The sequence below is a fragment of the Lonchura striata genome, chromosome 2 (genome assembly GCF_050655825.1).
Source record: "Lonchura striata isolate lonStrDom1 chromosome 2, ASM5065582v1, whole genome shotgun sequence".
Taxonomy (NCBI): Eukaryota; Metazoa; Chordata; class Aves; order Passeriformes; family Estrildidae; genus Lonchura; species Lonchura striata.
This window is the reverse complement of record NC_140704.1, coordinates 109,703,288-109,991,645: the sequence shown is the minus strand read 5'-3', so window position 1 is coordinate 109,991,645 and position 288,358 is coordinate 109,703,288. Positions and strand designations below refer to the sequence as shown.

Genomic DNA, 288,358 nt, shown 5'->3' with positions numbered 1-288,358 from the left:
TTTCTCACTTCATAAACGCCAGAAGAACTCTATCTATAACTGTATTTTAGCTTTAAGTTTCCCCATACCCTTACTCTAGCACACTTTTTATCTCAACAAAAAAGCATGGTGCTTCCAGACACTATGTCCTCTACATGAAATGGCGGGAGAATGCAGTTTCAGAGGACAACAATATGAAGACCTCGTCAGCCTTACACAGAATCATAATCACCTGACCAAAACCCAGTATCAATCTAAATTAGGTGCTTTTTGTGCCATGTGCTATAAAACAGAAAAATAGACAAAAAAACTTGAGCATGATTCTTTAAATTGTATGACTGTACCACAAACAGCTTCAGTAGGATTCTGTGTTAGGAAAAGCTACCTTGTCTGGATAGATCTGAAGTAATCTTTATTTTACAGGTCTCATCACAGAAGAAGAAAAGAGGAAGAATAATAATATTGTATTTCGAAGGCAAGAATCTATGGCCATTGGGAAAAAAATGCCATATAATTGCTATTTAGTTTCTATAGCTTACATACAGAACCTCATGCTACCTTACAACATTAGAGGTAAGGGTCATGAAATCTTAGCAATATTTACTTGGAACATGGTTTCAGATTTATTTCATTCAAAGAGATGGAACTCTTTCCCCAATTCTTTATGGAGGCAGCAAGAACTCCAAAACCAGATCCTTCTCTTTGAAAGCAAACTTACTGAACTTCCTCCAGGCAACACAAGCGCACAAGATCCTCCAGAATAGTTTCTCTCTTCTAGTTGCTTTTAAGTTTCTTTGAAAAGAAACCCTTAGGCTGCCACCAAAAACCAAATCCAGGATACAGTAAGAATGAAAATGACAAGCGGCCTATAGGACAAAAAGATGTCACCAAAGCCAATCTTGAAACATTTACTTGCTTCTGAATTTCCTCATACGGTTGAGATCAGAAGTGCCCCTATCCTTTCCTCAGGTGGTAGACAAAATCTTTATCTTATGTCACCAATAGAGAGAAACAAGGGATGTCAATAAACTAATGCGAAATTATGCCCAGACCAAATTCAGGAATTCCTCCTGGCACAGGAAATTCACAGTGGCATTAGGGACACAAGAAGAGGGCTTCACTATGCCTATGCCAACCTTAAGCATAAAAGAAAACAGGAGGACATTCAGAAGGGACATACCAAGAAGAAAGGGACACAGTTCTGCTTTCAAAAACAAAAGACAAATAAAGAATTGAAATGGAGGATTTCAGTAGTGGTGACAGAAGCACTGAGGACATGAAATGCAAACCCTGCAATAGATGTGACTGAGAGGATAACCAGAGTTGCAAACACAAAGGTAAGGAAGGCCGCTTGTTAAATTCAACACACGTAAAACCTTGTGCCTGAATGACACTGACCATCTCAAGGTTCATATTTGTGAAACATGACTTTGCTAAGGGATGGAAATTTTTGTTGGAAGGAATAGCTCTCTAGTCTGTTCAGCCTCCTGGGAGAAGATTATGAGTTACTTCAAACTTCTGGTCTTCAAGTAACTTGCATACTCAGGGAAGCCTTGAGAAGCTGGAAATTCCTTCCACAGAGCAGCCTGATAGGCTTCAAAGCATGCTTAACTACAAGCTGTGTTACTATAGAGTGGAAAATATTAATCAGCTCTAGCCATCTAGGGAGACTGTGGTTATCATTAAGACTATGTGGGACACTCATACAAGAATTTTTTTCCCGTCTGCTGGACAAGCTCTTTCTTACAGTTTATCTGCTCCAACTGCATGCTTTTGAAAAAAAGCTTGACTAAATGAATACTTTCAACTAGAGCTAAAGGCAAACACTCCACTGGAACTTTGCCCTAATCAATAGTAGCAATGTTCATGTCACATGAGAGTCAGAGGACAGAATATGGTCCTTACTGAAGTCAGCAAATAACCTAATTATACTTAGTCTGCTTGAAGAAGGAGACAAGTTGGGTCTGGTCCACCCACATGTTAATGTAATCATCCTTATCCCTTGTTTGCTTTCTGCTTATATTGTAATAAAAAGTGGTGCCAAATGGAGGGTGCTACTGACCCCTTGTGGGAGAAATACACATTTGAGGTTGCAGACACATCAATGGGGAAACTGGTTCAGAATTGTTTTATCATCTCCCATAGATTTTTAAGGAAAATTCAGTGAAATAGTGTTGATGTTGCAAGAGGTCACTATAGTCTCACAAGTGTATTTTCACAATTTCAGGCAATTTTAGAAATTAGGTTTATTAGCTTCTCTAGGGCAGTCACATGTCATTAAGTCCCAATTGTACTAGATACTGCAATGACTTTCCCTTAAAGCCTTGCATTGTTGAAGACTAAAATTTATATATTGCCAGTTGGCACAGTTCTCAGTTTTTAATATAACTATTGTAATCCATCATAACATCACTTCTAAAGACTGCAAAGACTACCTTACTATCTCCTGGAAAGCTAGGACATACTACTCTGTTGAAAAGGGAAGAAACCATTTAGAACCCTGAAGTTTTTTTCAGCCAAAACCTTCTTTTAAGTATCAAGAAATGTTGGTATGATTCATCCTTGAAAGCAATAGTTTTCCAATGTATATAATCATCATGAGCAGAGCTGCACAAACCACAAGAACTTCAACAATTTTATTTCTGACTACATGTATTTCCTTTCCTTATGGTGGAAAACCAAGTCTGAAAAGAATGGCTAATGCTTTTTTATTCCAATACTACCCTAAATGAAACAGAGTAAACCCATGAAGAACTCTGCACTTGATTAATGTCAAATACAAAAGAGATCTCCATGCACTTTCGCTACTCCCATCAAAAAGAGAAGACTGTACATGGGATATAGCTGGAATGACTTAGAAGAGCAAAGTGCACTGTACAGAAATTAATTGCATTACACAGTAGTTATAAAATTACTAAAATTATTTCTATTGTACAGTATGAAACAGCCTTTTCAAAATCTAAACCCATCAACACCAAATACTAGCAAAACCTCCAGGTTCCACTACAATCAACAGCAGTGGCTGAAACCCTTGAGACCACAGAGATGAAGTCTTCAACCAATGCCAGCACTGCTCTCATCATATTCAATGAACATGTAAGGAGACATATGTGAAGAGTTCATAAATCCCAAAGCAAAGAACAAAAGGCTACTTCAACTATATTTCAACAATTTGCATAAATTATTAAATTCTTTTTTTCAGAAGTATTTGAAAACAGTCTTTTCATACAGACCTGTCACATAAACCAAGGCTGAAGAAACTTGAAAAATGAAAAGAAACTGAGAAAGAGAGCAACAAACTTTTTATTCTGTCAGTTCCTTTTTTCACCTGTATACTAGGACAAATAAAAACACTAAGCCATATAAGTGTGGTTGGTTTTGTTGCCTTTGATTACATAGATTTTTGCTTTTTTTACAAATGCATCCATTAAATTGAATCCTAAAAGTACAAACCATGATGCAGCATCTGTTGTCTCAGAATATGGAAGTTACTGTATCTGGCAGGAGATGTTTGAATGATCACATTCACATAGCCAGATCTGTAAAGGCCATTCATTTACAAGTAAACACAGAGTCTAACATACACTTAACAGCAACTCAGGTCAGTAGAACAGTACTACATATTTACAGAAAAATTTGCACATAATCCAGAGATAATTTTAAATCAACCTTTCTGTTGTTACAAAATAATCCACCCTTTGAATTTCTACTGTGCTGCTTTAACAATGTTTGAGTACCTTGGAGATTCAAAGGCACATAGCATTTCTGATGCTTTCACAAATTCATTCTTCAGGAACATATTATAAAAGAAACAGGTTTTTTAAGAACTTTGGACTGCAAAATTTCTCAATCATGTCTGGTGCTCTTTTAAACATTGTATGCCAACAAGTAACCAAGTTTGCAAATACTTTTTCAGGTATCCAATTTTCAAATTCCATGGTGACATCTAACATTATTACAACTAAGAAGGAGGAAGACAAATGAGTCACCACCCCTTTTCCAATGTTGTGTGCAAAAAATCAGTATTAATTCAGTCCAACTATTCTTTTAAATCAAAGCTCTTGAAAAAAAATCAGTATACATCTTATATGACAAGTTTTACTAACCATACAGTACATCAGCATTTCCTTTGAAAAGCTTAGACATTTCTAAGCAGTTTTAAAACAAGCAAGTATATAATGCTATCTGCATACAGAAATACAGTACACTCACACAGGCTATCTTAAACTTCTCCAATAAACAGTCATGTCAAAATCTACAGTTTACAGAAAATACAAAGTTTTAACAAAAGCAAAAATGTTTGTTGTAATTAATTAAAACCTGTTTTCTACCATTAATAGCTTGTATTCATAAAGACACTAAGGCTGGACAAATTAAGTATTTCCTAGAAGCTCAAAATGACACGAAGTTTTCTAACTATGAAATGGCATGCAAACATACTGATTTGTTGATGGTTATTTCTCTCTCACTTATGGAAGATTTACTAGATCAAAATAAAGCAGGTACTTTTACATGTTATACAATGACCTCTCCCTCACACTAAAAATGTCACATACAGAAAATTTTCTCAGCTGTCTTTGACACAAAAGCTGCTCCAGTAAATTTGAATATTATGCCCTTCAGATCCTCATGACCAGTGCAACAATTAATCAGCTTTCAGAAAGCTTAGCAATATCTAAATTTCCCAAATTTCCTTTACAGAAAATATATACAAGTTTATAAATCCATGGCAAGGGCATTACAACTATATTAACATAAACTCATTAACTGGATTGAGAAGATACTTGTATTCTTGTGAAGACCCTATGGCTGCTGCCCATTCAATAGTTCTATCAAGGCACTGTAGAGTCATTAAATCTCTAGTATTCTCCAAGATGTGCTGAAGAATACTGTAAATGTGTTTGAAGTTGTTAAAAAGCCCTGAGTCAGAACTTGTGTATTTACCACAGGCTTAGCTATAAAAATGGCACACCCTAAAGCTTCTGCAAACAGTTTAGATTTGTCAACACAAATAAAGTATGAAATGCACACAAAGACAACACTTTGAATTCCAGCAACTTATGCACAGGAATACAATGTACTTTGTGGCAAATCACACATGGCTATTGTATGCAATTTACACAATAATTTTATAAAGTAAAAAAAACTCTGCAATGTATTCAGACATCAAAACTGATGAAGCAAAAGAAAACTGATGCGTTTCCCACCCCTTCGCAAAGACAACAAACTGCTAGAGAAGAATTCAGCACTTTGACAGAAAGGAGGTAGCACTGCTAGTTAGACTGTAGTGTTGTTGGGGTTTGGTTTTTTTAAGTGAAAACTTGACCCATGCAGCACAAAGAACAGGATAGGCTCTTCGGTTCACCAGCTGCTACTGGAAGAGTAAAATTAAATTTCTGACAATTAGTTTTGTAGAGGAAGCTCAGATCACTAGCTGAAAGCAGCTTCTTCAAACAATTTAGTATTTACACTAACTGCAATTAATACTGCTAAAGATAATTACATGTACATAAACCTTCATGTCTAGAAAATATCTACACATTAAGTACTTAATTATTTTTAAAAGACCATTTCAGGTCTTTAAAAGAAGCTAAAATACCAATTGTAAGACTATGCTAACAAGGCACAAGTACTTGTGCAAATCTGCTATATTCTCAGCCAGTCCAAGTTAAGAACACCACCTTCTAATTAAACTTTCACATTTACAAAGTAACTTGTTTGCTATCTCACCAGTGTAGTTTTTATTATCCACTTCAGGAAAAAGGGATTTCTCCAAACCCCAACATACAAATACACAGTAATCCAACAAATGCAAAGTAGGTAATAGCAGCCCAGATTTTGGGAAGTGCATATAAGCTTGGGCCACAATAAGTGATGATACAAGTTTTGAAGGGAAAAAAAAGTCAAAGGTAGTTATACAAAAGTTAACAATCTACAACTGTGGTACTACATATACTACCACATACAACTACTAAATTTATTCTGTTAACCTCTTAGGTTGTCTTTACACTTTAAATACCTGCATAGTGATATAATGTCTCTTAACAAATGGGAAAGAAAACATCTTACTTAAACATCTGAGCATACCTCACACTGAACAATACATATTTTTAGGTATCTTGTTTCAAGAAACAAATGGAGGGATTTCATTCCATTTAATTTCAAAATTATTATTAAATGCTGGGCACTAGACATAACAAATCTTACAACCCTTACATGCTACAATTTTACAATAAATTAAATGCCCAACTGATTTTTCTAACTTTTACTTTGCTCAGGCGAAATTTAGACTTTAATCTTTTGCTGAAGACAGATGCACAGTGATATTTCCTTAGCTCTCCTACTTGTTATGATCCCCTTTGGCTTTCATGTGAATTTCTCATCCTTCAAATATGTGCTATCCAATTAAACATTCGTTCCCTGTGCACATTGTACACATAACCACAAAATAAAGTGAATGAGCTTTTTTGGGCTCCTTAACAATACTAGCTCACCTTCTACATCTGACTGAAAAGAGAGGGTCTGAATATAAATATTTATTTTCATAAATGATACCAGATTTGCAAGCGTTTTTCCTCATTTAAGTTTTTTGAAAGGAGGTATCGTCATCTACATACAAGATACAATACTCCTGTAAATAACAGACCTGTATAAATAAATTAAGCATCCTGGTTAGCTCTCCTAGTTTTTCTAATTCAGTTGTTTTTCTTGGCACCAAAATAGCACCAAGTGGACACAGTTCAGTTTCAACTGGCACACAACATTGCTGAATGAATCCAATCACAAACTCCTATGCAGTCACATACATCTGCTGTGAGAGCAGTATGGGACACAAAACTGCTCCTACAGCAATACCTTCAGTTGTTGTCTCCATTTCCATAGGACTGTGGAGAGTATTCAAGTACTGAGGGTGTTAAACAGTAACTTGCATCTTATATCCAGTTTCCTAACCAGGATGCTTCAGATCTGTTCTAACTCAGCTGAATTATTCAACTGATGCTAAGCTGGAATACTTCCAAGTAATTCTGGCTTGTTCTAGCAAAAAAGATTCAGGAAAATGGATACTGCTCTACTGAGGTTTCAGTTTTGAGTTGTGTTATCAAGAAGAGATCCACCCTGCATCTGTGCAGCCAAGTTTGCAGAGGTTCCCTTAAAGAATTATGAGAACAAAATATGTCTGCCAGAGATAGAGGAAATCAAGGTACAAATCTGATGCATGACAGGCTAAAACTCAGAATGGATCATTAAATGGCATATCCTATTACAGAAGTATTTCCAGGGGAAGCCTGACAAGAAACTGAAGCCTACTATAAAAGGTTCAGCTGTAAAACATGCTACCAAAAAAAAAAAAAAAAGAAAAAACCAACAACAACAGCAAAAAATTACCCCAAAAAAACACCACAAAAAAAAAACCCAAAAAAACCCCAAAAAAACAAACAAACAAAAAAAAAAACAAAAACAAAAAAAAAAAAACCAACAAAAAACCTTCGTATGCATTGGCCAAATGAAAATTGCAATGAACACTCAGATGCACAAAGAGTTCAAGTGGAGATACCAAAATGCTGAACTGAAACAAGGCCTTACATCAAAAACTTTCCAAAACTCCTTGAAATTTTGGTATTTTAGAGTAGGAATCAAGAAGCAACAAAGGGGAAGGCTGCTTCATTTGGTCAAGAATACAGATGCACATTATCTCAGAACAAATGACCACTAGTATACAAAATAAACCAGACTACTACAGTGACTCCAGATTGTGATTGTGTCCAATGAAAGAACACTGAAAATAATGAGGAACATTTGGAATGCTGGATGAGGATTAAAGATGACTATTGTAATGCTGTGTATTACACCACTTCATGATGTTAAAAGTCCCTCTATACAGACTTTTCCAATATATCACTGTACTTGTTTCCTGGAAAACTTTTTTCAGTGTTTAAATCTTATTGCTTAAAGGCTTGTCTATCTTTACAGTTTATTAGTAACAGTCTTCTGAGACATTTGCCAACATTTGCACAGTTCAGGCATATCAACATAAGTTTCAGAAGACAGATTGATTTATCTGAAAATACCACAATTAAAACATTATCCTTTCTTGGATCTTTCCCTGAACTATCCTTTTATCCACATTTTTAGACATAAGCAATGAGAAATCAATGAAAAATTAGTCTTAGCTGCAAGTAAGGCACCTAAGTAACTCCAGCATGGATTTCTTTACTGTTCTGCAAGAGCACGTCCAAATGAAGTCTGCACAATGGCAATGGGCTACATAACTATGCACTCAGAAAATTGTTGAATCACTTAGGAGTAAGCAGAGATTCCTTTTAGCTACAAGAAATCCTTAAATCAACATATTTTCTACTACCAAGAAGGATGAAAAGATCCATTTGTTTTCAAAATGTGAATAGTTTGCAGTCTGTAACAGTAGCATTTTGGGGGTCAGGAGGAATAGCTCTTGATCATATCAGGGAAAACAAACTCCTTCAGCAAAATTCAGTGCAGCTAGGCACAGCTCACAGATTCACTGTTCTGTCAGCAATATCTTCATTTGCAGTATTATTCAGTAATGCTCACAGGTAAGTTCTGGTGTTAATACCCCACTTAGATGAATAATCAATACTGAATATTCTCTTTTGCTGTTGACACTGCTTGCCTGGAGACAATAAAATTCACTTATAAACAAAGGAAATTTTACAAAATCTGTTTTTTCTGAATTCACAGATCCACAATTTTTAAACGGCTCCGCATGTGTGTGTTTCTACACAATGGACCAAATTCAATAATCTAAAAGGGATAACTGACACACTGCTCAAATATTCTCCTTTCCACTCAAGTTAAAAGCAATTCCATACAAAGTCAAGTAATCAGCACAATTATGAAGCTCGCTATTTACGTTACTTAGTTTGAACCTGTTAGCTCAAAGTGCCGTTTTGGAAACATAATGCTTCTAAAACAGATTTTTTTTTTTTTTAGTTTTTGCTACACAACCCATCCTCAGGAACAAAGGGCATGAAATCAGAATTACCCTAACATCGCATTCTGAGGCATGATCTTATGGGAATAGCCTATCTATTATTACTGTGTATATATTTTGTATTGATTTTTCATGGCTGTGTATTTCAAGACAAATTAATTGTGAATCAGAACTGGCACAGGAAATGCTGACACAAAAAAAGCAAAAAACAAATCCTAAATATTTATGTTTGGTAGTAATTGACAATATAAAAAAAAAATTCCCTTACATCACTTGACATCTGACACATACAGGATACACATGAACAAAACCAAAATAAGATTGTCCGTTTAAACTTTAAGGAGAAGAAGACAGAAACAAAATGAAAAAAAGACTGCTTTACATTAGCATTAGGCTTACACGTTTTTTAAGAGTAAAGCTACAAGCTGACTATTCAAATACTGTTTGTTTCTTTTATTTGGTGCGTTCACAGTCTTTAAACAATTACTATGTAACAAATCTGTGCTACAGTATTAGAAATGTTTTCATTAGAACCCTCTACTACCATTCAAATGAATAGAGGGTTAAAAGCATCAACATGACCTTACTCTTTCACAACACAGTAAAAGACCCTGGCCCCTGTTTAGTACAAAAGGATCCTCCGTTCAATTGCCTTGCGGCATATGGGGCACTCGCTCATTCGGTCTCCACAAAGCTGACACGTTCCATGGCCACACAGGAAGATCATGTTCTTCAGGCGGTCCAAACAGACAGGACACATCGTCTGCAAAAGATTTTGACAGGTTACTAGCCAGTGACAGTAGTTATATGGTACTGAATATGCAACATATAAATTGCTGAAATTCAACAACAAATATGTCCTAAGCATAGCAGATAACTGCCATGGCCACTAAACTATATTTTTTTTAATCCCATTTTTGTTCCACGTGGACTTAAAATATATAGGCTGTTCCTACCCCTTCATGACACAAACAACTATGTAGATTTTTTCTAAATATGATTTCTTTAATTAAGGCAATCCAGTAATAGGCTGACATCATATTTTCAATATAATTATGCAAACGTGCAACATTGAAACACTCTTTGGAAATATTCTCATTTACATAATGTAATCTTCCAGGGAACAAAACATAACCAGCTTGATGTATGCAATGTTTGGGTAATGATTTACAAACTTCTCAGGCTAGCTAGCCATTCATATACTTACCTGTAAACACCAAACACTCAACACCCGCAGAAGGAATAAAATTGTTGTATAATCAATATGATACGCAAAAGTTAGTACTTTGTGGAAGTTATCTAGACTTTTAACCAAAAGAACACCTCAGGTTTCAAATGAAGAACAGTTTAGTAAATCTGTAACCTTCACTCATAACAGCAGCACAGCAAACTTTTAAAATCAGTTTTAATTGCTGAACGTGAAGTGATGGTCAATGCCCAAAGTTCTTCAACAGCAAAATTCATTTTGCACCAAGCCACTAAGGAACAATGTCCTTCAACTTTTGTGCAGAAATTGAAGCTTGCATATGGCATGTTCCTTCACCATAAACATATTGCAGCCATACTAGGATTTCATTTATAACAGTTTATCAAATGTTAGTAAATGAATAGATGTTACAGCAGATGAAAATTAACACCATACTGTAGAAAAAAAATCAAATCTAACATGTCCTCTTATCTGAGACATACTACATATATCTAACAATTACAAACATTGATTTCGTACATAACATGAAATACTGACAAAGCTCGTATTTCAAATACAAATTCATTTTATCACCATCTTGCACCTGTGACTTGCTTCTGTACTCATCACTGGGGCTTCATTTCAATTTGTTCATTGCATGAGAGAATCCATACCAAGGTACCCTATTCAGAAAAACCCTAGAGCACATTTTCTATGAAATCAACAGGTATTACTTCCTAGAGTAAACAGCTTAACTGAAGACCAAAAGAATTCATCATAATTCTCTGCTTAAGAGTTTAAATTGGCATGGAATCTGGCCAAATCATTATTTTAATCTCCAGGATACTAGTATAATGGGCTAGCAAGAAAGTAAAACTTCCAGGTAAAACCTTAAGTAATTTTATGCTTAAAAAAAGCCCTGAAGGGTGGTGTGCTCCAGCTTTGCCAGAATTTCCACAGTACTGTAACAAAACATTTTCAAATTAAAAATTTACATAAACCTTTCCTGTCCGTCAGTCCTGCTCATTTTTCTTCTCTCACAAAATCATCACCTTCATATCCTGCACATCAATAGGACCTTTAGAATATTCCTCCTTCAGTAACTCTCAGACTTAAGGTATCAGTGAAACAGCTATTTCCAAAGCAGTGAATACATAGCTGTGTGACATGTGTCTATAACTTGGCAGCACTGGCATGATGACATTTCACAAAGGACTGACAAAGCAAACACTCATCTTATCTTTGGGAAAATTCCTTATGTGTAGCCTTTATTCTGTGTTTTGGCTTATTTGCTTTTGTGTCTAAATATAGGATCAGAATTACATAAGTTACAAGGGTCTGTGTATCTCCAAATGCTACACCATCATTTAAAAATGTAAACATCCATTAAGGGGACAGAAATAATAATAATAAAAAAAAATAATCTGTTGAAACACCCTTACTTTGAACTGTTTTATTCAGTAAAGGACAGAAATCCCAACATTTTCATTTTATAGTCATGCAGTATTAGAAAACTACCCTATTTTTCCTGCTTAGTACAGAAGCACAGTGAAATAGGTTAGCTGTTTAATTTCTTAACATGATATTATACTAACACTTGAATTACTTCACACAGTAGGATGACTCAGCTGGCAGAACAACAAACTTCCTGTTTGCTATACAATTCTCTTGTGACAGGCTTTTCTCAATTAGTTCAGCAGTCTCCCAGTGGGATACAAGCCCAGATAACTGAGTTTTATCCAACTCTGAAGGGCAATTCCTTATTTAACCACCACCTTACATATACTTTTACAGTGCAAGAAAATTCACTGCAAGCCTTATGCGCCTTTTGAGAAGCAGAAAATAAGAAATGAGAAATAAGTACCTGTAAGGATTGTACTATTTGTTAGAATGTCTTCTGCATGAAACCCCATTTTTTATCTGCCTGCAAAATTTGATTCCCATCATTCAAAGGAAAACAAATAGTATAAAAAGGCACTACGCCTGTTCTAGATGACAATTCTTCAGGTAAGTACTCTGCCAAAGTGCCCACTGCACCTTAAGTATAACTGAGTTTGCAACTTAGATAATATTTTTATCACTAACAAGGTGTTTTAAACTGCTTGAAGTATCAGTTCCTCACTATGAAAAACAGTTTTTACAACAATATACAGGTGCACAGTGACAAAATAAATTTATTTTTTAAGGAAGAAGAAAGTGATGCAAGTATGGTGAAGGAACATACGTAAGATATTAGATGGATTATGATGATGATTATGTATGAAATGGAGTGAAGGTATTGCAATTACAGTCAAAAGGGTTCACATTCAGGGAATCCCTGAAGAATGGTGTGGTCATCAGATGTGGGAGATTCTGTTGACATCAGCATCACTTCTGCTTGGCACCAGAAATAGTTTTAAAAGCTTGCTGCACTAACATATTAGATTATCATTGAAGGTATGAGTTGAAACAAAGGCTTATACCTGCTGAGAGAGAACAAATTAATTTTAAGTAGAAAAATATAAATTGAACACGAAGACTGAACTGTTACAGCACAAATCAAAAGAATACACAATTCTAATGGAATGCTATGCCTAATTTCAAGCACAAATTTAAAAGATGAGATGATAAATTTTAATCAAACCCGACTGGCTACTCACAAGTGTGATACAACTTGCCCTGTTACAAGGCTAAGCACAAAAGACACTGAAAAAACCACAAGAGTCTCAAGCCAAGAGGCACACAAGGAATGACCAGAACCATCTCCTTCTAGTCAGAGGCACTGAACAATTTTGGCTGCTGGCTAGCAAAATGCCACAGGATAGATAAAATCAGAGAGAATAAAACAGCACCTAAGGAAAACTAACAAAAAAAAAAAAACTGAGATCACATCTAATCAAGAAGAAAAACTGTAACATAGTTTTCTTTTCATGTGCCTATACATAAGAATAGCAGCATACCCAAACAGAACTCTAATCTTCTATAACTCCTGAAGTACCCTGAAAAAATGTATCTGAAGAAAACAGATTACTTGCATTTAAGCATGCATCTGGCATCTTTTGCATGTATTATTTGAAATGCCAAAAGAATAAGCTTATGCTTTCCATTCAATGCTAAAAAGTAAAGCAGAAACTATACAGTGGATGCAAACCATCAGAGATGACAGTAACATTTGAAGTTGCCCAGTAAGACACACATGCATTTTCAAATTACATTTTTCAATCTTCCACGTTCTTTACAGATAAAAACTACACAGGAAACTTTTGAATTTCTATTACTGGGGTGCTGGCCCAGTCACCACATGACAGGAAAAGCCCTTCACAGACATTCAGTTAAGCATATCAGCTCTCAAATTTAAGAAACACTTAGAAACACAGGCCCTAAAACTAGCAACTACATGTTCTATTCCTGGCTTTCATGCACATAAACAGCTGAATTCAACAACTACCAGGAGCAGATGTTGTGCTGCCACCACTGAAGTATTATGGACTGATGTAAGCCTACTAGAGGAAAATGCAAGCTAGAACAACTCAGTCTCTTGTATCCATGAAAAGTTGCTTCCAATTGTGTTAGACACATGGAAGAAAAAAGTCACATTATCAGGGCATGAAGAGAGTAAGCTCATTCTAGCAGTCAGATGCTCCAGATTCCTTATTGCTGAAAGAGCTGCTAACAGTATACCTAATTATGAAGATAAACATTAACATTTAAATTTCAAATATTTGAATTACATGTATAATATTTTCAAAGTTTTAACCTTGCAGCTACACAGCTTTTTGAAGAGTGTGTTCACTATACCCTTCATAAGACAGATAACTATAACTGTCAGCTATTGTTCCAAAGCAGTTAATGAACAAACAAGTCAAGATTAAGGTAGACACAGAATGGTGAAGATTATCTACTTTTATACTGTTCTGTGAAAACAGCTTCTGCTGTACCAACACATTCAGGTCAGCTAAATAGTCAGGGAATGTACTGACTGGGAAGCGCATCATTTTTCACTCACATCAACACAACATGCCCTAATAGATGGATTATCAAACATGGCCACTCAATTTTTTCTTTTAACCCTGTACACAGAGGACATAGAAGTCACATCCCACAAAAAATATTGGTCTTCTAACTACAGTTTAACCCTGATGCACTTCAACATTTCATTTTGCTTTAAATAATAGAGGATGCATTGGCTTTTTCAATCAAGTGGTTCTTGCACTTAATGATTCTTACAACTTTTATCCAGCACTTTTACCTGTTCCTTGATGTCTTGCAACTGTTGCTGCAGCTTCTGTACATCTGCATTGACATTAGTGTTGTCTTTGTCCTTCTGCAAAACTGGAATGTTTCCACTTGCTGTAAGATTAAAAGAATATAAAGATACGTGACTACGCAGCAATGTAATGAACCACGAATAATTATTTCCAGGGTCACAGCTAAAATTTTTCAATTATCTGAAAAAAATGTTAGTCAACCATCTTTGATAATCTAATTAAATTAACTAACCATCACTGCAGCTCAACAAAAAATTTCTTTGAGTTTAGTGGTAACACTTCTTTGGCAAGTATTTCCATAATAATGATGGTTGTAGTCCCTTAATGTTCTGAGAATTCTTATTTGTCAGTGAAGTTCCTGACATAAATATTTTTTGCATTGGTTTAAAGAAAAAAAAAGCCAAATTCCTTTACACTGAAATGACTTTTTTATCTTGACTTAGATGATTCTATTTGGTGTTCACATCTGCCCAAGTGTCTTGGAAGCAGTTTGTTCAAAATTTCAACAAGCTCAGATTAATACTCCCATATTCGACTGATCTGGGGAGCAGTATGACTATATGAAAGAAAAATTGTCAAGTCTTGGATTCCCAGTGTGAGTACTGAAAACCTGATTTTAATGACTATTCTTGTATTTATCTATTTCAGAACACTATGACAAGAACGAACTAATATTCCAATTCTCATAAACTCAATTGAAATACTGTGTACCACGATACACATACAGAGCAAAAGAAATTACTCAAATAAGTCCCAAGGAATTTAAAAACTAGTCGAAGGACAAGATGTAAGACTGGACATTTCCTCAGGAAAGTTGCTTGTACCTAGATGCAAAATACTTACCATTACTTCAGAGTACCAGAGGTAAAAAAATTATTTACTCATTTGCACAATCACAGACAATCTTCAGCTTTTATTTCTTAGGGCATTAGTAAGTGGCCAAGTCATCACACAGGTTTTGGATTCTACTCCGAATGCTGGAAGCAACTCTTCACTGTAATGACTGGTGGTGCTACTACATTTGCTGCTAGCGATGCAGAAAGTAGTGCAAACAGCAAAGGATACCTGTTTTCATTAAACAGCACTGTTAGCACTGATAGCACTGTTGTCATTAAGCTTTTCTTCAGAAAGGAGAGAAATACTTAGATCATTTAAGAGAATAAGTTGGTGGAGGAACATGAAAGAGTATGGGCTCTGGAGTCACTCACAAATATCATCACTGGTATCTTCTGTACCTTTCCCTCCGCAGCACATTATGAAAGGCACTCTTCGCTCAACAACTGCCCGACACTGTACACATTTCTTCATCAAGCTTGCACAATCTGAGAGAAGAGAGAAATAAATTAATTCTGAATCTTCCCACTTAGTTTTTCTTTTTTTCTATCCATGGGTTTGTTTATTCAGAGTAACTATACAGCAATGATTTAACAGATGCTTATAATACAAAGAACTACTTGAGTTTATCTTCACATTATTTTCTGCAAATCACACCTAAACAATATCCTGTTTGGCGTTCAAAGTAAATCTAATCCCTATCTCCTTTTAAGACATTTCAAGGGAAGAGGTTCCTCTTTCTCCAGATGGATGTCTAGTCCACAAGAATTACAGAAGTTAAAAGGTAATCACACGTTTGAGACCAGAACTTCCAAGAATGTTTGGCCTATCTGCTTTTTTCTTTAGAACAAAAGATGTCACTAACTGTCCTAATGCTCCAGGGCAAAGAGATGCAGCTCTTCACCCTTAAGAGTAAACCTACATCTTTTGATATAATCCTAGAAAGTGGGCTGTAATTTTTCTACTAAAGACAAGTTATTGTCTCACAAATGTTGAAAGGGTACTGTGACTCAAGAGAGTGGGTCCTACAAAATACACAAACTTGAAGACTCTTCCATCCTGCTTGAACAAGATGTCCAGAAAAAAATCTGGAAAGAAATAATCTACAACTGTTAAACCTTCTGCTGTCCTTGTTACAGCTTAGACTTGGTAACGTGTACTGTGCTGCTAAAATCCTTCACCACAGTAATCAATCTTTTTGTTGTCATCTTTCCTGGGAAATGATTCAAAAAAACTTCTCTCATCATCTTTCAACTGCAGACAGTGAAAGAGACCAGATCAGGCTAACTATAGTCAGTGATTCGATGTCAGCTGCCTCAGCCAGAACAGAGGAAGAAACCAGATTTCCTTAGCAAGTCCAAGTAAGCAGTAACTTATGGGAACAATTACCCTCCCTCTTGTGTAGATCCTCATCAATAAGGACTGCTCTTCTCTAGGGAAATGACCCTTCAACAAAACCCTGAAATGTCTGGAGACAAGGTGATAGCTGAATTTTATCCTCATATACTCAAAACCAAAGAATTTCTAGAGATCTCCTACCTATTTTACCATTACACAGGATAAATCACTGTAACTGGTGCTCTTTGCAAAGATACATGATGTGACTTTTGGGGCAAAATACAGCCCTTGTTCAAATTTGTAGATTAGTAGTGAAGCATACTAAGTATTTATTGACAATAGTTTTTTGAAACACCATTTGCTTATCTGAATGCCTTCAAAAAGCTGCAACAAAACAATAAAATTTCTTCTAATTACTACCAAAGTGTTACTGATATTCAGTAGGCTTCTATAAGGTGAGAAAGCCTACTCACAGTTAAATAATATAGATGAAAGAGGACACGCTTTCTAAAGACTTGAAAACCTCCACCCTGTCCTCCAATTATTACCAGCATGACAAATAATGCCAAAATTCTGATGATCACACCAGACTACCAAGTAAATTGAACCTGAAATCAGATTACTAATTGTCGCTGTTAACCCAGACACAAGACATACACAAACATACAGGCTAATGTTTTTAGCAATCTGATTAAAAATGTTCTGTTTCACAATTACTCCAAAAAGAGGTTTTGTAAAGTTACTTACTCTCACAGGCACACATATGACCACAAGGCTGGAAGAGCACTGCTGCCTTTTTGTCTGAACATACTACACATTCTTCAATCTGTAAAGAACACACCCATGTGAGCAAAGTGCATCTCCTGCTCTCTACATTAATTTGCAAGGCACATGGGCTTCACGAAGCTCCATTTAGTGGGGTTTTTAACTCATTCAGCATCACAAAATGCAATTTAAATGAGTTCTCATGCTAACTTCTAAGAACAGGTTTTTGCTGGCAATTTTTGCACATTCAGTACAATGACAGGCACAGAGAAGCATTTAGGACACCATGTATTTCTTCTTTTCTCCTTCTTTATTCCATCATGGATACTTAAATTGGGGTTGATCAAGCTAGAGAAGGGAGTCTTCAGGAATAAGTTAATACAGCCTTTCTGTACTCAAAGTGGGCTTATAAGAAAGATGGGAACAAACTTTTCTGCTGGGCCTGTTGCAGTAGTACAGGGGGTAATAGTTTTAGATTAAAAGCAAGCTGATTTGGACTAGGTATAAGAAAGAAATTTTTTATGATGAGGGTCATGAAATACTGGAACAGGTTACCCGGAGTGGTGGTAGATGATCCACCCCTGCAAACATTCAAGGTCAGGCTGGACAGGGCTCTGAGCAACCTGATCTTGTTGAAGTTGTCCCTGCTCATTACATGCTACTAGATGTCAGTCAACATTACTGATTTTAAAGGCCCCTTCCAACATTCTATGATCCTATGAAATTCACTTAAAAGGTACTTATACAGAAATGTTTTAACATTCTGGGTTAGGGTTTCTTAACCCTAACTCAGAACTTCTAAGTTCTTAGTCCTTTTGTGTGAGAGCTGTATATATCATGGAATCATCAAATGGTTCAGGTTGGAAAAAACCTTAGAGATCCTCCAGTTCCAACCCATGGCAAACAGAAAAGAGCAAAATTAATTCCATCCAGTGAGACATGTGTAAGGCACAATACCACATAAAAGATGATGTACATTTCTTTGACCTCTTTTTCCCTGGTTTTTCCTACTTTTCCATTATAAAAGAAAAAGAACCAATAAATTTCAGAGGTTTTTACCTTTGTCCTAGACTGAACTTGTTCTTTACAGATGAGGCATTTTTTCACCCGTGGTGAGCACAAAGAACATGTGGCAATGTGGCCACATGGGCCAAACAGAGTATCTCTCTTCATGTCTGAACACACCATACATTCTTCTAAGGTTTCAGAATCATTGTTGATCATAGATGGACTTCGGGAACCAACCTGGCCACTACAAAGAAACCTTGCGTTAAACTTTTAATAATTAAAAAAACATTTAAAATGCACATCAACTGGCTGCTTATGTATCCTATGCACTTGGGCATCAATATGTGATCATAAAGCGATCTGAACTGCCTTTTCCAAGAAGTACAGTTGATACTGCAGTGCAAGGTCACACACTCGGATAAAGCAGTTCAGAAACAGGACACACAAGTCAGGATATCGTGTTGTGAACGTAAGAAGCGCCTCCCTCTCGGCCTAAGAGCTTGCTTTACGGACAGAGACGTGCCTGGTGCCGGGCAGAGGCAGCCCGCGGGCCCCGCCCATGGCCGCGCCCCGGCCGCAGCGCCGCGCCGCGCCGGCCCGCAGAGGGCGCGCGTGCCCAACCTCCGCCGCGGACGGGGCCGGCGAGCACGGACACACACCGGCTCCGGAAGGAAATAAGCACCTTACTCCTTACCAGGGCAACGCCAATAACCACAGCCTCTCTTTGCCACGTTTTAAGAGTGCAGTTTTGATTTCCATAGAGGAATTAAAGGTGAGACTCATTTGCGGCAACGGGTGGAGTGTAACTAGGACAAGATGAATCCTCTGATACTGCATGGACCTGGTAACACGGTAATTCCTGAAGACATCAGACCTACCCCCTCGTTCTCTTTTCACAGAATCATACAGTTGTCCAGATGAACAGGGACTCAGTACATGACCTTCTCAAAGCAGTAACAACACAGAATTCACATGTTCATACTGGGCTTTGGTCATTTCAGTCATTAGAAGTTGTATGGACAGATATTTCACAACTTTCCAGGCCAACCTGTTTGCAATGCTTAGTTATTCTTCCAGGGATTTTCCCCCGACTGCCTTGTGAAATTCTACCAATCCCCGCTGAAGACTGTCACCCCTTCCCATTCTCCCCTCTCCCATACTAATATGCATGAAAGTCCTCTAAGACCTCGGTAAGTTTCAATTAATGTATTTGTGTATAGCATTCAGTGTACTATGAAATCCTAAAGAATTAAAAGTTAAAATATTAACCATACACAAAAAATCCTAAAAAACCTCAGTTAATCTGTGGAAAGCAGACATTTGGAAACTGTGTATTTTATGAATATACAAACCTGACTTTCTCTTTGTGACATTTAGCCAATGCTTTGCAGAGACTCGGGTCAGGGCAGAGATCAAGAGGGGACTGACCCTTCTTGTTACGAATGCCGAGGTCAGCCCCGTTGGCTGCCAGGAAGCAGGCAATCGATGCAGCACTCTTCTTCTCTGCTCCTTGAGTGCCAAGTCCCATAATTAACTGAAAGAAAACAAATACGTAAGCAAGAAAGACTCTCTAAACAGTTAAGGATTGTCTGGCTAAAAGAAAGCTACTTGACATGCACACATGCACATATATGTGTAAATGTGTAAGCCAAAAGAAGCATCTCTAGAACTAAAATCAAAACAATTGCTTCATTTTCAGTCAGCTATATACAGCTTTCCTTTAAGGAACTAAAATTCAGCAAGGAATAGTTCTACTGAAGCACTTAATCTCCTGTACACCTATACTCACATGTGAAGTGGCTGTCCTTCTACGGAAGCACTGTAAAGGGCAAAGTTCCAGTGGGTATATTCAGAACACACTTCCGTATATACTCAAATTGCTCAATTCAGACAAAATGCTATCACTCCATTTGGACAGAAATCATAGTTGAGCACATAAATGAATGCACATCTACTTTTTAGTCCAGCAAGTAAAGTACCTGCCCAAGAAAGTAACTGAATTTCAGTCTTTCTCAGCCTAGATGAGTTAAAACTCACACACTGTCCCAGTCTAATCACATAATGCTACTTTGACCTTTTACAGCTGTTATTATATCCTTGTGTTACTGCTTCATGGGGCTCAGCTAGTAAGACTAAGAAGGCTCACTACCACAGCCCAGCAAGGAGTGGATTCCCCAGAGCATTGTGGGCTCCCAACATCTTTTTGCTCGATCAGATGAAATGCATTAACTATATCAGACTACAGAACTGCTAGCATCACTAAGAATCCCTCAGCAAACTACACTACATTGCATTCAAAAGGAAGAGCTTTGGTAAAGCTAGGGCAGCTCCAACTCAAGGAAATCCAGTTGCTTAGGGAAGCATTTTTTTAAACCTCAGTCTGTTTTTTTTTTAATTAGAAGTTCTTATATCAATATGTATCACTGAGGCTACAAGACTCTTGAAGGTCACTTGATGAATTCAGATACTCCTCCTACATTCTTCCTCATGATTAGGTAAGAACAGTACAGCTCTGAAGGAAGCTCCACGAAAATCAGTAAGTTATGGATACGAATTGTTTTATGGTGTTCAAATAACAGAAAATTGTCATTTATCAATTGAGACCATTTATCTGCACTTCAATTACAGCACTGTCTGAAGCAAAGCAGAAATTTTGATCCAGCTTCAGTCCTGGTACTTTGGACTGTATTATTAATCAGGCCAAGTCAGCCCAGTACAGCTGCAGTGTACCTGTGGAGGGGGCTAGCCCTGAAATGCATCAACACAGGCCAGTCCCAGCCAATTCACCAGTGAGGGAGAAGTCTCTGTGCAATCCACAAAAACCATACAAATATCACCTAAGTAATTGTAACTTTGAAGCAGTAAACACTTTCCATTTGTTTCTTTCTTTTAAGTTAGGATTTAGGCAGTGGCATCACTTAAAAACATTTTAAGGGTCAGAAAGACACCTTAAAGACACTTGTATATTAAAAAAATTTATACTAAATGACCTTGGGAATAATAATTATTTAGGATAAAAAGTAATCTAAGCCAGAACAGCACATCTGCGATAAAGCAATTCAAATTACATTCTTGTGTTGCTGGAGACTATACTTCAGAAAATTTCTTCTCCTCCCAGCTGCGCCATCACCACAAGATGCTGGATAGAAAACTTAAAAATTATTTAAATAAATTAGGTTCAGTGCTCATAGTACTTGAGCACAGAAATGTTTTTCAGAATGGTACCTAAAATGAGCAGGGCTTTGTGTACTATCAAGATTGCTCACTACATGCATTTTAAAGAGTCTTTCAAAAAAATCAACTGAATAAACCTGACAAAAATTGTTTTATGCGTAACATAAAATATCCTGAGTTGGAAGGAATTCACAAGGACCATCAAGTTCAGCTCCTGCCCCTGCACAGGACAGCCCCAAGATTTGCACCAGGCACCCAAGATCATTGTCCAAAAGCTTCTTGAACTCTGGCAGGCTTGGTGCTGTGACCGCTTCCCTGGGGAGCCTGTTCCAACAGGCATAATGTCGGCATTCAGAAGGAACTACTAAAAAAACCAATTAATGTTAAGTAATTAATTCAATTTAGTTCCATGTAGGAATAAAGTTAATGATAGTCAGTAAAAAGTATTGTTTCATATTTTAAACAGTGGTCACATAAAAAAGTAACAAATCATACAATTTTAATGAGTTGCTGTCCAATCAACTTCATCAAGTATGAAAAAATGCTAAAATGCTGCGAGATTTTTCTTTTCAGTTTATTCAACTAAAACAAAAATATAAATAATTATTTCTATTATATATGTATGTAATACAAAGAGGCACCCTACAGGTTTCAGTAGGTTGGAATCTCCAAGACAGCAGTCCAAAATTAATTAAAACTTAGTCAAGCAAAAATGAGCTCTAGAAACCAAATATTTACAGAGATGTGTTGCTATCACATAGCCTAATGAAATTGCATTTTGCAACCTTCAAAGGAATTAATGAAGAATAATAAAATCTCTCAAAACAAGCCCTCAATATAAGTCATCACATTTACAAGAAGAAAGCCTTACTGATTCCAGGTGAAATTATTAATCCTATTTATGGTCCATAAAAAGATCCATCACCTGTATTTGCAATTCCACCCAAGACAAATTACCAATGTGTCCTTGGATAGCTTTATAGGTCCAGATGCCTGCACATATTTTCACAGCGTCGATTCTATCTCTTTATTGATACTCCACTTTGGGCCAAAGGCCACTTAATATTTAAAACTGTTTAATGGCAAAATCAAGTTTATAGAATTTTTAACTTACTGTCATTTAAATAAAGGTAGATAGGTGCAGGTATTATATTCACATTTTCTATTTTTCACAAAAAGTTTTCAAGATAATTTGATTTGCTGATCATCTTAAAAGTGTTTTCAGGTATATTTACTCCACCTTTTACATTTCACATGAAATAAAAACAGGCAAGTTTTCATCTCTTCTCTGCCAGAACTTATTCTTCTCCACAGCACTTAAAGCATACAAATAGGATAGTTTTGCAAAAATTTTCTCTGCAGCCAAATAAAGTGCAAAGAAGTGACCAGTAGTTTGGTCATGCTACTAAAGGATAGGAGGTATTGGCTGATCATGATTTTTTAAAACTTTAAATATTTTTAGGTGATGAGAGACACGATGAAGGAATTTTTTTCTTTGTTTTTCGTATCTTTTGCCTGCTCTTTGTCTTATTACTTCAATAGAAATTAAAAAAAAGTACTATTTTGTTTTAAACCAAGGATACTTGTCAAATGCAACTAGAGATAAAACTTTATTCTCCAAAATATAAAATCTCCCCCAAAAGAAATGTAAAAGGCGATGGAAAAAAACCCACTTCTTCTGTTAAAACCATCAAAACTAAATACAGAATTCTAGTTTCATTGTGGAGTCTATTAATAAGACTGGGCTGAGAAAACAATTTATGAAATCCCAAATCTGAGGAAAAAAATTTCCCTTTTATTCATTTCGCAGTTAAACACATGAACATGAAGCATTCTAGACAGCTCTCACAGAGTCCATTTCAGATCACAGAAACAACTGAGCTGTAACCTCTCTTCTCGTCTCATTAAAAAGGACACATGCATTTTCTTACACATGCTAGTCATATTTCAAATGCTTTTCAAAGCTTATTCTGGTATATTTCAATGAGAGTCAGTAATCAATTTGGAAAAAAACTTTTGTACAGTGGAATTATTGTTTTGAACAAAGATTTTTTATAAAGTTGGTATATTTGTTTTTTCTTAATGAAATGCAAAAGCAACAACAACAAAAAATTTCCTAATTTTAACCCTCAGTTAAAATTAGAAAAAACATTATACTGGTAACTAATGGCTCAGCAGCTCTGATCCAACTGTTTCCTTTTCTCAATCTGAATGGCTCCATAATTTTATTTCTTCTTTGTCCCTCAGGTAAACTGTAAATGTCACCTCTATATATGGGGTTCATGGAGCTTTTCGGGTGTAAGAGATTCTTTTTTTCAGTAAAATTATTCCCTGGAGGCTTTTTTACTATTTCCTTACTACAGCACGATTTCTGAAATGAACTCTGTCAAAAATATAAATAAATACACAAAAATAAACATACAAAATTAAGAATGCCTTGTTCTAACAGAACATACTTTCAGAAAGTCATAGAAGCAACTAAAGTTATAAAGACATGCAAGATGCTGAATTACAGAAAACTACTTCAGTCTTATTCTGTACTGTAAAACTGTTTAATTCTCTTTCCAAAACAGCTACTTTGATTTGTTGGCAGTCATACATGTTCACTACAGAAGATTAATTTGTAGAAATATTTTTGAGCTACACAACCATCTTTTTCTTCAAAAAAGGTAATGTGAAAAGCCACATAGAACATGATTTCTGCCTACACTGCAGTTTAATGCAGAATGTCTACATAAACTTATGCTGCCAAAAACCAGTCTGACAGTACAGAACTAGACAGAGAGACAAATATACAAGCAGAAAAAAAGAATAAATAAATGTGTTTTATTTACTGTGTTCTTTGATGGCTCCCAAGCAGTATCTACCTTGCCCACATCTTGCATGTCTTGGAGTTGGCGGAGCTGTGACAGGGTGTGGTGTCTCAGGGCTTCATGCAGGGGAGTATCCCCATCTTTATCCTGAATATCCAATTTAGCACCTGCACGGACCAAGAGCTGAAAAGAGAGAGAACCCAAATTAAAAAAATAAAAAAAACTCCCTATTTTTCCTTTTAGAACTAATTTCAGAAAATTATGGTTTAGCATTCTCTAGGAGTTCAAAAGGGCTACTCCTACCTTTCTACAATTCACAGTTGAATTAATTTAAATCTATTTTCCATACCTGGAGCTAAGCCCTCAACCAAAGCATTTATCTGTCTCAAATACCAAGCTTATTTCAGCAGAAGACTAATGCTTGCCTGTGCTCTGAGTGCTACAAAAGACACAATTTTAGAGGATTCTTTCTACTTCCTTAGACTTTAATTTTTATAAGACAGCCTACAAACAATGTAATTTATTACAGCAATATGTACAATACTTGAGATAGGTATATACTCTTTACTATTAGGTTTCACTGACCTCAAAAATCACGACTTTCACACCATGCTAAACTTTACAACTTAATTTACAGTGTCTTTGTACTAGCAAAGTAGTTAAGCATGTACTTCCGTTTACCCTAATTCAGGAGAAGACATAAAAACCAATGACACTATTAAAAACCCTCTCAGAACACTTTGGAAAGTAATGAACTGTAAGACTTGTCTCTAAAGCTAATTTTAGACACCCGTTCTTGTTCACAGGACACAGAACAAGCAGAAGGCTACACAGGCTCTCCTATTCCTATGGCCTTTGCATACAGCCCTTCCATAATTCAACCCACCAGAACGTTCTTAAATACAGTGTTGAACTAAACAAAGCAATACATACTGACAAAAAAAATACCAACTGCCCCTAAAAATTAAACCCCATCACTGTCACCATTCAGAAACTTGTAGGCAGCAGCTGAAGTTTAACTTCAATTTTTGAACTTCTGCTACTCTGCACAATTGGGATTAGCAGTAGAGGCAAAAGGCATCTAAAACCAGGAATATACAAAGAGGGATCTCCCACTTTGGAACCCAGATACTTGCAAGGAGCTCAGTTTCTCAGAACCAAAGAACCTCAGAATTCAGAACAGCCTAAAAGGAATTCAAAGCCTAGTTTTCAAGGAAGTATCTGCCTGCAATTATTTGCAGCTTATCATTTTCCCCAACCTTCTCTTCCACAAGTGAAAACAAGAAAACCAGCTAATAGTTGACACAGTCTAGTCTCAACTTCTTACACTCTCTAAATGGATTTACTCTGGCCCAATTTCTTTTCTCATATTCATATCTTGTGTCTGCCACTAGCTCTTTACTGCTTTGAGTTTCTCCTGGAATCCTTGACTACCACAAAACTTCAGAGATTTTGCAGAAGTTTTAAAAAGCTAATTAAAAAAAAAAAAAAAAAAAAAAGGCAAACCACTGCCCTTTGTCATGACAGGAGGACTCTTAAAAGAACCATGCTACCTTTGACCACTATTCCACAAATGCCTGAGGATACAAACCCAGTCCTGGAAGGTATCCAATAGGAATTAGTTTTGAAATAAGGAGCCAACATGTTCTTTGCATGGCTGCATGAGCTATTTTAGGACTTCTTAAAGCTAATCCAGTTCTGAAAAACGGATACTCTACGGGGTCATTCACTTAAACATTCTCCGATATAAGCACATCAGTCAAACACACATGCTAGTTATTCTACATGCCTTCCTACTCATCTGCTACATTAATATTGTATTCCCAGGTACTGTGTAAATTCTAGAAGGGCACAAGAGTTCACCAAACACAGCTGCCAAATAGCTTGCAGGATGCAAGTGGCACTGACTCTAGGAAACCATTCTTCTGGTAGCAAGCAGTTCCAGATATAGGGCCATATCACATGTTTCACTGTAACGGGATCACACCCATCAGCCCTCAGAGAGGGAGAAACCTTAAGGTAAAATAACACTTTCACAGAATGCAGGTCTGCATAGGGGGGACAATTCTGTGTAGGCCTGAATAAGAGACAGCTTTTCATACAAGATCACTCTATAAAGACAAAAAATTATGTCAAAAGCCAAGGGCAGGTTGATGTATCCACTCTGAAAGCAGCAAGTGCCCTCTCTGAGCCTCAAAAGCCCACAGTAGCAAGGCAAACAGTCATACAGGTCCTGTATGACAGTGCACACAGGCCAGAAACAGCAAGCTGTGCCAGTCACACTTCCTGTGCTAGTAACAAAGCTTTGTTAAGTTGAAGCATTTACTTTTGCACCCATGCAAACAAAAAACCAGGATAGCATTCCTTTCACCAGTAAGGTACTACTGTTCACTGCTTATAGGTCTCCCAAGTTAAGAGCAGGAAATGTCAAACACTCACAGACTGAAAAGTAGTTAAGGTAAATAAAAAGATGTTCCATGTTACAATTTGCGAAAGCTATGGGCAAGAACAATTACTCATACAGCAAGACACATCAGAAATACTATTTGAAGATCCCCTTACAGCACCACAAGATTCAGACAAGTAACAGCCAAACACATTTTTCCTTACTAAAAAAGAATGGAATTGGCAACCACACAGAGGAAACCATAATGTACATGTACAAAAATTTAGCCTGCCTCAAGTGGCGTTCATATTGCTGACTGACCTTCTGTGCAAGTTGGCAGACTTCTGAATTAAACAAAATCCATCAAACAAACATGCAGTGACTGTATGTTGTCAAATAATTTTTTGAATGTTCATGAAGTATTCATATTTTAACAGCCACCATCAGCTTTAGTCAAATGCCATTAACCATATGGCTTACTGAAATAAGATACTTACCCTAACAATTTGTGTATGCTGTCGTTCAACAGCGAGATGAAGAGCAGTTTGCTGGTTAACATTCTGGATATCCAGGTTAGCATTGCCCTGCAAGATATTCAAAACATTAGAGCATTATCACCCCAGCAATGTATCTACAGGCAAGACAGTCCATTAGGACACTGACTATGACCCTGAATACAATTCCTAGTTAGAGGATTTGAGAACAGAAGTGACTAGATGCTTCAATTATTCTCTGTACAGATGTTGATCTGTTGAATGAAACTAAGCATCCAATTTTTCAGTCCCTCTGCACCATTAGGCCATTTTAACAATCTCAAAGAAAAATCTGACCTTTAGAGCTCAACACATCCTTCCCTCCTCCACTGCTTCTGCATTGCAACTGCAGGTGCAAAGCAGCCAACTATTTTCACATCAGATGGTCAACCAAAGCATGACATTTAAATCCTCCTGAGAAGAGTCCTACCTGATGCACCAAAAGTTCAGCCACTTCCACATGATTATTAAGAGCTGCCAGATGTAAGGCAGTGTAACCATCATCTTTTTTCTCATCAACAATCCATGGTCGTGGTAACTTGGACAACAACACGCGCATTGCGCTGAAAAAAATAAGCAGAGATGGCACAAACACCCCTACAACATATGCTGAATGACAACAGTAGAACAACATTAGTTCTCAGAACTATGCAGTAGTGACTAAAATAATTTTAATCCTTTGTCAGACAGAGGGAGTGGGTGAAAAGCTATACCAACAGTTCCAAAGCAGAGTAATTTAATGTCCACTTCCTTCTCATTAAAGCACACAAACAAACCATACATGCCTGGATCAGTGTGAGGATCAGGTTTGTTTTTAAGACGAATCCTATCTAGCAGGAAAAATTACATTAAAAAAGCATTCAAACAAATTCTGAAATGTAGACAAAAGAATTTTCTCCCTCAAAATCTTTACAGAGTCTTTAAGTATTTAATGACCAAGTTCTACTACATTAGATTTCTTTAAAATCATCACTTTGTAAACTGATGCTGTGGGCTGTAACAGTTAAAACTCAGTTTCTGAGAAAGAAAATGGAGGAAGATCTCTTAAGCACAGAGAAAATAAATGATGAAACTGTGAATTGAGTAATAGTGGGATATTTTCTTAACATATAATGGTTGAGTATAACATACCATGGCAGTGTCAGGTAGTCAGGGGGTAGGGTGGGGAAAAGCAAGCTGATTACTACAAGTATTACAGCAGACTAAAATCCACGAAGTCCAAAGTTAACCTTCAGTTAAGGGTATTAACAACACAACGCTAGATAAACAAACTGCTCAATCTTATATTCTCTGAGAAATACAGTTTTCTTAAGTTCACATGTCTTCACTTAGCTTTTGGAATACATAAGTTACCAAACTTAAACCCCTTATTGTCTTATCTTTATGAACAGCATATGCAGCTCCCTTATGACAGTTCCTTAAAGACAAACACAAAACCAGAAACTGCTACAATCCTGTGCCAAGAAACCTCTTCTGTCATCTGATGTTTCTCTACTGTTGAAGGAACAAGATATATACAGGAGAAACAGGGCTTCCACACAAAATTCAAACTTAAAATCCAAGTAATCCTTGATAATGCAAGTGGAACCACTAAGTCACACAGTGCCTTTGCAAGGCACATGATGTATGTGAATTGAAGAGTTCTTCATTAGAGTTCTGGTATCAAAAATGTGGGATCTCAATAATCCTCAGAAATAGCCTCATAAATTGAACGTCTCAGCTTTTACTTAAAAATACCCTCAATAAGGTATGAATGACTGCCCTGTCAAGTAACAACTGAACTTCCAGTTCATTCCAATCATCTGTCGCCTTGAACATCCACAGTGAGGTGAAGTGCTATTCACTCCTAAGCTCTCTTTTAGAACAAGCCAATGAGTTTCCTATTAAAAAACCTAAAAGCTGTGTCTGGGCACAGCTCACCCTAATAAGTCCTCTTTGAAAGCAGAGAAGTCTGTGAGGTAACTACTGTACCAGTAAGGAAGTGCACTCCTTCCTACACTCTGCTCAGATGCTCCCATAAAAGACTGCTTAATAAGCATCTCCATGTTCTCCTGCTACTGAGTGCACAACATAAACCTCTGGTTTCACACTTACGCTGCAGCTGCCAGAATGGTGTATTAAGTGACATTTTTTTGCCCCCAGAATCAGTGTCTAAAAGAATTGCAACTAATTAACTGCATTTTCAGGCCACAGGATTATACAAACCCACAGGAAACCAACTGCTACGTGGAGCATCCATAGCCAGAATGTTCTGGATGTTTGTCCTCCTCAGAGTGGACAGAAGCCATTTTCAGCCTCATAGGATTTTTTGTTTTCCTGTCAGAAAGCTTCTCACTTCCTCACAGTCCAAATCACTTATAACACAGAAACACAGGACAACAACACTCAACAGATTGTTACATTGCTCATTGTGTGCCATTGCTCAGCTTCTATTCATAACACCTTCTACAGCCCTCTCACGTGCTAGGGAGAAAAGACTAGAATACATCAGAAAAAAAAAAAAAAAAAAACGAACAATGGCAACATTAATTCTTTGAGAGAATCACTTACACAGGATTTTTCAAAATTAACAACATAATTTAGTAAAATTCAAGTTGCCAAAGCTTAATGAAAGGTGGCAAAATTAACCAGTACCAGCTGCACTAATAAACATAGTGTATTTTGTAATGCAATGAAGCCATATTTTCAAATCTTGGCACCATCAGAACTGTGTTTAGCTGCTTTAGGGAGGGAGCATGTCTGGTGTACTGTGGTTTGCTTGGTATCTGGGCACATCACCACACAGCTCTTCAGAATGCTGGACTGATACAAAACACACAGTACCAACAGCACAACAAGCCTTCTATAGTGGCTTCCCACAGTGCATCATGACATGTAAGCTCTTTATCTTCACCTGCCAGCCTCAGTGCTTCTGAAGACCCCATAAAGCTCTAGGGTATCTACTGTGGATACTATGAAAAGCACCACAAAAAATTCCTGAAAATTCCCTATGACTGACAGAAGCAATATGGCTGTGAGCAACCAGGATAAGGTGGGGCAACAATAATCTAACAAACAAACAAATAAAAAAAACCAACAACAAATTTTTCTTAAAACTGCAACTACAACTAAGGAACAATGTGGAAGGGCATCAACACTAATTACAGCCAGCTTGTCTCCAAAGTAGCTGTAGTCACTAAACAAGAAGCTGTCCTAACCAACTCAATGGTATTTTACATCCTTTTCTTCAATAAGGAGGTAAGAAAATTGCCAACTCCACCAATAAATAAAATTAAAAATACATTGACACACATAATCAGATTCCTCAATACGCAAATTTACTTCAGAAATACTACTGACATTTCTTTAATACACCTAATTTTTGAAACAAAAATAAGAAACCAACTGACTCAGCATTTTGTTTGCTGTCAAGAAAAATAAAATCACTCATCTTAATACTTGTGTGAGTGTTACCCTCACCAGATCACCTTACCAGATCATCTTTCAAATCTTTAGTTTGCTGTCTTACACCAGAAAAATGTTTATCTGAAGTTTGACTGAAAAATATTTGGAGGTATCTTGCTTTCAGAGAAATGAGATGCCTGCTACATTTCTGAATGCATTTAAGATGCATTGGTCTTACTGGAAAAACAGAAGGATCACCAAAACAAACAAATGGCTTCTGTGTGGAATAGATTTTTATCTTACTGTTCACAGTAAATAATCAAAGAGCCAGGAACCACTACTCATTTGTTTCTTTTTATTCAGAAAAACACTGTATCTCTTCCAGACCATTACAGGACAGCAGGCTAGAAGGACTGTTTCATGGAATGACACCTTAAATTCTGCAAGATATTAATATGCTACAATGGTAAATTCAGCTCAGTGGCTGCATCCTCCTCCTCATTAGATGAGAGGTAGTTTTTTTCAATTTTTACAGGATTTTCTAGAGCTACTGCCAAAATTTTGACAGCTAAGAGGCTACCATTCAGAGCAGCACTCAGTGGAACAGGCATATATCATAAAGTCACATTAAAGAATTCATGTTGCCAATTACACAGTCATTCACAATTCCTCTTCCCCATGAAGTATTACAGAAGAAGCTGGATTGTATTGTTCTGTTTTTAAGACCACAACATAGATGTGGAATCTTGCTCTTATCTTGTGCACATTAAACAAACCACAGACTGCTTTCACTGTAGTTGTATTGCAAAGATCAAGAAATGAGCAAATCTATTAGTAACCTGATCATGAAAACAGCTAAAGAAAACTTTTCAAACTATTATCTTCAGTGTACTCAACTGTAACAGATTACATGCCTGAGGAGCTGCAAGATTACTGATCAAATGCTTAAAACTCTTAATTGAAACACAGAATTTCATTATGCTATTTGTACATTATTACTAAAGCATCACCCATAAAAATTTTTTTTAATAGGCAAGCTCTGGAATTTGTTGGTCTGCAGGATTTTCAGCTTAGCAGGAAGCTCATAAAAAGATTTTGGGCATTTTTAACCTGGATGCCCATTTGCAACTTCTGAAAGTTTCTAATGGAACAACAAGATAAAAACTTCAGTGAGAGTTTTTGTGAGAGTTATCTGTAAAGCTTTAATAGGGATAAGTAAACTATTGCTTCTTTTTTAGGAGCTAAACATGTGCTCAATCAAAAAGGACTGAGAAAGCTTATGGGTGCATAGGGGGCTGATATGGAGGTATCTGCTGCTTTCCCAAAAAAGATGTTGGGGGTACACTGACTTATACTGCCCAATGTAATTTATTTCCCATAAAATAACAGGCTATACTCTAATAGTTACAAGTGATTTGGCCAAAGGAACATCCACTAATATGATGCTACATTTAATTTGAGATGTAGAACAGTAACAGCAAATGTTGCTGTTGCATGTATCTTTATTTGATCGAGCCACATGAGTAATACTTTTTTTTTCTTTTTAAATTCAGGTTTTTATGGAGCCTGGACCACAACTTAACATATCCAGGACCGTGGAATCACTTGGGTTGGAATAGATCTTACAAATCATCTCATTCCAGACCTTGCCATGGAAATTCAGCAGTATGAACTGTGCATTTGCAACATAAGATATGTCACAGATCTGAACAATAAACTAATTTTCTTTTAGCCACATGAAGGCACTTGTTTCAACACCGGTTAGCAACATTAGATATACAAAAGAAATTATTCTTATTATGTAAAGTTAGCATATGGTGTATTATTAATTACTAACCTACATATAAAATGTTGGGTTTTATGCAGCACTTTGCTCACATAATTTTTACAGATACTCATTAGTACTGAGAATGCAACATACAATAACAGATTTGAAAATCTACAAGACTATAAGATTAAAGAAAAACAATTCCAGATTCCGCAGTCTTAACTGCAAAAGTATCCTTGCACCCTGTTTTAAAAAAGACTAGAAAAGAAAAAAAAAAATAGAGAAGATTATCTGCCACCAACTGCAATTTGACTGCAGAATGAGGTGAATTAAGATGGTTGAGGGTTTGTAGGATAGTGGTGGAGTGGGTTTGTTTGGCCTTTCACGGTTTGTTTGTTAAGGTTTTACAGAAACAAATACTTAGGCACAACAAATCAGAAAGGCTACTTCACAATCTGCATAAACACATTTAAATTGCTACTGAAAGACACAATCCCACTTTTTTTTCCTGCACTTCAGTTCCTGCATTATGTTGGTTCTACAGACACATCATTTTCTAGCAAGTGAAACAACCTGCCAGACTCCTGATTTGGCAAGTTTGCTTTTCAGACAGATCAATGAGATAATCCAACCCACCCCACAACTTCATGATCACTAGAAGCAATAGGAGTAAGGGAATGACAAAGCCAGAGCTGCAGGGAGAGCAGACCGCCCTTTCCAGAAGCAAAGTTTTAGATCAGCATAAACTTATCAGCAATCCTATCACCAGAGGATTCATTGTAATGATTCATTGTACTTTCTATTACAGGTTTTTCTACTTTCATGCCATTCTCCTCCCTCAACTCAGGCTTCCACTGTCTCAGTGTGACATGGTTTCATAACATATTTTACTGTAATCCTGGCTTGAAGTATTCTCCACATACACATACCCCACTACATACTCCTCCACCTCCACATATTCCTCTCCAGACTCTCAACCCTGGCTCAGTTACACTCATTCACCTGCCTCCTGTTAGAGCCAAATAGTTGAAGGAACAGCTCAGATTTAAAGACAGCTGCCATGGCAAAGTTTTCTTTCAAGACACATGGTCCGACGTGCATTTTACAACACAACCAAAGAAAAACCACATTTGACTACCTGTTGACTACCACTTCTGCTCAAAAAAAGTTCCCACAAAAAGTGGTCCCAACACAGCACATGAAAGGTCATCCCCTTCTGCTGGATTATTTCTCATATGGAATAGTACTCCAAGCCTGCTCACTGTGAAGCCAAAGAAACATTTGTACCAACATAGTGCAAGAAGTAACACAGGAGCAGGACAGTGCTATTTTTGGCAAGCATAAGATGGTAAGTGCACGTCAGCACACAACTTCAAGCCAAATCAGCTCCCTGATCTGATTCACAGCATACTCGCTGTGCAGTACAGGGAGAACCACTGGAAGAATGAAGAAGGAAGTATCTATCCCTCAGGAACAAGCAACAGGAAGAGATTAATACCTTAGATTAGTACTACCAAGCACACTGTTCCTTGAAATTAGAGTTTAATATTTTGTATCTGAACAATGGTCTAGTTAGTAGATGTTTAAGTAGGCAGGCTGTTTCCTTCTTTTTGCATCTCAGATTTTCAAGCATCATTCGCTTTTGAAAAATCAATTTCAATATACATGTAACCAAAGAAACAATGAGGTATATACATTTCTATGGATTTCACAAGAATGTATCGCACAACAGCTTTGTCTTCAGTGAATAATTATGAAAACAAAGAGAAAAGAAAAAATGTGACTTCAACCAGAAAGCAACAGAAGTTACAGGGTAAACAGTTACCAAGCACAGGATAAAATCAACACAAACGAAGCAGCAAGGGAAGTATAAATCCAAGATACTGGTCTGCTCAGGACTCTGAAATTCACTCTCTACCCTAACCATACTGAACTTTGTAACTACTAATTGCATCAAGATTAATTGAATGGTATTTTGATTTAATAAATTTGTTTAATTTTATATTGAGGTATTTTCACCTTTTTCATCCTTCTTGCTCCCAAGTAAAGATTTTGTCTGCAAAATACATAGAAAGTCTTGAAGTATTTGGGTTCCTGACTGTTGTATTTAAATGTCTAAATTTCAATTATTTTTTAAAGAAAACATTACATATACTTTCCATTAATATGAAAATCCCTCTTCCTATTTTGAATATGCAGTTATTAGGCTTGCCATGAGCCAATTTTGTAAACATGAAAGATTAATGCAATGAGCTGTTACCTTGATTTCTTCTTTTATTCTTTTCTTCTAAAACAATTCAGTTTTTTTTAAAGAACAGTAGCACCTAATTTACACATGCATTTATTTTCTTTAGATGCAATTCTATGGATAAGCATTAGAAACAAAACACAATGGCATTCTTAAACATAATGGTATGCAATTACACAAATTTACTAATTAAAGTTTTTCAAATAATTTCTAACTTGATTTGAATATGGAAATGCAGGGCTACAAATGGGCACTGACTTATTCTTTATAAAACAACTGTATGATTTGCAATTGAAAACTCAGACTGAGGCTGCTCAGACCTCAGGTTAATCGGCATGTTAGTCACCGCATTTTTCAGTGATCAAGAAACCAGGTTACACAACCTGCCATGGCAGCGCAGGATATTTATTGTTCTATATCTGCGTGAAGTCCTTGCCTTGTTACTAGCAGGGCTGCCTTTTTTTTTCCCCTCTCCCACTCCTCCCCCCCCCCGCCCCAAATGTTTCTAAGTATAGTGACAACCTCATCAGGGTTTACTAGTAGCAGCGCAAGCTCAGTGAAAACCTGGGAAATCTAACTGGAAACATGAGAGAGAGCTTTATTTGGCAGTGCTAAAAAAACCTGGGGACAAATGGCTAAGCGGCGGTGGAAGTGCAGGCTGCACAATCAATAGGCAGAGAGCTGGATAGAGGCTCCCTTCGCTGCCGGATCGACAATCGACAGCTGAGAGACTATTTTTTGCAATGGTTGACTAAATATGGTCAGGGAAGAGAGAGGCACAAGAGAGCCTGTTTGCCTGGGAGTGCATGTTTCAAATGCTTAGCTGCCTATAAAGCCGTAACAGTTTTGCTCGTGCCCTCTAAGTGGGAAATACGGTTGGTGACTTCTGTAGTGTGTGTGCGGGAGCCCTGACCTCGCGAGCAGACTTGACCTCTGAAGATGGGAAGTAGCTTCAACACAGACCTGCCTACAGTTAAGCCTGGAAACATAACCTCAAGCAAGAAAAGATGCAGTGCAATATCTAAGGAACTAGAAGAAACCAATATTTGCCGGGGGAGGGGGGAGACAATCGCTATTTTTTTGGTGCCTTTTTCTAATCTTTTTTTTGGAAGCAACTCCAACTTTTGGGGGCTTGGTTTTGGTCTTTTGTTGGGTTTTTATTTTTCTTTTTGCCTGTGATTATCTTCATCTGACAGTGGGCTAAGTTCACCTTCCCTTGGCTTCCTAGCATCTATCCTTGGAGTCTTAACTCTCAGTCCAGCAGACATAAGGTATAATTTCTATACAACATCATCCATATTTTAGCATTCAAAAGAAAGGAATGAGGTGCCAATTAGGCACCCATCTTCATGCCTTTTTTTTTTTAAGTTTTATCTATTTAAGGTGGTGAGGTACTGTATGCACCGACATTCGCCCCCCCTTGCCTCCCCCTCCCATGTAACGAAGAGCTGATTCAGCGAATAGAGTGAGAGCACTCAGGATGAGATGGCTGCTGCTGATGTGTCTCTAGGTCATTACCTCTCTTCCAACTGCAAATGCTGCACGATACTAAGCTTACAGGTAACACAACATCAGGAGACCTGCATTATTCTGCACGTTTAAAGGATGCCTATGACTTTCTGCATGTATATCTTATTTACTAGACTGTTTTTAAATTGTTGTATTAATCCCTCTACTCTGGGAACAGCTTATTTTTGAGTGCGCTAAAGTATCAAGCATTTGTAGTGTAAAGAGCAGGTTGAAATAAATCAACTGTTAGTCCAAATTTCATAGCAAAAAAAAAGAAAAAAAGGGAAGAAACAAACAAACAAAAAAAACCCCCAAAAAAACCAAATCCCAACTTGCTTAGTAGGCAGAATTCTTTTTAAAGAAGATAAACTAGTAAATTGCAATGCCATTAACTGGTTGTTCATTTCAGTGAAATATATTTTCCTATGCACAACTAAAAATGTACCAACTTGAAAAAGAAAACCTAATAAACAGTGTGGTAGTGCAATGCTGAGTTCTCAAATAGGTCTCGGCAAAATTTTCAAGGTGCTTTATATCAGACATACATGAAAACAGCCTACTTAAAAACTAGAATGTGACTGCTGTGATTCTAATGCTGCATTGCTGATTCTCCTTGTACTACTGTGCTAGCTACTGCTACACTCTGATTTGCTCTCTATCAGCTGCACTAGGTTTTTGTCACGAGCTGCAGAAATTCTTACTTCCTCTGCTCTCAGCTTTCCTTACAACTATTACAGTTACTAATTGTTAAGCTTATTTCAAATTTACCTTCCAATGCTATAGAGACAAAGCTTACTCTTTACTGAAACCCAAATCAACTCCTGAAATACCTATTAAGCAACCGTAAGCTATATCTGACAGTCCCTCAGAAGTCAAAGCTGTACTGCACATCAAATATTTAACTACCGTTCCAAATCAAGTCGCACAAAATCTTATGAAACAAGGTTAAACTTGGGCTTTTTTTCTGTGAGGTTTTTTGTTTGGTTTGGGTTAATTTTTTTTAGTTAACTATTTTAGCTGTCATAAATATTTCAAGGGTGGACAAGACTTTGAAGCAGGTGAGTGCCAGTTTTAAAGAACAAGAAAAGCTGCTTGCAGAAGTGTTGAATAGGTATTAGCTTTCACATGTGACCTTTGGCCTAACAATCCAACTCCTGTCACTGCAGTTAGAGGTTGTTTTCTTAATTCAATGTCATCATCTTTAGGATAAGGAAGATCTCTGGTGACATGTGTTTTTGTGTTTGGGTTGGGATTTTACTGAGGTTTTTTTGTTTTGCTTTATTTTTTGTTTTGTTTTTTTAATCACTCCGAAATACAGTGTAAAAAAGTATAAACCTGCAAAGAGTTTGCAGAATAATGGATGGGATACAAAAAGCATAGAAGTGGGATTTGGAGCAAGGAAATAAATTTATAACAGCTATTTTATCTCAGTCTATTCCTCCCTTCAGGACACTAGATGCAAACTGTGCCCCAGCATGAAAATCTGCTAGAAGACCTGAGAGGAAGCTGAAGTTTTTACAGTGGACTACAACTACGAATGCCAAGAAAAGACACTGCAAGCCTACGAGCGATTCAATTCTCTACTTAAACATGGTCACTTAGAAGAGCAAGAGGCTGCAAAAATATGGAAAACTACTTCTAACATCAGTGCCATCCCAAAAGAATTACCCATGCCCAGATTTAAGACACTGTGAAGGTAAATTGTAAATTGCATTGCAAAGTTCAGTTAGCATAGTAAGTTTATTTTCTACCATCAGTTTATCAGAACTGTTGTCCTTCCAGAGAACTGTCAGCCAGTTTCACCTAATAACAGCAAGAAAAAGCAGCAAAATACTTCTTAGGTTCATCTGACAGGCAGTCAAGCAACTCTGTGTGTACCTGCTCAGAGCACATACTTCTTTATGTACCCATATGAACATACAATGCTATGGAATGTAAAGAAGTATGTATTTTTGGCAGGCCAGGAACGACCAGTAAGAGGAAACTAAACAGCTGCTGGAAGAAACAGGTTTCCCTCTTGTTTGAATGACATTCATGTGACAAATTGGCTTGCTCAGGGTCAGCTGGTGTTGCCAAAATAACTCATACTTGTTAGTAACAAATCACAAAACATTAAATTAAGTGACTATAAAAGTGGGTATGAAGAATTGTTAACAGCTGATAAGCAGAATATTAGTTGCAAGCATAATTCAAAGCAAGGCTGGAAGTGAAACCTTGAAATGCACCGATTAAGACTGCAGCATAGTTGCAAAATTCATCATTACCAGTACTCCTCACTTCATAGATCTTAAACTAAACGTAAAAGCCTAGTTAGCAAAATGCATCTCATAAAATCAAGACACTGTTCTAGTAATCACAGCCTGTTCTGTGTACTTCAGATGGTAGTACTTAAATTTGCATCTACCACAGAACATTTAATCCACAGGCTGCAACTAACACAAATATTAACAGCTAAGGAATTACAGGTCTGATTTACAAAAATTGACAGCCAAAATAATTGAGTATAACTTCTGCAATTTACTAAGACTTAAGTTAGAATTTTCTCCAAATCAGCACTTATTATGCTCACTGAGCATAGTACAAAGTGCAGTGTCGATACAAAGTGCAGTGTCAGGTTTATGCACAGAAAGTGACAATACAGAAATTTCTAGGCCAGAGCTGCTAGTCAGCGGATTAAAGCTATTGACAGATTCCTAAATGAAAACACAAATGACAACTACAGCCTAAAAGGTAAGTTATCTTAAATACTATTTTGAAATTAGCTGAATTTACTTTAAGTCCAAATTTAAGAAAATTTGCCACAAAAAAAACATTGTAGCATTCAAAAAATTTAAAGAACGAAATGAGAAATAGTTCTGCAATAGTTTCAAGTTCTAAAAGTGATATTAATTAAAATACTGATGCATACCATCCTTAAGTAAAGATACTCAACATCAAATCCAGGAACAAGGGAAAAATGTGAGGAAAGAACTCCTCACTCATCAATCCAGCCAATTCTATTCATGACAGCAGTTATTAAATAGGATACATCCATGATAAGTAGGCACATTTGGCCCAGATTAAAGATTCTAACTGTAGCCTTTTGCTTACTAAAATGTCTGTGAGGAAAAAAAACTCCAACCAAAACAAACAAAAATATAAACAAAGGCAACACATGATTTTTAGATGGAGAACTTATTTTTAAATACTCACATAATTCTGAAACAGCTCATAATATACACAGCCTGATATTTTTAGCACGTGAGACTTCATATTAATATTTATATATATATATATAAGCAGAAGTATTATCTTACCTGCTTAAGAAAGCAAAGTTTCAGTATTTTTTTAAAGCTTTCTCTAACGAGCAGGTATTTTGACACGAAGGCTACAGTATCTTAACATCTAAATCAAAACCTGGTTTATAGTGGGAAACAAATTAAATTGCAGTAACTTTTCTGAATAACGCAAGGCTACTAAACTCAATCATGCTTATAGAAGCAATTTGGTATAACTAGCAGTTTCATTGAGGGGTTAATTGCTAAGCATTTTCTTCTTTTCCTGATGAGCTCCTGTGCTCAGCACCAATTGATCTAGCTTCTACTATAAAATGGGACTGATTTTTTAACAGCTTTAATTTATCAGAAAGGTTTTTGATAACAATTTATCATACTGTGTTCTCCCTTGTATAACATTGCAATGTTATTCTGACACAAAATGACAGTTCAGAGTGATACAAAAGTTAAAATTATATGTTGACATTGCTTCCTGCTAGTTCATGTTAGCATATCTCTAAGAATACATACCCAGTCACTCTAAAATGTCACATCCATCACTTAGATCAGCTGTTCAATTTTAACCGAGCACACGTTGAACTTCGGGCATCTGCTGACACAGTTGTAACTCAAACATTTCAACTGTGTGACTGACAGGGATAACAGATGCTGACATTATCAAATGCTACACGGCTTTTTTCCACAGCAGTTTTTTGTCCCGATATGGCCAGTACATGAAACTGTATTGCCATCCAAAAGCGCACTTGAGCAGCTGTATCTGTAAAACAGTTCCTCTATAACTAGTAAAAATAGAAACTCATTTTACAGCCGTCTTGATGCTTAAGTCCAAGTGACACACCTGCTACATTTCTTTTAAGATACATAGTGTTGGGGAATATATTTACATAAATCTTCTCACCATCATCAGACTATGCAACAAACACATGTGAACTATCCTTGACACACTCATTACTAGAGAATGGTTTGAACCAAGGTTGTTCCCTAATTTCCACTGCAGTCAAAGCTCAGATAGAATTCAGTGTGACATAAAAAAAGCTATGTGAGCTCGCACAGTTGTATTAAGGACCTTAGTTTAGAAGAAATCAGATGCAACCCCAGAAAAATCTTTAAAAGCTGTGTTTTTCTGGCATTAAATGTTTTTACATATCCTATCAAAGTAAAGAAAAAAAGAATTTATCCTGCTATATTATATAATCATTCCTAAAAAATTAATACTAACTAGAGATATAGCAATGGAACTGAAAGCACTTGGCATTTATATTTGTGCTAACTACAGCATAAAAGCAGTTGCAAAAAGGAAACCTGCCAGAAAATGAATGAAGGGAAGGGAGGGAGGAAGGTGACAAAGAAACTGAAACATGAAACATTCTTCCCCAGTAAAGCTTAACATAAAGAAGTAAGGGAGTTCTATTTCTGATAGAAACTTTAAGACTACAGTTTCTAACCTAGTCTAAAATTTGATTACACTATACAGGAAAAAGTTTAAACTGTAACTTTGATTTGATTTGAGTCTCATCTCACGATCCTCAAGGAAATACTCAAGGACAGAACAAACCTGTACAGGCCTTTCTGGTATACAGCTTTTAACTGTGCCATCTCCAAATTAGGAAAGAGTTAAAAATTTGCATTGACAAGAAACAAATTGCGTAACATAGAAGAAAAGCCTCGTGTTCTTTGTGCACTGCTCATGTGCTTTAAAATGTGTTACTGAATTATAAGCTTCCTGCACTCCAATGCTTTGCTAAAGCTGGTAAAATGGAACCAAATCACCTCTTCAATGGATTTGGTCCCCTTCAACCAGCTGTAGCTATGCATTGATCACTACAGGATTTCTCATGTTGTTAAAACTGGACACAAAACCTGCTCAGAGCAATTAAGTAGTCTTCTCTTCAGTCCAGCTCAACTTTTTAGGCAGCCTGAAGATGGAAGGTAACTAGGACTGTGGGAAATTCTCAAGTTTGTATTTGTAAATAAATAGCTACTGGTGTTAACATTTTGTCCATACGCAGTAAAAATCATCTCTTACAACATTTATAAAGATAGGTAAGCAGTGAAATAAACATTTTCCAATGATTTATTGTCTCCTGTATTCTTCCTCAAGTCTGGTGCCCTTTCTAGCAATACTGACCAAAAAAACTCAAAACCGAGCAATCATGGACAGTACTGGCAGGGTAGATTTACTTTCTGGGCACCCCTCTCCCCTTTTTTATGTTGTACAAAGGAAGAAACTCCATAGGGCAGGAACTGTATTTGCCATTTTGTATCTGTTGGTCACATTACTTACTATTTAATGATAATAAATTTGTTTCTGACCTCAACAGCTACAGGCTAACCTGCCACCTAATAACAGGTCTGCTCATGGAGATGATATTCTTCCTGCAAACCAACTTGAACAGAATTATTCTTCCAAAGCATTTTCTGACATAATACTTTAATAAGAGGTTTTAAAAACAGACTCTGCACTCAGCTTCAACTAAGTTTAACCTACATTTACTGTCAGAACTGCAAATACAAAGGCAAAAAACACTTTGACTGATTTAGAAAATAATTGTACCACTCTCATTTCCTCAGAACTTGTCTCTCTGAGGACCTCCATGACAACTCATCCCGTGAGTCCTGGAGACACTTCCTGAAGACACTCATTAACAGTACGTGGAAGTGAGAAACCCCACCTCTCAATTAAATTGCTACAGTTAGAAATTTCACTGCCAACCCATTCAAACCATCTGCAAATCTAGAAACAGAGATCTCCTAAATAATGATAAAACCATGGGGAAAAATTACAATTTATTTTAAACCACAGTCTCCTACTTGCCAGTTTATGAACATAAAGATGACATACTTCTTGCTATACCTGAAATCTGTATCTTACTCCAGGACTTTGATTTTTTGATTTAAAGTCCAGCAGAATTTACTGCTCTGAAGAACTAATCATACAAGTGTGTGAAGTCAGGTCAGCTCCAAGAGCAGCCTCTATTTAAGATGCTAGCTGCAGAGTGAATAAAGCTCTCTTCACAAGACACAATGCAAATCTAAACCTAACTGGGGCAACGGATATAAAATACGCCTACACTTCACAGTCATGTCTTCAGCTCAAAAATCTGAAGTCACAGGTATGCGAATAGATCAAACATAAGCAAGAGATGGTAACATGGCAAAAATAACCAATCTGTACAGTATTTTCAATTTTTACTTTCCTTTTTTCTCTCTGAAAAAAATCTCATTAACACTGAAGAGGCAAAGTCTGCCAAACTTTAAGGCTCACAGTACTTTGAAAAAAGTCCATAATAAATGCACTTTTAATATGACTGACTCCATTAAAAATCACAAACAAGAAACTATGTATTAAAGTTTAACTTCCCCATACTTAATTTAAAGTTTCTTTTTAGCTCTATCTCCCATGCACACGTTTAATGCTACCTACAGCATAAACCAACACTCATTCTATATTTCAACATTATACATCAGCACAAAAACCAGAAGTTCTTTCTGTACCAATTCACAAGGTACAAAGAGAAGCAAAACATGAAAAGGAGACATTCTACTAAGAATAGGATGCTCTCTGAAACACACTGTACCTTGACTTATGGAAAACACAGCCAAACTGCCATGGAAGATAAAGTGCTGAGAAAATCTAAGCTATTTGACATATATCGCTATCTTTCTTATAATCTTTATCCAATATTCCAACATTTAAAATCGAATGTATTTGTTTTCAAATGAAAAATTAAAAACTTTGGAATGTTCTTCTCAGCATAATTTGTAGGTTTTATCTTCCTATTATTTATAAAGGTCAGAATTCAAGAAACAAGAGGTTTTGCTCTGAAAAAGAATTTGGTTCCAAACACCTATTTGACATCTAGAAAAAACACTACAGAAATCGACATCCTTTTATTGTGGTACTCATGCACTTATAACACGCATTTATTTTATTATCCTCAACAAGGAAGATGTATGCAAACTTCATTAATTCTTGCATACAAAGCATGTTTTTAATTTTTAGAATTATAGCTATGCACACAAATGCATACACATCTATATACACACATGAATATGTGTTTAAGTGTTATAAAATAAGATAGAAATTACATAATATATCTATATATTTGAATATAAGGAGAATTTAATGCATTGTATTAATAAAAGGCACCACAACCCAAAGCCGCAAAAACTCCAGTTGAGGTGGAGCAGAGAAGCTTAGATGAGGAAAAGAAAGGTTTCAAGCAGAACCTATTACATACTGTCTGTGACCCACAGCAGTAACAAGCTAAAGATGAGGGGGTTATTTTTAACAGTGCTTTAAATAGCTTGTACTTAGTGTATATAACAGATCGGTAATAGCCGTTGTTCTATATCAAATTAGAAAAACAAAGTGGCAAATACAAAAACCTTGGTTTCATTCAGAAACAGGCAAGTGGCAGAACTACAAAATCAGCAATGAAACAAAAGAGTATCACTGAAGTCTTGAGGGATAGAAAACTAAACTCCTAGATGAATGAAACTGCCATGACAATTTTTGGCCAGGGGGAGAAATAAAAATAGATTTATTTTGGTTTCATTTTCAATTATTTCTTCCCAGGCTGATGGGTAAAAAATCTAATGCTGTGAGCATTAGATATTTTAGATGAAACTACTCTTTCTGTGATGGGAGACAAAATTCCTTTTCTACATGCTTGAGCAGTGCTCACATGGAACTGCAACCAAAGAATAATATTAAGTATCTGTTTTAGAAACAAGTGAAACCACATGTGTGGAGGGAACCCACACAGCATTCAAATCACTAATACTGGAAACATTTTCCAATACTTCCAATGAAAACTTTCATAAACGAGGAAGGATTCTGGTTAAAACTTCACTAAACTCCACATTCTACCAACCATCAAACTGACCCAGTCTGAACTACAACTTGGATCCCTCCATCAAATGAATAGTCTGCCACTTCTAAAATATTCACCCATGGAAAAATCTCCAGCACATGCCTATGAAAAGCATTTTTCCCCCATAAAATTTCCCTGCATCTCGAGATTATGGTCACACAAAGCAACTATCACAAGAGCTGAGGAAAAGCACTGCAGAAAAAATACCAACCAAACAAAAAATACCCCACCAAGGTAACTGAGACAAGAAACAGTACTCCTGGCTAATGCTGTTATGTAACAAGGAGGAATTCACTTTAGAGGAAGAAGTTACCAAATGAGACTTGGAAGAACTGTGTTCTGAATGCCGAAAGTAAGCTCCCTTCATTTGGTCCTTGACATGTTCTCTTAAAGACCATTTATGAGTAATGTAGAAAACGGTAAACATTTATTCATCCTATCAACACTTCCAACCACTACTTTTACTCATTAAATTATTCCATTCCATATACACAGATAATTAATTATGTTTACTTTTTAACCAGTCTTCATAGTTTTGAGACTAATCTAGATTTTAATCCCATATATTAATAATGGATGAAATTTATACAAATTTACAGACATTATTTCTCCAACTTGTCTCAACTTAAAAGCTGAATTTAGTAGTAAACAGGGAAACAGACACGTTTCTTCTTTTGTGAAGAATACTATACTAAATCCTCCAGCCGAGGATAAAGTATTATTCAAGTCTCGTTAGCATGACAGCTTTGACAAATACCATTTATCCACAATGTAATAAGGAATCAGCAACACAACTTCTCTTTGAAGTTCTATCTATGCAGTTGTTTCCAAAAGCTATCTTAACTGAAATTTAAATGTAGACATATAGAATGCAGCTAGTATAAAACCATTTGTGCCTTAAAATGAATTTTTTTAGTTGAGCTGCTATATAAAACCTGAAATACAAAATTCCTTCTAGATATATGCCTGTGAAAATGTGATTAACTGTTTCAAATACTAACAAATATAATCTAATGCAACAATCCTGAGAGTGCTTTAGAACTGTATGGTTTACTTAAAACTTATCCACAAATAAGTATTTGTAAAAAGCTCAAATACCTTTATCAACTCAAATACTCAAGAAGGGAAACATAGCAGTATTTACTACTTTCATCCTATGTCAAAATTCAATCTTCAAGATCTTACTAACTTAGTCATCAAAACTTTTATTGGCAAAATTTTATAGCCATGACAGAAAATTTATCAGGAATTTGGAGTTATCTGGATACAGCATTAAACTGAGCAGACTTTTAGCTTCATTCTAGTAAGGGCTTCCAAGAATTAGAAAGAGGCATAGCTAAGCAACATCAACATTTAAGCAATACAACTACATGCAGATTTAAGGATTCTCTGAAAGAATACCTTAGCTCTACCTTTACGTGTACTTGTTTTCCTTTTACATACAATAAAAAACAATCTTTAAAAAGAAATCTGTACCTAGGGTTTCCTCTTAGTGCAGCATGGTGAAGAGCATTAAACCCATTGTTGTTGGTGATAGTAACATCTGCTCCAGCTTCTAAGAGTACAGCAAGGATATCATCACGCTTTTTACTTATTGCATCATGAAGTGGAGTGTCTCCTTCAGAATCCTAAAACCAGAAACAGTTTGCATCAGTTTTTGCATGCATCCACATTAAAAAGATGCTACAATATCTCTAGGAAAATGACTTACAATTTATGAATAACAGGACAACAAAAACTAATGCAACAGAGGGAAGACTAGTCAGGTGGAATGAGGCATGGAATTTTGAGTAATAAATGCTAAGTTTAGCCAGCAATTAACTATGTAGAATATAATACTGAAATAGCAGTGTGACATCAAAGCATAGGCAAATAAAAATAAAATGCAGTCCAGGTACTAAAAGCAGGCATATCTGTTGTTTTAACTGAAGCATATAATTTTCCATGAAACAAAAGCCAATGTCATAGAAGCAGTATTAAGCTTTTAACTTGTTATAGCTAATACAAGATTATATTACACAATGTACATGATAATTCTTGACAGCACAATTGATCAGGCAAAGAATTTATACTTCTAGCTTGATGCTTTATTTTTCAAATATAGCAAATAAGGAAAAAAACTTCTTATTCCTAGAAGCATTTTGTACATTACTTATTCAAGGACTCAAAAGCCTGGTCTGAAGAGAAATGCTCTAGACTAACAGTGAGAAAACCACATCCATTTAAGCTTATTTGCAGCTACATAGGCAAAATATCCATATTTATGCTTCCAGTAGAATTCTTGCACCACATAAGTCAGGAAGTCTTTTGTCACCAACATTGACTCAACTGCAAGCTAACACAGAAACCAATCATTTTAGCAATACACTAGTATGAAAACAGATCTCTACAGTGAGAATCAAAACTTGCTGAACAAAAAGTGCCAAAATATGGAAACACTTGAACCACTGTGAACCAATTTGCCAGAACTAAATCATGTAGCTTGGACTTGGTTTAAATTATCATATTTCCTGAATTTCCTATTTACAGACTAACATATGTTACTGTTTACACAGTGAAGTGGCCACAGCAGTAGAGCGCTGGCCAATTAAATTCCAGTCATGCTTCAGTCTTACTCCCCTGTGCTGTCATTGACAAAATCAATCACCTACTCACATCTGCACATCGCAGTACCTCAGCAAATATGCTGAATCTGGAAGATCATTTCTTTTCAATAGCTAATTGTATTTTCCAGATGGAGCATCCTTACACCATTTTATTGACCTTTTCAACTGAAACAAAATTCTGTAATTTGAACTCAGGCAAATCCACTTTGGCTACCCATAGTTCCTATGTGACTTACAGTCACCCTTTATTGGTCTCAATACATCAGACTCCTTATTATACCTACTGTTCAACAAACACTAAACAGGATCTGGATGGATATAACAGCTCAACCTCAGCAAGATCAAGACAATACCTTAAGAGTCAGGTAGAAGGAGATAAATAAACAATCGCTATGCTCATTAATTTCAAAAAAGCTTTTGCTCATCTTCTTTTATGAGGATACAGTTAAAAAAAATCTGATTATTGACATGGCAAAGTAAAAAGGCAATGTCTCGTTACTGCATATCTTGATTTGCCCAGGCCACTACAGCTCTTTCTGATGCAAATCTCTTCAAACTTACCCATTCTCATTGGTTTTACTAATGCAGTTCATGCAGCTGCATCCAGCAGTGTGGATACCTGCTTATCTGATAGCACATTTTCCCTCTACCTTCTAAAAAGGACATTGCACTTATGCTACTGCATCCATCACCTTCATTACAGATGAAATTCTCTGTGAAATTATGGATCCTGCACATGAGGGCTCTCTACATAAAAAGCTGAATATTTGAAAGTGAATCTGACTAAGTAGTTCTATCAATGATAGATCTATTTTAGGAAAAAAATAAAAGGTTTCTTTTAACAAAACATTCCACAGTATCATCACCCTCTTAACTGTAGGTTGCAGAAGTAGTACAGTGTTGTGGTTTCAATATAAGAGTAATTAATCAGGAAGGAAAGTTAACAATTAGAAATAACTACAGACTGTAAAAATACCAATTAGTCTCAACTACAGAATAAACTAGGTGTCAATCTAGCTGTCAAGAAAACAGACTTAACAGCATTTCTGTTACAGTTGATCACACGGTGGGGGTAAAAGTTGAGACAGACAACTTTATAATATCTGTTCCTTTCAATCCCATTTACCGTAATTTTTCTATCATCCACATGCAGCAAATCATACAATTCAGTAGCTCAGAAGTGACCCTACATTAAAATGTCTCCCTACCTGGAGACTGGGGTGGCAGCCGAAGTCCAGTAAAGTCTTGACAACTTGCAGATGACCTTTGTTGACAGCAATATGGAGTGGAGTCTGCCTGCGCTTGTTGCGAGCATTCAAATCTGCGCTGCCTCGGTGCAAAACCTCAATCACAGCACCCTCATCACCAAAGGCTGCATGATGGACAGCCCTGTCTCCATCCTTGTCCTGAAGTAGAAACATTCATTTAACCCGGTATATTTCACATTTCCTTTGCATTTAAACAAGATTATTTCAACTAACAACTGTCCATATATAATGTAGCAAGAAAAATGAGACTACCATTAAAATACCTAATTAAATAATTTGTCAAAGTACAGCAACAGAGGATGAAGAATCACTTCATATATAAATGTGTATATGTGTATATATATATACACATATATATACACATGTTCTACAACATATGATATTGTACAGCATATACAACTATTGCCCTGAATCTTTGTGTGGTTTGGTCACCAAACTCAAATGGCTTCATTTGGGTTTTTACTACAAAACAACCACTGTCAAGAAAAAATGCAAAACAAAAGCACCAAAAAAACCCACAAAAGAATCCAGTGCCCAAACAGTATTACATTTAATATCCCAGGGTAGTTAATATCCATTTAATATCCAGGGTAACCTGGGAAGTGTTACAGATTCCAAATCATAGTGCAAGACATGAGCATTTCCTTGTTCATACAACTAAGTTAGTATTTATTAGGATTTATTATATGTCTGGGTTTTCACTTAATAAACCTTTTATGAAGGACATTTGTGACTGATGCTGACATTAACTAGAAGTTCTGATTCTGTGTTGATGATTCACAGCGTTAAAACTCTGATTCAGTTTGTTTCAGTTTCACACAAATTGAGAATTAAAATGTGAAAGTTAAATTTGTCAGTTTAGGCTATTTTAACATTAATAGAAGTTTACTGTACAACATGAAACATTTAAAAATATCAATCAAGTGATTTCAACATTAATGACAGCATACAAAAGATAGAAGTAAAAAGGAAGTTATACATTATGAAATAACTTCCATATGCTAGTTTCCGAGTATTTCTGCACAGTTTAACATAAATATGCATTTTTAGGATTCAATTTTGAAAACAGAAACACTGAAAATTGTAAAATAAAATCATGACTGATCAAGGGCTCACTGTCTATCCTGAGTTAACTTGGGTTTCTCATCAATTTGCTTCTTCAGCAACAACTTTCAAAAATATTTTTTATTATATATGGCACATTTCTAATACATTTTAGACTAACGCAAAAATTAATAGCTCTTAACCTAAACTGTATTTGCACAATGAGACTAGTTGCAGCATTTAAAAGGGTGGGAGAAGATTTATCCCCTAATTATCAAATGTATCTTTTTGAAAATATGGATATAGTTTTCAAGATAAAAGTCAAGGCACTACATAGCAGCTTCAACAGCCTTTAGAAAAGATACTTTTATTCCTTCCAAATCAACTCACGCTACCAAGTTGCCTTCTCAGATTGCAGGATTCTTACTCACATTCATCTAACACAAAGCAACCATCAAAAGAAGCCAAAGCTTGTCCATTTGGAAGGGGAAAGGATCAGAAAGGGGACCTTCTGTATATTTTTCATCTGGTTATAAGGATCATTATGAGGCAAACCTTATCAAGAGTGTGCCAGTAAGTCCTAAACTGTTACAAGACTTGTATTTACAGAGCACTTGGTTTCACAGAGGCATGGTAATTTGTCTTTTCATATTTGCAGTCTGAAGAGTACACCAAGATATTTATGGATGAAACTCCATAATTACTGAATGTTTTAGTTTTACCATATTTCAATTTTATACACAACCACCTGATTTTATCAAGTCTTAATGTATAGAATTCCTATTTTAATGAGCAGAGGTCCAAATCATGTAGGCCCTTTTTTTAGCTCAGCATCAAAACAAATAATCTCAGGAACTAAATATAGCAATAATTCATCTAAAAAAAGCTAGCAGCTAGTAAATAATCTGTCCTTAAGACTCAGTTACACTTAGATAAAAATCTAAATATTAAAAGTACTACATTTCTATACATGCCAACAGTAAACTACTGTTATAATACTGTTAATAACTGACAACCATTAATGTCTTCAGCCTAGAAGGTTACATATTCTTACCATGCAATAGCTACATCAGGTTTTTTGAGCTATGCCTATAGCCAACTGTTCTCTGACTAAACAGAGGCCACTTGCAGACTGCATTAAGATATCAGAGAAAAACACAGGAGACAACAATAAGGATATTCCCATAAAATGTCATAATTAACTTATAAACTCTGAAGAAATGACTGTAAGTGTAAAAACATCCAACTTAGCTATAAAGTAACAGGCCACAACAGTGAAGTAAATGGACTACATTTTTGCTATGTGCTTAATGGGATGGCTCTGCTGAACCTTTGCATTTTATAAACAATTATGTTTATAAATATTATATATATATATATATATATATATAAATAAGTATTGATAGCTTACATTTTTATAGTCTGAAAGATATAACTACAAATCTAATAATATTATTAAAATTATTAATATTATAACCAAGGCAATTATATAATCAAATGGAAATACCATCTTCACTTCAGCAACAGAGTTATGTGAAGATGGCTTTAAAAGTCAAGTAAAATCCCTGACAATTTTTTTTTATGCTAGTGTAATGGTGCTTCTGAAGCCTGAGCAGACATGAACTCTTCACAATTCTAGTGCTAGCACATTACCAGGTGTATTGCCTTCAAACTGTTTAAGTAGTGCTTCTACCTATCTCTTTAATGCTTCTAACCCTCCCTTCAGTCCACCACTTAATTAACATGGCAGCTCTGAACACCAGTTTAGACAAAAAGCAGGTTTAGGCTAATTTTAACAGTATTTAACTTTGTAGTGCAGTGAAAGCACTACTTCTAACATGAAGTTATTTCACAGAAATCAGAAAGTATGTATTGTATCAATCTAAGCTAGCATGAAAGTTTTCTAAATTAATAGTGTATCTGTAAATATAAAATAATTTTAATTCCAAGAATTACATTGCCTCATTAATGTTTTAACATTCTGTAACTTCTGTATATCAAATACAATATAATGCTAGACACCCCAGCATGTGAAGCTATTCTTCTGCTATGCAACCAACAACCGGGTGCACAGTTAATTTCTCAGCATCCCCCTAGTCTTCAGTTTTTATTCTTAATACATCAAATTTGACAGATCCTTCTTGTGTCTCTTGCCTTGTGCAAAATGAGAAATGGTTGCAGTATCAGTGCGTTCTGTGTAAGTAATTGAGTAAAAATCAATTCAAAATGCAAATATCACAGCATGCTGATAGATAATTGTCATGAACATTATTCTAAAAAATCCTAAACAAGAGACACCCTTCTGTTTTTAGTGACATTTAAATAAAAGACACTGAAAAAACTGGACACAGAGCTGGCAGTTTCTACCCAAAGATACTGCTACTACTGTCCGCTTAGATTTGTTTTAGTTAAGAACTGAAAGATTTCTCCTAACTGATCTTTGTTTATTTAAGAAGCATGGCAAGCCTCTGAACTTAGAGATGCAGCATCTGACAACATCTTTTTCCCCTCAATGCCACAGGCAGAGTTCCCATTGCATTCTACTGTTGAAATGAAACCAAAGGAAAGAAAGAAGGGGCTTCATTGCATACGGGCTTACATAGCTCTATCCTGTTAGTAGCTATATTTCATTTAATAAGAAGTGTTAAAGTATTAGATATTAACTCTTTATAATACTGTTAGCAGGAGTCTAATTTGGGTACACAATCACACACTCCGACATTTAAAAAAGAAGGCAAGTTGAGTAGAATTGTTATGCATGTAAAAAAGTTTAAGGACACGCAAAGCATATTTTGAAATTTTTAGGTTACCTCTGCTTCTACATCCACATTCTGTTTCAGAAGCAACTTCAAAATGTCAACATGGCCATTCTGGCTTGCAGCTTGCATAGCTGTGTGTCCAGCACATTGCCCATTCACCTGGAATGCCAACACTTGAAGGTGAGTTTCAAGACACAGACACATGCACCTGTGAGGCTGTTTACTAGTAGAAAACTTAAAGCAACAGCAAACACAATACAGAATCAAATGAACAATTTTAATATGTCTTCTTAGCATATATAGATCACCTGAGGCTTCTCTATTTCATTTCTGTATTAGCTAGACTGAAGGAAAAATGAAGAAATGGATTTTCATCAAACATAAGACATTAATGATACATGAATTAAAAACATTCATATTTGGGTAATTCCCGGAAAGATTTTTGAGAACAAGTCTCAGATTTATATGTAACTTCCTTGCCAAATTTATGGCAACAGGAGAGTCTGAACAAAACCCCATGTTTTTTAAAATCTTAAGCTAAAAATCGGTGCTCAGAACCAAAGAAGTTCAGACTCCTATCTGCAAGCATTACTACTGATACATTAAAATACATTCCCTAAACAAACTCCTATAATTACAAAGCATTTTCCTTTAGACTTCTCAGTATCAGACAAGTTGGTAAAAGAAATGTGACAGAGAACAGATTAGATTATTTACTCTGTGAGTTAATAAAACAAAACAAACTCACAACAACAGTAAAAACATCCAGAAAAAACTACCCTCCTTTCTCTATCCCCCCTGAAAAAAGAAGAATTTGAAGACCCTTCAGTAATTGTGAACATTTGGTACTCTGCAGCAACTCTGGCAGCCAGCGGTTCAAAAGTTTCTTAATTGATGGCAGACAAAAGATCTATCCAGCAAGAAAGTATGTACAGCTCTGTGTTCGCACAGCCCACACATATTTCACAGGACAACAAATGGGAGAAGAGACAGTGGAATTAGCTGTATTACTTCTAAGAAGACACTACCAACTGGCAAGGAGTACTCAGAACAGCTGCACTTCTTTTAGTACTAGAGGCCCCCCAAAAGAGATACCCCCAAAACATAACACTCACATCTACATCTGGCCTCTTTAGCAAGTCTTCCACTTTAGCAACGTCTCCATTGGCAGCAGCTTTAACTAATTCTTCATTGAGATCTCCAGATTCTTGGGTTTCAAATAATTTTTTCAATAGCTGGGACAATCTCTCTGTAATTGTTAACCAAAGGACAACTAAGATTACAATTCTAATTACACAAGAACAGAAAAAAAACCCAGTTACATTTGTTTTGTTTCTAAGGCCATGTACATAGTAATACACAAACTACCATAAAATAGCAGCTGTAAAATGACCAAGTTTGAAATAAGAGCTGCGCCCTCGTACCCTTTAGACGATGGAGATTGCCACATTAGACACGTCAGAACAAAGCTGGTTGCACCACAAATAGCTCAAATAGCTTTTCTTTTACAAAATACAAAAGGGCAGGACAAGGTAAAAACATGAACTTATGTATTGCTATTACAGACTTTCTAACATTAGGTATAGCCTGTCTTCTGTGATTTGAAACACTTAAGTTGTATTACTCTTCTAGATAGTTTTATGGCCACTGTACTTGGTTCTTTATTGAGAAAACTCACTGCATCTATGCCTCCTTAGGGAAAAATCTAGAAAACTATTTAGAAAGTTTTCTTGGCATTAAAGCAAGTATGTGAAGAGGAAAGAGTAACTAGCTATGACTAAAAAAAGGAAAAATTCTAGTTTCAATTGAAAAGTGCCAACAGAACACCAAAACAAACTGGACAGTCTTTCTGCCTTGTTATTGTATGAATGACAGCATGTTCAACAAAACTGAAGTCTGATTACATAGACAGCAAAAAATCCCACTGTAATTAGTCACAGGATGTCTGACTAAATTTTAAGACAGAAACTTAAAAAAAAAAATATCCTGAGTTATAATAACCACCTGCAACAGATCCTTTGCCTGTGCATGCTATCTTAAACCACGTATTAAACAAGGAGGCTGCTCGTTACTGCATGCCTCAGTCCCTATTTCAATCTGATGTCCATTCCAACCATTTTGAAGTCCTTAGAGGAGACCTCCGAAGACACACCTGCACTGTGACCAAACAGAAGCACCTGATCAATATAACATCTCCATATTGACTGCAAGCTTTTCTTCCAATCTTTCTCACATAAAACTTCAATTACCCAAACTCCAAAGCTATTATTAACCTTGCACACACACAATGTATTAATACCCAATAACAGTTTTTAAATTAACACAATTACTTGCCATACACATGGCAATATTACTAGTTTTCTTCAAACTTACCACCAGATGCATTACTTATAGCGGATCCTGCAGATGCCACCTTTGAGACAGCTGCTGGATTATAGGTCCAAGACGTCCCACAAACCTCTACCTTTAAGTCACTGTCTGAATAGATCTGCTGAACCCGACCAACTTTACCTAAAGTCTGAATTAAAGAAAACATCAAATGCAAATAAAACATTCCAATTTCCAAGTATTTTGTTTTTAATATTATATAAATTTTATTAAGTCCATTATTTAACAACATAATCACTACTATCTTTACATAGGTTTCATTTGATAAGCAGATTGCTGCAGCTGAGGAAGTATTACACTGTGTCTGATGAAAGCTTAAAAAGAAAATCCCTTTTAGACTGCTGCAGCCTCCAGGTACATTACCAGTAATAACTAGAAATACTGTACAAGCTTGAACATTCTATGAATGCAATACACAGCTACTCACTGGAAGCATTGCCTCAGCCCACTCTCCATGACCTCTCTGGAGAAGCTTGATTCGCTCCAGGTCATAACATACTTGAACGAGGTCGCCCACTTGAAATTGAGAGGTACCTCCTTCTGCACCTTGAGCAGCATCTCCACTTCGGACAACGTTGGCCTTGGTGAGAACAGCTGGATTAAATGTCCACCTAAACAATGAATCATTTAAAGTAGGTATTAAACACACAAAGCAAAATGTATGTTTAAAAATTACCTGTTGGCTAAGTTTCTGCTTGTATGCCAACAAATTTTCTGCAACTGGATACTATGGATACTATATTTGCTGTTATCCATTTTTTGTACATAAATTTGCCTCATTAATTGTGGTTCATTAATTAATTCCAAGGAAAATCTTCAGAGATATACATTTGTAAAGGCAATTAAGAAATGTCCTGCCTAAGGAAAAGCAAGCTGACAGCAATGTAAAAGTCCTGAAAGTAGCTATATAGTTGCATTATTTTTCCAGGGATAGGAAATAACCGGCTGAAAAGCAGCAGATCCAAGTTGCCTCTATGACTGAACGGTCAGGAAACAACACAGGAAGAAGACAGAATTTTGGCCCTTTCCCCCAAGTCAAAAGATGCAACATTAAGTTATAACAGTATTTTTCAATTAAATAGATGTCCCAGATATACCTCAATTTTCAATCAAAGTATCCCATTGGTAGTTTGAATTTTACTGATTTAAAGGCATTTAGCTGTTTAGTCAGGGAGGAGACCAAAAGACAGAGCAGCTCCTGTCACTGACTCTGCTGACATGACTGCCAGAAGAAAAGCCACTTGCATCCATTTAACTGGGAAAACAGCTTTGTTCTGATTGCTTTGTAGTATTAGCAGAAGTATCTTGAGGGATATCCTGAATGAACAGTACACTGTTAATTCTTTCTGGATGAACTGAAAAGGTCAAACTCCATATACAACTGAAATGATATTCCATTCAGCTGCTACTTTTTAAAGATAAGCCAAATACTTGAGAGCAAGAAAACAAAAAACCATGTGGCCATGCTGTACTGCTGGGTTTGAGTCTTATTAACATGGATGCAGCTAAGCAAAATTCAAACCTGAACTGCTTGCAGGGAGTGGTTTTGGCTTCCCCAATACCTCCTGTTCTTGGTCTGTATTTTACATAAACGAACATTCATTTGAATAATAAATAATTCCTTTGAATAAAAGTAACTGTAGTTTAAAAAAGACCCCCCTCCCCGAAGTTTGTCACCTGTCTTCTTAAACTATTTTTCTGAAAACCCACAATGAACTGCTATTACCTTGCCCCTTGAAACCATGGGATAGATAGTTTTAATTAAAAAGGAAGTTATTGCTTAAAACACTGCATTTTGCAAATAAGATAGTCTAGAACATAATTTCTTCATTTGGACTCAAATTTTCACAAATGAGAGGCAGCAGAATTCCTTTTCCTGCTAAAGCATCCTAGAAGTTAAGTCCTCATTACACATCTAGAAGGAAATCTTAACAGACACAAAAGGAGAAGAGAAAGCTTCTGGCACCAAGTAATCACAAGCACTGAAGGCAAGGGAAGTTTGTGAGAAGCAATGATAAAGGATATAGAACAAACCTGTTGCCACTTGGATATTGTACTACAATGTCATGGTCCTCATCGATGCCACAAACTGTTCCAGTTGTTGTTAAAGTTTCAAACATGCCATCAGTCCATCCTCCATGACCATGCTGCAAAGATTGCACAATTTCCAAGTCGAGGTCAATGTTTACAAGGTCACCTATTTGTAGCCCACCAGGGTTTCTGTTACCATTTTGCTCACCTGAAAGGGAGTAAGGGAAAAAAAAAGTTTACATCACCATACTAATTTTCCAAGAAATTTAAAGAATTGAAGTTAAGAATCATAGAATTGTTAAGGTTGGAAAAGACCTTTGAGATTTTCAAATCCAATAACCAACTAAGCACCACCACCATGTTCACATTGAACTCTGTTCCAAGTACGCTATCATCGTGTTTTCAACACTTCCAGGGATGGTGACACCACACCAATGCCTCTGCAACCACAGGGGCTAACAGGTAAAGAAACTTTGGAACTTCTGGCAACAGAACTGTGTGCTTCTTGTTGAGTTTTCAAGGGAAATAGCAGTGACACTGGCATATGCTAAATAATTGTGACAAGTTCCACTATGGGCTCTAATTGGGATCTTAAAAGCTATCATATGGTGTTAGATATCTGGCACATAAAAGCTGTGGTGTCAATCAAACTACAGTGCTTTTGTGCAAGGAGTTAGATTTATTATATCTCTTAATATTTAAGCCAATTCTCTAAGAATGAACAGCTATGTTTGGCTTTTTAGAAATACACTGCACAGGACACACAACACAATTTATAACTTAATGAACACTTAAAAGCTCCCTTGCCATCCCCTTGGCACACTGATAACCAAATGCAAATCAACACGAATTTACTTCAGCTTACCTAACACAGGACAATGGTCTCTGTAGAATGAGCCTCCTTTTGCATCTTGAACACATTTCAGGTCAGACTACAGAAAGAGATTTGAGAAAACTTTAGTGCTCAGTGACTGAGTCTCCAGGTCAGTGAAACCAGAACTGAAATATTTAATTAAGAAAGGCTAAAAATTATGCATACAAAAAACATGTCACATGATGCACATAATCTCAAATACTTTCCAATCATTCAGCCTTGACATTCTCAATAACGTTTATAAATCTAAGAGGCTATAAAGGATGAGAATTTTTTATTTTAAAGACAGGAACTAACACAAAGCACCTTTGCCTTGTTCTATTAAGTTATTTTTCCTTTTAAAAAAGAATTCTGTGAACACAAGTAAGGAAACATCTCTTAGTGCCTGCCACTGCTGTCTACTCTTCCTAACATTTTTGGACAGATCCATGTTTATCTTGGAATAAAACATGTCACTCAGATTCTATGCAATGAAAACTTTTCAATTAAGAATATGCAGAAGAGTATTACTTTAAAAAACCCTACAAAATATGACACTGAGCTAAACATGTTCTTTTTAAAGAGAAAAGCTTAAAAGCTCATCCTTCATAAAAGTGTTTCATATTATGAGAAACTAAGTGTGGTAACCAACTCCTATTCATAAAGCCAGAGGATTTTCTATAATTCTTCTTTCCTTTATGTGTAATGCTTAATTCCAAAATAGCTATCATCTGCCACTGTTCCTTATGAAACAATTCTCACTGAACAAAGGACATTTTTGTGTGCAAAATAAGTTGGGAAGGAAATCAGAAACTGCAAAATGTGTCAGAATATTCTATGGCATGGGGGAGGAAGTAGGGGACAGGTGGTGGTAATGATATCATTAACCACAACTAAGTAAGTACTTGAACAATTCTTTTACCCTGCGCGAGATTTACTGACAAACTGTCCTCCTGCAGAAGGATTAAAATGAAAACTCTGCACTCTTCCGAATCATCAAGGCTTGAATGAGCACAATACCAACCTTGACAACTGGCAACCAGAAAAAACACAAAATTCAGTGTATGTCCTGATCTATGAAGAATGTACTGTCACTTTGGAAAAATGATGAAGACAGCCAGAGGAAAACAATGAGATTTTAGCCTCTCTTCAAATGCCCTGAGAAAGTAGAGAAAGAGCGTGTTCAGCACAGCAGTGTCAGGCCTGCGACAGGATGCTGCCACCCGGTGGGCAGGTGCCGGGTTTAGCCGCAGACAAAGGGGCTGCGCCGACCGTCCCAGATGGCAAACTCATTCATTCCCCGGAACGAGGGAGAGGGAATGTGCCCGGGAGCACTGCGTCTCACCCACTGAATACAAGCCCTCGTGTCAGGCAACAACCAGCTGTCTGTGAAGGGGACAAGGAGGGATGCACATGCAAGAGCTGCTGTCACATTCTTCAGAACACTAAGAATAAAGCCTAGGAGAGTCCAAAGGCTCTCCTCCCTGCAAGGCAAAATCAGGGTGAAAGATTGATTGTGTTACAAGAAGTGTCAATGCACTGAGCAGACTGATGGCTAAAACCTAACAGAAGAAACAAAATGCTAATTAAAAGGCTAATTACCATTTTGCAGCTGACATTACTAAAAAGCCTGTTACAGTAGCCTACATTTTATAGAAAAAACCCCAAAACTCAGAAACCTGCACTTGTATTTTACCCTGCCTGCACTGTGACCTTCACACAGTTTATTTCTGGAGTATAATGATATACTTGGTTGAAAGACTAAGTGGTAGATTGTTGTCCAACCTCAGCTTCACAACTGTCTTCTTTCCTCTTACATGATGTAGTCAATGTTGTATTGTTAAAGAATAAAACGAGAGTCTGATCTAACTAAATCTTGTAGAATTTATGTACCACTAGAGATAGAAAGCCCAGGTAAGCAGGCAATCAATGAGAACTCAAGGAAAAGCATGCAAATCAGACATTGCACAGCACAACTTGCTGGTCAGTAGTAACAGCTGATGCACATGAGCAATGGGTAATAATGGTTGTTGTATAGGCTTTACATAATGGCAAATGGTCTTTGCCTACTATGGAGAACTTTGAACTTCTAACACCCATACCTTTAACTTCCTCAAAATCTGCATTCCAGCAATATGTGATTGTATTACATAGAGATCATGACTTGCCGAGTCAAATAGGAAATATAGTATATGTACTTTGACATACTATCCAACAGCATCATTTTCATCTTCATAAAACTTCAGGGAATGAGAGAAAATGTAGAGCAAAGTCAGCAGTGCTGCCAGATGGTGTAAAAGTACCATTATCCCTGACCTTGAGGAGGAAAACAAAGCTGAACGAGCAGCTGACTACAGAAATAACTATTAAGTTATTACACTCAATATGAAATGCCATCCATCAATACCAGGGAGGGAAGCTCTACAGATTTGGTAAGAAAACTAGCTCTGCTGCTGAGAAAAAGAGGCATGTTTGATCCAGATGCACTGATGCAGCATCTAACATCCGCAGCAAATATCAGGGGAGAAATTAGTACTGATCTTACAGAAACACCAGTAGAAATAGTGCCATAGCTGCAGTTGCTCAAGGTAGCACTGAATACACAATAGTAAAGGTCACTTTAAGTCTTTAAACTCACAACAGCTTTTGGGAGGAAACCAGCCCTTTGGAGGCAAATGGAAAAAGTTCAGCGCATGCTGCTTCGTCACCAGATTAAGGCAACAAGAGACTGGATAAATCCGTACATTTTAACTAAAGGTTTGTAAGAAATGCCGTGTTTCAAATTTCATGAAATCAAATCCTTCTCAGTTTCAAGAAGCTGGGAAAAGTGAAGCAATAGAGAAGGTAGATGATGGTTGAGAAAGTGACTGAAATGACAAAGAGGTGTGAGGCACAGAAACAATAACAACAGTTTCTTACAGAGGAAACCAGACCTCAGGCAAATCCTGAGTAAATGGTTTGCAACCATACTATTTATTATAGGCACTTATCAAAGCTTTGCATTTGTAACTTTTTTTTTAAAGGAAGATAGTTTTCCTTGTCAGTTAATAGTATAAATAAAATTGGAAAATGATCAGGAAATACATTTCTGCTTAATGGAAATATTTTTCTTCGCAACACAAAGATTAAAAACTTGACTTGGTTGAGACTACAGGAGAAACGTGGCTACATGAAAAAGAAGCAAAATGAAGTCTGCTGACAAATGCATATAAATGCACAAGATAAATTACCAGAGAACTGAAGATTTGACTGACATTACAGAGCTGCCAGTTTTAACTACAGTGTAAGGTGAATATTTTTTAACACTCACAATGCCTAGTATACAAAAATATTTACCTTGCTTTTATTAAAAAAAAAAGTGGTAACAAGAAATTCTTAAAATTTTCTAGAACAATTTCAAATAACAACTTCATGGGTAATCCAAATAAAAGTTGATGAATAGACATTAATTATCAATCACCTAGAGGCAAGCAATCTCAACTTCCCTTATGCACTCACTATTTGGAATTTGTGGAAAAAAGTATACCAACACAGACAGCTTACATATCACTGTGACAATGATAACTACAGATACTTCTTTCAGAGGCTACACAGATGAAAGTACAATCATCCAAAACAGGAAACTAGGAGAGGCTAATTGCAGCAAAAAAGGCAAGTGGTACAGAGAAATGGAATTCTGAAAGAAACAGATTCCTAAATGATGAAATTGATTTAGGACACTCCTGTAGATGGAAATACTTTCCACTGAAAACCAAGGCAAGTCACCAGCTTTACATCCTCAGCTCACGTGGTATGAAGAAATAAAATCCAGACACAAGTCCCAAAAGCAAAATCACAATCTTCCCATTAACTTTTTAATTCCATATGACCTCTCTTTGTTACAAAAGGATATGTTCACACATTTTGAGAAATTAAAAAATGCCCTAAGGGGTTTATTTGGTTAACAGCTCAGGACTCTGAATACATATAAGTAAGAAATGTGAGTAGCATAATGAACCATATAAGCCAACAGTAGGTCATTCTTACTAAGAATGTAGCAAACATTTTATCTGACCTAACAACATTACAAACACGTATTTCAATTCAGGAATTTGTGGCCTGTGGCAACAGAAACTCCCAGACTTCATAAAAAAAAAAAAAAACAAAAACAAAAACAAAACAAAAAAAAAACAACAAAAACACCACAAGAGGAGAGATGCACTTCTCAGCCACTTCATATGTAAACACAGCAAACACAAATAAAACTTCCAAGTATCTGGCCAGAAATAAATGCATGTTTTCAGTCAGCACCTGCTGCCCCACCAGCCAAACCTCATCTCTCCAAAGCTGGCAGGCCAGATAGATTAATTTTGAGGACCAGATGCAGTCTATCAGCTATCAAACACGAACACTGACTTACAATAATGAGCTTTAATCAGCTCCATTAGCATGAGTCAAGTGTTACCCATTTGCAAGTCAGGGTCTCTTCCCAGCTGTATTTACATGGCTACACACTCTTGAGTATTGTTGATTCCACATTCTCTAGACCTTTCAAACCAATTCCCAAGTACTAAAACAAGTTTACCCCAAATTTACGTGATCTTTCTGACAGTCTCAGCTTTACATAACACATAAATAGTAGTAAACAATAATAATGAATTGTTCACTTAAATTACTAATCAGTTATAAAATTAAGTATTACATTCAAATGACTCATAGATATCCAATAATCCATTCTGTCTGAAGTGAAAATTGCATTTTTTGAAAACACTGAAGATAAAATTCATGTAGGAATGGATTACAATCAGGTAAGCACTACTTACACAACCTCCAATTATCCTTTCTGAACATCCACATGTACATATTTTTTCTCTATTATCCTAAAAACATCTATATACGTAGTCTCACACACAGTTAAACAGGCTTTTTTTAATTGACCAAATATTTTTATTTCTACAGAACTTATGAGAAGGGTCACCATCACCCCTTCAATTTTACAGTTGAAGTACTTAATGGAGTTTACTAGAAATATTTAACACTTTGAAAGGTGACTTAACTTTGGAAACACAATGTAGTTGATTTAAAAATAATAATTTTTATTAAGGGAATAACTATTTCAAAGCATAATATAACTTATCCCAAATGTACTTTTTTCATGAGACCAGAAGGAATCTTCAATGATTCCACAGCACTTTTACTATGCAGTTAAAAAATTTTAACATAGCAACTGAAATCAAAACAACCAGAAAAACAAAAAAATAAGTTGATCTGTATCTCATTCTATCTAGATTTTGTGACCATTACTTTTCCATGTATCACAAGAGAGAAGACTCCAAACATTAAATCAATGTTATACTACAAAATACCATATACATTCATTTTTGCCAGCATATAAAGGTTTTTCTTTAGAACTGGGGGACACCATGAAGCACATAATTTAATACTGACTCATGTTTTACCTCTAGGATCTTAATGCATCAGAAAAGCTGACCTGAACTAAATTATTTTACTCTTTTTAAATGTAACACTAAAATATGTATTTCCCACAAAAGTGATATTTACTTTCATTTTAAGTATGAAAATAAACTGTAAGTAAGCAAGGCTGTAAGGTCAAATAGTTTACATTCAAGAAAGTAACTGGTCATTGTTTAACATTTTATTACTGTTACACATCTGACAAGATGACACTTCAATGTTAAATTAACATGGTTTTCCCCTGCAGAATCAAACAAAAATCATGCAGAGAAAATGCTAATTAAGATGTTTTAAGCAGCTGATAATCAAAGTAACCTTTCCTTGACCCACATTAGGATAAGAAAACCCAGCAACAGAAGGCACTTAGGCTAGAGTCTGACCCATTTTCTCTCTAAAGCTGAAGTAAAGTTGCTGGAGAAACTTCAAAAGGAAACAGAAAAATTTAGCACTAAAGCAAATTAAGGTCGTAGTTTAATTCAACACCTTTCCATTTGCAAAAATAAAATTGCTCTCAATAGCATTCCAAGCACTGACAGTAATTTAAAAACTGCAGATCTTGCAGTAAAATCACACCAAAATTTGAAGTCAACTGAAGAATTCAGGAGTTGAAGAACAGAGTTTTTTTAAAAAAGTTTATAACTACACTTGCTGTTCTTTTCTGAATTTTAGTCTAAACACCAAAGTAGCACAGAAACATAAATGTGTGTGATGCAAATATTTACTGTGGCAGAAAGCAGCTCTTAACTTGTAGTTATCCACATTTAATAAATTCCCAGATCAGACTTTCTTACTAATACATATGCATGACCCTTACAGCTGGATTCACAATGACCTGGCTACCAGCATGCTAACTGACAAAGCATATCACAAAAGCAGGACCATAAAGCACAAGTTATTCTTACTGCCCTTCCCCCATCATGCATTTTACCCTTTGTATTCTTTTATACTTACCATGCCCTCAAATCCAACTCTGTAAAGATTTTTAGCACCATTGTCCCAAAGAACATATGCTGCGCTATGTGGACTCGACGCACTCCAATCTTGGATTTCAGTTACCTATTCAGTTGTGAGAATAAGAAAATGGTTTCTCGAGCAAAGATTCAGAAGCACAAATTGAACTAAAAAATTTACTCGTCTCTTCAAAATAATTAATGATATTGTAGTTTTACTAAACTTGATAAAATTTCATCTGAAGCTGTTTTCTGCTTGAGGCAAGTGTTCCCTGGGTGTGTTAAGACAGCAGTCTGAATATATACTTTGTAGGCCTATTTTTCTTTTATCTATTTGGAGGTTATCTAACTACAGATGCAGAGAACAAAATCTGAACTATATTCTTACCAGAAATAGCATTTAACTAAGAGAAACAGGATGAAGACTATTCTAATAGCTTCAATATGTCTGGTTTAACTTGCATTAGCCTGGTGGCTGTGCACTATGTTAAGAGACAGTTTTATTTCCAGAGCAAATATGTTTAACAATAGTACAAAAGTAGAGTGAAAATGTCTTTCCCTGACATTTCTGAAATGAGGAGGCCATGCACCGAATTCTGAAAACACTTTCATTATTTAAAAAAAAAAAAAAAGAAAAAAAAAGTTTTCAGAATTTGCTTTCATTCTTATTTATATTTATTTAAATAATGTTTCTGCTATCTGGGACCTACCTTTCCACATTTAAAAACATTTATATGCATTTATATGTATTTTCAGATGTACAGGTAAAAATCTCTCTAATACAAATTTAGTACACAAAGCAGACTGTGCAGGACAGGACTCTTACTTTGCAAAGTTTCAGAGATTTCAGTATATCTTGACATGGGAAGCGGTAAATAATCAAGATGAGAAAAGCTGTATTTAAATATCCCTTGCTTTAAGAGATTTAAACTTACTATTTCCTTTCAGTAAAATTCAACATGAAATCCCCAGAAGTCCTAAGGCTTCCATAAATGGCTAGGATATAAAAGAAGCTAAACAAAAATATAAAATAGGCTAAATATCATGGTCAGGAATTTTTCACTCTCCTTTAAATGCTGTTTAAGTGTATTAAAAATAAATTCAACAAAAAACACCAGGTCACCAAGATATAAGGGCAAGTCATAGTGTATTTTACACTGCCTGTTGTATATTCATACTTAGAACATATCTTCATTAGTTCGCAAGGTAAATGGAAGTTGCAAAAGTAAAATAAACAGATGTTACAATTACTAACTTATCATGCCATACAAGTATTTTTACCATAGCACTGCATCACAAGCACTCCTAGACTGTCCTAAGCCAGTAACATAATAGCCACACCCAAAACTTGCACAGCTTTTTAATTTTTAACTGGAAACTCCCTGTAATCATTATGTGAGAAACAAAACCCTAGGGTGCCAGCACTGAAAACCAAGAGCAAGAGATACACAAATGTACTGGCCAACAAGCAGCAAGATTACAGAATACAGTGATGACTAGAAAGGGGTACTCTTGACAGCTCTGATTTTATACCAGCTCTCTAGTAACACTGAAATATGCTCGAGATCTTGATGTTGCTACACAGCAATCTTAGACAGCCATGACAAAAAATTAATAATTAAAAAAATTCTGTGCTGATATTGTAAAAAAGGCCAATTAAAATGTAAAAGAATTGGCTATAGTGTACACCCCCCTCCTCTTTCTAAATGCTTAAGTATTACAAAATAAGATTTAAAAGTGCCCAGACAATTAAAACGGGAGCTTTCATGATTGTACTCTTGCTCTAAAATTAAAAAGGCCACTGAAGCCATTACATGAGCAAAAAGAGCTTCTTATTTAAACCAGTTTTATTTTTACCTTTCCTCTACGCCCATTGCCACCATCTTGATCTTCCCATTGCCAGTCAACTCCTCGCACCACCCTGGCACCTGCAAAGATTCCTCTTGCTGTAATTTTCTTTGATTTACGTCGAGACTCCAACAATACCCTGAAGTTATTAAAAGAAGAACCCACAAATGTCAACATAATAAAGGAAGTCCAAAACAACTATTTGGGGATGGGAAGGAGAGCATCTTAAAACAAAAATAACAGACAACTGCAGATTTCAATGCATGAATCACACAAGCAGTACAGAAGAGCGCACAAGCTTCCAAAATCTGATTTAATGAATGTTGGTAATTAGTTTTTTAAATTCTAACAATTTTTCTCAAGACTTCCTACTACCAGCATTCATCTTATAAACACCTGCATATGGATCTGTACTTATATTATTAAAATCATTAAAGGACAAGCAGAGCTATACAAACACATTTCTGCTTCTCTTTGATGCACTCTAAGGCAATACTTCTGTCCCACAACTGCCTTGTCACTTTTATTCAGAATTACAATATTAAGAGCAACTCTTTTCCCTCCTCCCTCAGTTTTTCTACACATTTTTATCGCATGCCTTAGCAAATTTAAGTCAATATAGTAGCATCCATTTTTCAGTCATATTATATGCTTTTTTTTAAAGCAAACCTTTTCCTTCTGACTTCAATGGGAGACTGAAGTAGATAAGCCTAAACAGAACAGTACATGATTATTTAACTAGAAATAGAAATAATCATCTCAAAAGCCACCAATTTTCACACAACAAGGCTTTTTACTTCATACCAGGAACATGTTGCCATACAAAAGAATTTTTCAGCTGACATTTGGAATGTTTCCTGACCACTTCAGGAAATTTCTCAGCATCCTGCTAACTTTTAACATCCAGCAGATGGCACACAAGGAAAAAGTTCAACTGTTACAATCAATGCAAAGAGCACATGGAAACACTGGCATTTTTTTTTTCCCCTAAGAAAAATAAAAGTTATCAAAAACACATAGTAATCTTGTTTAGAGAAGCTTCTTAAGAAGTACTCAATACCTAAAAAACTGAGACAAAAACCTATGTACATTACTTCATTATGCCACCCATACAATATCCCAGACCCAAAAATAAAATATATGAGCTTATGCTTCCCTTCACCAAAACATTCTTACATGTCTCTTGCTATTTTTCCTGTGAGACATTCTTCACATTCAACAGCGCTGTTTTGCCCTTTTCTCCTCCCTAAAACAGTTAACTTCCATAATTTTTTCTCAGCTAAGCTTGATCCAATAGAAACAGCTCCTTGGCAGAAGAAGCTGCCTTCTAGATAAGAGCTCAGTGAGAGTAAACAAAGAAAGGAAGAAAGTGAAAAGATGCAAAAAAATTCCAGCAATATTTTACACGGTGTACAATCTATCTTCAAAACTAAAACTTCTGCTGTATTTACCATAACCAACCTCTTAAAACTGCAAAGGAAATGTCAGCCTAAGAAAGAAAAAAAATTCTGGCAAGCATTCTCAAAAGCAACACGACTTCAAAAAACAAATAAATAGAAAGCATTCTTTAACTAAACCTAACTTCTCCAAGAAGATATAAATGTTGTCTTATGCATTACATTCAAATGAGCACCATATGAAGAAAAAAAATACTTTGATGATTTAATGAAAGATCATTCAGGAAACATCACAGAGGTGACACCACAGTGTATAGCCTTTACACAGTGTTTTTCCATAGCTTTCCAAGTATTTAGCAGCAGGCAAGTATCACTGTTCTCACTTAACTGGTAGATAAATCATGACACAGAGGGGCTTTGGACTGAGACAAGTTATTTAAAGTCAAGAACACCTATAAAAGAACACACTAAATGCAATTTTGTTCAGAGTTCTCCACTGAGAGAAAAAAATAGATGCTTAAGAATATGAAAACTAAGGCAAGAGTAGAACAACTCTTCATAGCATTTTTTCTCTGTTTCCTGTAGTAAGCAGTTTAAGCAGTCCAAGTCCAAGGTTTTATTCCCCGATCATTCTGTTTTCCATAACCTTCAAGGAGGGTAGGTATATTTCCTCAGTCTGTCCACACCATTACTGAACCTAATTCAACCTTCAAATTCAGAATTCATCGATAAATCTTTCTGTGATTACACATAGTATAAAGGTAATTGCCTATGTTTTAAATATGAGAACACAAAACCTAGGAAAGCCTCAAGGAGATTAAGCAAAACTGAATAATCATATCCTAACCTTTTTCTGTACTCTGTTCGTTCTTCCTAAAACTTCCATGTTTTCCAAGACTTCTCCTAGCTAGCCGTCTCCCAGAAACACAATCTAACCTCAAGGCACTTCTCTTACATAATCCAAATTTCAGTAACTAAATGTCCAGTTTCAAAGTTAACTACAAATACCTGTTTCTACTTGATATCACAAGGAAAAAGTTAGGTTTTACCTTTCACTTCCCGGTGTGGTAATTCTGTAAAAACGATGCCTTAAGTGATGCTTGTCCCCATGATAGCAAACTGTGCACAAGTCATAATTGGTGCATTCAGCACATTTCCATCGGATGCCAATGATAGGCTGCTGTCGACAAGTATCACACATAGTCCCATCATGTTTGATACCTGTGGAAGGAAAAAAAACCCAAAAAACCGTAAAATCTTTGCTGCATCACTACACAGACTTCTGTTGCACACCATTATAATTTGAAACCATATACTAGAAAGGTAACAATAAAGAAAGGCTGCTGCTTATACCCTATCAGCCTGTATCACTGAGGGGAAAAGATAGGGGACTTTGCCCCATATCCTGGTTGGCAGTCTGTTCCTGAATTATTCTATTTTCTCTCAGCTTAAAAAGCTCAGAAGTCTATGTCTGCTTCCTTCCATCTATACAAAGAAGAGAAAGAAAATGAAATATCTTTTAACTACAAGATAAAGGATCAGAAGTGAGTTTATCAAAATACAAAGGGCAATCTAGAATTTTATCTCTGGTGTACAGATATTAACACACATTGTATCACAAAGGCTACTGTGCTCAACTGTATGTGGCAGCCTAAAAATTACTGGTTTGACTTGCACATTTTGCACACTGGAAAGTTTAAGTGCTTGTCTGTATTCTTTTTTATATAGGAAAATAATTAAGCTCTCTTGGATAGATGCCATTTGCTTCATGAAAATCTGTTAACGTTTTTGAAGCATTTTACTGTTATTTTGGTTTTGCTTCTAAAAAGACTGTGCCAGAGACAGACCAGATGTAACCCACCAGCATGAGCTCTGCCAAGCCTTCCACAAAAACTGATCCCAAGGCTTTAGGCTTACAACTCTGCCAAGCTACAGCAGAGTGAAAATGATCAGTCACAGAGTTTCCATCCACCCATTCTAAATACAGTGAACAGCCACAAGTTTATTAAAAAAAAAAATCAATTCTGCTCTTTGGAAAAAAATGAGCAATAGAAGAGAGAAGCACTAGCATTCAGTCTGTAGCACTAGACAGAAATAAGCACTAAGAAGCTAGAGTAACACAGAATTTTCCCAGTCACTTCCCCTTAAAAAAATCACAGATCAATTTGAACTTGAGGAAAAAGAATGGATTTTGCCCCTTCCAGCAGGGATGCTTTCAGAGATGACTGCCAAATTCACTATGAAACTATTAGTCACTTACATCCAACAGCTGAACCATCTGTAGCAAAGAAAAATCAACAGTTGGAAAGGCAAAACTGAAGGAAATGCCTTCTTTTTTGATCATTTCACAGAAATACGTAACAGCTGATGTTGGAAGTAATGTCTGAAAATTGTCTTTTCCAACAACCACTGCTCAAAGCAAAGTAAACTAGAGCTGGCTGCCCAGGACCATTTCCAATCAAGGTTTTGATTACCAATAAGAACAGACTCCACAACACAGCATATACAACCATCCCTAGAAAAAAAATGTTTCTCTAGTTTCAGTGGAAATTCCTGTATTTCAATTTATGCCCATTCTCTCTTGCCCTGTCACCTGACACCACTGAAAAGAGCCTGGCTCCATCCTCTTTACAGCATTCATCAGGTATTTATATACACTCCTAAGATCTCCCCAAGCCTTCTCTTCTCCAGAATAAGCACCACCAGATCCCTCATCCTCTTCCTGTACCAGATGCCCTCAAGAGTCTTTGCAACAACACATTTGCAGCCCTTCACTTGAATCTCAGTATGACCAATCCCTCTTGCTCTAGGGACGGTATTGAGGCATTTTACTATCCTTAGGTTTTCAAAGCCATTCTTCAGGAGTGGATGCATTGAAAGCACAGAGATACCTTGTTAGTGCTTTTGTCACCTTGTTTAAAAAGTCTAACTAGTTATGGTGCTTAGGGTTGAGAAGTACTATTTGTTTTGGTTTTATTTGATTGCTAAATCAGTATTTCACATAGAAACAGAAGTTACACATAATTTGATTTTATTTTTTAATGCCTGCCGAACTTTTGGGATGGCATTTAACCAAGAAATACATTTATTCTGGATGTGAAGGGACAAAGGAATTGGGTGCTGTAGGATTTTTCCACTTGACCAAACAGCAGAAAAAACGGCAAAAGAGAGGTATAATCAGGAATCATGTGATACAGAATAGGTCATCTCATTGTAAACTTAAAAACTAAACACTTCTTGACAACGAGGCAAAAGCAGCTATGCAAAACTCAGCAAAATTTCTTTAGGAAAGATCAAGAAAAAAATTGTACAAAGATATTTGACTCAAGTCATTTTACTGACCACAGTGTCTGGGACTTAAAAAGAGAACAGTGCACGTCTGTACTTGAAGTGTCTGATCTAAAGTGACGTTTTCTGTATCTCACAGTTCCCTAAACACCATCCTGATAGATATGGCCTTTCTTCATCCATTCCCCAACACAACATTCCAGCAGCAACACCCACTTCAGTGCATGCCTCACCTGACCATGCTGCTCCATTCTTTTCATTAGGCAAGCAAAAGATTTTTGCAGAGCTGGGATGCAAACTGCATCAAGAAACATACCAGGCTGGAAAACAGCCAGGAGGAAAAATATTCAGCTGAAGTGGTTTCCCAATCCCATTCTTTGAGGTGCTGCACAACACTACTGCCATGAGAAACAAAGAACTGCAGGGCAGGAGCAGGCAAGTAATCCTGTTACAGAATGTCTAACCACTGCACCAGAGATGTGAAGGAAGAAGCATTTTGTATGCTTCTGGTGACAGTGGATAAAGAGACCTTGAATTTCATCTGCCAAAAAAAAAAAAAAAAAGGCTAAAACAAGGTGCTACTACTGATCACATAATGGGACACTAAACTCTTATTCATGGTCATAACACAAGCAAAATTATTTAGATCAATAATATATGTTAGAGAAGATTGAAAGAATTTAAGTTCAACTAGATATTATAGGTACAGAAGGGTAGTAGGTTGACCTTGCCTGGATGTTAGGTGTCCACCCAACCAGTTTCTCATTCTTCCCTCCTTAACAGGACAAAGAGTGAAAACAAAATGAAACATCTTAGGTCATGCTAAAAGTGAAATTATTTACCAATCACCATCACAGGCAAAAGAGATTTGACTTGGGGAAAACTTATAGCTAATTAAAAAAACAAAGAGGATGGTAAGGAAAACAGAAACTAAAACATCTTCTCCCTACACTTCACCGTCTTCACAGAGACAACTGCATTCCTTCATTCCAAACACCTCTATCTCCTTGCTTCTTCCCAGGGTAGATTAAAATTACATAATCTTTTGGTTGGAAAAGGCCCTGAGGACCATCAAGTCCAGCCATTAACTTAATATCACCAAGATCACCACTAAAACATGTCCCTAAGCACCATGCCTACACAACTTCTAAATACTTTCAGGGACGATTATTCAACCACTCCTATGGGCAGCCTGTTCCAGTGCTTGACAACCCTTTTGGTGCAGATGGGGAACACAGGATCAAATCCGTAACAGCTCCTCACACTTTTCCCCTGCCCATCATGAGTCCTCTCCACAAGCTTTATTCCTTGAAGAAAACACTCTTTGAGCATGGGCTCCCCTATGTGCTGCAGTGAGGATCCCTGCTCCACTGTGGCACTCCATGGGTGGCACAAAGACAACCTGCAACACTGAGGTATCCATCCTCTGGTAAACCATCCACACACCAAAACTCAGCACCAAGGACCTGACAGTGGCACTAAAGATACTCAGAGGGAAGGAAGGAGACATTATGTCCAGAGCTTCAGACTAGCTTGGTTCTACCCCAATGGACTGAAGGCTCATCAGCATTGAGATCATGTATTTCAATTTACTTTTACCAAAAAGCAAAGCATTTATGCACTCCCAAACCAGTCATGACGTAAATCAAAGCACAGTATGTAGGAACAACCAGGAGACTGCATCAAGTGTAGGTTCTGGAGCCAAACTAAAATCCTGACCCAGAAGCAAAATCTGTCACATAAACTCTTCCCCTCTTCAAAAGAAGGCTGTTTAAGAAAGTTTGAGAAACACAAACATTACAAAGTTTATATTAGGAAAGAAAGCATTCATTAAACTACTGGAATAAATTAAAGTGCCATAAAAACTTTAAAATTCAGACAACAGCCTATAGCTGACCAGCTATGCACCGGAAGAGCACTTTTAGCTCTCTAAACAGAGATAATGAAAAAAATTAAACTTCTAAATATTCTTCAACATTTCCTAGAACCAGACTATTTCAAAATGAAACCAGTTTTGTATCATATACACTTTAAAAACCAAAACAAACCAGGTAATGAGAAGCATACTTTCATCATGCCTAGTTACTTTTAAGTAGCTGCTATTTCTTTGTCTCTTCACCTTTAGTACACTATAAAATCCAATACTCCTGATGTCCACTTGCCATTAATGCTTTTATTATTTTATTATAATTTCTATCTGAATTTCATATTCACTTTCTACCTTAATGCCATGGTTATCTTCACTTTTCTCATCTCTTCCCAAATCCTCCCTGGATCACCTACCTTGCTATTCCTCTGTCACCGCTCATTTATACATCAATTTTACAGCCCTTCACAAGTTTTTGAAACACATGTCACTCTTACAGCTGTGAACAGAAATAAAAGTGATGCTGCTCAAATTGTTATTTGAATTTGTTACAAATAGGCTTTTTGTACTACAGATTGATTAGACGCCAATATACAACTGTCCAATAAAAGGATTTTAACAGTAAAATCAGATGTACAAGGGGTACCCACATTCAATCACTGTTAAGCACAGAAGATACCAGTAATGATTTCACTTCTCAGAACAATCAAAATCTGGTTTCTAATGGAGACATTCCTCTCTACAAACCTATAATGAACCAAAATCCCTTCATGCCATGACAATACTACCATCAGGTAAGGGAAACCATAAACAACTTTAAAAACTGATTTATATACACCCCAATTTAAAAAGCAGTAATAATGTTTTGTTCTTCCTATTCTTCCCCCCAAGACCATTTTTACATTAGGGCCAGACTTCACGTAAATTGAAAACAAAAACTTCTTAGAGATAATCAGATTCTGAAAAACTGCATGAAAACTCTAATGAGTGTTGCCACAAAAATAACTAATCTACTAAATACATCATCTGCAAGTAGCCAGCTGACCAATTACTATTAGATACAAAATGCCAGACTTGCTAAAGCATGTGTCCTATCTGGTAAGGGAATCACAAGATATACAGGAAGGGAGAGGATTATCGTGTAGGAGTCATGGGGGAAGGGCAGGGAGAACAAAGAACACGTTTATTTTAAAAAACAGGCCTCCCGAGTACCACTACTCAGGAAGCTATTCATTTTTTTAATTTGTGAGGACTCCTGTAAGTATTTACACGTAGCCACTAAAAAAATCTTGTCTAACATAACTTGCTGTAAATTACACTTGATGTTCTAAAAGCAAGAACAAATAAACAAATACACAGGATAAATCATAGGTGTTCTGTCTTTTAGAATGCTTTTAACATGTTTGACTTCATTATCAATTATGCCCATTTTTAGGTATAAAAACCTATTAAGACAATACAGAAAGCCACTCATCTACCACAGGTAACGCCCAGATTTTCAGTATTACCAGAATACAGCACATTATGTTTTCCACACTACACTGATACACACTCCAGCTGGGGGACAATTCTGTATCAAGATTTCCATTTCCTGACTCCAGCCCCTCCGCCACCTCCCCTTATTCAAACACAATTGGTAAATTCTTTCAGCAAGGAAATAATATTGTTACTTTGAACCCACTGTATAAAAAATGGAATTAATGACAAATGAATTCTGCTCTATAGAAAGAGAATAAACAGAAAACGTTTCCATATTGCTTATGGCTATTATGTGAATACAGCCAGACAGCCAGATGTGCTCTCTACAAACATGCTACTTGTCTGGCCTTTAGCACAGGTAAAAGGCTGCCTTCCTTTCTAAATAAAAAGCTTGGATTTATAACTTTCATGCTTCTCTTCAGCAACTCGGAAAACTTCTCTTCTTCCTTTTTCAGAACATTACCAAAAAAAGGTGACACTCAAGACTCATAGATCCTGGCAAAAGTCTACTTCACAGAAAAAACAGGATTTAACTGCAAGTAATTGAACAACCACACTGCACTACTGATGTATCACATCTGACCACTTTCTCCATTGAGGAGCCAGATACATAGGACCTACCTGAAATTTTACTTCCATGTGAAATTTTGGTTCTTTTCAAATCCTTGGTTTACCGATCGCTCTCAAGTGCTCTGTGTCACTTAAAGCAATATGGGGCAATGTAAATATGACCACAACAAAGGGCAGCCAATACACAAACCTGGTAGACATAACCAAAACAACACCGAACTTTGTATCTCAAGTCCCTCATGACCCAGATGACTGCATCCAGAGCAAAGAGTTTACAATACATATTCTTCATGTAAATGAGTTTTTATTTTAAGAAGACCAACCTAGTATCTTAGCACTAAGGCTATTAAAGTTTTCTAAGATGCTAACATAGTGTCACAATGCTGGTAATAGCCTACAACCCCTGAAAGATAAGAACAGTTTAAGTATATGAAGCATAGTTCTGGCATATACATATATATGCACATACATTAATCAAACTCAATTTGCCTTTTTATTTTTTTTAATAGAATGACCTTCAATAATTACTTTTGTAACACTCTAAGTTCCTGATGCACCACTACTGTTCCTGGCTACACAGGCTTCAAACTTAAAGCAGCAACTCTGGCTGCAAGCACCACTTCTAAGAACTTACAATCAAGACTAGTTATGAATACATAATAGAAAGAACTCACAGCAAGAACTAATTATTATTTTTATTATTTGACTTTTATATTTATTTTCCCTATAAACTCACATTGTGACTGTAAATTCATGAACCAGAGAATTTTTTTTCATTTTAAATTCTAAGAGCCATGATACACACTCCACTAAGTATCATCAAACAAAAAGCCACCCCATGCTTTGTAACATTTCCTTGTTCAACATCATCATTAATACTACCACAAGAAATTTCTGTCACCTAATCCCGCTCATATTAATGTCCCTAGAGAAGTATCAAAGCATTATCCAAAGTCAGAGCCACTTACTCTAAACAACAGACAGTCACCACCATGGAGAAAAACCAAATCATTACCAAAAGGCAAAGAAGGGAAGTGATTTAGACAAGACTACAAAGTGAATCAGCAATAAACCGAGGACTTCAGTCCAAACTGACAGCACCTTAACTCAGTTAATTTTGCCTTTTTGTTAAAACTACTTTGTGGACTTCTACCCTTCCTATCTCCAGGGAATAAAGACCCCAAAAGTAACTCTCTCTAGCAAAAGCAACCCTGGGTACTTCCACACAACAGTTCCATGAGGATGAGGATGATGTTCGCCAGAAACCACAGGAGATCAAATACCGTTTTGCTAAGCCTGGCAACAGCAATGCATGTGACACAATATACAGAGTTTTATCTGAAACAGAAGTTAAAATTGTAATACAGAAGTATAAAGAAAAATGAAAATCAGGAGGAATAAAGCAAGAAACAGAAATAAAAACATGATAGTTTTAAGACTGAATATTAAGTCTAGGCTTCCAGATACAGTTAAGAGGACACCTCTGCTTGCAAATATGTCAGGCAGGGCTAGAACAATGAGCATTCGAGGCTCATATGCAACATTTATGCATGTACTTCTAAGCAGAAGCAGTCCCACTGGTTTCTTCAGGACATCAAACACAGTTAAGTTTCTAAGCATAAACACCTGCAAGACAAGGACTGACAACCTGAAAGACTCCTCTTTCTTGTTTTAAAGTCCATTGCAAAAGGTTTTTCAAAAAAACAATCACCATGCCAGCAGAGAAGAAGGTACCCAGTCACTGAAAAATTAAATCCATCTCAAATGGTAACCATGCAATATTTGGGGCTCTTTCCTTATCAAAGTTTTTTGTAATTTGTTCGGATCAATTCCATGATTCTGTCTCCTCAAGTATTTTAGCTTCAACTGCTGCTATAATTTTCCTTGCTGTAACACTACACGTAGCTGGCACAAAGATGGTCTCTCCATCACGTTCTAAATGAAAGACACATTACAAAAGAATACAGCTCTAGTGCCTCAAACAAATCAGTGCAAACACCTCATTACTGAGGCAATCCTGACCGGCCCAAAAGCCACCTCACGATGTTTCTGATGAAACTTAACAATATCTATATTTTTCTGTGTGACTTTTCACTGTAAAAACAGGTGCTAAAATGAACAATTTCCCTGCAGTGTTTGCAACACTAACACTGCCGCATAATGTCAGTGCAGATCAAATTCCATTGTCTAAAATGATAGGATTTAAAGCATAAATATCAAGCAGCTAACTAATTAAAATAATGAACTCATGCACTTCTTTTCCTCCCAGTAGCTTCACCATTTCACAGCAGCTCTGACAATACAGATAAAAGGCAACGTGCAGATTACAGGCACAAAACCACGGTATTTCAACCACTTAGTGTAACCTTTAGAAAAAAACACAGTACACATTTCTTCTGTAATTATCCCTGCACTTGATTCAAGGATGATTGCCAGAATTTTACAAACCTGCTCTGAAACATAAACTCAAGAAGTGGGGATCAGGGCGTGAAAGCAAACCCAAACCTTGATGTATCTCCCTCTCGCTGCCTCCCTCCACCTCCTCCCCGGCACAACAGGAGCCTGCTGTCTGTAGCAGATCACTTTTGCTTTGTCTACCCCAATTCAGCAGTCCCGGGACAACTTCTGTCCCCGCGGCCCCGCGCTGTAGATTCGTCCCAAGTTTGCGTGTCCACACGCACAGACACACGGACGTGCACAGACAGACACCCACGCGCAGGGAGGCGGCGGGTGCCTGACTCCCCCCCCCAAAATCCAAGGAAAAGGCGCACCTCCAAAGGGGAAGGAAGGGCGCAATCCGCTCCCCAGGACGGGACCCCCAGCACCACGCGATGCTGCCGCCCAGACCCAGCGCCGTGTTGGTGCCTCCGTTCCCTCCCCGCTCACCGGTGGGCGCGCTGTCGAGGATGCGGAGGTCGTAGGCCCCGGAGCAGCGGTAGTTGGCGGCGGTGCCGTTGTCCCACACCACGACCACCTCCTCCGGGCTCTCGAAGCTGCGCACGGTGCCCACATGGCCCTCGCCGCCATCCTGCTTCCCCCACTTCCAGTCCGGGCCGCGGACCACCCGGGCCCCGACTCCTTCCACCATCACCCGGTTGTTCCGCGAGCTGCTCATCCCGGCGGTGGAGCCCCGGGGCGGATGGAGGGGGCGCGCAGCCCGCAGCCGGCGGAGGGGGACCCCGATGGGGGCGGCTACCTCGGGCGCCGGGCGGGAATCTCCGTCCGGCTCTTCTCCTTGCTCGCTCGCTCGTTCCCTTCTTTCGTTCTTCGCTCCCTACGCGCCCATTCCCCGGCCCCAGCGGCGCCCCCCACCCGCTCCCACCGCCGGCCCCGCTCCCGCCGCTACATCCGGGACCTGCGGCCGCGACGGCGCCGGCTCCAGGGAGACCGGCGGGGCCGCCCCCGCCCCGCCGCGCCTGCGCAGCCGCCGCGGCGGGCGCGTCACTCGAGCGCCCCCTGCGGAGCCGCGGCGGGCACTGCCCCGCGCCCTGCCCGGCTCGGGGCCGCGCCCGAGGGAAGGGCCGGGAGCGGGGCAGCGAGCCGGGGCCGCGCCCGAGGGAAGGGCCGGGAGCGGGGCAGCGAGCCGGGGCCGCGCCCGAGGGAAGGGCCGGGAGCGGGGCAGCGAGCCGGGGCCGCGCCCGAGGGAAGGGCCGGGAGCGGGGCAGCGAGCCGGGGCCGCGCGTCCCTGCCGCAGCGCTGGCGGAGGCTCCAGCAGGTCCCCAGCCCGGCCATTCCTTCGGGAATCGCGGCGTCCTGCCGCCGAGGGCTGTCGCACCGCCCCGCCCGGCCCTGAGGTGATGAGGTGTGGCCGAACCGCCCACCTCCTTCTCCATCCACAAGGTGCTCCTATTGCCTATGCTTCAGTGGCAGAGGGATTATCAATTGAATTTTATCAACTAAGTCATGAGTGATCTACCTTAGGTAAACCATCAAATGCTTTGGGCTGGAAGGGTCCTTGATGATCATCTGGTTACAACCCACCTGCCATGGGCAGGAACAACTTCCAATAGACCAGGTTGCTCAAATCCCCATCCAAAGCAACCTTGAACACTTCCATGGATGGGACATTTAATGAATCTACAATTCTATGATTTCAAAGCAGTGTTTTCTCATTTTCGATTTATTATTGTGTCCTCACATCCCACTTTCTTTTCAGACTGTAGATGTGAGGCTTGCGTACTACCGAGATGAAGTTGGTGGGGCCACACTTTTGTACCCAGGAACATTTTAAGCTGTGTTCAGGTGCTCCAGTCTGCCGAAGGGAGTAATCAGTACCTCCACCTGCCCTTCCCACCTCAGAGGATCCTTCACAGAGGATGTACTTGCTCAAACTTTGAGCAAATAGCTGCAATGTAATTCTTCATAAACTACCCTCTTCGTTAGCACTCTCGTGACACTCAAGTATTTCCTTTAACTCCACACAACCTTGCCAATCTTTTATAGAATGATTCTTCGTTTTAAAAATGGTCCTCCATTGCTTTTATGTCTCCTTCTTTTGTGTGTCACCTTTTTAAAAGGCATCTATCCTGAAGGACAGGAAAGTCTGAACCAGACAAAAGAAAACCATTTCTTAGTCAACAGGGTTATGGCTAAAAAAATGCATACCTTATGTTCTGGGTATTTTTACTGGTTTTGTGCTTTCTTACGCCTTTGTGGTTATCAATACAGCTAGAAGAGTCTACAAAGTCATCTCCTGACTTCTTTTGTGCAGATTTTTACAAAAGGTAAAACACAGCAGAATAATATGGACATGTAACCACCAGGCCACCACATTCCTCATATAATTTATTCCTTCTAAAACCCTGCTCAGGCTGAAGAATGTTACCTCTAACATGATGTTGTGTCCTGACAATGGACAATCCCAAGCAGTGTCCAATTTCTGCTCCTGCAGTGGAAACCTCAAAGCCCAACAGATACCACACAGCTGTCAGGCAGTGTGGGTTTTATGGCACATGTTCCTCCTTATACAAAAGCTACCCACAGCTTGTACTAGCTTATTGCATTGGTACATGGCAGAATTTCCCAGAAATTCTGGAGGTTTCTTAATGTATCAAAGATCTAGCTGGAGTCTTGTAGGAATAATGTGCCTATCTGCCTCATTCTACTTTTTCGTGCTTTGATAGTTATGGACAAGTATAAATTTCACACATGCCTAAGGATAACCCAGAGTATGTTTTTCTATTACTCTGGTACAGATAGATAAAGAAGGCTTTTTGTAATCAGGAAAGGTATTTCTTTTCAGGAAAAGAAATAACTAATGAAGTCTGAGATCAGAATTAGTTCTCCTGGAGAGAATCTGAGAAGTTCATCCCTTACATTAATTATTCCATAAAGACTATATTCTAAATTACAGACCTTAAGAGAATCTGCTGCTGCTGCAGCTCAGCAGCAATGTATGTGGGTAGGTATTATCCTGGAGCTTCTTATCTCCCAATAATCCTTCTGACGACTCATGCTCTATCACAATAACCCGTGCTCTCCTCCTACTCTCCTGCTTTTTCTATCAGATGATTTACTTGCAAAAACCAGACTCTCTAAAGATGGTGGATCATTTCAGAGGTGTCTTAGATACACAAGAGCGTAAGTAATAACTGGAACCCAGTATCTATTGCGCTGAATGAGACTACTCCCTCAATAGCTGACAGGGAGTTCTTTACCAGATCAAAATACTTGTACTACTTTATTTGAGTGGAAGAAAATGAAGGATGGATAGACTGGGCTGATGTATTTATGTGCCAGTGAGTTCATGACTAATTTTTGCACTCTAATCTCCCATTAGCATTTTCTACTCTATATGGCCACAAAGTTGTGGAAGGTGCAAAATTGTCATTGGCTACGTGATTCAATTTTCCAGAATCCCAAATATGTTATTATATTGTCTCTTTGAATCATACTTTATAGTCCATATTCTTTGCTCCTGTTTAACCAACTAGTAAAGAAAAAAGGATATTTAGCTCTTGAATATTTTATTTGAATTAGCCTTCAAAATAAGCACTAAATGCCATTTTCAGATGGAGATTTAAAAAGTGACATCAGGGCACAGAAAAATAATATAGCTTTGGAGAAAGATTTTCAAGTTTTGTTGGACAGTTAAGTGGTCCTATCTTGATATTTTTCTGGTATCAGCCACAGCATTAGTGTTAGAATAATAAGCGAGAAAACCTAATTCTGAATAAGGACCAGAAGACTACTGGAGACTCACAGGAGTGTCGATAGAAGAATCAGAATGTAATAGCAAGAAGAAGAAGAGAACTTTAAATTTTGAAAAAAATATAAATAAAACAAGCAGAAGTATAAACAAGATAAAGATTCCATAGAAAGTTGGATCCAATTGACATATTGTGACAAGAAAAGTGACAGACACCACATTTTCAGATATGTGTCAGCATTTTCTTTAGAAGCTGGGAAACTAGCCACAGTAACACCTTAAGGGAAGAATTCATATTCATTTTTCAGCTGAGAAAAACCCTTGTTGGCTTAAGGCCTTTTGTGAGGCAGAAGGTGTTAGCTCCTTGGCTGGCTGGTTGTACACAAAACAAATTGATGTGGATTTGCAGTTGTCTCTAACAATTCTCTGGTCCTTCAATAGGACTGTTTTCTTCTCCTGATGTATGCCAAGAGTGTCTCTGAATTTGAATTTGCCTCCAATTGCAGCCATTTTACAGAAAAGAAGAGAAGGGAGAAGGGATGAGAAAGAGAAAGGAGAAGGCAAGAGAAGAGAGAAGAAGAGAGAGAAGAGATGCAAGTTTCTTACCTTCCATTTTCAAATTACTCTGCGTATTTGAGGAGAGGAGAACTGTTGGTGACCAGTAACCAGCCAGATGTGACCCCATTCGCCACAACCATGTAAGCCCTTTCCTTCAGCCAGTTCTTCACCTAGTGCATTGTGAACTGGCTCATCCCATGTTTGGGTAACTTGTCCAAAAGGATGATGTGAGGGACAGTATCAAAAGCCTTACTAAAATCCAGAAAAACTGTGTTCACTGTCTTCCCTTCAACCACTAGATGTGTGACTGTATCATACCAAACTGGTTAAACAGGACTGTCCCTTGTGAATCCATGTGCTCACACTACAGGTAATTTATCAGTCCTCAGATTGTGGAGGAAAATGCCATCTAAGCCCTCAATACTATAATTGGCAGACAATTTATTTCTTTGCTTTTCAGGTCTAGAATGTAAAAATTGCACTTATAACCCCCCCTCAAACCTAGAACCAGTAGAAGAATGGCACTATGGGGTTTTTTTCCCACTATTCTGACTGGCAGAGCAGCAATGCCTAAAACTGCTGCATCAGGAGCAACGTTCATCTGTGAAAGGCTTATTTACAATGTTGCTGGCCCTGTGAGACAGCACTTGCTTTGAACACCTCAGGTAGTTGTGGCAGAGCAGTTGAATCACAGGCTGGAGGAAGGGAATCCACAGTGCTTTAGGCAAACTCTCTCTAATTGCAAAGACTCATTCATATTCATGCAGTGCAGGAGTTCAGATGCTCAAAATGATCTAGTGAACAAGTTCTCTTCTGGCTACCCAAAATTATGTGTATTTGCTGAGTCTATCCCCCAGCTGGTGATTATGGTCTTCCTCACCACTTTCTGCCATACTGGAGCAATCCAGTAAGGAGCCAAGACAGAAGACCTCTGGCTTGTGCAGAATCCAGTGCTGTGCATACCCTGTAGCCTCCTTGGTTTTGTTAGAAAGCAAACACTTTATTAAGAGTGACTTTCTATAAGAGCAGCTGCCACCCTTCTGAAGGGTAGGGCAACTCTCAAGACAACTCTTGTAGAGTCACAGGAAATAGGACTTCGGAGAACATCCAGCCCATGCTCCTGCCCATCAAAGCCGTCAAGAAAGCTGCTTGTCTAAACTCTGCCTGGCTGTCTTTCAGATCTGCAAAATGTCATGCTCCAGGAGGAAATTCCAATGTAAGTACTTGCCTGGATTGAAGAGAGGCTTTGATGGAAGTTTTTCTGGACTGTCTTGTTTGATTAAAGATGAACTTGCTGTGTAGTATCAGGAACACAAAATGGAAACAGACCACAGAAAGGGAACTGTGCTATCTGGAATACAGAAAGGGAACTGTGCCTTTTGCAGGAAAGAATTCTATATGAAAGACTTGCTTTTACACATGTCAGAAGAAAAAAAAAATCTCAACTTTTTGGAAAGACAGTTTTTAACTTGTAGAGTTGCAAGGTTTCATTTACTATCTTGCACAAATCCTGAGTTCTTAGAACTTGTCATATGAAGGAAATATATATAAATAGCTGCCCGTAAGTTGAGAAAGAACATCTAATTTGGATACAATGAGCAGACTGCAGTTTTCTTTTTAAATTACAGAGATAGAGCTTATAAATTTATACTGATCTGAGTCGAAAAATTCAGCTTCCTTAGTTCAAGACATTTTGGAACAAGCACATTTTTCACATTTTTTTAAATCTTCCTCCTGGAAACTGACAGCATTCTAGATTTTAATTTTCTGGTTTTCCTCAAAATGGATTTTATACCACAGTTCTTTCCTGTGGACAAAAGTACTAGGAAAAAAAATGAGGAAAAAGGAAGCTACTGGCCTATTCTTCTCTGTGTAACTACCTTAAGTAACTGAGGAAGACAGAAATATTGGCAAATTAGATAAACAATACTGTCTTACTGGAAAAAAAAAAAATGCTCTGAACTTTTTTTTTAATGAAATTATGTAACCCCACTCCACAGAAACTTCTGGTCTGATAAACATGCCACTTCTTTAAGTGAAAATGTACATAATGTACATTTTCTGGAACCCGAAGTACCAGTTAGGAACTGCAGGGCATATCCTGTTTATTATCCGTGGTTTAGTTGTCAAAAACAACCCTGATTCCGCAGCCTCTGCTGCCATCGCGAGGCCGTGAACCATCGCTCACGAATGATAAAACACACCCGTCGTCTTAACTTGTCGCACTCTATTTCCTCTGCTTTATTTACCAGATTAATTACCCCGGCACAATCCAATTTTCTTCCTCAATTTTCAGAAATGTCACGAATAATTGGCATTGCTTTTTTTCCTAGTTTCTGCAGATTAAAATATTTTTTATGCCAGATAGTGAGCAAGTTGTCATGCACCAGAGCAAATTGCCTTGGTGAGTTTGTTTTCCACTATGCTAATGACATCCCATATGAAACTGTTAATTAGAACAGATGTATTAACCCACAATGTCTATGAAACTGGATTTTCTTTTCTAAGGAGCTTTATCTCCTTTTCTAAAAAAGAAAAACAGCTTAGCAGAGAACAGAATAAAGAGACATAATTTCATTTTCCTGCTGGGAAAAAGAAGCACACCTATGGAGATCTGCAAAAAAATAATGGTTTTTGGGGTTGGGGGTTTTCTGGGGGGTTTTTGTATATAGCTAAAATCCTCAACATGTTGAAAAAAGTTTTAAGGTGTTAAGTTTTAGTGTGCTGAACTCTTTTGAGTGGAGAAGAAGTAAGAAACCTGTGAAGATAATCCAGAAGTTTTAAATATTCAAAGATAAAATAGAATAATTAAAAATTATGTAGCAGTCTAGGGCATACACACTACAATACCAGGTACTGATGTTAGCACATCTATACAAATTCTTCTACTTTAGCACACCTCACAGGATTCAAAAACATATACTTACCTGATATTTCCAAGGGTTTAGCCATATTTGTTTAATTTATAGATTATTTTTAAATTAGGTGATGCATTGCAAGGAGGAATTAATTTCTTCCTAGTATTAAATTTCCTGATTGCAAAGATTGTAAAGAAAGTACTTACTTGAAATTCTAAGATGTAATCAGAACCAGCTAGCTCATGTTTTTAGACTGGTAGGAAAATAAACTGTCTCCACGAGTCATCAAGATATTTTAAGAATGTTTTTACTTTATGTGCACAATAATCTTTGTTGCAATCAATGGGGCCAATCATGTGCATACAGTGTCCTGTGTCAAGTACAGGTTTGTCTTGTACTACAAAGGCATTCAGTATGCACTAAGTAATGCCTGAAAGATGAATACCAAAAAATACCTCTGTTTAATTTTAACAATCCTCCAAAATAGTAACAAACATTGAGCAACTCAAGTAGAATCTAAATTTTCTGTTTTGTCACAAGAAAATTGTTCCAGTCACAACATTATGTAATCGTAAATTCTAAGAAGCAATATTTGCAGTACACTGTGACAGACTTGTTGAAATATGTATTTATCTAAAACATGGCTAGGATTTTTTTTAAATTTAAAAAATCCATTGCTAAACAAGGCAAAATGCTTTGCATAAACATTTAAATGATACCTTTCACTTAAATTTGTATACAATTCATAGAAATAATTTTCCCTCTTAACATGCTAAATAAAATCTAAGAAATTACCTAAAGGAAGAAAATTAATTGAGCTTATTTCTGACTCCACTGAATTCAGTTAGGACCATACTGCTGATGTACATAGACTTTACCAAAATATATGAAGTTAGTTCACTGGGGAGGGAGGTGTTAAATGATTATAAATAATTCTAAGATATTTTGGTCTTTTGTGTGAAACACAACTATTTATCCTTTTATCTTCTTTGAAGTTATTATGAAGGAATGAAAACAGATAAATAAAACTGAGAATGCTTTACTGCAATATATCTTCCTTGAAGACAGGAAGAAACTTAACATGGGTTCAACATCCAGTTCTAGTGTGCTCTTTCAAAAATTCTTTAAGTTCTTTAGCAGCTTCTGTTAATATTTTTAATGAAAAAAATTGGTAAGACAGACGTTCTCAATTTGGTGGCTCACTTTCAACAGTCCTCTATTAGCCATTGTTTTGTATTTAGCAGTTTGCCAGCTGTAGTCAAAGGCAGGGAGCTGCTTTCATGCAAATCAAATCCTGCAAGAGTCATCCCGAGGGAGACAAATATTGAGCAGTCTTCCTGTTGCAGCAGCTATTGAAGTTATCTTCAGTCACCCTAACAGAGAGTAAAACAATACCACACCTGATGAATTGAAATGCATTTAATTGAAGGAAACATAGTTAACAGAAGAAGCAAAATTATCATAGAGCCACAGAATGGTCTGGGTTGGAAGGGACCATAAATAAAATCTAGTTACAACCCTCTGCCATAGGCTGGGATACCTTCCACTAGATTAGGTTGCTGAAAGCCTCACCCACTTTGGCCCTGAACACCTCCAGAGGTGGCACATCCACAGCTTCTCTGAAATCTTCAAATCTACCCTCATCCAATTTAAAGCCATTCCTGTGGATGTGACAGCCTGGTCAGAGAGTGAGAAAATTAGCTAAATTTTCCCAGAATCAGCTTGTGAGACTTTAGGGAGTTGAAGATAAACAACAGTAGCTTATTATCATGAACAACCTGCAGGTGTTGTTTTCCTACTCTGTTTTCCTGTTTTTCACAAGGATTGTTTATAAGAAAGGCACGTTGTTAATTATCCAATCAGGTGGAATGTATTGATTAATTGACCAATCTGGTCCATCTGTATTGGAACAATGTACAAAAAGAGTGAATTCAAAGTTAAGTGCAAATCAGCCTTTTGGTGAGTCTGTGTCTTTTCTTACCCAACAGTGACACATTCTCCCTTGTCCTACCACTACAAGCCCTCATAAAAAGTCCCTCTCCAGGTCTCCTGTAGCCCTCCATTGCATCCAAATGCAGCTTTAAGTGTCCCCAGGGCCTTCTCTTCTGCAGGATGAACAACTCCTGTTCTCTCAGTCTGTCTTCAAAGGTCCTCCAAGCCTCTGATAATTTTTGTGGCCCTCTACCAGGTCCACATCTTTCCTGTGCTGAGGACTCCACAGCTGGATGCAACACTCCAGGTGGGTTCTCACAAGAAAAAAATTAGAGGGGAAGAATCATCTCCCTTCCCTGCTGGCTACACTCCTTTTGACACTGCCCAGGATCCTATTGGCCTTCTGGGCTGTAAGCAATTGCCAGGTCATGTTGAATTTCTCATCCACCAAATAAGTTCTTACTGAATCCTTTGTTCTTTCCAATTTTACAGCCATAAAGAACTGAGAAATACTGCCCGATGGAGTAAAGAGAAGAAGCATGGAAGAAAAATACACAGATGCATGGGAATATGAAGATAATAGTAAGAGTAGCAAATCTTAAGAAAAGGACCAAAGAAGCAGTCCTTCCTAATGCCACAATTATTGATTTTTTCATGAACACCAAGAGTACACAGCCTGGGTTTTTCCATCTGAAATTTGAAGAGCCTCCAACACAGAGCATTTTCACTGACTTCATTCATATTTTAAAGAAAGACAAATAAATAATATCCATAAGGAAGACTTGAGAAATGCTGAATTGAATTTTTCAAATGCACTTTTTTTCTCCCATTCTCTTGCTGATAATAAACATCACCAACACTAGATGTATTTTCCTTAATGGAAATCTTTTCAGATGTTTTATGCATGGACTTCACACTTTTTAAGTATCCCAAGATAGTTTATGCTGACAAAAATGTGGTTTTCCTATTTTGTTAGATGAACTACAATGTTAAACAAACATTAAAATAATATAATCAAATGGAACCTTGAATTTTGAGCTCTGAGGTTAAAAGTCCCTTAGCCTCTCCTCAGAGGTACTGCACTGAAATCCATTCCAAGAGTGGGCTCCCAGAGAACTGCAGTGGGGCCAACTTGCAACTGTCCATTGGAATGTCAGTAAGGACATAATGATTCTGTCCCAAACCCCAGATGATCATAGAACCGCTGGCCTAAACAAAAGATAACATAAACATAGTGCAGACTTCTAGTGATAAAAGCAAATCAAACTGTGACTCTCCAATTGCTTCTGTCAATTATTATCTATTGCTTAAGCAAGATAAATTGGGAAATGTTGTATTGTGTTATTTGGTTTGTCCATGTTTTTCCCTTTTAGAAAACTGATTTCCCCCACACAGGAGGGGCAAATAAACACCCTTTTGTGACGCAGACAGCCTTGCACCCATTGTGGTTGAGCTATTAAATTCTGAGTCGAAATTAAATCACCCACCCAGGAGAAACAGAAAAACAAAAAACACCACCCACAACTGGCACCCTTCCGAGAATCTGGCACCTTCCCAGAGATCTGGAGCATGCAGCCAACCAAGGAAAGGGCCCACTGTGCCTCTGCCGCCCCGCTCCAAGGCAAGAGCACTACCCACCAAAAAGGGGTCGCTCCCACTTGGGGTAGCTTGCCAGCCAGGAGACTGAAAACGGTAACTCCAGCTGGAATACCGACAGTCTCTTCCGTGGAGGTTTTTGGGGCCCCGCAGCTGGCGCCAAGCTGCTGCGGTGTCCACTGAGAGTCTTCCTGGTGCCTCCCTGCTAGCTCCAACACAGTGGCTACAGGGGATGGACACCCTTCCGTGCTCAGGAGCGCGGGAGAGCGGATAAGGGTTATGAGCCCTTTCCTTGGAAGGCACTGTCAGCGGTGGTGAGGGAACCAGGAGGAGACAAATCCATATTGTACAAATCCGAGGTGTTTTGGTAGCTCCGAGGAAGCATCTGGAATGAGGAGCACAATGCTAGAAAGCCCCCAAGGGCACTGGAGCAGCCCCTTTCCTTATGGGGTGGAAACAAGGAAAGGGTTTGGCTATCCACCAAGGGGATAGAGGGGAGTGGGACACAAAGTAATTGTCAAGTAGGAGAACATATTGGGGAGCTGAGGAGGGGGGACCCCTGGCCCTTGGCCAATCACTTGACGCCCTTTGTGGAAGCTTCTAGAGAGTCTAGTGACAGACAAGGTGCCAGGAAAGGGCTATGGGGATTGTCAAGGAAATTTCTAGGAATTGGGAGGAGTGGGGATGGGATTGACATTTAGGGAAGGGGAGACAACTTGGGATGAAACCATAAATGAGGGGAAAACAGGGACAAACCAAATAACACAATACAGCAGGGAGACAATATGAAAGAACAGTCCTGTGCACTTTCGTTTCTGCTTAATCTATAATCCATTAGTAGTGGGTTGAGGCAATAGTTTTATAAAGCACTTGGAGAGAAGAGAGCATATTGCAAACAGAAACTCTCTCTGGGAATGTGGACTTTGCTTCTCTGAAAAAAAAATGCAGTAAATTTTCAAAACACCATAATGATAACCTTGTTTTTTCACACATGCATAATTTGCAATGACTCCATCACTTGGAAGTGGTTGTAGTATGAGCACAATACAGCCTTTTCTTTATCAGCTCTGCAAAATAAGTTGTAGGCCAAAGGACAACATTTTAAAGACTTTAAAAAACCCAACACCAGAACCGGAGGATCTGATGGGGATTGCTTGAAGCAGAAGGAAGTTATTAACATTACCGCTGTTGTCAATGTAGCAACATGTTTACACAGTAGAAAACCCAAACCCCACAGCCCTTCTCAGCGCATCATTTTTTTCAGTTTGCCAGCAACATGTCAAATGTGCCTGACCTTGTTGATATTCCCATGCGTAACCAACACAGGGTAGGTGGAAGTCCAAGATCAGATAAATCTCATCAACCTTTGTGCCTGAACGGTTTTTCAGGATTCAGTCTCTCTTGATTGTTGATCAAGTCATTAAACTGCTGGATTTGTATGACTCAAAGGTCTTCTCTAACCATCAACAGCCACACCTTCCACTTTTCAGTCAAATTGATGGATATGCATTTAGAAGCCTTCTAGACCCAAGGACACAGGCTGTGTCCTCTTCTTTCTCAGACATTTGGGATTTTTCTTTTCTCTAGATTTTGGGTGACTCAAGGATTCTTCAGCTTAATGAGGACAGGACTCAGATACAGAACAGTCTGCTGCAAGCAAAACCAGTTCCCCATTCAGATGTAGCAGGTCCCTCTGCATCTTAAAATCTAGTTGTCAGTTCAGCTTGTCTCTGAAGATTTCAAAGTTCACATTGCAGATGAAGCCTACATGTTCTCAAACTGAGCTATGTACTCCAGCTCTCCTACTAGAGTGTCCCTTCACGATAAATCCTGTTATCTGGGATGTACTGCACACACTCCCAGCAAGTCAGGGCCAAAACCTGGGTATGGTTATTCTCCATCAGCAGAGGAAGTGCAGCATTGATGACAGTAGGTTTCCACCCATTCGATTTCCTGTTTCTGTAACAGCTCTGGGGAAAAAAAAACAAACCCCAGACCATCCCTGCCTCTGCTTACCAACTCCCATACGCTTTTCAACTTTGGACAGCTGACTGTATAGGAAGAATAGGTATTTAAAAATTCTTCAGATCTCTGCAATACACTGTCATTAATCTTACCATGGTGAACAAAAACATTTTGGACCAAGATGTTTTATGTCAAAGCAGAATCTCTCTGGTAAGCTGTGTCTTAGTTAGGAGGAGCAGCAAATGAAAAAGGCCACATCTCCTTTTCTGTTGTTACTTTTTTTTTTTTTTGTAAATTTTGAAATTTGGATATAGCAAGAAAACACAGATAAGGTAAGAAGTGAAGTCTCACTGAGCAACGTCTGTCTTCTCTCAGCAGTTCATGGAGCTGGGCCATAAAATAAGGAGAGGAAAAGTACTTCTGTGTACTGTGGTGTGTGGATGCATCTCAAATAGCAGATGCTCAGCTCCAGGATCTTCGTGTTATCAGCTGTGCTCCTAGGATTTTGCCAAGGAAAAGACGCAGATACTGTGTATTTTTTTATAAAGCTGAGTTAGCAAACACAAGGGCCTTCAAGCAACAATCCATACAGCTGAAAAGGGAGCTGGCCAAAATTCTCTTGGGAATTGGAGATACCTCTACTCCTCTCTGGTCTTTACTAATGCCTTGTAACAGCAGTCTAAGTGGAAGAGCAGTAGCACACTTCTGTCTCACGTAAAATATTTAGAGAGAGATTGCTGATTAGCCACTGCTGCATTTGGAAGCCCATGTTCCCTCTTCCCTGCCGGGCAGTGACTGAGTTTCCACACACCTGCATCGGCTGCTCCTTACGGTTTTGGACGGGTCCCTTTCCCATCTCACCCGCACACGCCCTCCCGGCAAAGCGACGGGGCAAGGTGACACTGAAGGAGCACCGAGATGTCACCTGCCGTGGGGCGGCCGATGCCGGCAGCACTGCCGCGGAGGAGCGGGGCTCAGGGCCGCGTCCCCGGCGAGGCAAGCTGCCACCGAGCCCGGCCCCGGCCCCGCGGCGGCAGCGGAGGGGCGGTCCCGGGGCGGCGCCGCAGCGCCCAGCGCGCCGCGGGCAGCAGCCGCGGGAGACGGGCGCCGGCTCCTCCTTCTCCCTTTCCTCCTCCTCCTCCCTCGGCGCCGGGGTGGGCTCGCCCGCGGCAGTCGGGCGGTGGGGTCCTGCCGTGCCGTGCCCCGTGTGCCATGGACTGGCAGGTGCTGACCAGGGAGCTTTCCCTCTACCTGGAGAGCCAGGTCCGCGTGGGGTTCTTCGGCTCCGGCGTGGGCTTGTCCCTGGTACTGGGTTTCGGTGTCGCCTACGCCTGCTACTACCTCAACAGCATCGCCAAGGTGAGCGGGAGGGCGGCGGGGCGGGCGGGCTCCGCAGGTGTCCCGCCGATGGGGACAGTCCCGAAGGTCACCGCGACCCACCGCCCGTCGGCGATGGGGTCGCGCCTGGAATGGCTGGGGGGGGCAGGGCTCTGCGGCCGCCTTGTCCTCAGACCCCTCGTCCGTGCCCTGGAGGTGCCGCCCCGGGGTCCCGGCCGGCCGAAACCCCGTTCGAGCCCCGCCCGGGCCCGGCAGCGCAGCCTCCCCGCCCGCCGCGGCCGCATCTTCCGCAGGGGCCGCCGGGGACCCCTGTCGGTCCTGCTCGGTCCGGGAGGGGATGGAGCTCCGGTCTCGGCAGTCCCCAAAATGCAATTGTACCAGTTAGAGAGCTTGGCCGGGTGCCATGCTTTGGGAAGGGAGGTTAGGACGCTGCCCTCCACAACACAAACCCGACCTACTTGGTTCAGTAGCTTGGCAAGTGATAAAGTAGTTTTGCTGCCCTTGTGTACCCGTCGGTACTATCCTAAGTACCTCTGGGGGCACCATGGCAGCATTTTGGGGGCTGGAGCACTCTTGGGCATCTCCTCATCAGCCGTAGTTTTACAGATAAATTAGGCAATCGCAAATTACTTGGATACAGTGCGCCTGACGCGATCTGAAGTGGCCCTCCCCTGAAGCGCCTCGTTGAATGCGTAATCAATTGAAAATAAGCATATCAAAAGGTTTTTGACCGAGGACCTGAGTGTTGCCACAGTCCTTCAGAGAACCACTGGGAACATAGCCTTCCTCTTCATAGTGAGGAGAGTACTTGATTTTAGAAAGAGGAAAAAAATTGAGGATGTGCCCTTACAGCTGTTTATGTGGAATGGTTTTCCTCAAAGCATGTGTTATTGTCCTATTGATGCTTGACGCTGGGGAGTCATTGTGACAGAGAGATATAAGAAATATGGTTGTTAAAATCTGAGATGTTTGGTATACAGGGACTTCTCCATGTTGATTGGTAAACAAATGGAAACTGTAAGCAATGCATGCAGAGCATTATTAGAAAGGAGGAACTGATGCACTTGTGTACTGTAGAATGAGATGGGAGAAGTGTCCTACCAGATAAAAAAAGGTACTGTAGTCAAAGTGCATACATGAATTAATGTCATTTTTGTGTGGTTCAAGAAAACAGACTTGGTAAAATCTTTCTTGTTTACTAAGAAATAGTGTGATTTTAATTTGTCAGTAAAGATAAAATACTGGTAAAAGTAGAGCTAGATCAGTGTGTTATTAGAAATAGGTAAGGAATCCATTATGTTTAATGGGTTTCACTTTTTGCATTGGGCATTTTGGCATTTTGTTTGGTTTTCATTTATTTCTCTCTGTACCATTAAAGGTAAGAGCATTGCAAATGATTATATGAATAAATTAATTCACTGAGAGAGGATTTAAATAAGCTTTATTTATTTATTTATTTGTTTTTAAGTTTGTTTTATAAGAAAGCCTATGTCTGACTGTATTCTCTTTTCCTAGAAACCCCAGCTGGTGGCAAGCAATGACCGTTTCTGCCGCTTTCTTGAGGAATATTGCCCTGTTGTGACAGAAACTTACTATCCCACGATTTGGTGCTGGGAAGGTCGGGTACAGACACTCCTGCGCCCCTTTATCACATCTAGACCCCAAGTGCAGTACAGGAAGTAAGTGCCTTTATTCTTGTAAGTGATTGATTTGATATCCAGCTGTTCTCTTATTCTGTGTCACCCCCATTGTCATTGTTCAATTTTGTGCCTGTTTTTTTTTTTTTGCTTTATGCCCACCTTTATAATTTTGTCATAGACTTGGAACTACCTTTATAATGGATTCAATATGAAGTAGGTTTGAAAGGTCAATGTTCCCAAATGACCCTATTTTAGCTCAGAGTTTTGTAGCAATGAAATATGAGTGATGATATAGGAGCTGATGTGGTTATATGTTCACATGATTACACAGTGGATGAGATCTTAATAGACCTCTGAAGGTCACCTAGTTCAACTGCCTTGCTGAAGCAAGGTCACATAGAGCCAGTTGCCCCAGGTCATGTCAGAATAGCTTTTGGATTTCCATAAGGATGGAATACCCTGGGCAATATCCTGGGCAAATGGTGCCAGTGCTCAGTTGCACACTGTCACATTGAAAATTTGTTTCCTGATACTCAGAAGGAGTATCCATACTTCAGGTTGAGCCCATTGCCTCTTGTTTTGTCAATGGGCACCACTGAAAGGAGCCTGGCTCCATCCTCTTTGCACCCTCCCTTCAGGTATGTAAACACATTGCTAAGTTTCCTCTGAGCCTTTTCTTCAGGCTGAACAGTCCCAGCTGTCCCAGCCTTTCCTCATAGGCGATAGGTTCCAGTTTGTTCGTCATTGTGGCTCTTTGCTGGGCCTTTGCTTATCTCCAGTATGTTCAAGTCTGCCTTGGACTGGGGAGCCCAGAGCTGGACTCAATACTCCAGGTATGGCCTCACCAGTGCTCCATATAGTGGGGCAGGATCGTTTCCCTCAATCTGCTTGCTATACTCCTCCTAAGCCTCCACAACCTCCAGACTTTTGGCCATCTTTTCTGCAAGGGCGCATTACTGACTTGTGTTCAACATGGTGTCCACCAGAAGGACTCCTGGGTCCTTTTCTAGCAAGCTGTTTTCCACATGGGCAGCCTCTCCTAGTACATGGGATTGTTCCTTCCCAGGCCCAGGACTTTTCACTTCCCCTCATTGAAGTTCATGAAGTTCCTGTCAACCCATTTCTGCAGCCTGTAGAGGCCCCTCTGAATGGTAGCACAGTTACTTGGTGTATCAAATATTCTGGTGTTTGAATGCCATCATTTTTCAAAGGTCATGCAGTCACTGTATGACTAAAACAAAAATAATTAAAACATTAAAACAACATGTTGTACCTTAACCGTAGAACAGCCACATTCAGCCTTGTTCTGAATATACAGAACTTCTGGGATTTTCAGAGTAACTTTTACCTGTGGAGTATTTGTTGTGTTCTTTCAAGCCTAAGAGATATGAAAGAGGCAACATTTCCTTCATTCTAAGAGGGGAAAAAATGCCTTATATTTATTTTCTGTCCTCAGCTAATCTCTTTCACACAGAAATGAGACTTAGTCTGGCAAATGAAGCATTTGGCACAAGACCTAAGGAGAAGGACTTTTATGCGCCGGAACCTGGATGCAACACAAGTTGTTTCAGCTCTGCTTGCACTGTAGAATAGATTTAGCATTTAGCAGCTTCCCTTAGCTTTAGTAACTAGGAAACATTTCAGTGGTATGACCATGTCCACTTCTTCTAGTCCTTCTTGTACACTTTTATTTCAAGGGTTTTGAGAAAAGAAACATAGTTCCATGGAGCAGTGCTTATTTTGCACCATTTTGGATTGTGTTGGCAGTACTCACTAGCAGTGCATCTACTTCCCATTACTGAAAAAGGGCAAAGCTGAGCAAATGAGTCCGACAAGGCTGGTCACCTTTAAAATCTGCAGTAGTAACTACCAAGAATTTCAAAAGAAAAATAAAATGCAAGGTAGGCTTACACTTCAGCAGTTTCCACACCAACTCCCTCAAACCATTCAAATATGTATATATTAGCTTTTACCTGCATGCTTGGCTATCTCTTTTCCATTTGGATAACTACTTTTCTAAATTACAAAAATAAAGTAGCATTTTCAAATTTCCAGGAAGTGGGAAGATTTGTATGTTTCTATAAAAAACAATGAAACTTTTTTGTCATTGTTTAATGTATGCATATCTTCCTGAGATATTACAATATTTGTTGCATTATTAAGATATATGGTGTAAGAGTACATTCTAGCACAATCTGTAGTGATACGGGGTGAAAGATACAGTCTTGTGTGTCTGTGTTCTGCATGCTTAAAACATAACAATCCATTATACATTCTACTTCTTTGGATGAAGAGGGGGGGAAAAAAAAGTGATAGATGTTTATCACATTACCCAGTGTGCTATCAAAAGATTCTCAGATGATTCAAAGGAACTCTGTAGTACACAAAAATGCCTTTATAAAACACAAGGCAGTGCCAAAAATCACATTAGTTACAAGCTTCCAGTACATCAGCAGCAATTTATGAAAGGCCATGTCTTCATTTACTGTCTTCATTTACTGGACGGGAATTACTCTGCAAATTGACTGTTCTAACTCTTGTCAGCTGTACATGTAACTCTTTCTGAATGCAGACATTTCTAGTCAGGGGGCACTTTGAGTATTAAAACATAATGAAAAATGCAGAATTCAAACCTCTTAATTTGTAAACTGCAAGCACTCTTAATAGCATATATGTATTTTTCAATCTAATCAGTGTTGTCTTAAAATGTACCTTTCAGTGAGCTCATTAAAACAGCAGATGGAGGACAGATTTCGTTGGATTGGTTTGATAATAATGACAGCTCATATTATCCAGATGCCCACACAAGACCCACTGTCCTGTTATTGCCTGGCCTGACAGGAACAAGCAAGGAATCCTACATTCTTCATATGATCCATCAAAGCGAAACACTGGGATATAGGTACTGTTGTTTTTCATTGCTATTTATTTTGCTGCTTCTGGTAGGATCCAATATCAGCATGTGTATGTATCGGATGCTTTCCTAAGGCAAATGAGATCTGAATACAGTAGTTTATGTAAGAAATTGTTATAAGTAATAATAATCAAGTGGAATTATATAACGGGCAGTACATTTTGAAGGGCTGTTTTAATATCTACAGGTGTGCCCCAGAGATTGCAGTGAATGCCAGCTAAATCTGCATAGGGCTTTGCTGCTGGTTCTTAAGTTGTTATGTGAGGTGTTAACCTTTACACTTTCTAGAGGAAGAGTTTGTATTCAGCTCCAAGAAAACTTGTGTGGATGGTTGCTGGCAGTAGGCCTTGGAGGAGGTCAGCTTCTGAATGCCAAGATTGCTTGATTCAGCAGCTTCAAATTCCTGGGTGCAGAAAGGAGAGCTAGCCTACACTTATTGATGGCGTTTGAGGGGGTCTGTCACCTCTTCATTGTCACTGTGTAATTCAGTTTCTTTCTTAAGGCTCCTGGTCAGATTTGGGTAACGTAAGTGGATTAGTCGATGAGTAGACTCCTTTATGTAACCATATTGCTGCTGCTGAACATTAAAATAAGTTGTCATTGTTCCAGGATCTGTTTTTAGAATATTAGATTTTGTCTTTGCAGATTGGCTTCTGGTGCTGACTCCAGTAAGTTCTTTGAATATGTATATATTAGCTTTTATCTACTTGTTTAGCTATCTCTTCTCTATTTGGAGAACTACTTTACTAAATTATGAAAGCAAAGCAACACTTTAACTGTTCAAAGTACTTTCTAAATCACCTTAAAACTTAGCAGTAAAAAATATCAGAGGAAAGCCTTGAAATCAACAACTTGTTACTATTAATTTTTAAACTGGAAGTTATATCTGCATTTCATCTCCTAAGGGAAGAAGGTAGAACATTAAAAAGTGGAGCTCTAGGTCAGATTTAAAGAGAATGCTATAATTTTGTTTTTAAATAGCAACATTTGATAAAACCGTCAAAATAAATATTATTTAACCCATCTAACTATTTATATTATTTAATAAAATTATTTCAGTGAGATGGTAGAAGAGCAATAGAAAAGTAATATTTTTTGAGAAAGTATGGATTCTTAAATCATGGTAATACTGCTAGAAGATGCAGATACTCCCACCAACAGAAACAGACCAGAAACTTCTGCTGTACCAGAGGGAAAAAAAACCCCCGCATTCCCAAGAACCTGCAACTTAGATCCAGCTGTCATTATCATTTTGACTTGGATCATTTCTTCCAATTTAATAGAATTATGTAGCTTTGGGGGATGTCTACACACAGATCTCTGATGTTCCTTTTTCAGAGCACAGCTTTAGGCTGGGCCCTGCACTGTCAGAGCTCATTGCAGAGGGCAGGCAGGACATGGCTGTACCACCTTCAGCTAATCCTTGGGGTTTTCACCCTGCAATCTGACCTCGACAAATCGCAGAGCTCTGATAGTCCCACTGACCTCAGCGAACTCCATTTTGGTGCAAAGCTTGTTCCACACAGGTCAGCCTCTAGGATCTGTAGGTCTGTAAATATTTATGTGCTGAACTTATTCATAGAAGTGGCTTATTTTTCTTTATGCATTTTCATTTTTTTGTGTGCTTAAAGTTGTCTCTTTTGGTGAAATTAACAATGTGCACAATTGAATTTACTGTCTCAATTTTTAGATGCGTGGTTTTTAACAATCGGGGAATTGCTGGCGAGGAGCTTTTGGTAAGGATGACTTCTAAGATAAGCATCTCTCACTTATAAGTGGTAATTATGAAACCATTTGTGCCTATTTGTACAGTTGGATTTAAATGAGAGAAACTCAGAGCATAGGCTGAAAATGCAGAGAAGAGAATTCAGCCGTCTGGTAGATCAATCATGTGCCAATATTAATTTTTTATTTTGAAACCCTAGAGAGTCAGCTGACCAACACAATTTTTTCTGAACATTCATTTTAAGCAATTATTCAATTAATAATATCTGTAACACTAAAATGAGCAATCCTTTCATTTTCTTTCCAAAAATGGAGTAGTATCTGAAATGTGTACATCTCTGCTCAATCGTTGCAATTTTCTCCGATTGATTTAACATATATATCCAAATATAATCCACTGTAATTTCTTTCCCAGTTTAAACTATATTTTTGATATGGTTAAAGAGGTGTACCATTAAAATTGATCCATATTACATGTTAGTAAATTAATGAGCCAGCTTTACATGGATATCTGCATCCTGAAAGCTAATGCGTTCTCACATTTTTCTCAGCAATCATGACAAAAACTCAGCTACAGAGGACAATTTTTTTGGGACAGACGTATCATGTTTGCTTAGAAATAACTGGCCATTCCTCAGATGAGAAAAATCTTGAAGCTAAATGTTTTCTGAAGCTAGGGACAAGTCATGTTGAAATATTGCTGAATAAGCTTTGTTTTTTCATATGCATTCTGTTGACAATTCTGCAGCTGGAATGAATGTGCATAATACTCGGTATTGTTTAGCATTTATTTAATCCCCTGGTTTCAAACTTTAAAAAGCTCAGAATGTTTTTCCATAATCAGATAAACCATTTCAATGCAAATATTGCCATGTTAATAGTAGTTTTCTGCATACTTTTGGAGATGGATCTACAAAGAAGTTTTATTACACACAAAGTCCTTATTGATGAATTTCTGAATCATTTAGAGAAAAGATCCCTTGTTTGGATACATTGTGTGTATTTTACTGTAATCGGATTTACATCTTTAAGCTGTATAAGTTCTTGTGGTGCAGGAAACCAGCTGAAATTATCACATTTTCTGTAAAAAAGTTTTAACATTTGAGTATAAAATCCCTACTTAATGAGTCTGAAGCATAGTTAAGCACCACAGTAGAAATTAGTTATGTAAGCAGCTGTTTTTCTAGTCACTTTAAAGATAGATTCAAATTTGCAACAAATAATAATTACTTTAAAAATACTATACTCATTGATTATTGAAAGGTACTGTAAATTACTGCTCTGGAATAATCAAATATTATTTTGATCATAGCCACTGGGAGTTAAGATGGTATTTTAAAATATCTTCGTACAAATTGTAGATAGCTAAACATTAAACTGTCTGGAATTAACTGAATTTAAAATGGGTGATATATCTTCAGTTTTATTAACTTTAATCAAATACACTTTCATTTAGAATGCATTAGATCCTAGTTATCAAAAATAATTTATTTTTCCTTGTAAGGTTGACTTTAATTAAAATAAAACACATTCACACTGTTTATAATTAATAGGATGTAAAACAGTGAAGAATGATTAATGTGGATGAGAAATGGAAATGCAACATAAATGGAAATTAAAAATGTCTTCAGTTTTAATTATCTAGATTTAGCTTTTCTTTCCATTTCCTCATCTTTGACGTCAGCATTTCAATATTCTTGTTAAATGTGTTCAAAGTAATTAGTTTAATGTTGTTAAAATCACCCACAAATAGCCAGGTAGTTTAACTGAAAGCAATTTAAAAAAACACCCTTGAAATCCATTGTTGCTTCAGGCAGCATAAAATTTCCATTAACTCATAGTTATGTATTTTTATATTTAGTTTTAATGTATCACTGAATTTTGGCAGTTTCAGTCAGTACCTATAATTAAGTCCAGGTCACTAACATGTTCGTAGCAGCTCTATAGTTAAAAACTTTATTTCTCTGTAGATGAGATCTGGATAACACCATTAGAAAGAAACTCATGTTGCTGTGATTCTAACAGTGCCTAAATAGACTTGTCTCCCTCATACTGCTCCAGGTAGTCCCTCAGGTTGGACTGCTCCGGGTGTCTGTGCAGGGGAGGCTCAAAAGTTGTGCTTATCCTTCAGTAGCAGGGAAGTGGTTAACCAAATCTTACCCAAGGGGTTACCCGACCTGATGCCAGCAGAAGTTATTCCAAGTCTCGATTCAGGATTTAAAGAGACACTAATGATGGATAAAGAACTGATAATATCTGTATCATTGCTTAAGTTAATAGAATAATGTACTAAATTAGGTAAACTACACTGGGGAATTTATCTGTTTATTTGGTTGTATTGTATGTAGAATCTAAATGTGGGTTAGTTTTCAAATGCTGGCTGACAGAACTTGAAATCTAATGCTCTCTTTTGCATTTGAATGTGGGTGAATATAATAAAATTGTTGTTACGACTTTCTTTTCTGTAAACCACAGCATTTATAATGTTTCCATTTCCTTGGGGTATTTTAAAAATATCAGTGTCTATGTAGTTCTGATCTAGTTCTGTCTAGTTTAGCACATTGTTCTCTGTTCAGATTTTGTCTAATGACCTCGAGGTTGCAGATACTGAAGATACCTGTCACCGCTTTTATTTTGTAATGATAACAAGCATAACTCCTTCCTTCACCTTCTTGTGAAACGTTCTGGATTTCTATTTGCCATTTAGTGAAGCTTCACAATAAATGCTAAATTTATCTTCTTATATAATGATTCGCTGTTCAGTTTGCTTTGTCCTTAAAGGATAATACAAAAGCTTATGATGGCATTTTTTTCCTTCTTGACTCCTTACAGACACCAAGGACTTACTGTGCAGCTAACACAGAGGATTTAGAGACTGTTATTCATCATGTGCACAGCTTGCACCCTTCAGCTCCATTTATGGCAGCAGGTGTTTCTATGGGAGGGTAAGGTGGTGTAACACAAGTTTCAGCTAACTGTCATCGTAAGACTGGTGTAGCCAGATTGTAAATTATTACTCTGGAATACTTGAATTGCTTACTGACCTGCAAGCAAGTTGGGTTTCTCTCCAACAGTTAATATGCAGAAGACTTTTAGAAACTTTGTATTTTTGAGGCTTTTACATCTGTATCAGGGAAGGTTTTGGCTAACTTTTTTGGCTAACTTTTAAAAATTGGGGGGAGTGGGATAGAGAAAGACAGGAAACAGTGACAGGCAGCTTGACAGCCATACAGGTAGCAATGCAGTCTTCAGAAACTATTGAGGCTGTCTTCAGAATAGGCGGATATAAAATTGGATCTTGAGCTAATACACCATGTTTCATAGCAGCCTCTGGTAATAAGCTTTGTCTTCACTCTGTGTTCTGCAGTGTATGGGTAGGTTAGGCTGGAAGAGGTGTGGATATCTGTTTTGTTTGGCTCAGAAGCAAGAAGTAGTATTGTTGTTCAAACCGATATGGATTGGTAGAGCATGTGGTATTAAGACTTGCTGTGTCCTGGCTCCTCTCCAGAAAGCACAGTGAGAGCAGACAATGATAGCACAGTTCCTTAGAAAAAAAATAAAAAATCACTGCTAGAAGCTAGCAGAAATATTCCAGCAGCTTCTTTAACAAAAACTGTAGCAGAGGAGAATTTTCCTTAGGAATCCTGCAGACACAGTAGTAACTTCCTGTTACTTCCCTTTTCTCTGATAAATTTTGTGGGAGATAGGCAGATACAACCCATATATACTGATATTATATATATTACTATATGTTGCCATTAATCTATCAATGACTTGTAGGAGCTTTGAGATAAATACATATTTGCTCAAGACTGGTATTTTCACTTTTTTGCAAATCTTTAGTCACTAGGTTCCCTGTTCTGAATAGTGGTCCCAGGAGGTAAAAGTCTAGTCAGCCTAACTTCCATTCTTTGAGAATATCCTCTGGGAGCCATATCCAGGCATATGGGGAATAATGGTGACTGTTTTCATCAAGGAAAAAACATGCCCAGGTGATCTGATTGCATTCCATGAAGAGATGATTGGCTTCACTAATGAGGAGAAAGAAGAGAATGTTGTTTGTTCTGAGTTGTCTTTTGTACCAAAAGACTTAGAGAAGCTGTTCTTGCTGCAGAAACCTTTCCCTTGTTGTCTTCCACATCCCTTGCTTGTTCCAGCTCCAGCTGAACTTCAGTTTTCCTGACTGCATCCCTGCATGCTTGGGCAATGACTGTTTTCCCAGGTAGATCACCTGTCTTCCACCTTAAGGATACTTACTCCTTGAAATTGGTCAGAAGGCTTTTTTTTCCCTCCATGTGGTTTTCTGCTTCTCTTGCTCAACTTCCTGCATATCAGAATGTATCAACTTCTGCTTTATGTTTGGTTATCCTTAAAGTCCTCTTTGCTCATCACAGCCATCTAATGTAAGATCTTGCCAACCAGATACCTGGGTAAATGAAAGCCAACTCTCTTCCAGTATTGTAATTCTGCTGCTTACCTTACCCACTGACTTCTCATCTTAAAAATCCACTATCATCTCAGTGGCCAAGACTGTTCTACATCTTCTCTACCTGACTAGTTCTTCCTTACATATGAATAGCAGATCCAAATAATATTTTTCCTATCTAGATCTGGTATATCAAAATTTTGTCCTCTACACTCTCCAGAAATCTGGTCTGCTTGTGCCTTGCTGTGGCAGCTGATACTGGGATGGCTACAATTCCCTGTGCCTGGCAGTTATGAAGGGTTGAAGGTGTGGTAGAAGCTGGCAGTTCTGAGACTGGTACAAAAGGCACATTAGCCCTTGGTGTAATTTCTGTCCTTGGCTTATCCAAAGTACTGACAAAGTCTTGTTACAATGGGAATCTATGTTGTATACTTGGCTTATATGTAACCAGCACCACTGGGCAATTTTAGGCAAGGTGTTCCACCTTCCCCCTCCAATATGTTTTTAAAATCCTGAACCACAACCAGAAAGCATATGCTTAATTGTACAGAACACTAGAACAGTCTATAATTGTCTGCATTAAAATGGTTTCCTTGCTTCAAAATTAATTGGAGCATTGAATGTTTAAAATTAAGCAGGAGCAAAGATCTCATCAGGGACATACTGCAAAAATCATCTACTTGTCTTAAGCTTACAGGAATTTTTATCATCTACTGCTTTTCAGAATTTTCTGAATAGTCAGATCATCTATATAAGACAGATCTGCCCCAGTTTAGAATTAAAATAACACTTCACAGACATATATAAATGTAAATGAAAGATGACCTGTTCTACTATCTTCTCTAGGTATTATAGTGAAAAGGGACTTCATTTTGTAGCATAAAGATTCCTAGACCTTCTCTCTACTACATATTCTCTGTGAATTCTGTTAGAGAAGTGCTTCTTCTGCTACTGCAACTTTTTTTTTGTTGGTTTATTGGACTGCTGTCCTATGATGTGGAAGGTAGTGTAGAGGGATAAAGTCTCTGTGATGGAAGGCTGGTTCATAATGTCTTTGCTAAAGGTTTCTGTCTCCTGAAGTACAGCAGATGAGACAAGGTACCGAGTGTGGCAATTCAGGGAGCTATCTTAATGTTACTAATAACTGTAGTGGTTTGTGTTGAAGATTTTGTATGAAAATGCTTGTTGTAAACTTTATGGTCTCAGGCAGTAAAGTAAGACTTAGAGCTTTTCCACTAGTATTTTTGTTTTTCTCTTTTCCTGCTGTTTTATTTTTTCTACATTTGAAGAGTAGATACTTGTGAACTCCCCCCATTTCCAGCTCAAGTGTACATTAGCAGTAGAGACTGTAAGTTGCAACTGGTCAGAAAGACAAAACCTGAGCCATTTATTTCGGTCATAATTTTGTTTCTCTAGTTTTTTTCATTATCCAAGATTTCACATACTTTGTGTTAAAGAGGAGCTATGTTCTTTCATATGTATGAGGTGAGGTAATGGCACTACCTTAATCTCAAAAAATTCTTCTTGGTGAGGCAGGTGTGTCAGGGGCAGCTTGTGTTTGTCAGGCACACTGATCAGAGTTGTCACATCAGGAAGACCAGGAACTTGTAAGATGGTAAAAGTTACTAATGCATGGGAATACTTGTTCCATGAGTAAGAATCATTTGACTTTTCCCTCCCTTTGGTGATTTAAGTAAGACTAATTAATGCACTCCTACTCACATCCTACACACCCTGTTCCTCTCTGATAGTAGAGAAAAACTCCATGAGTCATATGTTGATTAGGTGACTACCTGCTAGGTGTACTAGGCACAACTGTAGGACTCATACAAGAAACTATTGAAAACCAGACAAAAACATGGCTGTTGCATTTACTCTTAATTGAAGCAAACAATTTGATAGTATGTATGTTTCTGTTTTTCATTTGTAGCATGCTTCTTTTAAATTATCTGGGAAAAACTGGCAGAGACACTCCTTTAATGGCAGCTGCAATTTTCTCTGCGGGTTGGAATGTTTTTGAATCTATAGAATCTCTGGAGAAGCCACTAAACTGGCTCCTTTTCAACTATTACTTGACCACTTGTCTACAATCCTCTATCAGCAGGTGAGTTGCCTTCTGAACTATTTAGCAAGGTGGAAAGATTTTAACATGAGATCGACAGCAGGTATAAAAATATTGGCAAAATTAATGCTGTAACAACTCTTGTTGTTCTTTGTGCATTATTTGGTAAGCTTTGAAATCAAAAAGATCTTTTCACGAAAGTTTGTCATCAATGTGACTAAATTTATATGCTGCTCAAGGGACTTGCAACAAGCCCAATTTACTTCTGTATCTATAGATGAGGTAAATGGATTTTTAAAATTTTTAGACTTGCACATATTGACTTTGAGTAGATTTGCAAATATAATAATTTTTTAAGTTTGTGTTGGCTGCAAAAGCACAGAGAGGCCTAGTTCATCATGGGCTTTATAAAAGCAGAGTGTATTTTGTATTCTCAAATATTAAGTTCTCTTTGGCATCTTTCTCATGGCTTATGGAGATGTTTACTATGTTGCTGGATGTGCTTACATATGTATGAACAATCATTCTGCTCTGGGATTCCAGACAGGTTTTTGATATGACAGAAAATTAAAAACAAGCATGTTAGACAGTTACTTCTAGAAATTATTCTGTAAAGCAGAGAAATTCTGTGTTTGTTTATACAACAAATATACAAGCCCTCCGATTTTTGTATTCTTCTTTTTAGGCATCGACAAATATTGGAGAAATTATTTGATATGGATCTTGTGATGAAGGTATGTGAAAATGTTACTTCTGCTTGAGCTGGATGCTGTTTTCCAAATGCTGACATAGTTCCCTATTTGAATTCTGTACTTCAGGCTAGAACTATTAGAGAATTTGATAAGCAGTTCACTTCAGTCATGTTTGGCTACCGTTCAATTGATGATTACTATGAAGATGCTAGCCCATGTCGCAAGCTGAAGTCAGTAGGAATTCCAGTGTTATGTCTAAACTCTGTGGATGATGTTTTCTCACCAGGTCATGGTAAGTTTAGGCTTTTTAAAATATATTTATCTGTATATGCAATCATTAAGAAAAGCTAGGTTTGAGAATAAACTCAGACCTATGTGTAGAAGTGTATTTAAATGTTACTTGCTTGTAGGATCAAAACTTCCATGGTTTTCCATAGGGGCGCAGTGACAGCACACACGAGATAAGGATGGCAGTGCCTTGCTGCCTCGCCTCTTTGCTGACTCTGGTCCCTCCAGGCCGAAGCCCTGGGGGCTGTCCAGGCTGCTTAAAGGAGCAGATGGGAGGCCTGACCTCTCCTACTCTCTTCCACCTACTGCAAGACTAGTCTAGCAACTGAGCTCATGTGAGTACAAGGAGAAGAGCAACCACCTTGGCAACTGAGCCCCAACAAGATTTAACTCAGTCTTGCAGTTAAGACACACGTGAAACAGATGATGATGGAGAGACTTGATTAGTACAGAATGCACAAGTATATGGCCTCATTAGGCATTAGTGGAGTTTTTACAGTCAAAAGAAAGAAATAGGCACATTTAGGGTATGAGTTATCTCACTGTAAGGAAGATACCATATGTAGTGCCCTCTCAGAAGCATCTGCTTCTGTTCACCAAGTATGAAGAGAACCCATAAAAAAAGGAACTTGTATTCTGATGTCATTCTGTCTGGATGCAGACATTCGGAATTCAAACTGCAAACAAGTGGGTTATTTTATTGCGATTCTTTGAGTTCCTAGAATGTGTGGGAGTTGCTTATGTCTGAGATGACATGAAATCCTCATCTGTTGATCTCAGTGTCACCTCCCATACCTGTAAATTAAAAGTTAAAAAACCCAACTAAGTTATATTAGTTGCATCTAATCATATAGGCCAAAATCTAGGGTAAGGGAAAAGATACACACAATGTACAAGGTGAGCTCCTAGAAGGAGGCACGTTGAAATTAATAAGAACCATCAGTATCAGCTAAGTAACAGGCTGAAAACTCCATTTTCCATTTTCTTTCTGTTTCATGCCAAACATGTGATCATAATGAACATTTTTCTTTTCCTCTGAAGATCAAAACCCTGTTGCTAACTACTCTGAAAACATATGCTTGTTCCTGTGGTCTGTGTATTGGTTATGGCTTCTGAGAAGAGAAGGAGAACAAAAGCTAATGTAGAAGCAAGCCACTAAAATGAACAGCTGTTTGAGGCAACAGACTTCAGCAATGAGCACCTGACACCTTTAAAAATGTAGTTTATATAGCTGATTTATTTCAGGGAAGTTTTCTTCTGCCACCACAAGTGAAGTGAGATTGTTGCAGAATGAGTCATGAAACCAAAGTGAGCAGGCAAATAGATCAGAACAACAAGCAGAAATGAAAGAATTGGAAGAGTCTCTTTGTGTGTAGTGTTTATCTGTATGCAGAAACATGCACACATGTTACTATTTATAGTTTGAAGACATGTTAGAGACATGAAAAGGGCCACTCCAGTAGATTGCACTAGAAAATGTCAGATTTATTCTTCTCTAGAACAAAAAGCATCTGTGCTTTGCATGAACAATGTAAAGAGGTGACAGACACCTAATATGAGGGGGAAAAATGGTGACTCTAGATTAGCCAAACTACCTATCCCTTATATTGGCTAAAACAGAGGCATAAAAAAAAGTAAGATCTCGGTAAATATAGCAATATTATAGTAGAATACTGTAAGCACTTTTAAAATTTTGCAGTTCAAAGGCTTTCTGAAACAGTTAGTCCCTTTGTATTTATTTACTCTATGGGATTTTTTTTTCCTTGAAATCAGATAGCTGCTTGTTCTCTTGTAAGCTTATAATGGCCTGAAAATGAGAATGGATGGGCTGTGACCCTAAAATCTATGTCCAAATATAAAATCTGGCTAGTGATTCTGAAGATAATTTTTATAGGTCTTAGGACCCTGGAGATGACTTTCCCCATAGTACTGCAGGGACTTCATCTGCTGTGCCTTCTTCATTTCACAGAGTAGCTGAGAGAAGGAACAATGACTTCACCTCTGTATTTAGCACTAGCTTAGTTTGTGGTTTCTGTCTAAAGTTAAGTGGACACAACTGTGGCAGAGTCTACCTAGTTAGCCTAGTGACAACAGCAGTAAACCAGCTGTGTGCCTCAGTCCCTGAAAGATTTCTTCACCTTTCCCAGCCCATTTTGACTGGGACCGGGACATTTGTCACCTAAATGAAAATTAGTGTAGATACTCCATCCCCTTTTTATCTCCAGCTCTCAAAAGCCAGCTATTGATCTGACCCTATGACATTCAATCTGAACACTAGAAAACACTTTTTTTTTTTGACTGTGAGAGTGGTCAAATGCTGGCATAGTTTGTGTGGTCTCTATCTATTGAGATACTCACAACCTTACTGGACACAGTTATGGAAGACCTGTTGTTGGTAACCCTGCTTGAGCAGGGGTTTGGACTAGATGATCTCAAGAGGTCTCTTACATCCTCAGCAGTTCTGTGATATGTAGTTTGAGTACTCAAAGATTGAGTCCCCTTAGAGTACAGCTGTAGTAGATCTCTCAATCCTTGAAGTTCTTTTGTAAAAGTAACACAATTCTTGGTGAACAGTGGAATGGTTGTTTTTGTAAAATGAGATATCTAAACTATTGTGAGGATGCCTTAGAAGTCTTGAAGTGTGGAGGGGGGCAAGGTAGAACACCAGTAGTTATGCAACAAGAAGTGATAAGAGTCTATTGTAATGCCTGTCCATCTTCTCTTAAAACTCTGATGGCAACCAACCTTTCTCCATGAAATATTTGGGTTGTTAGGCATTTGTTTATTCCTTGTTCACAGAGTTAATGCTGTTAGCTGTAAACCCTTGTACTTGTGGAGACAGGTTTACCTCAGAAAGGGCCGCCAGGACAATGCTGATTTCCTACTAATAGCATGACTCTGTTATATCTGTCTATCCTTAGCTCCTTTTTTGTTTGTGCTGTGTACCCTCAGTGAGAATCATTGTGCTGGCAGGTGACAGAACACCCCAACTGGGATTTATGGTATTTATGTCTTCTGCCATTAGTTACTGGAGTTCGTTCATCTTGACATCTTCTCTGAGCTGTTTTATGTTAGCAGACATGAAGGGCTGGTGTTACTCTTGGAGGGGACTTTATTCTGGCAACTGGCTTTTTTTTTCTAACTTAGAAACTTCTATGTGTGGACAGACAGAAGCCTGTAGCAGCCAAAGGCAGTTTCCACTCACAACTGTTTCATGGATTCAAGGCCACAAAATTCATACTCATCCAAACCCTAGTTTTTTGTTGACTTTGGAGACTGGTTATTTCATGCCTCATTTCTCCCAGTAATACCTACCAGCTTTTAAGCTACCTTCCAGTTCTGTTGTAGATCTCTGTAGTTTCCAAGAGCTGGGAAACCAGCCTAGAAAACTCATCAGGGAGAACACTGTGCCAGAATTCCTTTGTATTTAAATAGTTTCCATGAAACCAGGCACATCTATCTTCCAGTAACAGAGCTTGAGGGATACAAACCCAAGTCTGCTTTGTCACTACATAACGTGTACCTAAATAGACAGTTCCCTTAAAAAGTACAGATGCTGCCTCAGTTGCCTGTTACTACCTGATGATTTCTTCTGATGTGCTTTTTGGTAAACTTTGTACTTCCCAGCAGTTAATTTTTAAATATATTGTGAAAATGTGCCATTTGATCTCAATCCAGTATTAGGAAGAAGCAATCAATTTGCAGTCCTTCCTTAATGTTGCTGTTTAAAGTTCACAGAGCTTGGCAGCTGATATATCTGTAATTTAATTCTGGAATGCAATTCTCTTATTGCATAATACTGACTAATGAAAACAAATGCTTTCTTCATTGCATGACACTTCTCTCACCATAACTAATTTACACAAACCATCCTTCAGGAAATATGTAATAAAGCCAAGTCAAGCCCTTGTATTTTGTAAATGTGAAAAATAAATCAGGAAGATGGTGTGATAGCATTCATTAACACTGTCACATTTACCTTTTCATCTGAAGTGGCATTTTTCTCTGAAGAGACTTTAAGCAGTGTATTAGGCATCTGACTTGAATTTCACTATACTAATGCTTAGCTAATTGCTGCTGATGAGCATTGTGCCCAAGCTGGAAGCCTGCCCTTGGAGCTAGGTACCATGCCAGCTCCCTCCTGATCCACTGTGACAAATAAGTGCATGTCTGAAGCTCAGTTATATATATTTTATTGAATCCTCTGAAGCTTTTGTTCCCCCTGAATTCCAACTTGAATTGTTTTAGGTGTTAGTGTATATCCTGTTACGTAAAAGAGCAATGTGGTAAGCACATTTCTCTCTCTCTCAGCATTTTTCATAGAGGTACACAGAGAGAAGAAAGAGAAAACAATTTCTCTTTCTGCTCCTTGTTTTTCTCATGTGGAATGTGTTTAGAGAATTGTTTAGAGAATTGATTGGATTCTGGTGAAGATTGTTTGAGCCTGATGACCAATCAGATTCACCTGTGTCTGGACTGTTGCAAACAGGGTCACAAGTTGGTAGTGAGTATATAGTATATTAATGTATTATAGCATAGTTATAATAAAGAAATCATTCAGCCTTCTGAATTAGATCAGACATCATCATTTCTTCCCACTGGGTTCGCCTGCATTTTACAATAGAGCACAGTTGAATGAACTTGTCAGAAGAGACCAAATGGCCAAGAAATGGCCAGACAGATAATAATTAGGTTGAAAGTTTAAGGAGCAGAGTGAAGTCAAGCAAAAAATTGAATATCTGACAGCAGGGACTTATATGTTGTTTCTTTTGTTCTTTAAGAAAATAATAACTTCTTTTTTGGCAAAGAATGTATAACAAATTGGTTTTGAATGAAGTAATTCTGCATATAAGTATTCACATTGTGGTTCTGTGATTACAAATCAGGTGCTTGATGGATCAAACAGTAGGACAGATTTTTGGCCAAAAGAAACTTAAGTACAAGGTTACGTGTGGACAAAAATGAACAGTGGTATCTTTTGGCATGCAGTCCTATCTCCTAGAATGTATACATCCAGTGCTCCATTCATCTGCCTTTTACATTGCAAAATTTACTCTGTTTTGTTGTGGTTGTATTTATTGGATGGCTCACAGTCCCTAGGAACAGCCTTCAGAAAAGTACACCACTGCCAAGCATCATTTGCATTTTGGCACTGAGGAGCAACACAATATACTCAATTCTCTTCTGAGAGCCTCCAGAGCAAGAAACTCTGCTGGGGAGGAGTTACATGGACAAATAGAGGGAATTTCAGGATGGGGAAGATGACATTTGTAAAGACCTGTATGTGGCTTGCATCTTATCAGGCATGGAAAATAATCAGCATCCTAATGCAGGACTGGTAGGTTTCCAGGAAAGAGCCACTGTAGCTGTGTGGAAGCAGGCAGCATGTGGTACCCACTACAGTGTTGACAACCAGTTTGGGAACGAATGACCACCAGCAAACTGATTTGGGAGCTGTGATTACACTGGCAACCTCTGAATGACAGGCATGCAGAGGTCATGGTGAGATTGGTGGCCTGTAAGGACTTCCCCAGCTGGGTTGGCACAGTAGAGGAGACATTTATTATGATCTCCCTTTTAATCCCTCCGCAAAGCAGTTTCTTATCAGGAAGGGACATTCTCCCTTCACATTGACACTAGTCTGCTAAATTGAATGACTGTCATGTTTGTGCCCGTTTTAGTGAGTGAAGAGGTATGTTCAGGCCAGTTAGCAGCTGATCCTGAATCCTTTAGGACTGATGGGGTTCTCATGCCTGTCTCTGATACTTGGAGGTCAAATCTGTCTCTCCTCACATATTCCTTCTCATACCCTTGCACAGAAGCCCTATGCAATTTATTAGTCCCCTCAGTGACCAGGCAGACAACTGCAGAATGGATGTGGAAAGTGTGATTCATTGCCTGAAGCAGGCATTGGGTTTGTCTGATCCCCAGTTCTCTCTTGGGATTCTGTTTAACATGGACCACAGACTATTGGAGTGAAGAAGAGCAGATGACTTGGTACAGATAAGTGGGCAAATTCCTATGCAGTCAGCAGAAGGTGACCTGAATTGCAGCCACTCTCTTTGTACGTGGCAGTGTGTTCCTCCACAGAATCCAAGAGAGGCAGATCAGAGATTGCTGAGCAGATTAACTCAGGCAAAACTCCAGACAAGTGCGTGCTGAGTCTAAAAATGATGCATGTGTTGGATTGCAAGAAATAACACATTGTTTTCTGCATCTCATGTTCTCAGCATGTGCTATTCCCCAGTCTAGGATTTTTTACATTATTGACTTTTTAGTCTAGCCTCAGTACTTCTTTAAAAGGGCCAGATCCTGCATACAGTATTTTCAGTTTTCCAACTGAACAAAGGAAAATAACTTCTTGTAGAAACAGTAAGAAGCACAGTTTCTTCCTCCTAGTAAAGAATCAAAATCACTTGGTAAATGCTGGACTCTACAAACTACTTAGATGCCCGCAGTTTTGAAAGGAGGGAAAGAGTGGAAAAAATGGATAGCACTGAGTAGCAAAGAACCTCGCATATTTGGCAAGAGAGCCCCCATTGCTCTCTGGAGCTCAGTCCATGCTCCCCCAGGGTATGGTCAGGTACTTTGTTACATGCAGGGAGCTTGTAACACACCTTCACAACAGACACTAACCCAGCTCTGCAGGCAGGTGGTTTTGCATCCGTGCTGAGGCCCTGGAGTGGAACAGAGCGTGTCGTTCCAGGCACTGCTGGTAGGGACCTCTGAGGCACAGACTGCTCCCCTGGCTCCACGGGTCCAGTGCTTCTGCCCTGATCTATTTTAAGTTGCACAGCTGTTCACCACAGTCATTGCACTCAAGTTCTCCTGTGACTTACTTTGGCTGAGGGTCCTTTTTTGGCTAAGCAAAAGGTTACTCTGCTCTTACTCCAGTTGCTGAAAATGAAGGCAAACTGGCATTTCAAGCACACAGCTATGAGTTTGCCAGCATCCCAATGAAAGTAAGGAGCACATCTATGAAGAAGGCAGTAATATGCAGAGATAGGGACTATTCATGGATAATCACCTTTGAGATAGCAAATGTATGAAGGGGTAAAGGAATGAACTCCTAGAAACAGGAATGAGTGGAAAGTGTCTCTGAAGGAAGTGCAGTCAGAAAGGGATATGAATAACTGAATACGCCCAAAATGGAATCTGATTCAAAAATACTTTAAAATAAATGAACAAGTAATATAAATCTTGTGAACAACTTGCTGCTTAGTGTTAGTGACAAGGCATTTTTAGTTGAGTAATATATGACTTAAAATCAGCATTATTTTCTTGTCATAACCTTTTTTAGACAACACAGTGAAACTGCTGCTACTCCCTTCTTTGGACAAAGCATTTTTGTTTTGCTGTTGCTTTTTATGTCAATCCTAAATAATCAAAAATCTCTGTGATTTTTTCTGCTTCATGAAGTTTCTTACTTGAAAACTGGAAATTTGAAATGCATTCTTTACTGAAGTGTGCTGAGATTTCTGTTAATTCAGATGGAATTTGCTTAAATAACTTATTTTTTATAGATCTGTGGTGTTTGCAGTCTTGACAGTCTCCACTGCTGTGTCAACCAGTTCACATGATACCCCATTGCACCAAGTACTCTTTGTAAAGTGCTGCTTCCTCTGGTGTCAGTCTGTGCTAAGTGACCTCTATTTTCCTTCAGAAAGGGAACTGCCCAGGTGGTGAAATTGATTAAGCCACACATCTATGCAGAGTCAAAATAGGAGGCACTGAAGCCTCCCTCCTACACATTTCTAGATCACTGCCTATCTCAGGTGGCATTCACTGATGACTTTAGGCTAATTGTAGACCATTGCTGAAATGGCCACCTCACTGAAGTCTCCATCTGACTGTGGCTGCCACTTTCAGATGTTGTCATTAATATGAGGAACTGGATTAGGGTGCTAATCAGATCAGGGAACTTAATCCAGCAAAATAAAAATCCTTGTATTATCCAGTCTAATAATCTACATTTTAAAATAATTTCTAGCAGTCACTATTCAGTAGAGAGCCACTAATCTCCTGGGTGGCACGGATCAGCTTCCTGTGTCCTTGTACAGTTGTTTGCCCCTTTCTCTTTCTCTGCTTACCTTGTGTCTTAGATTATGGGCTCCTCAAGGCAAGAACCATCCCCCAGTGTATTTGCATGGTGTGCTTTAAACATACAGGTGTAAACATATGGTAGATCAGATATAATGGTAATCTTTTATATTAGCTGATGGGATATCTTACAGACTAAATCTTAACCTGACATTAAAGGTTCTGTGCTTGGCGTCTCATACAATTGCAATTGAGATCCCAGTTCCTCAGCTTTTCTAAAGTTGAACGTTGCAATAACAGTTAAAAATTAGAGGGCTGATTGTCCTTTTACTTAAACTATTTATAGCTAATCCTAAGCATGCATTAATATGGGTGCTGTTCCATCAGTGTGAGTGAAAGATAGATGAAGCTGGAATTCTTACAGCAGCCAGGGGAAAAAAAAAATCACACAGGTAAGGTGAGTTAATGATGAAGAGAAAAATGGCTTTTGATACAGCTGTGGTTCTAAACCCTGTAAGACATTTAAGTGTATATTAATGTTGTGACTATTTATTTGTACATAATATGGGAAATGTTTAAGAGAAATTTTTCAATGGCTGGCATTTCATAGAAGGTTAAAGACTTAAAATGTTTTTCTCCCTCTTTTAGCTATACCAGTAGAAACTGCCAAACAAAATGCAAATGTTGCTTTGGTTCTGACTTCGTGTGGAGGCCATATCGGTTTTCTGGAAGGAATATGGCCGAGGAAGTGCACTTACATGGACAGAGTCTTCAAGCAGTTTGTGCAAGCTGTGTTTGAGCATGGAAATAAGATCTTTAGCATATAGCTTTGGACCACTGTTATAATACAGTGGCACATTCTGACAAGGGCAGTTAAGCTTAGTGCACAAATTTTAACTCCTGTAAGCCAGCAAATGGATAAAGTCTATTACTACATGCAAAAATATTTTTGCCTAAGATTTTGTAGCAAGAAACTAAATATTATGTTGTCACTTTTATATTTATTTTTAATATGCCTTACTAAGAATGACCTTAAATGAAACAGTGTTCTGCATACATCAAATTGCACTTAACCAAAACTATCAAATAGAGAGATTATAATTCCTCAGGATTTTAATTTAAACCAGTGTGTATTTAGGAAACTTTATTTAGATGGCTTTTACTATTGGAATGGCAACACTCAAAATAGCTTATATTATCCTGTCACATATAGTACCAGTTGGCCCATTCCTTAGAGCACTGATGGTGAAAATCTTAAAAATGAAAACAAAAGGAGGGATCAAATAAAAGTACTGAGTCTTCAAATAAGTTGAAATTTCAGCATGTTATTCCACAGCATTAGATTGATACCTGCTTTTGCTGTTCTGCCCTGAGAGTATTCAGATTTAGGGCCGTTTATTGGTTTTTAAACTATGTCAATGCCATATTTGTCTTACATGGTTATTTTTTAAAGAGCTAATTTATAGTATTTACATATAGCCAAAAGATTCCTTTAAAACAGTACTGTAATAACTTATGTAATTAAAAGATATTTTGCATTTCAGAGTTTATGTAAAGCTGGGTGTTATCACATAAGTAAGTAACACATATTTCATATAACTAGTAAACTCGGTGATTGAACCTGCTATTTATATTACCTTGCAAGAACATTTCAGTTTCAAAGAATAAATATTAGAGAATCAAGAAATTATTATATGCTCTAGATTAAAAAAGAAAAATTCAAAGCTTTTGTCTCCAATCATTTCTGAAAAGAATGAAACAAATTGTTTAAAGAAAGTTGGGATAGAGGTCAGAGTCATGCCTCTGGTTTATTTGATCATTTGTCACCATTTTGGCAGTAGGCTGTCAAATCACTGAAGCCACTGGCCAGCATGGAGAAAGGACAGTTGGACAGAATGTATTTTGAAACTGTTGGGAAGCCCTCATTTAGGGCATACTGAAATTTAGAACAGGCCCTTAAGCAGCATCTGTGGAGCTCCCATCTTTTGCTGATCACTGATTTGGGTCTAGCCACATACAAGAAGTCAGGAAAGATGCCTCTGCATTTTTATTTTTGTCTTTTGAGAGGGGTCAGTACAAGAAGAAAATGCAGCTAAAAAAAGCAACTCAGGTTTTTTGTCTCAAGCAGTACGTGAACACTCCTCTTGCAAGGCATGTTTCCTAGTAACAGCAAAAGAAGAACAAAAATACTTTTTGTCTTTAGGAAAAGAAATTAGGACATGCTATAAGAGAGCTGTTTTGTAAGGTGGATGGTTGAATTAAGAAAATTTAAAAATGCTTTAAAGTCTTGAGTTTTCAAACAGGCACTTCCCCAAAACTCTTATTTTTTCTCTAATAAGAAAAATTAGGAAAGTTTGCAAGACCAAAATTAATTTTTTTGCATGCTACAATACAGAAAAATAGCATATTAGTAGGGTGCCTTATTTATTCTTGTATTCATTTCCAGGTTTTATGTTCATGCAAAAAAGAGCAATAAACAATGTATTTAGTGTTATATTTGTAAAATTGTTTAGGTACAGTACTGTTCAAAATTCAGCATAAAGTATTAATAAAAATAGAACCACTTACATTAAATAACACTTTACTGTTTAAATAAAAGTATTGTGATTACTGCTAGAATTTCTGTCTCTCTGCACTGTCTTAATTTATGTCTGATCCCATACAGATCTCCATGAGACATTTATCTTTAAAGCTACATCAAGCAAAAATCTATAAAGCTGGTGTTCCCTTCCCCTGCTGCAATGTACAGTGTCCTTATTACCCCATCAGGGAAAAAGCATGGTGTGCAAGATAGTAACAATCAAATTTTAATATAGGTATCTTCAAGCTTACCCAGTCAGATTTTCTGAAACAAAAAATGCAGACACCTCAAATCTTACAGGGTACACACAAGCTAGAAGCAAGTGCCATAAACATTTTTGCTGTGTAGTAACTTTGTACCTAACACACAGTTTTTATAAAGTGAGCTGAACTCCACAATGTGCCCTCTGTTCAAAACAGTGTGAATTAACGGGGTCTTTATTGGCTTTTCATGTGATCTGAGTATCCAGGCATCAACCGGGGTAGGTAATGCTGAATGCTGGAGAAAGTTGTTAGTTCTCAATGTACTCATTACTGAAAAGATGGAGTAGGACAAAAATGAAATTCCAAGCCACAAAGGCTGCAGACACCTACCTCTTAAAAAAACTTTTTCCTAGTTCAGAATTCATTCCAAAGTAGCTGAAGTTGAAGCTGGTGGGGTCCTCTAGAGATTATCTAGTTCCACCCTTCCGACTAAGACAGAATATATCACATACATGCTCCAGAACATCAGAACATCCACATCTTCTCATTTTTCCCTTGGAGTCAATGCATAATACAGTTCTTTTTCTCTGTGAGGCCTTCAGTGACCCAAGAGCCATTCATGGCCTCAGCTGTCTTAGCACCAGATCATAAAGACCAAGACTTTAAGGTGTAATTTATTGTGTCCACTCCTGAAAAAAAAAAAAAATAAAAAAAAAAAAAAAAGAAGAAGAAAATACTTTAAAAACCTGAAAATTTCCAATAGGCAAATATAGTTCTTTAAATACAAAGAAACTAATCTATTGTATACATTTCACACTAAACAGAAGAATTAATGTTTTTTTCAGAAACCAAGACACTTAATAGCACCATTTAAAATAATTAGCAGAAAGGGCTGTGGGAGTCTACAACTCCACAGGAGCTAGTGTCAAGAAAATGCCAATAAAGCAGCAGTGACTCCAGGCAGGTCAATGTGTCACACTTCAGGTACCAACATGCTGACTATTGCAGAGTGCAGTCACTCTAGATCTAAGACTCATCATTACAGAGACTGGAAAAGAGCTCCACAATCAGGAATTACTCCCCAGAAGTGGTTCAGGAAGCTTCTCCTTACTTTCTTCATGCTGCAATTTCCAGCTGAGATCTCAACTGTTTGAGCCCTTCAAATCAACAGAATGGAACAACTTACTTTATCTCAGCAGTTCCCAAATGTTTCAGGTAACAGCCTCCTTTTTCTGGAATGGTCTGGATCCCTGTGTACCACTCATACATATATTGATTTTCTGTCCTGGACCCAAATCTCTGTAAGCCTATACCAGCTTTCCCTCCAGATGTAGCTATCTGCAGTTCTTTTTATTCCTGTTCTTCTCTTCCCCTGGGAAAAATAAAACCAACAAAACAAACAAATGACCCCAAAAACCAAATCCAAAACAACAACATCAACAAAAACAAACAAACAAACACAAAAAACCCCCAAGTCACATTCCAGGCGCAAGCAAAGTGGACAAGTCCCAGCCCAGTTTTTTTTTCCCCCTGCTTCCCTGCAAAAAGAAAAACACCAAAAGAAAACCAACTATTCAAATTCTAACTCCTCCCATTTTGAACACAGCCCCCTACTTTTTCCATTAACTGCCCTGTAAAGCTCTTTAACTCCAGGCAGCCAGGACATATTTTCCAATCCTTGCTGTCCCACGTGCCCTCTGCACGGGAATTCCAGAGGGGAACTGCCTCTTTCACCTACAACTCCTGTAGCTACCTGACTCCTGCCAGGAAAAAGACTTTCAGCCCTGTACTCCCTTCTCCTCGGGTCTCTTCAACTCAGTACATCATTACCCCGAGGGAAAAAAAAGTTGTTCCCTGAGTCATCGAGCTGCTGTAAACGCGGGCACACTTCAACCTGTGCCACTTATTGGGGTTCTCATCCCAGCATTCCAGCTTCTAATAAAGAGCCCTGGAATGCTCAAGGCAATGACTAAGAAAGAGGAAGGCATAAAGAAGCCCAAGAGACTCAGCCTGGGAACTTGCTACTGACCTCCAGCATACATGCTGGGTCTCCCCAGGTAACTCTGTTGTAGCCAATCTGCTGTGGAATATCTCGGCCACTTTTTGGGTTGTTGTTGTTGTTTAATTTTCATTCCATCAGAAGGAAAGGAAAAATCTACTAAGCATATAGTGGTTCTTCATCGGCAAGCACCTCTTCCTCTTAAGGATCCAATTTTCCTGTCTCATTCCTTCTACTGGAGATGCAAAAATAAACTTATCCCCTCTTCCTAGGACAGAGAGACTTTTTGAATCAGCTGAAAGGAGAAAAATCGTAGCCCTGTGCTGTCTCAGCTGATCTTCCAGTTCCTTAAATGTTCTGTATATGTAGTGATTAGAAAGCCAGTCATTTGGTTTAAATGATCTTCCCGTGTGGCCTTACCTCATCTGTCTGAGGCATTCTGAGTCTCTAGAGGTGCTTGCAAGGTTAATTACCGGTGAAAGGTTAAGCAGCTCCTGCCTTTTGGTTGTCTTGTCACCACTTCCTTGCTCAGATGAGATGTCTGATAAAAAGGAGGGCAGGGTGGGAAGCGCGTTTGCATGTCAAAGGGGGCTGTAAAACCTGCGTGCCGGTAGGACCGCTGGGATTGAGTTTGGGATCAAGAGCTCAATCCTGTAACTATGCAGCCCGCCCTAAGGCTGCGGTTTCACAAGCAGCTGTCAATGTTAACAGCTCCCTCATGCCAAAAGGGGAAGGCTTGCTGCTTCCTCCTCCCCTGTCTTCTCTTATCCTGATTCCAGTCATACGGCCTTTCTTACTCTGGTAGAATATGACTCAGTTTTTCCACTGGTTCTGTTTGTTTTTTTGCTAGCTCAGGAAGTTACATTTGCATGTCTATGGGGGTCGCTCAGGTGTTTAGATTGGAGGCTGGCTTGGTTAAGGAACTGGAGAACACTGCTGAGAGTGGGCAAAGAAGTGGAGAAAATAACAGAAGCTTCCACTCTCTGGTGACAGTCATCTCCCAGAGCTGTAGCCCAACAGGACATTCTCTGCATTTAGTGGAGTGATCCATTATCAGCTGATTTATTCCATGAAAACAGGCATAACCTAGAAGCAAGTAATTTTTCACGTTGCTTCAGACAAGAGGCACTCCGGCAGTATGACTGCAGTGGTAAATAAACATGGCTAAATTAACCAAGGGGTTAAATCTTTTGGGGTTAAATCTATCTTACTTATATACTCCACCTATGTGAATGTAGTTTCTCCTCCCTCCCCAGGTTCCCCAGTTCAACAATTCATGCCCAAGCATTCCTGTTTATATACAACACAACCTCCAAGGATAGGAAATTTCTGTAAAGTTTGTGTTTTTTCAACAACGGCAATTTGCTAGCAAGTTCACACTGACATCAGTGCTTCAGAATGCTGCCACCTTCTGTGGAAAACAGGAAAATTACTGATATTCTTCTATCCCGTGAAATAATTTTTTCCAAATTTTAAAATTTAATGCTTCATAAGAATGCCTGCTACTTTACTATTTCCCTACTGTACAGTAAACTCCTATCTCATGGAAGGATGGAAGAAAATCTAGGCTTACTTGCTTCATGTTCCTAAGAAAGAGATATGGGAAAATATAATTTTAAATTTATAAAGATAATGGTAACATAAAGAAATGCTTTTATCACCCTTCAGGAAATTTACATGCAGCCTAGTGATTAAAATATCCTTCATCTGGAAAATATTCAGTTACTGAAGGAGAGCAAGAGACCACATGTGGCTGCATTCATTGTAAAGTCACAGCAGATTATCATGCATTAAAGAGGAGCTGCTACAGGGAGTTATAAATAACATCTTCTATCAGCTTTCAAAAAAATCTACAGCTGCTGAAAATTCCCATTTATCCAGTACAAACGGTGCTTCAATGAGGTGTGTCCAGAAAGAGGATTTATCAAGGAATGTAGTTCCTTGTTCCAGTTCCAGACAGAAAACTTTACAGGTAAAACAGAGTATCTCCAGGTAAATTTGATATTTATATGAAGAAATTTATGCTAGTCAGAAATTTGACAGCAATTTCCAACTATTCCACTATAAATGTGATAACAATAGAAATCACTAAAATGTTTTGAAGATTATAAAACAGACCTAGAAAGTTTATTATAAAACAAAAATAACCCTTTTAAAAATACTTCAAGCATTAACAAATAAGTATTTGATCCTTTAGATCAATGAGCTGTAACCAGAAATTGTAAAGGAAATCAGAAATCTCTGGGAGAAACCCATCACATAGTATCTTTTCTTCTAGAACTTTTCATGGCTATTGGCTGAGATTCATCACACTGTTCTCCAGTGGTGTATACACATCACTAGGTGAATTCACAGTCAAATAAATGGAGGCTGTCACTATACTGGCAAGTATAGACTGATAGGAATGGGTATGTGTCGGAATCTGTGGAGCAAAGATACTGAATGTTGAGATCTTGATACACTTATGTGCATTTCAGGTAGAACCTAATCCAGGTTACCCCTAGGAATATAATAGGGATGAAGCACACTAGGTATGCATGAGGTACCTCTGCATTAGTATTCTAGTTAGGATCAGCAACTCACTTTTGAAGGGAATCCTCTGATGGCTCCCACTAACCATCCAGGGTCTCAGAGTGTGCATAATTGATTCCTTTTGAAGGAAGCCAAACCCATAGTTACATCCCCAGAATATACTCAGTATATTCAAACTCTAGTTGTCACTGCATCCATAGTGACAAAAGCTGGTCTGGACTGCCACATCAGTGGCGTGGATGTCAAATCTTCAGCTTTTTCTTCAGAACTTCTCATACTTGCCAATGCAGACAACAAGCTCAGACACATAAATATCCTGAGGCAAAGAAGCCATGACATAAGATTTGGTGAGGTATAAACACTTTACAAGTGTAGTAAGGACTGAAATATCCTAGACTGTGGCAAAAACCACAAATAGGTGGTTATGCTATAGAGTGAGTTGTGAAATACTGTGCAGAATGCACAGAACAGTAGAGCTACTGGCATCTTCAGAGTTACTGCTGGACTTAGGAAAGCAAAACAAGTTGGACAAATAGACTCAAAAAGGCAGCTCACTGAGTGAACTCAGTGCTCTGGAGAGAGGAGCGCACCCATATTGGTTCAGGACCAAGACACATCCAAGAACACTCTTTAATCTCCAGACACAGACAAGCATCCATCCTGCTTTACAGCTAAGTGACATTCCCAGACACCTGTACCAAGGGGGCTGGCAGCTGTCTGCACAACTGCACAGCTGAGTAAGGTTTTCAAAGGTGTGTGCAAACACAATTGTGAGAAGGGGCCCACAAACACAAAGGAAACGCTGCTACTGTTAATCTGTTGTTAATACCACCAAGAACTTGGTGGGACTCAGAATCACCAAAACATGGAATTGGTCAGGTTGGAAAAGAGCACAGAGGGTTATCTGGTCCAACCTTCCTGCCCAAGCAGAATTATCCTAGAGCATATGGCACAGAATTGTGCCCAGATGGTTCTTGAGTGTCTCCAGTGAGGGGGACTCCACAACCTCTCTGGGCAATCTGTTCCAGTTCACAGTCACCTGCACAGTGAAGTTCTTCCTCATGTTTGCATGGAGCTTCCTGTGCATCAGTTTCTGCCCACTGCCTTTTGTCCTACTGCTTAGAACTGTTGGAGTCCAGGACATCCTTCTGGCTCCCTTGGCTGTCTCAAGACCCTGGCAGGGGTCTTGGAGATCCTGGCATGAAGTCAAAAACATCTTGTGGCTTTGATTTTAGCCTGTGGAAAAAACTGTCAATTTTGTATGAGGAATTACAAGTCACAAGGGTTTTAGTAGTGTGATATTTGAACTAACACAGGGTGGAAAAGTAGAATTTTGGGATTTTAGAATGGGGTTCAAGGGGGTACAAGATGGAGGAATTTGGGTGTGTCCTAGCCTTTTTCTCCTTCTTCTTGTCCTCCGCGTCTTGGTGTGGTGGTGACACTTTTCTATTGATTTAGGATGGGGGACACACTGTCCAACATAGATGTTAGATACTGGTGCATTGTTATAAACAGACTTTTGTAACTTTTGATATAAAAGGTAAACAGAGCTCGAGAGGGCACAGCAGATGGCCATGGTGGACTTGCTAGCATGGTCAGAGAAATAATATTTAGATAAGAAATAAACAACCTTGAAAATGCAATCGGAAGCATTTCTGGCTCCTTCATTGGCTGTTATCGGGCTAGGGAAGCAAAAACTCTTTTCGACCTCTTGGGGTCACCCTGACCTAGGAACCCCAAGAGAAATGAACATAGAACCACCAAGGAGAGCCTGACTCCATCCTATTGGCACCCTCCCTTTGGATATTTATACACATTGATGAGGCCCCTTCCCAGCTGACTCTTCATTTCACTACAGCTGCCAGCTGTGATGCTGACACAGTGCAGGCCACCACGGCAGTCACTTCGGCCCCACTGGCTCCCCTTGTTCTCGGCCAAGGACGAAGCTCGGACAGCCCACCCGGGCACGCGGCAGTGCGCCGGGCTGAGCCACTGGGACATCCCCGCCAGAAGGGCAGCTTAAACATCCTCTGGTTCCAACCCCCTTGCTGTGGCAGGGACACCTCCTACTAGACCAGGCTGCTCAGAGCTCCATCCAGCCTGGCCTTGAACACTTCCAGGGATGGGGTATCCACAACTTCTCTGGGCAGCCTGTTCCAGTGCTTCATCCCCTTGCAGAGAAGAATTTCTCCCTAGTACCTTAAACCCACTCTCTCTCGGTTTGAAGCCATTCTCCCCTGTCCTGTCAATACGTGCTCTTGCAAACACCCTCCAGTGCTCAGATGGGTGTTTTAATTAGTACCGTCTCTGCATTCCTTACTTGGCGTCCCCCCTCAGAGGCGGCTGCGCATGCGCCGCGCACGCCGCTTCCCGCCCTCCCGTTCTGCCTCCCGCCGGAAGATGCCGCGGCCCCGCCGGGGAGGCCGGGCCGGCGGCGGGCGGGCGGGACGGGGCGGTGCCGCGGCGGTGCCCGGCTGTGGGCGGGCTCCAGGCTCGGGCTCGCCGCCTCCGCCAGCGCCGGCACGTCGCTGACACCCCTGCGAGGTAAGCGGCCGTCGGCAGACCGGAGGGGCGGGAGAAGGGGCGCCGAGGAAGTTGCTGACCCCCACACTCCCCATCCCACCCGTCCCCCGCCGGGTCCCCTCACCCCCGGCTGCCCCGTGCCCGCTGCCCCCCGAGCCCCCGCCCGCGGCGGCTCCTCATCGGGCCTGCCCGCCGCTGTGGCGGGGGAGGCGGGCCGGCCGTGCCCAGTCGCGGGCGGGAGCCGCGGCGAGGGCCCGGCCCGGTCCCGGCATCGCCGCCTGCCCCGGCGGCCCTGGCCGCGGGAGCTGCGGCCGGCGGCGGGTCCCGCCGCCAGGGCCTGCCCCGCCAGCGCTGTCACCGCGGGGCGCTGGGGCCGCTGACACCGGGCCATTGGAGCCCTGCCCTGCCCTGCCCTTCCCTCCGTCCGGAGCTGTGCCGGAGGGACTGCCGGGCGCTGCCGTGGCCCTCAGCCGGGACGGCTCCGGTTCGAGACACCCGCGCCCTGTCCAGCTGGTGGGCAGCCTGCCTCAGCCTCTGCTCTAAGCACTGGAAGCTGTGGGGCTTGCGTTTCTCTGTTTTGTTCGTTTGTTGGTTTGGATTTTTTTGGGTTTGAGGTTTTTGTTTGCTCTGTTTTGTTTTCGGGGTCCTCCCCCCCCCCCCCCGTACTTCTTGCACCAAGCCTTTCTTTGCTCGTGTTCTAGTTTGTTCCTGCACTTCTATGTCTTCCCTGCTTTTCATAATCCGGCTTTTACTAGAGGGTGACTTCTCCAGGGCAGAGACTGCCAGTTCTGGAATATCTGGAAAAGACTTTGCTCTGTTGTACAAGGTATTAGGAGGAAAGAAATTACTGTTCAAGAGCTCCGTGGGAGGAGAGTGTATTTTTTAGTTGCCTTCTCTGAGAAGGAGTGCCAGTGAGGGAAGTTTTGTACTTTCTGTTTTGTACTTTTAATCTTCCCCGAGTGTGCCATGTCATGTCTGGAAAAAACCAAAGAAGGTCCAGGTGTATACAGTGTCATGATATTCTCAAATTCTGAGGGTAGGTGTTGTGCTCTAAGAGACCAAAGACTATTCAGCAATTAGGGCTGCTATTTTCAGCATGAGTGACCATACTGCATCTCTGATGGGTTTCCTTTGGCTGGGGGAAACCCATAGGCTTGTGAGGTGTCGTGGAGCTCATGAGCCATTAGAATGTAGGCACGCAAATTCTACGACGTGCTCCTTAGGGAGAGACATGAAAATAGCACAAAAAGTGCTATTAGAGATTTCTTCTCTGGGTAGAATTAAAAAAATATACCTTAAATATGGGTTGTTTATAATGTATCTTCTTTAAAGGAGAAGGTCAGAAGACGGCACTGGTGTCTGGAATCTGAGTTTTTATCAACTTTTTAACAAAATTACCAGTTTTGCATGGTTAGAAATGCTTTCATAAGTGGATAAATGAAAATGAAGTTAAGGACAATATAAAGTCTAAAGAGAAGAAAAAGTACAGTTGTTTACTTTTTCCTTTTGGATAATGATCAGTTATTAAAAGGAGCTTAACATAAATATATTTCAAGTTGTTGGGGAAAGACATTCATTTGTCAGTACTGGAAGTCATACTTTAGTTGTAATGAACTGATAGTGTCTGGTCTGTGTTACAAAACCAGTGGATTGTTCCTATTTGAACTTAAAAATGTGTCAGATATAACATCAGATCAGTTAAGGTTTGAAAAGCAATGTAGTTTTGTAGAAACCTGTATATAATCTGTAAGTCTGACAGTGACAAAAATTAATAGGTAATTCTTGATTGAAAAAGATGATATGAAAGTTCTGACCACTGTGTCTTCCAGTAAACTTTATTTTATAAAGTTATTAGTGAAACTTTATGAACAATTATTACCTATACCATAATACAATAATGGTGTCTTTGAATAAGACAACTGAAAAGTTTCACGAGACAGAAATGTATATGAAAGGGATAATCAGCCAGATCTGTGAAGATATTTTTATCAAGAATCTCTGTTAGCTTTCAGACTCTTGTGCAGAGTAACTTCTGCATCATTAACATCACTTCAATTCTCATGAAAACATTGTCTTTATTTGCCCAAGGCAAATGCCTCTAACAATGCTACGTTCTAGGCTTTCCATCTCTGATTTGTAGCTTAAGTCATATTAGAAGTTGTAGGTGGTTGCTGATGTCTGTGAAGTTCTATTGTAGCATCTACTAAACTTGGTAACTGAGTCTAATGAATTTATTCCCTGTTGCTGTGAAGCACAGGATTGACAGAAATCATGTGTTTTTTGATAGCTCTGAAAGAGAGCAGCACACTATTTTCTGAAAAAAGGTGTAAGGCTGAGCAACTTCCTTTTCAATTGTACTGTTACTTCCCACATTTTGAAAGGTAAAAGGGTAGTGCTTAAGACAGCAAGGTGCCAAAAATGGTTGGATATGGAAATAAAAAATAAAATCTGATTGTTGTTTTTTGGTTAGTTGTTTTTTTTTTTTAGTCTCCTTATCAATGAAACTCTAAAGCTAAGTATTATTTGAGGATATGAAAGAGGATGGGAATTGAGAGTCTTGAGTAGGAAGTTATGAAGTGTCTACTGCATGAACATTTTCTGTTCTTCATAGGTGGCATGAAACATCCTGTTCGTAAACATATGCATAAGGAATGCTCTTGTCACACCTTGATAAGTTACTTTGGCCTAAACATCGATTGCCTCTTGTAAAAACCTGTAAGTAAAATGAGTGTCATTTGATTTGAGATTGCTTTAATGATTTGCTTTCTGATCACAGCATGATCTGGCTGTAAAAGGAAAGCAAATATATAAAAATGAAAAGTTACAGTACTTGACAAAGGGTCTAAAAGCTGAGTCGCTTGTTTTTTTTTACAGAAATGGCAGCTCAGAAAAGGAAGTCTGCATTAGTGGAACCTTCTGCTAAACGTCCAAAGCTGGACAAGAACAGCAAGCCATCTTTGTCAAAGAAGGAAAAAGAAGTGTCAGATACAAAACATGGCTCAAATAAATCAAAGCCCAGTCAGTGTGCAGTGCAGGAGAAAGCTGTGCTCAAAACCTCTGTCAAACCAAACAGGTCAGTGATAAAAAAATTACATAATTCTGCATTATCTTGATAGACTACATTGGTGCAGGAACAATCTAAGTAGAGTTAATCTGAGTTAAAGATACAGTAAATAGTTAAATAGTGCTAGAAGGGATATCACATTTAAATTGTTATGTATGCTGTTTGCTACATGATTTTTCTCTGGAACCTTCTAAGTGCCTTGAAATCCAGAAAGACCTCCTTCAAAAAGATTTCTGAGGCAAAACTAAATCTAATATTATCTATCTATGTATATGTAACTCATATGTCATTTGAAAGTCACAAGTGTCAGTGGTTAAAAACTGCTAGAAATGTTAAAAAGTATTCATCCAGGGTTCATAGTTCAGTTTTGCCATGCATAAAAAGCATTAAATACAACACTTAAGAGTAACTAGGTGGAACCTAAATTATCCCAAATCATTTTTTTGATAATTCTTGAACAAATTCTTCCAAAAATACTGAGAGTATAAGATCTAATGTTTTTTAAAAAGGAAAGAAATAGGCAGAGGAGGAATGAAAATAATCTTACAACAGATTCTACTTTCTGGATGCTGAAAAAAATATTATTTTACTCTTTCAGTGATAACACCAATGAACCTGAAGTAGGAATGCGCATGACTACAAGATCATCAGCACTCAACTCAAATAATAAAACAATATCTGGCAAAACAGTTCAACAGCAGCATCCTAAATCTGCAAAATATAAGGAGGTATGCCAGAAAAAATCCGTGCAAGAAATTCCTAAGTCAAAATGCTTAATTGCACCAAATGAGCCAGTAACAAGGAGATCACAGAGACTGCAGCAGTTAACACATGTGCATGTTCCAGCAAGATCCCTGCGCAGCAGAGAAGTTAAAGAAGAAAAAGTTTCTGAAGTTAAGCACAGTAGCCAGGCAAAAAAACACACTCGGAGCGTGGCAGCAAAACCACTGAAATCTGCTGGAGCAAAAACGGAACAGAAAAACACAAAGATAAAGCCAAACAATACAAAAGAGGATAAAGAAATAGGTGTAGAAGTGACCAGCTCTCTGAAAAAGTGTAAAGCAGACAATAAAAAGGATAATTCCAGTAGCTTTCAACAAAATCTTCAAGGCTCCTCATCTTCATGTCCTGCTGAGAGTCTTGACAAAGTCAAGAAAGACCAAACAGGCCCTGTAGCTTTGAATCCTAATAACACAAAGAAAGCAGAAACTGATTCTCTTAAGCCAAATTCTGCAGCATCTAAGGAAAAACAACAAACACATCAGAACATAAAGCCCAGTACAAAACCAAAAAACACTTCACAGCCATCTGTAGGTGAGACAAATGTGGCTGATCAACCAGAGAATGATGCAAAATCCAAAAGGGTGAGCATCCTTGAACTTTGTGAAGAAATTGCAGGTGAGATTGAGTCAGATACAGTAGAAGTGAGAAAAGATTTCCCTACTGCAGAGGATAGCAAAGCAGAAGAAAAGCATGATGAGACACAGTTACAGCAAAGTGAAATGCTTACTCAAAAAGAACCCAATCAAAGTACTCAGTGCAAACGGTTTTTCCCTAGCAAAAAAGCAATGCCTGTCAAATGCACTCTGAATGGTAGAAATAACTCCTCAAACAAAAGCTCTAAATGGACCAAAATTAAATTGCTGAAAGCTAGTAATGTGAAGCAAAGTAACTCAAATTTTCCAAATGTCCCAAAGCTTCCTTTTTTAAAAGATTTCCCTGAAGTTTCAGAGGCAAGTCAAATGGCTGCAGAAGCAGAGCTTTCAAAGGCACAAGGCAAGCTGTCAACAAGACTCTTTGAGAATGAAAGTACAACTTGTGCACAGGAGAAATCACATCCTTCATCTGAAAGAGCTGAAGCTAAAGAAGTGACATTAGAAACAAAACAGCCCACAAGGAAAGGTGCAGAAAATGGTCTGTTGCCTAACTTGACAAAACATTTATGTGAGCCAAGACCAGATGAGGTAAGCTATTTTAATTATGGTGTATAGTGGGAGGGTGTTCTAAATCTATTCTGTTTTCTGAGAATCCCATGCTCAGAATTGTTTTAACAATGACTTTTATTTTACAGTAACTTCAAATTTTCAAATGTATTAGAGATTTACTGCTGTGCTGTTATAGATGGGTGATAGTAAGCCAAAAAATTAATTGATTCCACCCTTCTAGATTCTGTTGTTAACTAAATGTTGATCAGTAAAATTTTGTGCTGGAGCCAAAGGTTGTATGGATTCATATGGACTCTTCAGCTTCTGTAGCTATTTTATTTTGCAAAGGTGTGTTACACTTTTGGAGTAAATGAACCTGTTTTCCTCTCATTTCCTTATCTGAATGATTAAAATTTGAGATTTTAAGGACAGCTGTGTTCTGTAGGAAATATTTTACAAGTTTATATATAAAATGAAAAAGATTTTTTTCAAACTTAATACCACAAACTTCAATATGAACTAGCTAATAAGTGACCTTTTGTCTGCTTAAATTAACGTAAAACTGACGCTGTACTCAAAACATTAATACTTATTTCAGTTGCTAGTTTTATTAAGAGGTTAAAGGCATAGTTTGATGTTTTCTCTTTTGCTTAGAACTTTCGATTACATTTGGAATCAAGTCCAGAAAGCTCTCCTGTAAAGTGTGTTACAGCTCCTAGACCACCAAAACAAGTTAAAAAAGAACCCAGAGAAAGTGAAGCTCAAGGTAACTGTCTACTACAGATTTCTCCACTTGGTTTAGTCAGTTCTGTGGGAAGGGTAGGTCTCCCTTTAAGAGGAATGGTTCACAGAGTAAGGCATAGCTGTCGCAGAGCTAAACTTCAGGAGTTGGGACTTTTAACCAGGAGGTTTTGTATTGCTTTGTGTCACACTCAGGGGCACTTGAGTAGCACTGAAATGTGCTTTCTTCTCTGGGCTGTGGAGTAGGAAAGAGGAGAAACCAAACCAAATTCTTTCCTTTTCCATGTAATAAAGCAGTAAAAGTTGCATATTTCAGTTGGCTTCTTCTCTTGGCTTGGTTTTTGTTAATTCTCTGTTTCCTTTGAATAAGTATCTGCATTTGTTTCTTCTAAATTTTTCTGTTTGATCTTAACCAAATTATTGAGTAATCACTCTCCAGTTTTTATTACTTAGTCTTCATTTGTCAGCATGTGAATGCAGTTTGTCAAAGCTTATGAGTGTGATGTGAATATTTTGATGGAAGTACATTTGACTAAGGAATACGGTCAACAAATCACTAAGTTGTCTCTTAATTGTTTTTTCTGTTTTTAGTGGTGAGGGGTTTGTTTTGGGTTTTCATGTATTTTTTTAAAATCTGAACCTTAGTTTGAGTCCACTGTTTTTGTAAGTAGTTGGAGTTTGTTTCCTGTCACTGTAGGATACTTTTGGAGGGTAACTACTCTTAATTTCTGTTACAGAATTAAAAAAAAAAAATATTTGTTTTGGCGTTTTTGATTGTTTCTTTTCCTTAAGTATTGCAGAATGTGTTTCAGATGGGGGCATTCTATACATTTATGATTCTAATAAAATACAGGCAGCTATTTATATGTGTGTCATAATAAACATGTTTAAACTCCTGTGTAGTTTACTGATGGCCTTGTTTAGCTTCTGGCAAACTGTCCTGCAGAACTGCTGTCAAAATGTTGGAGAAAAATGCCTTTTTTTTTTAAGTATACTTGGAGAAACATGTGAATACTGCCTCAAACTTGAATTTTTTTTATTGGCCATGAACAGATTGTTTTGAATATGTTTTTTGAAAATCACTGTTTGTGTAACTCAAGTTTCCTTTGCAACTAAAAACTTTATAATGAAGTTATAATCTTTTATTACTTGTAGATTTGGCTCCCACGCAGTTGATGCAAACTTCAGTAGCAAGTCAGACTTCTGCATCTGAGAACAGGTATGGTATTTTGTACATTATGAAATTTCAGTAACCTTGCATGGGTAGAATTATGAGAGAATTTATTATAAAACAGTTTTCTCCCAGCCTCAGTTTTCAGTTTCAAATAAGTGACTTGTCCTTTGTAAAAACAGACTAATTTTATCCCATTGTTTAGGGATATTTTTGCTTTGCTGAGAAAATAATTAAGATATTTGTAGCTGCATTTTTTTTCAAAAAGTATTATTTAACAGAGTTGGAAAACAAACATTTATACTGATCTCTTCCTCAAATCAGATGAGAACCAGGGAGTAGGGGAAGGATTTGCCACATGACTTTCATGTACTGAATTATTTCACTTGCATCTGGAAGAATTTTTCTATTCCTTGTACTATGGGAGTGTTGTATGTGGGGAATTTTTGTTAGGTGAGGAGGAGGGGATTTAATTCAGAATTTTGTGATTGCTGTAAAATGAAGGTGTCAGCAGCCATTTTAAAAGAAAAAGTTCTCAGTACTAAATTTATCTTACAGTTCAAGTTTGTATTTTAGCCTTAATCATGTTGACTGTTACCATTTTTGTGCAGTTCTGACATAGGCTCTAGTTTTAGCCAATTACAAGCTTAAGACAAAAATTTCTTTGTACCTGATACCTTGAGCAGCAGCAGTGGTCAGTGTGTTGTTACTGTTTTCTGTATTCATAAATGGGGACAAGAAGAAATGTTTCAGGTAATTTTCAGTACATCTCTCTGAGGCCAGATTAACAATTTTGACTAACCAGCCCTTTTGTACCTGTTGAAAAACTCTACTGCTGTGGAACTTGACAGAAGATGGTTGGTAAGGTAGATGCAAACTAGTTCAATGAGTGGTTTAAAATGTACTGATAAGCACTGCAATAACTTTGATTTTTTAAAAATATTTTTATTCTCAACTGCCAAACGGGTTTATATTATCTACTTAAATTTATTACTTGAGCAAGCTCATATTGATTTACTTTTATCTGGATATATATTTTAATTCTGAGATCTTTCTTACCCTACTTTCTATATGGTACCCAAGATTTAAGCCATCATTCTTTCTGTGGTAATCCTGCCATAACACAGAGTAATCTGTTACCTGTGTGCATATCTACTGTATAACTCTCTTTAGGGCTATGTAGGAAAAGGTTGCAGCAGCAAAAGGCAAACCTTGAAGTAGCTACATAAGGCAAATTTTAGGGCACATGAAGGGAATAAAAAAATTACCCCTGATTTAGCACAAAATGCTGTTTCGAAAATGTCTGGAAAGAGTTATTTTTTTAGAAAGTTCACTGGATTAATCTGCTGCCGGTGCTACAGGAGGTGCCACAATTAAGTTTGCTCAGAAACAGAAAAATATGTGAATACCTAGTTGAAGTATGTGTATTTTTGTGTGTGTTTTGCTTTGTCTCAATGAGTTTTATCCTGGACAAACCTGGAACAAATGTAATTTTTTCCCCCTGAATCTAGGAGCAAGTTCATGGAACGGTTTTGGTGATAGTTTATTGTATTTTCCAGTGTTTCTTTCAGATGTGACAAGGAGAGGTTTAAACTGAGTAAGATTGCTGTGATATCAATGCATTTATTCCTTGGGTCTTCCTCCCTTCACTTCCACCTGTTAGAAGAGAATATGTTTTAATTGTAGGGATTTGATGTCTGACCTAGATTTATGAGAATATATTTACATGGTATGCTTTAGCAGCCTGACTTATGATACCTAAATCTTACTTTGGAAATACATAGCATTAGGCACCATCAGTCATGCTCTGAAAGTGCCTCTTGTAAATGCTGGTGTCAATGGTTGAGACTAACCTACCCACTTGATAATAATTTTTCTTTTTTTTTCAGAAAAAATCTTGAAATTAGGCTAGTTACAAATGTTGTTTTTTGATTAATCCTTTTATTTCCTTATTTTTCCATTTGAATTGCATGTTAAAATATACAGGACTGTGTTTTATTTAATTAATTTGGATTTGCATCTTGGTAAAGTTTGTACTAATCTCAACGTTTTGAGTATCTAGCATGATGTGTATAAGCAGTTCCATTTTTAACATGAAATGTATTTGTGTTTCAAGGGCTCCATTGTCAAATCCTTCATTAGCATCAAAATGCAGTAACGTGCCATCATCTGAGGAACCTATTCAGAAGCTAAAAGAAGCAGGAAAAGATGGTGATAAGCAGCTGATCACAGTAAGTAATACCCTTTTAGTAAGGCTTAGAGCTTCTTGAAGAAATTATCACTGAATTTGCAGTGCTATGGTTTAACGAACTTGTCTAAAAACCATTACTTATACATACTACTTATCACCATTGTAAATTACTTGTAAAAGTAGAACCTGTACTAGATTGCCATTCAGTGTGGATGGGAAAATGGTGTCAGCAAGCCTTAATGTTTAACATTTCTTGTTAAAATAAATTTCTGCAATTTTTAAATAGAATGGTTTTTCATTGAAAATAGGGAGGGAGAGTGGATATGCCTTTACTTCTGTGTAAATTCTCACTTCCTTAAAATTTCAGAATCATAGGGGGATAAGATAAATCTAATAGGGGGAGGTGCATCTGGTAGATTATGTGCAGAATTAGTATCAATGGATTTGTTCCTGAGTCATTAAAGTGTCCATTTTCCTGAGACCAACTTAAAGATTTCCAGTGCATGCACTTATTTTTACTATAGTATTTAAGTAGTAGTACCAGTTGGGTTATTTATTCTTACCCTTTTGGCTATTAGCTACAAAATACAGTTAAGAAGAAAATGTGAAATGAGAAAGGAGTAACACAGTTGTTTTGTTGTCTTGTAGGATCACACAACTTGATTGTGAGGAGTTTTTGATTTTGTTTTGGTTTGTGTTTTCAATAACATACATGTCAGATAATCCTTGAGAAATGAAAGGCTAGAGAGGGAGAGAAGTCCAGACCATTAGGAAGGAAGGAGTTTTCTTATGAAATTATACTTCTAACATATATAATTGAAGGTGTTGCCAAGTTCTTATTTTTTCATGTAATACTTGGATTTATACATGTGAAAATCTTAACTGAAATAGACCCAAATGAATTCTGAACACTGTTATATCCATACTGAAATATTTTAAAATCAGAGCTTCTAAGAACTAAAATGATAAGTGTATCCTGCAGTGCAGTTGGCTGATGTTGTACAAATATAGGCATGTGAATGCCCAGCCACAGGATAACTGAACTGTATCTAACATTTAAGAGGTATTTCAGTTACTGCCTCTTTGAAATCCATTTTACCAACAGAATTAAAATGAATTATTAAATATCTTTACTATGTTAAAAGGACTTCAAGAATATCCCTTTTCATTTCTGTGAAACTCAATTTTTACTCATACAGTAATAGAACTTGGCTGAAAAGTTGCTGGGATCTTTGACATGAAGAAATACAGAACTTCCTGCTTGGATCCTGAAGAGGGCTTGTGTAGCACTTTGCAGTGTTTATTATACAAGGAGATATTTTGTGAGTTACGGGATTATGCTGATTATGCTGGGAGTATCCTTATTTTTAGCTAGAATTAGAAGAGTAATCTTTTCTTCAGGTATACAACAATAAAAGCTGTTTACCAAGCAAAATTTTAAAGAAAGGTTAATTGATGAAGAACAATGGAGAAAATGAGGAAGAATGGGAGAGACTTGGTTTATGGTTTTCTATGGGTATTTCTGGAAAATGCAAGTGGATATTTATTTTCTAAATGTGTAAGTAACAGCTTCACAATATTTTACATCTATCAGCACTTCATACAAATCTAATTCACTTTGATTTCATTGAGTTCGGAGTAGGCTTTTTATTGTGTGGAAAGGGCATTTTAATAATGGATTTCAGTTTACCAAGACAACATTAAGTAGATTATTGGTCTGTTATTCTTTTACCTTGGGGAAAACTGCTCTTTTGTCAAAACATGTAGGAGAACCCAAATATTAGTTAAGCCACTTCGTAAAATATTGTCCTTGACCTTGGTTGCAGTGGAGATGAGACGTAGTTATGTTTAGAACAGTTTGTGCCAGCTTCTAGAGGTGAAAAGTGGCTAAATTAACTTCTAAATTACTAGGCTTTCCTCCTACAGATACTAAAAAGATTTGGGATTAAATGCATATAATAACATAAGGTACTTTTTTGTAATTAATAGTTTTGCTTGCAAAATTATGAGTTTTTAAAATGTGGATTCTGAATGGCTGGGCTTATTTTTCTATTATTAGCAGTAATTCTTTTCAAAGGTGTTTATGTAGTTCCATAATTTTCCTGTGAGAACAGGGAAATTAAGAATTTGGTTTAAAAACTGCTGAGGTTGAAATTTCTCCTATGTGGAGAGCAGTCTCACTATACAAGGTCAGATAATTTAAATTAGCACTTACAGTGTCTAAAAAATTATAGTTAATAGCTAGAAATAATTTTTATTTCAAGTTTCTGGCATGTTGTATTAAGAGAAGCAGTTTCATTATTTTTTACCTTGAGCAAAGTTGGGAAGTCATGCTCTTATTCGTAGCAAAAGACATTTAATTAGTGCTTTGTTACACTTTTAAAAAAATTCAAATGCCTGAAAGATGCAATTTAGTGCTCTCCAGTGTGGGGTCTGATTCATTTGGAGATGTGTCAAGCCAGTCCATCTTAATGTATGTACAGAATCCTTTTTTTCATTTTGTAACCAAAGCTAAAAATGAATTTATTTGACTATTTATTTGACTAGTCACATAATGCAAAATTTTTGTTTTGCTGCTTGTTTGCTACCAATTTTCCTTGTCTTTTTAATATAAGTTTGATGCTTGTGCTTTTAATTTTTTGTGGTGTCTGAGGTTCAGAGTCTGGAATGTTACAGTATTGCCTGTGTATTCTAATCTTTTTGGTCCCTGAGCTATATTTAGAGAGGTGTTATGGTAAAACTGGGCTTTGTTTTTCACAATATGCTTTGGGCTATTTTTACTTAATCCTTAAAGATCTATCTTAGTTTCTTTCCTCTCCCATGTGGTTACTATAATGAATAGATTAATTTTCTTCTTTTCTTAAGTAATATAATCTTTAACAAGCTTTAGGGCTATTTGACTAACAGAAGTAAAATAACACACATTCTGTTTGTAGAAGAAATACTTAATAGCTGTGCCTGCACCGTTCTCTTTCCTAAAACACATCATCTAGTTATCTGGGCAGCTTTCAAACATAAAATTATCTCATTCTGTAGAAGTACATCTAAGTCAAATGATGGGGTTTTTCTGTTCAGATTTGCTTGCTATCACATCTTAAAAAGCAAGTCTCTTCAGAGCATACAACTTAGCTGAGAAAGCAAAGCATCTAATGCTCCAAGACACTTCATAAAGCAAACAGTGCCAGGAAATGGTGTTTGAAGTGATATGCAAAGACCTAGGTTTAGACTAGGTTCAGATTTCTTCTAGGGGAAAGAAATCCCTCTCTTTCTTTCCCCTCTCTTATGGGAAAAAAATTAAGATCAAGGCTACAAACTGATTGTGTTCCAAATCCGTGACTTGGTATTTGACGGAATAGTCTGTTCTGAATATTTGTGAACTGCGCCCTCTTATATTTCATTTAAATGTCCAGTTGGTAGGTTGTCAAGTTACATGAAGCGCCATAGGAATCTTTATAGAGTAATGCACTGACATTTTTCTTTACTTTGCAATTACTTGAATGTGATTTGTAAATATGAGAACTTGAATATGAAGTCATCTGTTCCTTTAAATTCTGAAATGGAAAGAAATACAAATGCACATGCAAATGTTCTCAGTTTTCATCAAATGAGAGATGCTGTTCAAGCAAGACAAGGAAAGTCAGTTGGTTTTGTCTTGTAAAAATTCTTCTTGCCTGTGAGACCCAGGAGAAAACTTTGACCATAAAAATAAGAATCTATAAAAGCATTAATGCTACAAAGAAATCTCCTAAATGATTACCTATGACAAGGATACTTATTCCATTTTGAGGTTTGTTCCTTTGAATTTGACTAGTTTGAAAATAAGTTATCAGTTTTAGGAAAGAACATGTAAGATGAATGAACAGTGAAAACAAATCACTGAAGTGATAGAAGGATAGTTTTGAGTTGCGCAGACTTTTTTGCCTTTCTAGAGCTTTGAGTTAATGCCTGGATGCCAGCAAATGTGCTTAAATGTAGTTGATCCTTGTAAGTATCAGCAAGTGCATGGATCATGTTTCAGAAAAAAAAAATTCTTTAAGGTGAAAACACAGCTCTTAGTGGAAATAGTAAGTGTAAGAGTGATTTCTTATGAGAAGAATTTCTGAGGAAACTTGGATATCAGTCATTTAAAGTTGCCATTTTCTTCCCTGAATTTGTATAGTCTGGTTAGGCAATTTCTCTGAAGATTCGGAGAATGGTTTTTAGGCAATTGTTAATTGTTCTGATTAGTTAAGTACTGCCTCTCTCCTGTTTTCTAAGCCCATTGAAAATGAGACAGTGACTACTTCGTAAGCAAAAGGGAGGGAGTTTGGTAGTTGAGAGCAGGATTTTTTCCCTCCACAGAAATGGTGCTCTCTTCTTACAGGGATGGTATCCTCTCTTATTATCACTTCTTCCCATTTCTCCTCTGCAACAACCCAACTTTGTCTTAAAAATTCCGGTGGGTTGTACTTTGTCCTGAACGGAGGTGAGAATGCTTTGTAACATTAGCTAGTGGAATTTGGGCACCAAGGCCCTAACACTGTGCTGTGGGTTAACCCTGGCAGGCAGCTAAGCGCCATGCAGCTGTTCCCTTATTAGCCCCAAGTAGGATGGGGGAGAGCAGTTTCACAGGTAAAGCAAAAGCTGTGCTGTGCAAGCAAAGCAAAATAAGGAATTTGTTCACGGCTGTTTGACAGCTTGCAGATGTTCAGCCTTCTTTGGGAAAAAAAGGACTTAATCATGTATAACTATTGGGAAGACAAATGCAATTAATTCCAAACATCTTCCTCTTCCTCCCTCTTTCCCCAGTTCTTGCTGCTGGACAGGATGCTGTGTGGCATGCTCTGTCACCTCCCAACTTCTTGGCACCCCCATCCTCCTCACTGGCACTGAGTGTGAGAAACAGAAAAGGCCTTGAATGCTGTGTGTGAGCACTGTGCAGCAATAGCTAAAACATCCCTGTGTTATCAGCCCTGTTTTGGTCACAGATCTAATACACAGCACCATAGCAGCTGCTGTGAAGGAAATTAACCTTATCCAAGCCAATGTGCTCATCAGAGCACTTTCTGTAATACAATATTTCTGCTTAATATTTTATACGAGTTCAGAATGGATTACCTGCCCATCATAAAGAGTGCACAGATTTATTTTCTTCCTTTGTATTACTTTTCATATTGCTTTAGCCAATGACCAGTGAAGATATAATTTCATGATGGATAATGACCCTCCACTTTCATTTTTCAGATATGTTAAGGAAAATTAGATGTATCACATCTTTATTTTCTTTTGTTAAAATAGTTTTGTAGGGAGATGGGCACTGGTGATGAGTTGGGATTTTTTTTTTTTCTTGGTTGGGGTGTTTTGTTCAAAATGAAGACTGGATTTTATTCTGAGTTGGGACATGTCTTCTGATCCTCCTGGTCAGCAAGGGGATCTATCCATTAGTTTTAGTCTTGAATGCATCTTTCACTGAAGTAGCATTCTTTGAACTTGAAAGTTTCTGCGGAGAGCCCCAAAATCTTTGTGTTGTTTCTTCCTGCATTTCTTGTATTTCTTTTCCAGCCTGCCTGTTTCTCTGGCTAGGCTTTATTCTTTGTTCTGTGAAAAGGCGAGAGGAAAAGAGGAAAAAAACAGTTTTCCTCTAATACTAGGTAATCAAGAAGGAGATGACCCAATCTGTGACTGAAGAGACAATAAAAAAAAAAGGCTCCTTTTCATCTTCTACAGAGGCACCAAATGCCGTTTTTGCTTGCAGGGTTCCTTATTGCACATATGGAGGATCAGCAGACATGCACCTTCTCAAAGACGATATTGGTAAGACTTTTCTTTCTGTCTAACACAGAATTAAGAAACCCTTCTGAAGTGAAGGCAGTATTGTCTCAATGTTCAATTACAGTCAGTCTTAAAACAGTGGATATTCTGTACTTTAGGATTGCCTTAGATACTGGAATTCTTAATTGCTATGTATATGTGCAGAATTTGCTTAGGAAGTAAAAGTATTTTTTTCTCTTTATTGTTGTTTAGAAAACTGTTTTAAATGGAATAACAACATTTTTTTTTTCTGCCTGAAACCCCACATTTTCCTGAATATTGATGCTTTGAAAAACATTAAGTTTTGAGAGTCAAACGTCTTGCATATTTTTCTAGTTGTGACAAGTCAGCAGTTTATTTTTCAGTATCTGATGCTTGCTGAGAAGATTCCACCCCTCCACTTTCAAATTCCTAGTATATTTACTCTTATACATAGTATTCTGTTTTCTTTGGGTTTTTGTTTTTTGGGTTTTTTTGGAGTTGTTTCATTTTGTTTTTTGGTTGTCTGTTGTTGATCTCTTCCCTTTAGGAAGGTCTGGCAAGCTTTAATGCAGTGTTATGATTTGGGAGCACTTTTTTCCTCTGGATGCATGCCCTTTCCACTTTTGCTTATGCAGTGACATTACTTTAAAAATAGTCATCCTGTAGATGTTTTGTTGAAGTACAAACATGCATTTGTCATAATTCCTGACTTTATTTTGCATGTCTTCTTGTGTAATTGCAGTATGTGTTAGATTTTAAACCTTTTGCATTTAATTTTTGCCTGAAGCATTATGTCCTGTGGTGTGGCTTTGAAATAGTACTTCAGTTATACAAAAATCTTCTTCCTTGTCTTCAGGAGATTGTAAAATATTTCCTAAAGGCTATAGTCCACATTTATTAGGGCTACAGAGTTCAAAAGATTGCTTTAGATACTACAATGTGCTTTTTCTAATAATTTATGAAACAGGGTCTTCATATTAACCTCTGTGGGTAGCCCATTGATACAACTGAATGTGTGTAGAGTAGTAATATCAGTGAAATCCTTAAAAAAAATCCAAACAAAAAATCTGCCTCCCCAAAGCGCAAAGCCACTGATACCAGCAACATCTGAGAAAGTCTGACTGTAAAATACAATGTGGCAGTACTATTCCAGGGAGCTAGTCTGTTGTGGAAACTGGCAAAACAGAATTTGTATTCACAAGGCAATGTGGAGTGAGCTAGGGAGCTGGACAACTTTGAGGCTATCCTTGCCTTGAGTTTTCTGATTACTTCCTGCATAATTAGGGTTTCTTTGTCTTGAGATTTTTTTTTATAGTAAACTTACAGGTTAGTTTAATACCTTTAGCTTTTTGATTATTTGAACAGAAATAGTGTTAGGAGATTTAATGCAGTACCAATACTTAAGACTTGCTTTATGTAGCTGATTTTCTAATTTAAGTGGTGGGGTTTTTTTTTGACATATATTCCAAGCATCAAAATACACTTCCTTTTCACTTAACCAACTCTAGGTATAGGGGATAAGTTCTCCATCTTCAAGACAGGATTATTAAATCTGGTTCATTGGGTTCTTCTTCAGATAGTCAGCTGCACTGCCTTTTTTATGTTCAGTGTATTAACCCTTGAAATGCAGGGTCTTTTGGTGGGTACTTTGTTCTGCTGCTTTGAAGGATATCTGCAAGTGAAATATGTGTTTGGTTCAATTTTGGACTTTTAGAAAGCTCATCTTACTCTGATTTTATAAATCTAACCTCAGAGTTTATCTTCCCCTTTTAATTCAGAAACATAGGGTACTCCTGTTTATCCTTCTGTGTACAGTAGGGATCTGTACATTCATGTATGGTTAAAGCAATGACTTCCCAGATTCAGCTTCTTTCTTTTGGCTGAGTTCCATGGATGATCTCCTAAGGAGGTGCTCAACTCTGAATTTGTCTGGCCTGATGTGCCTTTAGTCTCTTCCTGGAAAGAAACTGATGCCTACACTTAAGATGGCACTGATGTCTCTTTGAAATAGTTGCTGTTGTATGGAGAATTGAGCTGTTGTTTAGCTCAGACATGTCTTTGAAGATGGAAGAAATAGGAAATATTTTGTAAACACATCTGTGTTGCAAAATGCTTTCTTCTGTAAAATAGGTTTCTTTTTACTATGAATATTTTAAGCTCTTAGAAAACAATATTAAGTTCATGTGATCTGTTTCCTTGCAAATTGTGCGTACATGTCAATTTAATTTTAAAAAACATTCTCAAATCACCTTTTGCTTATGTAGTATACTGGTTTAGAGTATACAGTAAGTTCCTGTTTCTCTATTGCTTGTGATGTATGTTAAAATAAATTAAAAGTGACATTTATTGCTGCTTACATAAGCTCAATTTCCAGATGTAGTTAAAGAGGAAAAAAAGTAGTTGAGCATTAAGCTGTAACTTAAACATGCCTTTTTTTGCTAGAGATTTTATTCTAACTGGTATTCTCTTGCTTTTTGCAAAAGGCAGCCCCAGCACCTGATACTTCACTCTTCATTAGGCACTGACTCCAAAATCTGAGTGTGTTTCCAGATTAATAACACTTTTAATGAAGAAACATAAAGGAGTAGATATTGAATAGTGCCCCAGGTTTGGTAATGGTTGCATATAGAGTAGCAGGAGAACTTAGAGGGTCATGAGTGGTATGATTTTCCATTTGCAGTGTAGCTGCTATGCAGTGTCTCAAAAGTTGTTTTGAAATATTTTATTTTCATTAAAAACCAAAGAAAGTAGCGGTCAGCTGTTGCAGACATATTACTGATCTTAAGAATTACTTCCATAACTTTAATTTTTTATGATACACTTCCAGACTTTCAGGAAAATGGCTCACCTGTGGCCTACCTCAAAGCAGCTCACAACCAAAGACAGGCAGCAGCAGAAGTGTAGGGAAAACCAAGTAGTGTGGGGTTGGATATGGGAATTTTCTTTGAGGAAGATGTGTATATTTCAGCAGATGGTGAAATGAAGGAAAAAAATCTCTGTTCTTTGTATGTCATAGAATAAAAGTAATTTGTTCAAAAGTAATAGGGGGTGGAATTACTGTTTTTAAGGTAGAGTTTGCATTGTGATTGATGCCTTCCTTTTAAGGCTATATGGGTTGTTGAAAGATTAAATTCTAAATTCTGTGCTTGTTGTTTCTCCTGTTTCACACCATTTTAGTCTTTGTGTTGAGTTTCCAGGAGATATGCTATTAGGAGGGATATCTGATTCAATGAAAGTTCTGTTTAACTGTATTTACTGTGCAAGGAATTGTTAAGTTCCTGCTTTGTGGGTTATTGGTTTGATTTTGTTGTTTTTTTTTTTTTTATAGGATGGAGGACAGAAGAGATTTGGTGCTATTTCCTGTAATATTTGTGGAATGCTATACACTGTGTCAAATCCAGAGGATGAAACCCAACATCTCTTATTCCACAACCAGTTCATAAGTGCTGTTAAATATGTGGTAAGAAAACCTTTTCTTTCAAAAGACATAAACAGTACCTTTTGTTTGCTTTGTACTAGTTAAAATTCATATTACATTAAGTTGTGTTTTAATAAATTATTATCACAGTAGGCCATAAAACATCCACTCCGGGAAATAAATGTTTTTAAGAGCCATGGTAGACAGGTTATATATTATGTATAAAAATAGTTAGTACAATAATGGTGTTTCATTGCTGTATTATTACTTCTACAATTACCTGATCTTGGAGAGGTGTAAGGGAAGTGATAGGAAAACAAAGGAGTGTCACTGTTCTGAAAGTATTACATACAGGTTTCTCTACAACTGGTGTTCACAGCAGCACTTGACTTAATAGTCAGATGAAGGGCTGACTGTCCTGGTTTTTTAAGTGTGTGATTTTAGAAGACTTAGAAATTACTTTTCCATTAATTATGTGTAATTTGAGGAGGCGCTACCTAGGAATTGAACTGATAAAATTTTATAGCATATTGAAGCTATACTGAATTTATGAGAATGTGATCTTTAAAATACGTATTTGAAAATTTCATTATATATGCTGTCTTTGAGTATTTCCCATTAAATCTCAAATTTGAAAAATCTGTATAATTTCAAGTATATTGTAAAATCAGCTACTTCACACTAGCTGATATTACAAGACATAGGAAATGCCTGTTCACATGTCTGAAATCCAGAACAGAATCCACAAAGTCTATTTTCTTATCATACATGTTACCTTCAGTACTCTACACTCGAGTAGATAAGACCTCCAGGATAACTGAACTGAGGCCACCTATTTGTTTCATGTAGACACCAAATGGCTGTTGGGCTAATCTTAAATCTCAAGCACACTTTATCCCACTGTTTGCAAATAAAAAAAATATATCTTCATCCCTAAAGTGTTTGAAAGTCTCTGGTGAATAGTTCCAGTATTTATTCTGTCTTTGGTTAGTTTTTGCCAAATAATCTGGCCATCTGGAAAGATCTCTTCTGATACACGTTAGCTACATCGTCGGGTGCGACTGGGCAGAAATTGTGATGGGACTCAGTACGTTATAATGGCAGCATAAAACATGTTTCCCTGTTTTATTCCTGTTTGTCCTCCCTCTCTCCACCCAAGTACTTTCAGATCTTGAATGTTACCAAAGATGTAAACATAATTCACAGAAGATGATGTTTAGTTCTTTTGGACAGAATCCCTTTGGCACATGAGTTCAGTAGGTTCATGTAGGTAAGAAGCTGTACTGAAGTTTTGGATGTTTTGGAAGTTGAAAGAGCTGAAATCTCACACTTGTGTGTATGTCTAGGGTAGCTATATAATTAACATGAAAGTGAATGAGCATACTGCCTTAAACCAGTCATAAATAATTTCACAGAGTTAGGTATGCTTTTAATTTGAGAAAAGCTTTCCCTATTGTTTTCTCAGTTGCTAGCCATCTTAAAACTTCCAACAATCTGTACGCAAGCAAATTATTTGTTTAGTTGGTTCAGTGAGTGAAGAGTTGTCTCTCTGTAATCTTTTGAGGCTTTTGTTGTATTTTGTGACAATGTAGACAACTGTAGAGCCATGAAGCCATGATTTAGATGGTTATTCTGGAATGGAAACTACAGAATAAGAGGTGAAAGAAGAACTCTCAGGAGTCTTCAAATTCCCCTCTGATTTTTTTTCCCCTCTTAACAATCTTAACACTGTTTTCTGCATGGATGAGTAACTTTTGCCATTCTAAATAGATGAGTTTTTACCACTAGTCATTTGATCTGGAGTCACTGGTTCTTGGTTGATAGTATTGTGACAGAAACATTCTCACTTCCTCTTAGAAAATAACTTCAATTTAAGATAAGCCTTCTTGGCAATGAATTAGTACACCAAGTGACTACTTGTTAATTCTTAGTCATCCAGAAATACTGGAATGATTGCTAATTTTCCTGGTTTTGGTGGGAGTTTTTTAGTGGGGATTGTTGGGAGGATGGTTTCTGGTTATTTGTATGTAGCTGCTACATTGAAATTTTAATTGTCTTCCTTGCCCTGACAGTGTTAACTGGGCAGTAGCATCAGGGGATTAAAAAAAATGTACTAGGGAAAGTAAGGGTAAATCTTTGGCTAGACTTCCTGATGCAGGAACACGTGGTCTCAGTGACATTGTTATGTTGCTTTTTAGCTCTCCAGACACTCTTTATATGTAGTTAATATGTTTGGCATTACTTGTGATTCAGAGGCCATTCTAAGGGATTTTATAAGCATTTGTCATTCTTTCGTCATTCACATTCTCCATGTCATATGATGAGGTCCCAGTTTGACTTCAGAAAATTTTTCTCAGTTTTTTTTCTCTCTTTTAAACATCTCTGGTTATGGGCTTAGTAGTTCTATGAATGATTCATTTCACAGACTCAAAAAAAGTAGGTCTATATCATTGTCATGCTAGAGCTCCTAGCTGTGAACTGTGAAAATGGAGATTATATAGTGTCTTTCCCACCTGCCTGGAGGTGCTCTGTAGGTTCTTTTAAAAGTTTTGAGTAGCCAGAAGGTAGTTTGCATGTAAATAATAAATTACTTATTATCTTCAACAAAATACAACTTTGTTTGCTGGGTTATTTTAAAAGGCCTGTGTTCTCCTCGTAGTAAAACATTCTGTTTAGGTTTCTAGAAATACCATGATGACTGCAAAAGGAGGACAGGCTAGCAAGGAATTAGTATTGGATACTTGCTTTGTCATGGGTGTCTGATAGAGATGTTAAGGAAATTATAGGCCTTGTGTGTAGAGAGGAAATTCGACAAGTGTAATGACAATTTCTAGTTTTGAGAACAGAAGATTGGCAAGGATTGATACAGATTTTCCTAAGGGTGACATTTTCTGTTAATAGAAGCATGCAGATTAAATTCGCAAGAAAGTAAGATGGCCGAGAAGGTAGCACCAGAGCAACAATGAGAGATGTCCCCAGCTGCAGACAGAGGGAACAATCTGTCTCAATTTCCTCTGGTTTCAGACATCTGAAAGTCTCCAGACAAATGCTGCCATTCTAGTGTGTGTGTGTGTGTGTGCACTGAGCAGTGATGTACAGATGGGCAACTCTGGGATGGACAAATTATTCAGTTTTATAAAATCTTGAACTGTGATACCACACAGTATCAATTCTACATCCTCTCTCTGATACCACGTAGGATAAACAGTATTTCTGCAAAATATTTTTGTAAGAGCAAGGCATTTTTAATGGTGTCTGAACTTGCAAAGCCAAAACCTTAAGGTAGTAAATGCCTGTGGATTCAGGTGTCATATGTAATTGCAGTTAATGTGTTTGTATTTCAAGCTCATCTTCTTAGTTAAGAATATCTTGAGCTTAAGAAAATGGAGGAAACTGTTATTTGGGCTGTGTAATCGTGATAAGTTTAGTCTATTCTGCTGTAACTGCACCCAAGTTAGTCTTTGAGCTTCTTATGATTCTCACATTTAAAGAAAGGCAATATTTGACTTCTTGGCATCTAAAATTAATAGGATATTGGGGTTTAAGATGGTACTGAACTTCATGTCATCTTAGAAGATTTCATACTTGTCTTGATTTGCATTAATTCCATAAGTAATGCATCTGTATAACATAAAAATAATGTTACAAGTGAAGTTCTTACCATTAGTATCTTCTGTGAGATGTTGTAATAGTGTAGTGGTTATATCTAAGGATCTTAATGTGTTCTGCTGTCAAAAACTCATTCTCTACATTCCATGCATAGGAAGGAGAGGTAGAATATCTGTACTTGTCAGGAAGAAGAATGAAGCAGACCCATTTCTCTGCTGCAGATTGTCAAGGACAATAATTTACAAAATTTCACACTAGACTTCATTACTAGGGAAAAAATTAATAAATGCTTCATAGTGAAGATCAAGAATTAAACAGTATTAACTATGTTTTCCTCAGTACTTCAGTATTTTTGAGGAAAAAAGCTTTATAAGAAAAAAACACTTTTTTTTTTTAAATGTTTTTGTATTCAGTTGAGAAATAGTGAGTACAGAAAATCCAGAAGTGGCATAAAAAGAAAGGCATCAGCATTGCTGTATCATTTCCTACTCATATGAAAGAATTTCTAAAAACTTCAGAAATTCATGGGAAGCAGGCTATCATATCTGCTAACTTAGACTTTTAAAGACAAATCTACATCAGAGGTTATTTTAAACTATAAGCAAAACATAATTCATTAAAAACAGAGCACTGAACATTTAGTTACTGAGCTATTAATGTTGGAGCTATCTTCACACCTATGTTCTACCTCATTTTTTATATACATACATCATATCCAGTGAAAACAATGAGTTGCACTCTGTAGTGGTAGCTACTGTCCACACTATTTCATGATCTGATAGCAGGTGCTTGTCCGTATTGCCCTTTTTGTAATGATGTCTTTTGTAATCCTATTTCCCCTTAATAAACACAGCAGAAGCAGCCTTTATTCTTGTTTGAACTGGGAGGAAATTAGAGGTAGATTAAAAAGGAGCCAGCTGTGCATTGCAGGGTTGCCTTATTTTTTCAAGCAGTTACGAACACTTGTAGGATCAGTAGTCCCAACATGGAGAGGAGGAAAGTGTTGCTACAGTGCTCACACACCCTGTTACAGCACCAATCTGCCCAGCTGTGGTGAAGGGTCTCTGCCTGCCTTGCTGCTGCTGGCTGGAGGTAATCTGTTGTTGGGCATACACTTGCAGTATCAGGGATGACTGCTGTAATCTGCTTTTACTCCAGGCCTTGCAGAACATGTTTCCCTGTGGGAGGAGTAGCTTTCCTTTTGACTTCTTTGGTCATCACAGGGGGTGTGTATCAATGCTTGGACATCTGATTTAACAGTAAATAAGTATTAATTTCCTAAAGTAACGTCAATTAAAAGAAAAGGGAAAGCAGTTTTTCTGACATTGCAGTAGAATAGTATATGTTGCAGACATAATACTTCTGTTTCTTAATCTACTGAGGTGTTCTTGTCATCTGCCTGCTGAAAAAGTCCCACTTTAGTTCCCAGTGATTGAAATACCTTGCAGACTGTAGTATTTTAGTAGTGTTAAAATAGTGGGGGTTTGGATAAAAAGTCTTAATAGGTGTGTTTAGGGAAATCATTTTCAGACCACATGAAAATGCTGACACTAAAGCATATTTTGTGTACTGTAAATATCTAATAGGATTAGTCCCAGCTGCAGCTGTAGCACTTTCCCTTCAATGTTACAGTATGACAGAGTTGTGACCAGTCTGGTTCATTGCTTCCATTTCTCTGGTTTAAAGGAAGCAAAACTCAGCAATAAGGTGCATGTGAATATATGAAATCATAGGGGTTTTTTTTATAACATCATTAAAGCTGTATATGGCTTTAAAGGCTCAATATGGCTGTAAAATGGCTTTACTAAAAATCTGGATGAGCTTAGGCTTTGCAGAAACTTTTTGGAAAGCTGCATTTTAAAGATGCATTTCTGAATTCTAAAGCACTTCAATTTAGAAACTACCCCTCCTGTGAATATCATCAGTCTCCATATTATACAGATCACTTAAGAAGATGAACAGGTGGACAGGAATGAAAATAGTGAGTCCTGTACATTTGAGAATCAATTATTGCATTTTTATAGATTTTTAGGCTTGTGCTAATATAATGTTGCTTAAAGATATAAATTCTGTGATATTGAGAAGTGTTGTATCCTTAATTGTATTTCATTTTGTGGAAATACCTGGCTGTAACATTACCAGGATACCTTATCCTAAAAATTAGTGTTGAATTTTCTGCATTAGGCTTGCAGCAGTCTGGATGCTGTAATGGCAGGATTATCAAACAGATTGCATTTACATCCTGAGAGATGATTTAAAATAGGCTGTAAAAAGCTCTTGCAGAGCAAACAGGTAGCCAAAAGGCAGAAAAATACAAAAATTTCAGAGAGGTAAGGTTTGAGGTTGGAGATTATTAATCTTTGTCTAATTTTTGATGCCTTTCCTGATGACACTCTAAAAAAGCATGTCACAATCCCACAAATTGCCCTCTTCCTGCTCCCCTAAATATGATAACACTGCTGTTTACTGCCCTTTGTGTTCAGACCATAATATATATAAATTCAAGCAGGATCTTCATTTGTTCAGTTACTACTGAGAAGAAAAGCAGACAGGATTAAAATGGTGTCTGTGTAGCAATGATTGCCATGCTGGGTGCTAAACTAATACTTTAATAGTTTCAGGGCTAGCAGCAAATTTTTCTCTTCATGTCCTCCTTGGGGTAAGGGAGTAAAGTCAGTGTGAATAAAATGAGATCAAGTATTGTAACACTGAAGTTTAACTTTTTTTTTGTGATGTAGTATATATATGGCATTCATATAGTGCCAAATTCCAATGCTTGGTCTTTAGTCAAATGTTATTTTATGGGAAGGTACAGATTTCAATGAGAATCACTCCATCAGTATTGTTTCTTCAAAGACTTTTTTATTTAAAGTTGCTTTGAAGTAAGACTTGTAGATCAGCCTTTTTAGTGGCTGAAGTTACTTCTGCATTCAATATTTTTAGGTCCCATCAAAGCAACTTCAGTTCTAATATCTGCCAGTCCCATCTTGCTAGATTTAAGTGGCTTTTTTGTTTTGTTTTTTTCCATGCAGGTACTGCTCATTATTCACCACGAGTGTGGATCTGAAGAAGAGTTAATTACCTCTATTTTTTTGAGTATGTTTATACTTCAGATACACACAACGTAGTCTCCTTCCCTATTAGATTCTTAGAAGGTAGTTATAAATTTTTTTCTAGTATCCTTCTTGTGGCTTTAACAGTTATGATCAGTAACAAACTATTCCTTACATTTTGGGCAACTGCATGCCAATCAGTTCACTTAGAACCTCCTGGAGGTCTTTCGCATGCCAAACTTTTAAAAACTGAGTGTGTATTTGTGGAGGTAACTATGTTAAAAAGAAATCATCTAATAAACATCAGGGCTTTCTCATTCACTGGACTTCAAAAACTAAGTATTTACATGGGTTTGGAAATCAGTTACGTGAGCTGAATTTGCTACTTCTGTTCTAAAATTGAGTTTGCACTGTGGTTCTGGGGGAAAAATCTAGTTGGGAAATTGTAAGATGCTTTCACATTGTTTTTAGTTATAGTTAGGTTACTGTATAAATTATTGTATAAATAACATCATATTTTATCTATTGTGCTCATTTTAAAAGACTAGCTGAAGTTTATTTCTCTAGCAAAGCAACTGCTATATTATGTGAAATCTACAAAAATCCAGTGTCTAGAAAAATAATTTGCCACTTCTGTTTGTAAAAGTACATCATGTATATGATTTAGATATGTGTTTGTTTTATTTAGGGTTGGAAAAAGGAGAGAATCTTGGCTGAATATCCTGACGGAAAGATAATAATGGTTCTTCCTGATGACCCAAAGTATGCACTTAAAAAGGTATGGTGACAAGGACTGGACTTGTGTCTTGCTTTGTTTGATGTTTTTACATAAATGTTCATAGAGAAGTTTGTGTTGTTTGCATGTGAACAGTTGAAATTGGACTCAAAACTGCAGTGGTTCTGTTCCCTTTTCCACAGACAGATCAGATGCCTTACTCTTAAGCACTGCTGGTTTCTTCATAGAGGGGCTGGGCCTGGGCAGGGGTGGGAAGACGTCAGCCAATTGACTTTGTAAAGTTTGGTGTTGGTTTGTTCTAAGTATCCTTGCAGAATATCTGACAGATATTTTATGTAATATAAACTTCCTGTTATATTTAAATGAACTGAAATTTATAACACAGCACAAATGTGGCACCATTCTCTAGGTGACTTTCTGATAAAAACAGAATTAGGTGGAAAGCAGCCTTAAAGTCATCTAGTCCATTGCCATGTCCAAAGCAGGATTTGCCCTGATTATGATGCATCTGACAACTTTCTGAAAATTCTACCCCTGGAGGTTTGTCTGACCTCTTGAAGACTGTATTACAGTGCTTCACTAACCCTAACAGTAGGACATTTTCCCTGAATGTCTTAACAGAATCTCCATACTGCAATTTAAGCTCATTAATACTAATCATACTGCCATAGCTATAGAAAACATCCTTCTTTTCCTTCTTGCAGCAGATTTTTTTGTGCCTGAAAAACGAATTTTTTTTACCTTAAGGAGATTGACTGGATGTGCTGGTTTTTTTTTCGTTTATCCTCCAAAAATAATGTTTCTCAGAGCTCCATTCATTATCATGCTCTCTTCTAGCTTATCTCCATTTGTGCCATGACTCATGTCTTCCTTGAAGCTCTAAAACTGGCCCCAGCACACTAATGGGGATTTAGAGCAGTTGAGTACTTCAGTGTCCTGCTGGCTAACCTGTGTTCATACATCTTAAAGTGTCATTTCACTGTAGTCTGACACTGACTCTTCTTAGCTGGGGATTTGCTGTGGCTAATAGGGACTTTTTACAGTCCCAGTCACAGGGCCACAGAATAGATGAGGTTGGAAGGGACCTCTGGAGGCTGAATTGATGCTTAATACAGCTCTTGCTGCTGGTGTGGCTGTAGCAGGTTTCTTTAGTCTAAGTTACTGAATTAAAATAAAACTACAAATTTTCACATTATATGCAGATAAGTTTATTTGTTTAGTTGTATTTTTCTTGTGGGGTTATCTTAATTTTAGTTTAAGTTTTATCTTATTATTTGTACATTCATTTTTTAATATAATGGATGAAGAAAAAGAAGGAAGAGTGTAGCAAATTGAATCATTTAGGATAGAGCTCTCTGTAGTTCTGTGTAGCTGAAGTTGATAGAATCATACAGCTGTCATAAGCTTTATTTAATTTCAAGAATAGTTTTATTTGATGTTTCAGATAATAGGATGTGTCATTAAATGATTAGTACCTGAAGGTTAGGTGAGAAAATGGAGAGTAACTCATACCTGTTAAAAATGATTTTTAAAGCATTTTTAACACAGCTTTCTTTACTGTGCGGATGCCTGTTTATTGGAACAGATTGCCCAGAGAGGGTGTGGAGTCTCCCTCACTGGAGATACTCGGGAACTGTCTGCATGCAGTCCTGTGCCTTGTGCTCTAGGATGGCCCTGCCTGGGCAGGGAGGTTGGACCAGATGGGGTACCTTCCAACCTGAGCCGTTCTGTGATACTCACAGCATCAGTAATTCTCCTTGTGCATTACTACTGTAACCACAACATGCATTCAAGAAGCTTATGCCATTTAATGCACCATAGCTGAAGGCACCTTTTTTTATTTTACGGGAGGGAGATGAGGGATGATAGAGGCTGTTCCAGTGTCCAGATGTAGGTTCAGGAATCCCTCAGTAAAAAATTAGCTCATGTGTAAGCTTTCATTTATGTTCATGCTGGAGTTTTTCTGTTATTATTAAACTTGCTGATACTAGACAAAATTTTTAGTTTCAGTTGCTCTTTGAAAACTCAATGGAAGAGTAGAAAGCTGAAGGAAGGAGACTATAGTTATTCCTTTATAACAAATGCCTACATTTCCTACCTGCCTTGGCACTGTGCCTGCTGTCATCTGCTCAAAACACTTAATAGATTAGTTTTTTCAAGACTCCAAAAATAACAAAAAAATTTAAACTGCATTAACTTTCCTTGTAGGTTTAATTAACTTCTATAATATCAGAGCTCACAGTTTAATTTTCTACATTCTCTCTATTAGCCTTTGTCTAATGAATTTTGGACTTAATGGAAGCTGACTGAGGGGTCTCTACTCTTCCTGTTTCCAGACAAGTATTGTTTATGGAACATTTACCCTGATGGTGTGTTGCAGGTTACTGGAGTTGATCCTTAACTTTTGGAATAGCTTTCAGTATTCTAGATACCCTAATACATCTGCATATATGTGATTTTAATGCAAATTTATAAAAATGTGCATTTAGACATGCTTCTTATACAGCATTTAAAATTATTTTGACAGGTTGAAGAAATCAGAGAAATGGTAGACAATGACTTGGGATTTCAGCAAACTCCTCTCATGTGCTACTCTAGAACTAAAACTCTTCTTTTTATTTCTAATGACAAAAAAGTCATTGGCTGCTTAATTGCAGAACATATCCAGTGGGTAAGTGATTGAATTGAAGAAAGTTAATCTATGTCAGTGCTTAATACCTGCTTTTCACAGCAAATTATTATTCTGTGTATGCCTGTTCCACAGAGAAAGAGACTGGGTGGTTGGACCATTTTGAAATGAAGTTACTCAGTTTTATGTGGTTAACACTGAGCAGAGACACATGGATGGTGTCACACTTGGCTCAGACAGACCTTATAATTTAAAAACTTCCTACAGCTGAGGGGTGGATTTTTTTCTTCCTGTACTGTTACACAGCTCTGGCTGTGCTCTTGCTTGTTGAGAAGCAGGTTCAGCTCCCTACCCAGCAGAAATCCAACATGGATGAAAGAGTGGATGCCCTGTATGATTGAGTTGAATCACCATAGGGTCAAACAGCTTCACAGGAAATAAAAGCAGAGGACAGAAGGCAGTGGACTGGAAGGCAGGACAAGAAGTCATTGCAGTACTAATCACTGATCTCATGTAATCTGTCTCTTCATTCCAAACTGTATTGTTTTCTATTGTCCCTTGGGAGTATCAGACAAGCAGCAAAACAATCCTAGCCAAAGCCAGAGAAATTGATGCAAATGCTTTAATACAGGTAGTAATAAGGATTGGATTATTTGTTGCTGTTATTTTAAGTGAGATAAACTTCAGAGGGTTTTTTGTTTAATCTTTTATAATTTGCTTGATTTTTGAAACTGTTATGAGAAATTAAATGAGATGCAAAACTACAGTCTTTTTGCTAAAGCATTTTAGCAGCCAAGTACATTTAACTGAAATAAATTAAACATTAATTATTTTCTTCAGTCATTAGTGATGATTTTATAAAGTGACAAATGTTTTTTACATCATCTGCAGGGCTACAGAGTTATAGAAGAGAAGGTTCCAGAAATCAGTTCAGAAAATGAGAAAGTGATATTTGAGAGACAGAAAGCATGGTGCTGTTCAACTTCTCCAGAACCTGCCATCTGTGGGATCAGTCGGATCTGGGTGTTCAGCATGATGCGCCGCAAGAAGATCGCTTCTCGGATGATAGAGTGTCTCAGGTATAAGGAACACATCCCTCAGCCACACGTGGTTTAGACAGAACTCAGTGCAAGACACTGATTGTTTTGTGTGTCTCAAGCTTGTATTTCCAAGCTGCTGGTGCTACTGGGGATATGGATTTGAGCACAGTTGACAGTTCCAGTATTAGGTGGAGTTCAATAACTAACGTCAGTACACTACAGTACTTTGTCTTCTTCAGAAATCTTTGAGTGCAATTGTAATGAGTCACCCTGGCAGACTCCCAGGGAGAAGTTCCAACATAGTAATGATGAGTAAAGGACACAGGACTGTCTTTGACCAAGTGTGAGATTACCCATGGACTGGGACCAAACCACTGGCTTATGGTCCATTCCTTAGAGGTAGCAAGCGGGAAGCAACAGAGACCCAGTCCACCAAACTATTGGGTATAGTCTGGTGGCTTCCAGCTGTTGTTTTGTTTTAGTTTTTTTATATATACTCAGGTTCACTGAACCTTATGGATATTTTCATTTTCCATGGAGATTTAGTAGCTAGTGCTGAGTGTATTCCAGCTGAATATTTGTGCTATTGTCTAGATAAATGTTAAAAACGTTGAATCTACAAACCTTATGTTTCTTTCCAAGAAGTTTAAATGTCAGTTCTAAGTAATGGCAAGAACTGCTCACATCTTAACGACGGCTGGGCTGTCAGGTTTGTGCTCCCCTCATCTTGTTGGAGTTTTTAGAACTGGTACTGCTGCCTCTCCCAGTCCTTCTTGGGTATTTCGAGAGCTCAGCAAAGCTGTTCTGCCCTGCACGATTTATCTTGCCTGGCTGGTGGAGCAAATAATGATCAGATCACATTTTGGCTGACCTATTGATGGTAAAGCTGTATTCACATAAGCATATTAACTCGATTATTTCCTTATGTTTTTGGCAGATTTTTAATAGTGTGTTCTGTAGCTTCCTAGAAACTATTTCTAAAGGGAAGATTTCTCTCCCAAAATTATGCTGAAGTTACTCCCTCAGCTACAGCCCTAAAGGATCTTTAGAATCAATTTTGATGACTTGTTGCAGATAGTGAGGCCTTAGTTTTCCTCTTAACTGTGCTCTGCACCTCCCCTTTTATTCTGCCCTGGTGCTTGTTTGGCCTTCCAGTAGCTCATTGCTGTATTCACTAAAAATAAAAGAGAGAAGCAGTCTGGTAACTGAATTTGAACCCTTGATGTAATTGTTCTGTACAAATATTCCTTCTAAAACACCAGACCCTTATAAAACCCCCTCCCAGAGCAAGTGATCCTCCTTGCTCTTTGGAAAGAGATAAATCCTATGAATAGACCTATCTCCTCCTAACAGAACTTCTTCCTTTTGAATTACTGTGCCACTTAACTTATGGTTTGTTGCCTAATAGCATAAATATTTTTTGTATTCTCTGAGGATAATTATATTTTTTTTCTTTTTCCCCTCTTTTAAACAGGAGCAACTTCATATATGGCTCATACTTAAGCAAGGAAGAAATTGCTTTCTCTGACCCTACTCCTGATGGAAAGCTCTTTGCAACACAGTACTGTGGCACTGGCCAGTTCCTGGTATACAACTTCCTCAATGGACAGCACCAGACTTAACTCTCTGCAGGAATTCTGATTTTACTGGAGACTTCTGCCAAACTGCATGGAGTGAGTGCAGACCTTCAGCAGAAGCCAGGGCCATTTTTATTACAGTGAACTCAGGACTGGTAACAACCAAGCGGTTGTACTATTTTATTAAAATTGTAAACAATGCAGTAATAGGCTAACTTTGTTTTTTTAAAAGAAAGATATTTTATTAACTTTTACAGAAGTTTGATTGTATTTTCTCTAGTTATTCATGTTTACATGCAGCAGAAAATTGTTCATAGTGGACTGTAAACTAATGCAAAGACTCTAGTCTGGCTGATGAGTACATGCTGAAGTTCTCACTGAGGTAATATACCAGTGCTTCCCAGTACTAGAGTGCCGGGAGCCCCAGCTGCCACTACCAGCACTTGTCTGACAGAGTTCGAGGCTGTGCCCAGTGGAGTCAGGGCAGGAACTGTTCCAGTGCAGTCGCTGTGGGCAACAACCCTCACAGGCTGTACGGTGCCTTCCCGGGTGCCCCTGTACCCTGCTCCAGGTCAGGGCGCCTGCTCCCTGGCAGCAGCATCGGAACCTTCCTGTGGCCCCTGTCCCCTTCTCCCCCAGATTAGTTTTGGAGTAAAAGGTGGAATGAAAAGCCCAAGGACTGGTGTACTCGTTATTCTTCAAGTATTGTACTGAGTATATACCTTTGTTAATGGACTTCACTTTGATACTTGTCACTCCTTCATAAATCTCTCCTCTTTCAAAGGGTTTGTATGTTGAAAAACTGCTGTGGCCTTTCTTGATCTGTACATAATGTAGATAGATTAAAAATAAAATACTTGATAGCTTTTTTAAAGTTACTCTGTATAATACTAAGTGTGAGTGACTCTTTAGTGTATTTCATACTTTTCTTGGTGGGAAAAATATAACATGCTGAAGATCAATGCTCTCAGGGGCTCTGGATCAAGACCATCCTCATACATGGTATAGTAAGGTGAGCGGGAATACCTTCTGTCTTGAGTAACAGTTTAAAACTGTAATGGAAGATGGGAAAGATTTAGTTAAGGCTAAACTTAGGGTTTGTTTCAATTTGGGAACCTGTATGCATCAGGATGTATTTGTTTATGGTGTGCTGTCCTTGTCTAGACTTGGTCTAGAGCTAAAGCAAAGACCTCACACCACATCCCAAACAATACTCAAGAGTACTTAAAGCTGGAGTAGCAGAACAGTGCTGAATTCTGGGCTGCAGAGGCTTTTTGTTTCCATGCTGCCACGTGTAATTTTCCAGGGGATTGTGAGCAGCCTGTAAAGAGCTTTGTCAGAAAAGTGGTGCGGGTGCACAGGAACTCTAGAAGTGATCCTCTGTGGTGGGCTCAGAAAGCAGGATCCATTAAGAGAGAAGCAGTCTGAAATGGTAACTTAATATATTCAAATTTAATGAAAGCACTTTATAAACATACCATAGCCACAACTTCAGACAGTTTCAGTTAATAAACAATAACATGAGGTAGACTGACTAGTGAAGCTAAATTCACCAAGTTTTTGGTTAAGAAAACTTTACACTAGGAAAGCAATGTTTTTAACCCTCTTCCAAAAGTCACAAAAAGCAATTACATAAGTTAAGCAAAAAGCATCTGCATATGATTCTTTAAATCTTAGTTTACATTCAGTTTTAACCTGTGAATAGACAAGAACATCTACAGGTAAAATATAATAACGCTGGCCAATTTTCATACATTCATTAGAATGGCCTTAATGGCAAGGCTTAAAACCAAAGTGGAATAGCAATCGTGTGCCTGTCAACCAAGGGTGTCTCCTTGTCAGGAATTCACAGGCAGCCAATTTAAAGTGTTCCAAGGGACCAGGCCTGTGCTGTTGGGGCTGGTGTAGTGCACTCCGGCCAGAGCATTACCAAAACTCCGTGTTTCCATAGGGGACAGCACTAAGGAAATGGGTTTACTATTAGCTGGTACAGGCAGGCAAATACACTGATTTTCTGAATGCACTCTCAGCCTTCAGGATGATTTCGCTCTGCTTCACCAGTGGGCTAGCTCCTCCTGGTAGTCTCAGCACCTGGAATTTTAAGAACTTAGTGCAAACATCAAATACATGAACAAAAAGGAAACCATTTTTGAACATGTAATACCTGACACTTTTCTACACCATGCTAAGACTGGGGGCTGGCCTTAAGCCCTCTGGCAAAACCAGAGCTACTGGAATACATTCAGGCATGTAGCAAACACTTCAAGAAGCATCTTTTATATCCCTATGTCTTCCCAGTGTTAAAATAGGTAAGGCAAGTTGTATCTGAAGGAAAATAAAAAGTAAATTTACCAAAAGGGGTTGTTCATGTGAAATTTGCTAAATTTACAGCATCAGAAATAATGCTACATCAACACAGATATACGCAAACCATTTTCCTTTGGCCTCTGTCAAATATATTATGTTTATTCATCTGTAAACATCTCTTCATAAGATAAAAAAAGTTGCTTAATTAACACTATGCCTTAAAAAAATGCAGCTTTGGCAGGTCCTTCTGCAATGACTGCAGGTCAGGTATAAAGATGCATTAATTTAATTGCTTTCTGGGGGGAGTAGATTCATATTGCTCAATAGCCTTTAAGAACACTCTGCATTTTTCTCATTGATAAAGGGGGTCACAATGTGCAGAAAGATGATTGTTGGGGTGTGTGTGTGTAAACCTCAGTGAGATAACACCTGCTAACTCTGAGGGGAACAGAGCCCTGCTGACAGCCAAATGCTACGGCATTAATTCCAGAATACCTTCACAGGGATCAGTATTGCAGGTGGAAATACTGTTGTGTGTGACTGCTGCAGAGTCAGTATTTACAGAGGTACACTGATGATGGTTTCAGGTGCTGTATTCACACATCTCTGCTCTGGAGCGTCCCTTCTGAGCAGTCCCAGCTCCCTGGGATTTCTCTTCTGCTCCCCCCTGGAGCTACTGTAGAATACTTCCTGTTTGTCTTGGGACCAGCTCAGGCACTGTTATTCCTGCACATTTCTTGGTGTGTTGTTTCTACAAGGGTACGACTCTGACCTGATCTCAGCTCTGCAGCCAACTGAGTTGAGCGTAAAGGACATGGAGAGTGAGTTGTGGGCACTCCACCACAGAGGCACTGGACGAACAGGAGGATGCATTTCCATAAACCAAAGGGGGATGGACTGCAAGTCTCCAAAGCTCTGAGGAGAGTGAGAAACAGTGATTTGCTGGGAAGTTACTCTGGCCTCTAACTGAAGAGAGAGCAGCTCTGAGAAGCCTTTTGCTTTGGGCCCTGGAGCTGAGGAGGGGGTGCCTGCTGGGGCAAAATACCATTGCTAAGGGTGCACAGTGCCTGCCACGCGTTTGCCCATTTGTTCAGGTTTAAGTAGTAAACTTTGAACACCTGTGGAAATTTTGCCAAAGACAGTTTCAATACGTACACAATTACAACTTTTAAACTAACACTGCACAGAGAACAAGACTATTCCTCATAATACAAATATCTATTTTATATTGTAGTTTCAAACCCCTGAGTATTCCTGTACCACAGCACAGAGCTGAAGAGACACGGTGGGCTCTCCTCCACCTATCTTCGATAAATTCCACATGCTAGGGTGCATTTCATGTAACACATTCAAGCTTACAGCTGCAAGAGGAGAGCAGCTTCTCCCCCTAACCCAGCTGAACATAAAAAGGATTCTTCTTTGACAAAACAACATCCTCTTCCCAGATCCTACAGCTTGGTTGGCTGTCTGATTGGTGCGGGTGGTTGTGAATGATGTGAAAATAACTGGAATCCAGGATCCTTTAAATCATAACCGATGCAGTAATTTTGCCCCAAAGAATAAAGGTACCTCAGAATGCAGGGAATCCTTCAGAGCAGTCAAGATAAATATTGGTTGCACTTTGCTCCACAGTGATTGTACTTTTTTAAAAAAAAAAAGTTTTTTCCTTTGTTAGCGGTGTCTCAGCGAAGCTTATATGTGGCGTCCCGTAAGGAAATAGAGTGGTTCATCATCACTACTGTTTGCAGTTTGAAACTCATCCCGAAGTCGGAACTGCCACTCATCCTCCAACTCCAGCCGGACTATTGTCTGCCGAAGAGAGCTTCTGTCTTGACATATGACACACAGGGTGGCACCTTCAATTGAAAAGCACATTAGATTCTCGAGCTTCTCGAGCTACAATAACAACTCATTTCTTTCACTGATTTTTTTAAAGAAATCTCTGCTGCTAGGGAGGAAAAAAGTAGTATTAGAAGGGTCTATCACCAACCAGTGATTATCACCACCAGCCAGTCCAGGCTCAGATTAATCCTTTGAGCATCAGGACAGACGCGTGTGTCCATTTCCAGGAAGGCACAGACACAGAGAAGCAAGGATGGTGTGGGATGGGCTTTGGATCACAGGATTCACTGCCTGACAGGCAGTGTTAATATCCTCAACTGCAGCAGAGAGAACATTAACTGGATCTTTAAATTACTACTGATAATTAAGCCCAAATAATAAAGCCTACTTTTTTGTTTATGTCATGTGAAATTTGGGTTTGTAGAAGGTCAATGATGAAATTCTACAAGCCAAACCAGTCTCAAAACTGACTTAAAATATGCTGACTTTCTTAAGTATGAGAGCTGCCCTTGGTAAAGCACTCTAAGAGTCTGTAATTTCTTCTGTGGCTTAACAAATTTACAAACTTCATTCCACCTGGTGTTACACATGATCATTTAATAAGCAGGAGAACTGAATACCTTCAGGACCATCTCCAGCATGTCTTTGTGCCTTCTTCCTCTGTCCCTGCCCTGCAGGGCCCAAAAGGGCACAGGAGCAAACTTCAAAATGTGGTTCTTGGAACTGGCTAAGGGTCATCCCTATGGTACTCCTGCACCATCCTCAGTCAGCAAGAGAGGGAAACGACTCACCTGTGCCACCACAATTGCACTGGAGCTCTGCAACACACTTCAGCATTACTGAAGTCCTCTGGCAATTTGCTAATTGCCAGTATTAAGACAAAAAGAAAGATTTTTATGAGGTTTATCAAGTTCTGGTGAGGCAGACCAAATCATCCTTCATCTAAGAGCTGTCCTTATTTACAGAACTGAAGATTTACTGCCATTATAGACTGATTGCCAGAAGAGAATTTCCTAACATCTATGCTCACAACTCTCAAGTTGCTGACTGGACAATTCACTGCCTGATTTCCACAATCCTTGCTGATACCACTTTAAAATAACTTAATGAATGTCATTTATCAATGCTTATCTAAGGTTCAATTATCTGCCAACAGGAACAGAAGTTTCATACACCCCTCAAAAACCACTCCATCCATTTCTTTTGAAAACAGTGCCAAAACAAACTGTGAAAATAATGGAGCTGTTTAATCAAGCTGTTTATTCCTCTGCCTTTCCCTTTTCATCCATGTATTATTAGTTGGCGAGAGGACACCCAGGATGCCCAGCAGAGAAGTGAGATTACCTTTGAGAAACCTGAACCGCTTGAGGAGGTCTGCACCAACGAAGGAGTCACAGAGATAGAGCAGAAGTCCACTGAAGAACACCCCTTCACAGTTGACATTGACTGAGTGTGGGCGAGAGCTAATGTAGCATATGGCCACCTGGAACACAAGGGGGAAAGAAATGCTTTCTGTCTCAAAAATGTCTAAGGATGACTTACATGGAATGGAATATAGCTTAGTGATAACAGGCCAGTCAGCTGGTGCTCTGATAAAAATCCAATTCAACAAGATTGCAGTACTGAGCAAACCTTCCCAAAGAAGTAACACACAAAACAAACCTCTAGATTCAAATTTGGTCACCAAGTCTGCAACATGTTATTTCAGGGCTCTCTGTAATTCAGTTTGATTTTTTTTTTTCCTCTACAAATTACCTGCTTATAATGACTGTATAGATTATACAGGTTATTCTAATAATGATACATTTGTCTAACAAAGTAAGCAATTCCAGAAGTATGGGAAATCCTGATGCTTGTGGTTCCAAGCACTTCTGTCTCAGTACTGTGATAGCTGTTATATAAAAAAGGGTGTCTCCTCTCTCTTACCACTGACCTCCATAAAATTTGTCTAAACAACACCTTTGTTAGACACTGACCCTGCTCCAGACCCAGTTCAAGCTGACCATTAGGTTCAAAAATTCTAAACTCCCCACCTACAGACATCTAGAACATATTTGCAAAAATCTAATTCCCTTGAAACCCAGGTTCATAAAAAGAGAAGCATCAAAGGATGAACACCAGATTTTGTCAAGAATGGCATCACTTTCACGGTTTTGCTTTGTATGAAATATTATTTCAGACAGACACGCCCAATTCCTTTGCAAATAATGGAACTGTTTAGGTTATGCTCATTGAGATCCCACTGTTATCATGGATCCATGAGATCCAAGATCACTGACTCCAACTGTTAACCCAGCACTAAAACCGTGTTGCCAAATGGCACATCTACACATCTTTCAAATACCTCCTGGAATGGTGAACCCACCACTACTCCAGGCAGCCTGTTCCACTGCTTGACAAACCTTTCCATAGATAATTTTTTTCCAAATATCCAATCTAAACCTCCCCTGGCACAACTTGAGGTTGTTTCCCTTTGTCACATCATTTGTTACCTGGCATAAGAGGCCAATCCCCAGCTGGCTACACCCTCCTTTCAGGTGGCTGCAGAGAGTCGTAAGGTCTCTCCTGAGCCTCCTTTTCTCCAGGCTAAACACCCCCATCTCCATTGCCCTCCTCTGGACATACTCCAGCACCTCAACATCCTCCTGAAATGAGGGGCCCAAACCTGGAAACAGGATTTGAGGTGTGGCCTCCCCAGTGCGGAGTACCAGGGAACGATCCTCTCCCTGGTCCTGCTGGCCACACTATTGCTGATTTAAGCCAGGGTGCCATCGACCTTCTTGGCCACCTGGGCACATCCTGGCTCATATTCAGCTGCTGTTGACCAGCACCCCCAGGTCCTTTTGCTTTGTGCAGCTTCCCAGCCACTCTGCCCCAAGCCTGTAGCACTGCATGGAATTGTTGGAGCCAGGTGCAGGATCTGCCACAGTCCAGCAGTCACATTAATGGCCTCTACCCACACCAGCCAGCTGGAGGCTTCACTGCCAGCTCCTCCAGTGGATTGGTCCTTTACTTCCAGCAGCAGAATCTGTTTGAGACCAGTCTTCAAACATTACCTTGATGCTGAAGAAGGGCATTTCAACACAACAAAGACACTGAAGTAAAGGTTAGCATTTCCTTGTCCCCATCATCCCAGCAAATCTCTTTACCTCAAGCCCGATGTTCAGGTAGCAGTCAATGGCCAGTACTGGGTTCTTGAAGTTGTGAATGGCCTTGGGGAAGAGTTTGTAGGTTGCGTGTTGAAGGAATTTCTCCAGGAGGAACTGAGAAGGGGCTGCCAACAATGTGTGCTCGCTGTCAGGGGCACAGACGTACTGAAGAGGCATTATTGGGGCCACACTGTCCGAGACCTGCAGTGAAACCAAGGGGAACCCCTTTTAACCCACCTACTCCGTGTATTTGCTCTGCTAGAGTTCCTCTAACTGGGGAAGGGACTGACATGACAGAGCAGGAAGAGAGAGAAAAGGAACAAAAGGATCAAAATTCCCCATTCATTTTAACATAGCACCAAAGCACAGAAATAAATTAATTGCTCATTCTGTGCTTGCTACGTACTTCTGTGGATATCTGCTTGCCTAAAGAAGGGACATAGAATGTGGAGTTCAGACTGTCACAGTGGCCTTCATCCTGCCTTACTCGTGGGCATTCTATAAAATTACATACTCCTTCTGTGGAGTCATCCATAAAAAGAGTTTTCTATGGAGTTTTCTCATAGGCCAGTCTATCACTACAGATTCTACTGCAACCATAAGAAAAGGAAAATCAGAAAATAATCTTCAAAAATACTTAAACCCAGAGTTTAGTCAGTTAAATTCTGAAGTTTGAGAGGTGGTTTTTAAAAGGCAGATGGTGTGGGATGTGCTCAAAACCACCAGGAACACAAACTGTAAGATTCCTAGATTAAAGACAATCCTTTGAAATACATGTCCATTTAAAGCTGGCATAGGTGTAACATACTCTGTATAAAATATTTAGTACATTTTTATAAATACCTGGATTTCCTGGGGGGATTTCAGAAGGTTGCAGTTTTCAGAGCCTTTCTTCAGACCTCTTTTTGTTAGGAAGTGCAAGGACTGAAACTCATCACAAATCAGGAAATACCAGAAATTTGTGCTGAATTTTTAAAACTGAATCTGGTACAACTTGCTTGCTTTAGATCAGAGTCTGCAAAATCTTCCCTCTATCAGAGATACTACTGAAAAGCTAAACCAAACTCTTCCCAATCTCAGTTTTCTAACAGATTGAGAGGATTCTTTTAGTAATTTATAAATAGCAAAATGTTTCTTGTTTTCTATTTTTGATGTGACAGCTCTACCATGGATAAAGCCATGAATGTCAGATGTCAAATAAGCACAAAATAAATCTGAAGAATAGAGAATCCATTCTTTCTAGGGAAAACAGGTCCTAAGTACACCTGAGTACCCCTTAAGTACACCAGACTTACCATGATTTTTGGCTTAACAACAAAGTCCTTTTGTCCTCCAACCTGAATATGTTTCTTCATGACACTGAAGTTGTTGAAGCGGCAGATGAGGAGGCCACTGCTGTTGGTCCGCAGGTTAAAATCCACATCTTCACAGAAATACCTGGACATTACACACAACATCACTAAACCAGCTGTGTGGCTGCTGTGCACAAGCACTCACACATCCCCTGCTGAAATGCACCAGTATGGGCTCAGCAGAGATTTTTGGAGATCATCTGATATGGTGCTACTACAAATTTTCTGCAGAGCTCTGAAGACTCATTCCTTCAATGTGCTCCTGGTCAAGGAAAGCAGCTTCTGGTCACCCTAAACCCAAACTAGTCTTCACTTTTCAGTGTGCCTGTGTGCTTCTTCCCCACAGCAAATCTGGCTTGTGCTCCCATGCTCATACTGGCATCAATCATTTCCTCCCCACCCTTTACTTCTTTTTCTAAAATTCTTTTTATGTCTGGGGTTTTTTTGTATTTTGTATTTTGGACTTGGCGGAAGCTCTGCAGTGACCAACCTCCACCTCTGAACAAGCCAGTTCCAGATAACATATTTCTCCATAAACTGCAATTTGGGGGAAAATATGGCTTTAACAAATACTTGGCTATGGGAGAAAAAGCTGCTGGGAAGTAATCTGAGTCCTCCACTATTCATGATGTCATTGCTCACTTCTATGGGCTGATTCAACCTGACACAGAATGTGAAATCAAGAGCTCCAAAAGTCACACCAGCTTGCACTGACAGGCTACAATTCCTCTCTGAAACACACAGGATCCCTGAAAACAACAGCAGGAGCGCAAGGCGAGAAGCCCCAGGGCCATTTATGGCCAGCAGAGACAGGGTTTATTTGGAACTCACTTGTCTGGGAAGAAGAAGAACTGGGTATTTCTTCAATCTGTGATGAGAGCTAGCAATAAAGGCCCATTATATGGGTGCTTTATTGCAAATGCTTTAGGATGAAGTTAGGTGAGAGCAAGGGGCAGGGAGGGAAGGAAGGAAATAGTATCTTTAGGAAAATAGGAAAAATAGGAAAAAGTAATCTTTTCATCTGTTTTTCTTGCAAGCTCAAGTGGCAAGAGGGAGGACAGCTATCTCTGAAGGAAATACAAGGAATCCCTCCTCCTAGGCACACTGGAAACTGACGGCACTTTGGCTCCTTTCTTGTACTTTTGGTGTCCCACTTATTTTTTCTCCTCAAGTTTCTTCTTTACTCAATTTTTCAGTCCTCTGAAGCCCTTCCTTGCCCTTGATCTGTCTTCCTCATGTTTTCTTTCTCAGGCTTAGAGCATGTTTATTTTGATGCCTTACTCATTCAGATGAAACATATATCATGCTGTGTTTTATTTTTGTGATTTTGCACTCATTACCTAAAGGTAGGATCTTTCTGTTTACCTCAACAGCATTCAGAAATATTGTGACAAGGATCTTATCAAGTCAAAATGCTATTTTCCATAGATATCTATGTACTGCCTACCTGTTTAGATCATATTGCACATTCTGGGTCAGGTCTATGTTGAGCAGTATAAAATCATGCACATGGCACCTGGAGAATGGAGCCTTTGGTTTCCTGGTGTTCAGCTTGCTGTTCCATTTCTGAACACCCAGTATTGCATAATGAACAATTTTGGGGGTGGCTTCAATGTGCTGGAGGACACTTTTCAAAGACACATTCTTGCTGAAACCCCCAGGCTCCAGGGACTGGCTGCAAAATATGATCATACATAACATGCAAACATATTTTATTATTTTTATATTACATACACTGCATATATATACATGTGTGTGTATAAAAAAGACCAAAATATTCCATTGAAAACTGAGAATGTTTAGATGCTGTAAAAATATATTTGTAAAATGAAGATTTTTTAGCAACAGGAAACTCATTTCACATCATCAGGGCAACCATTCAGAAAGTGAGTCTTTCAGCAGAATAAGTTCTTACACAGCAATTTAAGAAGGGAAGTCACCTTATACGTAATTTCTGGAATGCTCTTTTCTTTGTACTGGACAGTGCAAGCACTGAGAAGGTTAAGAGCTTAATGCCTTCTAAGTTCCCCAAATAAACTGTTTGCTCTGAGAAACATAAATTGAATCAAAATAAAGTAACATATTGAAAAATCACCCAAAGGAACGCTAGAAACAAGAGTGGCTCTAGGAAAAGAACAGGCACAAGGAGAGGTCTGTTGGAGGTACTGACACAGATGTAAGGGCACAGTCATGTGGAAGTATTCAACAGCAGGTGGTTGAATGTTGTGGTCAACAAGACAAACATGCGGCCTTCCTACTGCTCTGAGTACCCTGCCAGATGTTGGGGATGATTCTCAGTCACAGATGTGCTGCTGTCAGTGCTGGATCAGTGCAAGGAGCCTGCGTGGGTGGGTACCAACCTGGACTGCTCGTGGGGACTGTGCATGTTCCACAGGACACAGGAGTCGTCCATGACCACGATGAAGGGCCACACGCACTGGCGCTTCACTCCCAGCTCCTCCAAGCGGTTTCGTTCCAGTTCTAGGTTGTGGTAGGAAAGTTCCTTAATAAGAAACCTGGCAGCACCTGAGGAAATACCATAAAGAAGATGTACAGACATCTTTATTAGACTTTATCACTCTTTCCAAAGGTAACACAAACATCTGCAGTCATTACCCTTTTTGAACTCAGTGTTCATAACACCTTAGCTTGAAAAGAAATCTGTATGTCCCTTTTTCAGTGTAATTACATCTAAAAGGCAGATTCCAGGAAAACTGGATGCTTTAAGACACTCTGCAGTACACAATTTTGTGTGCATTAATGAAGTAACTTGAACAAAGAAGGGGATAAGATTCTAAAACTGGAGCTACTCAAAACTTCTGCAAATAAACTCAGCATCCACAAAAACAAATTCCAAAGTTCAAGCCTCTAGTGTTCAACTGCAGTTAATATTTACCTTCTGCTAACTAAAACGTTGCAATTTGAATACGTGTAAAACATCTAGAATTTACACAGCAGGGTTCAGTAAAATGAGTGAATAAGGCCCATGAAACATCAGGCTTTAAGCTGAGAAGGCAGTGATCTGTGCAAACATATATTCCATGCTCCTGACAGCAGTTCCACATTTCTGAACAGACATTGCTGCTGTTATCACAGCAGGTATGTGAGGAGCTGCTGCATGGCTTCCTGCAACAACATGATCCACATTGTCCAACGTAAATTTTGGTACCTTCACAGCAATGCATTGATGGTGTCTCTTACCAACTCCAGCATTGTTGAACATGCCTGGCAGGACAAGCATGATGTGATTGGGCCAGTATTTTCGGTAAAGTGGCATTTCATACTCCTTGACTACCAGGAGGTGCAGGTGGCTGATGCCTTCCATGGCATGGTAGAGGTTCAAGAGCCCGTGTTCATGACGTCCACTCGATGGAGTGAAGATAGGACTCTTGACTGCATTCAAATTCTGCTGGAACACAAGGTATTTTGGCAACATTAGGTAGAAAAACAGGTTATTCCTGATAGGGACTTCCATTTGTTCCAGATTTTAACATCACTGATTATTGCAACTGGACACTAGAACAGGAAAAAAAAGGATGTTTGCCCTCAAAAAACCCATTCTAAGGACAGTCAGGCAAGATTTACACAAAGGACTTTAAAACAAAAAGACAAGAGGAGAAACTTCCCCCCATTAATTTGAAAATGGCATGTCAGGCTGACTGCATGCAGAAGATGGGTAAGAGCAGCACACGCACCTTGTCAGAAACGAGTGGGAGCCGCATGCTTTCAAGATGTTTTCCCTGTTTGCTGAAGACAAAATGGTTCTCTTTGGACTTGGGGATTATAAAATGCAGCTGAACCTCTTCTCCCAGCATCGAGGATGAAAATGTGAATGCATGCAGAGTGGAGTCAGACACCTGAATACAAACAAGCAGCAAAAAGAGGTTTCCAAGCAGGTAACACATAAGGAGTATCTAAGGACGAGGAATTCTTATAGTCACAGTACTGGAAGCCATCAGAGAAGAACATCCAAACCACTCTCTTCCAGTAATTCTTTTCCTCACAATAAGGTACATTATTTAGACCTTGCTATTAAAGGAATCAGCTTTCCATACCAGTAATAGTCTTTGGCCAAACTGAACTCTTCTGAAGTCCATTTCAGCAAGGAATTATTTATCAATATTTACAAAGAGAAGAAAAATGTACAGACACAGACACACACACACACAAAAAAATGCATACATGCTATGAAAAAAAACTATCCAAATCAATTTACCTAGAAGGTAAATTGTGTAGTATGTGGTAGTATAGTATTTTTGCTGTGGCAATACTCTCTTAAGTAGTTGTGTGACCAAAGCAGACTACACCATTAACAAGGCTATGAAGAATTTGGGTGAGTTTAATTTTGCACAGCACTTCACTGAACCAAATGCAAATATATATGTATAAAAATGCCTACACAGCAGATAGATTCCATCCTACAAAAGCATCTGTCTTACTACAAAACTCTTACCAATGAGCTTTCTATAATCTTTTGCTAAAAATTGGAATAATCAGACTAAGATGGAAAATGCAAGGGACTTTATTTAGGTTCTGTTAAAGCACTTAAGAATCTCTCTCCCTTCATAATGTTTGCTACCCAGTGACTCCCCTTTGAAAGTGTAATTTTCCTAAGCTAAATTATCTTAATTCTATATACACAGCTCACACTGGACATACAAGTAGATATTTGTATTTATTAGTACAAGTTATGTTTAACCACATGCACAAAGATGAGTGGAGGGAACAACAGATGTCCTTGGGGAGGATTTGCTTCTGTTAACAGAGTTAATGAAGCATGAGGTTTAGATCAGACCTGCTGGTGCTGCTCCAAGGGAACTGGCATTGTGCACTGCCAGGCTGGGGTGTCTACACTGCCATATCTTAATAGCAAGCTGCTGGAAAACATTAGCAAGCAAGGAATGAATGAATGAATGGAGATAAGAAACTTCCAGGTAAATTGCTGCTGGTGGCTAAGAAATAATGTGTGAGCTATTAACCAGGAATAATCTTACTTGCTAGTCTTCTGTGAGCATAACTGCTTGCTTTAGAAATGAAAGGTTTTTTAACTGAACAGATTAAAATGTTAATTTCTGTCCAGTGACTCATAAGCTACGGCTGAGAAGGATGCACAGTTACATACAAAGCAAGGAAGTAGGCCTTGCCATCTCCCATCATAGGGGTGGATGGCTGGCATTTAGGTTAGACAAGCATTTCTCTTAATCTTTAGTTTTCTCCCGTGAGATAATGCAAACCCCCTGGGCAGGCTGAATAATGCTTTGGCTTCAGAAAACTAATCACAATATTCACCCTTTGCCAGAGGCAGCTGCAGAGGAAAACTGCTCATTCAGAATGTGGCAGACACAGCTGATGCTCCTGGGTCTGTAGCTCAGTATCTCCCCTGAGAATTGAAGAATTAAACAATCCCATCTCAGGGAAGGTGAAAGCATGAGTCCTGAGATGAGAGCAGTATGCCTGGAGAGACCACAACAAAAAACCAAGGATGCAGTTTACCCTTAGACCTTGACACCAACCTGTGCAGCAGGATTAACATCCATGTACTGATGGCACTGCTCACAGTGATGGAAGGTGTTGTAAGCAGCATATTTAGTCAGCATCATGGACACGGTCTCCCTTTTCTTAGGTTCCCCTGATTTTGTTTCTTTGCTTGTTTCTGTGCACAAAGAAAAGAAGCAACAGAAAATTTAGGAGCGTTAAAACACAGATATTGTGATCCTGGTAAAAACTGTAAAGAATAAATACTTTTTTTTTTTCCCATTTAATTTTGGGAGATTAAAGGTTCTTGTGACTTGTGTTCAAATGAACCAATAAACACTGAGTCTCTGTAGGGAAGTATTCCTTAAAAAGTCTACATTTTACTTACCTTGTTTCACTCTTGAGAGTTGTTCTGTGTATACAGGACTTATATTTCTGTACTTAGGGTCATGTACACTCAGATCAAAAGATATTTTGCTGAAGATCTCAATGTCTGGCCAGTGGTCATTGCTAGACTGAGTAATTTCGCTGTTTTCTGTATGATCTGCAACAAAACACTTCAGGTAAGCAGAATCAAATACCCACCAAATGATGCTTATGTGATGGCCGTTGCACCGAAACTCACACAGGCACACACACACACAGAGCAACATCTTTGAACATGGCAAATACTAACAGTGAAATTACAAGCCACACAAAGCCATTTCAAATAAATGGCAATTCCTTAGAAACTGTGTGCAGGGAAAGAAGCCTCCTAGGTATCTTTCTGCACTGCACTTATCATGCTGCTGAGGTATAATTCACTCTGGTTTAAGCATAAAATGCTCAGATGAACGGTCCTATTTGTGCAGAAGGCACAGGTGTAGTAGCTTTGAGCCTCTCTGTGATGGAATGAAGAGAACTGGGTAAATGAGAAGCAAAAGTATCCAAAGGCAGAAGGATGAAAGCAAGGAAAGTGAGGCTGTATATATTTATGAACTAGTAGCTGGTGGTACATGATATCAGGAGAAGACACACTCCTAATTACAGAATAGGATGTGGCCAGCAAGGATCAAGTGAAACTTTTCTGTATTGATCCAACAGAGATAAGTCTAAAGTAGAAAATCTAGTTCAAGCAATGGGAATGGTAGAAAACAATGGCCTAAGAAACTAACTTTGGAATGCAGCTTGAACATGAGTCAATTCAGATTAAAATGAGATGGAAGAACACATGAAAGTAGGTGTGTAACTGAGGTTACTGATTTTAGAAAAGTGAATTCAGGTGAAATGAAGGTTGGGTCTATGGACAAGCACATGCTCACCCTACCCTGATGCAAGAGGAGAAACAGTAACGTAAAGAGCTCTGAGTCTATTACTTTGACCTGGGTAATATTCAAAATTTGGAGAGGGTGAAGGAAGTAATTAAAGATCTTGAATTAAATGAAATATGTGATAAAATGCAAATAGGTCTACTAACTTTCATTATATGGCTATGAAATACCTATTTCTCTGAAGAAAGGAAATGCAATGAATCTTACCCTTCTGGACTCAAGTACTTGGTATGATACTATAGGACAAATTATTAATATAGCTGAAGAAAATTGAGAATGGTCTGTAAATTGAAAGACTTGACTAAATAGAAGATGGCAGCATATAACACTGTATGCATTAAGGCAGGTGAGATTACCAATGAAGTTAAAAGGTCAGTAGAGTGGCACACTGTTTAATATTTTCACTAATGTCACCAGCTTAAACAAAAAATTGGCTTAAGTTTTCTAGTGGCACAGTCCTAAAAGTCATTGTCAACATGGAGAAGGAATCAAAGATCAGCTGGAAAGAATTCAACGGCCTCAAAAACTGTAACAACAAAAACTTGGTGATATTTAACAGAAAAAATGTGAGTCATATGTACATTCAAGAATTAATAACAAGCATTTCTGCAGCAGGTTGGGAGTGCCTTGGTTGGAAATGACCAAGTTGCTGAGAAACCTTGGAGTACAAGCTAAGTATCAATGCTAGTGAAAAGTGAGAATGGAAAAGACCAGTGCATTCATAGGTTTCGCCAGTCATGAGGCTTTCAGTGGGGGCAGGGAAATACATGAGCTGTTGTAGGCTGAGTTGGCTTAACATTCAGTTCTGCTGACCCATGCACCAGAAGATAAATTGAAAATAGATGTGTAGGCCATAGTACCAAACTGGTAAGGAGAATAAAGAGCCTGTCATTTGTAAGCATCCTGTAAGAAGATCCAGACTATCTAGATGAATACTGAAGGGGAGGTAAGATAGCTCCCTGACCACTCCAAAGAAACCAAACCCAAAGAAGAGAAAAAGTATTTTAATTTAAATTACTATGTTTTTTTGGTCCCAAACAGAACGTGTATAAATGGGACAGAAACATATTTGGGGTGGAGAATAAAGTAGTATTTAAAATAATGACAACAGAAGGGCTCTGGAGAAGCATTCCAACAGAAGTAGTGGGAGCAAAAAAGCCACAATGAAAAACCCCTACCAAACCCAAACTGCTCTTCTGTGGAGTTCCATGCATTCCTGGCAGGGGTGTGACATATTGCTGTCATCTCAACAGGCCAAGTCAGCACGATGCAGAGCATCTCTTGCATTTTAATATTTCATCCTAAGTTTCTGAGGTACTTTAGTACGAAGGAATAACTGCCCCCAAAGCTCCAAATCAAAGGAAAATATATTTTTCTCTTTTTTTTTTTTTTTTTTTTTTATTAATAGCACTGTATGGACAGAAATATTAGTCTTTTCAAAGGTTCAACAACAACCCCATTTTCAGGATGCCAGTCGAATGGTTATGAGAATTATGTACCAGAACACCATGAAGAGGACTAATTTTTAAAAGGTTTTGCTCTTTTGAAGGCCAAGTCCTGCCATGGCAGTTAATGGATCTGTGAGATCTGACAAATGAGCACAAATCCAAAGAGGACCATGCTCATCTCTATCCTCGGCAAAAAGACTGCAAACTGCAGACAGGAGACAATCTTATTGAAAATGGGTATATAACTTCTAAATAAACATAAATAAGTCAGGTTTCAGCCAGGAACAAAATGTTCTTAAATGTCCTATCTGCTTAAAAGCAGCCAGCACTTAACAACTTGTGAGGAGAGAGAACATGGGCAGATGTTGCCCATTTGCAGGTTTGTGCACTTTTCTTTGAGTGCTACAAAAATGTATTAATCTAAAATACATTTAATAATTCTCAGATAAACCCATTATAAAGTTCACTTTTTAATCAATCTATAATGAAATAAATGCAGACACCTAGAGTCCAGCTACACACCAATGGGGAGGCCATGCAGTAGGTGTAATTCATAGTCCTTCAGTGAGCCTAGGAACTTCCTTGCTTAATAATGCACAACATAGGCCCTTTATGATATATTTTAAGAATACCTACTAAATACTTACTGGTGTTAATCTCTTCTTCATCATACACATCAACTTCCAGCAATCGGATCAGCATGCGGAAGAGAATCCTTAGGAACTGCAAGTATGAACCAGTCTTTCCAACCTGAGCCAGAAATGGAAAAAAGTCTAAATGCCAACCCAAACTACTACAGTGGAAGAGTAAATTTCAGATAAATGCCCCTGGGCATATCCCAAATCTCTGTGTTCAGCTCTGCCTGAAAACACTACAATATATGATATTGCTCACTATAGTAAAAACACTTCTACTAAATAGGTCTTAGAGCACAACCTGGCCACAGCCTGTGTCACTTTTGTGTGCCGGGAGATCAGCCGTGATAACTGCTTTTTTCCTGACTTCCTCATGGCAATGTTATGCCCAGTGCTACCCACACGTGTTTCATTTAGGCTAAAACATGACACAAAACATCACCCTTCCTCTCCTTACCATTTTCAGCGTGGACTTAGCCTTAAAATTTGACTTTGATTTTTGACCTCAAAACGCATCGCTGCAAACTTGGCCCCCTCAGACTGCTAAGAAGGCAGGAGGAGCTTACTTGTGGTGGTCCTGTCAAAAGCAGCCGTCGGGGGTGAAAAGTCCTGGCGCCAGACGCCTCAGCCTGATTGCTGAAGTCCGCGTGGTGCTGCCGGGCTGTCGTCCACTGCCTGTAGTACAGAGACTGCTCTTCGCTGCTCATGTCCTTGCGGAGCAGAGGCCTCAGGGAGCTCAGCCAAGACACGTCAGCATGAGGCAGGAGGGAAGAGGAGGAAGGCAAGTTCCCATTTTTCTGCGAGCTCAGGAGGCAGTAGGCGGCTTTGGACAGGATGACGATGCGTGGCAGCGCCACGCGGAGAGCCTTGCTGTCTTTGGCTGACTGGGCAGGCCACTGAAAGGTCTGGGAGACTGATGACAGTGAGGAGAGTTTGGGAGTGGTGCTGCTGGCCATCTGGCTACCCAGCGAGTCACACTCTTGTTTCAGGGTCTCTCTGGCTGTAAAACTGGAGTAAGCTCCCTCGTCTACTGAGCTGTGTGCCACAGCCTGGAAGTTAAGGGATGGTGCCTGCTTCTGAGACTTGTCTGCGGCACTCGAGGAGCTCACACCGTTGTCAGCCAGGGAGCCTGGGAAAACAAAAAGCAGGCAATGAAGAGTTACTGACGGACGTAAGAAAACTACTGCTTCCTTTGCTCTACTCGACAATCCTAACATACAAATACTTCTGTTCAATGAATGCTGCTGTGGCGTAGGTCAGTGTTTCACCATGTAGAAAACAATCATTTACATCTGTTTGTCCCTTTGGCTGGAGAGGCAAATGCCCTTCTGCAACAGGGTTCAGACTCCAAGTGCTCAATCCTAATTTCTGTATGCTAGCTATCATTTCCCATCTCGGATTTGGAATTTGATGGTACAACGTTCTGAAAGTCAAGTTTAACAAACCACAGTATACACAGATCAATTGTATCTTCCTTTCTATGAATAACAGAGCATTTATTTCACTGCAACTTGGACATGAACTGGGCTATGTCCCCTCCTCCCTACCTGTCAGGTTTAGTTAGTGTATGGGAAGACCTGGTGCATAGCAAAGACACACTTCTGCTGTCTCAACACCTCAGACCCATAGGGAGATAAAGGGAAGGAACCAGAAGTGTCTGCAGAATGCAAAGAAGGAAAGAACCAGAAGTGTCTGCAGAACGCAAAGAAGGGAAGGCTTGGTGGGAAGTGATGCCTGAAGAGGTAGGACAAGACCCAGTAATTCTGTTGGTCTTGGCAAGGAGGCAAATATTCATCTTCACCCATAAGTATTCCCAAAGTTACAGAGCACTTTTCTATTCCTAGAATTTTATACTAGCCCTTTTTGCTCAGATTTCTAACATCTTTTCAGGATCCACTGAACAAAGCTAGCAACAAATGTGAAATGCAAGTTTAAAAATCAAAATCACAAGGGACACTTAGCTATGGCATACCATCCCTTCCAGTGAAACATCGCCTCCTTTTAGTAGTAGACAGGAAAATTGTGTGAACAATCTGCAACTAACATTTCATTGTCTAGCCTGCAGCTGAATCCAGCTAAGCAACCCACATTTGAGAAAACATCTCACTGTTTGCATCCAAATTCCAATGACACAGGAATAAAGACTTGTTTTCAGACCAACAGCAGAACAACTGACCTGAGGTTCCAGTGACAGCACTGCTGTTGCTCTGGGGCCGGTCCAGGTCTATCAGCAGCTCATCAGAGTCATTCTCACTACCATTTGCCTTCTCCTGCTCCTTCTCACTGAGGTCAAGAGCTACAATAGGCCCTCGAATTGCCTCCTTGGAGACGTAGCAGCATGCCAGGCCTACCTCTTGCTCTAACGCAGTACGAGTTAAGTAGCTGGAGTCAATCAGTCGAAGGTCACAGTATTTTAACGACCTAGGAAAGCCAACACAAATGAAAAAAGAAGTTTTGTTTTCTCTGACTCTGAAGAACGCTCCCTATCTTTAATTGCTTACTAAATATTCATTAACAATTTTATTAGCCTGTACATATAAAATGATTTTAAAATATTCAGCATGTAAGTTGTGCTCCTTCGTACTTTGCACAGACACTTACTGACCCACACAGTGGAGTAATATGACTTTTCACAAACTGCACTTTCCAAACCTTTAAACTGAAGTCTACAAAAATACATTTCTTTGGTGAAAACACAGATAGGTGGTATCAAACCCAACTTATCAAAACACATTAGACTGCAACCATATTGAAAGAGTAATAACAGCACCTGGGGAAAGTCTCTCCCAGAGGGTCTTTGCCAGTGAGAATAACAATGCAAGGGAGACCTTCCAGATCCTGATAGGTGCGAGGAATCCAGTCATCCTGCTCATTGCCCCTCCAAGCCTGTGAACAGAGAATATTCCAGTCACACCTAAACAACATCTTCTAAATCTTCAGGTGTTTCCTTTCTTCATCAGTTCCTGCTTTTGCTCTGTATATAGGGCTTGCTTACTCAATGGCCAACAGGAAGGAGACCTTGGGTGCAGGCATGCATTTGTTTTCTGGCAGCCAACTCTTAGCCAAGCATTAAATGCAAAGAAAACGGGTGCATAACATATGTTATTGAGTGCTGGAAATATTCACTGGGGTGCTTATTAGTGTGGTCTGTCAGAGGAAAAAGCAGTCGATGCGATTAGTTTGGCACAGATAAAAAGATATTAATGTAAAGCTAAAGTAAGACTTTAAAGAGGAGTATGAAAGTGGGTCAATGAACCTTGTTTAATTATTTTATACAGTGAAAGATTACATGACAGAAACACGTTTCACCTTTCCCTGGAGGTAATCCTCCCACCTAAAAGAACTCCTTACCTACAGTTTATCAAGGCCCGAGACAACAAAACTGCACCATTTTCCCTTAGCACTGGAAAGGTTGGTAGCATCAGTCCCATGTCCTTACACTCTTCAGTTCCCCTGGTTCAGCACAGCTTACTGAGAAAATTTATTTCTCCAATTACTGAGTAGTATCTAGTGACTTGGTAAAGTTGCCTTGGCAGCAGAGAGAGCATTTCTGGCTCAATAAGGTTAGTCCAGTTGTGTGTTCCCCTGCCTCTCCACAGACTATAGTTTCTGTGAAAGTGCATGACTAGAAAGTGAAATAGGAGAAGACAATTTTTCTTTTGATTTTCCTTGATTTTCTTCTTGCTAGCATAAGGACCTACAAAGATTGGGGTTTTGAGCTGTAAACTTGCATCCAGAAGATGTATTTCTTGACCATCTTTCTCAGAAAGTCAGAGAGGCACCTCACCCTCAGGGCACCTCACTTCTGAATGTCTCCCAAACAGTTTGATTCTTGTTACACTTAAAGGGTATGCCATGACAGCATCTCTGGTCAGTGAAATAGTTATTAAAATTATCTTCCATCTCTTGTTTCATACTGTACTTCTGACTCCCTGATGGAGAGTAATGACCTGTCTGGCTGGTCTGGCTGACCAGCAGGCTTTTCTGACAGAACAATGTAGCCACCAGCACTGCAGAGACAGCTGCCCACCCTCCCTGCCCTGCTGTGGCATCACACACCCTGCTAACGCCATCTGAGAGAGAGGCTAAGTTAAGTCACACTTTTCAGCTGGGTTCACTAACACCTGCAAAGTTTCCCTCCCTGCCTCTGAAAATGGTCATGATGAGGTCTTATCCTTCCTGCAACAAAGAGTATTTATTGGTGGAACCACATTTTGAGCCTCAGCACTCAGTAGCCTCATATTGCTCTCTCCCCATACACACATCAAAAAAAGGGCTGAGATGTTTGTAATGAAAGCCCTCCACTGGCTCTAGTCCTTTAGTTTCAGTACTCCACCTAATGTCAGAACAATTGCCCAGCAGCATAGAGACTAAATCAAATCCATCTGCAATAACCTAGGCTGATGAATTTTATAATTGGAATGAATTTTATACTTGGTTCCCCAAACATATGCTCACACCATGTCAGAAATCTTGTGTGATCCCAGGCACCAGACTAGCAGGTATGGTAACGCAGCACCAGCCTCACAGGTGACCTTTATTATTCTGAAATACTACTGGGACACCCCACCTAAGAAGACACTACAGGCTTATATTTGGGCAACTGAATTCCTCTCCTCAACTATCTTCATATGCCATGGTTCAGATTTGAGGGTTTTTCTTCTAGTAAACTGCAAGAGAAGTAACAAATCCAGAATCTTACAGCTCTGTTTGGTGCAAAAATGAATCTTATGTTTTGGAGAGAGGAATAAGAAGAATAAGAAGAATTATTTTGAAGATTTTTCACTCTCTACCTGATAAAATTCCTCTATTCCAGACCAATGTCTACATGGATATCCACCTGCAACAACTCCACAGTCAAGGCCTCACAGGCTGCTTCAGCTCTGTGTAAGGGCTGCAATTCATTATGGCAAAGCACTATGGCAAAGCCCTCACAGGACTCAATCCAGAATTATTTAAGTGTGGAATTAATGCCTACCTAAAAAAGCCCACCAGCAAAGAGCAGTTAATCTCACATGTCATTTTCTCACTTATGACTACTTTCTTCCCTCTCTTGCTGCAGATAAAATTTGAGAAGCAGGAGTCATAACTTCTTTAAAGGACATTTTATCTGCTTTTGGCTGTAGGCAAGCTCTTTCAAATAGGCCCACAAAATTAATTCCTATTTTTTTTTGAATACACTATATAACTCAGAGTAGAAGCAGAAAATTAAGCTCTCTGTGAGACTTAGAGCAAAGATCAGGACAGATAACCAGTACTACTTTCAGGCTGATACCTAAGGCAGGCAACCCATTGCCCCTTTGTTTAATGTAGTGAAGTCAATACATGAAGTGGGTTTGGCTATTTGAACCATGCTCTTGTAAATCCATGCAAAATTTTAGGTTGGTGCATATATGCTACACATATATGCATGTAGCCTCTTCAGGCTTTCAGCATGCAGAGGGTTGAGGAAAGAAATCTGTGACAAACAGCATACTTTACCAGTTATCAGAAGGGCAGAAGATGGATGAACAGAGCAGATAACAGATACACTAGACAGACAGATAAGTTGGTGGAAATAATTAGTTTGCCTACAGATACTTGAGCTCTGCTTTTAGAGATGAACCCTATCTGATGCATGCTGTTAATCAACTTTAAGAAGTGAAATAACAGCTGGTGTTTGGCTTCATGGACCAGTAACAATTCAGGTTTGTTCCAAGTCTCTCTATCTTTTATGCTCAAAGCACAGAAATGCATGCACAGCGACAGATACAGAACACCTGCCCATTCCCTATAGAATAATAACCTATAAACACGTGGGAAAAAACACAAAACAACTACAAAAGCCGGATTACTGCAGTGAGCACACAAACAAACATTCAGTTTCTGCTAACCTTGAGCCGTGTCACGAAGTGTTTCGCGACAGTGAGCTCCGAGGCAGGATTCCCAAGGAGGATCTCAAAACGATACTGCAGCCCCAGCTTGTCCCTCACTTCCTGCAACCTCTCTTTGGCCAGCATGGCCAGCTGCACCGACGGCACCCGAATGACGAGCATGTGGCCACAGCCATTCTTATCCTTTCCTGGACTTGTGATAAGGTCATCCATTATGCTGAGTGTTTCAGGTGTGCTGTGATCCCTCAGAGAGGCCATGGTGGTGAGGGCCATCAGAGCTTGGGAATACTGCTGAATGAGCAGGTAGCAGCGGATCACCATGCTGTGCAGCCGGGGGTACCTTGGGGGAGACACAGTTCTGCATTAGCACGTACAAAATCACAGTACTGTCTGAAAATCAGCCCAAACACAGGACTGCATAGTGAGGAAATGCCTATATTTTCCAGTAGCACTCAAAGAACAAAGTCTTCCATTTTCATAGACAAAAATATTGAACGAATATTCTCTGCATGTGGCCCGAGTCCTGAGCTCAGGTAACAGGAATTATAAACTTCTGTTACCCTCATCTGGTCCAAAATTTCAGCTAAAGATCTTCAGCTTGATGGAGATAAGGAACACCTCAGATCCAGTGTATTCCGAGAACACACACTTAAAACTGCTTTGCTTTCCAGAAGCTTTTTCTTCTACAAACTTGAGGACCATCGTGGCTTCAAGTGGTCTGTGGGAGATGTACTTCATAATTTCACAATGATGTACCAACAGGAATTGCTGGCTCTGAGCCAAATTTGAACTTCCATTTTGCCTTTTAACTTACATAGCCAACATCTTTGTTTTCATTACAGCTATATGCAGTGACAACAAATATTAAGTAAAATTTTAAAAGAAATAAAATTAAAACCTACTCAAGCAAAAAAACCCACTTAATTTCTAGATATTTTCCATGAGCTCACTTGCCACCAAAATACAGAAAAACACTACACTATTATGCCTCAAGTGCTGGTCTTATGTCACATAAGTCAGAATAAGTAAAGTAACTAGAAGTTCCATATTTCTCTGGTCTCTTTCTTGAGTAATCTAATAGACAATATAATATGCATTTAAAGGAAGTTTTGAGTTTTTGTTTAGCCAGTAGATAGAGTAGTTTGTTCTGGATACCATAAGCCAGTCATTAAACCAGTTAGTTTTTAAAATACTTTTTACTCTTCCTGCCATAAAAGTACCCACTGTACCTCTGCTGCTAAAACAAATGGAGCCTTTCTTATAATACAAAACTGTCTGCAATATTTTCAGATTGTAGGGCTGCTGAATGGCTCAGCCACCCAGACAGAATATCCCAGTTACTTGAAAATAGAGTCAAATTGATAGACTGTGACACAAAATGGCTCCAAGGTACAGAGGTTCACCTGCCATCAATTTCTAGTATTATCCTAATCTTTTATGATTGTTTGCACATACATGAATCCTCCTTCATCCTTTTTCCCATCCACACTTAAACAGAAAAAGAGTGATAGTGACTACTATCTCTTCCACTGTATTTGACCAGAAAGAATAGGAGAAACCTAAGGAACTGATCTAATTATTACTGCCTTTTGTAGATAATAATAAATATTGAATATTAATGATTCACTTATTAATGTTGGTAATTTAACACATTTGATATGAATTTTACTTAATAAACACAGATGCATTTACAACTATTATACTGACCTAATTAAAAGAGAAAACACAGTACTGAACATAGAACAATCCTGTTCTACCAAATATGAAAATATGAAAACATTTGAAGTGCTATAAAAGATCTGTCCTGCTGATATGCACAGCAGATTAACTCCACATTACTGGAAATTCCAGCATTCCCCTCATTCCTGAAATGGGCACAGTGAATTGTATCTTGGATATGTGCCATGAAAGTAGCTTTTTCAGGCAGCTGCAGGGTACTAACAGGCTCTGAGCTGCAGGAACCAAAACCATGGCCAACTACTGAAATAACAAAAATGTTTTGAAACACCCTCACCACCAACAAGAGAGACACCAGAAGTGGTGAAGCATGAAACCTCTGGTAACTTCTGAGCTCAGCGAAGGCTGAGCCAAAAGAAGAGAGAAGCACAGCTGAGCCCAGCTTGCTGCTGAATGGGCCTGATCTCTTCTAAAAACAAATGAAGGATATCTGCTGCTCAAACTGCACTAAATTTGTTACAAAAATAAAATTGCACATACTTCATGTTTTCCAAGATCAACATCAAAGGTCACCATGTCTTCATCCACTGTAATGGGGCTCATAAATATGTACCTTTAAGGTCCCAACTGGGCAGAATCCCAAGTTTCCATGTTATTATTTACCTTTCTAAAAGCGTGTTGACCATTTTTTCAAAGGTTTCATCACATCTCAAAAGGGGACTTGTGACTCCCCACTGGAGGGATTTGCTGTATTCATTCAAACCGAAGTATAGCTTTTCTTCACTTCCTGCATCATCCTGTTTCATACACAAACAGCAAAAATATAAGGTATTCTGGAACAAATTTTTATTTCTTGTGTAATTTTAAAAAATAAGTGGAAAGCACTTTCCCAAAGAATCCTTTATTTTTATCCATTCTCCCTACGTGATACTATTTATTTGTTTCAATTAATACAATACAATGTAAATTCTTTTTTTATTTAACTTATTATTTGTCTACAGCTAGGAAAGACAGGTGTAGGTCCTTGCAAATTTTTCAGTGTATCTCCTGCCTGTGACTGCAGGGGGTTTCTAGAATCCTGCTAATTATTTTGTGACTCTTTATCTCTGGCTTTAAATCTACTGACAATTGTCATCTCATTTCTATAGTGGAAGAGAAGGTTTATTAATTTCCAAAGTTGTTCTTGATTGTCAGAGTCTACATGCTTTTCTAATGGAAACAACAAATTGTTAATTTTTTTGTTGGAATGTAAATCTGCAGACAGCTATCAGAAAGGCAGAATATTTGTGTTTCAAATTTCATGAGCCTTAGATGGAAGCACAGCATGTTCTCCAGTGCATTTGTATCAGCGGTAATCTCTAGGAATGTAATTAACCACCTACAGTCTTTCTCTTTTTTGTGGTTTGTTTTTTTTTTAATCATTAGAATGAAAATTGTTAATTTTTTTTATTTTGGGAAATAAAAAATTGTCTAGACCATTTTAGAAGGTCACCACATGGTTTATATTAACAAGCAACTAAAAAACAAATTTAGAATATTCATTCATTCTGTCATTTTGTATTAACTATTTTTTACAGCTCCCATTTTAAGACACTTTGCAGAAACTAACGGCCCACTCAGCACCGTAAAGTCAAATCTGATATAAATACACCAAACAAGTAATAGGAGAAAAAGTTGGTTTCAGCAGGTTTATCCAAACCATCCTCAGCATTAGCTGGCTGAAATGCTGAAAAAAGTTAATAGTGCAGAATATTCAACAGAATTTTTCCTCTGCACAATGACAGCACCTACTACATCAAAAGTTGTTAACCTAGCACAAAACTTTAATTAGGACTGGGAAGGTAATGAATAGACTTGACAGGCTATGTGACATATAACTTACAGTCAAAAGTCAGACTGCTTGAAAAGGGAAAGCCAGCTCTGGAGCTTTCTGGCATGACTACATAGCCTTGTCTGACCAGAGCACAGAGAGGGGATTCTCATCTTGCATGACTGGATAGAGAAAACTGTTTAATTCCTGGTCCTAAATATCAGGTGCTACCTCTACTATCAGTATCTCAGGGCTGTCCATCTGGAATCTAAGAGAATAAACTCCAGCAGTGAAAGAGCTCCCTCCCAACACACACATCTTCTAGATTCTGTTAGGTATAAATTCCAAATTAAAATTCACAGTTAAAATTAACAGTTAAACACTTACCCCAGTGTCAGATTGCATCCAATGTACCTCATTGCTAGAGCTGATCCTGGACTGCTGTGTTTGCAGGGCATAAGGGAAAGAGCTGACCTGAAGAACAAGGAGGTTGAATGCTTCAAGCACCTCCCTGCAATTAATAACTCTATCAGCCAGACCATGATTAGGCTCACCATGTGACAGGGAACTTGAAATGGCACTGCAGAAATAAAAATTCAAAAAATTGCCTTACTGATGTCCTAAAAATTCAACGGATTACTCTCTTCCTACAGAAAAATCTTTAAATGACAGAGAACCATGGCTCAAAAAAAAATCTCTTTGGAAATGTAGAAGACTTCAAAAAACGTTTGACTGTCCTCTGTGGGTAAACTCAAGAAAACAAGGGAAAACAACAAACACCTAAAGAATGGATGGAAATCTGTTGACAGTGAGAAGGTGGATTAGTGTGACAATTTAAAAAAAACATTTTTTTATTTTTGGTTTCCTCACACAGAGGAAACCAAAAATAAGCCAAAGCTGATTAAACCCCTCTCAGTAAGAAACACTGTTCCATGAGCTGTGGAGGTAGGATATATTAGCAATTTTATGAAATCCAGTGGCTTCTCCAGTTTGAAACAACAAATTTCTAAAAGGCTGGGGAGCCTCAAAGTCTACTGATGTTCTGAGCTCCTGAAATTGCCTTTACTTCCATTACATACTCAGAAGTTCCAAATTCAAAGTATAGCAAAGACAGTAATAAAAGGGAATGGGAAGAGCAGGTAGAAATAATGTTGCTCTTGTCTCTTTACATCTGTCCTTCAAGAAGAATATTTTGCTTATTATAGAACAATAGAATGGTTTGAGTTGGAAGGGACCTTAAAGATCATCTAGTTCCAACTCTTCTGCCATGGACAGGGACACCTTTCACTGTTTCTAATATTAAAAAGAATCCCACAACCCTGTATATCATGTTTAAAACACTTTATTTATTCTCCCTAGTTTACTCATGGAACAAGAACAGAATAATCAGCTTTACTTATTTTTTTCTTCTTTCAAGATGAAGCTGTGATTTGGTATGAATAAATGTTTTTGCATGTGTGTACACGTTGTGTTTAGACCTACAGCCAAATTTAATACAGCTGTTTCTTTAAATCCTTTTCTTACAGAAGCTATGGTGCCTTTCTTATGATGCAGACCTAAATGTCTGCAAGCTTTCTCATATCACAAACAACACTATTATCTGGGATAAAAACATGAATTAAAGCATGACCAGCTTGTGAGCATCAGATACATTTGGGTTTGAGTACAGAAAAAGAAGAGGAATAGAAAAAAAAGACAAGAACAAAGAAATCTGCAAAACCCAGCATTTTCCCCTAGATTTCAGCACCATAGCACATAACCCTAAAAGAGTCCTGTTAGGCATCCAGTAATCTGAAACTAGTCTCACCTACCTTCAGGTGAATCAGAATTAGGTAACAAATATTATGGGCAACCAAAATTTTTTCCGATTATAAGGCACAAAATGCCTTAAAAACACCTAGACAAAGCAATATGTGTTTAAGATCGTAAGTCTTCTGAAAACCCTAATGGGAAGATGCTGGGAGAGGATGGTTTTCCTTAAGCAGATTGGAGCAGCTACCTTGTTAAATCCACATGGGCATTGTCATGAACCAGCACAAAGAGTGTGTAGGGGTTCTGCTTCACTCGCCTCATGAAAACTTCAAATTTAGCTTGAATCTCATTGTCCAGCCGCACCACATATTTCTCAGCTCTCTGATAGGCAGTCCCATTGTCTTCTAGGCCCAAGTCCACAAGCACACCTGTCAAAAGGAAGGATACAACAAAAATCACTTCCTTTGAGCGCATCCAAAAGTGAAGGGTCAATGGGAAGTTGCCACTTGTCCGCAAAACCACTGATAGGCCCCAGTAGGAAGATGATTATCCAAATGCAATTTCTCTAGAAATGGAGGCCAAAATGTGCTCCTTGGCTTCTGATTTCCTCCAGAAAGTGCCTGAAGACCTTTCAAAAACTTCTCACATTATCAAAAAATGGGGGAAAACATCAAGCCTCCACAAACTTTTCCAAAGCAGCACTTAGTTGGGTATGCTCTATGATCAATCCTAGGCCAAACTTGCCTACATTAAGCTAATACATTAATATTGTTTGAGTTAGAAGGAGTCACCCTGACCTTTCCTTTGCAAATATCAAAATTTATTCTCCCTAGTATTGTATCATACAAAATATCATACTTTTCATGCTCTGCTTCAATGTTTGTGTCAATACAACTGGTCTTAGTAAAGATATGTTGCTGTCAATTCATAAATTAGGTATAGTGCAATGCCTATAACTTTGAATGTCATTTGAATTAAAGAAGTAGGAATAAACTACTCTGAAATATTGGTCAATTAGGTATTTTCCAGGGTCTTAATGATTTTGTGAATTTTTTTTTTAAAAGAAGTGAAATAAAACACAAACTATGAGAACAAAAGATATATTGGAGTAACTTACTTTTCCCCTTACACCAGTAATGATGTAATAACACCACACACTGGAGTTTATCAGCCTGTTTGCCCTCCCCTCCCTTTTACCTGATTGTCGAATCCGTTGAAGGGTCTGCTGCACCAGGACTTCCGAACGGGGCACTATCACAATGAAGTCCACCTTGCTGAAGTGGCCCAGATCCAGGCTCTGATTGCCACTGTCTGCTATAGCACAAACCTGGGACAAGAGCTTTCTGGCAACTGTGAGCTGTGGCTGGTAAATTTGGAAGGTATCAACATCCAAATCTAGAGTGTGTTTGTTTGAAAAAGAAAACAAAACACAGCAAGAAACATGTTTACTTTCCCACCCCCCCAGCAAAACATGACCCTCCAAACAGCCTACCCTCTATTATCAGGAAAAAAAGAAAAAAAATCACTCACCAGAATAAATCTCAACCTTTTGGAGAGTTTGGTCCAGATCACAAATGCCAACTTTCTTTCTTTGATCAAAATGTGGTAATGTATCAGATGACCTCAAGTACAGCACTGCTCATTTCTTAAAACGCCCTAAGCGTTTTAAGGATTTCTAACAGTGCGACCCAAGGAAACCTCAATGCCAACACAGTGAAATACATTCTATTAAATGAACCAACACATACATAATATGCATGCACATACATAGATATCTATAAAGATGTGCATGTGTACATATAATAAAAAGCAGAGAGGTACAAAGCTCTAATGTTCTTCTGAAACTCAGATTTATTTGGACTTAATGAACGCCAGTATCACACTAGATGCAGAGAACTGAGAGACTGACCAGAGCACTTTTTTTCCCTCAAAATAAAAAGCATATTTCATTTCAGTATTTCCATTAGGTAAACCATGCTTCATTAATCACTTTTCAACTTGCAGATTACCAGATTAAATCCTATAAGGGTATTGCAGTTTTTTGTTTATGCCACTTTTTCTACTGTGTTGGTTTTAAACAGGGATGTGCTTTCATGTGTGCATGTGCTCAAGTATGCCTTAGTGCCCATTTCAGCAGATCTGCCGTGGAAGAAATATTCCTCTCACTGCCTAGGAAATGTACTTTTTTTTTTTTTAAATTCAGGCAGTTTCTCAATTGTTTCAACCACTGTACAGCCATATGTTAAGGAAAAAATGAACTCAAAACAATTGTTTGAGAAAATATGAAGGTTTAGAAAAAGTTCACAGTAAGAAGAAAACAACGCTCAAAATCTAAAGATCATTCTCCTTTTAAATGAATCCTCTGGGGAAGCTCAAGACTTGTACTTCTGAAGGTGCCAGAGCAAAGTGCCTGGAGCCCTTCTAGTTGGATCTCCTGTTGCATGTGGAGACAATAAACCATTTTGCTTCCAGTCAGATTTAACACCAAATAGATGAATTTAAGTTAATTAATATGAACCAAGAGCATACCTTTCTTTCACAGAAAAAAAGCTTTACTAGAGGTTGAATTTGCTTTGATACTGGACCTGAAAGAATCTCAGTGTTCACAACAGCTCAGTGTATCTTTTGCCATTATTGTGATATGAAAAGGAAAGTATGTTTAGAACTCTGAATATCTAAACAATTCTGAAAATTAGCAATTTTAGACAGGAAATCCTAGCTTACCTTTTGCACTTAAGTATCTTATTACATTATGCTGAATAAGACACATATCAGATCAACAAATTACAGATCACACTTGCCTAGCACTTTCAGTCCAAGATCTTAAAACACATTCCCTAAATGTTTAAGCCTCAGAGAACAAGGTCTCTAATGCATATTACCAGGCAGGAGGACACCTGTTACATTCCTTTTCTCCGCTCAAGAATATGAGATTAATCCATTCTGCCAGTGTTACAAAGAAACATCTCCTCTACTCTGCCTGATGCTTAAGAGAAGATAAAATGTTTTAGCTTAGAGAATATAAAAACATCAGGGGGAAAAAATTGCTGAAGGTTATTACAGAGATTTTCTGTCTGAGCAACTACTGTATTGCTACATTTAGCTGGCAATATTAGTATTTTAAGGTTGGCACACTGACTGCAAATGTGCTTTCAGATTCTCCTGAGGTGTATGCATTTTGACTTTTAACAAGCTACTCACTTATTTCATATCTTGAACGTAAAAAAAATTACCTGGTTCTTGGGTAGAAACCATGGCAATTGCCTCCTGAGATGACACACACTCACTAACATCTCCATTAAAAGGAATAATGACACTTTCCCCTCTCTGCTGCAGCATCTTCTCCAGTAGTTTGTCCAAATCATCACCTAGATCAGAATTAGCAACATCAAATAATCTGGAAACCGTTTCAGAGAAAACACCATTGAACATGACATACAAGGGTATGCACTCAGGCAAGGGACTGGGGGTGCAGGGAAGAGAGGGAGGCAGAATACTTTTCTATTTTATCTACTGATTTACCAATTGGATTCATTTAAAAAAAGAAAAGAAGGAACCACATCTATGGCTTTACAGCTACTGGTGACATCTAATGATTACAAAGAAACCTCTAAAACCTTGCTAAAAGCACAAACTAGAAAACACTTGTGTACTTATGGGTGCATTACATGCCCTGCCATTATATTCAACAGCTGAGACGGGGTTGAAAATGTTTTGCCAGAGGGTTATGAGCTGCCACCACACAGGTGAAGGAGACAAGCACTCTTTTACACACAAGGAGAGAGGAACAGAATGCCTCTCAATGGAGAGAACAGAGCTGTATCCATGTGCATTTTAACTGCTGAACAGGAGACACACCAGCCCAAAAGACAAGACTGTCTTGGCTAGAATTTCTTAGAATCACTCACCTAGAGATGTATTTTTGAAATGTGATGCCAGGAAACTAACTTTCCCTGTGATGAGCTCATAGCTGATCTCTTTTAAAAATTCACTGGTGGTAAGCATGCTCTCTGCAAGTGCCCGAGATTGATACTGACCTGGAGAAGAGAAGGGAAAGGTGTGAGAGCAAACCTTAATACAGTTTACTGTCAAGACAACCTTCTCATCCTAGAAGTCTGGGACACTTTGGTCTTCAGTCATGGATCTCCATGACCTTTACCCAGTAGACTGTGAGAGCAGTCTCAAATCTACTTCATTAGTGACTGGAGAATCAGTTGATATAACTAATTTTAGCAGGTTCTTTGCAACTGCACGTAATTTTGCATACTTGTATGACAAATGATACTCAAAATATGTATTTTCACCTTAGACTAAATGGAGGATAATGGATAAATAGGAAAAAAGTAATTATCCCTTGTGTGGGAGAAAAAAGGCAAAAAAAGTAAAAAATGGCATTACTGATTCATCTGCCTACAAAGGAAAGATGACTAGTCAAAGTTCATTTCCATCCAGACACACTCATTCACACACAAACAGCACTGCCAGTCATCAGTGCAGAATAAAAAGGATAAAAATAAGGATCAAAAGGATGAAAAGCACATTCTGTTTTAAGCAGTCCGCAGAAGATTCTGCCATGCAAAATATCGCAGTTGTTACATGAAACAAAGACAAAGCAACTACATTGCCACTGGGTCACTTCAAGATATTTTCTGACACAATCACACAAACAATAAAGTCTCAGGCCTCTCAAGAAGTAGTAATGACTAGTATAAAGAAATTGTTCTATGTCCTCATGGACCTCAGGATTCCAAGTCTTGCTGAACATATAGTAAACTGTGACATTGCAGTACAACAATACAAAGGAGAATAAAAATAATAAATGGGATTTAAAAACTGGATCAATAACTCAAGAAAATTAATTTGCATTCCCATTTGAAGCAGTCTGCAAATATACTCACCTAGAACTACTACACAGAATTCATTTCCTCTAATCTTTGATGCACAAATGGCAACTACATAATCTGGTAGCTTTTGCTGGTGTTTCATTTCATTGAGAGACCTCAAGGTCTCCGAGATGCCCTCTGCCAGGGAATTCTGGGTGACAACCACATGCACGAGATCCCGAGACACACTAGCGATTAACCTGGCAAGCCAAGGGAGTTGACCTGGTGACACAGAGATACACTGTGCACTCATTTGCAAGGATCTCTCTCTCAGAGTGAACTCCTGCATAGCTTTCAACATGATCTGCTCAAATTCTTCCCTCAGGGGTATCTGGTCAGGACCTACAATGAAAACAAACAAATAGAAGAACAGTGTCTCATATAAAAATGTTATTGAACCTGGAATAATTACATGTCTGTCTTGATCTGACAAGCTCTTTCACCACATTTTTTTATATTTTAAAAAACCCACTTGCTACTCAGTGGATATCTACCCACATGCCTTATTCTTGGTTTTTTATTTTAGAAGCCTTTCTCTTCCAGCATCACCTTTTTTTTTCTCCTCCTCCAAACAATGAGATATTCCACCTCACTCCTAGCTTCAGCAACTGGTGGGAGAAACAAGGGGGTGGGAAAATATGTGCCTTTTGCCTGGAAGAGAAGGATTAAGCATGCAGCCATATGTTTTTGCAGCAGAAAACCAAAATGCTTATCCCTGTAGCCTAATCACAGCCATGCAGCCTGACAAAGCCTGTTAAGTGCTCTTCACTTTGCTTTTTCTCATCTTGCATATTAATCAAGTAAGCATGGATGCAAATAAACATGTTTAACCTCTTCCTTAGCTTGATTAAATTAATTTAGCAAATCTGCAAGCACCTAACATAAAGAATATGCAACTTTGGATCTACATTCCCCAGACTCTGTCAACTGTACTGTCAACTTGAACTGGAAAACATAAATATAAGCCATCCTATAAGGCATCAGTCCTCCAAATGAAGTTCAATTAACATTCTGTTCAGTTAGCTTTGTCTCATTGTCAAAGATATTCAGGAACAGTTAAAAATATTCATGAACACAGAGTAAAAAGTAACCATGGCTTATATTGCCAAGATCTCATATCCATGCCAAAGGAGGCAGCTTCACACTTTAGCAACTCACTTTTCTATGACAAAACAGGGGGGACTTAAATATCAGAGAGATGTGAAATACTGGGTTTGGTTTTATGTTTTCTTTCAGGCCAGGAAACAGAAAGGCTGTGTGAGAAACAGGGTGTGGGTAAATAATCCACAGCACAGAATCGATAAAAACTGCCACCTGTTGTCTTTTTTGCCTTTTTGAGAAGTAACATATGGAAAGTGCCACCATCCAATTACCATAGGATGGTAAGACAACTATAAACTTGTAGGTGCATGGCTGTTTTAATTTTTGATGCAAATTGAAAAATTCTGATGAGTCAAATTTAACACAGCATGAGCATAATTCTCTCTTTTAGAGTTCTCTTTTGGAAATGTACTTTCTTTTTCTTTCTAAGAAAGCATTACACATTCTAGGTCGTTGAAGACCTCAAAATTAAAAAAAAAAAAACAAGACATATCAGTAAAGAATAATGTTCCTCTGTAGAAATAAAGTAACATATCAACCCCTGAAAATGATGCTATCCACTAACAGCTGTTGTTGATTGAGGGAGGCTACTTAAGAGACAGGCTCTAAACACAAGGGTCATCATCATGAATCCAAGGAGATTAAAATAATGGTACAAATGGAAAAGCAGTTTCTCGGTATGATAATACAATGAATTTCACTCAGATTACTTATAAGAAAGTATGGCAGTCTTTCTCCACAACTGTCCAGAAAAATAATGGAACTAATATCAGATGAGATGAAAGACACAATGACAGATATTGATTTTGATTGTGAATAGTTTCCTAAAAAAATATATATTGATGTTAAAAGGGAATATATAGAAGCTTCTCTACCGAAATGAGCATGCAAATGATCATCTTGATTTCAAAATCAAAACTGCAAAATAAACAATATCATAAAATATTAATATCTTAGTTACATCCAGTTGGTGTCCGGTCACAAGTGGTGTTCCCAAGGACTCAGTTGGGCTAGTCTGTTTAATATCTATATTGATGATATGGACAAGGGGATGGAGTGAGATTGGCTCAGTTGGCTAGAACACAGTGCTAATAATGCCAAGGCAGTAGGCTCAAACTCCGTAGGGGCCATTCTCTTAAGTGTTGGACTTGATGATCCTTATGGGTCCTTTTCAACTCACAATGTTCAGTAATTCTGTATGAGAGCACCCTCAGGCAGTTTGCAGGTGACAGAGGTCAGGAAGACTCTGCAGAGGGATCTGGGTAGGCTGGATCAATGGGCTGAGGACAGTGGTTTGAAGTTCAACAAAACAAAGTGCCATATCCCACCCTTGGGTCACAACAACCCCCAGCAGTGTTAACAGGCTTGGGAAGAGTGGCTGGAAAGCTGCCTGCTGGAAAAGCACCTGGGGGTGTTGGTTGATGGCTGGCTGAACATGAGCCAGCATATATATGCCCAGCTGGCCAAGGCACCAGAAATAGTGTGGCCAGCAGGACCAGGGCAGGATCATCCCCCTGTACTCAGCACTGGTGAGGGTATCCCTTGAGTCTTGTGTACAGTTCAGGGCCCCTCACTACAGGAAGGATGTTGAGGTGCTGGAGCATGTCCAGAGAAGGGCAATGGAGCTGGTGAGCACAAGTTCTATGGGAAATGGAGCTGGGGTTGTTTAGCCTGGAGAAAAAGAGGCCCAGGAGGACCTCATTGCTCTCTACCATTACATGAAAGGAGGCTGTAGCCAGGTGGGGACTGGTCTCTTCTCACAGATAACAAGTAACAGGACAGATGAAAAAGGCCTCAAGTTGTGCCAGAGAAAGTTTAGATTGGACATTAGGATAAATTTCGTCACTGAAAGGGTGGTTAGGCATTGGAATAGGCTGTCCAGGGAAGTGGTGCATTCAGCATCCCTGAAGGCATTCAAAACACACAGCGATATGGCAGCTGGGGACATGGTTTAGTGGTGAACCTGGCAGTGCAAGGTTAATGATTGGTCTCACTGATCTTAAAGTTTCTTTCAACCTAAATGATTCTATGTTGATATGATTCTATTCTATTATTCTACACAGTTGAAGTCAACATATTCAAATGCCATCCATGTCTGGCTGACACTCATTTCTGGGTAGACAAACTTCAGGGTGCATCCCACAGAGACTACTTCTCCAACCATCTAAGATGGGAGAATTGCTGTAATAAGCTCTTGCATTTAGTTTCTGACTATCCCTTCCACTCAAAACAAAGCCCTACAAGAGCCTTGAGTCTGGATGTGCATTTGGACATTAAAACTACAAAACATCATGTCACAGCATACAAAATATAGAGTCAAAACTATTCAAATGCACCACAACAAGAGAGAAGGGAGAATGATTTCAGAATCCTAAACAGGTGGTATAACAAAGGGTCCAGAAATCTTTCTCAGCCAGAACACAGACCAAAATGAAAACACCTTAGCACTGCATAGACTGAGATTGTTTTTGTAGAAATGGCAGTGCAATAGTAAAAAGCTGACAATTACAGATGATGGAATGTAACCCATACTACAAATATGGGCATTCTGATGTGTAAAAACAAAGCTTGAGAATACTTCACCATGAATGCTGCCAAAAATAACAAATGTGAAATCCGAGTAAGTCCTGGAGGTAGACAAAAAAAACCCCACTAAAATCAAACACACTTCCTTATCTTTTTTTACTTATTCCTTTATCACAGTCAGTAGAATTTATTTATAGCAATGCTACAGCTCAAAACCACGTTTAACTACATATAGTCTTCAAAGAAGGTTTAAAGCATCAGAAATGCATTTGGGTTTTTTTTACTTTGATTTGTAATATCATCACGAGTTGTTCAGCTGATTTCTGAATACACAATAGCATCGTCCTACAATTAATGTTGTTATAATTACACAAGAAAATTGATGGGAATTCTCAGCTATATCCTTTTTTTGTTTTCCCAAAAAAGGAGCACTTCCATAGATAATATTCTTATCATCTGTGATCACAGTCATCTGCAAATATATTTTATACAAGTAGTGAGATCTGAAAAAAAATTAGGCAAGACTCTTGTGCTTTTGCTTGCTTTTTTATCTTTGCCTTTATCTTACTCTTTCGCAATATACGGTGGAGAAAAGAAAAACCTTTTAGTCCTGTTTTCTCAATTAAAAAAAGGCTTACATTAATAAATTGTGAATTTATAGGTGCATTTGTCTCTTCTTGTCAAAAACTTTTGAATCTGGCCACCCTCCAAACACCTCTAATCTGCTTTGATTTAACAACATGGGACAAAGGCTACAGTTTGGTGCAGCTGTCACAATTCCAACAGTTTTAAGTTTACAGCCAAATTCAAACCAGCAACATGTTTTTATCCCCACCTCTACAGAATGTTTTTGCTTTTCTTCTCATTAGGCTCTTTCATCTTACAGTACTGGCACACATCTCCACATAAGGTCAAATAGGAAACTATTCAGCTTTGCCCAGCTAAGAACAAAAGCCAAACTAAACACCTGCTAATAAGAGAGCTGCCTTATGCTGAAGTCACAGTGCTCAATAAACACAGTTCTGCTACAGAAGCTTTGCATGAAGCCTCCTTTAGTTTTCAGCAAGTATAGACTTGCTTTATCCTTCTAAAGTTACACTTGCTCATGAAGCGTGATTCACTGACTCACAGGTTTCAATAAATAGTTTATTTTTAATTGGAAATGCTATTATCTGCTGGCTACAAATTTGCAAGCTGCCTCTATCAATCCAGAATTGTGTGAAGCAGCTTCTTTTAACACACACACTCTAAAAACTTTCCAATAAAGAGGAAAATCTCAAATAACAAATTTAGGCCCACTGAAAGAAAGTAACAGAAAAACATCCTCTAAAAAATTAAACTGTTTGTCACTTCTAACATGGTATCCAATGGACTAGTGAGGCATAAAATTATAAACAAAGCTAACCAGTCACATACAGAGTATTACAACATGGAAAGTGGTTTCCTTCCTGTCTTTTACAGAACTGGAGCAAAGTGTAAGCACTCACAGGTGAAACCAGCACATTTGGGGCACGTTTGCTCCCCAAATTGTAAGATTATCAGCAGTTGTGCTGTATTTGGAACACCTGCATATTTCATGCCATTAGGTATTACAGATGCACTGTGCTCTTCACAAAAGTAACTTCACACTCCCCTATGGTAAGTGGCATCTTTTCAAATACAAAAGTTAGGGTGAGACTGCCATGGAAGTTTCCCAACACTATCCTGAGTTTTTAACTTCTAAAACCTTGCTGCTACCACTGCTCTTTTTATTCTAAGGTAAGGAAAATGACTGGACCTGTAATAATAGAAAAACATGTGGCTCACTGGTTTCCTCTCAAACTAGCAAAAAGTCAATTTCAAAAACATTTACAAGAATGAGATATGCACTGAATCACTTGCCTTAGTCTGAATAACAAATGCGGTTTTCATGTAAACAGTGCTGTCACCAAAACAATGACAACCATCACACATCTGCCAGCATTTGTCACAAAACTGAATAAAGCAGACCAAGTGTCCTTAGAAAGGGCTGTGATAACTGATGGTTTGATACCCTAAGAAAATGAGTTATCTGCATTGCAAATCCATTTCACAAAGGTGACCTGGTCAATCCCCATATGGAGAGTAGAAGCAATATCAGCCTTTAAATTCACTTCACTTCTTACGTTTCAGGAACAAAGTGGCAAAGTCACACTCACTAGATGGAGCCACTTGCCTCTTCCAGCCACAAAAGCAGCCAGAAAACTGGCCCTAAAAGGGACATAAAGAAGGTATGAAGAAAAAAGGACAGTCTCAGACAAAACCAAGTACTTATGACAAATTGCTTACCTAGTTGGACAAGATACTGAATAGTTAAAAGTATCATGTTCTCCACACTTAGCAGCTGACTGCTGGACAAACCCAAGAGATCCAAATCCTTGTTTTCCAGCTGTGGAATCTTGTAGCAGTTCACCAGTAAGGGACTTACAACAATATCACCAACATTTCCATAGAAATAAGGTAAAGTGCCATAGCCTATGATAAAAGAAACAACCCCCCCCCCCCCACCAAGAAATTAATAAAATTTGCTATTACATTAAATCTAACACAATAATACATTTCCAAACATCTTCTTAAAGCTGTATGGCAAAATACATTGTGCCAATGACTGTTCTTGACATTATAATAGCTTAAAAAATAAATTATAGGACAGGGATCCTCTGCTGTGTTTTACAACAAGTGACCATATACATTTGCAAGAAATAACATTAACTGCATGATATCCAGCAGGGTAGTAACCACTGTTATCCAAATACAGATGAGAATATTATCTAATTGGGTCTTACCCTGACCTTTAAATACAGATTCTTCATAATATAGTGTACAAAGAAGAAAAATCAATGAAAGCAAAAGTACATTGATCTTAACATTATAAAAGCAGCAGAAGTCACATTAGCATTGATTCAGCCCACCAGTATTGCTGTGATTGATTTCACTTTTCTTGCCACCTTCCCATTCTGTTCTCATAAACAGGTAAAATAAACATCAACAACTAAACATGCTATTCTGTAATGTAAAGCACATGAGCACAGGCTAAGTCTTATTTTCCTTCAAAATGTTTTTCATTTCAAAAGAAGCATTTCCACAGAGATTTTGCCAAATCCATCCTTTTGGGTACATCTGGTTCTGTACTATTAATAGGACACTGTTTCTCAGGGCCACTAACGTTTAGCCTAACTGAGGACTTAATGGCAGCTCTCCAAGAGCCTAAGGGCTGCATTCAATTTGCACTTAAGCTGATGGCTGTAGGCACCCTCATCTTTAATAAGGAAGTGTTTCTCTGAAAACCATTAGAGCACCACGCTAGAGCTTTATAATCGGCTTCCAGAAAACAACGCTAAGCAAAACAAACCAGAAGCGTAACCCTATCCTTGACAGATTTACTGGTTTAGATGGCCCTGTTAATTCTCCAGGAACTGTGTGTATTAAAATGATCTCTGCAAGGGAGGACTTGGAGAACCTCTCCATTCCTTCAGGTAAATTATTTCACGGATGGTATTGACAGGCATGCTCTGTTGATTCCAAAGCTGCTTTATATGACCATCTATACTATACTGGACCAAAAAGAAATATACAGTGAAAAAAAAAAATACTCATCAAAATTTTGGCAGCACTAGCTGACCCGTCTTTTTTTAATGTGTTATGCCCAAATAGCTCAGGTTGAAAGGCATAGTCATATTAAAAGTCATACTCTTAAAGCAATGTCTTTCTAAGGGTTAACAAAGTCCTTTATACAGCTAAAGGATTTTAAAAGCCTGAAGCCTGATCTGTTATCTCAATTACTTACAAGAACTATGGACTATAAATGACAAAAAGTTAGTATGATTTACTTCTGTTTAGTCAGTGCAAATCAATTTTTTGGTTCTCACATAGAATTCTGGGGCTTCAATATCTGAACTAAAAATGCTGCAGGAAACATTTGCTTGGTTTGTAAGTGGTTTATACCGGAAAGCTATTTTCATTACTTGGAAAAAGTTCTCTTCTTGGCGTTTACAAAAATCTTATTTGTATAACACGTAGATTTGGCCAGTGGTTCAGCATAAATTTGACCTAGTGGTGACCTGTTTGCAAATCAGGTTCTCCAGAAATTGCCTGACTCTCAGTTTTAAATATTAAGCAATTAAAGGAAGCTATCTGTGACAAACCAGCTTTGCATTGTAGTGAATGCCAGAACCAACAAAAAGAAATAAACCCCCCTTTGTCCCAGGGAGTGTATATTAGTACAAAATGCAGCATTTGATTCCCCAGTGTAAGACTTACCTATCAGAATCACTGGTCTGACTCCTGAGTTATTCAGCAGGTTTTCAGGAACTATTACAGTCTCCCCTGCTGGGATGGGTTGAGGCTGTAAAATTCCAGTTAACATGGATTGAGGAACTGGGACTGACAAAAGAGGCTCTATAAAATAAAGAAAAGAGAGACTTCCATTACTAAAAGGCTCATACTGTGATTTGGCCTTATGAACAAATAAGAAAAAAAATACTGCAAATCACTAACTGTAATAAAATTCAAAAGGTCTCTGCATTTCCTGCTATAGTTTTAAGTAATTTAAATGAAGAGCCTATATCCTCCTGTAGCCCCACCCCTAAAATAAAACTTTTTCTCATCACTGTATTGTTGATGAGAGAGCAAAACACAGGCTTGAATTACACATCTTTAAACAAAGCCAAGTACTAAGCCAAAAGGGCACCCCCAATACTGCCTCTGAATACAAGGGAAGAAACTGCTTCAACTTCTGACCTAGAATATATATAGATAAGAAAAAGAAAAGCAGGCCAAAATCTCAAAGCTTCCCTTAGATAGTTGCTACAAGGATAAAAATCAGGCTTTATTCATGAAAGAGTAACAGCAGCTTTTATAAGTAAAGGAAAACAAGTGCAAGAATTTTGTAATCCAAAATCAGGTTTCAGAGAAAGGCCTGCTTCACAAGTTTCTTAGGCTTCATTTGGTGGTTTAAAACCACTTTTTCAAACCATGCCATCAACAGAAAAACATCAAAGGCAGGATGACTGAATGCATACATTTTACCAGGGGAATCTTTATCCAACAGAAAAAAGTACTACTAAAGACTCATAGAAAATGGAGTACACAAGAGAGGTAGCAGATTAGTGGAGACAAATGCAACAAGAAGGGGAAATTGCCTTATATCATGTCTCTTCAACAGGTTTCTGAAGACAGAAAGTGACAAAAGCTGCAATTTGAGGTGTTCAGATAAGCAGGCCAGGACTACATGTAACCCTTCCTCCTATGATGAATATCTCTAAATATAATTCCAAAATATCTTAAAACCATGTCCTCAAGAGCAGAGTTAAAAATGCATTGCACATATTGATGAATGTTTTTTTTTCATTCCTTGGATGCTTATTCTCTCACTCTATAGAAAGAAGAATAAATAACTCTTTATTCCCTTTCAGAAAACATGCTAAATCTCACAACTGAAAAGCACACAAATAGTGAACAGTTTTATTAACAGTTATGAATAAAGAGATATCGACATGGATATAAATGAGTGTTCATAATTAATTCTATTTCATGTCATGATATTAAACTCCTACAGCTTTTCCATGCACAACTAACATTTGGCCTCACTTTCTGCTTTTAACTGAAGATCAGCTAGTGTATCAGTGTCCTTTGTTAGGCCAAAATTATATAAAGCTGGTTTTCCCATGCAGAAACGGAGTGTACAGGCTCTGTAGCATCCCACAACAGACTGAAACACAACAGTCAAGGTGAAGGCTAATGAAAAAGCCTTGAAATATATTAATATATCCATACACCTGCACAATTTTAGAACAACTCAGTTACACTTGAGAGACCAGGGATTTCTTTAATAATATAATTTAATTTAATAATAATTAAATTTAATTTAATAATTTAATAATATTATTTGCCTCTTCATTTCTTCTCTCTCCCCCAGCAGTTTTACTTTCCCTGTGTTGCATCTTAGATTACAACAACCAGGACCAAGCAATCATATGTGCTATTTGGGGGCACCTGAAAAACTCTCCATGGTGTGCTTGAATACTTCCACAAGATCAGTTCTGTTTGCTGTGCAACATGTGAGAGGTGCAGATAGGGCTGCTGGGCTGGCTGAGTTCCCGTTTTAACAAATGAAATCTCAGTGTTGTTCAAGTTTTACCTGTTCTTGTTGAAGGTCGGATTGTAGGAACAGGTACTGCTAAAGCAGGAGGCGGGACTGGGGACCCAGGAGACCATCCTCGGTGACGTTTCTTTGGTGGTCCAGAATTGGACATAGAAGCTGCAAGGAAAGCAAACACTGATTTTACACCCTATCCTTCCAAATGATCGAATTCCAGCCCACACTCCATTTCACACTGGTGTTGAGCGGGTATCACATTGCAAAGCACCAGAGGCTCATACCTAGATTTACATAAAACCAGACTGTGATGTGAAAAACCTTGTTACCCGTGTTAAAATGTCCAGCATTATATCATTAATGGTCATGCCAAAAAGCAAATGGATCTGTAAAGACTGAACTGTAGGAACAGCTACAATCGGAAGAACAAAATCACAAATTTCAAGCTCAACATCCAGTGCAGCTTAGAGTAAAAAAACTGAGAGGTTTTCTTTACCTTGATCTCCAGCTGCACAGCCAGGACTTGGAGATGTCGACTGAGGCATTGGCCGAGAGACTGTAGTACTCAATGCATTGTTTCTTCCCCCATTAGTGTTTCCATTAGCAACATCCGTGGCACGCAGTGAAAGAGGAGCTGAGTATAATAAAATATAGAGTGTGTGGCTTTAGACAATCTTGAAAACAAACAAATAAAATAATACAGCCACACACTGATGCAAAAGAACAGGGCAAGATGCGTGACTGAGGAAAACATACTCCAGGGAAAGCATGAAATGTACTCAGCAGAGAAACATTCAGATTGCAAAATCCAAGCCTTGAAGAGGGGTGTCCAGATTTCAAAGTGAGGAGGGATAGGTGGAAGAAAAAATGCAAAGGAAGCCCCATCAAAATAGAATAAAAAATTACACACACACAAAATTATTGGGAAGTTTGTGACATATTTTCTTATGCTGTTATTTCCTTTTTTAAATATACATAATGAATTCAGTTTGTAAAGATTTCTAAGCCACTTTTGTGTATCTACATAATTTTCCCCCAGTCATCCACATGCTACACACAGTAATTCACTACAGGGCTCTCATCTAAAGCCTTAGCAAAGGACACTGTGCAGGGGAAGACAAGGCAGTTTGCTGCAAAGTGTACATGACCTGAGCATTATTGAGGCAAACCATACTTAATTTTGCTACCTCTGCCTAAGGTGATCCTCCAGTCCCAGCAAGCCTGACACTCTGGCAGGACCCACTATATCCACACAAAATTAAACTACAGCAATGGATGATCACCAGAAATTACCATCACTCATCTGAGCTCGTTCTCATTCTTTTTCAGAACGCATTTTTTGCAGAAGAAAAAAAATGGCATAAACTGCCAACATGGGGGCCAGTGGAAACTCCAGTTCCTTGCTGATATCAGCCAGCTTCACAAGGATTTAGCTCCCAAGAACATATTCTGGGAGCAACATCAGGAGATGGTGCAGCAGCTTGCTGATGGCAGCTGCAACTGGAAGTGTTAGAGATGTGGGTATGTAGCCTAAAACAATGCAACTCCCCAGCTGCAGACATCCAAGTAAATTCTGGCACAATGGCCAATTACAAAATATGAGTAACTTCACTCACCCATTGTAAGCTCTCCATTTCTACTCTAAGTCAACAATTTTGTATGGGCAGATATGGTGAACATGAGTCAGTTACAGAAGTGATTGAAAAGTTGGGAAGAAATTTCAGTGCAAAATAAAATCATACAAATATGGAGAGGGAAAAGGTATTTTTGCATAAAGAACTGTTAATGTGGTGTACCATAACCAAGACCATATTGCAATAAATAGCAGAAGTAATACATCATGTATAAAGTGATATATATATGCTCATGTGCATATATAAACCAAATAAATTGATATATTTTCTTATTCAAGCATACAGTCCCGCAATAAGTAAGATGATTTCTTTTTTATTGCTTGAAGATAAACCACCTAAAGTAAAAAAAAAATCAGGTTCTCCCAACAGAGTGTCAGTGTGGGACTTAGATGTCATAGTTGAGGGTTATAATTCATTAAACACACAATACAGAAATAAGCAATTAAAACAGCATATATATGAAAACTCCTTAAAATGAGACTAAATTCCACTAAGTGTATGTTGAGGAATTATAACTGTTAGAAATGCAGAACTGCACACAACTCTCAATTACTGAGGCAGGAATCAGTGTGATATCAAGAGGTGACATTTATGTTCTCTTACATATCTTGGGAAGTGCAGAGAGAGGTATCACTGCTCTCCTACCAGGATGCTACATCTGGAAGCCAAGGTGTGGCTCATGTCTGGGGACAGTACTAACTGCAGAAATCTCTCTGCCAAAGACTGCAAGAATATGAGAGTTCTGGAGAATACTATTGAATGCTTTCCTTTCCCTTTTCCACCAAAAAAATAACATTCTCTTTTCTTGGCTGTTAAGCTGATGATTCCATTGGCTCTCAGGTGTTTTGGAAAGCAAAGCCATACCTGCAGCAAATGCCTTTCCTACGAGCTGTACTGACAGAGCCAGAGGTTTCACGATGTTCTTGTTTCGGGATGGGTCTTGTGTTCCACTTAAGTTAACAGCAGCAGAAGGTGATTTTGCTGGACTGAACACTGAAGAATCTAAGAATATAAGTTGTTTAATAAATTATTAAAATTTATATATATATATATATATAAAATGTGTTATTACACACACGTTTATCAAAACTCATCTCTGCATAAATTGCAAACAATTTGTTTACATTCCTAAGTAATTACCATGTATTTTTCAGAGTTTTAACAAACATTTAGCAGGGTGTTTCTATAGAATCTTATAGAAGAATCTACTGAACCCATGATTGATCTCTTCCACAATATTTTGCACTTACACACACTCAAAAAATATTTTAACTGTAGAAAGGGTTATCTCATTGTTCCTCAAAATAGCCTCATGGGATAGGTAAATGCAGTTATCTCATGGTTCACATGAGGAAGCTAAGACAAAGAGCTTATGGAACTTGCAGCCAGCAAGCATAGGGAATGAGGACTGGAATAAATTACCTAAAAGAAGTTGTGGAATTTCCATCACCTGAGATTTTCAACAACAAGATACTGAATCTCTGTCACACACAACTAAGCTTGACTAAGGGCAGAAAAAACCAAACCAAAAAACACAGCCTCCTTACAGCACTACTGCCTGTAAAACAATAAAAAGTGTATGCCCATTTATAAAACTGGGTAAAAAATTAAGGATATTTGAGCCCAAACTCTTCGCATGAATTAACAAACTACATAGAGCACTTTACCAAAGCTAAAACGTATAAATTTTATTTTATAGAAGGATAAACTGAAGAACAAACAAATGTTAATATTTGTCCACTATAAAACTGATTCCAAACCTCTCAGCATGCAAGTCCCTTTAACGTCAGGTATTTCATAGTTGCAATTTATTTGAAAAAATTGGCATTCAGATGTTGATACACTGGCAAGGCTGAATTCTTATAACTAGAGTGAGAGAATATTAAGTCAGCATCAGTCCAGGAAGTAGTTTGCAACAAGCAGGCAAAGGAGGCTAAGTTCACCTACAGATGTCCTACTAAAACAGCCAGCTAAAGAAAACAGAAGAGAAAGACCAACTTGATCTGCCAAACACATTCACCATCAGACCACACACCATTTGGTGGAGGAGGGTGGGAGGAAGTTCTTCTTTGCCAAACAGAGTAATGACATGAAGAACAAACGCAGAAGCCTCTGTTGCTGCTGCCCTACCAGAAAATCTTGTCCACGTTCATAGGAAATACACTGAATGGCTAACAAAATAGACCACCAGGTCTGGGCCCTTGGAGGGAGATGCTGGTCTGTCATTAAATATGATGTAGCAAATATGTAGTGTTAAAGTTCCTTTAAAGTGAACTGTCCAAAAGCCTTGGGGATTTCTTTTCCCCCCATCTCTAGTTGCAATCCATTTTCTTGAAATTTCATCTGTGAATGTGGATGTGGCTGGTATATGTTTAAACACTACTCTGTTACCTATGCCGGATTTATAGTTATTAAAATACCAGTTATTAAAATTCTCCATCTTTCCCTTGTACAGCCTTGTTTCTTTCCCTTGTACAGCCTTGTTTCTTTCCCTTGTACAGCCTTGTTTCTAGTTGCTTAACACATTAATTTAATTTTCTCCTCTCAAGTGTCTGCCCCAAATTGTATTTTTGATACTGTATACCCATACCTACCTACATGTATCTTATAGAACTCAGAGACTGAACTGCTCACCAGAAATATTTACACAACTTCTAAGGAAAAAAAAGGGGTCTGAGTTAATCATGAACTGGAAAGAACTGCAAAAAACGACCTGCTAATAAGTAGTCCTGCTTTAAAACAACCAAGAAGCAAACTGCAAACTATGGAAAGAGCTATGGAGAAGAGAAAGAGAGGAGAGAGGAGAGAAGAGAGAGGAGAGAGGAGAGAGGAGAGAGGAGAGGGGAGAGAGGAGAGAGGAGAGAGGAGAGAGGAGAGACCTCCATCATAGGTGACATGTCAGAATTTATGCCACTGAATAAAAGGTGCTCTCCCCCCTTCTCCCAGTCACAGGGGATCCAAGTGTATGTATGTGGCATTATCTTCACTAGGAGATAACAGTAAGAGATGAAAAGGTTTTGATGAGCATGACCTAGGAGTACAAACACTGACACACAGAAACACCAAGCAGACTGAAAATGGTTGGGAGTGATAAGGAGAAAGCCATATATAAAAGGTGTATCTATTAACTTGGCAGATACAATAGAAGACAAAGCTGTGTAAATATTAGAATTCTTGTTGCTACAAATAAACAGGTTCTCATGCATCTGCTCAGTTCTCATGCCTGGATCTGGAAGCCAAGGGATCATGCAATGAAATGCAGATGTGTTTTAACCACATTATCATTTAATTTTACCCAAAGCCTAAAGTATTTAGCTTCCTCAACAGAGACAGGGGTAACCACCTGAGGGAAGTGCCTCTGAAAATACTAATCAGTGATTATAATCTCATATGAATGCCCGTGTTCAGCTTTTGTTTATTAATCCTTTTGACAAACTTTCTAGGTGTAAAAAGAATTTTAACCATCTTGCTTTCTGTCTGCATTTCATACTCCTTTAAAGAGACATGTGTTTTTGGACATTCACATCAATTAATAACAATTAACAGGCCATTTTCTCTTGTTTTTAATTTTTCAAGAAATAGCACAAACACAAAAACACACATACAACAGCATAGCTGAAGCTGCAATAAAGCAATGCAGAAGAAAGCTCAAACAAAAGCGCTTTGCCTACTTGCAATAAATAAACAGCTACGTGATATTAAGATACTGCTTTTTTGTCAGTCAATGTCTATTTGACTTTTGTATTTTTGTCCTTATTTAAGGGTATCATTAATAGCTTTCTAGATTAGTTGTGTGAGATCTGTTAGCTCACTGTATGCAAATGGGGAAATTGCAATTCTATGTACACCTTTGCGTGCATTAAAATTTAAATAAAAAGTAAATTAGCAAGTAAATAAAATAACATCTGGTCCCCTCTCCCTAAAAGGAGATTATTCTCATTTTCTAGACAAATAGTCTAGTTTATATACTAAGCAAACACTTCCCTACAAACATGTACTTGAAGTTTTTTGAGATGCACAAAAAAAATTAATGAAACAAAGACAAGGAGGCACAGAATCAAATAAGTTAATCAAAAGATCGTTTAATGCTTTTACATCAATTGCTGTTTTGAGACTAATCTAACCTTCAGCCTCACCTGGGTCTTAATGTTTGCCAAAGCAAATTTTGAAAGGCATCCTCTCCAGTGTAATCTATACATGGCTCAAGGTAAATACCCAGTTGTTTACAGCATCCCTGACCCACCAGTGTCTGATTTAACTTACCACCCCCAATGGTTATCTTTACAGCACTTTCAGCTCCTACCTGTCTGAGTGAACCCTGATTTGTATCCATTAGCTGATCCACCCTCTGGGGTCGTGGACGGTGACACCGAAGGATTTGGTTTAGCAGAGAGGCTAGCAGCAGATGATTGCCTGCTTCTACATTCTGCAAATGAAGCAGCTACAGTACATATTAACAAGGCCTCCTTCCAGCAGCAAAGTTCAGCAACACGGTGGCAAAAGATGACAAAATGTTAAGAGCATACACAGAGCACGTACAACAAACAGCGGCAAATGGCAGCATTCAACGAAAATACAGATTCGCAGTTTTGTCAACTTTGCCTTCTAACTAAGAAAACCTCCCTGGGGGCCACTCAGGGGGCCAGGCAAATACAGACCAGATGCTGCAAAATGGCAAGAGCCCTCAGATCACAGCTTCCAAGAGGTTGGAAGGTATTGGACATGTCCCAGAAAACACTTAGCTATTTCTGTGGCACAACCTGTATACAAACCGTCATATGCTGCCCTTTAAAACGAGAAACTGTGCTGAAACCCAGATTTTTAATATGCTTCCACAAACCTTCAGGGAGATCTCAGCGCTGTTAGTGTCTGTCTGGATGAAAACTGAGTTGAGGGAGGAAAAAGTCACCTTGAAAATCACATATTAATCCATTTTTAAAACTGAGATCTAATCATGATTTGTTTTAAGAAAAGGGTTTAAGTGTTTAAAAGCACTCTTCTTCTAATTAGAACTATAATGTAAGTGAAGAGTGAAAGGTTACCAGATGCATGGCAGCAATATGGGGATAGGACCTATCAAAGTAATGCCCATGAGGTTGATTTTGGTTGATTTTCTAAGCTTTCATGTATGCTCAGAACGCTTGCAATTAGCATATAACCAAAAGTGAAACCAGTATCTGATTCTTGCACAATTACATTACTCCTGACTGCATTTACCAGGACACACACCAACTCCAATTGCAAGAGCATTGGGGAGGGGTTTCAGAAAAAAAGATTCCAGAAGTAAAATAAGGCTTCCTTTGTCTTTATTTAGAATTTCACTACCAAATTAAATATTTTTGCCATTTTTGTGAAAAAAGCTGTTGAAAAGCCACATGCACTTTAAAGCAGTAGTTAATTTAGTTAATTTTCCTTGTAACAGCGAAAAGCAGCTGAAACCAGGATCCTTTTGAACCACTAACTGATACAAACTATAATCACTCATACAGCTCGGTGATAACCATCTCTTTCTGGTGTCATGCTGCTATTCACATGAGGTTGTGACTCCTCAGATGTCTGTCAGTTCTCCTACAGAGCTTCCCCCCTCCTCACATCAACTTTTTGGAACAACAGGGACCAGATCAAACTCTGTCTTCACTGAGACCGAAAATGAAAAGGTCAGGTAGTCTGCACATAAACCAACTGAGAGGGTAAACCACTCTTTCCTTGAGTGTTTGCATGGTTCTAGCTCCAAAAACCCGCATCCTCCAATAAGAGACCCCATGGCTACCTTCCCTTAGGGTCACAAATGTACCCTCTTGTAGCACATAATATCGCACAGGCTTCTGTGGTAGAGGGTAATACCAAGTGTAAAACACTGCAAATGGCAGGAGCATCCAAGTCTTTTCTTTCCCTGAGATCTGTGCCCTGAGCTTTCTTAATCTTACAGCATGCTAGCTATCCTCAGGCATGAGACAGATTGGACTGCAAAGATGAATATCAGCGGAAAACCTAAGCTGCAGCCCTGGCTGTGAGTCACCTTGCTCCAGGCACATAAAAGAATCAACAAACTGAGTAGCCTCTTTTCTTCTACCAAGATCACTGCACACACTAATATGGGAAGATCTAGGGCTGCCACCAAAAGTATGGGGAGATGAAAGAAAAGGGCTTACAATCACATGGTTATTATTAAGACTTCTTTGTCAAAATCCAAACTTCAGTGAAATCAGTGAGAATTCTCCCTTCAAGCAGTTGGTTTTGAATACATACATTTTCAACAGCAACTTTCAAGTTTTCATTCAACATCACGCCTAACAGCATAAATTATCCCTAACTGATTGGGCACCTTTATTACCTTTCCAGCAAATAAGGGGTCCCTTTGACAGCACACCTTGGGAGCTTCTTACTAGGTAGTACTTTAAGTGCTTCTGCTTCTTTGGCTGAGTGGTTAATTTCAGGTTGATATGATTGGAAAACTCTGTGAAGTACCGAAATCCTCTTTCTCCACAGCCTATACAATTCCCAGAAAATCCTGGAAGAAGCAAGCAGAAGATACATAAATAGATTAAATGTCTTGTACTGTGTGCTAGGAATAAGGCCATCTAAATCTACCTGCACATGCAGTTCCAGGGGACTGGAGGCCTCCACCCAGCCAGCTTCTGTGGACACAGCACATGTGTGTCAGTCTTAGCTCTTCTGAAACTCCTACATCTCTTTGGGCTGTACTGACTCAAGGCAAAATCCTACCACCAATTTTCCACTCAGTGCAGAGAAGAATAAATACTTGATAGGGGAAGAACTGGTTTGCCACACTAGAAATATCCATGAGGAAAAACAAAAAGGCTGTTTTTTCTGTATTAAAAAACCATGGGTTCCAAAATGCAGACATCTCTCTCTTAACAATGGCTAATCCATCAGAGCAATTTCATATGACTGAAATTAACATAAATTAAATTTTCCCTAAGGCTTCTTACACAAAATACTTTCCAACTAAGCTGAACCTTACATCTTATTACAGTCTTGAAAGCAATCACTTGACATCAAGATTTGCATGGCCAAAGTTATGAGTGCTTCAAAATAGTTAAAAAAACCTACAACTTCTCAAGAAAGTAACAAATTTAGGGAAAAGGCTGTTTTTCTGCAACATTCCCAACAAAGTTTCACAGAAAGGGCTGAAATTTTGAGTTGAGGTCTGGAAGATACAATCTAGATTAAGAATTATAAGCAGCCTTGATTTCCAGTGCTATTCAGAGCTATGTTAATGAATCTGGCATAATGATGACACCAGTCTAACATTTCATAGAACAAAGCACAGGGCACGTTCTGAAATGGGTCTGCCTTAAAATCTTTATTGTTTGAATCAGCCCTCTATTATCTAATGCTGAACAATTAAGCCCTGTTGTCTTACTTGTCATGCCACTTATCTCTGAATTGCTATCAACCCTTAATGAAACAGATTTACTATGGAATATCACTAATGATTTATGAAAGTGCTAGCAGATTAATACCTAGTGGAAATGCTTTATTTTTGTTTGTTTGGGTTTTTTCCATTTATTAATAAGTTCAAGATCTGTAAGAGAATCAATATTTTGTTCTTACTACTATTGTTATTTTCCACAATGACAAACACCGTGGAGGATGCTGGTTCCTACAGTCACCTGTCAGCCAAAATAACATGTTTATGACAAAGATATTCAGTGTTTTTGACAAAATGCCTTATCCATAAAACTCTTAATAATTAGGCCATTGTCTTTAGATGTACTGCACCTCATTATCACCTTGGATGAGGATGCCAAGATGCAAATTTCTTCATCCTGTTTTTTCCCGGGACTGAATCATTCTTTCTCTACTCCCTTGCAGCCCACAGGATCTACTGGTGCATCTCCACAGTTTTCAGAAAGAGTAAGCAGGGTCTCTCAGAGCTACTGAGTCAGTTCTTTGCTCACAGGTGCCAGTTAGAGAAGCCTTGAGGCACTTCAATATCTCAGCAACGGTGTGAGTCACCAGGCCCATTAACAAATGAGACCAGAGATGATGGATGGATACAACGCTGGGATGGGGCGGGGAGGCTTACCAACAAAGACAAGCAGTACCACATTTAATCAGGTTTAAACATCATCTGCCTAACAGTTCTTACTGGTCAACTCCTGACACTTCTGCTTAGCGAGGGAGAAGCTCCTCTGAATCCTGAAGTGTACCCTGTTATCCCAAATCTCCAGTCATACCCAGTGAGGGCACATCACACCACATCACACCACGCCTCTATCTAACTCAGGCTAGGGACATTTCTGCCTTAGGCCCAAAGGTTTAATGTGCATGGATTTATCAAATGGATTTAATGGAGAGGCAATGTTAAAGCACATAACAGAGCTTCCAATAGTTACACAAAATATTGCTGGTCTGGACCAGAATTTGAGCAATGCAGTTAAATCAGGATATTTATCCTTTGTTGTAACTTCTTTCCTGTTGAAAGGTCTTTCTGAATATATCCTAGGGATAACAATGGCTAAAGGGAGAAATGAGAGAGTAAATTCAAAGCAGGCTAGAGGAGTCAAAGTACATTAAATCACTTCTACTAGCTTGTTAAAATATGTACCAGTAGTGACCTAGGCAGTAAATCTAGGTGCAATAGTCCTGTCTCCAATTACCAAGAGGCATTGTTGTACTAAAATTTTAAACTTCGTAAATGTAACAGATTTTGGCATAATTGGGAAATGCCAGGCAGGGTGTCCCTATGTACTGGGAAGCAAACTACTCCTAGAACTGCTGCTGAGAACAATGACCCTGGTGAAGCCAAGAGCAGAAATCATCCCTTATAAAAAAAAATTAAATTATATAGTTCATTTTCAGTACTTGCATGAGCGTATTTCTTTTAAAATGAAAATGCTGTAAGCTCCACCTGAGATAAAGAATATATGGATAGCTCACATTTAGAATGCCAGGGCTGCAATTGACTTCTGCCCACACAGAAATCTAAGAGATCCAATTGTGATTAATTGTGGAATCAGGGACTTGTTTTGTAACAGGCTTTTAATGCAGGTTCATCTACAAATTTGATTTAATGAAGTCAGTCCTCTCCTCAACATAATTCTAATAGAAGGTTATTAGCTGAAATGGCATTAGATAATTTACAGCTGGCTTTCTTTTCCTTGAATTATTATGGCACAAAGGAAAAAAGATCTCTTACCTAAAAGTGCATTTTTTCCATGATCATCTGGCAAAAACCTCTTGTCAACAGCGCAGACTAGAATGTGCTCAGGAAGATTGGGAGATTTGGCTCCTACTAACAGGAAGCCTGCTGGGATATCAATTTGCTCCATGCACAGAGATACTAACCGTAAATCCTTGCCTGCTTGACAAAAACCTACAAAACAAAGCAAAACAAGTGATAACTTTTTGGAAGAATTCATTTAATTTTCTTTGTTTTATCAGTTACAAAAGCAAATGGGCTTCACAACTTGATGCTGTAACTGGAGTTTTAATATATCCTTTTTAAGGGAATAGAGGAAATTGAGATAGCATCTCACCAGAACCACTATCTGAGAGTTTCAGAGGCAATAGATAACATTATTTTAAGTATGCTGAACATATACAGGCATAAAAGAAATGTAAGTGTCCAAACATTAGAAAACAAATGGCTCTGAAACCATATTTTTCAAAAACAATCAAAATGAGAGGATAAGATTGTGATTTAGTATCAGAAAACAGCTCTTAAAACATACCAAAGATTAGTTTTTCTTTGCCAAGCTTTAGTTTACAGTTTTTTCAAGAGAAACTATTTTGTCTTTGTTGCTTGTAGAAGGCTAGCATTGATACACAAACACCATTAAGTAAGGCAAAAGAATGATATAAAATTGATGACTGAAGTTTTGTAGTGGCCACTAAATATCATTTTATTGCATTAAAATAATTAATTATCTAATTTTTAAATTCTCTAGACATTTTAGAAATTCCATCAAATAAATAATGCACTAGTTTTAGACATGTGAATCATGTTTTTGCTACGTCTCCAGTTGAGTCTCTTGATGTCTCAGTGGACTGCATGACTCTCAAGCCCCCAGTTAAATTTTTTCCCCACTCAAATACACATATGCCCACAAAATAAGGACATAACATTGCCTCTTGGGCTTCTAACCAGTGTAGAGGTAAAGCAGCAGAAGTGGGCAAAAATGGGGATCTGAGAGTGTTTCTGTTGTTCTATGCCCTGCAGTGAGCAGGTAGCAGAGTGGGTCACACAAAAAGCTTAGGAAGGCAACACAAAGCAGTGTCCAGGCTAAATAAATAATAAATAAAGAAAATCATAATCATGAAGATGACTGTTAAATTTGAAATTACTGCAATAGCTATTAATACCTATTACTTACACTTGATTTAAATTATTATTCATGTAAATATTATTCATTGTCACAGAAATTTTAAGGAAGAAAAAAAAATCCCGGAGAAAGACCTTGTGTAAGCATCTGGTAACATAATGTGATCACAGCTTAACCAAAAGCCACCTCAGCTATTATTGATATGTATATCTGTGCTCTTGGCTCCTGGGCCAAAACCTATAGCAATATCAGCAAAACTTATGGAAGTTAATGGGTTTTGGTTTTATCTCAGAATTGTAGCAGGCGCAGAGCAAGTACAAATTGGAATGCGCAGAATCAGCTTGCGTGAATTTCCTCACAAGCAGCAGCTTGCTGAAAACAGGGTCCAATACACGTTCAGTCTTGTGCCAACACTCGCAATCTGCTGAACCAGTTCTGGGCTGAATGGTTTCTTCAGTTCTTCAACCAGCTCAGTTCCAGCAGCAGCTCATGGAAAGCTAGCTTGGATTCACCCCTCACACACACCTTTTTCCAGGCAATGAATTGAAATGAAACACTTGAAGTTTTAATGTATGAATCAGTGGATTATATCAACAACTTACCGATAAAAACGTATGTATGTTTTAGGAGAGAAGCATTAAATCTGCATATTTAAAGTACAATTACTTCTTTTCTGATTAGGTGCCATTTGATTTTAATCTGTTAAATTCTTAAGGTATTAAACATATTGATCATAGTCAAATAGAAAGCCAGGTACCAGGCTAAGTATTATCTAGACTTTTTGATGTAATTTAGAAAGAAACAGTCACAGATAAACCCAGGGGAAAAGTCCCTTACATTCAAAATAAAATTTACTTATTCAAATGTATATGTCACTTGGGTATTAAATCCTAAATTTTCAAAACTGACCTTAAATATTTAGGCATTCAGTGAAATCTGAGTAGTTGACATGCTTAGAAAATACCACTTTACATCTAGATTTAAAACAGAAAAATTACCCACTGCTGACAATGTGGGCAAACAGGAAATCTGTAGATAAAGATTATGAAACAGCAAGTGCAGTAAGATTTCAACAAAGATTTAAACCCGTGCTTGTACACAATTAGCTTCCAACCCAGTCTCTACCTAAAAATGTTCTGGAAATGCCCAGAAGCACAAATAGAGCCCAACAGAAGGTTTTTGAAGGAATTGCTAGCAATAGCAATACTAGCACAAGCAATGTTGTCAGTGCTGTGTGTCAACACAGACTCGCTTTCTGAAGGAGCACACAACATTGAGAAGAGTGAATATCACATGGGAAGCTTTGAGCCCCTTGGAGTGCTTGGGGGTTTTGATGTCCCAGTGAAGTGAAGCAGTGCCCACAACACCCCAGGTGAAAGGAAAGACTCAGCTTTATCTGCACTACGAGTGAAACGACTTCAGCTATGCTTTAAGCACCTGTCTGTCACCATTCTGCATCAGGCCCCAAGGGAGAAGCTACAGAAGAGCCCTAAGAAAAAAACATCTTAACAAGTTTATAAGCACAATTCAGTACCAGCCTGCTATCATGGGAACAGCAGGTTCTCAGCTGAGAGGCTGTAGATCTTAATATACTTAGTATTTCCCATAATTTAGGATATGTAGGACTGTAGAAATGCTGTATCCTACTGAATCTGCAAACAATACCTATGATTTACACCCAGGATCATCTCTTACTTAACCAGTGCTCCCAGACCCCTTGGGTACTCCCCCCTTCTCCCTCCTTTCACAATCTCTTTTGGCATCCTCCTCTGCTTTGGTTGGCGACATCTCTGGATCAGAGAGGTATGCATGTGTAGCCTGGCTGACCAGCACATGCCTCTGTGATGTTCAGCCTGTGAAAAGAACTATAATTACTTTGCTGCCCCGGGGTAGTTAAGTTTGGGGACACCGATGTCATCCAACCAGCTCCTGAACTTCACAAATCTTGCTGAAATTCACTACCTTTATAATCTCCAGCCCTCTACCAGAAACGGCAGACAGCAGCCACCAGCTCAGAGCTCACAGGCGACTGCCAAAACCTTGTTTTCTGAGGTGGTGAGAAAAATAAACAGGGCTGACACCAAATGGTTTCCTCTGGCTCCCCTTCTGAGAGGGTGGGCAGGGAGAGAGGCAGCACAGACAGACCCTAAAAGCCTCCATGAACTTTTCTCTTGTTCACTGAACAGCTGCCACAGGAGAAGCAGGGAGGGCTGAGAGCCTGGCCAGGTACAGCCGGGACTTACTTCCACCAGCAGACATGGAAAGGATGCAAATCTGCTCCTGTGCAGTAAAAGGTTTGAATTTTCCTTCAAAGACATGTAGATTATATACTTCAAGAGCCCTTCATTATCCTTCTTTCCCTTGACTTTTAGGGCTGAAAAGCACTCTTTTAAGTTTCTGCTGCTTTTTGAAACTGAATGAGGAAATTCCACACAAAACATACTGATTTGGAAGCAAGTAACTGACTGTGCGGAGATGAAGGCAGGATTAACCCTCTCCCTGTTACATTGCCTTTTTCTAACTAGCAAGCACCACGGAGACCCCAACCTTATTTTTTTTGTTTTGTTTTGCATTATTTTTGCATTGGTAATTAATTATCTGTTAGAAATAATAACTTCCACATTAGGAAAGACAAGACATAATATCTTGGTACTAGATGAACTTGTGCTGTCAATGTCTAAGACTTAGAACATTTAAAATCTATTTACATTTCATAGCTATTAATTTATAATTGTGCTGGCACCTACATTTCTATGTCAAACAGCAGTAAAACATTTCCTCTAAAGAAGACAGAATGGCACTTTAATTTACTTGTGTACCTTCTATAAAAATCTAAATACAAAGAGAAGAAAATACGAATCAGTGAACCAAACCAGCTTCTCCTTGTGAAATCTTTTATCAACATGCAATTATAAAAAGCAAAAATCCAAAGCTGAACTGCTGAACTACTAAAAAAACCAAACAGACAGCATGTTCTCACAGGATCCCAGCTTTGTTTCAAATAAGGAACAGGCACTTATACTTTGATTAAAGTATATATAAATATCAGGAGCAGTCATCAAAAAATTAAAATCTTAACAGCTTTTACAGACATCTGCATTTCTTTCAAAGAAAATTCACTACTTTTTGCTTCTGAGAAGCACACTTGCATTCTCCAACATTACTTCATTTAAAGTAACCCAGTCCCATCTTCCTGAAAATGTATCCCCACAGCTGTCAACAAGTACAAGTGCTAGAATGTTCTTAAAAATGAAATTTGTATCTGTCTTCCCTTTCCCCACTGTAAGAAGTAGTTCCCATGTGGGGTACCAGCCCCTTGTTGACCTCTAATAAATGGGGTATTTGCATAAGGAATTAACTTCCAGGAATTACATATGAATTAGGGGTCACTGTCACTCGCTATTGTAACCTCACAGTAACTGATCAGGTGTTAAGTACCTGCTTACCTAATTGCTTCTGAAACTACCTTGGCCTTTCTTTAAGCATCAGGTAAATTGAGGATTTGCTAACAAAAGAAAGGTGATACTATTGTGTTTCCCACAGCTTGCATAGAATGTTATTCCACAAATTAGAAGGAGCCTCTTTTAAAGCTACAGCAAGCAAGTGGTTCAGAATAGCTTCTTGATAATGCAAGAATTTTGCTGGCTATTTGAGGTACCAGGATGAAAACAAATACATTATTTTTCTTGAAACCCTATTATCATGGAAATTTTAGTTACAAAAATTTGTGTTGTGGGGGAAAGAAACCAAAACAAACCCCCAAAGCCCCTGAAAATAAATTAATTTCTTTCATGACTAATAGCAAGGCTCAGTGGCAAATACAGTTGTTCTTTCCAGTGGGCTAAGAAGAGAGTTAAGACATCTAATACTAGCTGAGAAAGAATCTCCAACAAACTCACTTGTGAGGCACTAAAGGCATTAAGATCTACTTTCTGCACCCATGAATAAAAGAACAAGTCACCACAGAAAATAATATGACGGTTATGGCACACATCCTGAATTCTGGAAAAGCAAACAGCACAAATGCCTTAAAGGGAAAAAGATTTCATCCCACCTAATCCAAAAGGTGGGAAATAGGTTTGACAGCAAGCAGAGCTATGAACTGCAGGCTGTAGTACCAATATTTTGCTCTTGGATAAGCAACTGAATACACAGTTTAAAGTATTCAAATACAGTGAGTTCAAATGGTCTATCAGTATTGTTTAACATCTTAATAATGTTATTTACCTTTGCAATTAAAAAGTAAGATAAGGGATGCAAACAATGGCAGTGATCCTGTCTTACATCTCTGGAAGGCATACACATGAGATGAAAGATGAGCTATCAGATTAATATCTTGTTGAGATAGGATCTGCAGTGTGAATGTTTGGGAACCAGGGCATTTTAAACAATTAGTATTTGGGAAAAAAAAAAATCTGTTTTCCTTTCCTTTTCCAGATACAAAAATACTACTCTCATAAATCGGTTCCTTGAGAACATCTAAAAGTAAGGCAGATTTTATAAACCCAGAATGGTAAACTTAAAAATGAGTAATGAACAACCCTAAAATTCTGCAGCTGTAACACACGAAACTTTCTTCTAGAGTGCTTTAATCATAAAAGCCTTATGGATAAACATCAAAACACAAAACTGCCCCTGAAAGGTCAATTTTTCCCAGGACATTCTAAGTTTAATATTACATACATACAATATGTGAAGTGAAAAAGGTACTGCTCCTGCTCTCCACAGGAGATTTTGCAGATTTTATTGATACTTGTCCTCAACTGAGAACACTTTCCTAGGAATACATAATTTTATACTTTCTCCTTCCCTTCTCCTTCAAATTTACAAGCCTTCAAAGAACAGAAAACCACACTTCTGTGTGAATAACAAATTCTCCCAACAGTATTCCCCATCTTTTCACAGTAGCCAGCCAGCCCTTCTGTTCTTTGTGCTACAGGGAAGAGGGTAAGCATGCTCCTGTGAGCTGCATTTGGAAGTGGAAAAGGCCAAGATGACAACACATGCCACTAACACCCGTCCCCTCAGAAATGCCAAAGAATTACCAGCGATTCGCCCTTACTTCTATCACTTCATATAACCAATAGATACCTCAGTAAGGTGCCAAACCATTTAGCAAATTACAACTTTTGATGAACTGTGCACGAGGAATTTCATGATTCAGGGGGATATTGAATAAAATGTCAAAAAGGACATTTGGACCTGGTGGGAACGGTTCTTGTTTTCAGGTGTCTGAAGTCAGCAGGGAGATGTTTTAACAAGAAGCACATCTGATAACTATGAGTTGATCTTCTTTTTTTAAAGAAGTTAAACCTTCAGAATAGAACAATTTTGGGGTAAGATGAACTAATCATATCAATTTATCTTAGGCCAAGTAGGTACATGCATAATTATCTGGTTCTTTCTTTAACACATTTAAACTCAAACAAATATAGTATGGTCAACAATTTTGCTCATCTTGCGCAACAACAAATCAGGACAGCTCAGGGTAAGGAAGCAATGGCCAGCAGGCACACAGGGAAGACAAGACAGACAAATTTCCACTACCAACCTTGTTATCACCTCAGCAGCAGAAAGTACACTAAGTGTCCTCCCCATTTTCTTTCTCCAAACTCTTCCTTCTACCCATGGAAGCAACTAAATCCAGCTTTGCCAATGTTTCCGAGAATTATTCAGGGATAGATTGAGAACAGGACATACTGATGCCAACTCAGATAACCTCTTTAAGGACAGTGAACGTTTGTGAAAACCACAGACAAAAAAGGGCTTTCAGAAACTAATTATATGCCACAGCCAGTCCTCCACACTGCTTTCAAATGATACATTAAAATTTATGTTCTCAAAGAAGTCCCTCCAATCCATATTTTGTCAGATCTACAGCTTTGAGTAGAAACTGTATTTTCAGACTTTCTAGCTGAAGAATTTGTAACTGCAAAGAGTGCACATTATCATTAGAATCATATAGTAGTGAAGATTATACAGTAAAAAAAAAGGATACCAACCATCAGTAGTGCAAGACCCTTCTGGGGCAGGTTTTTGCGAGTATGGGATTGGTGGACTACTTGAATCTGACATGTCTTCATCCTCTTCTTCATCTTCCATTTCATTAACAGTTTGGTTGGTAGAAAAATCCAGGTTTCCATTTTGTGAATAGCGATGTACTAACTCTTTATCCAGCTCTTCTACCTTTGGCTTCACATCTGAAGAATAAAAATACAAAAAATAATAAAATATAGTAAAAATAAAAATAACCTTTTATTAAACTTTTCAACAGTATCTCCTTTTAATATAACATTTATCACCTTTTAAAATAACCACTATGCCATTCTTTCCCCTTAACGATACCCAAGATTCAGATTTTGTCACAGAGTGAACTGCTGTGCAGTTTCTGCCTTTTTTCTTTTTTTTTTTTTTTTAATAAAACACACCCCACCCTTTTCGCACACAGAAAAACAACTGAATTGTGCCATACTTTCATGGTTACCTTCCGGCAAGAAAGGAGGCTGATCTGGATCCAGGTACAGCTGTGAGAAGATTGGCCGTGGGACAACACTGCTACATCTCAGAGAAGCTTCTATGGAGTTATGAAGAGCTTCTTCGAAACGGGCAGATTTTAATTGCCCTGCATATGAATTCCCCATGATCTAAAAGCACAAAGGAAACAGCTGATAAGGGGATGGGAATGTCCATGCACAGAGAATTTACAAATGAAGACAGAGATCTTACTATCATGCATGACAGGGATATAAAGTTAGCAAGAAAATATGCTGTGCAAACAACATCTCTAAGTAGCACTACACGTTCACGTTTCTCTCTCAATCTGGCAGACTGCATCCTTCTGTTCCACTAAGCTTTTAGTACATCTCCAACACATTGCTCTGTGTCTTCTGAGTACACAGCTGCTCAACAGCCTCAAAAACTTGCCTGCTATAAAAAAAACTAATGGAGGTTAGATAAAATCGTTATTATTTGGGTTTTTTTCGGATATTCAGGGTAGAATATGGAAGGGTACATAACAAAAAAAAATTAAAAATCAATTTGGGCTTCATCAGTTTTTGCCAAAGAGTATGTTTACACAACTTTTCACTTATCAGTATGCCATTATTTGTAGAAAAACATTACACAAAGACATCAAGTAACTTGAACTTTTTTGCTGTTCCTCATATTGGAAGGTCAATTTCTCTGTCTTTTCAGAATCTCTTCACCTCCTGTCTTCAATGTAATATTACCATTTACATGTAGTCTGACCTATCAAAGGATCTAATTATAACAAAAGATATGTGTAAAAAAAGAGAGAAATAAGTAACTTCTAAACCACATACAGCAAATGCAGTAAAATGTGTTTATTTGAAATTATGCTTTACACTCATAGAGTGATAACAACAATTTAAATACCTGCTTTAGCAATTAATATTTCTGTTTATATTGATGATGAACTTAGGAACTTAATTAAATATTCAAGCACAAACAGACCTGTAGATAATTTCTTCTTGGATGGCATCACACAGCCCAAAGACTGTTATATTTGTGCATCCAGCACTGGGATACAGACACTCAAATTTAAACATGTAGTAGAAGAATGGCCATGGAAAGTTTTAAAATGAGCTAAGGGAGACTCACTGAAATATGAAATTTTCCACTTTGCTAGATGATTATACCAAATTACATTTGTTCCAAAGAAACAACGGTCTAAATTTTTCCAACATTCAGAACAAAAGAGTGAACTTTCAGAGAAATTTATTTCAACAGAGAGAAGTTTTCCCCAGCTAAATCAACATACAGAAAAGTATAAAACCTTATAACATTATCTTTTTACTTCCCCTCACTAGATGTCACCTAGTCCTACAAACAGGAAGAGACCTTGGCCAAGAAGATAAGCTGGCATTTTGAAAACCTATAGTTCCACTCCTGCTTTATCACTGGGTTGCTCAAGGTCCTCAGGGCCACCTGTAAAAGGGAAATAATCATGACAGCCACTTCCAGCAGCCTTTGAGGTCTGCTGCTGTAGACAAATATCTAAGAGCTCATTATTACTACACTACTGGATACACAGGTGTGAAATAAATCAAATTACTCACCTCTAACTTGGGAGACAGGGTCAGTTCCCTGTTCAGAGTTTTTATGCAGCTTTGGGAAAATAATTCCCCATCTCTGACTGGCTTTTAATAAATTTTGTGGCAACTACACTTCTCCACGCCAACCAGAGACAATACCAGATAAAAAACTATTTCTTAACCTGACACATTCTGCTATTTTAGCAGTGAGATACCTAAGATATGTAGTTCTCTTTTCCCTTCTATATGTTTTCATTAAATTTGGAAATGGTAGGGACTGTGTACAAACACACGACTACAAAGTATGTTAGGGAAAAAACTACACTGAAGCAGTATTAAGGCTGCAGTAAGCTAAAGCCTGTCAGGTGCCTTTGAAAAAAAGAATTTATGGAAATCGGCTAAGTGACTGAAATACTTATTTTACTGAAATCAGTGATGATACTTCCATAAATATAAGTGAAATCAGCTCAGACTATTATTAAATTTCATGCAATAAAATTTGTTTTCCGTGCTATTTATGTCAGTTATGATGTGCTTAAGGTAAGATTTCAGGAATGCATTCAAATTAAAAGACTTTAGTTAAAACACCATAAGGAAAATAAATCAACCTTTGTGAACAGAAAATTTGCAATTCCCACAGCAAAACACCTGTGTGAAATCTGTTTATTCTCCGTGTTTTCTACAGCTTACTTGTTGTTTTAATTCTATGACAACTATTTTAATTTTGATGGGAAAGTAATAATAAAGCACAGGACACACACATCAAAAATGCTGGCAATTTGATTTGCTTCCCTGGCATCTATACAAGGAGACTTGCCTGTGGATGGAGATTGTCACAGATTTACCATGGTTAATGTTACCAGAGGATGTTTCCAGCTTGCCAAGAGAAAACAAGGTTGTTGGTGGAAATGCCAAGGAAAGGAAAGCTCGGGGAGCCCAGCCTGTGCGAGTTCTGGTCCTGCAGCGTGAGGCAGAGCAGGAGGCTGTGCCAGGATGTGCCGGGGCAAGATGCGGCAGGCAGAGGGGCCGCGGCTGAGGAAGCCGGCAGCCCTGGAGAGCAGCATGGGGCAGCGATTTCCTAACACTGCCCGAGGCCATTAGGGCAGCTGGGCCTCATCTGGAGTTCAATCGAGCTGGGGAGGGGAGAGAGGGGAGAGGAGGTGGCAGGACCCTCCAGCAGTGAGCTGCTGCCGGCTTGAGGCTGTGATCAGCCTCGAAAGCCAGGAGCACCAATGCAGGGGAGTAACTCTCACTGTGTCCGCACTTGATTCTACCCCTGCATGCCTGGTGCCATTAGGAAATGGTGAATTCTCCTCCTCACAGCGTAAAAGGGAGGCAGCCTCCAGCGAGCACGCCTCAGCAGCGGCAGAGAGGGAGAACGTGCTTTAAATGGACTCCAGCGTGCTGAGGGGGCTTGAGGTGGCAGCAGAGCCCGGAGGAAAAACAAATTGATGGAATTTATTTTAGGGAGGCAAAAAAACCAACCAAACAAACCAAACCACCAAAACCGAAGAACATTTCTCTTATTACGACATGTATCTGCCACATCTGCATTTAAATATGACCAAAGCCAATGGTTTAACATAACTAAATTAATGTTCATTGCTTAAAAAGTTACACAAAAAATATGTCTATCATTCATATATGTGGTCATTTGGTTAAGAAACAAAAACAAAAATCTCCCAAAAAACTCACCAACCCCTCTTATTTTTCATAGTGAAATTAAGATAATGTTTTCTTAAAATTCTGCCCATCTGATGCATCAGTGAGCTCGGCAGGATGTGGGAAAGACATTCCATTGTTGAATTCAGCTGAGCTGATCTGACACAGTAGCTTAGAAGACAGTGCTGGACTTGACTCAGGAGCTCCTCCCTGATCTCACAAACCTGTTTTGATGCTGCCAACTCTGACACTTCAGGGCTCACCCTCCTGTCCATTGTTCCACGCCCAGCACCATGGCGTGGAACTCTGCTGGAGCCTTACCTCATGCACCAAGAGGTTTCCAGTGGGCAGGAGGTTTGATGAGGGAGTAAATAATCATTTCCATATCTACAGTTAGCACACTAATTGTAGCTAGCTCAGCACAGAACTGGTTAGATTCCCAGCAGTGAGCAGTCTGCACATCTCTAATTCAGTATTCCAGCCTCACCTTTCACCTGCACCACTGGATGGATGCTAGCATAATTCTTAAGTTGCCTACGTCTCTTGGCAACCTTTTGAAGTCTGTTTTGGATTGAACTCTATAGAATGTTGGTATGTGCAAAGTGTATGTGTATTTTAGCTGCTATACTTTTTCCCTCCCCACCACCCTACCAAGGAAGAAGGTTCAATTTGACAACACTCCTAAGGTTTCTCCTCTACCTCAACAACTGTCTCGCTGTACACAGATGAATTTTGTTTAATTTCCTTAAAACTCACTATGGGGATTAGAAGACATTATCAAAATTGAATAATTTCAAAACTAAATCTGAAAAAAAACATGAAATAATAGGGGAAATTCCTAAAATTTAGATCACCTCCACCTCCAGGCTCTATCACTCTCAGTGTCCTTCTCTGAAAAGATTCAGATACTAAGGAACCACTCAACACATCTCCATTCCTGCTGTGCTTCTTCAAAGTAAATTTCCTAAACACACGTCAAGTCTTCTTTGCAGTGGCCCATCACTGAACTACAGGATTAACCTGAGATTTGCTGGAGTGAGAACTGCCTTAAACAGAACTGGAAGGCAGCCCTCACATTTCCTTACATCTGTCTCCTTACAAAGACACATGAACAAGGCAATTGTGAAATTCCTCTAACCCGCCCACAGGTAAAGGAGGATTATTGTTATAGCTTTAAATAAAACAATTAATATGGGCATTCATAGTGGAAAGCAAAACTACAATTACCATGAGCTTCTATCAAAGTAGACAGAAATGGAAATAACAAAAGCAAAATTTCAAAGAGAATTGATTTTAACACTGCATCACTTCACTGTGATGGACTCAGGGAAATTCTAATCCCACTTTCAAACCCAGAAACTGAATTTACAAAAAGGCCTTGTCAATTCAAGCAAATAATCTTGTTCCATGTGGTCACCCAGGTTTCAAAAGATCTGTGCAGAATCATGACATGGGATGTTTGAGAAAAAACAGAGCCCAGGTCCAGCAGTGTGTAAGTACAGTAAACACTACCCACTTTTAGATAGAAAAAAAGGTGACTATGCTTCTTTACATTAAAAAAAACAGTCACCTCTGAAAAGTGGATCATGACTCAATAACTCTTGGGAGCCAGACTGCACATTGAGTTGAAGGCTCTGCTAGTAAAAATATAATCAGATCATTCAGTACACCAGATACCACATATTTGGCCTCCAGGTGGGTCATGACCCCAGAGACTTTAAAGGAGAGGAACTGAACTGGAGGATGAGGGAGGGGGTGAATGTTGTTGTTATGGCTTAAAGCAATTTCACAATTACCTGATAGCGAATGATGAATCTGATGCAAACACCCTCCATTAAGTCAGCTCTATCAAGTCCTTACTTTGTGTTTAACCTAATAATGTAATTGTGTTCTCCAAAACACATAATCTGGCTTCTGATCTGGCCTACCCCACAAAGAAGTTTCTCTTCAAAGGAAAAGAAAGCAAGTTCCTCCACAAAGGCATTGCCAGGCCCAGCACAGCTTCTGTATCTCAAAGGGTTATCTCAGGCAAAGAGAGACCAGGCATCTATTTGTGCTGCAGAATAACTGAACTGCTTGTTTCAGGTACAGCTAGTGTTTTTGATTGTTTACATCATTTTTAGTCATGTTCTAGGAGTATTATTTTTCTCATGAGAGTATCACTAAGATGTACCCTGAACATGCATACAGCAGAAAGAATGTCAGGTAATAATGACAATAACAAATACATACAAGTCACTAAAAGTGCAGACTTCAAAGTCAAAAGTCTATGTGCAGCATCAACTGTAGCATTCAGTGGGGAAGACTTATGTGTGACTCAAAACAAGACTGTAAGGTGGAGCAGAAGCCTTACTTCATAACCACTGTAAGATCTCCTTTCCCCCCCACCCCCCACCACAGCCTTTTCAAGGTCTTGAGATTCTCAGCCTGTTTTCTCTTCATTAGCAATATTCAAACTCAACTGTTGGAGAGCTTACTAAGAGTTTACAATCTTATGGAGCAAGTGACCGATAACTGATTTGCAATGTCTTTCAAGAAAAATGAATTATTAGTTTGGATTTACCCTATTTACAGTGCAGTTTCCTCTCATCTTTATTTCTCATTTTATTTTTAAGAAAATAGCGTTTGCATCCAATACCATTTAGAGTCTCATCTTTCAGTCTAATGTTGACACTACTGTGTGAAAGTAATGGGAAGGATCAAGAACACATATTTTTTCCTCATGAGGTTATTTCTCTTATTGCTTCACTAATTGTATCTGTACTTGGAGTATTGCATCAGATTATCTGAGATTTGGACAATTCCTTGGATAGAGACAGAAAGATGCATATTCTACAGAGCCACATGCAGGATGGTGGAAGGGGGCAGCTCTTTCCCCACAACATTAAACAGAAAGCAAATTACAAGTGGTCTTAATATAGAGGCTGCTATGCCCTTACTGCTCCATCCCTTCCACCCCAAGACTTTTTCTACAGGCCTCAGGAATAGCTCACAAAACAATAAACATACTAAAGGTAAAATTAACACCTGGATGCAGGATGGTATTACTAAGTTGAACTTACATGAATGAATGTATCAGCTTCAAATCACCCCAAGTGATTTAAAGCAAAAATTAGGTCTGAATTGCAGTTTTAGAAATTTGGTGACGTGGGAGTTTTCAGCTTCACAGAATAAACCAGCAGTGATGTAACACTGAGGCTAGCAAAGGAAAACCACCAAAAAATAGCAACTGAAACACCATTTCATCTCTTTAACCTCAAGCTTGAAATGTTTCTTTAGTTCTTTTTAATGGTGTTATCCACTGAGCTGTGCACACAAAGAGCAATTTACAGCCATGATCAAACACAGAATACACTGAGAGGCGCAATGGTACAGAAGTCATTGCAAGCTGAGCTCAAGTCAAATTTTACAAAATGGCACTGGCTTTACTTTTCTCTAGGTTATGGAAAAAAATTGCTGTATTCTGGATAGGTTAAACTCTTACAGCACAGTGAGAGGAAAACTGGTGCAGCCAGTGCACCAACACACTCCTCCAGTGAGGACTGAGGTGATTTAAGATTAAGCATGTTCCAAGCTTCATTTGATGTGATTTCCTCAAAAAAAAGATGCAAAAAGCAGATGAAGAAAGCACATAAAAGTTTTCAGGAGTTAATTATGTGGATTTGGCCTAATGTGACTGCAAAGCTTTTGGAGTCTTTTCAAATGATGTTATGAAATGGGTAGATAAGTTACTGTGGAGGTTTTGTAGGGTTTTCTAAATAAATCAGCAGAAGATGGAGCAAATCCTTTTATCCTGCAGGAACTTTTCACAGTATACATAGGAAAAAGAACATTACTATGCACCCTTAACAAAAGGGATACACTTCTCTTTCAATAGAAAAACCTTCAGGTGGGAATAAAAAGGTTATCAACCTACAAACATTGCTTTTGATTTTGAAGTTTAGATATTGTTAAAAGACTTCAGTATTTTAAAAGGAGTATATGCTCACACAGTCTTGGCAGGGATGGCACAAATAAATCACCAAGGAGCAGTTTTGAAAGCCTCAGCCTGCTTCCTTAAAACATGCATGCTACTACATAGCTTTCCCCACTTATGTTTTCTGTCCTAAATCAACAGGACTATTAACTACATTATTAATGTCAGTTCAATACAACCAAATCAGCAATGATGCTTAATCCTAGCTATAGGATCAAGGCATATTTTTGCTGTGTAATTTTGATTTTGCAATTAGTTGCAGACATGAATTACAATTTATGCTTCTAACAACCTGGCGTGTTCACATAGTCAGCTAGTTATGTTTGAATCACCTCTGTGCCCACCTCCTGGAAACTATGCCAAAGCACATAGAAAATAAGGAGGTGACTGCTGACAACCAACATAGCTTCACTAAGGACAAATTGTGCTGAAAATTTAGTAATCTTCTATAATGGGGTGAGAGTGGTGGGAAGGGATCCCATATGGAAGGATCTCACAGGCTTGAGAAGTGGTCCCATGAAAATGTCATGAAGGTCCTGCTCATGGGTTGCGACAACCCCAGACCTAAATACAGGCTGGATGGGGAATGGATTGACAGCAGCCCTGAGCAGGACTTTGGGGTGTTGGTTGACAAGAAGAGCAACATGACCCAGCCACGCACACTTGCAGCCCAGAAGGCCAACCACATCCTGCTCCTTCAAAGCAGCGTGGCCAGCAGGCCAAGGAAGGTGATTCTGCCCCTCTGCTCTGGTGAGACCCCATCTGCAGTGCTGCATCCAGCTCTGGGGTCTCCATTGTACTAAGAATGATGTAAACCTGCTGGAGCAGGTCCAGATGAGGGCCATGAATATTATTAGATGGCTGGAGCACCTCTTCTGTGAGAAGAGGCTGTAAGAGTTTAGGCTGTTGAGCCTGGAGAAGAGAAAGCTCCAGGCAGACCTCCAGTGCCCAGGAGAAAGCTGGAGAGAGACTTCTGACAAGGGCAAGGAGGGATAGAACAAGGGGAAATGTCTTTAAGCTGAAAGAAGATAGATTTACAGTAAGTATTAGGAAGAAATTCTTCACTGGGAGGGTGGTGAGGCTCTGGGGTTGGAACTAGATGGTCTTGAAGGTCCCTTCCAACTCAACCCATTCTATGATGCTATGAATTAATTTATCTACCACTCTTAATAATACAGCAGATTAAATAATTTGTTCCTCAAATAATGTATTCAAAATCAGTAACTGTTCCCAAAGCCAATACTTTGAAACTCTGTAACTTTTATATACTTTTCGTATACATAAGTGTTTAGTCATTCACTAACAACATATATTCTATTATTACACAGATCTTATTATCAATTATTAGCTAACAACTATATTTACTAATTACCAATTCAACTATTAAGAAGTATTAGAGATATAAAATCTGTTTATGTAGTTTACAAAAATCTATGAAGTAAACTATCTTCTCAAGTGCACCCACTAATTTAAAGCTTTGCTTCTAATGAAGATTTAATGTTCATTTCAACAGAACACTGTCTAATATTCCACCATAAAAAAAATTAATAACTGGGAAGCTCAGTGAATGGTCTTTCTAAATAAACACAGGTCTGTGCTTGTCAACAATTTTAATGCTGGTAATTATCACTAACTGCTGACTCTTATGAATTATATTTTTACTTGCGTTTTTTCCCAGTTGCTTCTATCCTGAGAAATTGAAAGGCGAAATCACCAATGTTTTGAAAGAGCCATGTAATGCCATAAAAAGAAGCAATCACTGTGGCATCTGAGCTGGCATTTCTTGTGAAAATGAAAGGAATGATCATCTATTAAGCACTTTAGGACTGGACACCTGGAAGCTGAGCACTTCACCTACAATCCTAGGCATACTTCGAATGCCTTATCGATTGAATTTGTGGACCAACTCTTCAACATAACTGGATTAACAAAGAACACCATATGAAGCTATGGTATTGAAGTAATTTCCAACCACTGAGTTTGTTTGTTTCATTTTTTTCCTGCAAGCTATCTCTACACCAGTTATCCTGATCTGCTTTCAGAACTCAATAATCTAACTACATATTCATCTGCCAGGTGCTGCCTTCAATAGGACCATGGAGTAGGACTGTGCCTTATGGCTTAGCACAGCTTAATATATTATACATTTATGCATTTAAATTATTGTAAATCCTTAGGCCACTGAGCTCCAAAATTTTAAGTTTTAAACATCACAGCTTATGCTAATTATTTATTGTAGGAAGATGGTACCATTTACATAGGAACTTATGTGTGACATTTTTAAAGACTGCTCACCAAGATGACACTATTTGATTGGAAACAGCAAAAAAAAAATCACTATCAAGGTACAGAAAATAGAAGCTAAAATGTAATCCATTTTGACACATCTCAACATCAGAATGTATAGCATTAAAAATAAAATCCTTAGTAAAGATAATTTTAGACATGTATATCTACAATAAAAGTGGTTTTCTCCTGTTTTTTTCCTCCTTTTTTTTTAAAGTTTTCTTATGTGAAAGTGCTGCCTAATAAGAGAGGAAGGAATATTTTTATTGCTAAGAAATATAAACAGATCGCTATTCATTTTGCAAAGATATTAGTGGTTTTAAGGGTTCTCAGTTCTTGAAAAACATACAAACTGACACTAATAAAAATAAAACTTTCTGGATAATAGGCATAATGGTAATACAGATTTCATTGGCTCTTAAAACTTTCCAAACAAAGATGACCCAATTCTTCACAAATACCCACTTAATACTTTCTTTTTCCACTGTATTCATCTTATCTGATCCATGTTCTGGTTTCTGACAGCTGCAACAGGCTAAAAATAAAGCCCTGGAGTAAAACTTTGTTGACTTCAACTTTTCCTTTGCTGCAAGCAAACTTTTTTCCTCCCATGAAGCTGGCAGAGTTGGAGATGTACCATGGCACTTCTTCAAATATGCAACTTGAAAGTAATTTCAGGATTACCAATTAAAAAAAAAAAAAGAAAAAAGAAAGTCTCTGCAGCCAGATCGTGTCTATGACTCTGTACAAGGAGTAACACCCTGCATCCAAGTGACTCACACATGGCTTTTCCTCCTTCTCCTTCACTTGTAAGCACATAATTCTGCCAAAAGCGCCATCAAGTTTTGTTCCTCTCCCTCTTCAGACAGATTATTGAACAAATCCCTAACATAGATTTCTAGATTTTAAAATAAAATTTAATCAAGAAGAAATAAGGTCAGCCTTAAGTAATTAAACCAGCCTTCACTAATGCACTTGGGTAAGAGGTTAAGTAAGTTGTTGGTTCCTCATGTCCTCTGAAAAAGGACTGTTTTTCTCTCTAGAGCCCAGTTTGAAAACAGGCAAGCCTGAACAAGAGTTCTCCTTGGTTTTACAAGGCTTAATGATCCCTAAAAAGGAACCAGCAAAGGTGAAAATGAGTCCCTCTTCTTTTGCAGAGGCTTGTGTCAAAATGTTTGTCAAGTTCCCTCAGAGCACATACCTGCACAGCTCTTCCAAAAGTGCCATTTTCAAATAAGTCAAAATAATCGTGCTTCTGCTCTTGTGGACTCAAAATATGTTTTAGAACAGAACAAACCAGATTTTTCTGATCTGGAGCTCCCATGTAGTCACTAGATAGAGATGCACAACTAACATTTCTGCAGTCACTGCCCGCCCATGATGCAGAGACAAAAAGACCAACACAGCAAAGCTAGCTGCTTTCATGGCCATTTCTATGCAAAAAACAATCCTCTGAAGGGACAAGAAAACCCTCTCTAGATCAAAACCATAATAATCAGCTTAAATCCACAAGCAATGTCGATTTCATATCATTCAGACACTTTTTGCAAACTTCCCTGCTGGTGGGAAACTGTGTCCAAATTTCTCATCGTTAATTTTAGTGGAAATGAACTTCCAAGTGCAAAGTCCTTTATATTAGAGTTCTTCCTTTTCGACAACATATGTTTGTCATGTGTCAAAGCTGACTCTACTTTTTCCCATTCCCAGAATACCACAAATTCTTCTGTAAAATAAACAAAGCTCTGTCCAGAATCTCTAAAATTACCAGAGGCAATCCTGTTTGAGATCAAAGATGCACATCACTGTTGGTCCATCTGCAGTATCCCAGATTTTATTTATGATGGAATTTGCAACAAACAAGCAATCAACAGAACAACACGTGAACACCATATCCAGGGATATGGCTAAAAAAGAAGAGTTTTGACATTCAAGCTACTTTTTCTAGATACTTAGGAATCTCAAAAGTTGTTTTGGGATAAATGTCCACAAATGACATCTATACAATGCCATTTAGGTCCAGGGAAAAAACCCACCTTTACTCAAAATCCAAAAATTCAAATCACATACTATTAATACTTAATAGGAGAAGGAAATAATATTAAATTTCTAATGCTTGTATTGTTCTGTAATGCAATTCATCAACCACTATGATGAATTTGGGGTGGGGGGAGGGGGGAAGAGCAGCTATGTCTTACATGAAAAAAAATTATAATAAAATATTTGACTTGTTGGGAGCATTAGATACATTTCTGTACTTTTCTCCTCAAAATCTTAATGATGTTTACAGGCTGGACTTAATTTATGTGCAACATAAACATGCTAGCACAGGCAATCTTGATTCCCAAAGCTGCTCCATTATGGTTTTATGAGTCAGCAACACAGAATATTTACAGGTTCTAGGCATTCTTGATGGCATGCATATAAAACTTACAGTAAATCCTGACACTCAAGAAACTATGCTTAAAATATTTTTCTGTGACTGTTGCCATAGTAGAATATAAATACTAGCCATAAAAATCTCACTGTGAGCTAAAATCTGCTTAAAAAAATAAAAAACTCCATACACCTGATAAATAAACAGTTTATAAACACAGAACGATTTTCTCCAATAGACAAGGAAAAAAAATAATAAATCTAAACCTATTTTATGTTGTCTGAGTAGTTAAATTCTGAAGTTACAAACAAAATTAAGCATTACAGCTCAAATATGTACTCTTCTAAGCAGTTTAATTATACAGATATAGCACTTAATTCCACATAGATATATGTAAAATATGATAGTTATTGTCTATAGGGATAAATCTGAAAATAGTCTTGGACCTCCCACAGAATTCCTACAGCAAAAGCCAGAACAATCTCATTGATAAATAAATCACTTAATCCTTTTTTCATTTGCCATCACCCTATTGCAAAAGCATGAAGCTGAAGTCTAGAAAGTCAAAGCTAAAGCCTGACCTTCCATCTCTATCCTCTCTGGCTGCTCCCTTGTGTAACCCTCAAACACATGCCATCGTTTCCTGATGAATTTAGAAGGGGTTATCAGGAGAATTTCAGGACATGTGTCAGTTTTGTGGCAACCTGAATGCTATACAAACATCTTCTGTGTTTAATAGGCTATTTGTATTTTAGTAGGTTTATCCATCCCCAGCCTTATTTGTTTAAAGGTGCCTTAACCTTGACATAAATCAGTGCTAGGCATCTCTTCTGAAGAGTTTAAAAATTAAACTCTGCAAAAAGCTGTATTTTGCAAGGACCTTTCTTTCAAAAATACACCAAAGCAACTTGTCAAATTCTTTGTTCACTTCCCCCCACCTTGAAAATTATGCAGTTTATTCTTTTTTCGCTCTTCTTATAGAGTTCTTCTACAGATTACGATGAAACACCAGGCTGGCCACCACCACTGGCTCCCAAGTCCCTTTTTCTTCCTAACACAGCCACGAGTGTTTGTGTAAGACAGTAGGGTGAACGAGTCAGAGGCTCTGTGTCATGCCTTGCAGCAACCCCCCCTTCCAAAGGAAAACAAAAAGCACTGAACCTTTTCTGTCACATGCCCAGTCCTCCCCCCACCACCTCTGTGGTGAAGACGGCCATTATTACATTTCCTTTCGGGTTATTCACAAGGTCTTGGCTCTGACATTGATTTCTTATCTGTTTCTATGACAAATGTTAAGTGTTAATAAGCTGTCCTTTTAAAGAAAGATAATGCTAAACAAATTATAGGAATTAATTACCCCAAACCTATTCTTTTTTTTTTCTCATAAGCATTGAAACAAGAACAGTAAAAATTCTCAAGACCATAAAAAAAAAAAAATCACATACTTTTTTTCCCAGCCAATTAATAAGTGTTAGCAGATTAAAGGAAGTTACACTTTAAGCCCAGCATTACCCTGAAAAATCTAAAGCAAATTTGTCAGGGAATACAAAACAACCAGGCAGGCACAGCTCCCTTATGAACAGTTTTTTAAATTATAATTTAAGTTACTTATTACTTTTTCTGATAATTTGTTCACGGGTTAAATTTTTGGATAAAGGGTGAAAGTTTCAGAAATCTTTTCAGTTACAGAACCATTAAAATGATAAACATTTGGGATCCCAAGGTATACTTCTACTCTAACTGTCCTTTCAGACCTGCATTGACTGCACTATAATAGCTGCCAACATTTGGTAAGGATTAGCCTTTCATTTAGACAAAAGCAAGCATTCCTTAGCTAAATCAGCACTTTTTGCCATCAGACTCATAAAACCTTTTCACAACACAGATTTTCAAGAGAATCCTTTAGGGTTTTAGGATGCTGCTCCTTTTACTAAGTAACAAAATACACCCCAGGGTGTCTCATTGACCGCACTCAGCTGTCCTTTGACCTCTGCAATTGTTTAGCCTAACTTCAGGGCCACAGAATCTGCCTCTCCCCCCCCCCCCATCAAAAAGGCTAATGTTGCTTCCTCCTAGCACCTGGCGAAGCAAAATCCTGGAGGTTCCCCCCTCTTCCAGATTTATACCATGTTCCAGATGTTGCCAAGCAAAATGTTCCAGCAGGCAGGTTTTGGGAGCCCCCAAGAGCCAAGCAGAACCTGGGCTGTGGCCATGACCCCCTTGCTCTGCTCAGGGCTGCCCTTGCCCCCAGGGATACAACAGGTCATAAAGCAGGAATAGATCTTCAGCCTTCTGGGTACACTGGCTATTTAAATGCAACAAGAAACTATGTGAGCCCAATATTGTGTACTGAGGCAAGCCTCCCCCCTCTCAGAAGTCAGGAAAAAAGAGACGTGTGAGAATCTCAGTTGGAAGCACAAATCAATCCCAATCATTACAAAGATCTGCATTCTTCTTCCCATTTGTTTTAAACCCTTCGAGAGGACAAATAAACAAACAAACATTCACCCTCCAAGTGCATGGAACTTATATTTAGCTAATTGCTTAGGTATTTGCAGAGCCTCTAAGTAAAACAGCAGAAGATTGTTACAGCTTCAAAAAAAGTGTCATTAAATAATGAAGTTGACCTCATTGTGGTTATATAAGAAAAAAATGGAAGCACAAATCAGCCCTCTGTTGAAGGCTTTTAGATTATATGAACTGGATTTCATTATCTTTTTTAAAACTTGAATATTTTACATGCCTGAAGCAAAAATAAAATAGTTATTTACAGTCCACACTGCTCCTAAAATGCACTCAATGGAAATGAAAGCAGAGATGCTGATCACATACAGTGTATTGTCTATTAGGATAGGCAAGTATGGTTACCTTCTCAGATTACTTTCAACCTATTTGAAATGCAGTCATGATTAAAGGATGCAGCTAAGAGTTTGTGAAGCCTTGCTCCAAAGTTGTTTAAAACTCCTGAACACCTGAAAAATAAAAAGGGAGAAAAAAAAAATTAGAATTACTCGTGCCAGCATATAGTTTATAAGAAGACAAAAAGCCGTTCCTGTGGAAACCTTGTCTAGGGTGAGAAAAGGAGGGCAAATGACTATAAAATGCACATTTTTAGAGGAATACTTGACTGAAAGTGTTTGGTTGCTTCTCTATATTCTACCAGAACTATAAACTTAGAATTTGCATATTTTTGGCGCTAAAGTCACTATATGACAGATTAGGAATTTAACACATTAATATGATAAAATTAACTGTTGCAGAAACATTAAAAATATATGAAAATGCAGAAGTAATTCTTTAACTATTTATAAAGAAACAAACTAAATGAGTGAGCAGTTCACTGTTCAAATGAAATCAGAATTAGCTAGTTGCTCTCCTATCTGGCTTTCCATAAAAATAATGAAGTGAAAACCTTACTAATAGAAACTGCACTTCATAAAAGAAAATACACCTGAAATACCCCAAGATGTTGTAAAAATGGCGTAGCAAGCAGCAAGTAAAAGAATAACTCCTAAAATACCTAGGGCTGTACAGAACACAAATTAGCATCGGCAAAAGCTTTAAATTAAGTTATCATTGAGTGGACTTTGACAAGACTTTTTTAGGCAGACAAACTGGTTTGGTTTCTCAATAGCAACATATTTTGCCAGAAGATTTAAAGGAATTTTCTCCAGTGCTCCGAAATTGTGGCAGTTACCTGCCACGGCCCCGGGCGGGTGGAAGGGTCCGGCTGGCACAGCCCCCGTGAGCGGCACCCCGGGGGAGAATCGTCTGCCCCGATGGTGCTGAGCGCTGCTCTTGGGTGCAGCTTGGGCAACTCTGCACACTGAGAGGAGGTGAAGGGATGGGAGAGGACACCTGTATGCCAGCCCAAAGAGTCCTTTATTTTCCCAGGTATGGCAAGAAAGGTGCCCTCCGGGTGGGTGCAGTGACAAATGCCAAAGAAATCAAAGATTACAGGAACTTAAATAGGGGGTGGGTGGACAGGGGTGCAAACCTGACTTGCCCAACGGGGATAAACCAGAGAGGGATACAACAACCTATGATAATGTAACAGGGGTAGGTACAACATCAGGGGACAAATAGAAAAGCTAAACTGGGGTGATTACTACAGAACTTTCAGGAAGAAACTGGGGGTGGTCATAAGATTGACAACCAAAAGGGTACCAACAAACTCAGATTGATGGAACCAAATAAGGAGAAAACAGGGAAAGGTGAGAAGATTTGACAGATAAATGGGGAGCAGAGTGGTGGGAACTTTTGGAGTAAACAACTTGGATCAAACTGACTGTGAGGGGAAAAATGGGGGAGCATAAAGGCTAACTAACATTAATAAAACCAACTGACTAAATCAACCCACACCACAACAGCAAATGGGATTTTAAGGCTTAAAGCTGGGGCTACAGGCACAGGCCCACTGACAAAACCAGAACACAGCTGTACACCTTGAATTCCAACTCCAGGTTTTTTAACTAAAGGCCTTAAAGCTTCCTCCCCCTCCTCTCCTCTCAATTTTAAAAATCAGTCTGTTTAAGAGAGGAGCTGTAACCCTCACCTCTGGCTCAGGAAAGGTTTTGGGCAGGATTGTTTTGTTCTGAAGAAAGGCACTAAACAACTCTATTTCCAGGGAGCAGCGATGCTGCCCCGCATGGAGCGTCCCCACCACACTGGCAGCGGCTCCAGCGCCGATGGACAACAGGGAAAACACACGCAACCCCCGACCAAACTGTAGGGCTCTGCACGGACTTCAGCCATTGCAGAATGTCAGTAATCCAATTCCAACAGCTCCTGGCTCTGAAATTGCTATTTTTCAGACACGTGCTGAACATTTCACCTGCTAGTAATGACATTTTTGTATTTTCTTCTAATTACACTCAAAGCTAAGACCTTTGGCCCTAGGCCACAGACCTCTATTCAGGCTGCACACATTCTCTTAAAGGCCCTGAGCCTTTGTTGTCACTCTCAGTCTTTCATCTATTATTTATATCCATTGAGAATAGAGATACTCCACCATTTGTGAAGCTTTAAAGCTTCTAATCATCTTAATTTCTTCGCCTTTCAACCAGTGCTTCCCCTTATGGACCAATGCCAACAGTGTGACAAAATAATTTTTCAAGCCAAGATCCTCCTGGACCCTTCCCAAACCTTGACACACACTGGGCTGTAAGTGCCTTTTGTCCTTTGCCGGCTGCTTTTGCAAACACAGACCTTTGCTCAGCTTGGGGGTGGGGGTGTGCAGATCTGCTTGTCAGAGCATTTGAGGGAGTTTTCTTGGGGTTTATGTGTTTTTGCACCACTTTCTCTCTGTTAAAAGGTCTAACTCAATTAGTCCAGCTAAATCAGAGGTGCTGTAGGGAACCTTACCTCTTTTAAAAATATTAAGTACCTTCTAAAATACCATCAATTATGAATTTTAAATTTACACTTTTTTTTCCAAAAGCTAAACTGCTGATATGCTGCTTTGGTTTTTATACTGTTATGTGCCCACTCAGAACTGACAGATAAATACATAATATTTAAGACACACAAAATACCATTGACCCTTTTCCTGAATAATGGCAACATTAATTTGTCCTGACCATATAACATAACATGACAAAAAAAATGTTTTGCATCTTATGTTCAGGTCACCTCCTTCTTATCCTCCCTTATTTGCACATGAAATAGGAAATAAATCAACAGCATTTTTGCCAAGATGCAGAAGATTTCTTCAGAATTCATCAACCACCAATCTTCATTGCTAAGACCTGTGAGATCTGCTACTGTGATCCACATCTTGGCTCTTTCTTCCACTATGGTCTGGCTTACTTTTGATTTTTAACAGCACTTCCTTGTTGTCTGTCCCCTCTGAAAACCCCCAACCCCCACGTCTTTTCTTATTTTTACCATTTGCTTCAACCAGCAGTTCACTTGAGACTCATCCATCTTACAATGCCTAAAGTGACAGATGCTCTCAGGAATGACCATACTGTTGAGTGAACAAAAGATAACATCACCTCTAGGAACTGCAGGAGAAATACAACTTCAACCCTGAGACACGGTTATCCTGGCAGAGACAGCACCATAAACCTCTTTCAAGTGAAAAAAATCCCCAACCAACAACTGTGGGGAAAAGGAATCTGACACAATTACATGCAAAAAGAGTATTCTTTCCATTCTAAGCTGCAGTTAGTGGTGTTGAGGACCTTTTCATTTTGTTTTTTTCCCCTCCTAATACCCCATTGAAGAATTTTGTAGAATTTACCTGTGATAAAGTCAAGAGGAGAAGAGAGAATGGGGAAACTTCACACAAATACTGTTTCAGGACCCCTACAGACTTGAATGGAGGAAGAAGGCACTTTGGAACAGCTTCAGCAGAAGGTCACACAAGTCCTTTGCCAAAACACAGACATTACCTTGTTAAAACCTACACATCCTACAGACCAGCTGTTGCTCAGTTAAATTCCACAGGAATTCAGAATCATTGTGCAAGCCTGTGCCCTTGACAAATGCATACTGTAACCACAGTAAGATTACTTTAATATCACAGCTGCTTGATAAATCTGTAATCTGCAAATAAAAACGCCTCAATGGTTTGACATTTGAGTATGCACCACTTAAAAAAAAAAAAATTAGACTGATAGATTTTCTAGCCAACACCCACATATCCAGCTATAGTGACGCCTGTTCCTAAATAAAAATCTGCCTTCTGTGCCTGTAAGACTGGGCTAAAAACTGCTAATTTGAAATGCACACAAAATTTTCCATCCAGTCAGTGGAACAGGACTTGTTGAAGAGTCCTTGGTGGTAGAAAATATTACTTAAAAAAAGAAAGGTCATATTAGCTTCTTCTGGTGACATACTTGCTAATCCTGAGAACCCCTTCTCTGCAGTGAGATACAAAGATTTCCCTGTCTCTCAGTAAAGCTTTAAACAGTATCTCATGTTCAGTTTTCAAACACTACATGAAATAACCATCATTACAGTACATGAGACTGAGAACATGTGAGTTGTGGAAATGTAAAGTTAGAGTTGTAAAATAAAATAGGAGGCCTGCTAACCAAACATCTCCTGTCCAGTGTAAAGTCAGGGAAAAAACATAACCTGGATTTCTTAACATTTATTTATTGATTGCCTTTAGCCATATTTATTAATTTGTGATGAATTATGATTTTAGGCCCCTATTCTGATGTAGAATGTTCCTGCTGTGCTCTCATAGCAGACCACATCAAGCCATCAGACTGTAAATGCAGAAGTTATCTCTAAATACACCATTTTTTAATATAGGTCATTTTCCCACAGTATGCCTTTCTGCAGTACCATTTTGGACATCCACCACACAGAAATTAAACTAAGAACCACTTTGATCCTTCCTAAAGAGGATCCCAACTCTGTGCCTCAGACCACCTTTAGAGTTCCTCTCCCATTCTGAGCCACTGAGTGATCTGACACCAAAATCTTTGATAAAATCCCCTTCAATTGGGAAAAACACAAACACAAACATCTACAGAAGACCACTGCTGGTATATGATTGAAAAAGTCTTATGCAAGACTCTGCTTTCCACCTCGTATCTCAGCAACTGGCAGTGTTCAAGGCGTACTGCAACTACCAAGAAGAAAAGAAATTAGAAGATTGACTGGGGGATGCACTGGGGCATTCTGCTGTGGTATCTGAATCCACTAACTCCACTATACTTTGAGTGTCCCCATGTCGAGAACAACTTTCTGAAGCTCCTTCCAACCCAAATAAATTAAAGAAGCAAATAATGAAGTCTGCACTTAACATCCTGACAGGAAAAAAAGGCTTGAAAATATACAATGCTTTCACCCAAAATACTTGAAGATCTTGGCATCAGATATGGATGAAATAGTAAACTGTATCCTGCCTTAAAAATCTGTACTCTGTACTCAAATGGGCATCTTATCAAGCAGCCAGCCCTTACACATTTTATCTCCAAATATTTATCACAGTAGAGGGAAATGTTTATAATTAATATGGAATCCATCTTCTGCATGCTGCTGCTTTTAAACAAAATTAAATGTGAGTAAAAGGTCAAAGCTACTAGAAAGGGCCTTGAATAAAAACTCTGAAAATACAACCATTTTGCTGGAAGAGACAAGGTGTAAAATAGATTACTGGAGCCAAACTCCATATGGAATAGGGCAGACCAAGGGTACTGATCCAAACAGCAGTAAACTGTATCAGAACTGTCAGAATTAATGTGTTTGGTAACTCTAGACTGCTTTGAAAATCTCTCATTTAATGAGATTCACATTTTCCAATTGAAGCTGAACATTTTTACATGCATGTATGCAAAATCAGTTCCCATTCAATGCAATTTTAGCATGGAATGATTGAAAGTTTGATAATAAACTTACAGGTAACTTCTGTCATTACCATTAAGTTATTGACACTGAAACATGACCTTGAAATGACAGCTTCATTAATGCAAGTTTTACCAGGGAAGGTTTCAAAAAGCCCTGATTAAATTAACTACTTTTAAACACAATAGGATCAATATGTATGCAGAGAATGTACACCCCCATGGCAAGTTCTGCCTGCTTGATTGATCAAAAACAAAACAATCCTGTGGCTTTCCAGATCTCAGCTGGTGCCAGAAATCCACATAGAAAAAAAAAAAATCCATCTAAATGAAACTCTGAAAAGGTTTACCCTTCACCAGTCTATTTGCACTTCAAAAACTCCTTAAGTCCTTCAGCTAAACCCCAGGGTTGAACCATTTCAAAAATGAGAGGGGGATGGCCATGATTTATCTTCTTTCTGTGCTCTGGACAGAGCTGTAAAATCTGCCTGCTGGTGTGCCTGTGTGCTACAGGCTTCTTTTCATGAACCTTGGATACTTACTCATTTTAGAAATAACTCTGCTCAATTCCTTACTGTCCTTTATTTCCTTCAGTAAGACACAAGTACATTTATAAAGCAAAATTTTGATTTTTGGGTACCAGCATGCAAGCTGATGAAGCTGAATCAGCAAAATGGCCAAGCATCTGAAATAAGCATTTAAAAAAAAAATATAGCAGATCTTATTCATACCTGTAAGGATTGGATCTTGCCTTAGTGAATCTGTGCTCATGGAACAATTGTTTAGCAATCTAATTTAAGCCTATCCCTTATATTTACTACTACCAAACACATTTTTAGTAATAGGCTCAAATAATTTTCTGTTTGTAGATAATCAATGTGTTAGGTCACCCAGGATGCATTTTCCAGGCTCCTGTACTTCAAGATACATTACCAACAGAAGGAAAATGGAGATTTCATGGGTCACAAACTTGTGCATTACAAGGACCTTCAGTGCTGCTGTCAGCCTAGTAAAACTCAGTCGATACATTCTTGCTTTTTTTGTTCATTATTAAAACCCCTGCACCCAAATTTATACCTTTTTTTGGGTTTTTTTCTGATGCAAAAATACCAATTCAACAACTATTCTTTGAACACAATTTAATGCTGTGATATTCAGTTTGTATATGAAAACACACAAACACACACATATAATATAAACATAAATCCTACAGCACCGACACTGTGGAGGAGCACAAAACACTGAAACATGTTTGTGCACTTCAACTTTTTTAAAGTTTTCTTCCACTCTTAAGACCCAACACTATAAACCACATATCAGTGGCACAACTCCTACCAGTCTAAATTCTTCAGACTTGGATAAACAGACAGACTTGCTCTCAAGGTAAACAACAAAAAGAATAGATTGAATATTAACTATTTTTGCATGGAAAAGGCCCATTAATTTCCAAAGTCTTCTTCAGATTTTGCTTTTATCACAGATTTTTTCTCTTCCATTCTAAAATAACAGAAATGGATGAACAATATTTTATGAAAATATAAAAACATTGCACATCTTGCCACAGGAGAGTGAGTCTTAATTAGGCTAGAATAAAGCTTTAAAAACATTGACATTGTGCTTGTTTTTGTGCAAGCCAAATACTGGCCCTAACAAAACTGCAGGACTAATCTGGGGGGAAAAAAAACCCAACCAACCCTAATCACTCTATTAATCCCCACTCAAATCCACAAGGATACTTAAGTAAGAGGTTGTGGATATAAGAAGGAATGGCATCTTACTCAGCATCTGACATGCTACTCAACTTAACTCCTCAGAGTCTGAAACTCTGCTCCAGAAAGAGTCAAAGGTGTTTTAAGAATATATCCTCTCTTATGCATAACTTTTCCATCTTAAAAAACCCTCTCCAGTATAACTTGCTTTTTGTAAAAACTGTAATAGAATAGTTCTTTGACTATGTCCTTCACTGGCTCATATTTGTAAGACTGCACTGAGGGTGTTCATAAACTTGCATCTTCTCCTGGTGTGCTTGCAAAAATTCAGTATTCCAGCTGCCACCTCATTAGCAAAACACTTCAACTTCCCTACATGAACCAACATTTGCTATTTTAATAAAGTTTGCATGAAGGTGGAAGTTTGTCTCTTTTCACCATATCCCCTATTACCAAGAAGAAGCTTTGTATAATATGTATTGTAATAAAGAAGTTTAGAGTATTTATGTAGCTATCTATTTTTTCCATACTTTACAGTTTCTGAGACTACCCCAAATGGACACACTGATCAATAGGATTTGGTACTTCTATTTCAAGCAAAGTGTATGTCACCACACCACAGCCAGGTAAATCCACTTTAGAAATTGAAGTCCAAGTAGAAGAAAAATACCATAAAAAAGAAAAAATAATCTGGAAAAAGAAAACACCAATAAGAAATACCCTGTGGATTCATTAGCAACCAGGGTGGCAGGCTTTCCTCTAATTCCCTTTAAAAGCCCATGACTACCTGCAGAGCCTGGGAGTGCAAATCACATTAGTGGAGCCACCAGATGACCAAAGAAAGCACTGGAGGCCTGGTGAAACCAGTAAACAAAAGGCAGCATTCCAGCTGAATGCCGCTGCTAGAGTCAGCATTGTAAGATGCTTGGATCTGATAACCCAAAAACCAGATTAGCTGCAGGCAACAAAAGAGTAAAATGAGAAACAAAGGGGTCATTTTGACACATGAAGAAATAATTTCCATTAAACCATCTTGAGTTTACTGTGTAGTTATAAAAACTGCTCCTACTTGAAGTGACATTTGAAGCAATGAAGCTGTGACAGTGCAGTGTCTTGGAAAAGCTCCTGAAATAACACATCCTTGAATGCCATATAATTTAAAGAGGCAAACTGGCCTCTTTGTCTTTGAATCTTTATGACGTTTTAAAGGTCTAATAATGATTTTTAAATCTGTTGTACAGATTTCAGTTAGAAGACTTAACTAACACGTATGACTAGGCTTGAGGAACAGAATCACTAGTTTTATCTGTATTTAAAAGTCTCCTGCAGAGAATGCACATACTAAAATATTCTCATGTAGTTACACAAGAAGGCTGCCTTCTCTCCCCAATCCCCATCTCCTCACGTGTGCCTCACTAACTGTCAACACAGGAAAGAATAATCTTATATTCCTTATCAAAAGCTTAAACCAAGATTTTTATGCTGAAAAAAAAAGCCCAGGCTTTAGGCTTTTTTAGTCCTTAGTCATAAGGACTAAACTGCAAAACTCAAACACAAAAGTCTGGAAGACTATTCAGACACCAGAGAGAGAGAGAGAGAAGTCAAAAATTTCCAGGGTAACTTCAGAAAATTTGCCACAATTTTCTTATACAATTTAGAATTCTGTACACTCAAAGCCAAAACAAGTCTTTTTCTTTCCTCACAAGACAGTAAATTGTCCTGCTATGAAATATTCACAAGCTAGAAGAATTTTCTAAGGAATGCTGTGGTATACAGAGAACATTTCAGCTCACTAGGTTTGCTGTCTGCTCTTGTTGCTAGCACATAGCACAGAAATCTGACACATGGTGAGGGAACAAGCCTTCCTGGAACACCACATTTCTCCCCTGGGTTTTGAACATGTACAGCAACTAAACCTGCTAGCATCAGTGAGGATGGGATTTCACATATGAAGCACATCTATCCAAAATTAGCTGATTTCTCTCAGTGACTGACAAATGCAGAGAAAACAGACCCAGAAAAACATCTCAGCAGAGTCTGGTGGGGACAGCAAAAAAGGACAATCTGCAGCTGTGTCCAGACACAAATATATGGTATGCACTGACCTGGAAATCCTGCTGTCGAGGCTCAGTGAAAGGCTTGTCAGAAAAAGCTTCACAAACATCTTATGCTACTTGGCGAATTTTTCAAAATACATAGCCATTAAACATGCCTAAAAGGGGAAAGATGTAATGCAGGCCTCTAATTACAGAATATAGCTATCTCTGGAGACATCTGTGCCAACATACCCATCAAAGCCCAACGGACCAATGGCATGGAGTAGATACTGTGCACGTCTGGTTTTTCCCTGGTTCCAAACCATTCTGCTCTGGAGTACTACCATGGTATCCATGCTGCTTCTAGTATTTTTGCCACATACATGACCCAAGAGAAAAAGGTGGATGGGCAGAAGACAGAGTAGAAACCCATCTCTCTTACTGTTCTTTTAAAGATAACTTCTTACCCAAAACAGCACTCAGGCATAAACAGGTCTTTATAAATCCACAGAAGGAAAACATGAAAGGTGTGAAGAACAGAGTCAAGAAGAAAGGAGATTTAAAAAAAAAAATATGACTTGTAGCCAAAATGTGCACACATATGTACTGTAGAAATCTAGCTGGAGGGGGAACACAAGATACTGTTGTACACCTGGCTCATCTTGAACCCTTATACTGAGGAAATTCAGACGATCACCATTCAAAGAAACTTGAGTTTGTATTTATAGCAATCAGCCAGTCTGAATACAAAGACGGATGCAGCTAGTAATCACATAAAATCATCCACTTTAATGCAGTTGGCCTTTGTGCTGCAAAGAGAAAACAACATGCTCGGCAGCCATGAAGAGTTAGATTATGAGTAGTGGTTTTACACAGCATCTTTCTAATAAAATATCTGAGCTTTTTAAGCAAAGAAGCAGATCAGTTTAGAATATGAAAAAAACTCCTTTGAATATTCAATACAAACAGACCGCATATTTCAATTACAAATGGTTTTCCCAAGCAAAGGTATTTATTTCAAGTAGTGTTGCCCAAATTCTCCCATCATTAAGATATTCCAGAAAAACAGAAACTCCATCAGGCCTTGCTGTTTATCTGCTGTTTCTTGTGCAGAAACACTGAGTATGGCCAGATCTTCCTAAAAATGCTAATGTTAAAAGCTTTTCCTTTCTTTGAGGAATTCTAGTTATTTCTACACAAGGGCAAGCACCTGACTCACAAGTATTCCCCTAGCTGGGAATGCCATGAACCCAGTTCTGGGCAGTTGATTGAACACCTGGGAGGTAGAAGAAACTGGTTTCTTGTTCCTAAGGTCATTCAGCAGAGCTGGAACAAGGTCTCTAGAAAGCCTCCCACATGCAAGAAAAAGTAATGAATTCCTTATAGACCTGATAGGAAAACCTCAAACAGCTTCTTCACTACTCATGCTGATCTACATCCTCCATGACTGTAGTTTGAGTCAACATATTTTCTCACATTAAAAATGCTTTGTTGAGAAGCTCTCTGTGAAGATTTGCACAATGTCCAGAGTTTCCTTGAGGACAATTTTGGACCACAAATATTAGACATTGGAATAGTTATCCCAGTAGACTAGGAACCATTCATAGAGCAATTATGGCTAGTCTGGAACCATTCATAGAGAAATTATGTCTAGTCCAGACACTGCTTGCCATAATAGAAGTCCAGGAATATTTAAAGAAGTGGCTATGGAAGCATTCTACCTCCAGGTGGGAAGAGAAATCAAGCTGCTCTTTGAACAATGAATACAGCAATCTAGCATAGAGAAAGAGGCATGTGAAAGATGCAGTATTGGGAAAGAATACTGCTCTGCATTCACAAGGATAAGACAGTTGCTAGTGCTTTTACTCAGTCCTTCCACATATCCAGTGCTCTGGCATGAAGAGAAAGGGGAAAAATGGCCAAGGGGGGAAAAAAAAGGCCTTTCAGAAAGAAGAATTTCATAAGAAAAGTAAATAGATAGTGAATACCTTGTCCTCTCTCACACACTGAAGTAGAGAGATCTCATGAAGACTAGGAATAAAGAGAAGATCATTCTACTTTTGAAGTACAGGAGAGGGCAACAGATAAAAACAGTGCTAAGGAACTCTCTGCTTGTGATTAAAAACCTGAGAGTCTGATAAAGGTGGGCTAAGGAGGATAATGGCATTTTCTTCTCACAACATCATAACCAACTTACACTGAGCTTTTCTGAATGGAGATTACTTTTCTATGAACAAGTACAGGGCTCTATGTTTATCAGGGCTTCTTTAGAAACTAACTCAAAATGAAAAGCCCATACAGAAAAATCCTAAAAAAGACATTCATATTCCCACCAGTTGATTGTAACACAATAATCACAAGTGTATAACAAAACATATATCAAGATAATCTGATCCTCTCTAAAGCTCTGATTTTCTCTGAAATGGAAGTCCCCCATCAGTCCCTTTCTTCTTTCAAGGGAAAATCTCCATTTCTGCTAAATGCATTGATTTTCAAGGCCATACCCATACCTTGATCTATAAAGAATATAAAATGCTTTGATGAAGTGAAAAAGAATCTTTCCACAGGATTCAAAAGGAAGACAATTTTTTGCTTCTCACTTAAATCTATTGTTATTGTACAGGCATTTTCAGATGGCAGGTAGTGCAAAAGCTATACAGGCAAAAAAAACCAACAAAACCCCCCCCCCCCCAAAAAAAAAAAAAAACACAAAACAAAAAAAAAAAAAAACCAACCTGGCTTCAACTCCTGTCACCCTTGAAATTCCTAATGTGACAACAGGCAGTACTTCCCTACCATATCCTATATGCTTCTGGTGCCTTCCAGAAAGCCTTTTTATCTGATAATGAGAACAGACTCCTGCTGCAGATTTGAATGCTGAGGACTGAAAGTACTGCACAAATGACGAAGAGTTGGGGAAAATGAGTGGTTGAGTATAGAAAGAAACAGGAAATCGATTCTTAGAAATGCTATCTTTGCTTCAGTGCTTCTGTTTGGCCTCCTCGTCCTCCCACACTTGCTCCCTGTCTTTGCTAGCTTCCTATTTTACCAGCTCTTTTCCTTGCTACCCAGTAGTGAAGGAGGGAAAATTTACCATGATCATCTTTCCTCTGCTGGAGCATTGTGTGTCTGTCTCAAAAGTAGTGTCTGGTTTACCCCGGCCTATGTTTGGCTGTCATCTAAAAACACAGCAATTCTTTCTTTTAGCCTCTTCTGCTTCCCCAAGTAACAATTCCCATCCCATCTAATGACAGGGTTTGAGAGAAGCACATTTTTCTCATGGAAACTATGAGAAAGCAACAGAAGGATGAAAATTAGTTTATGAAGAATAAACAGATATATTTATTTTAAAAAGCAGGGGCCAGCTGGATAACAATTCCAGATAAGATTTAAATAAACATACGTGGGAGGTAGCAGGAAAGGCAGCTGGTTCCTCACGCTCAGACGCACACAGGTAATGACCTCTGTCTCTTGCTCTCCTAAAGCTAACAATGCTGGTTATTGCACTCCTCCAGTGAGCTCTGGAAAGGATCCAGTGCACTACTGATTACATTTCATCCACAGTTAGTTTAACCTTTGAAACATGACAGTCAGTGGCAGTGAGCAGGCCAGCACATAAGGTCAGCTTAACCTTGTTGGTCCCAGCATTCTCCCAGTGTTTGCACAGAAAACAACCTGGTGATCAGGGATTCCTACCCTGCAAATACAAAAGGCTCAACAGGGACTGTGCCAGAATGCTGATTTTATTGCAAGGTGTCATTCATGGCCATTAATCTGTCAAGACAGAAAAATACAGCTTCTCTTCTTTCAAAAAACCAAAACAGTATCAGACAGAAAAAGTCTCATTTAGGAAGGCAGAGAAGTGACTGATCTACTGTCAGGTACCAGGCAAATGTTGCACATTACTCCTCCAACCAAGAATAGAAAGACAAAAATACCAAAGAGAAAATAAGTACAACTTATTATGAGACAACAAGGTCAAGCAAGTGTAACAGGAACACTCTGTGCTCAAAGGAAAGCTAAAAAATCAATTCCTGTTCAATTGCCCATTTTTCTCAAGTTACTTCCTTTCTAGAACAGCCTCTTTTGAAGCCCACTTTTTATCTGCTGTACACCCAATTTCAAAATGAAAAAACAGCATCTTCAATTACATTGAATTTCTACAGAAAAGTATAGGGCTTAGCAAGATCAGATATCTTATCTTTTTTTAAATACTATTTCTACATTTTAACAAAGCCCTTAGTCATGGGAAAACACATGCAAAGGGAGAACAACAAAGATCTTCCAGGCTTCAAAAAGCTTCTAGTTAGTTATTTAGCACTTATCACGTTTTCCTTAGGGATAGATTAAAAGCATTTTTAAGGTATTAAAGTGGGGAAAAAAATCAATTTTCCTCAGAAACAACTGCTTTCAAACACAATAGCAGTGATGAGGATTTTTTTTTTTTTTAATGTGCTTAACTATCCCTTGGAGCATATGCACTTGGGGTTTTTTTGGATTATTTGTGTGTTTGTGTGGACAGCTCAGGGAGCACAGGCTTTTCAAGAGCCAGTAAGAGGTGAAGAAAAGGTCATTTCAGCAGAACTCATTTTCTCTTAAATTCTCAGAGAAATGCTGCTAAAAGGAGGCAACAACAAACCCATTACTTCTTCCTCTCACTATTAGCATTTCCTAAGGTCCTCTCAGATATAATAAAGCAGTATCTTTAATTATACCCTATCACCTTTTCATCCTCCTCTAACACAAATACTGGCTACAGAACTTTTAAGAGCAGGAGCTGGACTAGACCTCCAGACAGCCCTTCCAGCAGCACTTCAGCATTGCCATGAGCAAACCATTCACTCACGAGCTGAATCTGTTGCTGCTCCAGAGGCAAGGCCTCCCCTCTGCTTCCATTCACACCGCTGCAAATCCCCACCATCAAGCACAAACTGGAAACCTTGCCCCTGGATTTTCCTGGAGGCAAGTCCAGGATCCTACAAAGTAGGCAGAAAGCTGTGTGGGTTTAAAGAAACAGCTGTGCATCAAAGTTTACTGTGCTGGAGTAATGTTAATTCTTGTATTTAGAATCGGAAAGAGGCTGGTGCTTTAAAAGCTCACAAACAAAACAGAGCCTTTGGAAAATCCTGAGTCTTGCTCTCTGAGCACGCTCCCTCCCAGTTCTTCACACCTCCCCACCCCCACAAGTCTCTAAAATAGCCTGCACAGAAGTACGTAGGTAAAGCACAATCTACTTTTCCAACAGTTTGTGTTACCTTGGAGCTGGCAGTATATGTACTGGGAAAGATGCTGCCCTGACCTACAGATTGGCTGCTTCCCCAGGCATCCACATGACAGCATGACAGGCCACACAAAGGAATACCCCCAGTACACAGAGAAGGGGGTGGTGGTATACTGGGCAACATGAAAATCCAGTTCCAAAGAGTAGGACCACAGAGCAGAGATGTTTAAGCAGCTCTCCTGACAGCAGCAAGGTCAGGTCAGAGCGAGGATGAAAAAAAGCCCTCCCCAGAGCAGGGCTGGTGCCAGTACAGCAATTGGCCACCTCTGGCTTGGAGAAGGCTCTTCCACCCTGCTCAGGAGCTGTCTGGGTGGGCTCCATGCAGCCACACTTCCATTCCTGCAGCCAAAATGTCTCAGCATATGCAAAAGCACAACACAAGTGAGATGGTGCCAGGGAGTGGGGACCCAACAAGGGTCACCAGTGCTGGGCTGCCCCTGGATCAAAGTCAGCTGCCCCATAGGTACTGGGGTGGACATCTCAATAACAAAGGGGAATAAGTGGCAGATAACAGAGAGAAAAACCCCTCACAGTTTAGGAGTTTTTTTGAGGGCCTTGAAAGACAAGATAAAAACCTTAGGTCTAACCTTATAGAAACCAAAATTAAAAGAAACAGCTAGCAGAGAAGTGCAAAAAGGAAGGTAACACAATCAAGGTGACACTGAGAAAACAACAGCCACACAGACCAGGCATACGGAGACATCTGCCCAGTGCAATGAACATGGTCCTGATGTGGTGAAGATGGAAGCTTGGACCATGGCATTTCCCTCTCCAAATGAAAAGGTAATACAGCAAGGTCAGAGACCTTACACAGGACACAGCCATGGTATGGGTGGCCTGTGCATAGCGGCAGAGAAAAGACACATGACAGAGGACCAGGAGCTAAACATCCTGGAGGAGATGCCAGGCAGAGAGACCAAGATATCAGCTCCAGCCCAGGCAGATCAATGATTCACTTTATGGCCTGAAAGCACTTCCCACCAAAGTTCACACTGGAAGATAATGTCCCCCTCAAATTAATTTATGCAGATGGCAGTTCATTTGTCAGAGGTTAAAAAGAGCCACTTCCATTTTAAAATGAGAACACTCGAGGTCCTCAGCAGATAAGAACTAACAGAAAAGCAATATCTGTATGTGAGCAGTTTCTGCTCATGCTTGTCTGATTTTAGTGTGAGTTTACACCACCAGATCTCCAAAGGCCTGCTGGTCCAAAAAGGGGCATGATTATATCCCACCAAATCTCATACCAAGTCCATATTTCTCAAAAGATGCAAATGAAAAACCTGTGGATTGCACAGACAGATGTTCCTGCAATGTAACTTCTGAATTAAAAACAAACACTCCAAAATGGACAACTGCTAAAATAATTTGAACCCGGATGCTTCAAACAAAAAACACTTGTGAGACAATTAACATTTTTTTCTTGATTTAGATTAAATCCCCACTTTACTGATGCTAAGCCTCAGTAAGACTTAAAAAAAAGGACTGCTTTAGAAAGTATTCCTTGCCCAGTCTATTAGCCAGTTTCCTGTGTCTTTCTCACATGAACTTGTAATCCTTGATAAAGTTTACATATGTAAAAATAAATCTATGCAAAAACCACTGTTTCATGTCAGGTGTCTGATACAGTAGACCAAGTACAGTGGCAGAAAGATGGAAAACAAAACATTTCATTTCACTACTGCTGAAATCAGCTACTGAAACTTGTTCATTGATTTTCCTTCATTAAAAAATAACTGATTGTAAAAGAAGTGTTGCTTGGCAGGATCAAAGCCTATCCTACAGGAAACACACACACAAAGCATTTGGAAATGAGGGTTAATTTGGCATGCAATTTAACAGCATTAGCTTTTATCAGCAGCATTTCAAGGTCAGGCACAGCCATGTTTAAAATGTTTGGTTTTGTTACAGTTTCAACTCCAGCATATTAGAGTTCAAAACATCTTAAACCACAAATAATAAAGTGATGCAGCTCTTTAACTCTCCCTTTTATTAACTCAAGACTTGTCTCTTTCAAGAAAAAACCCAAAACTGTCTCAAATTAGCAGATTACAAAAAATGCTCTTCATCTGGGCACGGGATTAAGTTAGACAGATTAGGCCAGATGGAAGGAGCACTTTTACTGACATAGTTTGTTCAAAATTTAAAGAACTTTTGAAGATACTCTTGTAATGTATCAAGTGATTTAGTTAAAATGACCTCATATTTCAAGTAGTGAATTTCTTCAAGTCTACTATTTAGATTTATTCTAAGAAAAAACCCCAAAACCCCCTTTTTTAGCAAAATCTAATATGTTCAGAATTAAAACTAGTACATTTTATTTATTCCCAAAAAGATTAATTCAAAATGTAAAATTTGCCATATTTTATTATACTTTACATTTAATTTATTCAAAAACATACAAAAGGATGATGGATAAAAGAAAACACAAAGCAGGTTTGCTCAGCTCCAATATGAAATACTCCAGACACTGGAGATTTTCCCTTTCATTGATTTATAAACTCCAAAAACTAGTGAGTGGTTGCATGTTTTCATGTTTAGTGTTATGCTAAGTTTTCTGCATGTTTTTGTCGAAAGCTTAAAGAGTCCCAACTACCAATACTGCTGACAGACTTTTAACAGAGGTTGTCACCAAATGTTTCACGAGATCAAGTCCATACAGCACTCGAAACAAACACTTTAATCAATTACTGGGAGAACTTCACAGTACTGTGGATGTGTGCCTAAGAGCTTTACAAACGTTTACAGGACAGTGATGTTAGGGGGCTGAAATCTCTTAAGCCTCTTTCTTTGCAATTCTCTGCCATGGTTCAGAAGAATGCCACCCCATTACACCAAAACCGGCACGGAAAACAGCCACTCTCGCCTCTTGCATGAGCATAATTAATCTTCTGACACCTTGACAAAGCAGCTTGTTGATAGTCAAAGAAAGGATTTTTCTGATTTCCTCCCAAGACAGGAGATGGTCTTTATCCATCATCCCTTCTTCCTGATCTCTTCTTCCAGAGTCCCCACATCAGCAGAACTGTCTATCAGAGCAGACAGCAGGAGGGAGAGGTCTGACTGATTGATAGGGCACCAGTGCTCGACAGTGCTATTTAAGTGTAGGAACCTATTGTTAGAATCTTACTTTACAGCAGTTAAACAAATATAATGGCAACCAATTCAACCATTGTGCCACTAGAGTCAGCTCAAGCTAATAAGTAAAGTTAGCTAATTACACTGATCTGATTTAAAATCCAGACAAATTGTAGAGACAGTCAGCATTGCTGTGCACTGAAAGAGTAGAAATTGTAAAGAAAAAGGTTTTGCACAGATTATGCTTTCTGAATTGAATTACGGTTTCTTCTCACTCTCCCTTGTGAGCTCAGGATCATGCACTTTCCTTCTCTCCCTCAGTCTGCTAGGTATTCCTAATTACTCAAAATCATTTTTCTCACAATGTAGTTGAAATTTCCTCCTCTTCCCCTACTTACCCCAAGCTCTAACATATCTTACTGCTAACATTGTAAGAAAATCCAGTTTTTGAGGGAAAAACATTATACAATGGCTCCTAAAAGGGGGATTCCATACACTACAAAATACACCAAACCACACACTAGTAAAATATCTTTGAGGATACTGATTTGGTATAACCAAAATCCAGGTATCCTGATGTAAAGAAGATTCTGCACACTTCTCAGAAACAGATATTTAATACATAAACCATTTGGTTTGCATGTAAAAATATGTATTTTTCTTATATACACATTATATGTATGTATATTTATATAACTCCACTCATCTCCCTCATCTTCCCAAAACATTAAGCAAAATATTTGGGCATAATTATATTTTCACGTAATTATTTTCTATACTTACATAAAGGGTGGACATTGTGTTAATCATACCTTTTAAAAACTCTTAATTCTTTGATAATTGCTGGTCACAGAGGAAATGAGTCCAGGTCACAGAGGACCAGAGCATGGCACTCTGTGAACTGTTGCCAGCCAGGGCAAGTCCAACTCAGTTCTTGGTGATCTATTTCAAATATAAATCAGACCACAATCTGTGTCTCACCAATGTAACCACCAAGGCAGACCCATGCAAGAGCCAGCGTTTTCTTACTGAAATTGCTAAGAAAAAGACCTTCATCTGGGTCAGAGGAACTTGGTAACTCCTGGGTTTAACTATACCATTCTGACCCTGACTGATTCATTCAGGACTTACCGTTCCATAAAAATAACTACCTGTGCTATCTGGCCTAGACCAGTGCTCCAGGCAATCTTCTTTCATTCATTCATACCAGAACAACTACCACTATTTACAAGTAAAATTAGCCATTCAGAAAGTGAACATGGTGTTCTTGTCATAAACTATATGCAATTTCAAGGGATACCAACCAGGCTGGAGCAGTTAAGTATTATTTATGTCAGAGCAAGTGTAAAAAATTACACATTCTTTCTCTCAAGAATACTGTAAGCCACAACCTGGAGGAAGATCTCCCTGTCTCTTCACTGGGATTTTATGCTTGCAGATGTTGAGGCAATAATAGGAATAACCACCTGTAGTCTCCTACTTTTCCTTATAGTAGTTTCCCCATCTGGGTTTAGGAACCAACAGACCATTAGGTCCTTGTGCCAACAGGATAGATGAAAGAGAGATGGGGAATGCTGGCATGGGTGAAGAGACCATCGAAATTCAAAGACCTGTAGTTAAGTGCAGGGAGGATGCCAGCTGGGAGGCAAAAGTGACATAGGTACAAAAAGCAAGGTGGTCTCTGCTGCATGTCTCTAGAGAAGAAAGGAGACTTTCTACACTGGAAGGGACTAGGCTGGAATTGATGAGACACAGAGCAGCAGGGCTAGGCAGTCTGAGTCCAGAGAAAAGGTAAACATGAACAAAGGGCTGTGGAACACAAGGTCATGGAAAACAAAAGGAATATTTGAACTACAGGGTGCAAAATTTGAGGTTATTCTCTAATCCAAATATCAAATGCTACTAATGCAGATTGTCATATAAGGAATGTGAAAATACAAGTAAGACTGTCTCCTTTCTTCCCCATTCCCCTAGGATGAGCTACCAAAAAAACTGTCTTCCTTCATATGCAAGCCATCTTTTTTGCCTCAGAAATAATAATGCCTTTTTTCTGGACTGCAGTCCTACCTATTTTCTTAAAACTGGGAATGCTGAGTCAGACTAGAGGGGGGAAAAAAATGTAGATCAATAAATGGTAAATGCAAGCTTTAAAAATGCCCAGGCTAGGCAAACATGAATTCCCCAGAGTAGAGGAGATCAGAGAGCTTTCTGTCCGCAAGAGCTCTCTACTCCTCAGCTGAACACTTCCTCTCTGTGTTGTCAAGTCAGTGATAAAAATTTATCAAGTGTTTACTGCCACATATAGGGTATTACTGGATCACAGGAACTGGACAAGGGCATTGAAGATCACCAGCGAACTGCAAAGGGTTATTTTCAATGAGACTCCAAACATGCAAGAATCACTAGCATTGTACCTCCAACAGATCTGTATTCCCTTTCCTATTTGCAAAACCCAAAAGCAAGCTGAGTGACTGTCAGTCAGAGGTGAAGTTTAACAACAAGTACAACAATTTCAGTATCTGACTGATGAATTTTGCATTACATGCCTGAAAACAAAAGAGTGGCTCTCTTCCAGTGGTGGAATGGGAGAGTACTGGGACTTGCAGTAGCTCCTGTGAAGATAAGACATGCCTTTGAGTCTGTTTCTTCTGTTAACAAAGCACGGAGCTGACCTACAGCCCTGACTAGGCTCTATCTTCCCAGCACACGCAGAGCAAAGATATCTGGAGGGAGGAGGCAGCTCAAGAAGCAGAAAGAGCCCACCCACAGCTGCAGGCAGCTTTGTGGGCATCATGTTCTGACCAGTGGACTGGATAGCTCACATGGAGCTTCTTGCTGTCCTGGGGTCAGTGTCTATCCAAGTCAAATCTTTCTCTAAACAGTCACGTACCTTTGCACTGCACTGAGAAAACATACAAAGAAATACCATGATTGTGGGTTTTCTGTATGATGATAGAATGGATCAGGATATTTACAAACTGGAAATTCCTTATAGCAAATTGCTACTTTAAAAGAAGGCAGTGCATTTGTTACTGGTGCTATTCCCCTGTATATGTTAACTAGAAGATTGTTAGCATATCCACATTCATTTAAAGCAAATTCATGGAGCAGGACTGTGGATGCTTTTTTGTTGGAAATAATAGTCACAATAGTGAGTACAAAAAAATAGTGAGGCGTTTTCCTCCCCATGCTAAGTACCTCTTGGGCACTTAGGTACCAGCTAGCAGAGTTTGAATGAGCGGTTCTCTTCACTAAAAACTCAGAATTCCTTTGGAAACACGAGGCCAAAGGGTACTTGGGCAATGAATTCATTCTAGTGAAGAAAAAACTATGGATAAAGACTATGCTTGCTGCTTTAATAACAACCTTCACTAGTACCTTCTGGCTTACTTAAGATTCTAAGTCATAATTTACAGCACTGTGACAAGCTTTAACCAGATCAAATGCTTCTTCCTATCCTGATGTCTGAATTGCAGATGGAGGGAGGTGCAGTTCTATTAACACTAGGAGCTGTAGGTGTAATGTCAGTCTCTGAAGGAGCACTGAAGAGAAAGCTGACTCCAGCAGTGAAGCTCCATCCTGAAACTGAATGACTCCTCAGAGTTTTAAATAAGAATATTCTGACTGACATCCTCTCCATGCTCACCCTCTGAGGGGGGTTTCACCATTCAGTTGTTTGTAGGATATAATCATTTCCCTTCATAGAGCAAAGAACATGACTTTCCATCTTATACTGATGGACAATAAGCTGCTATCAGCTTTATCCAAACAGAGAATTTTACTGAGCTTGTGATTAAGTTCTGATGCATAAAAATAAAAGTCAGGTCACTGCACTAAACATGCAAATACTTAGTAGTTTGTATTTTTGGAAACAAAATGTATTTCTGTACTAGAGGCGACTGATGGTGATGAAGTTTCATAACAGGTTGTTTGTGCAACTTCGTTATTTGCCAACTCATTTATATACCAGGAGTTTTGGCTATCCACAAAATAAAAGCAGGGATACTACAAGTTACTAAACAGCAAATACATAACACTTGTTTCAGATAGAGCAGAAAACAACACAGAAAGAAACATAAGGCATAGAATAAACAAAAAAAAGCCCAGTACATGTAACAGGCTTAGTCGGTATTTATTTAAGAGCACTAAGCGGCAAGGAAAAAATTGGAATTTTAAAACAGTTCCTCTGACTTTTTGCTTACAGCCACAGCTGTCCCTTCTAACAATGCAGAACCTGGCACCTGAAGAAGGAAGCCCAGTGGAGTACTCTTCTGCAGTACACAGCTAGCAGAGATTAAATAAAATCTGCTCTTTTGAAACTCAAAGCAATAAGCAGTTCTCATTTACAACAGAATCTTCTGTTCAAACATTCACCTTCAATGAAAAAAACCCAATGCTTTTTAGACTACAGTAAAATAAGACTTTCAACCATGACCAATAGTAAAGTATCATTGTTTTTAGAGATAACACAACTTTGTTAAGTCACCTATTTAAATTCTCCTTCCACAAAAGACCTCAAAATCAACCCCCTACTAGAATTACCAAAGAAAACATGATTCCTCTCAATATGAGTCTCTCTCACCTATGCTCTAAAAGACAAACAGCAATACAAATGGTTTTCAAAGTTCTCTTTAAACTACTGATTTATAATTAAAGATGATTATTTTAAATTATTTGACTAAAGAAAATCCGAATTCTATCCAAAGCTTTCATAGGACTACTCTTAGCCATACATGGTTTTAATAATTCAGGTCAATATTTTTCATTGAAGTCTGCATTTCCATGAAGCTCTGCCAAGGATTACAGCACAGACAATAAAAGAATTGGGTAGTACTGTTAAAATATTTCATGAACCTACATAATTTCTTTTGTAATCAGCTCTTACATTTACATATTAACAGTGTGAGGCAGATAATAAGGTGAAAAGACAAGTTAAATAAGTTTGAACATTCTTTAAGCAACTGTAACTTTATTAAAATTCTGTCAGCATTTTATTGCAATTGCCCTTGTTTTGAAATCCCAACTAGCAGATCTTCCAGCACTACTCAAAACCAGCACAAACAAGCCCATTGCAGCTCTGTGACTATCAAGACTCAGATGCTCATTAGCTGCAGCAAAATGTCAGGATCTCCAGGCATGAGATTTTCAATGCAGGCCATGCCACCACTAAGAGCAAAAGGCAAGAGTGCAAATATATATGTTTATCATTTTCAGAGACAATGCTGGTTTAGAAGAGCAAAGACTAGGAACAGTTCATTCCAAAATATTATTCAACTCAGATTTGGGCCAGTCATTTAGAGACTTGCTGTCAACAGCTCTTTGATGTACAAATAAGAACATAAATTCTAAAAGCAGGATTTAGAAAAAAGAGGTTCTATGTATTTTTAGATTGTTAGTTCAACCTAATTTTGAGTCACTTAAATTCAACATGTGCAATTTAGAGAGGTATCTGAATGATTTGTGCTTGTTCAGTGCATGTTGTTCTCATTATTTAGAATATTTCTTATCTTCAAAAAGTACATTTTGTCCTCTGCCACTCAAGCATGTGCACCAAACCCTAAGTCACAAAGAAAAGCAGATACATTTACTTGAATTATACTGGTTTTAATTGAAATGAAGTACAGTAAACAACTATATTTTTAACTTCCCTTTCTCCACCCATATCTTTACACATACCCAAGATAAAGAATATAGTTTATTCCCTGCCTTCTAACAAGTCAGGTACTATTTCTGTATTTCAAAGATACTATTTCAATTATCTTTTACGTTCCAATATTACACAGATTTAAAGTTGCATCTATTCTTCATACCATCATCCATTACTCAGTGTCCAACCAATTAACATCCGTTTCCAAAGGAAACAGATTAATCACTGACTGTGGCAGCTCCACTTGAACACTGTGGGAATTGAGGCAATCCTTTATAGGACAACTTTTAGCCCAGAATATGAACATATAATCTAGTGCTCTGCAAGGCTGATAACTAGTTTTTTGTTGTTATTTTATGTGAGACATCTCACACAAGTATGAGAGCTCTTCTTTTGAAAGTAACTGCAGTGTGGCATGAGAAAGCAGGTGAAGTTAAGAACAGAGCACTTGATAATACTGATTTTGGAAAGGACAGCTGAAAAGAGTGGTTTTACAGAAAAGTGCTTCTTCATGTAGAAAGAAATTGTGCATTATACTAAGCCTATTTTAGAGCAAATTGATCAGAGAGGTATGACAGTCTTCACTTGTTTTCTTTTGACATCCAGTATGTTTACACTAGAGACATCTGAAGACCAATTCTATAAATCTTAGCAATGGAAGTAAACAATACAGAGTGCATTTTGTCAGTCATCCACGTGCAGCCTGGTAGCTGTTTAGAGATTTACTCAACACAGCTTTCAGAAAAAGAGGAAAAAAAAATGGAAACTGAACAGACTTCATCTGTAGATTTTGTTCTTCTTTTCCATTGTTTGCATCATGATTTGAAACTAAAAATTTGTAAATCACATTAATTACAATAAGAAAGGAGCAAGGTTATAATCTCAAGAAACAGATAAATAATGTAAGAGAATAGTATAAAGAAGTGCTCTTACATAGTGAAAGTTAAAATTATTACAAGTTCTCTGGAATGGGTGCATTTTATATCAATGGTTTCATATAATATTCTTTAATGAAAAATCAGTTTATTTCCATGTAATAGTAAACCTAACTGCAGTGGTAGCTATCAAAGTGACTTGTGAAAACTCCATGCTTTTTTCTAATAAACATAACCTCATTTTTGCTAGCATATTATCTAATTAACTAATATTGGACTCTCTGGAAATGAGGAATACAAAAAAGTTTTAACATTACCATTTAAAAATATGATAATTTTAGTTACTGCATAGCTATAACCATTTGCAGTATTCAAAAACTGTCAAGTCAATGACATTTAAGCCAGTCTTACAAACTGTAAAGCTGCAATATGCTTCTCAATTGAAGCAAGTTATCTTACTTGGCACAGGGATGTATCAGTTTTGGCAATTTAAAAACAAAAATATTTTGTAGAATTGTATCTGTCCATGATCTACCTTGCTTACATGTGGTTTTGCACAGTGATTAATTCAGCAACACACGGAAAAAGGTTATATGACCACTGCAGGCATTAATGAGATGGTTTTTGTTTTGATTCAGTCCAGTCCAGCCAGATAAAAATGGAACAGATTCAGTGGGTCTCTTCTAATACTTCATGTAGCAAAATAAAACAACACCACACCAATACAAATATTTCAGTCACCTGCTAAATATTGCATAGAATTTATCTGCATATAGATTTTCTGTGAATTAAGAGAAAATATCCCAAAAAGCTTGACAGCAAAGAGACTACTGACATACAAATATCTTATGTGCTTGTTTCAAAAACATGGCAGCAAACAAGGCAGAGTGTGAGCAAAACCTCTGCACAGAGTAAGCCTCTCACTCTCTCTAGCAAAGGACAGGCAAGAAAGCGAATACAGCATAACAAAAAGTGGGTTCAGAGACCTAATCTTAAGAGCAATGTAAAGAACTGACTTCACATCTTTTGCTTCCCTATTAGAGCAAACGCTATATTGCCATGAATTCACACTGTAGTGAAAAGACAACATCTTCAAAATCAACTTCATGTTTAAATGCTGTTCTTCCTGCTCTGTCTTTTCTGGTGATAAATACTTGGAAATCAATGAGGAAGCATCATTTGAAGTGAGCCATTCATCATGTACCGAAAAGGGTAAGTACCCCATAAATTGCAGTGATCCGTTTCCTATTAGAATCACACAACAGAAGGCAACAGCGTTTCCATTAGCAATTTTTATGACCTCTGTAGGTAGAGGATAAGGCTAGGAAATTGCTTATTTTTGTCAGCTATAAAGCAGTTGTTGGGTGGGGAAGGAAGAAAATTTTCAAGAGAATCAGAGTTATTAGTAAATCAAAGGGGAGGGGGCAGGGGGAGATACAAGAAATACTGGCTGCACCAACTGCATGTCCTCATACTTAAGAAATTTGTGGATTGGCAGTTTTCCTAAGTAATACAAAATATTTTAGTAAAATTTACTGTCATTAGAACCTTATTAAACTGTGGTAGGTACAAAAAAATTTGCCTGCAACTGCTGCTAATAAACAGCACTTCTCTAAACTTAGAAAATAGATTCACTATTTTGAATGTTCCTCTAAAGCCAGTGTACAAAAAGGACAAAATAACAATAAAACAGAAACCTAAATTTTATTAAATTAAGCACTGTATTTTTCTCTGTCACTGTTTCCCTTCTCCATCCCATCCTGTGCAACACTCTACACTCTCTGCAACAAAACGAGGCAGGATGAACACTCTAGGTAGAAAAAAAGAAATAAAAACTGTATGTTTTGATGTGCCCCTTTACAAATGACAGTGTGACCGCCCTCCCAAAATACCAGTCCTGAAAGAAGAATGAAGCTTTACAAATGAATAGGCTTTCCCTAGAGTTCAGGGAATGGAGTTGGGAGGAGAAGAAAAGAAAGGAAAAACAGCTTTATTTTCAAATATTCTTTCAATTAATGTAACTGTATTTAACACAGAAATGCTTCTCAGATTCAATTTGATATACCAGCAAGAAATTACATTTTTAAGGCATTCTCACCCTAAACCCACAAAATTTCAAAGTCCATACACCAAAACATCATCTAGTCTTGTGGAACAAATAGTAGGAAAGCACCTTGTGTGTGCCTCAATAGTTAAAAAACCCAGGCAAACGAACAGCAAATGATAATTATTAAATGATAAGTATTAAATTTAATGGATTGAAAACCAAATTAAATAAAATTAAATTATTATACCTCTCCCATGTCCCAAGATTTAGCATGAAAACCACCGGGAAACTGCTCTGACCTGTGTTATACACTAAGACAGTCTGAAGGAACATCAAGTCACTTCTGCCTCCACTTTCTCCCCTTCCACATGCAGAGCACTGAATTAACGTTGAATATGTCAACAGAATTCCTCACATCTCAAATCTGTAAACCTGTATTTATTTATACAAGTTTTTAAGCTTAATTCTACCTGAGCTTCCACCTTACAGAAGACAGTGCAACCCACTTTATTTGTTTGAGCCAAAATTCCATGGAAATTCAGATTCAAATCCCACACACTCTCCATCCTGGATACACTGGAGCCACAGGTGCAGAACTCCAGTCCACTGAGTGTGCTAGAGGTGGTAAAAATATAGGTAGCTAGGTATGAGTTTTCCCCTGAGGAATAACTGGTATTACCTCACATGCCACCCACAGATGAGCCCATCCCACACTAATTGTTAAGCTACTTTATGTTGCCAGCAGCCAGGAATAAATGAATGTTTATTACAGTCATGAAAATGAGGGGCTAGTTAGCCTTCTTAAGTGAGATTGGTTTCACCTACATGAAACCTCACTAATTACTTTTTCTTCTTTCAACATTTGAGACCCGCTTTCACACACACCTCCTTCTTTTCCTCAATGAAAAGTTAGTAATTCTAATTTTCTGAAACAGCCAAGCATATAATTGTAATAATTTGTGGGTTTAACTGTTTCCCAGAGAACTGATTTTACTCTCCTAACAGTGCTTTCAGGACCTTCTTCATAAGCCTTTGTAAAATCAGAGCTCAGAATGTGGTTTCACCATACAAGTATTTTTCTTCTGTCTGTGCCAGTGTACCTGCCATGCCTGGGACAAAACAAGGAAACCACCACACATTACAAATACATTTGTGGCACAGTCTCCACACAGAGTAAAGCCTAGGCATCTGCTGTAAGTTAGGAAAAAACACTAGGATCTTCACTTATACAAATGTGCTTTGATTGAACTTTTCTTATGAAAGGAGTCCCCCACTGTGCTGCCCCAAATTCAGCCATACCGTCAGAAAGTGGTAGATATGTCTTTACAGAAGGTTTTCTGTGAGCTTGCCAATTTTCCTAAAACTATGTATTATGCTGCAATTTCTACATCTAATCCCTGATCCTCCTTTCTGATACGCTGAGACTCATTCCCGACCATCCTGCTTCACCAGCCTCCTTTCTCAGCATTCCAGTGTTCTAGTGTGGAGTCCAGCCTCTGCCTCAGCCCTCAGCTTGCTCTGGCACACCAGCACTTCCCACGTTCCACATCACAGCCGGGCATCCACACCCCTGCCTTGCCCTCAAGATTAATGTGTTTGTACTTCTTTGGTCTCTGCCCTTGGGTTTTCCTGACCCTGACTGTGACCTCCTTTCTATCCCAGCCACAGCCTGACCCAACAACTAAGCCAAACCCACCAATGTCCTGGCTCCAGCAGCATGTGATCAGACTGCTGAGTATCTGTGGGGATAATTAATCCCCAAACAGGGGAGGAGGTCTGTTAGTTGATTAGTGCAACTATTAGTTGATGGTCTGTTTTCATAAAGACAAGCAGAAGTCAAGCAGCACTGCCAGTATTCCCATAGATCAGCAAGAACACTGTGGTGCTCACTTCTCCCGTGTCTGCTTGGCAAATGGGAAGCAGAAAAGCTCTTTGGAGTTCCTCTTCTTGAGTCAGATGCTTCATGTAGAATACCAGTAATAAGGCAAGACCTGCCAGCAAAAAGATGGTATTTATTGATAGCATGTCTGGTTTGTGTGGAAAGGTTATGGTGGTGGAAGGGTACAAGGATGACTTCTGTGAGAAGCTGCTAGAAGGTTCCTGTGCCCAACAGAGGCAATGCCAGTGGAGTCCAAGACAGACATGCTGCAGAATGCCGAGCCCATCAGTGACCATGGTAGTGCCTCTGGCATAACAGAATTAAGAACAAGTAGAAGTTGATGTGCTACAGCAACTGCAGTTGGAAAGAAGGGTGAGAACATGTGAAAAAACTCTGCAGACACCAAGGTCAGGGGCAGAGGAGGTGCTCCAGGCTTAGGAATCGAGATCCCCCTGCAGCCTGTGGTGAAGAACATGGTGAGGCAGGATGTCCTCCTGCAGCCAATGGAACTGCAGTACATGGTGGAACACAGATTCATCCACCTGGAGCCTATGAAGGACCCAAAACCCTGCTCAAAGGAGGCTGTGACCCCTTGGGAAACCAACACTGGAGCAGGTTGATGGAGCAGGCTGGAGCAGATTTTCTGGAGGACTTGTGACCCCATAAAGGACACACACTGAAGAAGTCTATTCCTGAAGGACTGCACCCTGTGAAAAGGGAACCCTCTGATGAAGAAGTGGAAGAGTGTGAGAAATCCTCCTCCTGAGGAAGAAGGAATGGCAAAGACAACATGTTATGAACTGATAGTGCTGCTGCAGAAGAGCAGGGAGAGAAATATCACAGAATACCACTTCTGAGTAGGAGAGGACCCATAATGTTGAGCCCAGGACCAGGAGTAGAGTGGGGGAAAGGTGTTTAAGAATTGGGTTTACTTCTTGTTACCCTACCCTGACTTCATTAGTAATAAATTAAAACTAATTTCCCAAAATTGAGTCTATTTTGCTCTTGATGGTAATAGGTGAGTGATCTCTTCTTGTTCTTATCTCCACCCAGAAGCCTTTTTCTGTATTTTCCCTCCCCCATCCAGCTCAAGAAGAAAGTGATAGAGTGATTTTGGTGTGCATCTAGTGTCCAGCCAAGTCAGCCCAAAACACAGCAGAAAAGTGAAAAAAATATTTGATCCTTTTTTAGGTATTGCAATGGATAAATTTATGTGGAAACATATTATTCTGATATAACCCTACTGTCTCCTCTCCCAACTGTTTTGTCAAACTCCAGACTAGTCCTTCTCCCTAATCTGAATCCTTTTTACTAGGCCACACTGTGCCAGTTCTTGTCATTCTATAGGGGTTGAAGTTAAAAGAGTTTAGATAAAACTCCTGAAGTTTTATCCCGGATCAGCAGCTCTCTCCCATAATCCCAAGACTCATTACAATCCACAATGCCTATTTTTATACAAATTTGTCAGAAACACTTGCTTCCAGTACACTTTTCCCCCCATCATCTCAGCAGTTCTCAGGTTCCTTGTCAACATCTTCTATGTTATTGCCCAGCTTTGCCTTCAACACCCCTTCACTTCCCTTTCTGATTCTCAAACACTTCCTCGTCATCCAGCCAATCTTGATTTCTTTTAACATGTTCTTTCCTGTGGGAATCCGGAGCTTCCCTCTGGCTGTCCTGGAAGGCCTGGGACCCTGGCAGGGGGTCAGGAACCTCCCTGTACAGAGCCCCAAGAGACACTGTCTCTGATCTCTGTCCATGGAAAAGAGTTTTCAGTCTTACAGGATGAATTACAAGCTCTAAGTGTTTGATATGAGTAATAATTAAGTGTGGCATGGGTGCAAAAGTAAAATTTTAGGATTCTAGATTAGGGGTCCAAATGGGACAAATGGAGGAAATTGAGTGTGTCTTGTCCTTTTTCTCCTTCTTCATGCCCTCCATGTTTCACTGTAGTGTTGGCATATTTCTATTGGTTTAGGCTGGGGACACACTGTTGAACGTAGGTGACAGATATTGGCACATTATTGTAAATACAGCACACGTAGTTTCTGGTGTATAATGTTTGTAACATCCCACTGAGGGCAGAGCCCCACACGCTGCCCTGCAGGACAGAGCTGCGGCAGGGCAGCAGAACATGTTAGAGATGAGCAAGAATAAACAACCTTGAAAACCAGCACAGACGAATTATGACTTCTTTGGCAACAGGGCAGAAAGACAGAGATTTTTTATAATCTCGGAATCATTAATACCACAGATTCCAACACTTTCCCTTTAGTTTCCAAGCCCTCAAATTCTATTATGGCCAATCCAATATCCTTCTCTGTTCTATATCCTTCACTTCAAGCTTCCCTATCTTTCTCAGCCTCCTTGTTTACTCCCCCCATGATGATTTCCATTTCCTCACCATCTTCCACCTGCAAGTTGCCTAAATCCAACCAGTAAAGTCATACAGTCACACACACACAACAGTCACCCTTAAAACCTCCTCACCCTCATTGTGTTATCTTCAGAAGGCTTGTAAGGAGCAGGGGTACAACTAAGGCTGTACAGCTGCAGGCTGTAACAGGATCATAGGGGACATGGAATTTTAGCAGTGCAGTGCTAGGAAGTTTCTAAGCATGAATCAACTAGAAGTTTCGGATCTTAGATAACTTTGGCTAATTTCTGAAGGGACAGCAAAGATGTAAACTCAAGATTAAATCTACTCCTGCCAAGTACAAAGTAATTAGACAGCAAGGATTAAAAAAAAAAAAAAAAAAAGCAATCAAGAGCAATGTTTTCACAGTATTTTCCCTTCTGCGAAAAAAGCAATTGCTCCAGCTGTATGCCTGATGCCAAAAACTGCCAACAGCTGAACTAAGGGGACAGAGTAGTCTTCAACAGCCATTCAACAGCCTAAAGTTTCAGATATATGACTGAAGTCTGGAAAAGCACTAGGATACTGAACTGTGCCACAGAAACCACTTGCAAATCTCAGCCGATTATAAATTTAACCTACAGTTACTTAAAACAATAAAATAATATAATTTGTCTAAAAGTATTTGCTGTTTCCTGTCATTTGTTTCTAAAAGTGACTCTTCCTTCACTGCTGGTTTTAACCTTGGCAAGACTTTTATCCTTCATTTTGCCACCACTACCCTCCAGCTCCCAAGGGGATGCAAACAAGAACTTTTAAGCTTACACTCAAATGTTGCATTGATACATCTGGCTTTAGACCAACTTCTTTAACTTTAGACAAATTACATATGAATTTGCTATTATCAAACACCAAGTCATTGATTGCATAATTTCCAGCCTCTTTTGAGACAAAGATTCTTATCACAAAGCCAAAGTCCTCTTCTAAGTAATTAATCAACGGTTTTGTAAACCGTTAAGTTCTAGTATCACATCTACCATACTCCTACCATACCTGCATCAGAAGGCCACAAATTCAGGCAAGGTTCAAACTAACCAGCTGTATATTGATGAAACTTTCCTGTGTAAAGAGAAAAAAATAAAAGAAAAATAGATGACCTCCACATTTAGTCTTGGCAACCAGGAAAATAAAATCACAACAGCAAAAATTTCACAGGAAAATGATTCGGTCATCTAATACCTCTTGTCTTCTCAAGCTATTAAAGAAGGATACTGCCTAGCACTGTGTCTACTCCAACAGTGACTCAACTTCCTGATGTGTGACCTGCCCTGTCTTAAAATATTAGACTAGTATTTTACTACTCCAGAAATCATTCAGTACAGTAACTGAAAAGTATGGTTTTCAAAGTAACAAATAATAACTTTCATGTCTCTACTTCAATTTTTTAATCACTGTAAGGGGTAACTAAATTAAACGTTGCAGTGCAGACTTCCAGCATCCCACAGATGTAAGGTCACTGCATTACAGAGTAATTAATTCAGAATCAGTTTTAAGCTCATGGACACTCAGTTTTGAACACCTGAGCTAGGAAAGAGAAGACACAACCTATGGCCATTTATCCTACAGCTGCAATTCCCCCCAAACACATTCTGTCTGTTAGAAAACCAAAACTATTCATTCACATATTTTCAGCCACAGGTAAGTAAAGAGCTTTATTTAACATCCTGGGCTTAGCTCAAAGATGTCAATATTCAAATTTGTTTTAAAAACTTATTTTCAAAAAGTACATTACAGTCACCATTGGCACTTACAATCTGAAAGTAAAAGGCCACCAACTTTTTTTCTCCATTAAAGTTTAAACTAGAGTTTAGAAGGAAATGAACGTTATCTCAAAACCACAAAATATGTTTTAATAAGTTGATTTTCTTTTCTTTCCTAAAGATGACAATAATATTGCTAATCAAGTAGCCCTTCACAGAAAAAAAAAAAAAAATACAACTAGTGAACCAGTTGCTCCTGTTTTTCATGGGAATACGAACGAAAACTATCCAAGGGTAAACTCACTTAAATCGGAACAGAAGCCAGGCAGTTGCTTTGATTCCATCAACCCTCACAAAGCAGGGAAGGTAAGTCAATAAACTGACCCTTTAAGAACTGTCTAGTTCAGTAATTGTCATTGGTATCCAGTTGGCATTTTAAAAAAAGTAGTCATGATCGTGACCTTTGCATTTCTGCAAACATTAGCCATTGTCATGAGGAAGACCCCTTTGGCCTCATAATTCACATGCTGTTAACAACCAGCAAGAACACAGCATGTGTCAGTTACTAAATAATGTAAGAAAAATAGGATGTCACACTCACACCCCACTGCTCTTGTGCACAACCACGAGTAGTGACCTCTATTACACTCAAAACTTTAGAAAGATTAACATTAATCTGTTTTTTTATATTTATGTGACTTTTTTAACTATATTATTACTACTTTGTGGCAAGATTAAGGATTATTTGGCTTATTTGTATTACTTCTATTTATTTCATACTATTTCTGTTTGCCTGGCTTCCAAGAGAAACACGGCTCATATGATATGTTTTCTGTCAACAACCTCTTAAACCCACAATTCCATACAAATGAAACAGAGGAACAGAGCTCTGAAAAATATTTCAGCTTCTCAATATTCATGAGGAAACTTAGCCAGCTAGACAGGACATTTGACTGTGCAATGGTAGTACAACAGGAAACTATTGGAAGGGCTGATCCTAACCACATCCTAAATCTAGAAAACATTTTAAATCAGAGTATATTAACAAAGAAAGAGGCAAATCTTTAGGAAACTGGCTTCTTCAGTTCTGGCACTCCTGGAATTGCTTGTCAATACTTAATTTTATCACCTATCAAACCAACATGGTGCAGACAAGACACCCATATGCTGCTTTCAACTGGCTCAATGCCTGCAGAAAATGATTGTGAGAGCAGACCTGGAACACTTTCTGCAGCCCACTTCACCCAACAGAGTGACCCATACTAATCAAAGAAGAATAGTGAAGTGGTCAGATCAGCCCAAAAGCAGACATACCTAAAAGCCACACCAGAGGCTGCTTTCCCTAGGTCACACAGTGGCCAACAGCAGATACTGTCACAAACTCTGTGATGTTCCTGCAGTCCTAAGTATCTGAAATACTCTCCCAACCTCCACTGATCTGCAGCTCAAGGCCCATTTAACAGGAATGATAAATTTATCCAGCTGCTTTAGGAAGCACCACGCCTGGGCCCTGAGAAAGGAGTGTGATAACCCACCTCACTCTGGTAATTATCACCTTTTGTTTGCATTCAGCACAGCCCCTGCTAATTTCATTTGATGCCACTCAGTTCTTTTCCTCCAGAAGACGTGAATAGCTTGCACCTTCTGTCCCATAGTATTTTATGGACCTCTGCTGAATTTGCAGGGCTGAAGTCTAGTCAATGTAGTTGATCCTTACATAGTAGCAGTTTTTCTACACTTGGATCAACCTTATTTCTTTCTCCATTTTTTTTCCATTCTTAATATGTGTTATCACAGAAGCAAGAGGAAGGAAACAAATTGCATGTGACCTTCAAAATGTAGGTGTCCTAAAGATGCATGTGCATAGCAGAATAATTTTTTTTTGCTCTGGTTTCCTTTCTTTTCCCACTAATGCCTCAACATTTGCTTTTCTTTGTCTTTCCCCCCCCCTACCTCCCGTCATTAAAGACCATTAAGCTAGCACATTAATAGCATTGCTTCTGGGCAGTAGCCCATTCAGAGCATCTATATAAAACTGACACACATCCATGCGCTTTCTAAGATGTATACTGAGATATTTCCAAAAGAGAACATTGTATATTCCCTGAACAGCTATTCCAGTACCTTGCCAGAATGGAAAAACAGTAGGACAATTGGAATTCAGCTCTATCCTTCCTCTTCTGTTATTAGAGTATAATTGATTGTTACAGTGGTTTGCAGTGAGAAGGAAGATATTGCATGTGAAAGAGAGGTAATAAACCATGGGTCAACTTAAACAGACTAGGAATTCTGCACATGGCAGCTGAACAGCCCAACAAGAACACAAACAAACATCTTTGTCAACTCATTCTGAAAATTCATACAAACCTGTGCTGCGTTCCACTATAACAAGTGTCCTCTAGGTAACAGGTTTCATTAGAGAAATTTTAATACAAAAGAGGATTAAATCATCACTGTGTGAAAACCAAAAGATAAGGTGGATTTCTCCTCTCTCTTCTCCTGAAGGCTGGCAAGGATCAGTGAAATTAAACACTGCCCAAGGCAATTGTTAAAAGTAGTTTGGCCATTAAAGTCATGTCATCTGCTGACCCAAATGACCTACATTAAACCCAGGCTAAAGGGCAATGTCATCTTTCTTTTCCTATAGATAGCATGACTTTGCATCTTCAGCACAGATGGAAGACAACCCCCTTGGCCTTCTGGTTTCCACTGGTTTCATTGCTGCAAGCCAAAGTTAGTTGCAACTAATCTTTTGTACTCGTCTTGTACTTTAGTTTTGTGAAACAGAGCTCAAAACCACAAAATTTTCTCTCATAAGGTTATTCAACCAACACCTATCTAACCAGAGGCTGTAGAACCCCATATACTTAATTAAGAAAAATATTTAATTATTACTGGATACATTCAGTTCAGATAGTCTGAATAAATGAGATGTGATAATAATTTTTCTATTATAACATGAAGTGTCAGATGAAGAGGTTACTAAATGAATTATTTACTTTAGTCCTAGTGCATGACCAACAGCTTTTCCACACAGATTCAAGAGTTGCCATGTCAAAAAATGGGACATTCTTAAAAATTTTTGTGTGGAAATTCCACAAAGCCTGTTTAAAGGAAAAATGAGGATGAGAAAAGAATATGCTTTTCATTAGTCTCTCTTTAATGCAGTTATTGAGGAGAAACCCCCAACTTATTCAGTCAGTGTTTCTTATATAGCAAATGGTATTCAGCAAAGGCTGCTTGAAGAAGATATAAAGTAGTTAAATCTTGAAGCCTTAAAAGAGTTCTTGAATTATTCCTGTGTTCTGTTCTCCCAGAGAAAACCATTTCATCAAAACCAAAGGAATATTCTTATATTTAATTCCATCTCTCTTCAATGTGGGCTGCAAGACACAATACTTACTTACATTGCAAGAATTTTCTTTGCCAATAAAAGACACTTTGAAGAGCTTCCAATGTGCCAGAAATTAAATTTATAGCTTGATCCTGCAATGTCTGTGCCTCTTCAGCAGCCATCATTGCCAATGGGAATAAACTGGTAAGCTACCTAATGGCTCAGTAGAAAAAAATTTCATCTGCTGCAGATAATGCAAATTTATAACCCATTTGTGGGTTTTAAATACTATGCAATTAGTCTAGAAATTATATGTCTGCTAAAGCATTAAGTTGTTTTTATCCTCAAAGAATAAAAGTCACTCCCTTGTCTGAGCTAGGAGCACACTAAACATTCCAGCAACTAATTCATCTTGTTGGTTTTACCCATACTTTCAGTCTTCAAAATCTTTTAAGACTATTGCAGAAATGTATGCCATATGTAAGAATACAAAAAGCTAAGTCAGCTCAGAATTTAAATTCAATTTGCTTTTAACAGCCAAACCATACAGAAAAAGAAACTCCTCCTGTTTTCTCTGGTGCTCCACCACAGTTGGTTCTTACTGCGGTAAATACCCTTTTCCTCACTGAAGGGTAATAACTTACTGTTGAAAGATCTAGAGGCAAGTAAGAAGTAAATTCTTCTGGCTGCTATAAAGAAATAAGGGCATTCAAAATCTTCCATTAAAGAAACCCCAAACCAAACAAATCTAAAAAACCCAAACAACGACAAATGAAATGCTTAAAAAACCAAAACCAAACAAACGAAAAAAAAAAACCAAGAAAAAAAAAACACCGAAACTTCAATCAAAGTTGCCAAACTCTGATCTCAAATTCACTGTCAAGACTGGCACTCTTAACTTATGAAGCATCCAGTAGAATCTCCTAGAATCTAATCAGTGACCAGTACATTGAAGGGAAGAACATGTACCTAATGACTCATTAAAGTTTAAGTTTCATATTAATTTTATTGACATCTTTCAGTTTGTCTGGAAGAATTATCTTCAAGAGAAAGAAGCCTGTCCAACAGAAACCTTTCTTAAGATTATCATGAAAACTAAGTTTTCAACAGGTATTAGAAGTGTAATCTAAAAAGTTGATCAAAAAGGGATAAAAATCATGTTTTTTAAAAACCAAAAGAGATAGCACCGATGAAAAAAATGGGTTGAAAAACTGGCCATTATGCAAGACTTGTTCCTGCCTTTTGGGTGGGAGACCAAAAGAAGGAGGGAGCAGGGTTGATTTTCACTAGCAAAGTGGAGGGCTCCTTTGAAGCCTATGCAAATGCTTTTATATGATATTTGGTTAGATTTGGAATACCAAAGCATGAACAAAGCACCCTGATATCCTCCCTGCTCCCTAAAGTGGAGGCCCCTCCAAACTCCTCTGAAACACTCCATACATCAGAGATGGGTGGATGTCCATCCCTGTTCCAGCAGGGAAGGAAGATACCTATTACAGGATGGAAAAATTCTGCCAAGTGGGTGCTACAGCTTCCTGCCACATTAGCTTTCAATGATTATTCCAAGTTTGTCAAACAGTACTATGACTTTTCTATTTTATTTCTTTTTTTAAAAAAAAACAAGTTGTTGTGGACTCTTCTGCATTCAGGTCTGTCCTTAAAAACCTTACACTTCAGAGACTTTTTTTTTCCCAACTAAGGAATTTACAAGCCCTCCTAGTAAGCTTACAACTGACACATGTTGAATACTGGTAGCTTTGAATCTCAAAAGCTTCACAAAGCACTAATAATAAATTTGTTTCCCCCTCTTGCTCTACAACTTTCAAAAAACTCAAAGAAGTGCTGAAAGTATAGCAACAGGTTTAAGCAATTTTAAAAAACTTCATTAAAAAAAATTAACAAACAATTGTAAATATATGAAATATATGATGCACTACATAATTTTTTTGAATTACACACCTTATTTCTCTTATGCATTATACATATTTTTTAGTGAGATGGAAGAAAGATGACCTTTCCTTCAGTAGTCTCACAAAAGTATACCTATTTTAATACATACATACACAATCATTAATTCAGCTTTTTGTATGTACCAGAAAAATTTAAATCTTGTCATGGATAAATGGCTTATGCTAAAGCTAAATGTGAACTGCCATTTTGATGTCAAATCACACTTTTGTCCAGGGCAATGTAACAACCACAAGTACAAAACTATTAAGGAAATAACCTAATCAAATTAAAGGCTTCCCTACAAACACTTAAAAACAATAACTTGTGAGAGCTGCGTGCCAAGCACCTTCTGTCCTTGGTTGCAGGGACTAATTCAGTCTGCATTCAGCTTCACCCCTCTGGCGTCAGCCACCCATCTGTCACCTCCCTTTTTCTGGGGTAATCTGCTCTGTACTTATCTGAACACTAGACTCCTAAGTCTTGTCTACCTCAAGAAAGTTACCTCTGGCTGATATTGGGGGTAGAGATGGTTGAGACCAGACATATGCCTAGCTGAGCACAAGCCACCGTCAGCAGCATCTGCAAAACCATAATCAAATGGTGCTCAACAGGGCCCCCCCCCCCCCACCTCATCACTTATGCTTCCAAAGAAACTATTTAGCTGCAAATAAGCAGTAATAACGTTGTTTCACCTTTATTAAATAAGTAGTCTACAGGCATAGTCAGAGTCTTGCCCAGATGAAGACAGCATGAACACTGGTGGTGATCAGCAGCATGGGGATGTCACCCACTGCATGGGTTTGTCCAATAAAAAAGGGCTCTTGAGTCCTCAGCAAAGGACTCATTTCAAGGACACTCAGAGAGAACAGTAGCTGTATTTGCCCTGTCTAGCAGGATTCTTCTCAACTAGAAACATTTCTGTCAGGCAAAGTGGAATCATTATGTACCATACCTCAGCTGCGTAGCACAAATCATCATGATGTAAGGACTTCACTACTTTCACTAATGTTTTTTTTTTAATAGCACAGAGGCTAAAGATTTTTGCTGCAGCAATGCACTAATTTGCAAGAAGTCAGCAGGTACTAAATCAATTTAAATATCGTATTCTTGGAGATACACTTAAAAGCCTGACCATCTCATTTATAATCCATTTTTAAAGTAAAGATGTGAACGAGCATATTTCTGCTTGATCTAAATGGACAGAGAAGCATCAGTAAAGTGTGTTCAAGTACAAGAGTTCTACCTTTTTCTTTGTTAGAAAAAAAGTAATTTTTTTCCCAGTTGCTTAATTTTTCAAGTATGATTTCACAGATGCAGTAGATAACACAGCTTACAAAATTTGGGTCACTCTCTCAGATATACTGTAAGTAGAGAGACAATACCCTGACACAAACATGAACTTCAGTTTCTTCACAGTTCTGTAGTCAAAAAAGGTACTAAGTCACATTTTGTACTCCTCACATCTGTATTTGGAGTTCTGTAATTAACATGATTTAAAAAAAAGCATTTTCCTCTGCCTAAAATCCCTACACTAGACCAGTGTGACATTTTGTGAGTAGCTTCTGAGATGTAGCGCTGAAAATTTACACAAGGGAAGGCAATTGATTCATTACATCTATTTCTACTATATTTCTTTTTGTATTTTTTTTTTTGGTTGCCATTTCAAAAGGCATTGTTTAAATTGCCCTAATCTGCAAACAGCAACAATAAGTGTAGCAAATACTTGACAATGAAGATGTAAAGCCTCTAAAAACCTGTTACCTTAGTAACCACGGGAATGCAGGAGAATAAGAATACACGCAGTGTCAGGACATCATTTTGGATTCCACAGGGTTTGGGTTGAAATACAGTCAGCTTTCATTAGCTTTTTGTTTTTCCCAGTAGGTCCTTGGACTTTGAAACAAAACCTGAATGACAGCTATGAGCAATTCCAGCCTCACTCCTCATCAGCCACACCAAACAAAACAGCTCTTCACTGTGAACCCCCCCTCCTCTGCACCCAACACGACTCGACTCGAAACAAACATTATTTATGCTACTGACCCCTCTGGATATCACTAATAAATTGCATTCCAAAACGAAGAGTAAAACGAAGATCTACTTTCATGGTACTTAGATAATTCACTTTAAACAAATGTACTGCAATAAAACTAAAAAAAATGTCAGTACATCCTCCCAGAATATTTCTGTAAGACCACAGTTTATTACAGGCTTTACAGAGTATGTTAATTCAACAACAACACTATAAAGAATTTAGCTACTCATTTAAGTAACACTTTGTTTCCATTTTACTCATGAAGGAGGAGATGAAAATTAAGAAGATAAAGAATTGAGATCCATGCCCCCACCCCCACCAATGTCTGTTGCAAAGTTTGTGGTCAAGACTGAACAGAACAAAGATCTCCCAGCTGCTGGCTTTAGCTGGTTTAATTTTACTCCCATCCCCTTACTCTTTGTTGCTATCTAGTCACTTAGGAAAAGAATCTGAAAAAACCTGCAGACAAAACCACTGGAAAAATGAGCAAGAAATTCAACCTCATGAGAGCAAGGGTGGGGAAGGAATGAATATATCTTTGCTCAGCAAAGGACAAAAAAAGTAGAAATATTGGTCTACTTGGTCATCATGTGATGACAAAAATCTTTGCATCAAAAAGTCAGAGAGTAACAGTAGTTCAGAGACACTGGCCTTGCCTTACACTGGTTCACTTCTCTTTCAGCTGGTAAGGTATTTATTTTCCATTCACAGAAACTGCCATTCCAGGACAACATTGACACAGTAGGAGTTACATCCTGCACTTATTTGCAGTCTTCTGCAGTCCTTTACCCACATATATAAAGCAGTACCAGACAGAGGCAACGCTTGTTTAACATGCAATAGTCCAGATTTCTAGTTTTACACTACATTATATGAAATGTCTGGATCATGTTAAACATTATTAGTAAACACCAAAGTTATACTTTCAAAGCACCGATCATAGAGCAAAACAGCAGTGTATCTCCAGGCAACTGCAACTTACGAGCTAAATCAAAAAGAAGATCTAGATTAAATCAATCAGTTATTACATATGGAAGAATACTTTCTGATCCACTCACATGTCTTTTAGATATATATATGGGACTGGCTGTTCCCCACTCTGAGTGGGAAATGGGCTCATCTCTGCAAAGGAAAGCACACTCATAAGAACATTTAGCCAGAAGGTTCAAAAGAGCACATTTTATTCAGAAATATGAGAAGGTAGGTTTTGAGACATTAGCTTAGGCCTCAGAACATTAAGCAAAGATTAGAGGATGGGCACACCCCAGTATGCCCAACGCCTGGAGCTCTTTTAAAGGTGAGTGTTCACCTAAGCAGTTACTTCCAACACAGAACAGGGCTGTAGACCAGAAACTAATCGGCCATGTAACTCCATTGAAGAACATGGGGTTTTTCCTTTCCAAAGTTTCAATGTTTTAATTTCAGAAAGCTATTTTCTGGAAACAAAAGGCTCTCTAAAAGCCTTTTCTTTGTTGCTTTCTCCCTGAAGAGTCTGTCAGTGGTGCTGATGGCCATACCTTCCTAGAAGGGAAGCTTGGCACTTTGCACCTTTGATGCACATGGTTTTGGAGTTGGGGATTTTGGCTGGGGAGGAAAGAGTTACATCATTCTTATCCTTGTATCCTTGTATCATTGTTACAGTGCCCAAACTCTGTTCTGCAAACCACAAATAGGCCTTTTTATCACAACAGAGGAAGATTTCTCAAACCCATATTAAGGATGGCACTGCTGTCAGTTCTGTAAAAATGGCTGCTGAGTGAGAACTGCAACAGGGACATTGACACGACAATGTCATAATACCTCAGGCACATACAATGAACCCACCAAGCATGGAGAAGCAGCTCATCATGACCCTACCTCTGGGCTTCCTCTCCCAAAAGAAAACCTTTGCCAAACACCCTGACATTGAATAGCAGTTCTTCAGACTCTGGTTGACTGCATTCAGATGGGGAAAAAATGTTCATAAATAATTCCATCCTTGCAAAAGCAACATGAGAAGGTGAATGCAAGCAGATGCCAGTCTTCTACCAACTTCCCTTTCTGGAATTACTGCCCTCCTGTCTGCAGGGTAAGCCACATTTTGTGTGCCTTCTGCCTGGGAGATCTGGAGATGCTTTTATCTGAACAAAGGGCACATCAGATCTGTTCTAAGAGAAGAAGTGCAGTACAACCCAGGCAGAGAAAGAACAAAGACAAGTGCAGGACTGTATTCTAACTGCAGTGTCATCTGTACAGGTCATGGACTCAGCTGCTTGCCCCAGATGCCGGAAGAACTGGACTTTTTGTCAGTTCCCTACAATTTGAGTCATACAGCTTAGTAATGCTCTTTTAAGGGTTCAGAGAAAATCTGGATAAGAACAACCACTCATCTTCTCTAGGTCAGACACAAAAAATGTATTCCAAATATCTAAAACAGGGTTTCATTTTTCATTTATTTTAAGCCTGAAGTAAAATATCCGGGGTTTTTGTTTTCCCTTCATGAAAATAATTCTGCAGGAAGAAGCAAAATTTAATCAGTTCTTAAAACAGTTCAGAACAGTTCCTTCACTGCCAAGTTTAAAATCTCAGGTTAACATTGACCTAGTTGGCATTAGTTCTACAATTTTTTTTTTTTTTAATCTCAGTATAATTTCAAGATAGACTGAAAATACCCAAAAGGCATGTTGGTGGTACCTATCACTTTCTAACAAAAACAAAACAAAAAGAAAACAAACAAACAAGAAAAAGCGAAAAGCAGCATATATGCATGTTCAATTAATTTTACACCCGTCCAATAGTAGGCTTTCTCAATCTAAAAGAGAATGCATGTTTAAAAATGGTTCACAGTACATTTGGCACTACTGGTTTGTGAAAAAATAAATAATATAAAATAAATCTACTCAGTACTGATCACTTCCACCCCACTGTGTTACACTGCATAAGCCAAGCTTGGCATTCTATTCAGCAGATAAACTGGATCAAGGAATTCATCCAGCTGAAAAGTAACCTGGAAAACTATGTTGTTTTTCAAGTGGATCAGTTATTCTGCCAGATCCCAGCATGCTCCAAACAAACAGCAGCAAAATAGAGGGAAAGGCTGAGACTGGAGTAAGAAAATGGGCAACCAACAAGGAGCCAAGGCCTGATGGACCACAAGCCATGGGCTCATTCACATGGTTTGTTATGAACCTCCCTTACTGACACAAATCACAGATGCAACTTTCTTTTGCAAGGATGGAAATCTCACAAGTATCTCTGACCCAACACTCACTAAATCACTGTTCAGTAGGCACATTGCCATTGGCTTCCAAAAGAGTGAATCCACATGCATCCAGGGCCATGCTGAAAGCTGCAGACAACAGGTCTCCTGCCTGTGGAAAGCAACCTGGAAAGCACATGGGAAAAATAAAAGAGAAGGGGAAATTAACTTTACTAACACCTCCAAGTCTGTGAAGTGACCTTTGGGAATTACCTCCATATTTCATCTACTGAGTGGCAAGTAGGCTAAACTCCAATAAGCAAAGACCTGTAAGATGCCAAGACATTTGTATTGAAAGTCCTTCCTTCTCACCCTCCTCTGTAAAACAACAATGGAAATACTCCAAGAAAGAGGTTCAATGACTGAAGGAAGTAACAGTGACTATCATTTTCCTACTGCATTGGGGAACTTCACTAGTTTTTTTGCATATATTACCTGTCTCTTTGTGTCACATATGCCTTAATTCCCCTTCAGCAGATACCTGGAACTATGAAATGCTTCTCTGAAAGCAGAAATTCAGGGTGGGGAAGAAAATGGCATTGGAATGCTTTTAAGTAACTGCAGCTACAGAGGATGCACACATATTGGCATATGCATGGGCCTTGCACACTGCATGCATAAAACCAAAGGAAAAATATGGGCTTCTGCAATATAAATAAAACAGATGACTTAAAAATAACTCGAGTTCAAATCTATCCAGCACACTACTTACTAAGCAAACATCAGGAGGTAGTCAAACAGAGAATGATTTTCTGACAATTAAGCAAGAACAATAGCAAATATTCCATTTGCAATTAAGAATCCAGGTTTTGCTTTCACAGAAACAGTGGGGATTTCTTCAATAGTGACTTCAATTAACTTCTGCTCCCCCCCCACTGACAAAAGCCTTAATGGTCCCAAAACCATGGCTGCTTTTCCCCAACAATTTCAGAGTGAAAAAACAGCTTATTACATCTTCTCTAAAAACGTTTCAATTACATTTATTACATTTGCCTACTGTACTGCAAGCATTCCCAAAGGGCTAGAAACCTAAAAATTGAAACAACAACACAGATAAATAAATCCCAGTAAAACCACAGTCAGTAGCCACTGAAAAAAAACAAAATCCCTTAAACATTAGAAAAAAATATTAAAATTAATAGATCTGTTTTGTAGTTGCCACAAGGCAACCTGCTGATTCAGGGCAATGTCACCAACAGTATTCTTATCTGTAAAGGGTAAGAATCAATTGTTTGACAGAAACAAAGGAGAGCTCAACAGGAAATCAACCAGCTTGGGACAGATGGTCACTGAATCAAGTTTCACCCCTCCCCTCTCCAAAAATAGGCTTAAGAGGCATTTTCTGTTACCAAGCAACAGCCCAAAGGAAGGCATAAATCTTTTCCTACGTGTTATTCCCCTCCTCCCCAACACACATACATTTCAATCTACTAGGGCGGTATGTTTGTGGGTTTGTTTATTTTCCACATATCAGGTAGGATGGTTTATTCTGCACAGGACAATGCTTTTCTGCAAGTCCACTAGCCATGTTTCCTTTTTTTTAAGGCGAGGAGGTTAACTGTATCCATGCTATGAGAACTACCATGAAGACAGCTTACAAGCAGGGCTCCAATGCTAGTTAGTAACCCCTCCTTGTTCCACCAAGGTGACCTGCGAAATTACTCCCTAAAGAGGGAAGTTCCTAATCACTATTTTATATAAAACAAAGATGACCCTCATCACTCCTCGACAAAAGGTCACCACCTTTTTTTTTAACTCATCAGAAAATCCTGTACCTGCTTTAACCCATGAAAACCCATAAAATTTGATTCCTTTAAAAAGCACCATGATATCTTTAATACAACACACAGACCAGCAGGCTTTTAAGCAATTTGGATTTTAGGAGCATTAATCCTCTAGTACATCAAACACCCTAAGTGAGAAATGGGGTATGGGATGAGTAGGAAAGGATAATCAACATTTACTATTCTGGTGAGCCAGTGGAGGAAAGAAGGGCTGGAGTGGGGGGTGGGATGGAGGGGAGAAAGAGACCCAGAGAGGCTGTTTGCAGAGATCAGGGAGTAGGGGGAGGGGAGCAGAGCCCGGGGGTGAAGGACAGCGCCTCTGAAATTCAGATTAGCATCCAGGGAACAAACCGGTTTGTTTGACCCCCCTATCATACAAACCCAGAACAGACCGGCAGCCATCAAAAAGAGATGGGAGTTAAATTTAGTCACACACAAAGAGTAATCTGTAATAAATAAATAAATAATTTTTAAAAGGTTTATGATTACACCCCTCATAGAAATTAATTAAATGGGGAAGAAAAAGTCTCACTTCGGCAACAAACTGGGTAATCATCCTCTAAAAGCACAGAGCCTGGATTACCGCTGACACATACTTAGACTACTAAAACATATGGCCAATAAAAAAAAAAAAGGGGAGGTGGGGGGAGGGGAAAGGTTGAGACAACATGTGGTCTGCAAGAGCTTTATTTACTCCCTCCTCAACTACTGCTTGCTTCAGCCAGCTGAAGACCTTCTGCAAGACACAGCCTATTTTCACTGGGTATTTAATGTATACTCCTTTGACACCAGGGCAGATACGGGTTGCCACCACCGTGGTGGGTAAACACGGGCCGTGGGCTGCTTCACTGACCAAAGGCCTTGGACTTTTGAATCCATTTCACCATAAAGTCATCTCAGTGGAGATGCTGCCCCAGCTTTCTGTACATGGCAAATAGTTCTCACAGGCAAACCAGAGACTGTGATGTCTAAATTCAATTAATTAAAATTAATTTGATTGAAATTAAACAGAAGGTTTGAACACAAAAGCCAAATAGCTGCTTGTATGTATGCCAAGAACACCATTTGTTCTTTGAGGTCTAAAGCTTTCTGACAGAAGCATGAAGCTTAGCAGCCCAAGGACCTGACCAGGAGACTTGAACTAAGGGCCCTCCAGGCTCAGCCATTAAAGACATTAACAGCAAATCACTACTCTCCTGTAGTGCTTCACAAACTCCCAGGCCAAGAACACCCTTGGCTTAGAGAGAGGGAATCTGAGGCATGTAGAAGCCATGTGCCATCTCTCAGCGGGAGAATTTGGAAATAAAACCGGATCTTCTGCAGACACAAGTCCACATTGTAATATCACCCTGAGTATACATGTAAAAGCAAGTAAGTTGTTATTCTTGTAAATTCATGGCCAACATCAACATTTTTACAGCTGTTTTTCTTGGCCTCCGCACAGCTGAGCAAGAGACCTGTAGATTAAATCCAATTCTTTACCAAAATTAGTCTCTCCTATCAGGCAGGCAATGGTATCATCCCAGAGGTATTCAGGAGTGGATATACTTATTTTTCTAACACATTCAGAATTTGGCTAAATAAGACATGAAACTATAACCCTTCTCTAATGCAAATTAGCAATGTCTCTATAAATAGTAAATTAATTATGGACTGCAAGGGTTTTGTTTCTTTTGTACATCAGTGTAAATGGTGTGAAAAATATCACGGTAGCAAAAGCTCCATACACTTTACCTGCTAACACACAGACCATTGTCTGAGAGAAAAACATACATTATCGCTTTGCATAGGCATTTATTATAGTTTTCCCTTAAATTTAAATATATGTGCCTTACACCACTCTGCCATGGTAAGAGAGAGAACCACCTAAGGGGGGGAAGAAAGGTTGTTTTAGTTTCCCATCTTAAGTAAACCATCATGCTTTTTCTTCAGTGACCAAAGAAATTTCCATATTCCTGGGCCAAGATGGTATCTCCAGAAAAACACATTGCATGTTTTTTGGTTGAAATGTAAAAGGACACAAGCTTTCCTCAAATCTCTGTCAGTAATTCTATGATTTTATGAAATTAGGTCTGAAGAGACTGCATTCCAGTATCTTTTTCTTAGAAAAATGACAATGTATTTTCTTTGAATAATTCATCTCTCAAACTACTAGTTTGGAACTCTAGGTCTTCTAACACAGTCTATTATAATATTCAGTTTAACTTGACTCTTTACCTTGAACTAAGCCATTCAACAGCAAAATAAAGCTTGTATCTGTGAATGATCCAAACTAGTCCTCATCCTTTTTTGCCATAGAATACAATAGCAATAGGCAGTGTTCAAAACATAAGAACATTCCTCAGTCTTATTAAAATCATAATAGCACTACTCTTCATTAAAAGATGGGCAGAAGAATAGAATGGTAAAGAACAATGATCATCAGTTAAAAGCAGTTAAGTAAAAATAAGTTTATCCATAGAAACAGAGAAGCAATTACAAAAGGGACAACCTACAGGGATAGGTAAGCCAGTAAAAAAACTGCAAGTACATAATTGCAAGCCTCATTTCCAAAACAAAGAACATCAGAAACTGAGTTATTATCCTTCATGTGGCTATATGGTGGCATTGCATTTAACTATTTACTCCCCAGTGTGACATCAAAGTGTCAAAAGGGGACATTCTTCTTAAAACAATTTTCTGCTTATATATTTAGGTTGGGGCTATTTTTCCTGGCACCCATAATGGCAGAATGGACACAAGATTCACCCATGCATTCTCTTATCTCTGCACACTGGCTGAAAGGAACACAGTTTATGTAATTTATTCCAGATCAGAAAGGCAGTGTGACAACACAAAGAATAGACCACATTTTCAACAAGCATTTCCTAATGAGAAATTTATCAGTCTCTCTCAGCATGAACTGCACTCTGGAACAGGGAAGACAGAATTGTTTCAATTAATTCATCCTGAGGCCAACCTCCTTCCAGGCATATGGCCTCAAAATGCACTTGCTTCTGTCTTTGGGATAATGAATCATAAAACAGTTCTATTTTCTGGCTCTTGTTAACTTGCCAGTCAGCATCTTCCTGAAGTGGAATTTCTCAAAGAAATTTCAATCTGCAGTTGCAAATTTCTAGTTCTTTCCCCCGCCTTGCTATGCTTTTTTACAAAACCTCAATCTCCCACGACTTACTCAGATAATAATTTGAAGCAGGGAAAGGTATTTTATCATCCAGCCTCCGTTCCTCTTTTCATAATTGCAACAAAAAAAGCACAGCCCCCTTCTTTCCACACTTGGCCGGTTTTCCTCTACATATGGAGTGTGTTCAGCTAGAATATGTCAAGGAGAAACTGAAACCCACATACTGAATCATCACATAAGAATCAATATGTCCAGAAAAATAAAACATATGAACACACATACAACTCAACTGAAAGATGCTAGAGGTCATGTCATTGAAAACTGCAGTTTCCAAATCTCACTATTTAACAAAATAAGGAGTGATTGACTGAAATAACAAATATCTCCTTTTTATGCATGCTTTATTTTAGCCCTGAAAAAGGTTTAAAATTAATACTACTGGGCTTATTCCAAGTTTCCTTAGAGTAAAGCATTCAGTTATGAATGTGAATCTAGACAGACTGATTTTAGACAATGCAACAATGTCAATCCATCGGGTATCATTATTACCCTTTGATGCCCAGTCTTCCATCCCAGACAGGCCAAACAACCTCTTACAGAGTCACTCAAGCTTTGCAACCTTCTTATTAACACATGCCCAGCGATGCCTCTATCACCAGATCATTTCTGTTGCCATCCACCAAGGTGACAAGACCAGCAGAGAGCTGCCAGTAGCAGAATTCACTGAGTCTCTCTGTCGATGCATGTGACTGGATGTGCAACCAGCACACATTTCTGATGATATACAGAAAGCACATCTGGCACATAGCAGAAAAATGGCCAGAAAGAAGAAAAGTGGAAAGCAGGTTATCAAAACAGTTCAGACTGCCAGTAACCTGTGCCTTGAGTATCTTTGCAAAGGCCTCGGGCCAGATGAAAAGTTTCAGGAAGCCGTATCTTACCAGTAGGTAATACTGCCAAGTTTTATGAATTTTGTACTACCTCATTTTACAACCAACAACAGAACTCTGAAGGTCAACCAGTCCAAACTCACACTCTTGGCAGGGCCATGTTGGAAATCCTATTAAAACAACACATATTATGATTTATTTTGGTTCATGGCTGATCTGCATTGATAGTTTTGACTTATTATCCTGTCATATCTAACTGTGAGGTTGTCCATGATTCTTAGCTAGAGTAAAAGGAATCAAGGACTGAAGGTCTGTTTCTTAAAAATAAAAAGCCCAAGGCAAAACCAGCTTTTGTTAAAGGAAATTAGTATTTTATTGATGCAAATACTTTATCTGTTTCCCAACATGCAGTTTTTGCAATTTGGACAAACTGTTAGTGACCTATAAAGTAAAGATCTAGTAGTGTCAAGGTTAAACACTGAGGTTCATACTGTTCTTGTTTATAAAGTGAATCAGAACAGAGAACACAAGCTTAAAGTATCAGTATTATCCAACATAAGAAGTATCAAAACCATGCAGCATGTGTTGTATTCCTCTGTCTTTTTCAGCCTTAAACCCCTGAACTGCATGTTACTGAATTTTAAGTTGAGCCCATTTTCACAGGAAGATTCAATTAAAAAGCATCTGGAAGAACACTGTATTTTACTGAAACTAAGTCCCAGATCCAGTTCTCATTTATTACACTGCTGGGACAGCATCCTTTAAACATGGTAATCAAAAGCAACAATGTTTTTGGTTTTTTTTTTTTTGCTTTCTAACAAACATCAAAGCAACAATGTTAGGATGAATTTTTAACTGTTCTAAGTCTACAGGTTATATAGATCTGCCTTTTCCAGCAGAAGGGACTCTGGCAACACACATACAACTTCACAAGTTCAACTTGGCAGTTAATCTGTCTGACTTTAACACATAATCAGAAATGGATTAACTACAGTGACAGCAAATGGAGCTGAAAACCTACACTGCACTGTGTAGGGGAGTGCTTAAATCCCAGTGCAAGCATGGCCTCCCTCTTTCTACACCAAATCCATGTGACAACTGGAATCACCCCAAATCCAAGCTTGATAAAAAGCCAGTCAGTTGTGCTGAAGATGAAAATTGAGCATCTATCTGCACAGACACCAAACACAAGACTTCTCTCAATAAAACAGCCAAGCTGGACAGTCAACACTGTTCATTATGATAGCTGAGAGCAGCCAGAAGAATCTTTTTTTTTTATCTTCCTTCTCAGGGTTTTCTGCCACAAGGTCACATCTGCTGCTTAAAATTAAATTTTGTTGTTGTTGTTTTGGGTTTTTTTTGGTGTTTTTTTGTTGTTTGTTTGTTTGTTTTTGTTGGGGTTTTTTTTTGTTTGGTTTTTTTTGTGGTGGTGGCCTTTGTTTAAAAGCTTCCAAGGCATACTGTTTTGAATAACATTACTAGTGGCACATCTACTACCCACTAAGAACTACTGGTCTCTAAAGGAAAACTGTCAACAACACAACAAACCAGTATAAATAATCTCAGCCAGACAACCATTAAAAAAAGAATCTTCTTTAAAGACCCACTAATGTATTGGACCAGTATTGCTAATTTATGTATTCTTCTCTTTCATATATGTATATATATGTACATGCACACACATACACACAATCCTCTTTAGCTTTGAGTGCTTTGGAAAAGACAACTGGCTATGTATTTTCCTTGCAGTACCCAAAACATTTTCAGACGTGTAGTAAGAGAGTATTACTAAGTTAATGCAGCAAAACAAACCAAAAAAATCTGTATGTTTAGATGCCCTGTCATTTCATAGCTCTTGACACAAAAGTTTGTGACTGCTAATGTTTTAATCTTTGTGCCCTTGAATTCCAGCTCACATTCCACATCTGCTATAATCATGACTGTTATTTCACCTTCTTCCTCCAAGTCCAGTCTGGCAGGCAAGTTGTCTTCATCCTGCTCAAAAGGCTTGGAAATTGAGTGCTGACTCTCCTACTGAAAAAAAAAATGGCAGGCACTAACTGTCAAAATTTACCTGCTGCAAAAGGGAATCTGGGGATATGCGTATTTTTCACTCTGAATTTCTGCTTTAAATATCCCATCGGTAGTTTGGTGTGCCTCGGGCATGCTGGAGGCATTGAAGTGTTGTTGGATGGCTTTGCCTATCACACCCTTCTCCTCTATTTTTCTTCAAAACTGCTCCTCTGCGGAATGGTACGCATCACTTGTCTAATACAACTAATTTCTTATTGTTCTCACAATCAGACATTTCCCTCTAAGATATTAAGAAACAAAAGAGTAACAAGAGTATCTGAACATCTTATCTATACATATTAATTTTTGAAAGCATTTTTAACAAGAATGCAAAACGATCATGTTCTTAAATGTCACATACAACATGACTGGTAGGAAGCTGTTTCCCACTTCTTGATTTAGTGCATTGTAATTGTAAAAATCAAGACCTTTTTTGGGGTCTTCCCAAAGGAATCACCTAATTGCACTAAGAATTTGATTCTGTATAAGTGGTTTAAAGAAATTTTAAGATTAAGCTTTCTTTATTAAATAGCTGTTCTCAAAGTGGACTGAAAGTGTAAAAATAACAGGAGAATAAAGCCATCTAATGCTGAAAAGCAATACAGAGTTTGGGAGAGTTCCTGAGAAGCCACAGGGAGTTGGACAGTGAGGCAGGAACAAAAGCAGTAAAAGTAGATGGCTTGTTCTCCTGAATGGCAAAACTGAGATGCAATTGTACACTGTGAAACACATTATCACCAAGGAGATAGTAAGAAGAGAACTAATAGCAGTGAAATACTGTATCAGCAGGAAAAGGACATGGGGCTCAGGACAGGGAACCAAGCACGTGGCTCTCTGCAAATCCCAAATGAAGCCACCAAGACACAGTTTTGTCACATATGCTCTTCATTCTGAGCATGAGTAAGCAATAGGAATATTTACAAAACTTTGCTGTGAACATCCCTATTTCACCAGTGATTCCAGTGTAAAGAGGTAGCTGCCCAGAGTCCTTACAGCATCAGAAGCAGCTGAGCTCAGCTATTTGCATTTGCTGTTCCTTACCACTACACCATCTCTTTGAAGTGGGTGTGATGGAGAAACAGCTTGGATCCCACTAAGCCCAGAATGGTGTGCCACAATTCACTTTTTTAATAAGTGATCATTTCCTCTTTACCAGGAAGACTGTGGATGATCAGGCTCACAGCAATTTCCAAACACTCTTCTAATTACTCAATTACTCCTAAGTGATAACACAACAAGGGACCATACAACTCAGAGTATATACAAGTCTCCCTGAGCACTGGCATTACAATTGCATATGACCACCTCTATCTTTTAAGAGACACCTGGAAATAAAGCGGGGGGGGGGGGGGACAGTGGGGAGGGGAGGTGGCATTAGGGAATTCTACCAAATTAAAAGCATAATTTAACTATCACACTCACAGAAAAATTCGTGCTTAGGTTTCCTTATGCCTAAAGACCTGTGACTCTATAAGAAAGCAAGTTTTGAAGTTGGAGGCAGCATTATAAAAGAAAGGGGACGGGAAAATCATAGCTCTCAAATATGCAGAATGCTGGAGGTAAAATGTTTCATATGCACATTAATAGCTCTCTATGAAGCCAAATTTAAATTTATTATGGCTCTAGAGAAAAACAGCAGCAGAAATGAAGCCTTTCAAAAAAGGCTATTTTTTCTCTGAAATTTTGATGCTGTGCACTCCATTCAACAGAGAAATCGGTGCTGCAGAGGGAGATGCAGCAGAATTTGGTGTGAAAGGACAGGAGTACCAGGAAAATGCTCAGCAGCTTAAAACAGCCATCTAAAGAAGTTTCACACTCTTAAGTTCTAGGGAAATATTATCACTTTTAGTGAGACACACAGATGAATCTTCATTTTTTAAAAGGAAGGCTATTAATAAAGTGTGTTTCAGACTTCATTCAGTAACTAACTTCACTTGCCTCAAAGTGCTCTGATCAAATCACACCAAGGGTCTTGAAAAGAGCTAATTACAGACAGTGATGGAGACAGGGCACCCAGAAGAAGAGGATCCCTGCACAGCATTTCACAAAACTAGTCACTCCAGGCTTGTTCATGGAACCAGTACAACAGATGTCTGGTAATCTCTTAAGTAACAGTATCTTAGGTCTGCCCACACTGTTTTCTGTGCACAGCTCCAGCAGTTTGAAAAACTACCTCGAAATAACCTTTCTAAAACCTTACATTACCAATATTAATCAATCATATCTTGTCATACTGACTCAGCCTGCTCCCTACCTTTTTACTCTTCTGGTGATTTTATGTCACAACATATATTTCTTCCTATCTTTTACATTTAATGAACATTTTATTGGTTATTGTAGTGTAACTCCTAAAAAAATTAAATACAAATTAACCAAAGTACTTGACAGTATATGATGCAAGATTTTCAGGTCCAGTATATGGAGGCTTTTTACTAAACATCTGAGGTGCCATGGAATTTAAAATGTTAACTTAATGAGAATAACATTAAATACACTTCAATTAAAGTAGTAATTTACACTATTTTCTATGGTCTCTCATGTCCAAAAAGAATTTCACAGAAATGGTGACATTATTGTGTGACAGAATAAGACAACAGAAACCAGCTCACCAGGCTTCACCAGTCATCCAAACCAAACCTAATTAGAATTCTGTGATTTTAGAAACACAGAATCATAGAATGATTTAGGTCGAAAAAGACCTATATGATCACTGAGTCCAAGCATCAACCCAGCACTGCCAAGTTCATCACTAAACCATGTCTCTCAAACGCCATGACTACACTTCTTATAAATACCTCCAAGGCTGGTGATTCAGCAGCTTCCCTGGGCAGGCTGTTACAATGCTGGACAAATGTTTCCATGCAGAATTTATGTGGAAGTTGAGGCTATTTCCTCTTGTCCTATCCCTAGTTACCTGACAGAAGAGATCAACACCCATCTAGCAGGGTGGTCCCCTCTGAGCCTCTTTTTCTCCAGGCTAAGCAATCTCGCCTCCCTCAGCTGCTCCTCAGGAGCAAATCCCAAATCAAGCCACCAAGACACAGCTCTTCCCTCAGGACTTGTGTTTCAGAAACATCACCCACTCTGGTGCCCTTCTCTGGACATGCTCAGCACCTCAATGCTTGTCCTGAATTGAGGGGCCCAATACGGAACACAGGATTAAAGGTGCAGCCTCATCCAGCGCTGAATACAGAGAGACAACCACTGCCCTGCTCCTGCTTGCCACAGTATATGACACAAGCCAGGATATCACTGGCCTTCTTGGCCACCTGGGCACACGCTGGCTCATGTTTAGCTGGCTGTCAACCAATACCCTGGATCCTTTTCCACTGCATAAATTCCAGCCACTGTTCCCAAGGCTGTAGTGTTGCACGAGGTTATCATGACCCAAGAGCAGGACTTGGCACTTTACCTTGTTAAACCTCATACAATTGGCCTTGGCCCATCAATCCAGCCTATAATTTCTGTAAGAACTCCATATTTCTGTTTGATACTTCCAAGCCAACAACAACAGTGTACAAAATTTGGCTGTCCCCATTGTGAATAAACTCTGTTCCAAATTTCTGTCATCTACATTCTTCCAACAGATATCCTGTGTTTTTTACTTCCGGATTATAAAAACATTAAGGATTCTATTTAATTATTAAGAGCCTAATGCTACTGGATAGTTCACCAATACATGGCACCTTCAAAAAATGGCTCCTTGGTTTTGGGTCATCTTCACTACCTACCTGCAAATTCAAATCCATTAACAGGGGCTATAGTACCTTGCTCAGAGTTGTAGATGAACTTTTGCAATGACTCACTGAAGCTTTATTCACTAGGTCTCTCATTATTATGCGAGAATATCTTCAGAGCTCTTAGAAACAAGACGTGTTTGGGTTATACAAGAAATAAAATTGGTCCATGAATGTATTTCCACATGGAATACAGCATGAAACAACATGATCAGGTCTGGAATTTAAAAAAAAAAACAAAACAACAAAACAAACAAACAAACAAAAAAACAAACCAGAAACTACACTAGGCAAAAGCATTTTGAACACATATTCTTACAAGCAGTACTTTTCTTAACATATTAAGGAAAGTAATGACAAGACAGGGTAATAACAACACATTAATTGTAAAAGTTTAGTGTTGTTTTATGACTGCTGCTGTAATCTATTTCAGGATATTAGAGATCTCTTAATTGCTTACTATATCTAATGAACTCCAGTTCACAGGACTAATTCTCTAAAAGACACGATTGTCAGAATGTCAAGGCTTATTACTCCTTCATTTGTCGGTTTTCCCAACAGTTCTATTGCTTACAATTATGTTTTAGAAACAAAAGAAAATGCATCTTTTGCATTACATGCAATAAATGATTATGCAAGAATAGGCAAAGCACATACATATCAAAGAGGCTGTTCTTCCAAGGTGCAAAGCAAAATACCTGTAATGTGTGTTTTACATTATTGATTTCACAGTCCTTTTTTGGCAAGAGTCAAGATGTGATGCCTTAATATAATGTCTGAGCTCCATGTTTTGTTAATTATGTCCTACCTAGCTAAATGCCCCCCATAGATTCAATTAGACATGGTATTCTTCCTCACTTCCCGTCTTGATTATTGTGCACTGTTGCTAAGCACTAGTTAACAGTTGCCACATTTACCCAAAGTTGGCTGCGTTTCAGTGGTCATTCAAAGAATTAAACACAAAACATATGGTACAGAACCGTACAAAGCAAAGAAAGCACTTTAAAAAACCACATGCTTAATATAAAAGGTATTACAAAACTGGTTACACCACTGAAAGTAAAATCCTTACAGTCCTATGCCCACTCCAAATTTCCTAGAAGCACTGAAAATTAGAGAGAAAAGCTTTCAATCTTTTTTTTTCAGCTTTCACGAAAAGGTTTCCTAGAGTATATTTTTGACATAATACTGAGTCTAATTTTACACTGAATAAACAGCCCAGCATTCATAGTGAGACTGGCTTCAAGGTGCAGATATTTCTCCTTTAAAAATAGTTTAATTCTCTATGTCCCATAGCAATTAACTAGAGTCTCCTAAATTGGACTCCAAATTTTCTTTACCTTGTATCTCCAAAATACTTTGGACATGACTTGTTGAAAAGCCAAATACCAATGCCAGTACCTACGTGTTTCAGAAGACCTTGAACCAAATGTGCTTTTTTTGAATTCTAGACAAACTTTTCACACAGTCAGATCACCCTTCCTTTCATCTGTGATGTCCTCATGTGATCTTAAGAAACTTCACATAATTTAATTGTCAAGGTAAAAGCTCAGTAATCAGCTCACCTATTACTGCTCATTTCCTTTAGTATTACATCCTGGACTTAAAAACTGTCTTACCAAAAAATCCTCACTATTTATGATTGCTACATTATCTACAGCCAAACCCAACCAATAAAAATTCCTGGTATGTACAAATTGTTTCTTGTAGCTAATTTTTTTTCCTGTTAAGCACCTTAGAAAAAAATTGTTTTGCACAAACACTACTAACAGTAAGCAGAAATAAAGACTGTATTTTTTATCAGTATTTACAGATGGTGAATTAAACCTTCAGGGTTTAAACAGGCAGGTACATATTGAGCATTCATTAGTCATTGACTTTCTGGAGCATTTTGTTGGGAATACTTGAGAATACATGAAAAAAAGTATGCATATGAACAAAATCCACCAACGTTAAAAATTAAAAATAACTAAATATTTCTCAACAGCTCTGAGAATACTCACACAATCCGCACTGCTTTGCAAAGAGTTATTCAACAAGCTAATTTTCTAGCTTCATAAATGCTTTTGTTATACTCACAAGCAAATTCAACAGGATAATGTTTAAAATCTGTAAAGATATTTTTTAATCCACTAGCACATATGTAGTAAGTTTTTCAATCAACATAAGACCCATCCTCGTTTCTCTTTAGATGGCATAACCCTTAATAAAAGCCAAGCTTAGGTATGCCTTACAGTATTTGAAAGTGCTGAAAGCTTTACCTATCTCAGAAGTCACATCCATAACTGTACCTGCAACTGGACTATGCACCTATTCGCTTTACCTCTCAAACAAGAGTCATAAATTAAAAATAAATTTTAGAAAAATTAAGCTTCAGTAATTCCTAGTCGGGCAATAAGACACAACACTTTCTTCTCAGCAGCCTTTTTATTTCCATCTTTTAAAAAGCTCTCTGTAAAAAGGTAACAATGAAGTATGAAGAATATGGAGTATTATTTCAATAACACTAAAGTATCATTCAGTGGAAAAGTCTGAAGAGGCACCAATTCAAAGAAAGGCAAATGGAATAATGTAAAAAATGGTCCTATCTTCAGCATATTCAAAGCAAACATGCTGACAAGCAGCAGACATGGGAAATATTTTTCCACGGGGTAACTGAAAGAGTCTCCCGCACTTCAAACACATCTGACCATTGAAAATTCCTAAATTTCAGAATGTGGATAAATATTTGCAGGCTTGGGGCCTAAAGAAGCAGCAATGCTTGGCCCACCCGCTGAGCTGACCGAAATCCTATGGTGGGCACAAAGTTTTCATCTTGCGGAGGTTTCGGGGAGCGCCGGGAGGGAAGGGCCAGACCGGGCGGTACCCAAAGGCCCCCGTATACATCTGTCAGCTGCCGCGGGGAGCCGCCGCCGCTTCATCCCAGCCGCTTTCCCCCCGTTCTACCCTTACTTCCCAACAGCAAAGGAGCCGTGTCGGTCCGCTGCCCTGCGGTGGAAGCATCACCGACGGGCCGCCGGTGACACGGCCCGCGGGGCAGCGCGGCCGCCACCGCGTCTCCCGGGGGACACCGCCGTCCCTCCGCCGCAACGGCAGCCCCTCACCCCCGCCAGGGGGGCCGGCGCCCTATCCTCCCCTCCCTCTTCAAAGCCTGCACACGTCCAGAAGCGCCCGCCGAGACCCCGTCCCGCGGGCCACCCACGGCCGCCCCGGGCGCCGCCTCCCGCGGGCGCGGAGGGCGAGGCGGCCGAGCGCCCTCTGCCGGCGGCCGCGCGCAAGGCAGCGCGGGGCGGGGGCGCGCTCGCCGCCCGCTCCCCGGCGGAGCCACCTGCACCCCCCGCGCCCGCCTGGCCCCGCGCTCGGCCGCCCGCCGCCCGCCCGGCCACAGCGGCTGCTTTGCTCCCGCAGCCCCCCGGCCAAGCTTCTCCCACCCCCGACTTGCCCCATCCGCTCGGGTTATTCCCCCCGCCCCGATCCAAGACGCCGGTAACAAAGGGCTGGAGCCCACCGAGGGGCGGACGCCCGCAGCCCGCGGGTGACAGGGATGCTGCCCGCCGCGCCGCTGGCAGCCCGCAGCCCGCCGCCGCCGCCCCCGGGGCTGCGCTCCGCGGGGTGACAACGCCGAGCGCGACTCCGCCCGGGGAGATGCCGCCGCCGCCCCATCCCGCTACCTTTGTGCCCTCCCAGAAACCGGCGAGAAAGCGAAGCAAAGCCCCGTGCGACTCCCTTACCTTGCTGGGCAGAGAGAGAAAAAGTTGAAGCACTCTCCTTCTACACCTCCCTCACTTTTTTGTTTAAATTTAAATATACGAAACTGTGGGGGTTTGGTTTTGGTTTTTTAATTTCCCCCTCCCTCCCCTCACGCCGAGCACTGCGCTCAGGCAGACCCTCCCGGCGCCCTCAGTGCCACCGTCTCTTTCTCTCTCCCTCCCCCCGGGTCTCGGTCTCTCTCTCTCTCTCTCTCTCGGCGAGAGGAGGGGAGGGGAGGCGAGGGGAGGAGAATGGGGCGGACCCGCAGGTGCCGCCCCTCCTGCTCTGTCAGCGAGAGGGGTCGGGGCGGCGGGCGCGGGGGGCGGGCGGTGCCCGTGGCGGTGCCGCGCTCAGGTGCGGGGGTGTCCGGCGGCAGCGTCCCCGGCCGTGCCCCAGGGCAATGGGCTGGGAAGGGCGTGCCAGCGTCGTGTCAGGGACAGAGGTGATGGAAAGGGGGCTAGTGTGGACATGAGTTAGGGGACGAGGCAGGGGGAGAGCAGTGAGGTTCGGGACGTAGCGACCGAGACTAGGTGAGAACGGAGCGAACTGGGATACTGCCAGTCTGTGAGGGAAGGGGCACTGAGAGGAGCCAAGCTAGGAAATGTCAAAACTCTATCGGATATCCAGCGTGGCTCGGTGGCCGGTAGGGCAGAAGATGGCAGTGGGAGTGCCATCTGCTCTGTAAGAGACGGCTCTGCAGTGCACGCTGGTCAGAGCTGCGGGCAGAGCTGAAATTTGGGCGGAAGGTTCAACTCGTGTTGTGTTTGGGTTTAGTTATCAATGGACCTGGTCCAGGAGTGCTGAAGTAGAAGCTGAAGGGAATTGGCATGCTAGGAGGTTGCTGGAGGTGAACAGAAGAGCACTCTGCGTATATTTGTGTCTGATATTATATTGAA

General features: G+C 38.6%; 4 protein-coding genes across 23 annotated transcripts; 2 read left to right on the top strand and 2 right to left on the bottom strand.

Annotated features, from left to right (window-relative positions):
- Positions 1 to 8,893: 8,893 nt before the first annotated feature.
- Positions 8,894 to 77,456, bottom strand: MIB1 (MIB E3 ubiquitin protein ligase 1). Of its 8 annotated transcripts, none has more exons than XM_021551557.4 (21): positions 76,984 to 77,456; positions 67,943 to 68,114; positions 65,506 to 65,635; positions 63,650 to 63,754; positions 57,257 to 57,323; positions 56,395 to 56,599; positions 54,788 to 54,971; positions 54,346 to 54,490; positions 53,088 to 53,221; positions 52,024 to 52,131; positions 48,110 to 48,307; positions 45,772 to 45,923; positions 27,665 to 27,797; positions 27,199 to 27,285; positions 24,337 to 24,498; positions 19,681 to 19,862; positions 18,380 to 18,572; positions 17,303 to 17,381; positions 15,592 to 15,705; positions 14,365 to 14,465; positions 8,894 to 9,713 (listed from the first exon to the last, which is right to left on the bottom strand). In XM_021551557.4, exons 1-21 carry the CDS (start codon positions 77,210 to 77,212, stop codon positions 9,573 to 9,575), a joined length of 3,021 nt encoding a protein of 1,006 aa, XP_021407232.2. In that variant the 5' UTR covers positions 77,213 to 77,456; the 3' UTR covers positions 8,894 to 9,572. The 8 variants fall into 8 exon arrangements, with proteins under 8 accessions (XP_021407232.2, XP_021407233.2, XP_031359876.2 ...); XM_021551558.4 differs by having other exon boundaries at positions 9,389 to 9,713; positions 15,619 to 15,705; XM_031504016.3 differs by having other exon boundaries at positions 9,389 to 9,713; positions 24,370 to 24,498.
- A 12,758-nt stretch (positions 77,457 to 90,214) lies between these two features.
- Positions 90,215 to 114,898, top strand: ABHD3 (abhydrolase domain containing 3, phospholipase). The gene is made up of 9 exons (XM_021551602.4): positions 90,215 to 90,513; positions 92,008 to 92,171; positions 94,852 to 95,034; positions 96,737 to 96,782; positions 99,604 to 99,716; positions 103,128 to 103,301; positions 103,945 to 103,993; positions 104,078 to 104,243; positions 112,928 to 114,898. The coding sequence occupies exons 1-9, from the start codon at positions 90,367 to 90,369 to the stop codon at positions 113,104 to 113,106; spliced, it is 1,221 nt and encodes a 406-aa protein (XP_021407277.3). The 5' UTR covers positions 90,215 to 90,366; the 3' UTR covers positions 113,107 to 114,898.
- A 7,115-nt stretch (positions 114,899 to 122,013) lies between these two features.
- On the top strand, positions 122,014 to 153,937 carry ESCO1 (establishment of sister chromatid cohesion N-acetyltransferase 1). Of its 4 annotated transcripts, XR_014952876.1 has the most exons (13): positions 122,014 to 122,138; positions 124,729 to 124,832; positions 124,992 to 125,190; positions 125,780 to 127,145; positions 127,761 to 127,872; positions 129,003 to 129,066; positions 131,135 to 131,249; positions 140,310 to 140,441; positions 147,041 to 147,163; positions 147,750 to 147,839; positions 150,325 to 150,468; positions 151,318 to 151,505; positions 152,941 to 153,937. XR_014952876.1 is itself a non-coding variant. In XM_021551549.4 (12 exons), exons 3-12 carry the CDS (start codon positions 124,994 to 124,996, stop codon positions 153,086 to 153,088), a joined length of 2,556 nt encoding a protein of 851 aa, XP_021407224.2. In that variant the 5' UTR covers positions 122,014 to 122,138; positions 124,729 to 124,832; positions 124,992 to 124,993; the 3' UTR covers positions 153,089 to 153,937. The 4 variants fall into 4 exon arrangements, 2 of the variants coding, with proteins under 2 accessions (XP_021407224.2, XP_021407225.2); XM_021551549.4 differs by lacking the exon at positions 147,041 to 147,163; XR_014952875.1 differs by lacking the exon at positions 124,729 to 124,832 and having other exon boundaries at positions 122,023 to 122,138.
- Positions 153,938 to 154,473: 536 nt separating this feature from the next.
- GREB1L (GREB1 like retinoic acid receptor coactivator) lies at positions 154,474 to 287,685 on the bottom strand. Of its 10 annotated transcripts, none has more exons than XM_021551540.3 (35): positions 287,444 to 287,632; positions 260,841 to 260,906; positions 229,445 to 229,548; positions 214,697 to 214,868; positions 214,227 to 214,424; positions 207,099 to 207,275; positions 204,267 to 204,443; positions 202,236 to 202,373; positions 198,797 to 198,934; positions 196,795 to 196,932; positions 196,341 to 196,460; positions 194,462 to 194,599; positions 192,491 to 192,676; positions 186,572 to 186,898; positions 185,582 to 185,710; positions 184,907 to 185,041; positions 182,871 to 183,068; positions 181,921 to 182,101; positions 180,309 to 180,501; positions 178,775 to 178,908; positions 176,435 to 176,774; positions 173,332 to 173,447; positions 172,738 to 172,982; positions 171,128 to 171,690; positions 170,574 to 170,676; positions 167,557 to 167,712; positions 167,207 to 167,346; positions 165,389 to 165,550; positions 164,895 to 165,099; positions 164,054 to 164,219; positions 163,141 to 163,368; positions 161,637 to 161,778; positions 160,342 to 160,542; positions 158,537 to 158,675; positions 154,474 to 157,206 (listed from the first exon to the last, which is right to left on the bottom strand). In XM_021551540.3, exons 4-35 carry the CDS (start codon positions 214,863 to 214,865, stop codon positions 157,043 to 157,045), a joined length of 5,946 nt encoding a protein of 1,981 aa, XP_021407215.2. In that variant the 5' UTR covers positions 214,866 to 214,868; positions 229,445 to 229,548; positions 260,841 to 260,906; positions 287,444 to 287,632; the 3' UTR covers positions 154,474 to 157,042. The 10 variants fall into 10 exon arrangements, with proteins under 10 accessions (XP_021407215.2, XP_085428119.1, XP_021407218.2 ...); XM_085571993.1 differs by having other exon boundaries at positions 214,709 to 214,868; positions 287,444 to 287,629; XM_021551543.3 differs by lacking the exon at positions 260,841 to 260,906 and having other exon boundaries at positions 214,709 to 214,868; positions 287,444 to 287,685.
- Between the last annotated feature and the right edge of the window lie 673 nt (positions 287,686 to 288,358).

Excerpts from the sequence above, each read along its gene's own strand:
- MIB1 (XM_021551557.4), bottom strand. The coding sequence starts at position 77,212 with ATGAGCAGCTCGCGGAACAACCGGGTGATGGTGGAAGGAGTCGGGGCC. Across the intron at positions 63,755-65,505 it reads GCAATGGGCGTAGAGGAAAG|GTAACTGAAATCCAAGATTG; the intron begins GTAAAAATAAAA and ends ACAACTGAATAG. Across the intron at positions 45,924-48,109 it reads GCTGCCACCCCAGTCTCCAG|GATTCTGAAGGAGACACTCC; the intron begins GTAGGGAGACAT and ends TTCTGGTTTTAG.
- ABHD3 (XM_021551602.4), top strand. The coding sequence starts at position 90,367 with ATGGACTGGCAGGTGCTGACCAGGGAGCTTTCCCTCTACCTGGAGAGC. Across the intron at positions 92,172-94,851 it reads CCCCAAGTGCAGTACAGGAA|TGAGCTCATTAAAACAGCAG; the intron begins GTAAGTGCCTTT and ends TGTACCTTTCAG. Across the intron at positions 103,994-104,077 it reads ATATGGATCTTGTGATGAAG|GCTAGAACTATTAGAGAATT; the intron begins GTATGTGAAAAT and ends TCTGTACTTCAG.
- ESCO1 (XM_021551549.4), top strand. The coding sequence starts at position 124,994 with ATGGCAGCTCAGAAAAGGAAGTCTGCATTAGTGGAACCTTCTGCTAAA. Across the intron at positions 131,250-140,309 it reads GTGATAAGCAGCTGATCACA|GATGGAGGACAGAAGAGATT; the intron begins GTAAGTAATACC and ends TTTTTTTTATAG. Across the intron at positions 140,442-147,749 it reads TAAGTGCTGTTAAATATGTG|GGTTGGAAAAAGGAGAGAAT; the intron begins GTAAGAAAACCT and ends TGTTTTATTTAG.
- GREB1L (XM_021551539.3), bottom strand. The coding sequence starts at position 214,865 with ATGGGGAATTCATATGCAGGGCAATTAAAATCTGCCCGTTTCGAAGAA. Across the intron at positions 196,461-196,794 it reads CTGTGCAGCTGGAGATCAAG|CTTCTATGTCCAATTCTGGA; the intron begins GTAAAGAAAACC and ends CTTTCCTTGCAG. Across the intron at positions 172,983-173,331 it reads CTGGGAGAGACTTTCCCCAG|GTCGTTAAAATACTGTGACC; the intron begins GTGCTGTTATTA and ends TGGCTTTCCTAG.